At 42.7% G+C, this 235,072-nt stretch overlaps 1 protein-coding gene across 4 annotated transcripts; it reads left to right on the plus strand.

The window, feature by feature from the left end:
• The first annotated feature begins 100,088 nt into the window (after positions 1 to 100,088).
• On the plus strand, positions 100,089 to 233,010 carry LOC110488308 (semaphorin-6D). Of its 4 annotated transcripts, none has more exons than XM_036971698.1 (21): positions 100,089 to 100,287; positions 106,747 to 106,810; positions 127,141 to 127,303; positions 180,578 to 180,704; positions 199,172 to 199,392; positions 201,139 to 201,253; positions 201,467 to 201,524; positions 202,397 to 202,453; positions 202,935 to 203,036; positions 203,823 to 203,913; positions 204,259 to 204,381; positions 204,630 to 204,718; positions 205,547 to 205,764; positions 207,687 to 207,818; positions 207,997 to 208,152; positions 209,280 to 209,453; positions 209,952 to 210,092; positions 211,356 to 211,433; positions 218,093 to 218,151; positions 219,775 to 219,825; positions 228,700 to 233,010. In XM_036971698.1, the coding sequence occupies exons 5-21, from the start codon at positions 199,257 to 199,259 to the stop codon at positions 230,046 to 230,048; spliced, it is 3,129 nt and encodes a 1,042-aa protein (XP_036827593.1). In that variant the 5' UTR covers positions 100,089 to 100,287; positions 106,747 to 106,810; positions 127,141 to 127,303; positions 180,578 to 180,704; positions 199,172 to 199,256; the 3' UTR covers positions 230,049 to 233,010. The 4 variants fall into 4 exon arrangements, with proteins under 4 accessions (XP_036827593.1, XP_036827590.1, XP_036827591.1 ...); XM_036971695.1 differs by having other exon boundaries at positions 100,090 to 100,287; positions 219,772 to 219,825; XM_036971696.1 differs by lacking the exon at positions 106,747 to 106,810 and having other exon boundaries at positions 100,090 to 100,287; positions 219,772 to 219,825.
• Positions 233,011 to 235,072: the final 2,062 nt, after the last annotated feature.

Raw genomic sequence — 235,072 nt, forward strand, 5'->3', positions numbered from 1 at the left:
CTCAATATATTTAGTGTGTAGATAGGAAATGATCAGCGGTCCAGGTCAACTAGACACTAAACTGCATTACTGCTACGTGATATTTATATTCTCTATCCATGTGATTTCCCTGAATATGCCAAAGCTCTTACTCTAATAATCAGAATTCTACAATACTTCATGTGAAAAACAGCCATTACAGATCATAATTTTACAGTTTCTGAGCAAAGTGAGCCATGAAAGACTACGTCAAATGCCCCCATTCAATCTAATGCTGCCAATGAGAAAATTCAAAACTAACGTGGGTGGCGTATCAAGCCTTTGGTAATCAATGAGCCCAAATTCACAAGAACGGTCAATGTTGTCCTGCTCTCTCCTGTGTTCTCACGCCTCTGCAAAACCCTTCTCCTTGAACTTCTCAATACCGGCATCTGAGATCTTAGTCTGGTCTCCATATCATCCACAGTATTCACGTTTCAGCCAGTAAAAGCTATTTTTTTTTTGTTGTTGTTGTATCTTGTCTCATCGCTGCAACTCCCCGAGGCGAAGGTCGAGGCGAAACTCCCCGAGGCGAAGGTCGAGTCATATGTCCTCCAAAACATGACCTACCACTAACACCCACTTAACCTGGAAGCCAGGTTTGAGGAAAAACAGTTTAACCAGAGTCAGCCTTCAGGCACCCAGACCGCCACAAGGAGTCATTAGAGCGTGATAAGCCAAGTAAAGCCCGCCCTAACCCGGACAACACTGGGCCAATTGTGCACTGCCCTATGGGACCCACTGGTCACGGCCAGTAATGACACAGCCTGGGAGTGAACCTGGGTCTGTAGTGATGCCTCAAGCACTGCGATGCATTGCCTTAGACCACTGCTCCACTCAGGAGGCCTGCTCTTTTTGTTTTCTATGCCTCGTCATGTACAACAATAGCAGACAGTGGACAACTGTGGACTCAAAAGGTCAGTGATGTTTACCATGTGAACATGGACTGATCTGAAGGTTAACGTGGGGCCTCATGAATGAACCTCTATGGTGGCATCTCAGCATTTACTCTACATCCTACAACATTCCGCTCATAGACTGACCCCCACGCCCTCCCAAGCTCCTCCCAGCTTCACGCCAGGGAGGGAATTCCTCAAGGGAGCATTAGATAAAGTTAATGGAGAAGCTGTGGATGGAATAATGCATGGGGAGATACAGTATGCAATATGCCTCTGCTGGAATGCCTTTCAGAGATTGAGATGTTCCCACTCACGCCATTCTCCACGTTCCCTCATCAACATTTCTAATGAGAATGAGCTCTGATGGAATCTGCTGATAAAGTACTTAACTATTGTTCTCAACTGGCATTCAGCATTCTTCAGAAATGTTATCTCATGGGGTATTGTCTTTCTAATGTAGTGTGGCTGACTGAAAGAGACCCTGTAATTCGCAGGAAGTCTTATCAGCCACTGTCAATGGATTGTGTTATCCAAGTACTGAAATGGGTCTTATCATCAACTTTTGAAATCTTTATTCATATTTTGAGAAACTGATGTAGCCAAATGTTACTTACATTTATTCTAGTATATTATTGACTATGGTTCATTTTAATTAAAGGTGCAATATGCAGAAATAACTCTGCCATTTCCTGGATGCAAAAATTCTAATAGTTCGCCTAGTTTCAGTTTGTGACAAACCATCAAGTATAGTGTAGGAAATCATTGTATCATCTAAACCGCTGTAAAATATATTTTCAATAACCCAAAATATTGTATTTTCAGCTGTTTAAAGCAAAACCTTCAGAACGGGAAGCATAGAAATAGCTCACATAGAACATATCCAGCGCTTCTTAGACTTGCTTTCAATGAGAATACAAATGTATAACTCACAGTTCTATGTGAATATTTCATCCAAATGTTATAACTTTACACTGTGAACATTTGTGTCTGACCATTGAATAAGCTTGAATACGTTTTTAAATTCAAATGCATTTAGCATGCACAGCATACATAGCGATCCGTTAGAATCTCAGTATCAGTACCTGATAAAATGTGATTGACTGACTGGCTAAGCGTGTGGTGTGAATTCCTTATGCAGTTGCTGACTGCGACACTGTAAACTTTGTAAGTGGTTCATAAGTAGTACAGGGAACTTTAAATTGGAAGTTGTTCTGTGTCTGTGTCAAAGGGATCATTGATGTGTCCTGAAGTCTAAGAGCGTGAGTTTTTTGTTTGTTTGTTTTGACTCTCACTTTTGTACCATCCAGTAAATGTATTTTTGCATTCATGAACAGTAGAAAACAGCTTAGAGGCTTTCACATCTACGCCTCACCAAAACACAGACCGCTATTAAGCCATAATAACTTCCTTTGGCCGTTACTCACTCCTTGTTTTGGATCGTTCCACTTGATACCAAACTAAAGTTGTTTTACAGCTCCATCTGTCGTCAGCAGTTGTAAGCGGGGGTATTTTCTCCCAAAACACCAGGTAGCTGAGTCGGATAGAGAACGCAGGCATGCAAACAAAGTGAGGTCCAGAGAGGTGACTGTACACCTGTGCATTATACAGGAATGAAAGTAATGAAATCTCTGCCTGAGAAAACGGACCACAGCGAAGTGAGATCCAGGTGCTTTATTTGGTATTTATTTTCAACTAAAAAATATAATTACTCGCTGGCGGTGACTCACCATTTGCCAGGATCTGCACTCAATAAGCAGAATTTGTGAGACCTTTTTTTATCCACTCTGTGCAAGCTAAGGGCACAGCAGGTAGTGTTGCTATGCAGGAGACTTGCCTGTGGTCACTGTAGATCCCTGGGTTTCTGGTAAAGTTTTTCAATTCATGTGTGTGGCTGCTGAGTGAGAGGTAAGCTAAACACTATCTACCTGAACACGGAATGTTCAAGTGTTCAGAAGTATTCATATAAGCAAGCTCTGATCATTTGCATCTCCTTCAGTGTTTACATTTAAAGGGTCATTTCTCTCCAAAAACATTATTTGTCAGGAGTAATTGGCAAAGATGAGCACCATTTTATTCATCATATTCTGTGTTGATCTTTTCTATTCATTTGTGGTTGAAGCATAGAGCTGGATCTAGCCACAACCAATGGCGTGGGACTTGGATTCTTCTTGACATTAAACTACTTTCGAGGTCTAAAAGCATGTGACCATATTTGATTTTTGAGTAAAATGTCCCTTTAAATCTGGTAAGCAATAAAGAACATGTCCATAAAGAGCACAAAAACCCTTTGAGCAATGTATCAACATGTTTAAAGGCAAATAATTAAAGGAGACATCTTGGCCTGTCCAAACATGGTATAATTCAAAACCACCTAAATGTGATGGACATCTGACTTCATCTAATTCTTACCTGAAAACACAGAGAGCAGACCTTGCATGCACCCCTCTGTGGTAGAGAGGTATAAAAGACAGCGTGACAACATCTGGCTGTGGGCTAATGTCGAGAAGAAAAACCTAGCTACTGTATAAAGAAGGAATCCATTAGACAAGGGTGTTCAAACCCCAGGCTAAGCCACCTTGCCAATGTTCAGGCACCCAGGGAGGCCAAGCAGCACTTCATACACTGGCTTTGGGAGTTCATCAAAAATTCTCTTGGCAGCAGCCCCAGCCTCCTTAAGCCATTATTTACTCAGTGAGCCCCCACTTCCTGGAGATCTCCTTGGGCTGGAGTTGGGCCCAGAAAGTCCTCCCTCTTCTCCCCTTTGAACAGTGAGCTCAGCAGGGAAGCAACCCTTCAAGATGTCCACCTCCTGCCCAACACTGGCAGCCATGAAGATGGCTGACCTTGAGGTTGACGGACTTCCTGGTCGTCATAGTGAATAGTGATGGTCCCCAGCATTTTTCCTTGGAGAACTCCTGTAATTGAAGCCAACAGGCCGGCACTTTCCACCTGAGACTACTTTCTCAAACCCAATTACTTTCTACCTATTGGTACAATTTTAGGATCTTAAGTGATTGCTCTTTTTAAGGGGTGGTTGGTAATCATTTAAATGTCAGTGCTGTCAACAGTGATTTAAGAAACAGTTTTAAAAGATTGAAGAAAGGTAGGTGGGTAGAATAGAGGAAAGTAGTTTGACCACAGGGTTTATGGTTGAAGTAGGTACGAATTAATTCACAAAAATATACTGACAATGGTATGGGCTCAAATTAGTTGACATTTGCTGTGTGAACTGCCATTGTCATATTGGTTTGACATTCTAGTGTCCCACAAGCTGCTTATCAAAATGTGGATGAAGTCCATCTTAGCTAGAGTTTGAGTTGATGATGAATCACAGGTGGCCAGTGGCACCTTAATTAGGGATGATGGGCTCGTTGTAATGACTGGAACGGAGTGAGTGGAATGGTATCAAGTACATCAAACACGTTTTCCATGTGTCTGATGTCATTCCATTAGCGCCGTTCCAGCCATTATTATGAGCCATCCTCCTCTCAGCAGCCTCCTGTGATGATGATGCACCGCCCGATCTACTGCTGTTTGAGGGAAATCAAGCAGCTATTTTACAGACCATCGGTTCTTCTAATTTCCGCTGATTGCAGCCTAATTACAGCCGTCCAATTAGACGTTCATGGCTAATTATGTCCCTTGTTTGACTACCCTCTTCACTTGGCGTCTACAGTTGCGCTCCGCCTTGAAGTGTCAGCGCCAGAGTAACATTTGTTTGCAGAGTTCAGTGACTATCGTCTGTGATTTCGTCGCTTGTTTGCTGTCACCTCAACAGCGGATGCTAAAAAACAAACGCTGCCTCCATTAGAGGTGTTCTCTGGAAGCGCACTGTCAGATGCTTCCATAGTCCACCTTCTCCCTCTTTGTGCCCTTCAGATGAAGGCTTCGATCAGTGAGACCAGAGCTCCCTTTTAACTCTTGGTCGCTTTTGATTCTTTTCACTGTTTGTTTTCGCAGCACACCTTGATTTCAAGGTACGGATAAGATAAACAATGGCAGTGTTTGCTTTTGGTTTGACTTATTTTTTTATTTACTCAGCTGGTCCATTGAGATATGCAGACTGAATCGGTGGATCAAGAAGTGATTCCTTTAGACAAATCTATCTAATACGTTATGTTCATGTCTGGTACTCTGTATTTGATATTTTATTAGGATCCCTATTAGCTGTTGCGAAAGCAGCAGCTACTCTTCCTGGGGTCCACACAAAACATAAAACATGACATAATACAGAACATCAAGACAAGAACAGCTCAAGGACAGAACTACTTCAACTTAATGTTTTACATATACTTAATGAACTACAAATATGTAGTGTTCGTAGTAATGACAGACATTATTTTTGACCACATCAAGCAGGCATATTTGTAAATATACCCCCTCCGATGAAAAAATACGCTAATACAACTCCATCAGCATTACATATAATCTCACATGAGGTGTAAAATCTAAACCACTTTCTTCATGCATATCTGGGTGTTAGCACCCCTTCAGTCTACATCATGCCTGTCACCAGTCCCAGTTTCCCTAAAGAATTTGTAAATCAATCGTTCCTACACATTGTGCTCTTCGTCAAGGAGAACAGTACTGGCAGCTATCATTGTGCACTATCAATGTTGCCATCCGCCACCATTTCCACAGCTGTCAGTCACGGGTGTGTGGTAATCTGGCTTCATCCTCCATCTGTCTCTCCCTTTCTCTTTTGCTCATTTTCCTGTACTCTGACAGGGTGCACAGAGGGAGGAATTCTCAGTGACATGGTGTACTCAGAATATGCACACAAAGCCAAACACAGCACAACATCGCGCTGACATCTGTTTCTGTCGGACTCTTCTCAGGGGGGCCAGTCCCGTGGGGTCCTTTGAATGGCGTTCTTACAGAGTTCGCCTAGGTGAATGTAATCCAGTGTTGTTTTTTCATTGCCTGGGCCTATGAGGTGGTGACAGTGTTATGACCTTTCATCTTAAACGTCAACAGCAGGTAGGGTCGTCCCGAGAGTTTTAACAAACAAAACAACTACGTACGTCAATGAAAATTCAGTGTAGACTGAGAATTCAGTGTAATCTGAGAACTCCTCAGTACCAAACTCAGCTGTGGTTTGTGGAGATGTGAACCCTGGGAGGTGATAGAGAGCGAAAACATTTTTTAAACCTGCTGTGGCATATTTTAAGTACATCCTAACTGTATTTACTGTATACACCTTGCATCTTGTAAAGGTGGTTTCCTGTTTAACCTGTTATTTCCACATGTGGTAACTATGGCAACGGTGGATGGAGTACAGACCCCCGGAACGAAGTCAAGCGACAGAATGCCTCTGAGGACCATGGGAACCGGACAGAATTAATTAACAAATAAAGAGCTGCTATGATTAGCCTGGGTGGCTTTTCACAGTAAAACCCGGTGAGGGAACCTTTTGTTTTAGCAGTCAAAGCTAGCTACTATGACTGTCACTCTTACTATGGAGTGTACAGTAAATGCTATGTATTCCTCTAACACCTTGTTTGGTCATAAATCAGCTGTCAGTTTAGCTCTCAAATCTTTCACTGTTTGACTATTAACACATATTGCATTAGCTTGAATAATAACTTTGCACCATTTCTGTCCGTCTCAAAGTGAAGATATTTGGGTTCACTTCAACCTTAAACACTGTGCGTAACCAGTTCCCTCCAAAATGTTCTTGCTACAAATTAACAATGGTAAGCTGTGTTCTCTGTAAGGGAAGAATAAAACTGGGATGTGAATGAAGTTAGCAATAATACCTGTAGCTTTAGCCAACTGTCCCACAATGCATCACTTCAGAGTAGAGAATAGTTGATGATGTATTGGACAGTGGGACAGAGAACCATTCAAAGGAGGAGAAATGGTTTTTGTTAAAAGGTTTTACTGTTTGAAATACCCCTCTGAGACCTGCTTCCTGGAATTATTGAGAAAGCATTCAACTTTAAACACGACAAGACATTTATCCATCCCGGACATATTAATTAAAGGAGTGCATAACTCATTAAGATGTAGAAATATGCACACAATTATTAAACGTAAACCGTTGGTAAGCTGACTGCAGTATATACATCTGTAGGTTTGCGTGTATGTCCGTTAAAGTGTGTGTGTTTTCATATCCTCTACTACATGGATGGGCAACTTGATGAGGGTGGAGGCCACAACAAAAGGAACTAATCAACCCTTGTGACAGCGAAGAGAAAATATTTCTGTTTCAGTTTTAAAGTTAATTTCCTGCAATTCTAAACATTGTGAAAAGAGGCGGAGAGAAAAATGAGCAGTTCTACAGCTAATTTCAGTAACAGTAAGTTGAGACCCAGACTGACCCAAAAAATATATATACTGTATATCTAGATATATACATCAGCATTTGTGGGTTTGATTTGTGGCTTCTGAAACTCGTCAGTCCTTTCTTGTTCTGAGAAATTAAGGCTGTTCCATGTAAGAAATTGCCTAGAAACTGAAGATCTCTTACAACGCTGTGTACCTTCACAGAACAGCACAAACTGGACAAGTACATTAGAGTGTCTAGTTTGAGAAACAGACGCCTCACAAGTCCTCAACTGGCAGCTTGATTAATTAGTACCCGCAAAACACCAGTCTCAACTTCAACAGTGAAGAGGCGACTCCGGGATGTTGGAGTTGCCTCGCACAACAATTTTCAGCTGTGCTAACATAATTGATAAAGGTTTTTCTAATGGTCAATTAGCCTTTTAAAATGTTTAACTTGGATTAGCTAACATAACGTGCCATTGGAACACAGGAACAGTGGTTGCTAATAATGGGCCTCTGTACGCCTATGTAGATATTCCATTAAAAATCAGCTGTTTCCAGCTAGAATAGTCATTTACAACATTAACAATGTCTACACTGTTGTCGTGTCTTTGGCTATGCCGGATAAAGTGATATGACATGCTATTCTATAAAATAATTTATCCGTAATTAATATTGCCTGATTGAGCTAATCATGTAAATGTAATTAACTAGAGAGTCAGGCACCACAAAATAATATTTATAGAGCTGTATCTTCTGAATAAACTCTTAAAGACCTAGTAATATTTTACATCAATAGCAATCAATATTAATCGTCATCTTAATTCAGTCTCATCTGAAAGTTGTAAATTCTTGGTTATCTGCACGAACACTGGCTAACAAGTTGAATCAGCAATACAAAATCAGGTTTACTTATTTATTTACTAAATGCCTAACTAATCACACAGAATTACACATACACATAATTAAATCATAGCTTGATTACAAATTACGTCATAAAGGAAAACGTCCCTAGCGGGCGGAACAGATATGACAGCTGGTTACACAAAAGAAAAGGGGCTGGGTTTGAGTGAAAGAGCAGGAAGACTGAGGGACACAGGGAGAAGCTGTGCTATCGTAAATACAATATCTTATGCATTCTAAATTACCGCCCATTTGGAAAAGGAATATGCAATAAATATTCACTCTGAGCTGCGCTTCAGTAGGTTGGTAGTAGATGGAAGGAATGTTGCCCAACCGAGTCCTTTGTCCTTTGAAGAATGTCTCTGCTGGTAAATTGTTGTAGTAATGTCGTTGTGTGGTAGACGGGATACTCTGTCTGTTCCTTTCTAACCTGCGTTTGCAGCTGCTGTTGCTAACTCAACGGCTAGGAGGTATCTCTTCTGTAGTGAATAAGAGTTCAAAGTTCATACCATTCGCAACCAAAGCTCAGGCTGATGTTGGCTTCGTTCTGTAGTTATTACCTGAACCATTCTGACATCGGACCGTCGTCCTCACATCCTCGGAACAGGAGGTTATATTGTCGTCAAGGCTTTATATAGGAAGGGAGAGGAGGGCGTGTTTGAAAAGTTTTATAGCCCATCTCCCTTCACAGGGGCGGGCCACTGATTGAGCAGAGCCCTACTTTATGAAAACCCAAATCTCAAATTTTAGAAGCTAAAATCACATTTCATCCCATCACGAATAATTTCATATTCAAACATTTCAATTGAACAACAATTCCATGTGAATCCGATAACTCTGATGTGTAGACTTTCCACTGTAGAGTTTATGTCATCTTATCATTGATGAGAATGTCTCAGATGACAACCGAACTGACATCATATTCATTAAGTACCACTGCATATGTTCAATTGGTCGAATTACCAGAATATAGTTAATTTCCCCCCACCTTCTGATGTTCCCAGAATCTCTATGTTAACCAAGGGTTTTGCAAATGTAACATCAGTAGAGTAGAGAGAGGAAAAAGGGGGGAATCGGTATTTATGACTGTCATATTCCTATCCCCAAGCCAACGTCATGACACTGTATTTCTGATCAATTTGATGTTATTTTAATGAACAAAAAAAATTGCTTTTCATTCAAAAACAAGGACATTTCAAAGTGACCCCAAACGTTTGAACAGGAGTGTAGATATATATATATGTGTGTTTTTTAAATTTGTCCAAGGGCCTACAAAAGGGGAGCTGCCAGTTGCCCATCCCTGCTCTACTACAACTCAGTTTCACTAATAGATAAATACCATCCAGATGTTTAAATCTCTCAAAATCTTTGCCCAAAATATCTCTTGGAATTTGACAAAAGAGCTTCACGGAAGTGTAAGCACTCAGAGACAAGACGCTTAGTACCTCTCTATTTATCCCAATGAAGTTGCTCATGTTTTTTTAATGACCGCTACAGACGTGTCGTAAAGGTAATCAATGCTCTGTGTTGGAGGTCACTGGAAATCTGTCTGGAGTCAAAATATGTGGTGAGATTTCCAATGTGAAGCTGGTCTATTTGTGCAGTGGAGTTGGTTTGTGAACTACCCTCATGTGATGAGTGACCTTGAATGAGACCTGAATACGGTTAGCTAACTCCCCAAGCTGATGTCTAGGTGGCCAATAAAGCTAAGTCTAGTGGCGTGCAGACACCTCCAGATTCAAACCCAGCTGGGCATAGCTACACTCAACCCCACACTTGGTATATTGATAGTCCTGTCTGATATGGATTAGGTCAATTGCTGGCTTAGTGTATTGGCTGCCGCAGTGACCACCTACTTGTCTGAGACTGGAAAACAGGGAGCGAGACGACTAGCCATTTAACCAAGTGGGAAGCATTGCCGCCTGAGCACATATCAATATTGTTCATGCATTCAAATCCCAGAGATAAGTATCTCCCAAGTGTATGGCATCAAAGTGCCTTCGACATCATGGTCATAAAATGGTATCTGCACTGTGGATGTGCTGTGGGAATTACGGTGCAATGACAGGGCTCCATGATGTGATCACCGCTGTGTGATAACACTGACTACAGTGGTGTGGTGGGGGAATAATGTCGCTGTGAACCAATGACCAGTCCTTCTGATGTTCAATGCCTCGGGACAGAGGGTAATTTAGCCCTTTCACACTGGCCATAGTTATGGTGATGAGATTTGTATTAATTTATGGGAGTGCCATTGTCCTGCCGTGTGTGGACTGAAACACGTCGCTTTTTCTATTCCATGGTGGAAATAGTGAGTAAATCAGGGTGTATTTCCAGTTTATGATGCATCTTGCTAGAGGATGTTATCCAGTAATAAGGAACCAATATGTCTTCAATCATATATACAGTGCCTTGCGAAAGTATTCGGCCCCCTTGAACTTTGCGACCTTTTGCCACATTTCAGGCTTCAAACATAAAGATATAAAACTGTATTTTTTTGTGAAGAATCAACAACAAGTGGGACACAATCATGAAGTGGAATGACATTTATTGGATATTTCAAACTTTTTTAACAAATCAAAAACTGAAAAATTGGGCGTGCAAAATTATTCAGCCCCTTTACTTTCAGTGCAGCAAACTCTCTCCAGAAGTTCAGTGAGGATCTCTGAATGATCCAATGTTGACCTAAATGACTAATGATGATAAATACAATCACCTGTGTGTAATCAAGTCTCCGTATAAATGCACCTGCACTGTGATAGTCTCAGAGGTCCGTTAAAAGCGCAGAGAGCATCATGAAGTACAAGGAACACACCAGGCAGGTCCGAGATACTGTTGTGAAGAAGTTTAAAGCTGGATTTGGATACAAAAAGATTTCCCAAGCTTTAAACATCCCAAGGAGCACTGTGCAAGCGATAATATTGAAATGGAAGGAGTATCAGACCACTGCAAATCTACCAAGACCTGGCCGTCCCTCTAAACTTTCAGCTCATACAAGGAGAAGACTGATCAGAGATGCAGCCAAGAGGCCCATGATCACTCTGGATGAACTGCAGAGATCTACAGCTGAGGTGGGAGACTCTGTCCATAGGACAACAATCAGTCGTATATTGCACAAATCTGGCCTTTATGGAAGAGTGGCAAGAAGAAAGCCATTTCTTAAAGATATCCATAAAAAGTGTCGTTTAAAGTTTGCCACAAGCCACCTGGGGGACACACCAAACATGTGGAAGAAGGTGCTCTGGTCAGATGAAACCAAAATTGAACTTTTTGGCAGCAATGCAAAACGTTATATTTGGCGTGAAAGCAACACAGCTCATCCCTCTGAACACACCATCCCCACTGTTAAACATGGTGGTGGCAGCATCATGGTTTGGGCCTGCTTTTCTTCAGCAGGGACAGGGAAGATGGATGGAGCAAAATACAGGACCATTCTGGAAGAATACCTGATGGAGTCTGCAAAAGACCTGAGACTGGGACGGAGATTTGTCTTCCAACAAGACAATGATCCAAAACATAAAGCAAAATCTACAATGGAATGGTTCAAAAATAAACATATCCAGGTGTTAGAATGGCCAAGTCAAAGTCCAGACCTGAATCCAATCGAGAATCTGTGGAAAGAACTGAAAACTGCTGTTCACAAATGCTCTCCATCCAACCTCACTGAGCTCGAGCTGTTTTGCAAGGAGGAATGGGAAAAAATGTCAGTCTCTCGATGTGAAAAACTGATAGAGACATACCCCAAGCGACTTACAGCTGTAATCGCAGCAAAAGGTGGCGCTACAAAGTATTAACTTAAGGGGGCTGAATAATTTTGCACGCCCAATTTTTCAGTTTTTGATTTGTTAAAAAAGTTTTAAATATCCAATAAATGTCGTTCCACTTCATGATTGTGTCCCACTTGTTGTTGATTCTTCACAAAAAAATACAGTTTTATATCTTTATGTTTGAAGCCTGAAATGTGGCAAAAGGTCGTAAAGTTCAAGGGGGCCGAATACTTTCGCAAGGCACTGTACGTCCTTGCTGTTTTAATGTAAAAAGAGGGAAAGCCATCGCTATTTTGTGGCGTTGTTCAATGTTCACTTCACTAATGTCCTGATCTACCTGTTTGAGTAAAGTTGGACTTAAATTCATTCCATCCAACCCGACTTTGTGAAACCTTAGTAAAAAGGCAAAACATCAAGGTACGCTATTACAGTGCATCAATCCCATCAGTGTTGTTGTGGGGTGTTTCGTAACATGACTTTGGATGTAAAACGACAAAAAAGTAAGCATGAAGTATGGCAAAGTGTACAAAACACATGAGCTGTTTAAGCATTAAGAAGATGGTCCATGTTTTAGATGTCTTGTTTTCTATCTTAATAATTCATGCAGTTAAAGTCCTAAAAATAGTCCAACAACTGTCATATCAGCAATATTCAGTTTCAGAGCGCTAAATATGTTTGTACAGTATGTCTTGTGTCATTAACCATTGTCAGGCGTTTTCTGTACAGAAATAGACTGCATAGGCCTAATGGACTCTCACTCACTCTGCATTTACCCTGAAGGAGGGGAGAAGACCTCTTCTCGAAGTGGACCAACTGTCTTTAATATCAACAAATAATACCGCTCTGGGACGATATCGTTTGCACGAACTGTCGCTAGGGCTAGGGAGGCAATATTGAAATATCACCAGGGTCAAATGTCAAGATAAGAGAGGCTGGGGGACGTGGGAATTGGATTAGCAGGAAGAAGGACTGGAACATTTTTTAAAAAGGAAGAGGAGTCATCTTCTGACATTTGGAGTAGTGGACGTATAGTCCCTGCCAAGATAAACAAAGAAAAGAAAAAAGGGGATAAAATATAAATGCTGGTTTTAAATACAAATAATAATAATACATTTTATTTTAAGCGCTTTTCAAGACAGTCAAGACACTTTACATACAAGATAATAAGTATGTTTCAAAAGCAATAAAATCATATTATTAAAATAAGCAAGTAAATGCAGAAAAATCGAAATACATAAATTCACAGTAAATATATACGAAATATATAGAAAGATCTAGAAAGACTTATCTACATTTAAATGCATTGCACCTTGTGAAAACAGTAGAGGCCACGTACTGTTTCCAATAGAGGATTAGAATTATGCACGAGTGTACCCAGTGTAGTCAATTGCCTGTGGCCTGAGGGTTTGTCCTTTCTAATAAATATATTTCTATGATTTTCACAAGGTAGAGACTATGTTTCTTGGGGTCTCACTTTAATTACACAAGTCCAATATTGTCAAAGTGTGCCCCCAAAGCGTTGTTATGCCATGCGTTTTGTAATATTGCTCTCATAGTGTTTTTAATTTCAAACGTGCAGAAGCTACTGCAGATTGTTGCTGCAAGCAATCAGCAGACATAGTGTGTATCAGGCATATATGTGAAATCTGTAGAAATGACTGTAGATGTTCAAGACAAACGTTTACATGTATTGGAAAATCCATTATAATCAGACCTACTGGACTTTTGAATAAACCACTAACATCAAGTTCGCCTTGTTGTTTTGTCTGTTTTTTTTCTGTCTGCTATCACCATGCAAAGTTGTGAAGAGACCAATGGACGACTGGAAATGAAACTGCTCTCACTCCTGTGTCAAAAAACTAGATTCCTCGTCTCTCACAGCCAACATATTGCCATTACTCTTCTTCGTATCAATATCCCCACCTCCACAGGTTACAAATGGGTGCTGTTTAAAAGCCTTTCGAGTTTATCCTGGTCATATCCGCATTTATTTGGTTTCCAAGGCGACACGGAGGAGCCTTTGGCTTTCATTTATCGTCAGATATTAAGTTGTGGACATGATAGAATCATAAATAACATCACAGTGAGAACAGTGGCACACTTATTGCTCTTAAAGGGATGGGGGACAGACAGTCTATGGATTTGTTCCCAGAAGTATACAGTACACTATGTTAAATACAGTAGAGCAAGGAATTTGTGTGCCACATACTTTTCTTGTGTTTCAGCTTTCCTGAGCAGGTGGTTTAGATTATCAGCATAAATGTGATAAGACACGGACGCCTTATATTCTATAATTGGATAATGATTACATGGATTTCAACCATTTCAAAAAATGAAATTTTGGTCCCTATTACCCATTATCCAGTTAATTTCTCAGTCCTCTACACTCTGCATCCATTGTAATACTTCTCCAACACTTCATCAATAGACAGACATTCTGCATTGGATGATACTAATAAGAGTGAAAAATATGTTGGTCATTTAGTTACACTGATTAAGCTAGGCTTTAATTCTTCCATCAAGAAGACAGCCTGCACATAGACCAAGAGTGGCGGCCACCCTGCACACCCTGTCAGATGGCAGGCCAAAGAGACCAGGCCAGCACTGCTGCTTCCTGAGCGAGTGAGACAGACATTTCCCTGTTCTCACATCGCTGACACATTGGCATATTGACAGCGGGCATTGGAAGGCTTTGGGCCGGGCGCCAGAGCTCAGCAGGGCTAAACCCCAGGCCCTGGCTGCTTTGGCCTGGCATGCAACGCCGCTTTGAGCCAGCTTCCTCTCTGCTCTTCCTCTTGCTGTTCCAAGCCTGGGTTACCTAGCGTCAGCTACCACAGAGCTCTTGGGTGTACTGTAGGGGAGAGTGGGCCCGCTGTCCCAGCATGGCTAGCATGGCGGTGGCTTCCAGGATTAATTGCAGGTCCATCTGCACAAGCTAGATACGTGCAGGGTCAAGATCCCCCACGAGTGTCTGTGTGTGTGTGTGTGTGTGTGTGTGTGTTTGTATGCGGGTCTATTTGTTTGTTTGTAGGGGTATAAAAAGGATTGGTATCCGTTTTTTGTGTCATTTTGTGCCACTGTGTGTATTCACAATGTGTAAGTGTTTAAATTCTCAAGTGTGGATTTGTGTATTCTTGTCAGCCACCGTATTTACCACCAAGAAGTCACAGTAGTTGTAAGGGCAGCATGTCCTAATTTCTCAGTGGGTTAAAAAGACAACAATCTTACAAACTTTCCAGCAACTTTTTCTTCCCCAGTTTCTCGTTCACTCTCTTCTCACGATCTCACTGTCCCTGTGTGCACTACGTGAGTCACCTGGCATGCTCTTTCTGCTGTTTAAAAGGCCACTTGACATTCTGAGGAGGAACTCCATGAAAGATGCGTGGCTGAAACGTGGGTAGGAGAAAAGACAACTGTGTGTGTGTGTGTGTCTCTCTCTTTCTTTCTCTCGCTCTCTCACTCACACTTCCAGACGCTGCCAGGTCATGGAGTGTGAACAGGCAGATTCTCTGCCCTCCCTCCCTTTGCTCGCTGTTAGTGTGATAATTGTAGTTCATCTGTTGGTGTCTCTATGGAGAGTGTGAGACAGATTTTACCCTGTGGCATCTGACAGAAGGGGGGGGGGGGGGGGGGGGGGGGGCAGGTTGGTATTTTGGAAGTTTAGTAGGTGGATGTAGGACAGTCTAGCAACATTTTCTTGAAAAGCAATTGTCTCAGTTCTCCCCTGCTGAGGGTACAGCTGATAATTGAGCTGATATCTTCAGGTCCACTGAAGGTAGTGAGTGTCACCTGTACCCTCGTAAGTAATTTGTCATTTTTTTAAAGTGGATTAACTGAGCATGTCAATCAAATAATACATTTGTATAAGTAAGAAAAAATGCCTGAGGGGGTGTGGTATATGTGTGGTTCGAGCCCTGAATGCTGATTGGCTGAAAGCTGTGTTATATCAGACCATATACCATGGGTATGACAAAACATTTATTTTTATGTTACTAACCAGTTTATAATAGCAATAAGGCACCTCTGGGGTTTGTTATATATGGTCAACAAACCACGGCTAAGGGCTGAGTCCTAACACTCCGCGTTGCGTCGTGCATAAGAACATACCACACCCCCTCTGCCTTTATTGCTTAGTAATAAGACTTTTCCTGGGCTCACGATGCTTCAGTATATTGGCATTGATGGATCTTAGTAATGTCCGGATTTACTGAAACCGAATGTACCTACAGACTATAGTAACCTCAACTGTCTAATGTGTTTGATTCTGACACCCTTTTAACATCTGCACACGTTTGTCAGGGCTTCTCAATTCCAATTCAGTTGAAGAGTACTCTAATGGCATCCTATCCAAACATACTGTTCCTTGGAATGTCTTGATATCATCTCTACCCTGGCAAAAGTACCCTCTCGGGACTAAGAGGGTGAGATAGAGTGAGCTTTATCAAAAGATTGTGTGGATCCTGCCAGCCAGGAAAAATGACCCCAACCTTCTATAGATAGGAGTATTGATTGTACACATTACAACGTGGACTGGCCACAAACAATCCGATTTCTGGTCCACCTCTAACAACCATTTTATCCTTATGCGTGTCTCATATGGACTGTCCCTCTTTACAATTACAGAACACATTTGTCCCCCACAGTACAGAAGGGACAGAGTTCTTTAATAGAAAGTCCATTGCTATGGCCATTATGTTATGAGATTATGAGATATAGCAGTGTTTGTGTGTGGGGTGGCAGGTAGCCTAGTGGTTAACAGCGTTGGGCCACGAACTGAAAAGTCATGGGTTCGCATCCCTAATGTGAAAAATCTACCGATGTTCTCTTGAGCAATGCAGTTAACCCTAATTGCTCCTGCAAGTCGCTCTGGATAAGAGCGTTTCCTAAATTACTTAAATGTAAACACACACTTACCATCCAGATACACTGAAGTAACACTGTTCAGTGCTATGACAGAATGTTTGAGATAAAGAGTCTGACACAATTTCTCTACATGCAGACATTTGAATTGCTTACATCTATCCAGTATGACCTTCACAACTTGCATGGGGTGCTTTTTAAAACCTCTTAAATGTAATTGAAAATGTAATCTACGTAATCCCCAAAAGTAATTATTTATCACGAGAGGGCCATAAACTATAACTACTTATGCTGCATACTCCAAGTAAGGTTAAAATTTTACCTTTCTGGTAAAAATAATTATAAATTGCTGAGGTGTAGTCACTTTCGAGGACACAAACTCAAGTGCACAGTACAAATATGAAGATATGAAATATTTTATATGATGTATTTCCTACACAACAAAACTGTTTGAATAAGGCTTGAAATGACTTATACGCTTTCTAAATAGAGTATAATCAACTTACAAAATGACTAACTATAAGACCTTCTGTCACGTTCTGACCTTAGTTCTTTTATTTAGGTCTTTGTTTTAGTATGGTCAGGGCGTGAGTTGGGTGGGTTGTCTATGTTCGTTTTTCTATGTTGGTTTTTGAGTTTGGCCTGGTATGGTTCTCAGAGGCAGGTGTTGTTAGTTGTCTCTGATTGAGAATCATACTTAGGTAGCCTTTTTCCACCTGTGTTATGCGGTGGGTGTTTATTTTCCGTGTTAGTGCCACACGGGACTGTTTTGGTTTGATTACTTCACAGTTATTGGTTTTTGTTCGGTGTTCATTACTTGATTAAAAAACATGAACACATACCACGCTGCGCTTTGGTCCTCACCTCATTCCAACGACGATCGTTACACCTTTGTAAGTGTAAAATACGTATTTGTATATTTAGAGTTAGAAAAAATGTGCATCTTTTCTAAAGGTCTCGCTTGATCATAACGTTTACTCCCATCGCTGTGAACATCTCACAGAGCTTTAGCTTGGCTTACTGGATTCGTTAGGAACTTGCCTTTCTCATGTTAATCTTGTCCGTCTATGGCAAACAGAAAGTGTTTTTTGTTTAAAATCTATGAATTATTTGAGATGACTGGCTTTAAATTGATCCCTGAATGTGCAACAGTGACGAAGCCACTCGCTCCTGCTGTATTACGATGTAACGATTGCTGGCATATGCATTGTGACATAGGGTTCAGCCAGGAGTTGATGAACAGTTGAAATGGTATGAGGGACATCCCAATATCAAGTGGTGTCACATTTCACATCCTGCTTCACACAGGCAGAAGAGAAACGGCTATCGCTTAATTCAAGACAATCTACGTTGTCCACTGATCGATTTATGAGCAAAAATGTCGGTCAGAACCAAGCAGGTCCCCTAAAAAGGGGACTTTACATCGAAGGGATTTTAATCAAGAACACTCAATACAACATGACTATATGTAAGCAGAGTTACTGCATTCATGCATGATACCCTATAGTGTAGTGATGTCATTGGGTCTGGGGATGTACCTGTCTCAGGCTGCCATGATGGATAACACCTGTCAATCAGCCCACAGACACATCTCCACCCACAGCACCTCTGGCAAGGCTCTTAAAGTCATGGAATGTATCTGTAGGGGCATGTTCAGATCATTAATCAAACTCACCTCATCCAGGGGAAGGACTTGGTATGCGCACGGTGTCACCAAGAGATATACAAGCCCAGGTTTCAGAGCCATACAATACATCTAACTCTAGCTCTGCATGGCTGTGAATCCATTTAGTGAACAAAAGAAGATAAATGATAGATAGGAGCCTAATTTTACCAGGGTGGGTATGTTTTTCTGTAAGTCCCAAAAGGTGCCTGAGTATTTATCTAGCATTCACGTTTTTTTATATTCAAAAAATACATACAGTGCTTTCGGAAAGTATTCAGACCCCTTGACTTTTTTCAACATTTTGTTAAATTACAGCCTTATTCTAAAATTGATTTAAAATATGTTTTCCCATCAGCAATCCACACCACACAATACCCCATAATGACAAAGCAAAAACAGGTTTTAAGAAATGTATATAAAAAAAATAAAAAATAATAATAATTGACACAAGTATTCAGATTCTTTGCGATGAGACTGTAAATTGAGCTCGGGTGCATCCTGTTTCCAATGATCATCATTGAGATGTTTCTACAACTTGATTGGAGTCCACCTGTGGTAAACTAATTTGATTGGCCAAACTGCTCTAGAGTTCCTCTGTGGAGATGGGACAACCTTCCAGAGGACAACTATCTCTGCAGTACTCCTCAATCAGGCCTTTATGGTAGTGTCCAGACGGAAGGGAGTGGCCAGACAGAATTTTTTTGGTACCCTTACCCAGATCTGTGCTTCAACACAATCCTGTCTCGGAGCTCCTAAGTAACAGGCACATGACAGCCCACTTGGAGTTTGCCAAAAGTCACCCAAAGAGTCTCAGACCATGAGAAACAATTCTCTGGTCTGATGAAACCAAGATTGAACGCTTTGGCCTGAATGCCAAGCGACACGTCTGGAGGAAACCTGGCACCATCCCTACGGTGAAGTGTGGTGGTGGCAGCATCATGCTGTGGGGTTGTTTTCTCAGTGGCAGGGTCGGGATCGAGGCAAGTCAGGATCGAGGCAAAGATGAACGGAGCAAAGTACAGAGATCCATGATGAAAACCTGCTCCAGAGCGCTCAGGACCTCAGACTGGGACGAAGGTTCACCTTCCAACAGGACAACAATCCTAAGCACACAGTTAAGACAATGCTGGAGTGGCTTCAGGACAAGTCTCTGAATGTTGTTGAGTGGCCCAAACAGAGCCCGGACTTGAACCTGATCGATCATCTCTTGAGAGACCGTAAAATACAGTGCCTTGCGAAAGTATTCGGCCCCCTTGAACTTTGCGACCTTTTGCCACATTTCAGGCTTCAAACATAAAGATATAAAACTGTATTTTTTTGTGAAGAATCAACAACAAGTGGGACACAATCATGAAGTGGAACGACATTTATTGGATATTTCAAACTTTTTTAACAAATCAAAAACTGAAAAATTGGGCGTGCAAAATTATTCAGCCCCCTTAAGTTAATGCTTTGTAGCGCCACCTTTTGCTGCGATTACAGCTGTAAGTCGCTTGGGGTATGTCTCTATCAGTTTTGCACATCGAGAGACTGAAATGTTTTCCCATTCCTCCTTGCAAAACAGCTCGAGCTCAGTGAGGTTGGATGGAGAGCATTTGTGAACAGCAGTTTTCAGTTCTTTCCACAGATTCTCGATTGGATTCAGGTCTGGACTTTGACTTGGCCATTCTAACACCTGGATATGTTTATTTTTGAACCATTCCATTGTAGATTTTGCTTTATGTTTTGGATCATTGTCTTGTTGGAAGACAAATCTCCCTCCCAGTCTCAGGTCTTTTGCAGACTCCATCAGGTTTTCTTCCAGAATGGTCCTGTATTTGGCTCCATCCATCTTCCCTTCAATTTTAACCATCTTCCCTGTCCCTGCTGAAGAAAAGCAGGCCCAAACCATGATGCTGCCACCACCATGTTTGACAGTGGGTATGGTGTGTTCAGGGTGATGAGCTGTGTTGCTTTTACGCCAAACATAACGTTTTGCATTGTTGCCAAAAAGTTCAATTTTGGTTTCATCTGACCAGAGCACCTTCTTCCACATGTTTTGTGTGTCTCCCAGGTGGCTTGTGGCAAACTTTAAACAACACTTTTTATGGATATCTTTAAGAAATGGCTTTCTTCTTGCCACTCTTCCATAAAGGCCAGATTTGTGCAATATACGACTGATTGTTGTCCTATGGACAGAGTCTCCCACCTCAGCTGTAGATCTCTGCAGTTCATCCAGAGTGATCATGGGCCTCTTGGCTGCATCTTTGATCAGTCTTCTCCTTGTATGAGCTGAAAGTTTAGAGGGACGGCCAGGTCTTGGTAGATTTGCAGTGGTCTGATACTCCTTCCATTTCAATATTATCGCTTGCACAGTGCTCCTTGGGATGTTTAAAGCTTGGGAAATCTTTTTGTATCCAAATCCGGCTTTAAACTTCTTCACAACAGTATCTCGGACCTGCCTGGTGTGTTCCTTGTTCTTCATGATGCTCTCTGCGCTTTTAACGGACCTCTGAGACTATCACAGTGCAGGTGCATTTATACGGAGACTTGATTACACACAGGTGGATTGTATTTATCATCATTAGTCATTTAGGTCAACATTGGATCATTCAGAGATCCTCACTGAACTTCTGGAGAGAGTTTGCTGCACTGAAAGTAAAAGGGGCTGAATAATTTTGCACACCCAATTTTTCAGTTTTTGATTTGTTAAAAAAGTTTGAAATATCCAATAAATGTCGTTCCACTTCATGATTGTGTCCCACTTGTTGTTGATTCTTCACAAAAAAATACAGTTTTATATCTTTATGTTTGAAGCCTGAAATGTGGCAAAAGGTCGCAAAGTTCAAGGGGTCCGAATACTTTCGCAAGGCACTGTAGCTGTGCAGCAACGCACCCCATCCAACCTGACAGAGATTGAGAGGATCTGCAGAGAAGAATGGTAAGAACTCCCCAAATACGGGTGTGCCAAGCTTGTAGCGTCATACTCAGGAAGATTTGAGAATGTAATCGCTGCCAAAGGTGCTTCAACAAAGTATTGAGTCTGAATACTTATGTAAATGTAATATTTAAGTGTTTTAAATCAAATCAAATTATATTTGTCACATGTGCCGAATACAACAGGTGACCTTAGAGTGAAATTCCTACTTAAAAGCCCTAACCCAACAATGCAGTTTTAAGAAAATACCTAAAAGTCTGGGTAGCCATTTGATCAGCTGTTCAGGAGTCTTGGGGGTAGAAGCTGTTTAGAATCCTCTTGGACCTAAACTTGGCGCTCCGATATCACTTGCCGTGCGGTAGCCGAGAGAACAGTCTATGACTAGGGTGGTTGAAGTTTTGTCCATTTTTAGGGCCTTCCTCTGACACCGCCTGGTATAGAGGTCCTGGATGGCAGGAAGCTTGTCCCTGGTGATGTACTGGGCCGTACGCACTACCCTCTGTAGTTCCTTGTGGTTGGAGGCCGAGCAGTTGCCATTCCAGGCAGTATGCAACGCGTCAGGATGCTCTCGACATTGCAGCTGTAAAACCTCTTGAGAATCTGAGGACCCATGACAAATAATGTTATTCTCCTAAGGGGGAATAGGATTTGTCGTGCCCTCTTCATGACTGTCCTGGTGTACTTGGACCATTTTAGTTTGTTAGTAATGTGGACGCCAAGGAACTTGAAGCTCTCAATTTGCTCCAATACAGCCCCATCGATGAGAATGGGGGCGTGCTCGGTCCTCATTTTCCTGTAGTCCACAATCAACTCTCTTGTCTTGGTCACATTGAGGGAGAGGATGTTGTCCTTGCACCACACGGTCAGGTCTCTGACCTCCTTCCTATAGGCTGTCTCATCGTTGTCGTGATCAGGCCTACCACTGTTGTGTCATCAGCAAACTTAATAATGGTGTTGGAGTCATGCCTGGCCGTGCAGTCATGAGTGAACAGGGAGAACAGGAGGGGACTGCGCACGTACCCCTCAAGGGCCCACGTGTTGAGGATCAGTGTGGCAGATGTGTTGTTGCCTACCCTTATCACCTGGGGGCAGCCCGTCAGGAAGTCCAGGATCCAGTTGCAGAGGGAGGTGTTCAGTCCCAGGGTCCTTAGCTTGGTGATGAGCTTTGAGGGCACTATGGTGTTGAACGCTGAGCTGTAGTCAAAGAATAGCATTCCCACAAGTGTTCCTTTTGTCCAGGTGTGAAAGGGCAGTGTGGAGTGCAATAGAGATTGCATCATTTGTGGATCTGTTGGTGAGGTATGTCAATTGGAGTGGGTCTAGGGTTTCTGGGATAATGGTGTTGATGTGAGCCATGACCAGCCTTTCAACACATTTCATGGCTACAGACATGAGTGAAACGGGTGTTCTTGGGCACGGGGACTTCTTAGTTCTTCTTAGTGTTCTTGGGCACGGGGACTATGGTGGTCTGCTTGAAACATGTTGGTATTACAGACTCAGACAGGGAGAGGTTGAAAATGTCAGTGAAGACACTTGCCCGTTGGTCAGCGCATGCTTGGAGTACATGTCCTGGTAATCCCTCTGGCCCTGCGGCATTATGAATGTTGAGCGTGATCACACAGTCGTCCGGTACAGCTGATGCTCTTATACATGTTTTAGTGTACTTGTCTCGAAGCAGTCATAGAAGTTATTGAGCTCGTCTGGTTGGCTCGTGACACTGGGCAGCATTCGGCTGTGCTTCCCTTTGTAGTCTGTAATAGTTTGCAAGCCCTGCTACACCGACGAGTGTCGGAGCTGGTGTAATACGATTCGATCTTAGTCATGTATTGACGCTTTGCCTGTTTGATGGTTCGTCTGAGGGCATAGCAGGATTTCTTGTAAGCTTCCGGGTTAGAGTCCCACTCCTTGGAAGTGGCATCTCTACCGTTTAGCTCAGTGCAAATGTTGCCTGTAATCCATGGCTTCTGGTTGGGGTATGTACATACAGTCACTGTGGGGACGACGTCCTTGATGCACTTATTGATAAAGCCAGTGACTGATGTAATGTACTCCTCAATGCCATCGGAACATGTTCCAGTCTGTGATAGTAAAACAGTCCTGTAGTTTAGCATCTGCTTCATCTGACCACTTTTTTATAGACAGAGTCACTGGTGCTTCCTGCTTTAATTTTTGCTTGTAAGCAGGAATCAGGAGGATAGAATTTGTCAGATTTGGCAAATGGAGGGCGAGGGAGAGTTTTGTACGCGTCTCTGTGTGTGGACTACAATTGAGATACTCTATCTCAGGCGAGCAAAACCTTGAGACTTCCTTAGATATCATGCACCAGCTGTTGTTTACATATATGCATTGGCCCCCGTCCCGTGTCTTACCAGAGGCTGCTGTTCTATCCTGCCGATAGAGTGTATAACCCGCCAGCTGTATGTTCTTAATGTCGTGGTCGGGTGTCTGTAGTATCTCCCTCCCGTCCGACTCATTGAAGAACAACTCTTAGTCTAATCTGAGGTGAGTAATCGCAGTTCTGATGTCCAGAAGCTATTTTCGGTCATAATAGACAGTAGCAGCAACATTATGTACAAAACATGAACGACATGAAAAAACAAACAAAATAGCATGGTTGGTTTTAAGAGCTAATATTTTTGTTACATTTGCAACATTTTCTAAAAACCTGTTTTTGCTTTGCCATCATGGGGTATTGTGTGTAGATTGATGAGGAAAAAAACAATTAATCAATTTTAGAAGAAGGCTGTAACGTAACAAAAGTCAAGGGGTTTGAACACTTTCCAAATGCATTGAATCTATTCTTTTTTGTGTGTGATCAAATGTATTTATTGTTTTTGCTTGGGCTGTATTCTTCGAGCAGTTGGTCTGTCTTTGAGATGCATGGTTGGGAATAATATGTGCAGTGTTGTCTTTTTGTCCGGCAGCCCAGTCTGTGGTTTCATCTTTAATGCCCTTGTCAGCTCTGCCACAACTCCCTTGCTGGAGGCTCGCCAGCGCTCTGCTGCCTGCCACACAAACTCCCCTCCACCAACACCAATATCGTGCCTGAGTTCTCTACCACCCGTGTCCAACCATGAGTGCTGAATACATTCCCTAGTGGGCTTTAGCTGGACTGCAGCAGCCTAAACCCAAGCGTCCCTGTATCCTGTCTGTTCTCCTTCAAACTCCCCCTTTATCCCCCTGTTACACCACGGGATTGTGCCTGGGACATCTAGGGTTGGAGGGATCCTGGGAAACAACAGTATGGGTTGTTTATCTGATGCTGGCTCCAGGAAGGCAGCTGGCCCAGGGTCGAGCCCCAGTGGACTGTTAGAGGATCAGGCTTAGCTAGCTAGGGTTGGGTGGGTGGGTGGGTGGGGGGGGGGGGGGGGGGGGGGGATTACTGCCTCATCTGTATCTCTGGATACTAATGTTGATGTGCTGTGGGCCTCCTTCCTCACGACTGACCGACTACCTGGAGAGAGAAACTGCTGACACGCAGCAGAGAGGGTGAGATAGAGGTCACCTGACCTTATGGGTAGAGGAAAAACATGATGGAACCAATTACCGGTTATTTGTTTTTCATTGCTCTGTTCTTCTTTTATGTTACCTACCAACATGGACTCATTGGAATATGTCAAGATAAAATTGTGACATTTAACCATTGTAGTTATCTCACCCCAAGCTGACATATGTTTGCATTGTGTGCCCCCCCAAACCCCTGTATTACGCTGCTGCTACTCTCTGTTTATCTTATATGCATAGTGACTTTAAATATACATTCATGTGCATACTACCTAAATTGGCCCGACCAACCAGTGCTCCCGCACATTGGCTAACCGGGCTATCTGCATTGTGTCCCACCCACCACCTGCCAACCCCTCTTTTACGCTACCGTTACTCTCTGTTCATCATATATGCATAGTCACTAACGATACCTACATGTACATACTACCTCAATAAGCCTGACTAACCGGTGTCTGTTTATAGCCTTGCTACTCTTTTTTTCAAATGCCTTTTTACTGTTTTATTTCTTTACTTACACCCCCCCCCCCCCCCCCCCCCCCACACACACACACACACCTTTTTTCCCCACACCATTGGTTAAAGCCTGTAAGTAAGCATTTCACTGAAACGTCTACACCTGTTGTAATCGGCGCACGTGACAAATAAACTTGGATTTATGTCACTTACAGTATGGTTAGAGTTAGGGACACTGCAACCTCCACCTAGAACCACATTTCTCCTGTGTCATTGTTACACCCATTATAGTGGCACATAACTTGAGGTGAGATATGACTTGTCAAATATCAACATTCAGACGTATTTTCAATGAGATACAGATAATTGACGAAATAAAGGAAACCCCAACATTCAGTGGCTTAATAGGATGTTGGGCCACCGCGAGGCACCAAAACAGCTTCAATGCACCTTGGCATAGATTCTACAAGTGCCTGGAAGTCTATTGGAGGGATGTGACACCATTCTTCCACAGCAAAATTCCATCATTTGGTGTTTTGTTGATGGTGATGGAAACACTGTCTCAGGCACCGCTCCAGAATCTTCCATAAGTGTTCAATCAGGTTGAGATCTGATGACTGAGACGGCCATGGCATATGGTTTACATCATTTTCATTCTCATCAAACCATTCAGTTACCACTCAGGCCCTGTGGATCTTATGGGGGCATAGCCATGGTAGCCAAAATAATGGTCTGCCCAGCATTTTAATATATGACCCTAAGCATGATGGGATGTTAATTGCTTAATTAACTGAGGAACCACAGGTGTGGAAGCACCTGCTTTCAATATACGTTGTATCCCTTATTTACTCAAGTGTTTCTGTTTGGCAGTTACCTGTATCTACAGTACGTTCAGTATAAGTTATAAGTTATATATAAGTTATATGTTGAGGAATGTGAGACATATCGTCAGTGGTCAAAACATACTGTACATCTGTTATTCTGTAACTAGAATTCTAAGAAGGAAAAACACAATTGTTCTCTGCATTTAAAAGCAGAATAGCAGGCTGTGCTGTGCTAGCCTCTAAGTCCCTGCCACCCAGCAATGGCCTTTTACAAATGACTTTTTACTGAATACTGTAAATATCCCTAGGGGCTGCAACTTAACACAGCAGCCCCCATACATTCCAGAGAGAAAAAGATGAAAGAACTTCTGTATTCCTCAGTAAATGTGACATTTTACTTCAATGTCCAGAACTAATCGCCCGTAACACAATGAAGTGGACAAACCCCATTGGCTATTACAATTGCCATGGCAATGAAATAAATAGCTAGTAGAGATAGTGTTTCTCTAAAGAGGTTATGTGAAAAATGACAGCTTTTATGTTTGTTGAGTGCAGGGAACTGTACATGTAATTGCTCACACAATCTTGGTTTGTGTGTTTCAACAAAATCAAATGATATTGCATGTTGTTGGACGAATTAAGTGTAGTAAGTCAGCCTTTAGGGAATGAATGAAGACCTAAGAATGTTGCAGATTTCCATGGTGACAAATAGAGAGAGGCTCAAAAAAAGGCCTAACCAGACAAACCGTGGTAGTGTTTACATGTACAGACACTGCAACATGACCGTATAATAGCTGACATGTTGTGGAAAAGATGAGGCCTGGTTAGAGTGAAAGGGGACCTATAAACTGAAGAAGCCCACTAAGCTGTTCTCAGCTCTGGGGAGGAGGTAGTGCACAACATGGGTGTCTTGACCCATTTGGACCCCCCCCCCCCATCTCTGGTTCCCATGCTCTTCATCTCACAATAAAGAGACCCAGCGGTCGGGTCAAGTCTGCACAGAGCCTGCTGTTGGAATGGTTTGGACCGCTGCCCGACCACAGCTGCCGCAGGACCGTTCGGGAACACACGTTTTGGGAGTTGAAAACACTCACACGGTACATACATGAAAGTCAATGGTGTGGCGTGGCAGGTGACCAAGTTCTCTACATAGCAGTGGGCTAATGAACAAGACACTACTGTATCACACCACTCTGTATGCTATTATACATAATTATGGATGTTATAGACTCTACTGACCTTTGAAACATGTGCCAATGGTTCATACATTCAACATGGACTGAATAAACATGTTAGGGGCACTAATGTTGAGACCTAAGTCAGTTGAGGTGATACAACATTTTGATTGGGTGCTTAGATTAGGAATTCGGTGGTCGCGGGATTCCTAAACAGGCATCAGGTCAGTGGAGTATGATCTGACGATGATTGATGATATACGTTGCCGTCATGCTAATATTTCATGTGTTGTGTAAGTGGCTGAAAAACAAGTTATAAGTCTTGTTGATTGGAGAAATAAACTCCAACAGATTACCTAGTGGGCACAAACTAGTTAATAGATTCATTCCAAAGGATAGGTTCAACAGAGCAAATTAAATGTAACCATACTTTATCAATCATATTGTATGTCATAAATGATGTTATTTAAGCCTATACAGCATCTGGAAAGTCCTCAACAGCTATAGCTTAAATTCAGCTCATGATTCAACACAAATTTGGGAATTCAACAAACCTTTGTGTCTTTTTGAGTGGGTGAACATAGGTTGTAATCTCTTTGATCAAAGTATCTACCAAATATTTCCCAATTCTCCATCTACCGAATATTACCAAATGCTCCATGTTGAAATGACGACGGGGGTGGAATGTGGTGGCCATGTTATTTTGTGACAGGATGAAAATAGTTGGTCTGTGTACAGGGTTTAGTGCCTTGCCAAGACCAACATCCATTTCTTTGAGAAACAGAGATGTAAACATGTGCAGGAATCTCCTCTGTCCATCACAATCACCCTAAAGGTCAGTAAGACAGTTTGTCACAGAGCACTGCTAAAGACCAGGCTCCCAACAAACAGTTGTGATAAACATTGTCTGCAAAAGTAGTGTCTGGGTGGTCAAGGGCACTTTGCCCATATTTATTTTATTTTTATTAAGCGGAATTTGCATTGCCAGCATAGTCTACTAATGAATCCTCAGTAAAGAGCACACTTAATCTGAATCTTGACAGACAGTTCCCGGCAATGTAAACTAAATGTAGATTGATTTTACCAACCATGAATAATCTAGATAAGTGGGGCTGTGTCCATTAAAAACATATTAGGTGCTACATACTATAGTGGCCCTAAGCGGCAAAGTAATATACGCTACCAGCTACTTACCATTCAGGAAATTAAAGGTTGGCATGTTCTACACTAAACTTGTAAAGCTAGTGACGTCTGACTCACTAAGGACATGAATTTTACTACATTTTTCATGCCGATGACAAATTGCAAACTGAAACATTCATTACACATTTGTTGCAGGTCATTACTAACCCGCAAGTCATTGATTATCAGTGTCCATTTTGAAGCATACTTAGTGATCAATGGAAGAGTTTACTATGCGTGTTGTATTGCTTATTTTGTTACTAGAACTCCATTTGTTATTCGATCTCACTTTCCCAGGGATCCGGTAGTATTTCCTTATTTTTCTTTAGTTGTTTGGTCTCTCCCTCTCTGTCTCTGAGACAGAGACTGTCTCTCTGTCTCTCTCGATGATGCATTGAGATGCAGGCTGACATCTATAAGCTCAGACAGAGCCATCCATCCGACGCTGGGAGATAATAACATCACCTGACATATGAAGAGTGGGTTCCTTATTTATTTTTTGCTTCTTTCCTCTCGCCCACCTTTTTATCAAATCAAAAAAGAGCTGGAGATAAGAAACCTAGGCATATTCTCTCTGTTATGCTAAACCTACTGTTTCTGCTTCACAACTGACTGCCCTAAATGATTCCCCCCCCCCCCCCCTCCACCGACACCTCTCCTCCAAAACGATGAACAAGCAAGACTGACAACTTTGAGAGAGGCAGCAACCTCATTTGAATATGACAGATTGTGCCGAAGCAAGCAATCTATAGGTTCCTTTTTTTCCCCCATTCTCATCCACATTATTTCACTTCAAAGGAAAGCAAACAAACATCACCAGATCAAAGCGATAATTACTTTGTGGCATCCTGATTCCTAAAATGGAAATCATCTCATTCAATGTACTTTTGAAAACTTGGGATGGTGAAATAAGGCCTTGCCATGAGTTGCATGGAATCTGTTACATACAAATTAGTTGAAGGGGGGGGTAAAAACATTTATGAGCTACTGAAGACAGGTTTGGAAAGACAGAATTCTGCTCCTTTGAAATTCTAATCAGTTTACTGGAACTAAACCAGGGCAAGCCACGAGAGCATTGATCCCAAACAAGCTTTAAAAAATGTTTTGGTTAAAAAAATAACATACAGTATGCAACATGCAAATGACCCATTTAGCTTAGTGTCTGAAATGTACAGTATTCTGTACCTGTGCATAGCCCATCTGTAAGTACCACATCTAACTACCTCATCCCCATACTGTTATTTCTTTGATTTATTTTGCTCCTTTGCACCCCAGTATCTCTACTTGCACACTCATCTTCTGCACATCTATCACTCCAGTGTTTATTGCTATATTGTAATTATTTCGCCACTATGGCCTATTTATTGCCTTACCTCCCTTACCCTACCTCATTTGCACACACTGTATATATACTTTTCTATTGTATTATTGACAGTATGTTTGTTTATTCTAATGTGTAACTGTGTTTGTTGCACTGCTTTGCTTTGTCTTGGCCAGGTCGCAGTTGTAAATGAGAACTTGTTCTCAACTAGCCTACCTTGTTAAATAAAAGTGAAATTTAAAAATGTAAAAAATCTAATTTTAGGCAGATTCTAAGATTGTTTGAGAAATATGATTGTGCTGAATAAGAAATGTATTATCTAAATGTTGTTCAACGTATAGCTCCAGGAGCAGAAGCCTGAAGACATACACTACATAACCAAAAGTATGTGGACAACTACTTGTCGAACATCTCATTCCAAAATCTTAGGCATTAATATGGAGTTAGTCCCCCCTTTGCTGCTAAAACAGCCTCTACTCTTCTGGGAAGGCTTTCCACTAGATGTTGGGACATTGCCTCAGGGATTTGCTTCCATTCAGCCACAGGAGCATTAGTGAGTTCGGCACTGATGTTGGGCGATCAGGACTGGCTTGCAATCCGCGTTCCAATTCATCCCAAAGGTGTTTGATGGGGTTGAGGTCAGGACTCTGAGCAGGCTAGTCAAGTTCTTCCACACCAATCCCGACAACCCATTTTCATATGGACCTTGCGTTGTGCACGGGGGCATTGTCATGATGAAACAGGAAAGGGCCTTCCCCAAACTGTTGCCACAAAGTTGGAAGCACAGAATCGTCTGGAATGTCATTTTATGTTGTAGCGTTAAGATTTCCCTTCCCTGGAACTAAGGAGCCTGAACCATGAAAACCCTCATACTATTATTCCTTCTCCACCAAATGTTACAGTTTGCACTATGCGTTGGGGCAGGCAGCGTTCTCCTGGCATTCGCTAAACCCAGATTCATCCGTGGGACTGCCAGATGGTGAAGCGTGATTCATCACTCCAGAGAACCTGTCTCCACTCTCCCTCTACGCCCTCAGACGAACCATCAAAGAGGCAAAGCGTCAATACAGGATTAAGATTGAATCCCACTACACCGGCTCTGACACTGCAGATGGGGCAGGGCTTGAAAACTATTACGGACTATAATGAGCCTAACCTGCATAAATGATAACCGCCCCGTAGCACTTAGGTCGGTAGCCATGAAGTGCTTTGAAAGGCTGGTCATGGCTCACATCGTTAGCATCATCCCGGATACCCTAGACCCACTCCAATTTGCATACCGCCCCAACAGATCCACAGATGACGCAATCTCAACCGGACTCCACACTGCCCTTTCCCACCTGGACAAAACTAACACTTATGTGAGCATGCTGTTTATTGACTACAGCTCAGCATTCACCACCATCGTGCCCTCATCACTAAGCTAAGGACCCTGGGACTAAACACCTCCCTCTGCAACTGTGTTGTTGCCTACCCTTATCAGGTGGTAAGGGTAGGCAACAACACGTCTGCCACACTGATCCTCAACACTGAGGCCCCTGAGGGGTGCGTGCTAAGTTAGTCCCCTCCTGTACTCCCTGTTCACCTACGACTGCATGGCCAAACACTACTCCAACACCATCAAGTTTGCTGACGACACAACAGTGGTAGGCCTGATTACCGACAACGATGAGACAGCCTATAGGAAGGAGGTCAGAGAACTGGCAGTGTGGTGCCAGGACAACAACCTCTCCCTCAATTTGAACAAGACAAAGGAGATGATCGTGGACTACAGGAAAAGGCTGAACAGGCCCCCATTAACATCGCAGGGCTGTAGTGGAGCAGGTTGAGAGTTTCATGTTCCTTGGTGTCCACATTACCAACAATCTATCATGGTCCAAACACACCAAGACAGTCGTGAAGAGGGCCCGACAACCTCTTTTCCCCCTTAGGAGACTGAAAAGATTTGGCATGGGTCGCCAGATCCTCAAAGTTCTACACTTGCACTATCGAGAGCATCCTGACCGGTTGCATCACCGCCTGGTATGGCAACTGCTCAGCACCTGACCATAAGGCACTACAGAGGGTAGTGCGTACAGCCCAGTACATCACTGGGGCCAAGCTTCCTGACATACAGGATCTATATAGTAGGTGGTCAGAGGAAATCTTCACAAATTGTTAAAGACTCCAGCCACCCAAGTCATAGACTCTTCTCTCTCGCACGGCAAGCAGTACTAGGACCAAAAGGCTCCTTAACAGCTTCTACCCACAAGCCATAAGAGTGCTGAACAATTAATCAAATGGCCACCGGACTATTACATTGACCCCCCCTCCATTTGTTTTGTACACTGCTGCTACTCGCTGTTTATTATCTATGCATAGTCACTTCACCCCTACCTACATGTACAAATGACCTCGACTAACCTGTACCCCCGAACATTGACTCGGTACCGGTACTGTCATGTACTGTCATGTTGTGTCTTGTCTCTGTCCTTTCCCTTCACCCTGTCTCCCTCTGCTGGTCGTTGTTAGGTTACCTTTTCTCCCCCTCTTTCCCCCAGCTGTGCCTTGTCTCCTCCTAACCACCTCGTCACCCCTTTTCCCACCTGTTCCCTTTTTCCCTCTGATTAGGTCCCTATATCTCTCTCTGTTTCTGCTCCTGTCCTTGTCGGATTCTTGTTTGTTGTGTTTCATGCCTGAACCAGACTGTCGTCATGTTTGCTGTAACCTTGTCTTGTCCTGTCGGAATCTGCCGGTCCGTCTGAGCCTACCTATGTTTGGTAATTAAAGAAGCTCTGTTTAAGTTAATTCGCTTTTGGGTCCTCATTCACGCACCGTAACAGAAGAATCCGACCAAGAATGGACCCAGCGACTTCGGATCCTCTCCACTCAGCCGTCGGGATCCAGGGAGCGATGCTAGGCAGACACGAGCAGGAATTGTCTGCTGCTCGACATGCCGTTGAGACCCTGGCCACCCAAGTCTCCAACCTCACAGAACAGGTTCACCATCTCCGCCTCGATCCACCGGCCACTTCCAGGGCTTTCGAATCTCCGGAGCCCAGAATCAATAACCCGCCGTGTTACTCTGGGGAGCCCACTGAATGCCGCTCGTTCCTCACCCAGTGTGATATTGTGTTTTCTCTCCAGCCCTACACTTTCTCCAGGAGCACTGCTCGTGTCGCCTACGTCATATCTCTCCTTATTGGACGGGCTCGTGAGTGGGGCACGGCAATCTGGGAGGCAAGGGCTGAGTGTACTAACCAGTATCAGGACTTTAAGGAGGAGATGATACGGGTTTTTGATCGATCTGTTTTTGGGGAGGAGGCTTCCAGGGCCCTGTCTTCCCTATGTCAAGGTAATCGATCCATAACAGACTACTCTATTGAGTTTCGCACTCTTGCTGCCTCCAGTGGCTGGAACGAGCCGGCTTTGCTCGCTCGTTTTCTGGAGGGTCTCCGCGCAGAGGTAAAGGATGAGATTCTCTCCCGGGAGGTTCCTTCCAGCGTGGATTCCTTGATTGAACTCGCTATTCGCATTGAGCGACGGGTTGATCTTCGTCACCGAGCTCGTGGAAAGGAGCTCGCGTTCTCTGTTGCCCCCCTCTCCGCATCACTACCATCTTCCTCTGCCGGCTCGGGTGCTGAGCCCATGCAGCTGGGAGGTATCCGCATCTCGACTAAGGAGAGGGAACGGAGAATCACCAACCGCCTCTGTCTCTATTGCGGTTCCGCTGGTCATTTTGTCACTTCATGTCCAGTAAAAGGCCAGAGCTCATCAGTAAGCGGAGGGCTACTGGTGAGCGCTACTACTCCTGTCTCTCCTTCAAGATCCTGCACTACCTTGTCGGTCCATCTACGCTGGACCGGTTCGTCAGCTTCCTGCAGTGCCTTAATAGACTCTGGGGCGGAGGGCTGTTTTATGGACGAGACCTGGGCTCGGGAACATGACATTCCTCTCAGACAGTTAAAGGAGCCCACGGCCTTGTTCGCCCTGGATGGTAGTCCTCTCCCCAGGATTCAGCGTGAGACGCTACCTTTAACCCTCACTGTTTCTGGTAATCATAGTGAAACCATTTCTTTTTTAATTTTTCGTTCACCTTTTACACCTGTTGTTTTGGGCCATCCCTGGCTAGTTTGTCATAATCCTTCCATTAATTGGTCTAGTAATTCTATCCTCTCCTGGAACGTCTCTTGTCATGTGAAATGTTTAATGTCTGCTATCCCTCCTGTTTCCTCTGTCTCTTCTTCACAGGAGGAGCCTGGTGATTTGACAGGGGTGCCGGAGGAATATCACGATCTGCGCACGGTGTTCAGTCGGTCCAGGGCCACCTCTCTTCCTCCACACCGGTCATATGATTGTAGTATTGATCTCCTTCCGGGAACCACCCCCCCCCGGGGTAGACTATACTCTCTGTCGGCTCCCGAACGTAAGGCTCTCGAAGATTATTTGTCTGTAGCTCTTGACGCCGGTACCATAGTCCCCTCCTCCTCTCCCGCCGGAGCGGGGTTTTTTTTTGTCAAGAAGAAGGACGGGTCTCTGCGCCCCTGCATAGATTATCGAGGGCTGAATGACATAACAGTGAAGAATCGTTATCCGCTTCCTCTTATGTCTTCAGCCTTCGAGATCCTGCAGGGAGCCAGGTTTTTCACTAAGTTGGACCTTCGTAACGCTTACCATCTCGTGCGCATCAGGGAGGGGGACGAGTGGAAGACGGCGTTTAACACTCCGTTAGGGCACTTTGAATACCGGGTTCTTCCTTTCGGCCTCGCTAACGCTCCAGCTGTCTTTCAGGCATTAGTCAATGATGTCCTGAGAGACATGCTGAACATCTTTGTTTTCGTTTACCTTGACGATATCCTGATTTTTTCACCGTCACTCCAGATTCATGTTCAGCACGTTCGACGTGTCCTCCAGCGCCTTTTAGAGAATTGTCTTTTTGTGAAGGCTGAGAAGTGCACTTTTCATGCCTCCTCCGTCACATTTCTCGGTTCTGTTATTTCCGCTGAAGGCATTAAGATGGATCCCGCTAAGGTCCAAGCTGTCATTGATTGGCCCGTCCCTAAGTCACGCGTCGAGCTGCAGCGCTTTCTCGGCTTCGCGAACTTCTATCGTCGTTTCATCCGTAATTTCGGTCAGGTGGCAGCTCCTCTCACAGCCCTTACTTCTGTCAAGACGTGCTTTAAGTGGTCCGTTTCCGCCCAGGGAGCTTTTGATCTCCTCAAGAATCGTTTTACATCCGCTCCTATCCTTGTTACACCTGACGTCTCTAGACAGTTCGTTGTCGAGGTTGACGCGTCAGAGGTGGGCGTGGGAGCCATTCTTTCTCAGCGCTCCCTCTCTGACGACAAGGTCCACCCATGCGCGTATTTTTCTCATCGCCTGTCGCCGTCGGAATGTAACTATGATGTGGGTAACCGCGAGCTGCTCGCCATCCGGTTAGCCCTAGGCGAATGGCGACAGTGGTTGGAGGGGGCGACCGTTCCTTTTGTCGTTTGGACTGACCATAGGAACCTTGAGTACATCCGTTCTGCCAAACGACTTAATGCGCGTCAGGCGCGTTGGGCGCTGTTTTTCGCTCGTTTCGAGTTCGTGATTTCTTATCGTCCGGGCTCTAAGAACACCAAGCCTGATGCTTTGTCTCGTCTCTTCAGTTCTTCAGTAGCCTCCACTGACCCCGAGGGGATTCTCCCTGAGGGGCGTGTTGTCGGGTTGACTGTCTGGGGAATTGAGAGGCAGGTAAAGCAAGCGCTCACTCACACTCCGTCGCCGCGCGCTTGTCCTAGGAACCTTCTTTTCGTTCCCGTTCCTACTCGTCTGGCCGTTCTTCAGTGGGCTCACTCTGCCAAGTTAGCCGGCCACCCTGGCGTTCGGGGTACGCTTGCTTCCATTCGCCAGCGTTTTTGGTGGCCCACCCGGGAGCATGACACGCGTCGTTTCGTGGCTGCTTGTTCGGTCTGCGCGCAGACTAAGTCCGGTAACTCTCCTCCTGCCGGCCGTCTCAGGCCGCTTCCTATTCCCTCTCGACCGTGGTCTCACATCGCCTTAGATTTTGTCACCGGACTGCCTTCGTCAGCGGGGAAGACTGTTATTCTTACGGTTGTCGATAGGTTCTCTAAGGCGGCTCATTTCATTCCCCTTGCTAAGCTTCCTTCTGCTAAAGAGACGGCACAAATCATCATCGAGAATGTTTTCAGAATTCATGGCCTTCCGTCAGACGTCGTTTCGGACAGAGGTCCGCAATTCACGTCTCAATTTTGGAGGGAGTTTTGCCGTTTGATTGGGGCTTCCGTCAGTCTCTCTTCCGGCTTTCACCCCCAGTCTAACGGTCAAGCAGAACGGGCCAATCAGACTATTGGTCGCATCTTACGCAGTCTTTCTTTTCGCAACCCTGCGTCTTGGTCAGAACAGCTCCCCTGGGCAGAATACGCCCACAACTCGCTTCCTTCGTCTGCGACCGGGCTATCTCCTTTTCAGAGTAGCCTCGGGTACCAGCCTCCGCTGTTCTCATCTCAGTTCGCCGAGTCCAGCGTCCCCTCCGCTCAGGCTTTTGTCCAACGTTGCGAGCGCACCTGGAAGAGGGTCAGGTCTGCACTTTGCCGTTATAGGACGCAGACTGTGAGGGCTGCTAATAAGCGTAGAACTAAGAGTCCTAGATATTGTCGCGGTCAGAGAGTTTGGCTCTCCACTCAGAACCTTCCCCTTAAGACGGCTTCTCGCAAGTTGACCCCGCGGTTCATTGGTCCGTTCCGTATTTCTCGGGTCATTAATCCTGTCGCAGTTCGACTTCTTCTTCCGCGATACCTTCGTCGCGTCCACCCGGTCTTCCATGTCTCCTGCATCAAGCCCGTCCTTCGCGCCCCCGCTCGTCTTCCCCCCCCCCCCCCCCCATCCTTGTCGAGGGCGCACCCATCTACAGGGTCCGTAGAATTTTGGACATGCGTCCTCGGGGCCGTGGTCACCAGTACCTCGTAGATTGGGAGGGGTACGGTCCTGAGGAGAGGAGTTGGGTTCCCTCTCGGGACGTGCTGGACCGTGCGCTGATCGAGGATTTCCTCCGTTGCCGCCAGGTTTCCTCCTCGAGTGCGCCAGGAGGCGCTCGGTGAGTGGGGGGGTACTGTCATGTACTGTCATGTTGTGTCTTGTCTCTGTCCTTTCCCTTCACCCTGTCTCCCTCTGCTGGTCGTTGTTAGGTTACCTTTTCTCCCCCTCTTTCCCCCAGCTGTGCCTTGTCTCCTCCTAACCACCTCGTCACCCCTTTTCCCACCTGTTCCCTTTTTCCCTCTGATTAGGTCCCTATATCTCTCTCTGTTTCTGCTCCTGTCCTTGTCGGATTCTTGTTTGTTGTGTTTCATGCCTGAACCAGACTGTCGTCATGTTTGCTGTAACCTTGTCTTGTCCTGTCGGAATCTGCCGGTCCGTCTGAGCCTACCTATGTTTGGTAATTAAAGAAGCTCTGTTTAAGTTAATTCGCTTTTGGGTCCTCATTCACGCACCGTAACAGGTACCCCCAGTATAAACAGTAGCCACGTTATTGTTATTTTATTGTGTTACTTTTTATTATTTTTGACTTTAGTCTATTTGGTAAATATTTCCTTAACTATTTATTGAACTGCATTGTTATGGGCTTGTAAGTAAGTATTTCACGGTAAGGTCTACTACACCTATTGTATTCGTCGCATGTGACAAATAAAGTTTGATTTGACAGTTCAATTGCGGCAAGCTTTACAGCACTCCAGCAGACGCGTGGCATTGTGCATAGTGATCTTAGGCTTGTGTACGGCTGCTCGGTCATGGAAATCCATTACAGGAAGCTCTTGATGAACAGTTATTGTGCTGACGTTGCTTCCAGAGGCAGTTTGGAACTCGGTAGTGAGTGTTCCAACCAAGGACAGATTTTTACGCACTACAGTACTCTGTGGTCCCATTCTGTGAGCTTGTGTGGCCTACCACTTCTTTTCTGAGTCGTTGTTGGTCCTAGACATTTCCACTTCACAATAACAGCAGTTGATCGGTTCAGATCTAGCAGGGCAGAAGTTTGACGAACTGACTTGTTGGAAAGGTGGCATCCTATGATGGTGCTACATTGAAAGTTACAGCTCTTCAGTAAGGCCAATCTAGTGCCAATGTTTGTTTATGGAGATTGCACGGCTGTGTGCTCGATTTTATACACCTGTCAGCAACAGGTGTGGCTGAAATCGCCAAATCTACTCATTTGTAAGGGTCTCCACATACTTTTGTATATAGAGTTTATAACAGAGGGCAAACCTGTTTTTGTGTCCTCAAAACATAACCATACAGATGGAGAAAATAAATCTTCCCATCATCAATGTTTCTTTAAGAAAAAAACCTGCACTAAATACTGTACATCCCTGTACAGGAAACGTACAATTTGTAAGCAATTTGAAACAATTTGAAATGGCACAAAAGTCTGGCACAGACTCCATGGAAACCCAATTGGATGAATTACCTTTCACTTTCATGGAAGAGGGAGCGACAGTCAGTCGCGCACCAACCCGTTTGTAGTGTGAAAGTCTTTTTGAGCTTGAAGTAATTCAGCTGTCTGGCGCCTGACGTTATAGGAGTGTTTAGTCATGGTTCATTTCGACTGTCTTTTGTAGAGCACTATCCCCGGGGATGAGCTAGTGAGAAAGTGAATGACCAAATGGAGAAGCAAAGAGAAACGGAGAGATGGAAATTGTCATTATTTTAATCCCAAAACAGAGCTCATCAACCTAGGGGCCAGGCTCAATCAGACATTCACCATTTGCCGTCCTCCTGTGATCTTGACACGCCAACAATACCTAATTATGTACGGCCCCGCAATCACCAGGCTAATCTAATCTAGCCGCCTGCTCGCATCAATAGGGGAAACGTCCCGGAGGAGGATGATTGACGGTCAAATGTCCAGCTGACGGCTACATGTGGATTCAGTTACTCAGGTAACTATGGTGCCTTCTCTCCGCTGTCGTTGGAAGGATATAACTGAAGCCTCTGAGGCGGAGGAAAAAGAAAGTTGTTTGATTTAAGTGAGAAATGAATTGCTCCGAGCACACTGAAGCAACACAAAATCTGATTTGATTTTCAGAATGATAGATCCTATAATATACCCAGGAGGATCTATGATGAGCAGATCCTGAGTAAGTCCACTCGATCCTAATACCTGGTGGTCTTATTGTATCACATAGCACACATACAGTAACTCGACCTATGTTACCATGTAAACACCAATGGATTGTGGTAAGTGTTATTTTTTTTCTTTGAGTCTGTCATTTCAACCCATCTGACTATGCCTCTTTTCACACATGTTGGCTGTCTATCACCTTTCCAGCTCATTGGGTCTCAGATCGTACCACAACAGAGCAAGGGTGGTTGGTCATGCCCCATCAATCACAGTTTGTCATGTGTCTTCGTTCCCTCGGAAGAGTGTGACAGTACTCCCTTGGCTGTCAAAGTGGAGGGGTGGATGGGGTTTTATCATTTGGAACAGAGCATGACGCGTTCACTGAGACGTTCAACTTTATTCAATCAAAATGGATATCCGGGTTTCCTGAAAAGTTCAAATTCTTCCTGCATAGTGACAACGTGTCTGTTGTGTTTTGTTTTTGTTCCACACTACATTTTTTTTGTTGAGTCGAGTACATGAAACCAAATGTGCGCGCTTGCAACATATTAAAAATGTTGTTTTGGACTTATCCTGGGATGCCAGTTAATCGCTTTTTTTTGAATGGGGCCCTTAGTTGAGCGTCATTAATCTATATTGTACACCTGGATGGACGATACATATACTATGTCATTTGAAATGACGCAATTAGATTTAGTAGCAATGATATTCTTTACAGCAATATACTGGATATTGCTCATTATGTTTCCCTGCACCCTCTTTTAGCATTTGTTAATATTTCTACTTTCCACAGTGTGCTCATCTATGATGGATCCTTATTGTATGTTATGCATGTGCTATATCACGCGCAAATGTGTACTCATGTATGAATCGATTTGATGATATTATTACCCAAACTAGACCTCCCTACCCACCAAGACCATCCTCAGAGATTTGAAACGGCACGTCGAAATGCAGCACGCTCTCTAACTTTCCAAGCCAAACCCTGCTTATGTTGTAGACACTGTTGGAGGTTTATTAACGGAAGTCTCTCAGCTGCCACACTAGTGATTACCAATTACCTTCTCTGCCAGTGTAGTGTAAGGCTGCAGCTCTATTGGTTATGTCTATTATCTCAGTAATAAAATGTAATGAGGATTTGTTTGAATATTACTGTGAGACATTTGTAATCCTCTGGGTTCATGCTGCTGCCATCTCGCATACTAAGACGGAAGAGCAATTTCAATTCCGCCCGCTATTCGATTAAAAGAGCACATCACTGGAGATTTGTCTCCCAACTTCACCTTGGATACACGCTTGTTGTTATGTTTTCGTTTCGCATTCTCATGAGAGAATTAAATTAGAAATGTACTCAGCGTTCATAAATTTGTTATACTGTGATGAAGATTTATAGTTTCACTCAAACTGTCTTTTAGTTGGCATAATGGGACCTATGTCATCGACAAAGGTTATACTTTTGACTCATCTGTCCTTAGAACATTCTTCCAAGAGTCTTGATTATCATCCAGGTGCTTCCAGGTGCTTTTTAGCAAACTTGAGTCAACTTTTGGATGAGATGGGTCCCATTATGTATGGCGAAAGCAAACACTGCATTCAACAGTAAGAACCTCATACCAACAGTCAAGCACGGTGGTGGTAGTGTGATGGTTTGAGGATGCTTTGCTGCCTCAGGACCTGGGTGACTTGCCTTAATAGAAGGAACCATGAATTCTGCTCTGTATCAGAGAATTCTACAGGAGAATGTTAAGCCAGCCGTCTGTGAGCTGAAGCTAAAGCGCAGCTGGGTCATGCAGCAAGACAATGATCCAAAACACACAATCAAGTCTACATGAAAAGGGTTAAAAAGCAACACATTTGAAGTTTTGGAATGGCCTAGTCAAGACCTAATCCCAATTGAGATGTTGTGGCAGAACATGAAACGAGCAGTTCATGATTGATACCCCACAAATGTTGCTGAGTTAAAGCAGGTCTGCAAGAGTGGAACAAAATTCCTCCACAGTGATGTGAGAGACTGATCAACAACCACAGGAAGCATTTGGTTGCAGTCATTGCAGCTAAAGGTGGCACAACCAGTTATTGGGTGTAAGGAGGCAATCAGGTTCCCTTTATCGAATATTAGGTTTTGTTTGAAGATTTGAACATTCAGTATCAAAAATAGACAATCTGAAAGGCAAATACTTTTTTACGGCACTGTAAGTGGTTTGCCCAGTTGGAGCTAATGAACCTCCTGATGTTCTTCTCAGCACTATGAGAAGTTTCGAGCACTGGCTTAATTCCCACCCAAGTCAATGTTACATCTCAGTCCAGTTAGGGAGTCATTAAATAGACGTAATGTAGCTAGGAATATAATTCTAAAAATATCTGAAAAATCCCCATGCTACAACTTGTTTACTGTATGTGTAGGCCAGAACCATAGTCTATGTAATTAAAGATGGATGAACAGGTGACTTACTAACATAAAGTGTCTTAATAGTGCTTTGGGCCACCACAAGCCGCCAGAACAGCTTCAGCTGACCTTGGCATAGATTCTACAAGTGTCTAGAACTCTATTGGTGGGATGAGACCGCAATCTTCCACGAGAAATTTTATAATTTGGTGGTGGTGGAAAACACTGTCTCAGGCGCTGCTCCAGAATCTCCCATAAGTGTTCAATTATGTTGAAATCTGGTGACTGAGACACACACACACACACACACACACACACACACGCACACACACACACACACACACACACACACACACTTTAATCCCCCTATGCTCCTTTGTGACCCCTCTTTCAAAGGCACCGATGTCTTCTTCTAGCCATGATAACCAAAATAATGGGCAACTGAGCATTTTCATACATGACCCTAAGCATGATGGGATGTTATTTGCTTAATTACCTCAGGAAACACACCTGTGCGGAAGCACCTGTTTTAATGAGCTGAAATGTAAGTGTAATGAGTCAATTTCATAACAACTTTCAGTTATGGCAATTCGATATTGAATATTGTTTTTCGACCCTTTAATCCAGCTCCTGAATCTATGCAAACCCCACATAATGGGAGGTTGTATGTAGACACTGGTCCAGGATCAGTTCTTTGGGGATAATATTTCTGCCAGGCAGACAATAAAGCAGCCAAGGCAGGCTCTAGTTGAGTGTGCACCCCATTTATATGGGGAGCTTACGACTTTGTCTGCCTCCCTTTCTGAAGAGGTAACGCTCCAATAATTCTCATGCTGCCTCTAATTGAATACTACCCGCTTCACTACTTCAGACTTATTGGACACTTTAAAAAAAAAATCTTTCCCTCCTAAAAATGCTGTTCTCCTGAGTAACTCTGGAGCTGCTGCCAAGGAATACTTATATCTGTGGCCCAAGGATTCACTGTAGTCACGTATTCAATAGCATAATGGATTTGGGGCTTCACTGATGCATAGCTAGAAATGCTTTCGGGACAATTTGTCAACTAGCCGTAAAGATGTGAGGACGTCTCACAAATATGACAATTATGTCAAGGGAGTAAAAGTAAAGTGTCTACCAAATGCGTATATGTAAATTCAATTAAGGTGTGCTTATAATATTAAAGGGCATGTTACTCAATAATATTATTTCATATATTCTTCATTAGTCCACATTTTGATACAATCCCACAAAATGTCACAATGCTAGATTTCATGACACATTGCTTTTGGTAACCTAATGCCCAAAGTATCATGATGATCTTTTAAACACATCTCTCTGATTTATTTGAAAATAGATAGACAAAATGGCAGACTATCAGTTTTTAATACATCATATTTATAGCACAGTACACACAGCGAGGAACAAAGCACTATTAATCATGACTCATGTTGAATCCTTTAGGATTTTCATTTCTTACTCCCTCTGGTTGTCTATATATAGAAGCCACTTGTCTGGGTCAAGGCTTTCTTGATTGCTTATTGCCTCTTGCTTAAATGTCACCTCATTCAAGTGTCACACTCAGCACAGGTCAACGTGACTAAGTCGCCCTGTTTTTGTTACAATGTCATGATGGGCGCTGCACCACGACAGCCCTTAGGTGGAAGCTACATGTATATTACTAGATACTTGCTATTGGGTTTGAAACATTATCTTAAATGACATCTTTAATGCCTCTATTTTGTTGACTTGGTCATAAAATGTTGAACAGTGAACTTGCCCCTGTGATACCCGTTAAGTTTTTGATTAGCACAAGCTATTCTAACAATTCCAAAGACAGACTCATAATCTACTCAAATCAAAGTTGAATTGTCACGTGTGACGAACACAACCTTATAGTGAAATGCTTATGGGGGGGGGGGGGGGGGGGGGGTGTTCAGGAGTCTTATGGCTTCTGGATAAAAGCTGTTGAGAAGCCTATTGGTCCTAGACTTGGCGCTCCGTTACAGCTTGCCACGGTCTATGACTGGGGTGGCTGGGGTCTTTGACCATTTTTAGGGCCTTCCTCTGACACCGCCTGGTATAGAGGTCCTGGATGGCAGGCAGCTTAGGGCCCAGTGATGGGCCCTACACACTACCCTCTGTAGTGCATTGCGGTCGGAGGCTGAGCAGTTGCCGTACCAGGCAGTGATGCAACCAGTCCGGATGCTCTCGATGTTGCAGTTGTAGAACCTGTTGAGGATCTGAGGACCCATGCCAAATCTTTTAAGTTTCCTGAGAGAGAATAGGCTTTGTCGTGCCCTCTTCACTTGGTATGAGTGTGTTTGGACCGTTCTTGTTGGTGATGTGGACACCAAGGAAATTGACGCTCTCAACCTGCTCCACTACAGCCCTGTCGATGAGAATGGGGGCATGCTCGGTCCTCCATTTCCTGTAGTCCACAATCATCTCTTTTGTCTTGATTACGTTGAGGGACAGATTATTATTTTGGCACCACCCGGACAGGTCTCTGACCTCCTCCCTATAGGCTGTCTCGTCATTGTCAGTGATCAGGCCTACCACTGTGTCGTCAGCAAAATGAATGATGGTGTTGGAGTCGTGCCTGGCCATGCAGTCGTGGGTGAACAGGGATTACAGGAGGGGACTGAGCATGCACCCCTGAGGTGCTCCAGTATTGAGGATCAGCGTGGCAGATGTGTTGTTACCTACCCTTACCACCTGGGGGCGGCCCATCAGGAAGTCCAGGACCCAGTTGCAGAGGGAGGTGTTTTGTCCCAGGATCGTTAGCTTAGTGATGAGCTTTGAGGGCGCTATGGTGTTGAACGCTGAGCTGTAGTCAAAGAATAGCATTCTCACATAGGTGTTCCTTTTGTCCAGGTGGGAAAGGGCAGTGTGGAGTGGAATAGAGATTGCATCATCTGTGGATCTGTTTGAGCGGTATGCAAATTGGCGTGGGTCTTGGGTTTAATAGACTACTTTCAGGGCAAGTGGACCAATACAGGGATGTTTTAAAATAGTGATGGTATCCACAGCTGTGAGTTCAGTCTCTATACTATCAACCAAAAACCTTTGATCATGTCTCTTTGCTGTAGACTACTGCAGAAATACAGTGAGTGTGGAATACATGAGGTTTGAGGAATAGTCTGAAAAAAATACTAATAGAGCACAAGATTTGAGAAGATTGGCCTTGAGGGTTGATCGAAGCAAACCTCTTGCCTGTGAATATTTTGTTTCTTTGTTTAGCCTGTACCTGTGTTCATGTGCTCAGCTGCGTCGTGTGTTCATGTTTAACGCATCTCATCGAACCGATCACTCTCTGTTGTATGGTTGCTTGTAGTACCTGCTATCTATTGCTTTGTCCCTTTTGAGAAAATTTCATTAGGACCATCTTGTGTTGTAAACCCAAGGGCTCTCTGAAAATATTCAATTTGGTGTTTTTTGTTTGTTGGGCTGTTGCACATTTTTCCATTAAGTTTAACTGGTGTATTGTTCATTCAGCCCCAATGCGTGATCCATTCCCACTGCATTATCCATTTCCAGTACACTTTACATGATGTGAATGGCTTATAAGACATTTACTTCAAGTGCCATGTTTACTTATCATTTGCTATAAACTGCAGTCTTTTACTCCAATGACTCAAGTCATTAACACAAATATAGGGATAAACAGTGACTTAATAGCCGAGAAATGAACCCCTTTGTCTAAGGCAGGTACCCCCAGGGGTGAGCGCAATGCCGTCGGGGGTACACATTTTCAAACATTCCATTTATATTTTCCAACGGGGCTATACATTTGGGTGAGTTTTTTTTCCTCGCCTGAGTAGCCTCGTTTCACTGCCAAAAATAAAATTAAACCATCTAGTTTTCAGCGAAATAACACAATGTCAAATACAGGTAGCCTAATCAAATAATTAACATCCAATCACATTAACTCTTACTCTCTCACAGGAATTCCACTAATAGTCCATATGTAGCCAAACGTAGCTGCTGCTCATGTTGGTATCTGACTGATGACGCAAAAGCCAAGCAGTTGCCACTTGGGGACACTGCAGCATCCACCGAGAGGCTCTTGCTGCCATGGGAATGCCTGACAGCTTGAAAGACGTTTTAGACACAACAGTGAAAATGGTTAACTTTGTTAAATCAAGACCCCTATTTTCTGCTCTATGCAATGATATGGGCAGCGACCATGTAATGGTTTTACAGCATACAGAAGTGCGCTGGTTATCAAGGGGCAAAGTATTGACATGTTTTTTTAAAAATTGAGAGACAAGCTTAAAGTTTTCTTTACTGACCATCATTTTCACTTGTCTGACTGGCCTATCCGGGTGATGTTTTTTCTCTCCTGAATGATCTGAATCTAGAATTACAGGGACTCTCCGCCACTACTGCATATACAATGTGCGTGACAAAATTGATTAAGAAGTTGGAGCTTTTCTCTGTCTGCGTTAACAAGGACAACATACAGGTCTTCCCATCATTGTATGATTTTTTTGTGTGCAAATGTACTCAAGCTTGCGGATAGTGTCAAATGTGATATAGTGAAGCACCTGGTTGAGTTGGGTGCGCAATTACGCAGGTACTTTCCCGAAACAGATGACACAAACAACTGGATTCATAATCCCTTTTATGCCCTGCCTCCAGTCCACTTACCAATATCTGAACAAGAGAGCATCATCGATATTGCAACAATCGGTTCTATGAAAATTGAATTTAAATGAGAAGCCACTGCCAGATTTCTGTATTGGGCTGCGCTCAGAGTATCCTGCCTTGGCAAATCGCTCTGTTTCGACACTGATGCCCTTTGCAACCATGTACCTAAGTAAGAGTGGATTGTCAGGCAGTAACATTGCCCCAAGAGGCAAAAAGTGCTTAGTATGTTATTATGATTGTCTAGACAATGCACTATAATCACCAGTTCAAATCCCAGAGAGTCACTGGAATGTGAAGATCATAGTTAGCATCAGAACGCTCTTCTGTGGCTCATTGTCATAGCATTGCTATGATTCAACAAAGGACAATGGCTGATATGGTCCAGCAAGTGCTTAGCCTCAGAAGCTCTTGAATTCCACCAGATTTAACACTTAAATGTGGAGATTTTTGATAAAGAATAATATATTACCACTCAGTTGTGTGTGCTCATCAAACTGCCCCAGAAATGTCAAACTAGTGAAAACGGCCCAAAACATTTCTGAAGTGTTATCTTGGCCTAAACTAGCATATGTTGTGAGGGAAAGGCTGTCTTTGTGCCTACGTTTGCCCATTGAAATTCCTGGGAAATTGTAACTGGTGGGATTACCTTTTGTACAACCGAAAAGCCCTTGAACCCCGCACAGCCCACCTTTGAGTCTGCACAGCTATGTACTGTATGAGGTTACCATTGACAATGAGAGCAGTTCTCTTATCAAGACTTTGACTTTCCACACAGCCATGTACTTTCAGAGGCTGGCTTAGTCAAGTTCAGCTCAGTAAAGTTCAGAGGGTTGCATCTCAGACAATAAGTAATTGTCTTGTTCAATCTGGGATTATCTCAGCTACAAATGATCCTTATTAATTAAATGCTAACCGGATAACATACAGAGCGGGAAATGACTCCACCATAGATTATAGAAAAGGTTGCACAGATCGGTGAAACCGATTCTGTGAGAGAAGCATCAGAAATTTAGGGTCAGGGTAAATAGGGGGCAGAGGCCCTCAAAAGACAACAGGAAGGGAAGTAATTAAATTGCTTTCCGTTGTGTGTTGTATCTCATCAAGATTTGAAGGAAGCGTTTGTTGCAATTGGTATCTCTCCCTCGCCGAAATCGTCAAGCTCCCACAACAAATGGCGCCTGGCATGTATATTTCATTAAAATCCCTGGCTTTCTTATTCACTCTGAACATTTGCTTTGCTCCCCTTTTCCAGGGCCCTGGGAACGACGGGAAGATGTGAAATCACACACAGAAGAAAAAAACAAGCCAACTCCACTGTGGAGAAATGGGACATCAAACAAAATGCTATTATGTTCAAATGACAGTGCACACATTCCCCATGTGCTGTGGATGCCGTGTCTTAGCCTATTGGATGATAGGCTTGTGAATGAATTCCTCACAGACAAACATCAAACCCGCGCATGACATAATATAGTATTTTGTCGATGTTAGTACAGTTTTTTTTCTATGTCTCTTTTTTTCGGCACTTCAGCCACTCAACATGTTCCAGATTCTGATTAAAATATATAGATAAGAGTGTATGATACCAGGAAATACTAAATGAATAGACTGAAGTATAATAGTGCCAATGTGAAAAGATTATCTCTAGATAGCAAAGTTGGCTCTTGTTTGGTAAATTGGAGAACAATTTGCGCTATTAAGTCTCTGGTTAATTATCTAGAAAAAACACACTTCCCATGCCATTCCCCCTAAAATCATTTTGGAGACTATAAACCGTATAGAACACGTATCATACACTTTGCATTTGTGCTCTTACAGTACAATATTCTTCAACCAATACCTAAAAAACTTGAGTGGAGTATACCCTCTATACAACTGTCTGTGGGCATGAAGTCGTACTCTTCCAGCAGAACTCATGATACAGCGGTAGATGTGTGTGTTTGCTTTGTACGTGTGTACGTGTCTCCAGCCGGGCTCTGAGACATATGGCTGGGCAGATGGTATTGCACGGTGGGAAGAGTGTGTCTCTGGTCGGCTGGCACAGCTGGCAGAGCTTTGGGCTCCTCTCAATGCCAGCTAGCCAGGTGTCTGCGTGTGGGAGGGTGGGCACACCACCACAGAGATACAGGAAAGGGTGGACTTTGTAACATAACATTTCCCATTTGAGTCAAGGAATGGAGGCAGCAAAGGATCCGTAGGGCTGTGGACGGATGCATATAAACTAGAAGAGATGTGCCAATTTTGCTTCAACGGCGTAGTCGTCCACTAAGCTTGTGAATGAGTGTCAGTGTCGGAAAACAGTTAAAAGTAGTTGCTCGCCACTAACCTTGCAATCCATGTATCGTAAATATCAACATTTGGATTGTTTCTTGAGCAGTCTTCTCCATGATGGATTCCAGAGAGAAATATCAACCTTGAACTTAACTGTAGGATATTGTGACAGATATTTTAATATCTATGTTGTGATGATTATCCCCTTGTCAGACCTTGTCATGATATACTGTATCTCTACTCTATGAAAGTCATATGAATTGTGATATATCTCTGGCAGATGTGAATGATGTATATCGTAAAAGACATAATTAGAATGGCAAATGAACTTGAACAGTTTGGAAGCTGTTTTATCAGGACAGAAGGTTCCTCTGTGATGATTTAATTAATATTAATATGCAAATCAAAAGGTGGTTTGTTTTACTGGCAAATATACAATAATTGCTTGGCAGATATCCTAGGAAAGGAAATAAACCACACAAATGTGTCAGAATTAGAATATTAGATGTGAATGTTGATGAGCAGTTTACCATCGATTCTGACAACTTATCTTAGCAAAATATTAACCTCTCTAGGGTATGTGGGACGGTAGCATCCCACCTTGTCAACAGCCAGTGAAACTGCAGGGAGCCAAATTCAAAACAACAGAAATTCCATAATTAAAAATCCTCAAACATACATGTATTTTACACCATTTTAAAGATACACTTGTTGTAAACACAGCGACAGCGTCCGATTTTTAAAAGGCTTTACGACGAAAGCAAACCAAACGATTATGTTAGGTCAGAGCCAAGTCACAGAAAAACACAGCCATTTTTCCAGCCAAAGAGAGGAGTAACAAAAAGCAGAAATATAGATAAAATGAATCACTAACCTTTGATGATCTTCATCAGATGACACTCGTAGGACTTCATGTTACACAATACATGTATGTTTGGTAAAGTTCATATTTATATCCAAAAATCTGAGTTTACATTGGCGCGTGTTCAGTAGTTCCAAAACATCCAGTGATTTTGCAGAGAGCCACATCAATTTACAGAAATACTCATAAACATTGTTAAAAGATACAACTGTTATGCATGGAATTTTAGACACACTTCTCCTTAATGCAACCACTGTGTCATATTTAAAAAAAACGTCACGGAAAAAGCACACCATGCAATAATCTGAGTACGGCTCTCAGAGACCAAAACAACCCAAACAGATATCCGTCATGTTGTGGAGTCAGAAGTTAGCATTATAAATATTCACTTACCTTTGATCTACATCAGAATGCACTCCCAGGAATCCCAGTCCCACAATAAATGTTTGTTTTGTTCGATAATGTCCATCATCATTTATGTTCAAATACCTCCTTTTTGTTAGCGCGTTCAGTACACAATCCAAACTTCCATTACAGTCCGTAGAAACATGTCAAACGATGTATAGAATCAATCTTTAGGAAGTTAACATAAATCTTCAATAATTTTCCAACCGGAGAATTCCTTTGTCTGCAGAAATGCAATGGAACAGAGCTAACTAACGTGAACGCGTGATAGTTAGCAGACCTCTGACTCAGCATCAAACAAGGTTCTAAAGACTGACATCTAGTGGAAGCCGTAGGAAGTGCAATATGACCCCATAGACACTGTGTATTCAATAGGCCAAGAGTTGAAAAACTACAAACCTCAGATTTCCCACTTCCTGGTTGGATTTTTTTCTCAGGTTTTTGCCTGCCATGTGAGTTCTGTTATACTCAGACATCATTTAAACAGTTTTAGAAACTTCAGAGTGTTTTCTATCAAAATCTACTAATTATATGCATATTCTAGCTTTTACGGCTGAGTAGCAGGCAGTTTAATTTGGGCATGCTTTTCATCCAAAATTCCCAATGCTGCTCCCTACCCTAGAGAAGTTTAACTTACCTCAGGGGTCTCCAACCTTTTCAAACATGAGAGCTACTTAAAAAAAATGAAACATGTTGTGAGTTACATTTATTTTTTTATAGCATTCAAATAGGCACATTCTTCTCTGCTGTGCCCCGGAACTCTTCTCTGGGTCGTTGGTGTACGAGCTGTGTTTTTTGTCAATATACCTGGTAAAATAATGGTTAATAAACATCTCCATGGAGCACCATAAAATGTGCTTTTGTATTTTACAGAATTCTGTTCTCAGTTAAGCAAGAGAGGAATGTTGGCCTAGTGATGTTTCAGCTGTTAGGCCTACTGCTGTAGCACATCATGGCAGAGTTGGCAACAACAAAAATGTCCCACCAACTGATACAAATAATCGTTATTTTTCTGTCAGGTAAGCCTACCTTGTTGTTAACTTTTAATTGAAAAGAGTTTTGAGAAGACGGTTATTATTAGCATCGCTAACTGGCTACATACGGAGTGCTAGAAAGATCAGCACACCAAACAGACTGGGGCAAAATTGCTGGAAATGAATTGGGACGTTTGTTTTTTTAAGCCAATTTTTAAGTCAGTTTCTTAAGCCAATAATGGCGAACCAGGAGTGGGATAATGTCGATGTGGCTTTGATTGGATAGTAGCCGGGAACTTTATATTCATGACAGTTGCGATGGAACACATTAAAAAAATGCATGTACTTTCAGAATTGGTGGGCAGCGAACTACTGGTAGCTCGCGATCTACCTGTTGGAGATCCATGTGTCACGATCGTCGTATGGAGTAGACCAAAGCGCAGTGTGGTGTGAATCCATTCTTTTATTGAATGACGAAAAAACACAAACACTTCAACAAAACAAACGTGACGCTATGACAATGAGTGCAGACACAGGCAACTACACATAGACAATAACCCACGAACTACAATACAACACAGGCCACCTAAATATGGTTCCCAATCAGAGACCACGACAAACACCTGCCACTGATTGAGAACCATATCAGGCCAAAACACATAGAAATAGACAAACTAGACATACAACAGAATGCCCACTCCTATCACACCCTGACCAAACAAAACATAGAAACAAACAACGCAAATCATGGTCAGTGTGACACCGTGACTTATCTCACATTAGCACATGAGCTAGTTAATAAATGTTTACATACACAGTCACCTGATAGCATTATTATAAATTATTTTTACCCTCTTTTGAAAATGTAAACTACAAGTTAACGTAACATACACAATATCAGGTCTCTGTAGTGTTGCTCAATATCAGCCGAGGAAGTCACCATCGCAACCTCATGCTGGGCTTGTGTCAGATGCACACGCCTGTTTGTTACTATCAGTGTGGGAAACTCTTTCCCGTTCTCAGGACGCCTCTGGAGCTCCCGCCACAGACCTCATCCTCCTCTCCACGCACCCTGACTCAGCCGGGTGGCCGATCAAGGGGAACAGGGAAACCAGTGAAACCTCTCTTTCTCCCCTACTGTTGGGAAACCTCAAGCTAGGTGGATGCTTTATTTCCTGTCCCATGTGTATGTACCATCAACCACAAGGGGAGAAACAGTGGCCCATTTCAAAGTGGGTGTGACTGTATGGACCTTTTTGAGGGGCAGAAGCGGATGACAAGAGGATGACACAGAGCAGATGATCACCCCATGTAACGTGATTGGAGACTTGGGCCAGACGTCCTCTGAACTGCCATTTTGTTGGCTCACATTTTTAAACCGTTGTTTCTTTAAACCTTGCTTTTGAGCTTTGGTCCCCCAGAAGCCACCACTGCCTAAGATACAGAGCTCTAGCTCCCAAGTTCTAAGATCTTACTAAGGCTGTGTATAGGCATTTCGAAATGTTATGTTATGGAGAAGTGTTCTGTTATGCCACACACAACCTCTATATAACTAGAAGGGAGAAATACAGAAAGAGAAATGTACTGGAGGAGGAAAACGCCCCTGGTGGAATACACAGTCCTCCTTTGTGTTTCATTTATTAGGTTCAAATGTCCTTATCTGGAGCGGCCCCAGTAAAAATCCCCTCTAGTTTAATGATCTGTCAGCCCACTGGTTTTATAGGAGGGATGCAGCGACCAGGCACCTCACCAATGGTGCCTGAAATAAGCACAATGGTCTTGCGAATGGTTTGTTTTCTCGCCCCCGTTCCCCTTCTCTTTGCTCCCTTGTATTCTCCTCGTCGACCCACCTCTCTTCTGCAATTTAATCTGTTTCCAAATCTTTTCACTCTTTTAATCACTCGTTCTTTACCACCTGCTGCCAAAATCGCTCTTTTGCTTCATTCAACTGTACACGTTTCTTATCATAAGGATATGCCATAGACGTCATCGCAATATGAACCCAAAAGATGAAAATACATTTCTCCCTGGAGAATATGACAAAAGTTAGATAGAAGTTAGAGCTTTTCCTAATTAGCCGCGTTGTAGGTCATGTTATGCTAACTTGGTAATTTTATATTTTTTCCAATTAGCAAGTGATTACAGTTTGCTGACAGTGTTAGTCAATATGAGCTGAGTGCAACCGCTCATTTAATTCTCATACCAGTCACCCAAGAAAACAACTCCAAGTGATTCTAACATTCGTGGATCGGATGTGTGAGTCTGTGGACACTGTAAACGTGAATGGTAGGTTTTAGTAGATGTGTCGTTTAGAGAGATATCTCTTTTTCTATCCCTTTTAGAGAGATATCAATCATTCATAGAGCCAGACTGACAGGACCACATTGTAATACAAAATCCACATTTCTGTCCAACATCAAATGTAGCAATTCGCATTTCAAGATCTGTTTAGCATCATCTCCAGGCTTGTTTATTATAAACAATACTGTATATTAACCACAACCATAATGGACATCTAGTTAGACATTAGTCTAACTATTTACCGTTAGGATAGTTTCAGTATAAAATGTTTTTGGAGACATTTCACATAAAAATACCACGGAAAAAAACAAAAAAAAAATATATATAATTGAAATGTATTTTTCAGTAGGCGACATGTCGTTGATTGCACGCGTTGACTGTCTCTTCAATATGCGCATAATGGGAGCTTAGCTGTCATTTTCATTTGTAGTCGGCCAAAATGTTCCGATGTCATCTGCCTCAGTGGCAGGAGGTTGACTGCGAGAGAGCAGACAAATAAGTCAATTAGCATACTCGGATAGGAGTGTGGTTGTGATACTGTAATACAGCACTCCAAATGCCAAGGGTTGTAGGTGGCATTGTGCCTCATGCTCGATGCCATCAATGCGGTAATGGTATGTGTATGTATGGCTTCATACATGCTTTATGACTCCCATTAGTGGAGAAACAATAATTGAACAGTCCGTGTCATATGTACAGGAGAAGTATCTGTTATTATGTTGAAGAGCAGTCATTATAGCATGAATACCGTGTAGGATCATGATACACTTGAGTTATTGCAACGGCAGGGGGTCATGGTACGTTAATTGTGAGAAGAGGCTGACGATCGATACGATCACCATCATGCCTATGGATTGTGTTCATTCAGTTTCATTTTCTCATAAAATAGAAGGGAAAGAAACACATCTTTAGGTAAATGATGGCGTGAAAGAATTGCCAACCACCATGGAACCACATATTTGAGCAAGTCTCTCTTGCTAAATAGATTTTTATCTTAATGAGAATAACCTGTGGAAATAAAGGTTAGTGAACGGTGACTTCAGAAGTTATTCACACCCCTTCACTTTTTACACATTTTGTTGTGTTACAACCTGAATTTTTAAATGTAGATTTTATGTCACTGGCCTACATAATGTCAAAGTGGAATTAGGTTTGTTTTTCAACATTTTTATTTTACAAATTAATAAAAAAATGAAGAGATTAAATGTCTTGAGTCAATAAGTATTCAACCCCTTTGTTATTGCAAGCCTAAATCAGTTCAGGAGTAAAACATTGCTTAAGTCACAAAATCAGTGTTTAACATACATTTTTTTAATGACCACATCATCTCATACCCCACATGCTAAATGATCTCTAAATTCCCTCAGTTGAGCAGTGAATTTCAAACACAGATTCAATCACAAAGACTAGGGAGGTTTTCCAATGCCTCGGAAAGAAGGGCACCTATTGGCCAATGGGTAAATAAAACATCCCTTTGAATATCCCTTTGAGCATGGTGAAGTTATTAATTACACTTTGGATGGTGTATCAATACACCCAGTCACTACAAAAATACAAGCCTCCTTCCTAACTAATTTGCTGGAGAGGAAGGAAACGGCTCAGGGATTTCACCATGAGGCCAATGGTGACTTTAAAGTTGCACTGTGCAGAAATCTCTCTGCCATTTCCTGGTTGAAAAAAACTTTTATAGCTTGCCTAATTTCAGTTTATGTGACAAAATAACTAACAGTGTAGAGAATCATTATACCTTAAACTGCTGTGAAATATATTTTAATTAACCAGGAATATTGTTGTTTGAAGCTGGTTTACAAAACCGAAAGTAAAAGACGCAAAAACAAAACTTAAAAACCAGAAGCATAGAAATAGTGCACATAGAACAGATCTAACGCTTCTTGGACTTGCTTTCAAATTGAATGATAGAAATGTGAATTACAGATCTATGTGAATTTGTCTGGGTCTCCCAAAAAGTTACATATTCTCACTTTAAAACAGTTTAATAGCTGTGATGGATCAACAACATTGTATTTACTCCACAATACTAACCTAAATGACAGAGTGAAAATAAGAAACGCCTATACAGAATACATGTATCCGGTTTTCAACAAGGCACTAAAGTAATACTGTAAGAAATGCGGCAAAGCAATTACTTTTTGTCCTGAAAACATAGTGTTCTCAAATCAAATGTATTTATATAGCCCTTCTTACATCAGCTGACATATCAAAGTGCTGTATAGAAATGCAGCCTAAAACTCCAAACAGCAAGCAATGCAGGTGTAGAAGCACGGTGGATAGGAAAAACTCCCTAGAAAGGCCAAAACCTAGGAAGAAACCTAGAGAGGAACCAGGCTGAGGGGTGGTCAGTCCTCTTCTGGCTGTGCCGGGTGGAGATTATAACAGAACATGGCCAAGATGTTCAAATGTTCATAAATAACCAGCATGGTCAAATAATAATAATAATAATAATAATCACAGTAGTTGTCGAGGGAGCAACAAGTCAGCACCTCAGGAGTAAATGTCAGTTGGCTTTTCATAGCCGATCATTGAGAGTATCTCTACCGCTCCTGCTGTCTCTAGAGAGTTGAAAACAGCAGGTCTGGGACAGGTAGCACATCCGGTGAACAGGTCAGGGTTCCATAGCCGCAGGCAGAACAGTTGAAACTGGAGCAGCAGCACGGCCAGGTGGACTGGGGACAGCAAGGAGTCATCATACCAGGGGGTCAGGGGAAACTGTGGCCCCATCCGATGATACCCCCGGACAGGGCCAAACAGGCAGGATATAACCGCACCCACTTTGCCAAAGCACAGGCCCCACACCACTATGTATGGGGAAAATCCAATACAACACATTATTGTGTACCACTCTTCATATTTTGGTTTCCTACATAATGTTATGGGTATGCTTGTAATCGCTAAGGACTGGGGCGTTTTTCAGGATAAAAATAAATGGAATGGAGCTAAGCAGCGGCAAAATCATAAAGGAAAACCTGATTCAGTCTGCTTTCCACCAGCCACTGGGAGATTAATTCACCTTTCAGCAGGACAATAAGATAAAACATGAGGCCAAATCTACGCTGGAGTTGCTTACCAAGAAGACAGTGAAAGTTCCTGAGTGACCAAGTTAGAGTTTTGACTTAAATCTACTTGAAAATCTAAAAATATAAATGGGCAAATGTTGCACAATCCAGGGGTGGGAAGCTCTTAGTGACTTACCCAGAAAGACTCACAGCTGTAATCACTGTCAAAGGCGCTTCTACAAAGTATTGAATAGTATTGTGAATACTTATGGAAATGACATATTTAATTATTTAGTATTCAATACATTTGCAAAAATGTCCCACTTTTTAAAAACTTTGTCATTATGGGATATTTTGTGTAGATGGGTGAGAACATGTTTAATTCAGGCTGTAACACATCTGGAATAAGTCAAGGGGTATGAATACTTTCTGAAGGCACTGTAACCTTTGGTCATATCTACTACAGTTACGGGTCTACTACAATACATGTGAAAAATGATATCTTTCCCTCGCCCAGTGATTTAGTTTAAAATCCATCCGTCTCTGGTGCAGTATGCTCACAGCACCTACCTGCAGCACAGATGGTAGGCCGCCTCCCCCTCATTATCGCTCCCTGGGAGATGAAAAAGAATGGAAATTGCCTTCCAATTACAGAGTGAGCAATTTGCGGCCTGCTGTCAGCATTACTGAAAAGAGAGCGATCATTACAGGGGTGGGATTAGTGCTGATTTACATGGCATGTAGATAGGGGATGGGAGCATCCCACCAACTTCCTGCCTTGAATAGGAGGATTTTGCTCAGTGAAGTCAGTGTCAAGGTCAGCCATGTTTAAATGGAATGGGTATGGGAAAAGATAGTGGTATTAAAAAAACTTGACTTTGTAGAGTAGAGATTCCATTGATGTATCTTTGTGTTACTGTTTTGATGTGTACTGAACAAAAATATAAACATACCATGTAAAGTGTTTATCCCATGTTAAGAACAAATCCTTATTTACAATGACGGCCTACCGGGGAACAATGGGTTAACTGCCGTGTTCAGGAGCAGAATGACAGATTTTTACCTTGGGGATTTGATCCTGCAACCTTTCGATTACTGGCCCAAAGCTCTAACTACCTGCCGCCCAATCCCTGTTAATGAGCATTTCTCCTTTGCCAAGATAATCCATCCACCTGACAGATGTGGCATATCAAGAAGCTGATTAAACAGCATAATCATTACACATGTGTACCTTGTGCTGGGGACAAGAAAAGGCCACTCTAAAATGTGCAGTTTTGTCACACAACACAATGCCACAGCGCTCAAGTTTTGAGGGAGCGTACAATTGGCATGCTGACTACAGGAATGTCCACCAGAGCTGTTGATAGAGAATTGAATGTTAATTTATGTACCATAAGCCGCATCCAACATCATTTTAGAGAATTTGGCAGTACATCCAACCGGCCTCACAACCACAGACCACATTACCACGCCAGCCCAGGACCTCCACATCCAGTTTCCTCACCTGCGGGATCGTATGAGACCAGCCACCCAGACAGCTTATGAAATTGAGGAGTATTTCTGTCTGTAATAAAGCCATTTTGTGGGGAAAATTTTATTGTGGGGAAAATTTTATTCAGATTGGCTGGTGCCCTGCCCCTGCACAGTCATGTGAAATCCATAGATTAGGGCCTAATGAATTCATTACAATTGACTGGTTTCCTTATATGAACTGTAACTCAGTAAAATTGTTGAATGTTGCATGTTGAGTTTATATTGTTGCTCAGTATGGTAATTAAGGTTTCCATTAGTCCAAAAGTCTGAGAAGCACATTGACTACAACATTTACTTAAAGCTTACAGTGACATTAAGTTCAAAGTTAGGCAGCAAGTACAGTAAAGACAAAGGACTAATTATTTTGTATCTTTGAGTGGCCTTGTTGAATAATTCATCCACTGATGTCAAGAATAATAATAGACAGTCAGGGAAGCCATCGCTGTTCTGTATTCACTCCCTCCAAGCGGCCATATGGCTAGCACCATGGCTCATGAAATTATAAAAAGAAATGTACAGTAGGGTGCTAAGAACTGCCAGCTAGCATCGCTCATAAATGCATATTGAGCCTCTCCATCAAAGCAATATTAGTCAGTGTTTGTGTGTGTGTGCGCACGGGGCTTTTGACATATAAATTCACACAAATGCAATTTCAGATCAGACTTGTGATTCGGGCCAAGTTGAGACAACACAATGGAGATGACATTCACTGGCGTCTTTAAAAAGACATGCGGCGCATGGTGAGTGATGGCCAATGTCCTGTCGTTAAAATTCATTGGCAGCATATGATCCGTCCATATGGGCCATTAGCAGTTCCAAAAACTGAGGCTCCATCCATTGCTTCTGTCGCAGAGAAAGAGGGAGATGGACAGATTCACTCCATATGGTCCACAAACATGGCGGGGACAGCAGTCAACTGTTGGTGGTCCACAAAGCCACATCATTACCCAAACCATGATTACATTTTAGTCCGTTTTTTTAACACAGGCAGTGGTCAACATAAGTTGCCCCAGAGTGGAATTTATACAGGGATCCTTCTAACAGCATAAGTTTATAGGGCCTGTAATACTGTACCTGATCATGAGAAAGGTGCAGTTTTATATGAGAGCTTGCGTTAATAGGGCTACCAGATTGACTTGGAAGCCTGAGCTGTAGGTGTGGATGGCTTTCACATGAATTCTCACATTAATGTGTTTCCACTTAGAAATGATAATTCGCTTGAAATGACTTAGGGCTTAATAGGCATGCCATAACATGCCATAACATGCCATTACATGCCATTACATGCAGAGCTACACTAAACCCCCCACAACAAAGTTTATGACAAAGTACTAACACTATTGTCATGCTTGCAATTGCTTTAACGTGACAGATATCCATACATGTGCCTCCAGAGCAGCATACTTTACAGTTAAATCCAATAAATTAATATTATGCGCATATTTATGTAACCCCATAGAAGAGCCAAAGCAAAGCGAAGCATTGTCAAATAACTAATGCCCTCCCTGTGTTTACTTCTGAGATATAGCCTTGATTGTGTGTGTGTGTGCACACCTCTCTGTGTGTGCACGTACATGCACATCATTGTGCTTACAGTACGTGTGTGTGTGTGTGTGTGTGTCTCTGAGGGTCTGGGTTTAGCTGGTCTCAGGGTGTGTAGGCGGTAATACACAAATAGAATACAAAAAGCAGTCTGCTGTGAGAGCAGACAGCTTTTTCAGCCACAGGCTTAACAATCACAGATAGACACCTTTCCCGTGACCTCACACTAAACTTTATCTATCTAACCACCCCCTGTGCTACAACGCACACCCTCAAGCATAATCAAACACACACAAAAAACGCTGCCCACATGCTTTCATACCCACAAACATAACCATAACACATTTACTTGTAATTTATGTGGTTCTGTTCTTGTCTATTAATGTTCTAAATGATAGCTGCCGGTTCTCTCTCTCTCTCTTCAGAGTTGTCTATAGGAGATACTCAACGTTGAACTTGAATGAAATTTTGTCCACTTGTAGCTCTAGAGAGCCTGGAGGAACTGAAATGAGAACAGCAGTCTGGGCCGTGTCCGCAGAGATAAACGGAGAGAATACTTGGAAAAGTCAGCGGATCACCTCCAGATGGCTGCCATGGTAGTTTTGTCTGCCTGAGGTTAGGAGGGAAGAGAGCCTCCCTGCTCCTTCTCCATGTGTTATTGGTGTGTGTGTCTGGGTTTGGACCTACCAAACATACACGCACTCACACACACAAGCTTACCATAGTCCCAGACTGTATTAGATAGAACTTCACAGCCCGGCCTGCTTGTGGGAAAAACAACCTGTGGTTACCTAGGTTACCCCATTGGCTCACAGCAAAAACTTGACCTTTTTCAAACTCAATTTTCTTATTGTCTGCTTGTTTTAGTCAATTATAAAACTGCATTTAAGAAAAGTACATGTCTAAAGATGACTTTTTAACATTGCTTAACGCTGGGCGTTCTCGCTAGTAAAAATGAAATATTGTAGGGCTTCCCTCGTGCCCCTTTTCATGACGGTGCTAGCAGGCGAGGAGGAGTGAATGACTGAGTGAGTGCTAGCTAGCTACCGACCGGAACATTAAGCTAGCCGAGATCAACAACACAAACCAAAAGAATGTACAGCTAGCTACAAGTAGTGAGTTGAGTTACAAACAAACTATCCTAAACAAGTTAAATGTCTTACCTGTGATTAAATGTTTTCCACTCACAGCCACGTGTAGCCTACTTGGACACCGAGAGCCCCACATTTCCTACTCTTCCACGTGGGAGCATTGTGAACCGTAGGTCGGGATTTTTGACCTGGTTACATGTACATTGAACAACACAGCAGCTTTTCTGCATGTTTTTTAAAAATTCTGTCTAACAAAAAATGGAAAACGGTGTTGGCTCTTTTACACTGGGGGTCAATGAGAAAGAATGTGGCCATGGTCGAGGGGAATTCCTTATTATTACGTGACTATCAACTAGGCCCATATGATTAAACATACAACGTGATGCTTCTGCTGGCAACGATACGTCCATGTTTGCAGACATAGTCGGGGAATACAGTGTATGCTCTATGATGGAAGCCACTGAGTTTGTTCTGCTAGCCAAGTCCATGATTAGGTCTGTTGATTCGCTTTCCCACTGGCATATTCCTCACACATGATTGGTTGATCAAAACAGAAAGGAAGTGGGTCGTGTTCAGTTGACAGGAAAGGCTGAACTTAAAGGTTCAATGTATCCATTTTTTTAGCTCAATATCAAATCATTTTTGGGTAACAATTAAGTACATTATTATATTTGCTTTCAATTAAAAAGAAAAATAGCTTTTCACCTAACAGCAATTTTCAGGTAAGACTTTTACCAGGACTATCTGGGAGTGGTCTGAGTGGGGAGGGGAAAACGACCTGTTATTGGCAGAAAGGTTGGGAACTCTCTTTATCCTATTAACTAATTTACCGCCTGGTGATGTCATCAGGCAGGCCAAAGCTTCATCCCACCACAACAGGCTGACATTTCAGGCAGTCTTTTCAAACAGCTCTTACACTAAAAGGGCATTATCATAATTTTCACAATTTTATAGCATCATTCCAACCTCATAGTGTGGAAATATATAGAAACTCGATTTTCCTGTGTTTTAAGTCAAATCAGCAGATGTCACAAAGTGCTTCTACAGAAACCCAGGTTAAACCCCCAAACAGCAAGCGATGCAGATGTAGAAGCAATAAGGAATGCTCGTTTTTTTTTTTCTTTTGAATTTTTTTTGCTTTAGTGTGCCTTTATGGACATAACCCTGATGGACTATTGATCCAGGCCATAACACTTCAGTAAGCAAGCCAATGGCCTTTGTGTTTTTATTGACTCAGACATTAATTTGAATGATGTTCTGAATAAGTTTGTGTATGACTGATACATTACCCGACCACAGGACAGGACCCAACGGGTGCCTTTATCATGGTAGGAAATGTCTTCAGGGAATATTTACAAGAACGGAAAGCAGGTCAAACCCAGATTGAAATGTAAAAACACTATTGAACAAAATTGTATTCATAAGTATTGAGCTTCCCCATTCAACAATTCAACTGAAAATGCTCTACTCTACGTATAGTGCAAAGATGAAAAAGCACAGGAAGATGTTTTAATGCTGAATGTATCTTTATTACACCAGGCAGGCCAAAACATCCCACCAAAAGGGACTGACATTTCAGCCAGTCTTTTCAAGCAGCTCTTACACTAAAAGTGCATTATCATAACTTTCACACTTAGTCCAACCTCATAGTGTGGAAATATACACTGGGTGTACAAACCATTAATTAAGCACACCTGCTGACCAGGTGAATCCAGGTGATAGCTATGGTCCACTTGTTCAATCCACTTCAATCAAGATGTTTAAGCCTGGAGTCAATTGACACGTGAATTGTGTATGGATTTTGTATGTTTGCCATTCAGAGAGTGAATGGGCAAGAGAAAAGATTTGTGCCTTTGAACAGGGTATGGCAGTAGGTGCCAGGCACACCGGTTTGAGTGTGTCAAGAACAACACTGTATCGAGAATGGTCCACCTCAAAAAGGACAACTAGCCAACTTCACACACATGTGGTATGCTTTGGAGTCAACATGAGCCAGCATCCCTGTGGAAAGCTTTCGGCACCTTTTGGTCCATGCCGACGAATTTAGGCTGTATTGAGGGCACAAGGGTGTGAAACTCAATATTAGGAAGGTGTTCCTAATGCTTTGTACACTCAGTGTATACACAACACAGGAAAATCACATTTTGGACTGCACCAGGCCTTTAAATTCAACTAAATTCAATGAAACAATCTATTATCTGAAAAAGCCATCACTCTTATTCCCATCTTTTCTCAATTATTTTTGGCAAACCACTTGAAGAACAGATTCCGTTTCATGTCCTTACCTTTGCTTTACTTGCTTTCCATCTCAGTGCTGCTAGACAGCTTGGTACTTCCAGAACTTTCCAAGGCAGTTTTCAAGTCACTGTCCTTCCTCCTCTCAAACTGTTGCCTTGCCTCACCGCTCTCACTTTTTCTGCTGCCCTTTCCTCTTCTCAGCCTCTCTTCCTCCATTTCTCTACTCTTCGTTTTTGCCTCTCTTGCTTTCCTTAGACTTCCTCCTCTCCCTCATCCTCTCACTTGTCTCTTTCTTCACCCATTTTGCTCTGTTCCTACACACGAGGTCTGGGTAACCCAGGTCAGTCTCATTGGTATCAAGGTTCTGCACTCTCCACCTTGTTGTTCTTTCTCGGATGCTCCTGTCTTTCACCTTCCTCACACCCCTCTCTCGTTTCAGTGCCTCAACCAGTCTTACCTCCATGTCCAGCCTGAGCCTCTCTCCCTCTTTCACCATTACCTCTTTCATCTTTCTCATCTCCTGCTCCATCTCGGTAATTTCTACCTCAAGCTTCTCGGACATGGAAATCCTCACCTGCTTTCTGAACTTCTCCACCTGTCTCTTTATCTCGCGCCACATCTCTGCCTCCCTTTCTGTTTTCTCTCTCTCTCCATCTCGGTGCATTCGGTCTCCCTGATCTTCTCAATGGCCTCCATCTCCTTCATTCCTTCCCTCTCTGCCATTCTTTCTCTTCCAGACACATCCTCTGTTTCTCGTCCTTTCCTCTGCATCTCCACTTCCACCTTTTCAGCGTCCAGTTCTCTCTTTCTCCCTAAGCATGCTCCTTTCTTCCTCAATCTCCTCATGATCTTTCTTCCTCAAATTCCTCAATCTCTCCCTCTCTCTTTCCTCCAACGTCCTCTGCTCTTCAACCAACTCCATCCCCAACTCCTCTCTTTTTTGTCTCTGCCATTCCATCTGTTCCCTCCATCATCCCCCTCCTCCCCTCCACTCTCCTCACCTCAGTCGCCCATGACCTCTCCTCTCCCCTTCCTTCCCTCTCTTGCTCTCTCCTTTGTCCAATTCTCCCCATCTCCTTTCTCCTCTCCTCTTTAAGGTCATTCATCCTGAGCTCTATCTCTCTCTTGTTGTAGCCGTGCATTCTGTCCAGCTTCTCATTCAGCCACTTTCTCTCCTTAATCTGCTGCGTCTCATCCTCTCACCCATGTACAACCTCGACTCCTCCGCCTTCCTACCCATCTCCCACATCTTAACTCTCCAACTGAGGGAGTATTCAATGTATGTTTAAGGTCTTTAGGCCCGTACATATCTCTCTCTCTCTCTTTCTCTCTCATTAATTCTGTTTCTGTTTTAGAACTCCCTTCGGGTGTCCATTATTGTGACATCCCTTGTTGCTATCGCCAATATTCTTCGCTGGAACTCTACACAAACTTTGAAATGAGAATACTTATTCTACCAAAGCAATGGGAATGCCATGGAAACGCGTGGGGGAAAGATGCTATGACAGAAAGATCCCAAATCTCCTCATTGCCCCCCAGCAACATTAGCCTAAATGTAGGATATTGTTTATTTGTGTATAATAATCTGTGTATAATGCTTGTATGGATGTCTTCCATGTTCTATTCCCCACGGTCTGCGTTCCATTGACCTCTTTACCGCATCTATGAAGTAACACCATTGTGACATCATAAATGATAACAATCATAACTATCTAGTTTGCCCTGCAATATAGGATGGTTAATTTATCTGTCCGTTGATGAAATAATGACAACATTAACTCTCTCTCAAACACGCATACACACACACACACACACACACACACACACACACACACACACACACACACACACACACACACACACACACACACACACACAAATAAAACAATTCAGGAAACTGCTCTCTGTAGAGACTGATTGAATTGGCACCCATCAACAGCCTTTTTCCTCTCTTTTCTGTCTGTGATTTCCTCTTGTACGAACACAATGACCCAAAGTATGGGATCAGAGGAACATCCCTTTTATCAGTCAGTGTAAGCCTTAGATAGGTTTAAACCCTGAAGGAATCCTTTCCTAACTCGCGTTCATTATTATCTACACCACTGCACTGTTTCTACAGTTACTATCCAAATGAAAACAAAGGGCCATATTGGAATGGGGAATTGGGAATACACAGCCATCTTTAGGGACTTTAGATGATGCTGCTGCCAAAATAGCTGGCTTGTCACGTTTGACCTTATCTGACCTTCCCTCTAAATTAGGTTGTAACCTTTTCACACTTGTGTGAAGACCTGAACCGTGCCAGATTTCCCCTTTACCTGATTCTGTCTTGCAGCCGTTAACCCACCCCAACCATCCCTGAACACCACAATTAGTTAATTATGCCTTAATTACCAAATAATGAACTCTGCATTTTTCCAGGAGGTTCTATTTTCTGCTTACCAGAGGGGAAGCTATTTTCAGGCTCTTTGTTGCCAATTTGTCATATTTCACCTCTCATCTCTCATTCAGGAGAGATGTATTGCTGATGGAGTGAGGAGATGTTGTGTGTGCACATATGGCTGTGTTTTCAGGAATGTTCCCTCTGAGGCGGTTCGCCGTGGGATCCTAATGGCGTAAAATTGTCTTGTTCTTGTTTCGCTGTACAGAAACATGAAATGTTATCATTTACTTTGAAACATGCTAAGTATTATTTTTTATGGCATGACATGACAGCATAACAAGTCTAGCTGCAGAATCAGATGGAAAGCTGGGGGAAAAAACTGAAAATATATTTTTTTAAAGATACAAAATGCCAGATGTGACTAACCTTTAGCTGTGAGGGTTTTGATCTTACAGTAGCAAGATGTCGCCGACAGATAGGGCCGCTCTGCTTCTAGCTCTTAAACAACTTTGCAGTATTTAAAAAAATGTTGTGTTATTTCTTACATTATTAGCCCAGGAAATGTTTTGTGTCATTACATACAGCTGGAAAGAACTTTTGGATATCAGAGCGGCGGTAACTCACCAGCATTACGACCGGGAATATGACTTTCCCGAATTGGATCCTTTGTTCGTACCCCCCAGGGCAATATAACTGATTCCAGAGGTTGCTCCAAAACACCGCCGGCGGAGAAGAGGTATTCGGAGTGGACCTCTAGTCTGACTCAGGAGGCGCGCACACCATTCACTGCTTCAGAGTATATTACTCGCTAATGTTCAGTCTCTGGATAATAAAGTAGACGAGCTCAGGGCAAGAATCTCCTTCCAGGGAGACATCGGGGATTATAACATACTCTATTTCACGGAAACATGGCACTATCGGGATATACTGTCTTTGTCCATACAGCCATCTGGGTTCTCAGTATATCGTGCAGACAGGAATAAAGAACTCTCCGGGAAGAAGAAAGGCGGGGGTGTATGTTTCATGATGAACCACTCATGGTGTGATTGTAATAACATACAGAAACTCAAGTCCTTCTATTCACCCGATCTAGAATACCTCAAAATCAAATGCCGACCGATTTACCTCCCAAGAGAATTCTCTTCGGTTATAATCACAGCGGTGTATATTCCCCCTCAAGCCGATACCACGACGGCCCTCAAATAACTTCCCTGGACTTTATGCAAACTGGAAACCATATATCCTAAGGCCGCATTTATTAGAGCTGGAATTTTAACAAAGCAAATATGAGGCAAACGCTATCGAAGTTCTATCAACACATTGACTGTAGTACTCGCGCTGCTAAAACACTCGACCACTGCTACTCCAACTTCCGGGATGGCCACAAGACCCTCCCTCACCCTCAATTCGGCAAATCTGATCACGACTCCATTTTGGAATCCATGCTTCAAGATTGTTTTGATCACTCGGACTGGGATATGTTGCGAGTAGCCTCAGAGAACAACATTGACAAATACACCGATACAGTCACTGAGTTTATCAGGAAGTGTATAGGACTAGTAGTGTGTACCCACTGTGACTATTAAAACCTACCCTAACCAGAAACTGTGGATAGATGGCAGTATTCGCGCAAAACTGAAAGCGCGAATCACCACATTTAACCATGACAAGGTGACTGGGAAAATAGCCGAATACAAACAGTGCAGTTATTCCCTCCATAAGGCAATCAAACAGGTAAAACGTCAGTATAAAGACAAAGTGGAGTCCAAATTCAACTAGACGTATGTGGCAAGGTCTACAGACAATCACGGACTACAAAGGGAAAACCAGCCAAGTCGCGGACAGCGACATCTAGCTACCAGCTAAACACCTTCGCCAGCTTTGAGGATAACACAGTGCCACCGACTCAGACCACTACGGAGACTGTGGGCTCTCCTTCTCTGTGGCCGACGTGAGTAAGACATTTAAGCTTGTTAACCCTCGCAAGGTTAACATCCCTAGCCGCATCCTCAGAGCATGCGCAGACCAGCTGGATGGAGTGTTGACGGACATATTCAATCTATCCCTATCCCAGTCTGCTATTCCCACTTGCTTGATGATGTCCACCAATGTTCCTGAACCCAAGAAAGCAAAGGTAAATTTACTAAATGTCACTCCCTGACCGTATATTGCTTTGTATGTTTCTATTTTTGTTTGGTCAGGGTGTGATTTGGGTGGGCATTCTATGTTTGTATGTCTAGGTTTTTGTATTTCTATATTTCGGCCGGGTATGGTTCTCAATCAGGGACAGCTGTCTATCGTTGTCTCTGATTGGGAATTATACTTAGGTAGCCTGTTTTTCCACTTTTAGTTGTGGGTAGTTGTATTTCTGTTTAGTGTTTGTTTCACCTTGCAGGACTGTTTCGGGTTTTCCTTTTGTTATTTTTGTATTCGGTGTTCTGTTCCTTGAAATAAAGATGAACACGTATCCCGCTGCATTTTGGTCTGACGATTCCTCTTCTTCCGATGAAAGCCGTTATACTAAATTACTATCGCCCCATTGCCCTCACTTCTGTCATCATGAAGTGGTTTGAGAGGCTAGTTAAGGATCATATCACCTCTACCTTACCTGACACCCTAGACCCACTTAAATTTGCTTACCGCCCCAATAGACCCACAGACGACGCAATCACACTGCACACTGCCGTATCTTATTTGGACAAGAGGAATATCTATGTAAGAATGCTGTTCATTGACAATAGCTCAGCCTTCAACACCATAGTACCCTCCAAGCTCATCAGTAAGCTCGCGGCCCAGGGTCTGAACCCCGCCCTGTGCAACAGGGTCCTGGACTTCCTAACGGGCCACCCCCAGGTGGTGAAGTGGTGAAGGTAGGAAGCTGATCCTCAACACAGGGGCCCCACTGGGGTGCATGCTAAGCCCCTTCCTGTACGCCCTGTTCACCCATGACTGCGTGGCCACGCACACCTCTAACTCAATCATCAAGTAAAATAACCTCTCACTCAATGTCAAGTGAGAGGTTATCTGGTTAGGGGCCCCCAAGATCAGGTTATCACCGGGGGCAAACTACCTGCCCTCCAGGACAACAACCACCCAAGCCACTGCCTGTTCACCCAGCTATCATCCAGAAGGTGAGGTCAATACAGGTGCATCAAAGCTCGGACAGAGAGACTGAAAAACAGCTTCTATCTCAAGGCCATCAGACAGTTAAATAGCCACCACTAGGCGGCTTCCACCCGGTTACGTAACCCTGCACCTTAGAGGCTGCTGTCCTATATACATAGACTTGAAATCACTGGTCACTTTAATAATGGAACACTAGTCACTTTAATAATGTTTACGTATTTTTGCTTTACTCATGTCATATGTATATACTGTATTCTATTCTACTGTATTTTAGTCTATGCCACTCCGACTTTGCTCATCCTAATATTTATATATTCCTTAATTCCCTTTTTTTACTTTTAGGTTGTGGGTATTGTGTGTATTGTTGTGAATTGTTAGATATTACTGCACTGTTAGAGCTAGAAACACAAACATTTCACTATACCCGCAATAACATCTGCTAAACATGTGTATGTGACAAATACAATTTGATTTGATGTCGTATCAATCTACACTATATCACCCATGGTGGGTTTGTTGAAGAATTTGTGTCAAAAAGGGAAGAAAAAAACAACTAGTTGCTATGCGGAAAAACTTGAGCCTGACCTTTGATCTCTAATCTCACTGGCTGAAATTGGGTCAGTGCTAAAACAACAACAGGTCGCCTTCAATATCCGCAGCATAATATATATTATTCAGAAGCTGGTTCTGCTGTACAAAGAACAAGCTGCTATAAATTCCTTCTAGGACAGAATGATGTCAACTTGACAGAGGAGCCTGTCTATCCTATCTTTGTGTTGCCAGTAATGTCAACCGCACAGGCAAACAGGCAGGAGATGTCTATTATTACACTGTGGCATGGCAACAGCTGGCACGCATAGTGGAAGGGTTCACAATAGCCACTTCATGGGTGGAAAGAGGGTAACAGTCCTTGAAAAAACGGGTGGCATAATAGCTTGGCGTCTCAGGTTTTAGGCTTTTCTTCCGCCATTGAGAATCATTCACGCACCCCTGGATAGGCATGTACAGCTAGCTTAGCTGGCGCTAATTGACTCTAATAACTGTGGTGTCTGGTTCACTGATCCTAACCCAGTCAGTATAGCATAGTTTTTTTTGTTTCGTTAGCGTAGCCGATCACGCTAGCTTAGGTGCCACCACTCTGGTAGGACAAACGTGGCTTCTTCTCTGAGCCAGGGCCAGGGTTGGATTACCCACTAGGCCAACTGGTCCAGCTCATGTCAAGGCATGCTCTCCTCCAGGTGAGCAGAACAATGGTCACTGAATAATTGAACATGTAAAAGGTAGAAAACATTAGGCCAAGCCAGCGCCTCTCTCAAAAGCTTTCAATCTGTCATAAAAGCCACCGTATAGGGGAAGCTATTTCGGTTTGCGTTTTTGTCGGCCCCGCAGCTCTATAAAGCAAACATTTCAATCATTGATGCCATAAAATAATTATGAGTCATATTTTTGGTTCAAATGGAAACTTTAGAACTCTGCAATGTATTCGTATGTCAGACATTGCTGGAGATCATGTGATGTTTTGTGTAATCTTGAGAGAATTGTCAAGCCATTGGTGTCCGCGAAGGAAAGGGTAGTGGAGAGACTGTCCAAACAAATGAATAATTAAATTGCAACCAAACTACTTAATGACGGGATTTTGTCACATCATTTCTCATGAGCTGATCCATGCCATGATAAATGAGGTGTTTTATGACACATCTGAAGTGAAAATGTCGTCACACACAGTCAATCAAACCCTGAGACAAATAACATGGAGGTGGTCCAAAACAACTAACCCTCTCTGTCTGGGGGAATCTTCTAAGTCAGTGATTTCTATTCCGATCACACTCTTTCATCATCTGTAAAAGAAACACCCAAATGGATACAAGCTCCAAGATACAAAATGTCATGATTATGAACATGTTTTGTCATCAGTTTATTTTCTTTCTTCAGGGTCGCAAACAACTTTTTGTTCCATGCCATTTGTGGGTTCTTCCTGGTGGTAGAACGAAAAAGGGAAATAATGGGTTATATTAAGTATGTTGCTCTCCGTGACACTAATGAGTAATCTGTCTAATGAGTCTATTAGAGAGGTCTATTTTCTGTTAATGTTGCCGTGGCGTCATGCGCACCCATTAACATTAGTGCCGTTCACACAGCTTTAGGTAGCCATTTCACGGTTTAACTTTCTAGCTACATAAACTACACATTCTCTACTTAGTATCATGTGGTGTCCTGGCTCATGACAATGTAACTGCACAAATTCCTGTCAAAGACTTGGGCATAGCATTTAAAGCATCGTATGATGGGCCACATTGCCTTGAACCGGTTTCTGGATAGAAAATGCTACATAAACAAAAAGTGTGGAATACAGTCTCTCCTTGTGCCTAGACTGTTTTGAAGATAAGGAAGCAAACATTTTGTTTGTAATTTGGGTAAACTACATCCCTTTAAGGCAACAGGGTCATGTACAGTAGGGTCCAAACAGGTGGAAACGTCCATACTGCCTATAGCCCCTATATATATTGTTAAAGCCCAGACAAGCAATGAAGGGCGAATTCTCGTGGGAAAAAAAGTGTTTACTGATGTGGTCCAACACAAGAGCAGCTAATTTTCTATTTTTAAGTGTAGATAATGTGAATAATTATCTTTTGTCAGACAAGCATGATTGACAAGTGATGCAATTAGTTTGTGTATACTGCATGCTGTTTGACACCCTATTAAAAATGATGTTGTTTTCACACTCTCCATACATGATGATGACGATGACAAATAAGATGCTGATCTTTTGAGGCTATCCCAATGTTTTCCATTTTGCCAGGCAAGCTCAATCAAGTGCAGCTAAAGTATTTGAAAGAAAGCAAGCACCATTTGAACCTACCTCTGCATGAACTGATTGATCTATTGATTGATTTTATTTGCCAGTTTAAAAAAAAAATGACATGCATACATAGTCCAAACATTAGGAAAACGTTACTAGGATAGCACAATAAAGTCAGTGACTTATTTCCATTGGGGTCCTATGAACCCCTATGACACAGAGGTGGGGGTGTTCATTTCATTTGGAATAAGCTTGTATTTTAATATTTATCCCTGTAGCATTTTAAACAAATAGGAGAAGGGTTTAATTAGCATGATTTAGAGACACCCTGAAAGAAACATGAGTCCCCCTAGATGCAACAAAGTCAAAGTTTGGAGGAGGGGGCTCTAAATAATGCTAATTGAGAGGGAATATAAACAATATATATTCCACAAATATAATAATATAGATTATTATTCCATGACCATGAATACCTTATTTACATAATTATTCAAACTCTTTGCTAAGAGACTCAAAATTGAGCTCAGGTGCATCCTGCTTCCATTAATCATCCTTGAGATGTTTCTACAACTTGATTGGAGTCCACCTATGGTAATTTCAATTGATTGGACATGATTTGGAAAGACACACACCTGTCTATTCAAGGTCCCACAGTTGACAGTGCATGTCAGAGCAAACACCAAGCCATGAGGTTGAAGGAATTGTCTGTAGAGCTCCGAGACAGGATTGTGTCGAGGCACAGATCTGGGGAAGGATACCAAAAAATATCTGCAGCATTGAAGGTCCCCAAGAACACAGTGGCCTCCATCATTTTTAAATGGAAGAAGTTTGGAACCACAAAGGCTCTTCTTAGAGCTGGCCGCCCGGCCAAACTGAGCAATCGGGAGAGAAGGGCCTTGGTCAGGGAGGGGACCAAGAACCCAATGGTCACTCTGATAGTTCTCCAGACTTCCTCTGTGGAGATGAGAGAACCTTCCAAAAGGACAACCATCTCTGCAGCATTCCACCAATCAGACCTTTATGATAGAGTGGCCAGACGGAAGCCAGTAAAAGGCACATGTAAAAGGCACATGACACCCCGCTTGGAGTTTGCCAAAAGGCACCCTAAGGAATCAGACCATGAGAAACAAGATTCTCTGGTCTGAGGAAACCAAGATTGAACTCTTTGGCATGAATGCCATGTGTCACGTCTGGAGGAAAACAAAAGGGGAATAATGAAGTGACATACGGGACTTTAATGAGGACCAGCCAATGTTTTGATACAGGATGCAGTGGTGAGTATTAAAGCTGTCACCTGTGATTAAGCAAATGGACGCGATGGAAGACGGCAACCAAGAATGTCATTACACTTTTTGGTGTTTTTGCAAGTGCACAGTCCACTTAGATGTTGGAGTTATTTTGGAGTGGACGGACATGCGCAGGCAACCTACTTTTCTTTTCTTTTTTTTGTTGAATTTTACCCCCTTTTCTCCCCAATTTCGTGGTATCCAATTGTTAGTAGTTACTATGTTCACTCGTAGTTACTATGTTCACTAGTACTCCCTGTTCACTCGTGACTGCACGGCCAAGCACGACTCCAACACTATCATTAAGTTTGCTGATGACACAACAGTAGTAGGCCTGATCACGACAATGACGAGACAGCCTATAGAGAGGAGGTCAGAGACCCTGCTGTGTGGTGACAGGACAACAACCTCTCCCTCAATGTGATCAAGTCAAAGGAGATGATTGTGGACTACAGGAAAAGCACGCCCTCATTCTCATCGACTGGGCTGTATTGGAGCAGGTTGAGAGCTTCAAGTTCCTTGGTGTCCAAATCACCAACAAACTAACATGGTCCAAGCACACCAAGACAGTCGTGAGTGAAGAGGGCACGACAAAACCTATTCCCCCTCAGGAGACTGAAAAGACTTGGCATGGGTCCTCAGATCCTAAAAAAGGTTCTACAGCTCTACCATCGAGAGCATACTGACTGGTTGCATCACTGCCTGGTATGGCAACTGCTCGGCCTCCGACCACAAGACACTACAGAGGGTAATGCGTACGGCCCAGTACATCACTGGGGCAAAGCTTCTTGCCATCCAGGACCTCTATACCAGGCGGTGTCAGAGGAAGGCCCTAAAAATTGTCAAATACTCCAGCTACCCTAGTCATAGACTGTTCTCTCTGCTACCACACGGCAAGTGGTACCGGAGTGCCAAGTCTAGGCCCAAGAGGCTTCTAAACAGCTTCTACCCCCAAGCCATAAGACTACTGAACATCTGATCAAATGGCTACCCAGACTATTTGCATTGACCCCCCCCCCCTCTACGCTGCTGCTACTCTCTGTTATTATCTATGAATATGTATAGTCACTTTAATAACTCTATCTACATGTACATATTACCTCAATTACCTCGACTAACTGGTGCCGACTAATCGACTAACCACATTAACTCTGTACCGGTACCCCCTGTATATAGTCTCACTATTGTTATTTTACTGCTGCTCTTTAATTACTTGTTACTTTTATTTCTTATTCTTATTCATATTCACATACCTGTTGCGCATGTGACAAATAAAATTTGATTTGATTTGATACCACCCATGTAGCTATAACTCAAACACAGACCAAATGGCAGCTTACCTTGTAAGATGTTTGCTGTTTGGTGAAAACATTGTATAAAATAAACATTTTGACTCTCGGGGCTGGTGATCAATAACGGTTGGTCACAGACAGACAAATAAGACATCCTCATAATCTGTGGAGTCTCGGCTTTAGGTATGTATCAACGCATTCTGTGTTTAATTCCATTATGCTTGACAACGCTAACCGGAATGTAGGTATCAGCCATCTTGAAATTAGGTCATCGGCTCAGCCTGCCCTTATAAATGTGTATGCCCATATTTGGTAGTAGGTCATACCAAAACTATGAAGGCACCGATCAATTGCCAAGACACTCAGCTTTCCGCAGACACCCTGCTTTTGCAGATAAGGGCTACCGTTCTCAAACCAAGCTGAATTGAATAAAGAAAATCAAATACCCTCCCCAAATACGGGGAGTTTACATTTAAGAGGTTTTAAGACATACTGAATGATTCTTTCTGTTTTTACAGGACCTTGTAGCCATCAATTCACCATAGGTTAGAGCCTTTCTTCTATGGCTGTACAAATCAGTCAACATTTAATACTGGTGCCTGAAAGGCACTCCCCGATAAGGTGGGAGGTACACCCTGATAAGGTGGGAGGTACACCCTGATAAGGTAAGACTACGCTGTCCCCTCCAGACATCCAATCAATAGTCCAACAACAACATCCATGTCCATGTGGATAGACATAAAGCGAAAGGAAATGTTAATATCTGATACACTTGTTTAAAAAACTCACAGTTATTTTACCAAGAGAAGAGGAGATCCAGAAGGTCCCTTCCTTGTCCCTTGGCGTCATGGAAGTTTCACACCTCTCTGCGTCTTCCATCGGTTTTAATTAACCTTCAAGGCTAGCTATCTTTTAGAGAAGGAGAGACAGAAAGAGAGAAGGGAACGAGACAGAAAAAGAGACGACCAGGCTCTCTTTGGGGCTGTCATCTGATGCAGGGTTTTAATTTTCCTGCTCATCTGATGTCGAGGCAGGAACATCCTGGGAAAAGGGACGGAGCGCTGCACTTAATTACAGGAGAAGCGGCGGTCCGATCTGCAGTGTTGTCAGAGACCACGAGCCTCACGCTGTTCAACTTCAATGATCCATAGAGAATGGGAAAAGTCGCCTTTGATGAGTAGCTGGACGTGTTCCCACTTCACAAAATTGGGAAAGGGTGTGATAGAATTTTATTTTGTAGACTAAGTATTTAGGAAATGGGAGAATAGGAAAGTGGCCCTCGTGAGTTATGAATACGCTAGGAAAGAGGATTCGTCACCAATGTAATAATGTCATTAGTGGAGCCACTTTCAGCTTTGGAGGCATAGTTACGTTTACTAGCAATCAGTTTTGTGGTTGTAAAGTAACTGTAAATAACTGAAATGTTTTGCCCGATAGGTAACCAAGATGGTTAGATAGCTAGCTAAAGTTCTTTACATCTAGTTAGTTTTTTTAGGGGGTAGATCAGCTTTAATATTGAATAGAGATTGTAGCTTCAATCAATGTAATTGTCTGCATCAATTGGAATTGAATCAATTGGAATTGAATATTCCAATCCCCCATATATTTTTGGGAAAAAAAAAAGAAAAAAAAAATATATATATATATATATATATATATATATATTTATATATATATATATATATATATATATATATATATATATATAAACATATACATACATACATACATACATATACACATATATATATATATGTATCTTTTTTTTAAATCCTTTATTACCCTCCAACCCTTAAAAAAAGGATATATGACGAAAGGGAAGTGATGCCTACCTGACAATTATGTTTCACTTACCAGGTTCATTTTCAAATGTTTTCATTCCGTATTGTACAGGTTTCATAAGGGACACTGGATACATAAAACAACTGACTGGCTTATTATATTGCACTCCTACTAACTTTGTGTTACGCTAAATACAACCTTAGGGACTATGGTGCACATAATCAACCGTAAAAGCAAACAAGATCAGTACAAGAAATCAGAAAAATACATAAAAGTAGATAATACTTTATTTCCATTACCTAGTAAATGAATCCGTAATTAAAAAGTAAACAAGATGAGAGACAAAATGGTGCTCTCTGTTTGTATTTTTTTTAATGAGGACAAGTAATATATGCTTTTATGTTGGTAACTTTTCAAAGCCTCTGAGCTTCAAACAAATTGCAGAAGTTTATTGTTGTAATTAGATTTCTTGCGTTTTGGATGAGAGTGAGACCCACCAAGGTGCTTGAGCTCCCCAGTAAATTCCCATTTCTGGAGCTCTTGCTCTTGCTGTGAGAGGTCTCCCTCGGTGGGGGCAATGAAGCACAACCAGAGAAGGCTCAGGGGAAACAGTGTGTCTCTTTTTGACTAGAAGTCAGTAAGCATTAGATACTGTATATCAGGTATAAATGTAGCCAAGCTTCTTACAACTACCCCATGCTGAGTTCTAAAGAAGTAAGATAGGCTTTTGGTTATTTTTGTTGATGGACGGTGATGTATCGACATAGGGCTTACAATGTTTTGAAATATGTACATCTCTGTTTGATTAATGTATTATGTTAGGCCTACTGCTATTTTAGTGTCATAGAATCCAAATTATTTCAGATATTGCTGTCTCCCCGCTTTGGGTTGTAAATACAGTGGGGCAAAAAAGTATTTAGTCAGCCACCATTGTGCAAGTTCTCCCACTTAAAAAGATGAGAGAGGCCTGTAATTTTCATCATAGGTACACTTCAACTATGAAAGACAAAATGAGAAAAATATATCCAGAAAATCACATTGAAGGATTTTTTATTTATTTATTTGCAAATTATGGTGGAAAATAAGTATTTGGTCAATAACAAAGGTTTATCTCAATACTTTGTTATCTACCCTTTGTTGGCAATGACAGAGGTCAAACGTTTTCTGTAAGTCTTCACAAGGTTTTCACACACTGTTGCTGGTATTTTGGCCCATTCCTCCATGCAGATCTCCTCTAGAGCAGTGATGTTTTGGGGCTGTTGCTGGGCAACACAGACTTTCAACTCCCTCCAAAGATTTTCTATGGGGTTGAGATCTGGAGACTGGCTAGGCCACTCCAGGACCTTGAAATGCTTCTTACGAAGGCACTCCTTCGTTGCCCAGGCGGTGTGTTTGGGATCATTGTCATGCTGAAAGACCCAGCCACGTTTCATCTTCAATGCCCTTGCTGATGGAAGGAGGTTTTCACTCAAAATCTCACGATACATGGCCCCATTCATTCTTTCCTTTACACGGATCAGTCGTCCTGGTCCCTTTTTGCTCACCGTTCTTGTGATCATTTTGACCCCACGGTGTGAGATCTTGCGTGGAGCCCCAGATCGAGGGAGATTATCAGTGGTCTTGTATGTCTTCCATTTCCTAATAATTGCTCCCACAGTTGATTTCTTCAAACCAAGCTGCTTACCTATTGCAGATTCAGTCTTCCCAGCCTGGTGCAGGTCTACAATTTTGTTTCTGGTGTCCTTTGACAGCTCTTTGGTCTTGGCCATAGTGGAGTTTGGAGTGTGACTGTTTGAGGTTGTGGACAAGTGTCTTTTATACTGATAACAAGTCAAACAGGTGCCATTAATACAGGTAACGAGTGGACAGAGGAGCCTCTTAAAGAAGAAGTTACAGGTCTGTGAGAGCCAGAAATATTGCTTGTTTGTAGGTGACCAAATACTTATTGTCCACCATAATTTGCAAATAAATTCATAAAAAATCCCACAATGTGATTGTAACGGCAAATGAGTGAATAAGTGTGGAGTCAGGCGCAGAGAGCAAAGGATACGGGAAAAACACGCTTTAATGTCTAGAAAATCACACGAACAAAAATCAGGCGAACAACACATGTGAAGAAAATAAAGGACAGCGAAAAAAACAGAAAATGCAAAACACAAACCACTCTAACAAATACAGATGAACAAGCCCGCACAAACAGAAGCGGGCTGAACGAACTTATATAACCCCACCCTAATAACCAAACAAGAAACAGGTGAAACCAATTAGACAAAAACAAACGAACACAGAACAAAGGATCGGTGGCAGCTAGTAGACCGGCGACGACGACCGCCGAGCGCCACCCGAACAAGGGGAGTCACCTTCGGTAATATTCGTGACAGTGATTTTCTGGATTTTTTTTCCTAATTTTGTCTGTCATAGTTGAAGTGTACCTATGATGCAAATTACAGGCCTCTCTCATCTTTTTAAGTGGGAGAACTTGCACAATTGGTGGCTGACTAAATACTTTTTTGCTCCACTGTATATCACAGGCTGGGTGTTTGAACCAGGGTCTCCTAAATGCTGTGTTGGCCCACAGGGCTAAAGTCCAAGTAGGCATTAGGTCTGGGAGCTTAGGCAAGTCTTTAGGTATCAGGCAAGTTTATTCATCCCACCGTTGTATGTCACTGGACCTTTGTGAGAGCCGTTGGGTTTGTCTACATCCAAAATGGCCGCCTTTCTTTACAACCCTTTGAGGAGCTCTCCCTCCATTGCGCCCTGTCATATTGTACAAGGGAGTCGATACAATCAATGCTAGTTTAAACATCCATAATGACCAGACACAGTGCCCTCGTGCAGACGATCAACACCATTCATATTAATAGCCTCTCACCATCTCTTAAACTCCCATTAAATTTAAGAGGCAGAAAATGGACTGTTTATAGATTATTTATGGCACCTTGTAAAGAACATTTCCAGCTGGTGTTAGATGGTGTTTAGTGTTTACAGGGGGCAATACAGGGCAACCCTGGTGAAATCCACAGTCTACTACAGGGGGGAACCCAGTCGGGGTCTCAACTTACTGTAATTTTGAAAATTGGTTGTACATCAGCAGTTTTTCTCTTGTTATTTCAGTCACTGACATTCACTCAATTAGCCCATGTCAGCAAAACTTTTTTTGATTGGTAAATTAGTCTAACCAGTTATCTAAACTTGTACTTATCATGGTCGAATTACCGACTAGGGGGCCACCATTGATTTTGTTATTCACTCTCACTCAGATATCTTATTAAAAACTGCAAACATGTATCTCCAACATATGGACAAAATGAGTAGAATTGCTTGAAATGAGTTATAGAATTGCTAAAATCTTCTCTCCGTCCATATTAAAATGTGTAGAATGTCAAAAACTTGCTTTAAAACAGTAACATTTTCTCTACGCCCCGTGGCAAAATGTGTAGAATTAACTCTCTCTGCTGTCAAGAGCAGGGCTGCTAAAATGTTTTGCTGGCAAGGTGGGTGTCACGACTTCCTCCGAAGTTGGTTCCTCTCCTTGTTCGGGTGGCGCTCGGCAGTCGGCGTCGCTGATTCACTTTTCATTTTCCATTTGTTTTGTCTTGTCTTCCCACACACCTGGTTACAATTTCATCATTACATGTTGTGTATTTAACCCTCTGTTCCCCCCATGTCTTTGTCCGGAATTGTTTATTGTAAGTGCTTGTGCGCATTATGCTAGTGTGCGACGGGTTTTGTACCTATTGTATTGATTGTTCTGTTTACGGTGATTTTTATTATTAAACTGCGCCATTGTAACACAGTTTTTGCTCTCCTGCGTCTGACTTCTCTACCGCCAGTACGCGCCCCTTACAGTGGGTGGGTGCATATGCAGACCCGTGATCTACCGCGGCCCATTATTTATTTTATTTTCATTTCACCTTTATTTGATCTGGGAGTCATACTGAGACCAAGGTCTCTTTTACAGATGAGCCCTGAATTTCAGAAATCACAGAAAATATATACAGTGCCTTGCGAAAGTATTCGGCCCCCTTGAACTTTGCGACCTTTTGCCACATTTAAGGCTTCAAACATAAAGATATAAAACTGTATTTTTTGGTGAATAATCAACAACAAGTGGGACACAATCATGAAGTGGAACGACATTTATTGGATATTTCAAACTTTTTTAACAAATCAAAAACTGAAAAATTGGGCGTGCAAAATTATTCAGCCCCTTTACTTTCAGTGCAGCAAACTCTCTCCAGAAGTTCAGTGAGGATCTCTGAATGATCCAATGTTGACCTAAATGACTAATGATGATAAATACAATCCACCTGTGTGTAATCAAGTCTCCGTATAAATGCACCTGCACTGTGATAGTCTCAGAGGTCCGTTAAAAGCGCAGAGAGCATCAGGAAGAACAAGGAACACACCAGGCAGGTCCGAGATACTGTTGTGAAGAAGTTTACAGCCGGATTTGGATACAAAAAGATTTCCCAAGCTTTAAACATCCCAAGGAGCACTGTGCAAGCGATAATATTGAAATGGAAGGAGTATCAGACCACTGCAAATCTACCAAGACCTGGCCGTCCCTCTAAACTTTCAGCTCATACAAGGAGAAGACTGATCAGAGATGCAGCCAAGAGGCCCATGATCACTGTGGATGAACTGCAGAGATCTACAGCTGAGGTGGGAGACTCTGTCCATAGGACAACAATCAGTCGTATATTGTACAAATCTGGCCTTTATGGAAGAGTGGCAAGAAGAAAGCCATTTCTTAATTATGGAGGTGGTCCCTGTACAGGGACCGCTCAGCGGAAATTTCAGAGCGCCACCTATAGTACTTTACTTAGTACTCGATAAATCTCAAACTTTCATAAAAATACACATGCAAGGTACTGAATTAAAGCTACACTCGTTGTGAATCTAGCCACCAAGTCAGATTTGTAAAATGCTTTTCGGCGAAAGCATGAGAAGCTATTATCTGATAGCATGCACCCCCCAAAATACCAGCACGACACGTAAACAACAGATTTTGCGGTAGCCGGCGCTACCCAAAACGCATAAATAAAATATAAAACATTCATTACCTTGGACGAGCTTCTTTGTTGGCACTCCTATATGTCCCATAAACATCACATTTGGGTCTTTTTCCCGATTAAATCCGTCATTGTATACCCAAAATGTCATTTGTTGAAGGCCAGTCTGATGCTGCAAAAAGGCCATTTACAAGACGCAACGTCACTTTTTAAAATTACAAAAGTCGCCTATAAACTTTTACAAATCACTTCAAACGACGTTTCTAAACCAACTTTAGGTATTAATAAACGTTAATGATGTATCAAATTGATCACGGGGCGATCTGTATTTGATAGCAGCAAGTCTGGAAAACATCGTCCATTTTTTCAGTTTCACAACATACTGTGGTGCGCCTCAAGAAGGGAGGGGTCTATTCGTGTTGTAACCAAGGATAAATGATTCTGATATTGATAGCAATGGTGACATGGTGTGGAAGCTGTAGGCGTTTACAGCGGGTTCGCATATATTTTCTCTCGTCTTAAACAATTAATTGAATGGCGGACGAATATTTTTGTTTTGTTTTTGGTAAACAGTTTTACCAGGGATTTTTACTCCTAAACACGTTCTGTTATAGCCACAGACCCGATTTAACCAGTTTTAGAAACTTCAGAGTGTTTTCTATCCACACATACTTATCATATGCATATACTATATTCCTGGCATGAGTAGCAGGACTTTGAAATGTTGCGCGATTTTTAACAAAAAGCTGCGAAAATTTGCATCATCCATAACAGATTATTAAAGATATCCATAAAAAGTGTTGTTTAAAGTTTGCCACAAGCCACCTGGGAGACACACCAAACATGTGGAAGAAGGTGCTCTGGTCAGATGAAACCAAAATTGAACTTTTTGGCAACAATGCAAAACGTTATGTTTGGCGTAAAAGCAACACAGCTGAACACACCATCCCCACTGTCAAACATGGTGGTGGCAGCATCATGGTTTGGGCCTGCTTTTCTTCAGCAGGGACAGGGAAGATGGTTAAAATTGATGGGAAGATGGATGGAGCCAAATACAGGACCATTCTGGAAGAAAACCTGATGTAGTCTGCAAAAGACCTGAGACTGGGATGGAGATTTGTCTTCCAACAAGACAATGATCCAAAACATAAAGCAAAATCTACAATGGAATGGTTCAAAAATAAACATATCCAGGTGTTAGAATGGCCAAGTCAAAGTCCAGACCTGAATCCAATCGAGAATCTGTGGAAAGAACTGAAAACTGCTGTTCACAAATGCTCTCCATCCAACCTCACTGAGCTCGAGCTGTTTTGCAAGGAGGAATGGGAAAAAAATTCAGTCTCTCGATGTACAAAACTGATAGAGACATACCCCAAGCGACTTACAGCTGTAATCGCAGCAAAAGGTGGCGCTACAAAGTATTAACTTAAGGGGGCTGAATAATTTTGCACACCCAATTTTTCAGTTTTTGATTTGTTAAAAAAGTTTGAAATATCCAATAAATGTCGTTCCACTTCATGATTGTGTCCCACTTGTTGTTGATTCTTCACAAAAAAATACAGTTTTATATCTTTATGTTTGAAGCCTGAAAAGTGGCAAAAGGTCGCAAAGTTCAAGGGGGCCGAATACTTTCGCACGGCACTGTACATCAATATAAATACAAAATGCAAGCCGATAGAAAGAAAAACATTCATCAGTAATAAGATCCTCAATTAGCTTTCTGAATTTCCCTACAGCCACCAAAACATAAACTTTAAGAACATTTTGAAGATTTTTCCACAATAGTGATGAGTATTAAAACTGTCGCTCGTAATAAAGCACAGTGAGATATGACAAACTGCATCTAATGCGGCTGGCTTCCGGGTTGGATGCGCGCTGTGTTAAGAAGCAGTACGGCTGGTTGGGTTGTGTATCGGAGGACGCATGACATTCAGCCTTCGTCTCTCCTGAGCCCGTACGGGAGTTGTAGCAATGAGACAAGATAGTAGCTACTACAACAATTGGATACCACGAAATTGGGGAGAAAAAGGGGTAAAATAAAAAATAAAATAAAAATATATATATATAATAATATTCAGTTAATGGTTCAGCATTTAGGGGGGCATCAATCTTAAGCAAGGGATCTAGCACATCACAGGTAGTAAATTGTTGAAATGAAAACAAAGATTGACTAGAAGTTGACAGGTTAAGTGTCGCATCAGCCAGAGGCTGGCAGAGGAAAGAGCTGTCGATTGACTGACCAGGGTCAATTAAACCACCGTTTTGCTCAAATAAAAAGCCTGCCGAGATAAAATGATGATTAAAAGCATCACTCTTCTCAGTTATGATGCCAGAGTCAGACATAACTTGCTTAGGCAGGGAAGGAGAGGAATTTGTATTCTTGGATTTCTGAACATGATGAGTTCAGATTTTTTGTGCCCATCCTATTATCTATTATCTAGTGCAGTGGTATTCAACATTTTTCAGCAGGGACCCAATTTTTGGGGGGCCAGAAATTCTGGCGACACCTACTCTACCTTAAATCGAATGACACAACTAAAATCTGTCAATTTAGATTTTCACATGAACAAATAACCTTCAAGTCATTCCATTTTCATCTCACTAATCAAAATTAAGAGAACCAATTAATACATTTACTCAATGAAATTGCATTTCTCAAATGATCTTTCTCAAAAAAGTTTTTTCAAATTAGTCCCATACAATAATCTGTACTCACGACCCTGGTTTTGAATACCTCTGATCTAGCGTATAATCTCCCTTAAGAGACAATGTAATGGGAATTCCCTTTTGTGTCTTTCTCTGTTCCCAGTTCATACCAAACCTCACCATCCCCTTGCCTAATGGTGATGGGAGGCTAGATCACATTACAATCCCCCTCCTCCTCCCTTCTCTCTCCATCCCTTCTCCCTCTCCCTTCATCTCTCGCTCCATGAACACAGTTTTGTACCCTCCAGATCCCTCTGAATTTCATAATTCATGATCATTTACCAGACTGCCTGGGGCAGTAGCTAATAGGGTGATACTGCAGGGGACAGGGTGAGGGGTAAGTAGGGGGTAGGGGAAAGAGGGAAAGGGAGGGAATATTGCTATTGCCCTTATTACCTGTCGCTGTCTCATTTTGTTGTTCTTCGGCTAGATTATGCTTGACATGTCCTATAATTGCAAATGCCATTCAATTAGCAAAGTGAATTTGAACGAGCTTTTGAGGGAGAGCGAGAAAACGAGAGAGAGAATGAAAAACATATAGTTGCACTTTATGAATAGAGATAGATTAACAACAAATCTAGTCTTTTGAATACACAACATGGGACACACCGACACCAAAGGAGAAGACATACTCTCTGTCTGCTCAAAGTGTGGTTTTCACATTGTACACTATCATTCAAAAGTTTGGGGTCAAACTGATCAGAAATACAGTGTAGACATTGGTCATGTTGTAAATGACACATGTTTTCATGTGATCACGTGATCTTATGTGAAGTTAATGTGATAACATGTGGCAACATGTAATGCTACACGTGATAGCATGAAACTACTAAGTATTCCAAAAACATGATTTCATATGAAATTTCACATCTGAAATATGTGATTTTCCACATGTGAAATCATGTGGATTTTCTGTAAGGGTTGAGGCAAAAAAAAACATTTTGGGACTATGTCAACAATGGACTAATGAAACAAATATCAAAATATCGTTTTTGGGTGGAATTGTCCTTTAAGATCTTTCCTGACCTTGTGGACATTATCTTACAGTTATATTTAATGACATCGACATTTCTCTGACTTTCTCTCCGTCATACCCACCCTTTTTAATCATTTACGTTATGAATACTTTTATAACTGTTTCATTTTTGATGAGGGAGAATACTGGCAATAAATATGAATCTCCATTTGAGTATTGTGTCCCCTAGTTTCAGTGAATGTAGCTCAAGATCAGATCCTCAGACACCCCTCTAAAGGCGGATGTATACTCCACGGAGACGGAAGGTTCGGAGCGTAAGGAAGTGTCGCAATGTTGTTTTTCACCACAAAAGGGAAGGCTGCTTTTAATATGCTCTGGCATTTCGACTTACTTTTGAACTACCTGAAAATGTTGATGTGCCATATCATTCCTTGGGAAGACTTGGGGTGCATTATTGAGTGAGTTTTGCAACGGAAGTCCCGCCCTGTGTCTACATCACATCCCTTCTGGTACCCCTTCTGCCATAAACACGGAAGCAATACATTTGAATGTGAATTTCCATTTGAGTTTTTTTCTCCTCTAGTTTCAGTGAATGTAGCAGAAGATCAGACACCCCTCCAACAATGTGGCTCTGAGCACAGCTACAGAGACCAACAATTTGATGTGAAGAAAAGAGGAGGTTGGAAGGTCACGAACAAACTGCAGAGTGGAGCACAAAAAGCTGTTGTTTGAGAAAATGTCTAAATTAGGAGGAGAGAGAGATGAAACAGTATGTTGTTTCTGTGTGTGTGTGTGTGTGTGTTTGTGCGTGCGTGTCAGAAATCTCTGACAAATACAATTGTCTGGAAAGACACAATTGAAAACCACTGCCAGAGAGAGAGGCTTCAGAATGTAAAAGTGCAAACTCTGTGAATGAAAAAGATGCCTGAACAGTTTGAGAGGAGACATTTGCATATGGTTGAGAGGCCCTGAGACAAGTGACACATCTCAAGAGAGAGAAAAGGGAGATAGAAAAAAAACACATCTTATAATGTGTATAAACGAATGTCTCATGCCATTATTATTAGATGAATATGATGGTGTATTTCCCCTCAAGGGTATTGCTTGGGCACTGAACCCCTCCCCCACTCTTCGCTTGTCATTGTCAACTTCCCTAGTGACATGTTGTTCGGTTACTGAATATGGCTGATCACCAGCCTCTGTCCTTCTGCATTAATGCACATGTACTGTAACCCAATTGCGGATCCCACATTGCATACATAAAACATACTTTACATCAGCTCTCCATGTGTGAGGCGCATCATGCCAGTGTTTGTTGCGTATAAATGATCCACGCTATGTGAATTCAGTGGCCTGTTTGGTTAGCGTGGTCCCACAGCTTTTTATTTAATGAGACCCTGCCCCAAGGCAGTGGGAGGGAGGGAACCGCCAAAAACCATCCACCGTTTTATAGAGTATATGGTTAATAGCCCACCGCTAACCATCTGTGGAGTTATATTAGCGCACAGAGTGGTTTGTCATTGAGCGTTCCCGTAAACCAAAGAGGCCATTACCATAACTAAAAACAACCCTGAGTGCCTACTAATGAATAATGAAATGTCATTAAGAATTTCCAACCTAATTCAAAGACCAAAACATGCGGAAGTAGAACAGAGGTTCTGATGAGCGTTGTGTATGTTAACACTAATTGCTAACGCTAATCCAATGAATAATAGCGTGTTTGTGAGCAGTAAGTATGTTCCGTAATATTGACGTTCATTGAGAAATCCAGTTTGGTTAAGAACTTTTAACCATTTGAGCTACTATAGGCTACAAGAACAATTTGTGTATTTCCTCTAAACCCCTATAGTCTGTGATTAGTGGTCGTGAGAAGAACAGCACACACAGCTATACTGAATTATAGACTGAATTCCACGAGAATTGTAAACTCCTACCCCTGAAGCGTTGCTGAGATGATGACGAATGTTAAGCCAGGTTGTTAACCCTTAGTGCCTCCCGTTCTGTGCACCACTGAGTGCCCTGCATGGTGGCTGTGTCAAGTTGAATGGGCTTGTGCGAAGATGCAGTAATGGTGGGGTAATCAATGGTTACAAAAGGAGTCGGTTGCCCCCTGCTTTCTCTCACCCTGAGACCTTACTAAATGTACCTACATTAACGTAATGGTCAGTGGTAGAGCTACTCACTTATCTCATCATGGGTTAGTTATATGTTTAAGGCTTAAAATGAGCCGTTAGTCTGCTAGCCGGTATGCTACTGCCCCATGTAAGACTGAAAATAAATCATTTGGTAACTCTTCGCTTAGAGGCCTCAAACATAAAGACTATCTAACACGGGTGTCACCACAATCACTTTGTGCTTTAGTACTGGGGGGTGTTTGATGTCGTAAAATGACAAGATGGCTGCCATGACTCATTATGGCACTTTTTGTGTCATTTTCATGATATATTCACATTAGAAAGGCTTCACGCAGAGTATAATCAATCACCCGTAGGCTTTTTGGACATTTGCAGCGACGCTATGAATTGTTGTTGGAGTCATTCAATGTCAGAAGATGCACAGTAGTAGATTATATAGGCAGCATTTTGTTTACCAATCCCTAAAGTGATGCTATCAATTTGTTTAACAAACTGAGCATTTTTACTAGCCTACCGCTTGAGCAAGATGGCGGTTGACTCAAGACATAGGCTGAGTTCCAATTTCCATAATAGCACACCAGTTATAAAGCATGCCCAATACATTGCATCAAGTGGCATGTGTGGATACTGTAACGTAGCCCTGGTTCAGCTATTTTCTACAGTGACCCGTGCAACTTACCCAAATGTGGGAAGAATCTTGAAGGGGTTTGAATTTGCAATATCCCCTGTACAAAAGAAAGAAAAGAAAGTAAAAAATGGAGGAGGAAATGAAAGGAAGAAAGCCAGATTCCCTTCAGTGATCCCCCCTCCACCCAACTGTTCCTGCCCCCGCATCACACCTTATGGATAACTGTTGGGAGAGGGCCTGTGCCTTCCATTCTGCCTCACCTTGAAAAGTTTATCTGTTTTGAAGTTCACCCGCCCTCTGTCTGGTTACCATAGAAGCTAGCCATGTGGGTCCTCATTACTCTGAGACCAGAAATGCAAAATAGGACTAATTATCATTCTTCTTACTGCTGAAAGAACGATTCTCCTTATTACGTCGTCCTTAATTAGGATAGAGTGAGTTCACTGGCCTCTCAGTCTTGGGTTATGGTATTGTTATGGCAGCATCACAGTGTTTCGAAATGATTTTCCACTAGTGATATTCCCCGAACTGTCCTCTTGAGAGAGAGAGAGAGAGAGAGAGTGTGTGTGTGTGTGTGTGTGTGTGTGTGTGTGTGCTCATGCGACTGTAGCTGACATGGCAACACACCGGGAAGTCCTTATAATTAGGGTTATACCTCATGTGAAGTTTGTAATCTCATGTAAGCCTGAATGGATCATTTATGCTGATGTTACCACACCTAATTTCTCCCTTTGTGTTCTGTGCCCAACCGCCTCCCCCAAACACTTTCTATCTGATATCTGCTATATGCTTCTCTCATCACCTTCCCACTTCCCCTCTGTTCAGTCATCATTAACTCCAATTCCATTTCTGTTACCTTGTTTTCCTTAATAACCAATTCTTCCAATCTCTCTGTCCCTGTCTGTCTCTGTCTCTGTCTCTCCCTCTCTCTCTCTCACTCGCTCTCTCTCTCTCTCTTCTCCCTACAGTGGCTCCCGTAAATTACGCATGTCCTTCTGTGTCATTGTGGAGTAGTCACATCCACTTTCAGCCACTGGACTTTAGGTAAGGTTAACCTATAAATCCCACTAAATTGCTACTCTCCCCCTCTTTAAAAAAAACAAAAAGGAATGAGTGATGAAAATGAAATGAAAATTGGACGAGGAGGATGATGGACAGGCAGCCCATGAGAGGAGGTGAATGGTATACCCTGTTGAAGGGTTCAGTGTTTCTTTTGTTTTTTATACCCTCTGGTTGAATCTACCGTTCAGCTATCACTCTAATCCTAACCGCTGTGCTCATTTTGGAGTTGGACACATTAGCAAAGTCCAGCTAAGCCGTTAAAAACTGGGCACTTCAGAGATGTGCAGGGTGTTTAGCTCAAATGATCAGGTCCCTTATCAATACTCCAATCCTCCCAGCTTTAGGGTAATTAGAGAGAGAATAGTGGTTTTGTTAGTTGAAAAGTTTGTAAATGTTTTGAAATGATTACTTCCTAATACTGGAGACTTGTCAGTTTAAGGTGTTATTTTAACCTTCGATCATTAGTCCCCCGACCCATTTGTAACCTCTGACCCTTTAGCATAAACTTCGCCAAGCCCATATACTTTAACCAGGGTCTGGTCTGCACAACTCTGCCAGGACCTAGGATCAAGAGAGACACTCAAGTGTTTTAGTACTATATCTCTTGACACAATGATAAAAATAAATAAACCTTCAAGCTGCATACTGGACCCTATTCCAACTAAACTACTGAAAGAGCTGCTTCCTGTGCTTGGCCCTCCTATGTTGAACATAATAAACCGCTCTCTATCCACCGGATGTGTACCAAACTCACTAAAAGTGGCAGTAATAAAGCCTCTCTTGAAAAAGCCAAACCTTGACCCAGAAAATACAAAAAACTATCTGCCTATATTGAATCTTCCAGTCCTCTCAACGTTTTTAGAAAAGGCTGTTCCGCAGCAACTCACTGCCTTCCTGAAGACAAACAATGTATACGAAATGCTTCAGTCTGGTTTTAGACCCCATCATAGCACTGAGACTGCACTAGTGAAGGTGGTAAATGACCTTTTAATGGCATCAGACCGAGGCTCTGCATCTGTCCTCGTGCTCCTAGACCTTAGTGCTACTTTTGATACCATTGATCACCACATTCTTTTGGAAAGATTGGAAACCCAAATAGGTCTACACGGACAAGTTCTGGCCTGGTTTAGATCTTATCTGTCGGAAAGATATCAGTTTGTCTCTGTGAATGGTTTGTCCTCTGACAAATCAACTGTAAATTTCGGTGTTCCTCAAGGTTCCATTTTAGGACCACTATTGATTTCACTATATATTTTACCTCTTGGGGATGTCATTCGAAAACATAATGTTAACTTTCACTGCTATGCGGATGACACACAGCTGTACATTTCAATGAAACATGGTGAAGCCCCAACATTGCCCTCGCTAGAAGTCTGTGTTTCAGACATAAGGAAGTGGATGGCTGCAAACTTTCTACTTTTAAACTCGGAGAAAACAGAGATGCTTGTTCTAGGTCCCAAGAAACAAAGAGATCTTCTGTTGAATCTGACAATTACTCTTAATGGTTGTACAGTCGTCTCAAATAAAACTGTGAAGCACCTCTGCGTTACTCTGGACCCTGATCTCTCTTTTGACGAACATATCAAGACTGTTTCAAGGACCGCTTTTTTCCATCTACGTAACATTGCAAAAATCAGAAACTTTCTATCCAAAAATGATGCAGAAAAATTAATCCATGCTTTTGTTACTTCTAGGTTAGACTACTGCAATGCTCTACTTTCCGGCTACCCGGATAAAGCACTAAATAAACTTCAGTTAGTGCTAAATACGGCTGCTAGAATCCGGACTAGAACCAAAAAATGTGATCATATTACTCCAGTGCTAGCCTCCCTACACTGGCTTCCTGTCAAGGCAAGGGCTGATTTCAAGGTTTTACTGCTAACCTACAAAGCATTACATGGGATTGCTCCTACCTATCTCTCTGATTTGGTCCTGCCATACATACCTACACGTACGCTATGGTCACAAGACGCAGGCCTCCTAATTGTCCCTATAATTTCTAAGCAAACAGCTGGAGGCAGGGCTTTCTCCTATGGAGCTCCATTTTTATGGAATGGTCTACCTACCCATGTGAGAGACGCAAACTCGGTCTCAACCTTTAAGTCTTTACTGAAGACTCATCTCTTCAGTGGGTCATATGATTGAGTGTAGTCTGGCCCAGGAGTGTGAAGGTGAAGGGAAAGGCTCTGGAGCAACGAACCGCCCTTGCTGTCTCTGCCTGGCCGGTTCCCCTCTTTCCACTGGGATTCTCTGCCTCTAACCCTATTACAAGGGCTGAGTCACTGGCTTACTGGTGCTCTTTTATGCCGTCCCTAGGAGGGGTGCGTCACTTGAGTGGGTTGAGTCACTGATGTGATCTTCCTGTCTGGGTTGGCGCCCCCCTTTGGGTTGTGCCGTGGCGGAGATCTTTGTGGGCTATACTCGGCCTTGTCTCAGGATGGTAAGTTGGTGGTTGAAGATATCCCTCTAGTAGTGTGGGGGCTGAGCTTTGGCAAAGTGGGTGGGGTTATATCCTTCCTGCTTGGCCTTGTCCGGGGGTATCATCGGATGGACTTCTCCTGTCTTATCCGGTGTCCTGTGTGAATTTAAGTATGCTCTCTCTAATTCTCTCTTTCTCTCTCTCGGAGGACCTGAGCTGTAGGACCATGCTTCAGGACTACCTGGCATGATGACTCCTTGCTGTCCCCAGTCCACCTGGCCGTGCTGCTGCTCCAGTTTCAACTGTTCTGCCTGTGGCTATGGAATCCTGACCTGTTCACCGGACGTGCTACCTGTCCCAGACCTATTATTTGACCATGCTGGTCATTTATGAACATTTGAACATCTTGGCCATGTTCTGTTACAATCTCCACCCGGCACAGCCAGAAGAGGACTGGCCACCCCTCATAGCCTGGTTCCTCTCTAGGTTTCTTCCTAGGTTTTGGCCTTTCTAGGGAGTTTTTCCTAGCCAACGTGCTTCAACACCTGCATTGCTTGCTGTTTGGGGTTTTAGGCTGGGTTTCTGTACAGCACTTTGAGATATCAGCTGATGTACAAAGGGCTATATAAATACATTTGATTTTGATTTGATTTGATTTGGTTCTGTGTAAGATGTTGGAGATATTTGTAATGTTCTGGAAAAGTCTAATAAGATTTGGCCAGTTAAGCCTCAAAAGGTATTGGGTGGTCACTGGTCAAGCGGTTGGCTGTGGTCTGGTCAGATGTGGTAGATTACTGTGACATAATTATTTTGCCTGGTGTGCTGGCAAGAATCCCTAGCCTTCAGGGAAGGGTGGTGGAGTGTCATCCCACCTATCACAATCTGACAATAATGTTGTCAAGGTCATCTTTGATGAACACGTATTTTTTGTTGCTGTTTTCTGATATTTTCCATATCATACATAATGTTGAAAGTGTGACCAAAAGGAAGACAGTTGAATAGTGGGAGATAACAAGTACTACTGCACAATATGCTGCTGATTCAGGTAAAAATGGCTCTGACTTTTGACCCTTGAGATGGAAATATGCTAAGGCAGCTCCATCGCATGTCTTCTTGAAGTTAAATAAGGTGCACTGAAATAGTGAATCCCTTGAGCGATGCATCTCTGTGTGAATACCAAGGGGACTACTTTGGTTAGAGGAGTCCACTTCTCTCCCTCCCTCTCTCACATATACACACATGTCACACATGAGTGTGTTTGCGTTCATTGGGGTACCGCATGTCTCTCCATTCTTAACAGTCATAGATCTTGCATGCCTTCAAATCCCCTCCTTCACGCTCGGTCGAGGTTTGTAGGGCGGAAAAACAGACCATTTCACATAGCCATACAAACACACGCACACACAGATTCAGCGTACAAATCTCCCCTAATTATTTTAGACATGTCCAGGAGTTGGTTATGTTTTGCTTCCCCTCCTGTCCTGTCAGGGGCAGCAGTGGATCAAAGGGTTAGGTCAACACTGAGGGTCGTAACAACAACCCTAACCCCATTCCTGACAACCCTCCATTCTGTTGCCACCCCTCCCTTAGCTAATCACATAGGCCCCAATCCTAACTGGAGATCTGTTTGCGTAACTTGAGTTTTCGCACAGGTCTTCCATTGAAAGTCAATGCATGATTTATGCTCAAATCTGAGTTAAGCGCATGCATCTCAAGTTGGGATTCAGCCTTTAGCCCATATCATGTTGGCAGAGGGAGCGACATTCTCTCTTAGGAGAACTACTGAGAGCCAGCTAGGGATCGTACGAAATCGTATTACTGCAAGTCATTCTAACCTATTTCAGAATGCTTTGAGCTGTGCTGTATTTCATAATATTGGGTCTGACACAACCCCCATGCAGCCACCCACCTCCACCCCCATACCAAATACAAACCCCAATCATCGTCACCTTAAATGCCATCTGAAAACCTTTCCTTTTTGTCAAGTTTGTTCCATTTGAGGCCCGCTTTCGGTTCATGGTGCAGTGATTATGAGAACGTCAGCAAGACCAACTGATCTGGAATCTGATTAGAATTACAATAAAGAACCAATAAATGGCCTTATTCGCAAATGAACAGGGAGATCCCGAGGGAAACTAAGGGGGGGTGTTGGTTATTGCATATGAGCATCTGTGAGATATTAAAACAAAATTGGATTTGGCGTGTGTGTGAGAGAGAGGGAGAGGTAGAGAGGTAGAGAGAGAGAGAGAGAGAGAGAGAGGTAGAGGTAGTGGTAGAGAGAGAGTTTGTGTCTTTCCTAAGACAGTGCATCCAGAACAAGCTCTCACCTTTTACTAAACCAGGAAGTTGGTTCACATTCAGTCTACCTAGCTTCAGCAAACAATAGCATCACCAGTAGGAGAATGAACGGCAGTTGACAGCGTGGCGACTGGAAGGAGGACAGGAAGCAGGTGACAAAGATGGAGTGTTCCATGTCCTCTTCTCTCTCTCTCCTCTCTCTCCCCCACCCCCTGTTCCCTTTCTCTGTCTAACTCATGCTGGACCAGAACCAAACATCTGGTTTGTGTCTTAGGACTTGGTGGCGGGGACTTAGAGAGGGGTTTGACTGGTGTTCGGGCTTCGGTTTGGAAAAGGGGTTATGTTTAAACCTGGAAGTGTGTGAAAGGGACAGAGGGTCAAGGGGTGCAGAGGTTGCAATGAGGTTGAAGCACTGCATGTACCCAAACCTCGCCTCCTAATGAGGAGAGCGCTGATGGAGGAAGATAACTGGCGGTGTTGCTAATGCTGAATTTCAAGGATTGTAAACATCATTGCCACTCTTTCACCTGAAGCAGCTTGTAGGTCTCAAAGACCAATAGTGCATTTTATCTGGCTGGAGCCCCAATGAGCAGTTTTAAGTCATAAGTGTTAATGAGTGTACTAACAGCATGCATTGTATTTCTATGCTGCAGACAGACAACATGTTTGTTCATGGTTTTTGTCTGCATGCTCAAATTGACGGTAATATGGTGATTGACCTAATGTTTTTAACTTCACAGTATTCCCTAAATATCTATCTTTGTGATGTCACCACTCTGGGCCTGACTGGAGAGAGAGAGAGAGAGAGAGAGAGAGAGAGAGAAAATTAATTCACTTTGTTTTTGTCCTACCTAGGACAGTGCATCCAGAATAAGCTCTCACCTTTTACTAAACCAGGAAGTTGGCAGATTAATAAGAGGTGTCTCATTTTTAAAATTGTACTTAGGGTGCATCCAGGAAATCATTTGAGCAAGGAGATATACCTCACACCCACATCACAAGGGGCAGTAAAAGGCCATAAAAACAAACTACACTTGGGAATAGGGAAATGCAACAGGCAATCAAACATTACGACTTTACTCGTTAGGTGACTGCCCTTTGAAGTGTCAAGGTAGGTATGGGAGTTACAGCGTGGGGTTTAGCCCCATCGACCATTGTCACGTTTCATTTGTTTACGTCAAAATGTAAAACTTGACAAGTCAAAAAGTCTTGTTGGAAAATAATTAGCCTATTGAACTGCAACAGAATCCACTTAGAAAAATAATTTGTGGTAGAAGTAGGCCTAAGTTCACTTCAGTCAGAAAGTGGTTCCAGACACGCAACCTATAATTCTGTAATGAAAACGGTGGTCCAAATCATGGCTGGACATGTCTAAGAGAGAATGAGAGTGCAGGTGCGCATGCGCGAGAAGCTCGGCACATGAAAGCAGGAGAGTATATCGCTGTGCATATGCAAGAAGATGGACAGTTTGTGTCATTGTAGGTGTGAGCGATGGCATTCTATTTCTGTGAGGAAGTAGTGGTGTGCATGTGAGCCAGTGAGTTCTTAAGTATCTTTTTGGTCAGATACAGGGACCCATGAATGATGCTTGTAATTGCGTAGAGCTCTCAAAGGATTCTATGGACAGTGATCCACATACAAGGGTACTCACGCACTGTGAATGTTGAAAAGGGAATCTGGATCAAGGGAGCAACTATACCATAGAGATCCACCAACCTACTTTTGGTGTAACAGTACATTTTGAAATTATACTCATGTTTTTCACAGTATAATTTCACTATCAATGGATGTCGAACAACACATGGGGAATATAATGACATTGCGAGAAAGACCAATGGAGTCAAATGTGAGTGTTTGCACTTCTCCAATGTACACTTTATCAATCCAATATATTTGTTTTGAAGAACTGTAAAACATAAAGGAATGCAGACACCATGCCAAATGTAACATATACAGTGCCTGCAGAAAGTATTGACTTATTCCACATTTTGTTGTGTTATAGTCTGAATTCAAAATGGATTTAAGATGCACTATGCAGAAATCGCTCTGCCATTTCCTGGTTGCTAAATTTCTAATAGTTTGCCTAATGACAAGACAAATAAGTATAGTCTAGAGAATCATTGTACCATCTAAACCGCTGTGAAATATATTGTCCATAACCAAAAATATTGTATTTTCAGCGGTTTGAAACTGGTTTGCAAAACTGGAAGTCAAAGAAGAAAGGACTTTGTTTCTGGCCATTTTGAGCCTGTAATCAAACCCACAAATGCTGATGCTCCAGATACTCAATTAGTCTAAAGAAGGCCAGTTTTATTACTTCTTTAATCAGTACAACTGATGAGCTAACACAACGTGCCATTGAAACACAGGAGTGATCGTTTCTGATAATGGGCCTCTGTACGCCTATGTAGATATTCCATTAAAAATCAGCTGTTTCCAGCTACAATAGTCAATTACAACATTACCAATGTCTACACTGTATTTCTGATCAATTTGATGTTATTTTAATGGACAATTTTTTTTATTTTCTTTCAAAAACAAGGACATTTCTAAGTGACCCCAAACTTTTGAACAGTAGTGTAAGTATTCACCCCACCCCATCCCATAATGACAAAGTAAAAAGAAGTCGGACATTTTTGCAAATGTATTGAATATTAAATAATTAAATATGTACTTTACATAAGTATTCACAATCTTGAGTGAATACTTTATAGAAGCATCTTTGGCAATGATGATACAGCTGTGAGTCTTTCTGGGTAAGTCTCTAAGAGCTTCCCACCCCTGGATTGTGCAACATATGCCCATTATTCTTTTCAAAATTCTTCAAGCTCTGTCAAATTTGTTCTTGATCATTGCTAGACAACCATTTTACAATCTTGCCATTGATTTTCAAGTAGATTTAAGTCCAAACTAACTCAGCCACACAGAAACATTCACTCTCTTCTTGGTAAGCAACTCTACTGTATATTTAGCCTTGTGTTTTAGGTTATTGTTCTGCTGAAAGGTGAATTAATTTCCCTGTGTCTGGTGATAAGCATACTGAACAAGGTTTTTGCCTGTGCTTAGCTCCATTCCATTTATATTTATCCTGAAAAATGTCCATGTCCTTAATGATTACAAGCATGCCCATAAAATGATGCAGCCACCACTATGCTTGAAAATATGGAGAGTGGTACTCAGTAATGTATTGTATTGGATTCCCCCCAAATATAACATTTTGTATTCAGGGCAAAAAGTTAATTGCTTTGCCACATTTTTTTGCAGTATTACTTTAGCGCCTTGTACCAATGAGGATGCATTAAAAAAAATGTTTTATTATGTACAGGCATCCTTCTTCTCACTCTGTCCATTAGATTAGTATTGTCGAGTAACTACAATGTTGTTGATCCATCCTCAGTTTTCTCCTATCACAGCCATTATACCCTGTCATGGTGAAATCCCTGAGCGGTTTCCTTCCGCTCTGGACGCCTGTGCCTTTGTAGTGACTGGGTGTATTGATACACCATCCAAAGTGAAATGAGTAACTTCACCATGCTCAAAGGGATATATTCAATGTCTGCTTTTGTATTTTTTTTTTACCCATCTACCAGTAGGTGCACTTCTTTATGAGGCATCGGAAAACCTCCCTGGTATTTGTGGTTGAATATGTGTTTGAAATTCACTGCTCGACTGAGGGACCTTACAGATTATTGTATGTGTGGGGTGCAGAGATGAGGAAGTCATTATAAAATCATTTTAAACACTATCATTGCACACAGAGTAAGTCCATGCAACTTACTATGTGACATGCCAAGCAAATTATTACTCCTGAACATATTTAGGTTTGCCATAACAAAGGGGTTGAAGACGTATTGACTCGAGATATTTTAACTTTTCATTTTTTAAATGAATTTGTAAACATAATTCCACTTGTACATTATGGGTTATTGTGTGTAGGCCAGTGACTAAAAAAAATCTAAATTTCATCAATTTTAAATTCAGGCTGTAACACAGCATGTGGAAATAGTTAAGGGGTGCGAAAACTTTCTGAAGGCCCTGTAAGAGTGAAGCTAAAATACAGTACATAGGAAAAAGCAGTGACAGCTTCTTTAGCCTTATTTAGCTCAGAACGGCTAACAACACCCAAGCACACTGTGACATCTCTGCTAGGGTGAAGGGGTGGGACCCCGGGGGTGGGGGGCGAGACAGCGGTCCTGCCCCTCTGATTTGTGGATTAGGGACACGGGGGGGGGGGTCATTGGCCGGCGTGTTTTAATTAACACGGTGTCACCCTCTGTCTGCAGCCTGTCTGATGATGTTATTCTGGGGGCGCCCAGTTCCCTTCCTCGCTCTAGTGTCTGACTGTGTGTCTTATTTATCTATAAGCCTACGCGTGAGAAAACATACAGACTTCATTGGGTTAAAGTGGTTCTAAAAAGATTTGAGGTTGGTTATTGAACAAAGTGATGTCCAGAGTCAGTCATGCACGGAAGTCTAAAGGCTACAGGTAACATGTGTGTGTTTCTGTCTGTCTACTCTGCACGTAGAAATGTTGTTGTGTCTTCTCTAAAACAGTTATGTTTATGCCCTTGACTCCTCTCCACTACCTTTTTGGTTGGGACATGAGGCCAATCAATTTGGATTTCATTGTAATCCATCTGGGAGTTGGGTGTCAACTTGTCTTATTTGGATTGGGTGACCTTCGCGAAAATGAATTTGTAACTGGCCTCCTCCCGCCTCCCACAGAACAAACGAAGGCACCCATTAAATATTTAGTGATTGCTTTCTTAAAAACATAGGGAGTAATTTGCAGCCCATCTAGGGTCTCGTACGGGGGGGGGGGCTGATATTGGGCACCCGAGTGGCACAGCGGTCTAAGGCACTGCATCTCAGTGCTAGAGGCATCACTACAGACCCTGGTTCAATTCCAGGCTGTATCACAACCGGCCGTGATTGGGAGTCCCATAGGGCGGCGCACAATTGGCCCCACGTTGTCCAGGTTAGGGTTTGGCCGGGGTAGGCCGTCATTGTAAATAATAATTTGTTCTTAACCGACATGACTAGTTAAATAAAGGTTAAATTAAAATAAAAAATATAACTGAGAACATTCATCTCCATGTAGCAGGACCTTGGAGAAAAGTTGATGGAAATTCAAGTTCATGTAGGGTCATAGAGTTTGCTGACTTGTGTTGGTCAACACTTGCTAAAGTGTAAACCATTGATTTGTTCCAAATCATGTTGATCACATAGTCTATTAATGTTTCACTGCACTTATGTGGTGTTTGTGATGAAACATCTTATTTTATTTGATCAATAAACGAGTGACCCACTGGTCAGGGAGAGATATAATGATCACCATCAAATAATCACCATCTCTATCGCTTTAGCAATCCCAGAAACTAGAGACAGTGAAGTTAGCAAGTTTTTTGGCTCATAATGATCAAGTCCCTCTACCTGTTTGCCTTGGCAAAATGCAATGGGATGTTATTTGTGCTGCCAGATTTTGGTGCCCAGTGAGCATGTGTGATGGATATGAAACTTGTCTGTAGCATGTTGGCTGATGTCACCTTCCCTGAGACCTAAAGCCAACTGTCATTCATGGAGTGACAGAATAGTCTCTTACACTGTTGACTCAGACAGTTGGCTTTGAGTAGTGTGAATTGTTGTGCAGCTGGTTGAGCCCCACTTGGAGCAGAACAGAATGCACTCAATGAATGTTGAGCATTTAATTTACTTACTGAATCAACATTCATGATATAATGTGGGCTAATGTGGCCAATGCACCACAAGACTGTGTTAGCATGCTGAACTTAAGCAAAGGCATTAGCTCATGGAGCTAACACACGTCTTCTCATCAAGCAAGGTTACTCATCATCACATGAGCATAGTTCACCGAACCACCTCTGTGACACTAACCAGTAACCAATGTGTTGATGTATCATTGACTCTTGGGGTGCTCTAATTAAGCAATACGGCACGAGGGGGTGTGGTATATGGCCAATGTACCACGGCTGCGGGATGTTCTTATGCACAACGCAATGCAGTGTGCTTCGATACAGCCCTTAGCCGTGGTATATTGGCCATATACCACAAACCCCCGAGGTGCCTTATTGCTATTATAAACTGGTTAGCAACGTAATTAGAACAGTAAAAATAAATGTTTTGTCATACCCATGGTATACGGTCTGATATACCACGGCTGTCATTCAATCAGCATTCAGGGCCCGAACCACCCAGTTTATAATGCTTATTAGAATATGAGGATGTATTTAATATTCTTTTGCTTATTAGAATGTCCTGATTTGTTGTAGGAGTGTCCATCGGCTCCCCCAGGCAAGTCTGCAATTCTAACTCTGGTAATAGCTTCACTCATATGACAAAGTTTTTGTATAAATAGGCTATCCAATTATCTCACTTTCATTGTTAAAATACAGGCAATTTGTAAATACCAATGGACACTACAAGGTTTCAGTTTGTCATTTTCAGAGTGCATTCAGATCATCAGATAGATATTTACTCTTTCTCTCTCTCTCCCCCTCTCTTTCTCTCTCTCTCTCTCTCTCTCTCCCCCTCTCTCTCTCTCTCTCTCCCTCTCCCTCTCTTTCTCTCTCTCTCTCTCTCTCTCTCTCTCTCCCCCTCTCTTTCTCTCTCTCACTTTCTCTCTCTCTCTCTCTCTCTTTCACTCCCCCCCCCTCTCCGGCTGCTGCTGATAGTTTATGGTCTGGTGGCTTTGACAAAACACAGTCATCTCTCTCCTGTCACTGATACCATTAGCGGCGCCGGCAAATGGCTCTCCTACCTTATTGGCACTTGTGTTAAATTTACATTCACAAACATGTCCATCAGTCTGGATAACTCAATTATGAAATGGACGCTGATCCTACATGCTTGGGTTAACAATGCAATACAAACACTGCATCGGGGTCCACATAACAACATTCCCTTTTTTATGAATAGACAGCACCATGGAGAGAGGAAGGGGAAATCAACATCATAAGACTACGGTATAATCATTTAACAGTAGCTTTGACTTCGACAAATAAACCAATATTTCCCAGGATACAACATTTCTCATAATAAATAGGCCTATCTTTTTTTTTCTTTTTTCTACATTGTGTGGCTCTGGTAAAAACAAAACAAAAAAACAGAGGTATTTGTTTCACTCTGGATAAACCGCGTCTTTACATGTAATTACTCTGGAGAAAAGACAATGACATTTGAATGATTCACTTTTGTTGAAATTATCGGCTGACTTTGACATAAAGTGACACAAAGTGGGTTCAGCATGGGGCTAAAGGGCACGTCATTTCTTGCTGTTTCACCAGAGGTTGTTGGGAAATGGAAAATGGAGGTGGCAGGAAAATCAGCTGGGGACATTGGGACATTGATCCCTGGGATTGAATTGGGAGTTGAGCGGTGGGCTCTAAATGCTTTGATTGCTGGAAAAACAAGGTTTGGGACTATAGTTTAAAATGTAGAATAATACCACTTAATGACTCAGTTCTCAAGGTGTGTGCCCAAGTGTTCGATAAAAACCCTCCAAGTGAGACTGTGCAAGGCCTCACATATGTTCATGGGATAGGGAGAGAATGCGTTATGGTCGAAGTAGATTGGATTTGCATTTGATCAAAAGAGAAGCGAGAAAGCCATGTCAAACACTATGCAATGCACAATTAGGCATTTTTCTTCTGTCTAATATTGTTGCTGGTTATTCCTACTTACTTGCAACTATCCTTATTCTTATAATATCATAATAAGATGACATGGTATATCATAGTTCATGCTTATCATAATAAGATGCTTCATGTTTGAGTTCATGATTTACCCTATTGTTGATTTCACACACACACACTCACGCGGAGAGAGAGAGATAATTCGAAACAGTGTTAAAAAGAAAGGGGAAAACCATTCTGAGAACCATTTTATGTTTACAGTCTGGACTGGGGTCTGAAGTCTGGACCGTGGTTTGAACGGTGTGGGAGGTGCCAGCTGCGTAGTCTATCGTGCTGCGACCCTTAATTGGCCGTAAGGGTCTTTCATGCAAACGAGGAGGGTGTGTCCTGGACGAGACGACAGTCGCGCGCCTGGGTAGATCTCCGCCTGTTTCAGTGTATAGTCAATGCAAACTCAACAGCGTGCGTCTTGGGAATTACGACGTTCTAGGAGTGAAATAGTGATTATTTTCAGACTGTTACCTTTTCGTCAATACACTTGCTGAATTTTGGACTATTTCCCTCGGAAATATCTCGCGGAATTTATTTTGGAGATAAGGTAAATTCCTTGTTGTCGCCCCTGTGCGGTATATGTTGCTGACAATCTGCATCTGCTCCCTCTGTACATTTGGTTTGGTTCAAATGTTTGAAAAGTCAGTCCTCATGCGGACCATTATGTTGTATGTTCTGGGTTGTCGATCTTTGCAAACCCACTGAACTGAATTTGCGAAGTAAATGTCGACAACCTTCATCCCACGACTTGGCGACATGACTGCGACTTTCTGGTTTGACAGGTCTGAGATCTCAATTAAAGAGCTGTCACACAAGGTGTCAAATTAAACATTTGAATGAGAAAAACATTGCATTTATTCTAGTGACCGATTTGTAGCATGCATCCTTTATTGTTATGCTACATGGTAGCCTATTTTATTAGGTTAGTATTTTCCAGGTTGTATATATATTTTTCTAGGGCACTTGATAACTTGCCAGATTGATTGTCACTATTGTAGTTTGTGATTATAATTTATGTCAAATTATTTCTCCAGCTAGTTTAAAGGGTGCGGGGTCATAGTCATAGTTGCCCATAAAGGTCCGTCGCATCATTCTACCCCAAATCATCAATGAATATCGATGGGGGCAACTTCACAGGGTTGTCAGTGCACGATAAATAGAATTGACACAATATCGAAAGCATCAACTGTGTAATGTTGCTTTAGCCTATAAAGTCGTCAACTTGAAGTGACGTATAGGCCTATCTATCATTTTAGTGAATTGTAGACAATAATAATTCCTTATATTGAGGCTTTCAAAGCCTACCTCTCGTTTTAGTGAATTGTAGTCAATAGCCATTCCTTATTTTAAGGCTTTCAAAGTTTATCATATTAGTTATGAAATGCTTTGTGCAGGTTATGTAAATTATGTTGTAGTTGCATCTTTAAAAAAAACGATAGTGTATATATATATATATCTAGTCATACGCCTACCATTTAAAAAAAACCTAACATGATATTTTTTAAATAAAAATCCTGTTTAAACACACAGACGGGTGGTAACAATAATGTTATTACACAAGACAACCATAGGAAAGATTTTCTACTGAACCCCCGGTTGCCATGCGCCTATTATTTCCCCTGAAATCTCTGCCGCGGGACTCGCCTTTTGTCCTAATCCGTTTCCCTCACCGTACTGGTTCACAATCAAAATACCGGATTTAGCGATTTAGTACTCCGTGACGTCTGGCCATCTGCAATTGCCTGCGAAAACACAGTCCAAATTAGCACATTTTTATGCATGTATTCAAACAATGCCTTCACGAGGTAACAGATTGTATGACAATTGTTTTGGCAGATAAGGGGCAATATAATCGAATTTGCTTGCTCTCTTCAGGTGGTTAATTGACTTGCGCATTGTCTTTCCCGCAAATATTTTTAGAATATTTTGTCTTCACGCTATTATGCCTATGCTTCAAATCATCTGTCTTTTGCATTTGGGAATAGGCCTACATAAATATATTATGCAATTGTAACATGGAAATACTTATTTCAAGCTCAATAAAGTTCAGTGTAAATGAAGTAGACAGCAGGCTACAAAATGAATGCTCACTTACACATAATTCTGCAGTTGGCAACCTGAAGTAGAAGAGAAATGTTATCTTTGGACAGAGCTATCTGAAACATTTATGCACTGTTAAAATTGTATAAGATCTTCTAGGCTTCAATGCACTCGGGCTACTGTAATGGACCACACTGCCCATTCTCTGGAGGAGAGAGCCATCATGTGTCAACCCCATGCTTAGCCATCATATCTCACCTAAATTTAGCCATCATATCTCACCTCAGTATAGCCATCATATCTCACCTCAGCAGGATGCTGTGTTGGAGCCAGCAGCTGTGTGTTTCATGGGACCATCCTATTTGGGCCTAATAGGAAAGGCATGTCATTAAATGGTAAACATGTGGCATGAACACAACCAGTCATGATGTTTTCATCTGATTGTCAAACAAACCACTACCTGCACAAGTTCATCCACTCCAAAATACTTCCAGCATCTGAACAGTGTACTGGGCACACGCCCATTTGATGACTAGAAAGAGACATTGGGTACAAAACAACAAGTCAAGTGACATTCTGCGATTTTCATTAGACCTACACTCATGTAGCCCGAATTAGTTGATATGTTTTTGTAAAAAGTCAAGTTGAGAAACCTGAAAAGGGGCTGAAATACGGGACTGTCCCAGGATGACCAGTGCAGCCACATGGGAAATGTATTTTTTAAAACCATGTCAGAGATGTGGGGGTGTTTGTTAATTTAGAATAAACTTTTATTTTAATATTTATCACTGTAGCAGTAAATTGCATTATTTGGAGACCCCTCCCCAAAGATGGACTTTGCATTTAGATTCCTCTTTCATTCAGGGGGGTTTAGGCCCCCTGTAATTCGTTGTGTGTGTGTGTGTGTGTGTATGTGTGTGTGCGTGCGTGCGTGCGTGTAAATGAAAGCACAGTTTCATTTTTGGCTTGCATGTGTGTGCATATGTATTCGCTGTGTGCGTGTCACCTGGTGCATGACTGATGAAGTTACTGATGCTGTGAATCGGTGGCCTTGCTCTACTAAGATCTCTCCATCACTGCCACAGCATGTCGGTGGGCCTACCACAAATCTCTCCCTTACCAGGTCTCTACCCTACAGCTCAGCACCATCACGGTAGACCTCAGGTGCTCAGGCAGTTGATTTGTAGATCAGTGAATCAGTGTTGTGAACAGCTGATCTAACTGAACTGAAGCCAATTTTCTGGCACGCGCTCTAGGTTTTGGCGACAGCCTTAATTGGCTAACTGGTAATTAGGAGTTTGGGTTCACAACCTCAAGGGTGTCGTTAACTGGCGCCACAACAAAACCCTCGGTGTCGTTGCATCATCAAACCACATCTCTTCTTTTTTTTGTTCTAAAGGAAAATGGGCCTTAAAGATTTTACCTCACTTAAAAGAGAATTCAAGGCCTCTCTTGTGGCGCAATGGTCTAAGGCCGTTACCGGTAGACCCATGAGGCGGCGCACAATTTGGCCCAGCGTCGCACGGGTTAGGGGAGTGTTTGGCCTGCTTTGATTTCCTTGTCCCATCGCGCTCTAGAGACTCCTTGTGGCGGGCCGGGCACCTGCTACTGTATCTGACTTTGGTTGACAGTTGTACAGTGTTTCCTCAGACACATTGTTGTGGCTGGCTTCCGGGTTAAGTGAGCAGTGTGTCAAGAAGCAGTGCGCCTTGGCAAGGCCGTGTTTCGGAGGACGCATGGCTCTCGACCTTCACTTCTCCCAAGTCCGTACAGGAGTTGCAGCGACGGGACAAGACTGTAACTACAAATTGGATACCACAAAAAAATAAAAACAAAAAGAGAAAGAGTACGTGACAGTTGTCTGTAGTTAGTGTTACGTCGATCCCGTTCCCCCTTAGTGAGAGTTGTCTCTTTAGCGTATATGGCTTCATTAATTTCAACATCTCTATCTCGCTGGCAATTAATAGGTTTCCAGATGGCTCGAGCTATTATACCTCTGCTTGTGTGTAATGTTTGCATCTATTTAGTGGGCTTTTGTTGACAGATAACTTCATGTAGCTGGAAATGAGTGTTATGTATGTAGCTGTATTTGAGCACACGGATCATGCCATATTCTGTCTTCGCTAATGTTTAAACATGGCTCCGACAAAGGTTGAAAAACATCAGTACTTCGTTGAATGTGTTTGCACGTACACAAAGTCTAGGCCTAATCAGCATGGAACCTCTACAGTGTTTTGTCTGCGTGGTGATAAAAGCATTAACATGCACAGTTGTATCTGCCTGCCTGAATATCCAGCACACAACCTAAACAGGCTTATCTCAGCTTGGATGTGAAACCACCCCTCTGAGTGCAGTGCCGTCTCCCCGTCCCTCTGCTGTGACTGAGGGTGACACAGTGGGAGTGGTGAGGTTACGGCTGGAGAGCCGTAGCACCATGACAGGGGAACTGGATCTAGCCAGTTGCGTTGTTGACATGGCGCTTGTTGATTTGAGATGAGTGAATTAGAAGAGCAGGATGTGGGATGTTCTCAGAGTGGGAAGCTTCTGGTGAGATTGTGTGTATATGTTCTGTGAGTCTATGTATTTGTGTGTGAGGGTGAAAGATATAACAATGCTTGTGTTGTATTAGATTTATGGCGTGTGTAGCTTGGATGAGTAGCTAGTGTGTGTGTGTGTGTGTGTGTGTGTGTGTGTGTGTGTGTATATACACCGCTCAAAAAAATAAAGGGAACACTAAAATAACACATCCTAGATCTGAATGAATGAAATATTCTTATTAAATATTTTTTCTTTACATAGTTGAAAAAAAAAATGAAAATTATCAATGGAAATCCAATTTATCAACCCATGGAGGTCTGGATTTGGAGTCACACTCAAAATTAAAGTGGAAAACCACACTACAGGCTGATCCAACTTTGATGTAATGTCCTTAAAACAAGTCAAAATGAGGCCCAGTAGTGTGTGTGTCCTCCACATGCCTGTATGGCCGCCCTACAACGCCTGGGTATGCTCTTGATGAGGTGGCGGATGGTCTCCTGAGGGATCTCCTCCCAGACCTGGACGAAAGCATCCGCCAACTCCTGGACAGTCTGTGGTGCAACGTGGCGTTGGTGGATGGAGCGAGACATGATGTCCCAGATGTGCTCAATTGGATTCAGGTCTGGGGAACGGGCGTGCCAGTCCATAGCACCAATGCCTTTCTCTTGCAGGAACTGCTGACACACTCCAGCCACATGAGGTCTAGCATTGTCTTGCATTAGGAGGAACCCAGGGCCAACCGCACCAGCATATGGTCTCACAAGGGGTCTGAGGATCTCATCTCGGTACCTAATGGCAGTCAGGCTACCTCTGGCGAGCACATGGACGGCTGTGCGGCCCCCCAAAGAAATGCCACCCCACACCATGACTGACCCACCGCCAAACCGGTCATGCTGGAGGATGTTGCAGAAAGCAGAACGTTCTCCACGGCATCTCCAGACTCTGTCAGTGTGAACCTGCTTTCATCTGTGAAGAGCACAGGGCGCCAGTGGCGAATTTGCCAATCTGGGTGTTCTCTGGCAAATGCCAAACGTCCTGCACGGTGTTGGGCTGTAAGCACAACCCCCACCTGTGGACGTCGGGCCTTCATACCACCCTCATGGAGTCTGTTTCTGACCGTTTGAGCAGACGCATGCACATTTGTGGCCTGCTGGAGGTAATTTTGCAGGGCTCTGGCAGTGCTCCTCCTGCTCCTCCTTGCACAAAGGCGGAGGTAGCGGTCCTGCTGCTGGGTTGTTGCTCTCCTACGGCCTCCTTCACGTCTCCTGATGTACTGGCCTGTCTCCTGGAAGCGCCTCCATGCTCTGGACACTACGCTGACAGACACTGCAAACCTACTTGCCACTGCTCGCATTGATGTGCCATCCTGGATGAGCTGCACTACCTGAGCCACTTGTGTGGGTTGTAGACTCCGTCTCATGCTACCACTAGAGTGAAAGCACCGCCAGCATTCAAAAGTGACCAAAACATCAGCCAGGAAGCATAGGAACTGAGAAGTGGTCTGTGGTCACCACCTGCAGAACCACTCCTTTATTGGGGGTGTCTTGCTAATTGCCTATAATTTCCACCTGTTGTCTCTTCCATTTGCACAACAGCATGTGAAATTTATTGTCAATCAATGTTGCTTCCTAAGTGGACAGTTTGATTTCACAGAAGTGTGATGACTTGGAGTTACATTGTGTTGTTTAAGTGTTCCCTTTATTTTTTTTGAGCAGTGTATGTAATACATATATATTTTTTATGATATTTAACTAGGCAAGTCAGTTAAGAACAAATTCTTATTTACAATGACGACCTACCAGAAGGCAAATGGCCTCCTGCTGGGATGGGGGTTGGGATTAAAAATATAGGACTAAACACACATCATGACAAGAGAGACAACACAACACTACATAGAGAGACCGAAGACGACAACATAGCATGGCAGCAACACAACATGACAACAACTTGGTAGCAGCACAACATGGTAGCAGCACAGACAACTGCACAAAGGGCAAGAAGGTAGAGACAACAATGCATCACACGAAGCAGCCACAACTATTATAGTGTGGTCACTAAGAAGTGAGCACAGGCCTGTGTGATTGTCATTCCGCCTGATGTACAGTTGCTTTGTGCGCATGGGTCTTTTTGGCCTAGTATCTGTATCAATCTGTTACCTCTAGTATGTTGCTCCACTCTGTAACTCCAGAGGATCTGTAAAAGTCTCACTTCCTCTGTTTGTCATTAGTAGCCTCTCCATTCACCAGCCGAGTTGGGTTCTGCTCACCAGCCCATGATGGCTAAAAATGACCCCGCCATCGTAGCTTTTTTCCATTTCATTCAAAGATTGTGTCCCCCTCACTGATGGTCTGCAGACGCAGAAACACCCTGAGAAATGGGCTGTTTTGTCGAGGGTGTGATTTTTATTTCCTGGCTGTCTCTTTTCCAGACTCCTGAATTGTGTCGCCGGTGGAGAGGTCCTCAAAGGCCCATCGCTCCTAATGCCCCCAGAGGTAATGAGTGCTGAAATAGCCTTCCCCTTCAAGTGCCTCTAGTATCTGCTCCTCGTTCTTATCTTACTTCATGTTTTCTCCTCTCTTTGTCTCCTTTCCCTCTCTCCTCTAAAGATGGGGGTAAATCGATACAGTAACAGTGCCTTCAGAAAGTATTCATACGCCTTGACTTATTCCACATTTTGTTGTGTTACAGCCTGAATTCAAAATTGATTACATATATTTTTTCTTCCCCATCTACACACAATACCCCATAATGACAAAGTGAAAACATGTTTTTAGTCAATTTTATTTTAGAAGAATTACAGATCTAATTTACATAAGTATTCACACCTGAGTCAATACTTTGTAGAAGCACCTTTGGTGGTGATTGCAGCTTTGAGTTGTCTTTGGTATGCTTTGCACATCTGGATTTGGGGATTTTCTCCCATTCTTCCTTGCAGATTTTCTCAAGCTCTTCTTACATTTGATGGGAAGCGGCGGTGAACAGCAATCTTCAAGTCTTTCCACAGATTTGAAATGAGATTCAAGTATGGGCTTTGGCTGGGCCACTCAAGAGATTTCACATTCTTGTTCTAAAGCCATTCCAGCATTGCTTTGGCTGTATGCTTGGGGTCATTGTCCTGTTGGAACATACAGTTGAAGTCGGAAGTTTACATACACCTTAGCCAAATACATTTAAACTCAGTTTTTCACAATTCCTGACATTTAATCCTAGTAAAAATTCCCTGTCTTACGTCAGTTAGGATCACCACTTTATTTTAAGAATGTGAAATTTCAGAATAATAGTAGAGAATGATTTATTTCAGCTTTGGTTTCTTTCATCACATTCACCTTGGGTCAGAAGTTTACAAACACTCAATTAGTATTTGGTAGCAATGCCTGACTCGGATCAAACATTTCGGGTAGCCTTCCACAAGCTTTCCACAATAAGTTGGGTGAATTCTGTCCCATTCCTCCTGACAGAGCAGGTGTAACTGAGTCAGGTTTGTAGGCATCCTTGCTCGCACACACTTTTTCAGTTCTGCACACATTTTCTATAGAATTGAGGTCTTTGTGATGGCCACTCCAATACCTGAACTTTGTTGTCCTTAAGCCATTGTGCCACAACTTTGAAAGTATACTTGGGGTCATTGTCCATTTGGAAGACCCATTTGCGACAAAGCTTTAACTGACGTCTTGAGATGTTGCTTCACTATATCCACATAATTTTCCTACCCCATGATGCCATCTATTTTGTGAAGTGCACCAGTCCCTCCTGCAGCAAAGCACCCCCACAACATGATGCTGCCACCCCCATGCTTCACGGTTGGGATGGTGTTCTTCGGCCTGCAAGCATCCCCCTTTTTCCTCCAAACGTAACGATGGTCATTATGGCCAAACAGTTCTATTTTTGTTTCATCAGACCAGAGGACATTTCTCCAAAAAGTACGATCTTTGTCCCCATGTGCAGTTGCAAACTGTATTCTGGCTTTTTTTATGGTGGTTTTGGAGCAGTGGCTTCTTCCTTGCTGAGCGGCCTTTCAGGTTATGTCGATACAGGACTTGTTTTACTGTGGATATAGATACTTTTGTACCGGTTTACTCCAGCATCTCCACAAGGTCCTTTGCTGTTGTTCTGGGATTGACTTGCACTTTTCGCACCAAAGTACGTTCATCTCTAGGAGACAGAACGCCCTTCCTTCCTGAGCAGTATGACGGTTGTGTGGTCCCATGGTGTTTATACTTGCGTACTATTGTTTGTACAGATTAACGTGGTACCTTCAGGTGTTGTGCAGGTCTACAATTATTTTTCTGAGGTCTTGGCTGATATCTTTTGATTTTCCCATGATGTCAAGCAAAGAGGCACTGAGTTTGAAGGTAGGCCTTGAAATGGATCCACAGGTACACCTCCAATTGACTCAAATGATGTCAATTAGCCTATCAGAAGCTTCTAAAGCTATGACATTTTCTGGAATTTTCCAAGCTGTCAACTTAGTGTATGTAAACTTCTGACCAACTGGAATTGTGATACAGTGAATTATAAGTGAAATAATTTGTCTGTAAACAATTGTTGGAAAGATTGCATGAGTTTTAATGACTCCAACCTAAGTGTATGTAAATTTCCAACTTCAACTGTATATTTGGGGAAGGGTATAAAACGTTGTCTTCTTTTTAAATAGTGAGCCGACATGTTTTCAGCACTTTTTTATTTCCATGACTGATCAAAACAAATGTTATTATGCTCTTTCTTGTCTCTCTGCAGCAGACATATACATCAAATTGCAATAAAATCTCAGTTTTGAATCGCAATACATTTAGAACCGTGAGAATCACAATACATATAGACTATCGTGTTATTATTGTATCACGAGTTCTCTGGAATTTAACCAGCCCTACTCTTTAGTTTTTATTAAACCCTCCACCACCCCCCCCTCTTCGGAGGACAAATATCATCGTTTTTTTACACCTTCATTTGCTACATATACATATATTTTTACATTTGACATACTTTTAAATAAAGCAGTCACATAACAATAATACATTACCAAACATCAGCTCTTTAATCCCACCCCCTCAGCCACTCTCAGCCCATCCCACCTATCACCATAGACCACCCTTGTTTGGTTTCTATGTGCCATAAATCGTTCAATTGTGCTGTGATGTTTGACAAAAAGTTTGAACCTTTCTAATCGTGTATTATCCACAGATTGTGAGCTGAAGATGAAAATCTTTCCTATGAGTATTATTATATTATTTATTGACTGACAGCCCTACCTCTTCTCACATCATAAACTTTTATCTCTTCTCTTCTTCTCTTGTCCCACCAGCTTTTCAATCTATCTCCAAATTTCTCCCACAATTTCCTAATCTCTTCCACTCTATTCTATTGCCCTATTATTGGTTCTGTCCACACAGATCCATAACACTATTTTTATTGCATTACGTGGGAGGAACAGAAAGCCAGATCTTTATAGTGTTTTGCTTTTAGCATTGCTATAGGCATGTATTTGGTAAGAGATGATAGTTTGTCCAATTCGGCAGCAACGGGTCTCTGCCCAGTGTAAAGTCATGTCAGAGTATGTAAATACCATGATGCAATTGCCTCCTGTAGAAATTAAGGATCTGTGAAATGCTGCTCCGTCGTCATGGTCGGGGGATTTCGGTTGACGCCTAGTGTTGTAGCTCAGCGGTAATCTCCGCATGCCTGTGTAGACTCCCCATGATCCTCCCTGCTGCATGCGATGAAAACATTTCTGCAAATCTATCGGAAGACTTCTTTCACAGTTTGCCACTCACTAGCTAGCTTTGACCTAATGTCGCGATCCACGAACCCAGCACACTCTCCCCGAATGACTTAATGACCTTTTCACGTGTGAGTTTCAAACATCTCTAACGGTCGCCCCTGTGTGAGTTTTTTTTTATGTGCTTAATGTCAGAATGCACTCACTGTTCCAAAACCAAGGCACGCTGCCTGCAAAAGGATCTATAGGCTATGATACAACTTGTCAGTTTCAAATGATTTTCTAACAAGTTTTATTTTCCAACAACAGTTTTAGGTGTGTTCCGCCTCCTCGTTAATTCACACAGAAATAGCCTATTTAACTATTGCGGACAATTTATGTTTGAGGATTTACTGAGCTGTCTTTGACGAGAGCCCAAGCACTTCCCCAGTGTTTCCCGAGAACAAGTACACAGGCATTTGCGCATCTCCAGTCAGAACATAACTTGCACAAACTTTTTCCCCCTGGCACATTTTCCGGCTGGTGTCCAGCATTGCCTTCTTGTTGTTTTCCTTGCTAATAATAACTTTGGACATGTGTGTGTTCCTATCAAAGTAAGTACCTTATTATGTTATCATTATAGTTTCTGTATATCGTGTTGTTTCTACTGTAGCACACCGTAAGTATGTATGGAGCATCATGTATTTACTGTTTCATTCACATGTTTTCAAGTACTGGTGACAAATCATGCATTCTGATTCTTGCATAGATTGTAATGGACACATATGATGTGTATAAAATACTTTTTGGAAGGTTGTACTGATTTATGATGAGCCAATGCTAAGCAAAATGCCAGCTATTCGTGGCACCATGTTTGTTGACGTCATACAATGCACTCTGGTTGTCGTCTGTCAGACCAAAGATATAACAAAATGAGGTATATAACAAAATGAGGTAAAGGGGATGGTTCACCCGACTGACTTAGTTACAATCTATCATTACTGAGGGTTTCCAGTTTAGACACCCCTTTGCAGGTGTTTTATTTTTATTTACCTTATAAACTTTCCTGTGTTTGCCACCCATTTATGGATAAATCCCCCGTCATATTAATATTTACTGCGTCATATACCCCCACGATAACTTCCCCCATTTCTATCCCCTATGGACTTGAAATCCTCAACAAACCCCCTTAACCTCTCTGAACCACCCATCCCGGTTCCGCTATAATTGTCATCAGCAATGCTGAATAGCATAGCGCCACAGTCAAATAATATTACTAGAAAATATTCATATTCATGAAATCACAAGTGCAATATTGCAAAACACAGCTTAACCTTTTGTTAATCCACCTGTCGTCTCAGCGAATGCAATACAAGCGTTTGTGTAAGTTTATCGATCGCTCGACAAAACAATAAGTACACTTAGGTTCAGGTAACTTGGTCACGAAAATCAGAAAAGCAATCAAATTAATAGTTTACCTTTGATGATCTTCAGATGTTTTCACTCACGAGACTCCCAGTTAGACAACAAATGTTCCTTTTGTTCCATAAAGATATTTTTTATATCCAAATACCGTTAGTTTGGTGCGTTATGCCCAGGAATCCACCGGAAAAAGCGGTCACAACAACGCAGAAAAAAATTCAAAATTATATCCATAATGTCCACAGAAAAATGTCAAACGTTTTTTATAATCAATCCTCAGGGTGTTTTTCAAATATCTATTCGATAATATATCAACCGGGACAGTTGGCTTTTCACTAGGACCGGGAGTAACAATGGCCGCCTTTCTCTTTTGCGCACAACTCACTCTGAGAGCCCTCACCTCTACACTTACCCAATGGGGTCGTTCACGCTCATTCTTCAAAATAAAAGCCTGAAACTATGTCTAAAGGCTGTTGACACATTAGGGAAGCCATAGAAAAAGGAATCTGGTTGATATCCCTTTAAATGGGCAATAGGGATGCATAAAAACAGAGGGGTTTCAAAAACAGGGGACTTCCTGATTGGATTTTCATCAGGTTTTAGCCAGCAATATCAGTTCTGTTTAACTCACAGACAAAATTTTGACCGTTTTGGAAACTTTAGAGTGTTTTCTATCCTAATCTGTCAATTACATGCATATTCTAGTATCTGGTCCTGAGAAATAGGCGGTTTACTTTGGGAACGTTATTTTTCCCAACATAAAAATAGTGCCCCCTAGCTTAAAGAGGTTAAAATGGTTTCACCCAAATCTGGCAACGCTGTTTAGCTTTCTCTCTACGGTTAGTCTAGGCAATAGGCTTGTATTTGGGGTGATGATCTGTGAGGTGATAACATTTTATTTGCTTTGTGATTTGTCAAACTGTAAATGACTTGTCAAGTCATGTGCTCTGGTTCTGGTATACACTGTAACAAGTACATTGAAGATTTGTAATATGCTGAAAAATGGCCAAACAAACAATTTTCTGGGCAATAGGCGCAACCAACTTTGACTTTGTTTACTTGCATCTTATAGTGAATGGCATTCTGGGATTAGGGAGTTTTTGCTTGTCAAACAACTCTCCTTCCGTGGCCTCCAACTGCTCTTAAACGCAAGTAAAACTAAATGCATGCTATTCAATCGATCACTGCCCGCACCTGCTTGCCCGTCCAGCATCACCACTCTGGACGGCGCTGACTTCGAATATGTGGACAACTACAAATACCTAGGTGTCTGGTTAGACTGTAAACTCTCCTTCCAGACTCACATGAAGCATCTCCAATCCAAAATTAAATCTAGATTCGGCTTCCTATATCGCAACAAAGCATCCTTCACTCATGTTGCCAAACACCCTCGTAAAACTGACCATCCTACCGATCCTCAACTTCAGTGATGTCATCTATAAAATAGACTCAAACACTCTACTCAACAAACTGGATGCAGTCTATCACAGTGTCATCCGTTTTTTCACCAAAGCCCCATACACTATCCACCATTGCGACCTGTACGCTCTCGTTGGCTGGCCCTCGCTTCATACTTGTCGACAAACCCACTGGCTACAGGTTATCTACAAGTCTCTGCTAGGTAAAGCCCCACCTTATCTCAGCTCACTGGTCACCATAGCAGCACCCACCCGTAGCACGCGCTCCAGCAGGTATATCTCACGGGTCACCCCCAAAGCCAATTCTTCCTTTGGTCGTCTTTCCTTCCAGTTCTCTGCTGCCCATGACTGGAACGAATTGCAAAAATCTCTGAAGCTGGAGACTCACATCTCCCTCACTAGCTTTAAGCACCAGCTGTCAGAGCAGCTTACAGATCACTGCACCTGTACATAGCCCATCTGTAAACAGCCCATCTATCTACCTACCTCAGCCCCATACTGGTATTTATTTATTTATTTTTGCTCCTTTGCACCCCAGTATCTCTAACTGCACATTCATCTTCTGCCGATCTACCATTCCAGTGTTTAATTGCTATATTGTAATTACTTCGCCACCATGGCCTATTTATTTCCTTAACTTACCTCATTTGCACTCACTGTATATAGACTTTTTGTTTTCTTTTGTTCTACTGTATTGACTGTATATTTTGTTTATTCCATGTGTAACACTGTGTTGTTGTATGTGTCGAATTGCTACGCTTTATCTTGGCCAGGTCGCAGTTGCAAATGAGAACTTGTTCTCAACTAGCCTACCTGGTTAAATAAAGGTGAAATAAAAATAAAAAACATAAACAAACATGGCTGCCATCATAAAGCATTTAGCTGCTGTTAGCTTAGCTGACACACACTTATTTTCTAAACAATATTACATTTCTCCCTTGGGCTCATAAGAGCCGTTGTACATTGTAAACAAGTCTAGCTGTTAGGTCGCCAATGTTTTTATTTTTTTCCCCCCTCTCTCGGCGCAGCCTGTTATTTAGACTGGTTTATGAAATGAGTTTGGTTGTGGAAGTTCCGTGTGATGCTTAGATGATGACGTTCACATTTATCTTTTACAATAAAAGGTGAGATTGTGGAATAAAGTTGTGAAGACATTTATTTCCCATCAGAACAAAACATTGTTTAGATGCTTTTCAGACAACAATGCTGTTTGTTGCATCATACAGTGCATCCGGGAAGTATTCAGAACCCTTGACTTTTTCCACATTTTGTTATGTTCCAGCCTTATTGTAAAATGGATTAAATAGTTTTCCGCCCTCATCAATCTACACAAAATACCCCATAATGACAAAGCAAAAACAGGTTTTTAGAAATATCACATTTACATAAGTATTCGGACCCTTTACTCAGTACTTTGTTGAAGCACCTTTGGCAGCATTTACAGCCTCAAGTCTTCTTGGGTATGACGTTGCAAGTTTGGCACATCTGTATTTGAGTTTCTCCCATTCTTCTCTGCAGATCCCCTCAAGCTCTATCAGGTTGGATGGGGAGCGTCACTGCCCATCAAGTCCGGGCCCTGGCTGGGCATTCAGAGACTACTCCCAATGTCACTCCTGTGTTGTCTTTGTTGTGTGCTAATTGTCGTTGTCCTGTTGGAAGGTGAACCTTCCCCCAGTCTGAGGTCCTGTGCGCTCTGGAGCAAGTTTTCATCAAGGATCTGTCTGTACTTTGCTCCGTTCATCTTTGGCTCAATCCTAACTAGTCTCTCAGTCTGCCACCACCATGCTTCACCATAGGGATGGTGCCAGGTTTCCTCCAGATGTGATGCTTGGCATTCAGGCCAAAGAGTTCAGTCTTGGTTTCATCAGACCAAGAATCTTGTTTCTCCTGGTCTGAGAGTCCTTTAGGTGCCTTTTGGCAAACTCCAAGCGGGCTGTTATGTGCCTTTTTACAGAGGAGTGGCTTCCGCCTGGCCACTCTACCATAAAGGCCTGATTGGCGAAGTGCTGCAGAGATGGTTGTCCTTCTGGAAGGTTCTCCCATCTCCACAGAGGATGTCTTTCAGAGCTCCGATCAGGTCCTTGGTCACTTCCCTGACCGAGCCCTTCTCCCCCGATTGCTCAGTTTGGCCGGGCGGATAGTTCTAGGAAGAATCTTGGTGCTTCCAAACTTCTTCCATTTAAGAATGATGGAGGCCACTGTGTTCTTGGGGACCTTCAATGCTGCAGACATTTTTTGGTACCCTTCCCCAGATCTGTGCCTGGACACAATCCTGTCTCAGAGTTCTACAGACAATTCCTTCAACCTCATGGCTTGGTTTTTGCTCTGACATGCACTGTCAACTGTGGGCCCTTATATAGACATGCATGTGCCTTTCCAAATCATGTCCAATCAATTTACTCCAATCAAGTTGTAGAAACATCTCAAGGATGATCAATGGAAACAGGATTCACCCAAGCTCAATTTCGAGTCTCATAGCAAAGGGTCTGAATACATATGTAAATAAGGTATTTCTATAAACCTGTTTTCGCATTGTCATTATGGGGTATTGTGTGTAGATTGATTGATATTTAATCCATTTTAGAAGAAGGATGTAACATAACAAAATGTGGAAAAGGTCAAAGGGTCTGAATACTTTCTGAATGCACTGCACGTTCTGTTTCTACTGTTCGAATCACCTATTTGCGATGGTACGCTGCAGGGACTACTCAACAATGACCACAAATATGTGATCGTATGTGTCAAAGGGTTAGTTGTCAACACATGCCCTCCATACAAGGTAGGCCATCATTGTAAAAAATAATTTGTTCATTAACTGACTTGCCTGACTTGCCAGCTTATTTGCTTTGCTCCTTTTAAAAACCGGCTGACTTTTAAAGCCAGGGACAGGTTTAAATTATAAATAAGGTTCAAAGGGGCTTCGGGGTGCTTGTGCCAAATGATCTCTACTTTTATTCACTTAATGATAGTGTATCTCTTTCCTGCTTCATTGATTAGCTGTTGGCAAATAAAATGGCTGAAGAGTCATTTCTGCGACTGGCCTGCTTCAAAGGGAGATCGGGGGTAGCTAAATCAGTTTTACGGTTGATGGTGTCTGCTGATATGCAGCACAGAGACTGTTTTATGAGTTTTATTGGTGAGGCGCGGAGATAACACAAGTCATTGCGTGGAGGAAGGCCTATTCTGTAGGGGGGGTTTTGCGGATGCAGGCTTGCCAGTTTTTATCAACTTCTTGCTTCTTTCGTGCCCTCTTTTTTCCTCTGTCTTGCTCCTACTGTTTTTGTTGTTGCCTCATTGCTTGTTTGCTCACTTGCTTGCTTGAAGTTGAAGTGCAGGTGCTGACAAACACAACATTCAAACTCCTTAGCACAAGCGTTCCAAGAATGTGAAAGTAGAAGCAAGCAAAGTGGGGTGAAGGGAGGGGGGATTTTTATTTTAAGAAAGATCCCGCGGAATTCCTTAGTGTTCCGAAAGAGGGGGGGAGGAGGAGGAGGGGGGAGAGAGAGAGAGAAAAGCCGTGCTGAGGAAAGATTGAGAGGCCACGGACGCTCAAGATCTTTAACTTTGTCCCAGTCTGATGAGGATTGAGAAAAGTCCAAAAAAGGAGAAGAAAGAGCTCTCCAAAATGTACAGCTGGAAGCTGTCTCTTCCAAGCACTTAAAACGTTGCAGAAACAACGCCTTTTTGCAACACATGGAGCTTAGTGGAAAAGATGGTCTCTGTAAGTGTTCCAAGGCCTCTCTATGGCAATTAATGGAACAATAATTACAGTAGCGCGGTTAGACAACAGAGAAATTTGACTTTGTCAGAATACACACAACAGATGATTTGGTGTGGTTAAATTGCCAGCTGATGCCATTAAAAAAAAAAATCTGTAATCAGGTTGAGAGATGAAATGAGGCATAAAATGGAAGGAGCCAGAGATTGGATTTCTGCACTTCAGAGCTGTTCAATGGGTTTCATATTCATTTATTGCTCCCCTATCTCCTCAATCCCTACCAGCATGTGTTGCACATGACTCCCATTATTCTTAAAGGTCCTCAATTACCTCTTGTGTACAAATAGTTTACACCAGGACCTAGCCTAGATGTTTAATTCACTGATCCACATTCAGTCTATCTGGCTTTGGCAAACAATGGCGTCACCAGTAAGAGATGGAACGGCAGTTGACAGCCTGGCGACTGGAAGGAGGACAGGAAGCAGGTGACAAAGATGGAGTGTTCCATGTCCTCTTCTCACTCTCTCTCTTCGCTCTCTCTCTTCCTCCACCCTTTCTGTCTAACTCATGCTGGACCAGAACCAAACATCTGGTTTGTGTCTTAGGACTTGGTGGCGGGGACTTAGTATATGAGGAGAGAGGGGTTTGACTGGTGTTCGGGCTTCGGTTTGGAAAAGGGGTTATGTTTAAACCTGGGAGTGCGTGAAGGGGACAGAGGGTCAAGGGGTGCAGAGGTTGCAATGAGGTTGAAGCACTGCCTGTACCCAAACCTCGCCTCCTAATGAGGGGAGCGCTGATGGAGGAAGATAACTGGCTATGTTGCTAACTCTGGATTATAAGGATTGTAAACATCATTGCCACTCTTTCACCTGAAGCAGCTTGTAGGTCTCAAAGACCAATACTGTATTTGATCTGGCTGGAGCTATATTGAGCAGTTTTAAGTGTGTGTGTGACTGATTCACTTTGTTTTTGTTTTTCCTAAAACAGTGCATCCAGAATAAACTCTCACCTTTTGCTAAAATGTTGCCCTCTGGCCTTTAATGTGGCACCTTTAATAAAATGGCTTGTCTTTAAAATTGTATTTAGGTGCATCCAGGAAATCATTTGAGCAATGAGATATACCTCACACCCACATCACAAGGGGCAGTAAAAGGCCATAAAAACAAACTACCCTTGGGAATAGGGAAATGCAAGAGGCAATCAAACTTTAAATCAAATCTAATTTTATTAGTCACATGCGCCGACTACAACAGGTGTAGTAGACCTTACAGTGAAATGTTTACTTACGAGCCCCTAATCAACAATGCAGTTTTAAAAAATACAGATAATAATAAGAGATAAAAGTAACGACTTTACTCGTAAGGTGACTGCCCTTTGAAGTGTCAAGGTAGGTATGGGAGTTACAGCGTGGGGTTTAGCCCCATCGACCATTGTCACGTTTCATTTGTTTACGTCAAAACGTTAAAAATGAAGTAAAAAGGTCTTGACGGAAAATATACAAATATAAACGCAACATGTAAAGTGTTGATCCCATCTTTTATTTGAGATCATGAAACATCACAGAAATGTTCCATACGCACAAAAAGCTTATTTCTCTCAAAATGTGTGTACAAATTTGTTTACATCCCTGTTAGTGATAATTTATCCTTTACCAAGATAATCCATCCACCTGACTGGTGTGGTATATCAAGAAGATGATTAAACAGCATGATCGTTGCAGAGGTGCACCTTGTGCTGGGGACAATAAAATGGCCACTCTAAAATGTGCAGTTTTGTCACACAACACAATGCCACAGATGTCTCAAGTTTTGAGGGCGTGTGCAATTGACATGCTGACTGTAGGTATGTCCACCAGAGCTGTTGCCAGATAATTTAATGTTAATTTCTCTACCATAAGCTGCCTCCAATGTCATTTTAGAGAATTTGGCAGTACGTTCAACCGGCCTCACAACCGCAGATCTCGTGTAACCACGCCAGCCCACATCCGGCTTCTTCACCTGCAGGATCGTCTGAGACCAGCCACCAGCCACGGAGAGCTGATGAAACTGTGGGTTTGCACAACTGACGAATTTCTGCACAAACTGTCAGAAACCGTCTCAGGGAAGCTCATCTGCGTGCTCGTCGTCTTCAACGGGGTCTTGACCTGACTGCAATTCAGCATTGTAACCGACTTCAGTATGCAAATAGTCAGCTTTGATGGCCACTGGCACGCTGGAGAAGTGTGCTCTTAACGGATGAATCCGGGTTTCAACTGTACCAGGCAGATGGCTCCCAAGTGGCGCATCGGTCTAAGGCATTGCATCTCACTGTGCAATAGGCATCACTACAGTCCCTGGTTCGATTCCAGACTGTATCACATCCGGCTGTAATTGGGCGTCGCACAATTGGCCCAGCGTCATCCGGGTTTGGCCAGGGTAGGCCGTCATTGTAAATAAGAATTTGTTCTCAACTGACTTTCCTAGTTAAATAAATAAAAAATTATGGCAGACAGCGTGGGCGTTGTGTGGGTGAGCGGTTAGCTGATGTCAATGATGTGAACAGAGTGCCCCATGGTGGGATTATGGTATGGGCAGGCATAAACTACGGACAACAAACACATTTTATTGATGGCAATTTTAATGCACAGAGATACAGTGATGAAATCCTAAGGCCCAGTGTCGTGCCATTCATCCGCCACCACCACCTCATGTTTCAGTATGATAATGACGGTCCCATGTTGCAAGGATCAGTACACAATTCCTGGAAGCTGAAAATGTCCCAGTTCTTCTATGGCCTGCATTCTCACCAGACATGCCACCCATCGAGCATGTTTAGGATACGCTGAATTGACGTGTACTGTACGACAGACAGTATGTTCCAGTTCCTGCCAATATCCAGCTACTTCGCACAGCCATTAAAGAGTGGGATAACATTCCACAGGCCACGGTCAACAGCTTGTTTAACTCTATGCGAAGGAGATGTCACTCACTGCATGAGGCAAATGGTGGTCACACCAGATGCTGACTGGTTTTCTGATCCACACCCCTACGTTTTTTAAGGTAGCTGTGACCAACAGATGCATATCTGTATTCCCATTTTGTGAAATCCATAGATTAGGGCCTAATAAATGTATTTCAATTGACTGATTTTCTTATATGAACTGTAAACTTAGTAAAATCTTTGAAATTGTTGTATGTTGCATTTATATTTTTGTTCAGTGTAATTAGCCTATTGAATTGCAACAGAATACACTTCGAAAAAGAAATTGTTGTCGAAGTAGGCCTAAATCCACTCCACTAAGAAAGAGGTTGTGTCACTGGAACCAATCATTTTGCCTGGCTGTAGTGAAAACGGTGGTCCAAATCAGGTCTCCATCCTTCCATTCACAGAGAGTAATGTTCTTAATTAACAGTTAGCACTAATGTCTTCCTCTTTCCATATACTCGGCTGTTTCGAGTCACTGGGATAGATATTGGGTTAGCAGAGCTTTCATTTCCCTGCCAGTATGTATGGAAATCAATGTTCAGCAGGCCCAGTTTCTTTAAGGCCTAGATTAGCATGATCATGTCAGAGTAGTGGGAGTAACTAATCAGATTCTCGTAGTGCTCGTGCAGCTATTATCATACGAAACACACCATTAGTGGGAATGGTATTCTGCCAATCCCTCACCATTCAATTATTTTAACTAGTTTCTTGGAAAGACGTATCAGAAATGGAACAGTGCGTGGTAAGCAGAGATGGACTGCCTTAAACCGCTATATGATGTTACCCGCTGTGTTTTTCTATTACTCTGAACATCTATTGAGGCTGATCGCTCATGTTTGTCTGACTCTGAAGTAGACTGAAATTAGTCTGTTTTGGCCTTATATGAACCAGAATGGACAATACTCTAAAGTGCATTGCAAACATTTTGGTACAGTTTCTGACCTAAACTATACAAGTAGCTCAACAATGCTATTCCCAGTTTGCTGCATGTCAAAACAATTATTAGCTAGCCAGGCTCTTGATCCTGGAGGGGATTCCCTTCTGTTACCAAGTGAATGCATGATTTTTGAAGAAGCTAGCCACTTAGCTACTAAATTAGGAAACCAAACCAAATGTTTACATTTATATTTTAGAAGATTCTCCTAACCATGATTGCTCTTGTAAGTCGCTCTGGATATAAGTGCCTTGCTCAAGGGCACATCGTTCGATTTTTCACCTGGTCGGCTCTGGGATTCGTTCCAGCAACCTTTCAGTAACTGGCTTGCTAGGCTACCTGCCCGCCATGCACAGCATTTAACACATCTTAAACAGTTAGTTTAATAGTTATAAATATCTAGCTGTGAATTCCATACTTTAATTCGATCGCCTAGCACATGCTGCACAACAGTGAGTGACTCACAAGGCTCCCTTCTCTCATAGTTGTGTGCATGTAAACAAACACCATGTGACGCGTGACTGGGGACTACGGTAAGATTCCTAATAATGTGACAGCTGAAATGTGGAACGCAATGTTCTTTATCTCCTAAGATATTACAAAGTTGACAGCAGGTATTTACTTAAAGTACTTACATGTATTGTAATTTCTTTTTTTTTTAAACTTCAAATATTATTGGCGGTTTTGAAAAACCATCTCGTGGCTTTTTCCAAATACCCCGGTATACGGTATATACAATATACCGCCCAAGCCTAGTTAACAATAAAATACATCTTAAATGGAAGGGATTGTTTGTCTTCTGCTTCTTAGCTTAAACAAACTCAAGACAATGCATGCACACACTCCTGTTGAAATAATATGCATTCACCTGGATTGTGAATAGACCTAGACTACATCTTTATTTACCCAGTTTATCAATAGAGATGTACCATACAAAATCAGTTATTACCATTGTAGTTTTGAAATTGGATTTGTAAAAAGTCATTTTTATTGAATGATTGTATAATTGATTCATTAATGCATAGCTGTCAAAAATAATGTGGCATAGAAATGTTCAAATCGAATGATATTGAACTTAAAAGATGCCCAACGATTGAACAGAGCAGTAGCTGTGTTTATCTGTCTGGATCAAATGCCATTCTGTGATTTTGGCTAATATGCCTCATTTTTTTCACTGTTGTATCGTGATGGTATAAAGCATTGTGATACTAAACCTGGTATCGGTGTTAGTCAAAATTCTGCTATCGTGACAACGCTAGTTCCTATGGGTCCCATTTCTGTCTGGAGGCTCTGTCAGGCCATAAGTCAACTGTGTAGGTGTATCGTTGGACCAGCTACTGATTTGCCCTGACTTCTCTCTCGCTCGCTCCTTTTCTACCGCTCTCTTTCTGCTTCTTGCTTCCTCTCTCTCGCACACACTATCTTAGGGCATACCTAGGTCAACTCTTGTCTAGGCCAGGGGGGTTGGCATGTTGAAAATCTGAAGAGCCTCTCGATATCTCTAGTCAGGTAGTAGATTGGACTGGTGGTGAGAGAGGTGGATTGTTCACATGAAGCAGGGCTATGCTGTTCATTATCTCACAATTCTTTGGGATGGGGTAAGAAGTGTCTGTCGAAAACAAGCTGCTTTGCCCTGAAGCACTCGAGTCCTTCGGTCAAGTATGGTCAAAGCAATGCATCTCTCTCTCTTTTCTCTCTCGCTCTCGCTTAAATTCTAATTCAATATGCTTTATATATGACTGACAAGGTCAATGTTGCCAAAGCGAAGTGATATACATAACAATTTGATGAATAGAAGCTATAATAATACATAAATAAATATACACAGTACCAGTCAAAAGTTTGGACACACCTACTCATTCCAGAGTTTCTCATTATTTGTACTATTATTCTACATTGTAGAATAATAGTGAAGACATCAAAACTATGAAATAACATATGTGGAATCATGTGGTAACCAAACAAGTGTTAAACATATCAATATATTTTATATTTGAGATTCTTTAAAGTAGGCACCCTTTGCCTTGATGATGGCTTTGCACACTCTTGGCATTCTCTCTATTTTAATGTTCATGAAATAATTTGCCATTTTATATTTGGCTTTGTAATCAGAATCTTCAAGTATTTAATTAAAAAGGTTTGTCAAAGACTTTCAAACCTGGTCCACAGAAATCTTGAAATTATTCTTCACTGTTCTGTTATTTTAGACCGTAATCCCACCCATTGTTGAACATGCTTTTTTGGCAAACATCTAACTAGTCCTAGAGTGTTATGAGTAGGCAATTCGGTCACAACACAGATCTGAAATGTTCTTCAACCCTCGACCTGCTTGGCTGACCTCCTGCCCAGTCTGCCCACAGCAAAACATGCTTTGGTCTTATAGCGAGGGAGGAGTGATTGGGTTTTGAGATTTAATCACATTTCTGGTTTTCTGTGGTGATCTGAACCACAATGGGCACACTTAGGACCCAGAACAAGGGCCGGATTCAGTTAAACTAGAAACGTCCTGCCCCAGGCTAATTCCCAATGACAGATCCTTTGTTGATGGGCTAGCTACTTTAGGAGGGAAACAAGAAACCCCCTATTGACAAGGTAACAAGCCATGACAGGAGAAATGGTTTCTTTGGAAAAGGGCTTAAATTGACCCAGGAACAGATTTAAGGGGAAAAACAAGGATTTTGGGGTAGTGGAAGTAGGTTTCCTAAAGTCATGACAATAGCTCATTTCTCCTGCTAAAGGTTTGCTGTGTCTCCCCTTAACCTCTAAAACTGGGGGAGAGTTGAGTTTGAGGTTAGTTCAACTGTTAGCACAGAACACACGGGCATGGTTTTGATAAATCTCAGCTGAGCTCAAAGGCTCTGGTTTGTGTCTTGGGGCACAGGTTGCCAAGCTCTACTGTTCAGGGAGAACACGCTCAGCTGCCCGCACCCTTCTCAGTACCATTTTTTTTAAATCATCTCTCTCTGTACTCTACCACTTTGGTTATTCCGGCTGTGGTGTTTTCTGATTGCAGAGGATGTATTTTGGCCTCCACAACTTCCCAGCAGCTTTCCATTTTAGATCGCATACCAACCAATGGGCTCATTTTCAAAGGCCTGACGTATAGACCCCCTACTAGTGGCACTTATCTGAAGCATGGCACCACCCTGAACAATGATGACACTATCAGTGTTCAGAATGCCCTTTTCCAACATTTCCTCTATGTAGGAAGAGACCATGACATTTTGGCTGGCTTCAACGCTTAACCACCGTGAGTTGGGGCCAACCGCCTGATATCCGAGTCTGGCTGGGGTGCCCTGCTCAGAGAATGATTTCCCCTTGCGCTCAGTAAGCGAGTTGTGTTGAGCTGCGTTTGAGGGAGAGGAAAAAAAACTCCCCAAGCAGCTGTGCTGAGAGCCTGTGCTAAACACAATCAGGAAGTCGACGGGGGAGGCAGCGTGTTTTTGGCAGGGCGAAGGCAAGCGCCACGGCACATTTGATAGACCCTCTGGAAACGTCAAACGTGGGCGGCCCTGCCCCCCTGACACCAGATGGCAGTCAGTTGCATTCCACTTGGCCCGGGCTGCGCATGGAATAGGCCTCTGTCTTTCTGTGTATTGTTAACTAGCGACGGTTTAGCCAGGAAAAGCGGCCCATGCTGTATAAAACAGATCTGGTTCACTTTGGAAAGACATAGTCGGTTGGATTCCAGCACAAACTTATCTGATCCAAAAGACACACTGACCTGCCGATTGCCCCAATTCCCCCTCATTCTCTTCAGAACATGAAGACGTTCTGCCTTTTTGGCTGATATGTAGCTGTGCTCCTGGGGGGGCTACTCTCAATATAGGAACTAGTGGTCTGTGGGTCAGCTGTTTGTGCATCCACACCCGCCCGCAATTGCTAATAACCCATCCGCAACCTCCTGACTGTATGTGATAAAGTGGAAATCTGAGGCCCGTACCCAACCTACAAATATAGAAAATGCGCTATAGGCTATAGTCAAAGACTGCCGAATTTTTTGGACGGTGTGCATTTTTTGTTGTTGCCGGATTTAGATCTGTTTCTGCTCATAATTTCTGAAGTTTTGGTAAGGATATTTGTTAGTCAACCTGTTGATAATTAAATGCATGTAGCTTCTCTTTTATCATTATATGTTTCCCTAAAGGACTTTTTTTTAACAGAATAATGTAATAGATCGATTGAATGCTTCCATCTATAGTAGTTGACATCGGTAAAGTTTTCTATGTCATCTTTCACGGAGCAAATACGTTTAGGGACTGGGGAGAAAATACAATAAAAAAAAACAGGAAAGATTTGCTGTGCAAATTGTCAAAATGACATCAGGTTGACCGGTTGTAAAGAAAAAGAAAGCTGCGAAAACAACCCAAGGCGTTTCTGATAAGATTTCAGTTCGGCTTCGATGCATATTTTATGTGGTTGAAATACTGTCAGCTTTTATGATAAAGACAGCACCTTTGAGCATTGTATTCTCTCAAGATGCAGAAAAAAAGAAATCATATTTCTCCAGTCCTGTTCTTTTCCAGGTTTTACCCACATTTGGTGTATAATTTGACTACAAGAAATGCTTAATTCTGTAGGAATTAATATTAAAGCTATGTGAGAGGTTATAAACCTACAGTCAGTGCCCAGAATTCAGTTTCCATTCAACCCATCTAAATAGTAGGCTACAGTTCCCATGACGTGTCATAGGCCTATTGTATTTGAAGTCTCCTCTTGTGACTGTCAAATTTGGATAGCGCCTCACAGTCATCACACATCACACACGATTCGCTGTGTAGGCTATTTGGTGCACGTAGAGTTAAGCCCTACATTTTTAGGTTTATGTACTAATACCAGATCGCCTAAAATAATGGAAGAAAAATCTTAATGTAGCCTATATAAATTACACAAGAATTATACATTGATGTATTTTTTTAAGGTATTGTTTCTCTTTCTTCAACCCGCCCGCCAGCCACCCTTTCCGCCATTCAGCAACACAATATTTAATGACTCTAAACCCGTCCGCCACACAGATACGTCCGCCCCAGGGATTATGGGTTATGAGTCAACCCGCACATCACTAATAGGAACTCATTCACCTACATCTTTGCAACTGACCTAATGCAATCCATGAAGGGCCGAACTGACAGAAAAAAACAAGACAGGGAGTCCATTCAGGGGCAGAATTTCCCACTTCTGAGCTCAGTGTTTACCTGGACTATGGTTCCTAAAGGCGTCTGGCTTTTTAGTAGGACGATGGTAAAAGTGACCGCTGCTGGGCTGGTATATAAACAACCTTGGAGGAATCTGACTCCGCTACAGGGCTACTGAAAACCTCTCAACTACTTATCTGATAGAGTTCAGTGTGTCAAATCGGAGGGCCTGTTCTCCGGACCTCTGGCAGTCTCTATGGGGGTGCCTCAGGGTTCAATTCTCGGGCCGACTCTCTTCTTTGTATACATCAATGATATTGCTCTTGCTGCTGGTGATTCTCTGGTACACCTCTATGCAGACGACACCATTCTGTATACTTTTGGTCCTTCTTTGGACACTGTGTTAACTAACATTCAGACGAGCTTCAAAAGTAAAACTAAATGCATGCTTTTCAACCAATCACTGCCCGCACCTGCTCGCCCGTCCACATCACTACTCTGGACAGTTCTGACTTAGAATACGTGGACAACTACAAATACCTAGGTGTCCGGTTAGACTGTAAACTCTCCTTCCAGACTCACATTAAGCATCTCCAATCCAAAATTAAATCTAGAATCGGCTTCCTATATCGCAACAAAGCATCCTTCACTCATGCTGCCAAACATACCCTCGTAAAACTGACCATTCTATCGATCCTCGACTTCAGTGATGTCATCTATGAAATAGCCTCCAACACGCTACTCAAAAAACTGTATGCAGTCTATCACAGTGCCATCCGTAAAGCCCCGCATTATCTCAGCTCACTGATCACCATAGCAGCACCCACTTGTAGCACGCACTCCAGCAGTTATAACTCACCGGTCACCCCCAAAACCAATTCCTCCTTTGGTCGTCTTTCCTTCCAGTTCTCTGCTGCCAATGACTGGAACGAACTGCAAAAATCTCTGAAGCTAGAGACTCACATCTCCCTCACTAGTTTTAAGCACCAGCTGTCAGAGCAGCTCACAGATCACTGCACCTGTACATAGATGGGCGGTTTACAGATGGGCGATCTACCTACCTCATCCCCATACAGTATTTATTTATCTTGCTCCTTTGCACCCCAGTATCTCTACTTGCACATTCATCTTCTGCACATCTACCATTCCAGTGTTTAATTGCTATATTGTAATTACTTCGCCACCATGGCCTATTTATTGCCTTAACTCCCCCCCCCCCTTTTTTTTACCTCATTTGCACTCACTGTATATAGACTTTTTGTTTTCTTTTGTCCTACTGTATTATTGACTATGTTTTGTTTATTCCATGTGTAACTCTGTTGTTGTATGTGTCGAATTGCTATGCTTTATCTTGGTCAGGTCGCAGTTGCAAATGAGAACTTGTTCTCAACCAGCCTACCTGGTTAAATAAAGGTGAAATAAAAAAAATTAAAAATTAATGAGTTAGAATAAGGATAAATGTGGAGGTGCCGCCTCTTGGCATGCTCAAGCACTCTCTAATGCTCGCTCTGTTTTCTTTACTTTTGTTCCTCACAGGTAATCAGTCAGTTGGAAGGAAGAATTCAGCCCATACCTCTTAAATTCAGAACCCTTCAGAATCCTGTTCTGTCCTCTGATTTGGGATTCCTACTGGATGTTCACTCTGTACCGAGTGGCTCATCGAATCCCACTGCCGTTGTTGGACGATTCAGAAGCTGAGGTAAGTCATTCTTTGTCCTTGAAGGAATAGAGAATGACAGCGAGAATGCTAATGTGACATAGTGAAGTAAATCCGAGGAGACACTGAAAAAATAGACCTACTAGTGGAGACTTGAGGCTTACTGTACTTTTAGAGTCCTCTGTGGGGTTTCTTTGTACAAATGTGCCCTGTGGCAGCCAGATTAATCGGTCCAAGTACGAAGCTGGCCTATTTGTTTGATGCGGCCACCCAATAACTTGTGTTTTGAGAAAAATGCTTGTCTCAACAAGCCTCTTTTCTCCTGTAATTGGGTTGAACTTGTGCTGCATCTCTGAGGTTGCCTCAGGGCGCAACGAGGATCCCATGGGAAAGGCTCTGACCTGTTTTGAGTAAGAGCATTGGAACACATCCAGCAACATTTGTTGTTTAAGCAAGGGACCCTTATCTAGGGCATCGGATTACGAATCAAATTTTTTTGCACATTTTTGTTTTTCTGCTGTCGGGCCATTTTCCTGATGTGAACCGTGTTAGCCATGTGAAGTGCCTCTCAGGTGCAGAGTGTGGTCGCATCAAGTCAAGCAGCAATTCCCATTTTGCAACCATAAACTGTCGTTCATTTTCAATAACTTTGACCGCACCCCTTTAGATGTGGACCTTCCATACATTTGCCCATAATGGAAGTGGTCAGACAGTTACTTTTTGGACCTGAATGCCAAAACATTTCGGAGATAGAGGTACTCAAAGTTGAGCCATTTAGCATACCCTACCCTACCATGAGACATCCATGTCTTCGTCACTGGAAAATATAAACGGTTGAGTAGGGCTGGTATTGGTATTGATGCACGGATCGGTTTGCGTTTTTACTTTACCTTCTATAACGGTATTTGAGTGTTTGGTTTGTTAAACGTGATAGGCTGTGTTTAACGTCCATTTTTATAGTTTACTTCGCTTCTTGAGTCACCTCAAGAAGCTTTCTCTCCATGCCACTTTCAACAGACCTAGCCCTGCCCCCTGTCACTCAAGGATCGCATTTGTTGTTCCTCCTCCACGAGACACTTGCGTTCAGTCTGCATGGTCAGTGCAGCACATGCAACAATGTTGATGACAACGATGCTGTTTTCTCTTTGCTTCTTATTATAAATCCACTTGTGTTCTATAATTGCACTATTAGTTTGTTTCTAACATCTGCAAACAGCTGGTTTTTATTTTCTTACCAAGTTGGGCCTAAATCGTGTTAGTAATACTAATCACTAGTTAATTGGCTAGCTAATAAATGTACTAAATCAGAGCAAACATAATTAGCTATACAGCTTCATAACACCAGTGATGGTGTAGACCTAAATCAACATGTTGTTTGTGCAACAGTATCTTCAGAATCAAAGAGGAATACATGAAGCATGAATATGAAAGCTACATGAAGTAGCTAAGAGGGTCCCCTATGAAACACTTATCAACACTTTGGTTCCTACGCTGTCACAACTCTTCCCTGGCATTTTAATTCCTTATCATGTCAAACAGCTGTATAGCTAATTAGGTTTGCTCTGATTCAGTACATTTATTAGCTAACGATTTAGGCCCAACTTGATAAGAAAATAAAACCTAGCTGTGCCCGCTATTCAATTCTAAATATAGAATTAGAATAATCATTCTATATGACTCCAACAGTTCACCCAATTGTTTTGCTGTAAATCGCAAGTCAAATTGCAATTACAATATTTGGTTAAAAATATGGCCTAGATTGTTTGCCAATACCTCGTGCAGACCTATGTGGCAGTGTGGAAATGCTTTTAAATGAGTGCAGAAATGGATGAAAATGCTGAAAAATGACTTTTGGTTGAAGTTGAACATCTAGAATGAAGGAAGACCCATTGAAATCACTGAGAATGTATTTATCACCCTCGGGTCACACACTACTCATTAAGAACATTTTTTATTTGTTTTATTAAAAAATGTCAAATACCGTCCATTTTTGTTTGAATAATGTGATATATCGGAGTTTACGCGCATTTAGAAAGGAATTATTATTATTTTTCTCACTTTTTATTTAAAAAAGTATTTGCAAGGCATTATTAAATAGTTTGACAACCCTGTTAAATGATATCACCCAACCCTACGGTTAAGTTTTATATAATTTAACAGGGTTGTCAAACTATTTAATAATGTCTTGCAAATACTTTTTTTTAAATAAAAAGTGAGTGAAAAAATGATCCTTTCCAAATACGCGGATTCTCCAATGTATCAGCCAAAACATGACACCCACCCTACCCTGTTTTCAATAGCATGCTCTCTCTTAACCAGGCTGTATCACATCGGGCCGTGATTGGAAGTTCCATAGGGCGGTGCAGGTTTGTCCGGGATAGACCATCATTGTAAATAAGAATTTGTTCTTAACTGACTTGCCTAGTTAAATAAAAATACAATTAACTGATGGTGGGCACAACATAAAAACCTCAGAAGATGTAAAATCGGGTCTAAACTACAACATTTGCAAAAATGCTGAATAGTTTACGAGTTAAGAAAATGTACATTGAAGGTAAAAAAAAATTTTTTTTTATTAAAACACATTTTTTAAAAGAAATTCTAAAAAGTTTTACAACCCTGTTTGTGTCACGTTCGTCATAGTGAGGAGACCAAGGCGCAGCGTGATTTGAATACATTCCTCTTTAATGAAAGAAAGAACACTTAAACAAACTATACAAAACAACAAACCGAACGTGACGCTATATAACAACAGTGCTGAAACAGGCAAGTACGCATAGACAATAACCCACAAAATACCCAAGGAATATGGCTACCTAAATATGGTCCCCAATCAGAGACAACGATAAACAGCTGCCTCTGATTGAGAACCAATCTAGGCAACCATAGACATAAAAACACCTAGACTGGAAAACCCCATAAACATACAAAAACCCTAGACAGGAGAAAAACACATATAGCACCCTCGTCACAACCTGACCTAACCAAAATAATAAAGAAAACAAAGATAACTAAGGTCAGGGAGTGACAGTTTGTAAGCTTTTAAATTACATCAATCTCAACTGTTTATATTTTCCAATGATGAAGACATGGATGTCTCATGGTAGGATAGGGTGTGCGAAATGGCTCAACTTTGAGCACCTCTATCTCCTAAATGTTTTGGCATTCAGGTATTTTCAAATATTCAAATATTTATAGAAGCTTTCATTGAAATCAAAAGGGGTGCGGTTAAAAAGTGATTGAAATCAAAAGGGGTGCGGTTAAAAAGTGATTGAAATCAAAAGGGGTGCGGTTAAAAAGTGATTGAAATCAAAAGGGGTGCGGTTAAAAAGTGATTGAAATCAAATGGAACGTCCCTTACTGCAAACCTTTTAGGTTGAATTCAGATTATTCCGAATGTATGAAATGTAGAATGTAGGCCTAATTGCTGTACAATTTATGATAATGGTTAAATGACATAGGAACCAAAGTGTCAGGGATCCTTTTTAACGGATTCCTGTGAATCTAACTTGCCTAACTAGATGTCTTTTAGACCCATTATTTGTGCCGTTTTGTAGATGTTCTCTTTTCTAGCAGCTCCACAGGTAATGCTCCATTTCCTAATTTCCTCTCACAGATGAAAGGGCTGAAGCATTGTGGCTTTATGCTGTGGAGCCATTACCGTCTGGAACCATTACTGTCAATCGCTGCTGCCTATTTTACAGTTATTAGCACAAAATGTTCCTTTCTCCATGTGCATTACTTTCCTAGTGGGATTTGGATGACTGCACACTTCAGTGAATTTCAGGTTTACCTCAGATACTCTACATCATTTTAGCGACAACTCAGGACAAAACATATATTTTACATTTCAGGTAAAAGTATTCATAAAATTGAATACATGAAATTGAATAGATTGCAGGCATTAAGTGCCATATCTATTGGCCTGTAGGTCAATATAGTGCTAGCTTTTGTGCTTCAGATGCATTTTTATAGGGGAAGGCATACCTAAGAACATGCTGCTGATATCACAGCTTAGAGACTGACAGAGGAAGGTGGTGATTGGGGGACCAATGACTGTCTCTATAGACAAATGGATGGACAAAGCCATCGATCACGTGACACCATTCATTCCTGCGTGACGACTCAACGGCGCATTGCAGCCAAATGAAGTCGAGTTTGTGGTACCATGATTGTCTTCAGATTTTTTTTTTTTTACACGAAGATTGACCACAAAGATCGCAATTTTTCCATTCACTATAATGGGGATCCTGTTATCTGCTAATAATGCCTGCGGTACCGTGGTCGGTCTTGAACTGCCGTTGCTTCAATGAGAGGGGAAGTCATCCTCCCCTGGGGGGGGGGGGGGGGGGGGGGACAGTTCAAATCCATTGACCTTTGACCTCCTGTCGCTAATTTCATCTCCCCTTCTGCTCAGCTCCTAGCTCTCGTAACGGACAAACAGGGAGTGGTGGGTTAAGGGGGGTACGCTTTGTTGATATTTTCAGACTAGTCATATCCATCAAAAATGTGGGGGTGAAAAGCTAGCCCTGCCCGCTGTGAGCTAATCTGATTTAGCGGGGTCGAGGGAAGAAGGGGAGACGTGGGAGAGGGGAGGCGTCAGCTGCATAATTGGGGTGAGTTGATGCACACAGGGAAACGGAGACGAATGCTGCTAAGCCTTTTGAACTCCAGTCAGGGGTAGATAGGCCTAATACGCCTCGGTTAGACGGCCATTTTGACCATTACTGAGTGGAGATAGAAGAAACCATTAACCTCACTACAGAACTGAGATGTGTTGTTGCTTGTGATTCTTCAAATGTCAGTCAACTTATGTCACTCCACAAATCTTTCATTTGGCTTTTTGCGCATGAAGTGCATCCTTGTTATTTATTTTCCAAGACTTTTGAAGGGTGTCCATTAAGTGACTAGTTGATAAGATATAGCTCACTCACAAATTTGTATTTGTGGTGGAAATGCAACACAGAATCCTTCTGTTGTTTCTCTCAGAAATGACTGTTGTGTTTAGATGGGTTGGAAGTATAATTGAGGTAATGTCGGGGAGAGCATGGGGTCCATGGCAACAAGCCTCCTACCATGTCATGTGACCTCTCACCTGTGTGAGAAGGGGCTTTGGGGAATTGTGAACCACAGGGTGGGGAGTCAGAGAGGACATTACACTTATTATAATGTTGCATGGGTTTAACCGCAAGTAGTCAAGTTGTTTCCGGTGTGCCTTCTCATACTTCCATATCAATCTACCATTCCTATTTGGTAAAAGTATATGTATTATCAGGGGAAGCCATCAACCGCCCATTGTCTCCATGTTTTCTCCAAACCTTTTGAAAGCACATGGTGGGTAAAGGCCTGATCTAAAAGTCTTTAATGGTGGAAGTCAGGTAGAGGAGGGGGTTAAGCTGACAGGTCTGGCTCCCTGGGCAGGGCTTGACTTGAGGAAGGGGGAGATAGAAGCTTGAGCTGCTCAGTCCAGTTGTCAGGGTGGGTCTACTTCTGTCTGTGGATTAAACCGGATCAGATCAGTGCCCCCCTGTAAAGTGCTCTAAGCCCCACCTCCTTGAGCCCAGAACGGCAGATGGACTGTTGCCATGTGAAGGTATTTCCCCTAATTTAAACAGGCACTGTCAAGTTGTGGTGGCATAGACAATGGGGTGATGGTGTACTTGTCCTGGGTTGGCTTGATTTTAGCCTCACTTGGAGACTGCCCTGTTTGGTGGCATTAAGAGAGTGGGCTAGGGAGGGATACACATGTTCTGAGGTATAGATGAAGGTCAAAGGTACAGTGCCTTGCGAAAGTATTCGGCCCCCTTGAACTTTGCGACCTTTTGCCACATTTCAGGCTTCAAACATAAAGATATAAAACTGTATTATTTTGTGAAGAATCAACAATAAGTGGGACACAATCATGAAGTGGAACGACATTTATTGGATATTTCAAACTTTTTTAACAAATCAAAAACTGATAAATTGGGCGTGCAAAATTATTCAGCCCCTTTACTTTCAGTGCAGCAAACTCTCTCCAGAAGTTCAGTGAGGATCTCTGAATGATCCAATGTTGACCTAAATGACTAATGATGATAAATACAATCCACCTGTGTGTAATCAAGTCTCCGTATAAATGCACCTGCACTGTGATAGATAGTCTCAGAGGTCCGTTAAAAGCGCAGAGAGAATCATGAAGAACAAGGAACACACCAGGCAGGTCCGAGATACTGTTGTGAAGAAGTTTAAAGCCGGATTTGGATACAAAAAGATTTCCCAAGCTTTAAACATCCCAAGGAGCACTGTGCAAGCGATAATATTGAAATGGAAGGAGTATCAGACCACTGCAAATCTACCAAGACCTGGCCGTCCCTCTAAACTTTCATCTCATACAAGGAGAAGACTGATCAGAGATGCAGCCAAGAGGCCCATGATCACTCTGGATGAAGTGCAGAGATCTACAGCTGAGGTGGGAGACTCTGTCCATAGGACAACAATCAGTCGTATATATCACAAATCTGGCCTTTATGGAAGAGTGGCAAGAAGAAAGCCATTTCTTAAAGATATCCATAAAAAGTGTTGTTTAAAGTTTGCCACAAGCCACCTGGGAGACACACCAAACATGTGGAAGAAGGTGCTCTGGTCAGATGAAACCAAAATTGAACTTTTTGGCAACAATGCAAAACGTTATGTATGGCGTAAAAGCAACACAGCTCATCACCCTGAACACACCATGCCCACTGTCAAACATGGTGGTGGCAGCATCATGGTTTGGGCCTGCTTTTCTTCAGCAGGGACAGGGAAGATGGTTAAAATTGATGGGAAGATGGATGGAGCCAAATACAGGACCATTCTGGAAGAAAACCTGATGGAGTCTGCAAAAGACCTGAGACTGGGACGGAGATTTGTCTTCCAACAAGACAATGATCCAAAACATAAAGCAAAATCTACAATGGAATGGTTCAAAAATAAACATATCCAGGTGTTAGAATGGCCAAGTCAGTCCAACCTCACTGAGCTTGAGCTGTTTTGCAAGGAGGAATGGGAAAAAATTTCAGTCTCTCGATGTGCAAAACTGATAGAGACATACCCCAAGCGACTTACAGCTGTAATCGCAGCAAAAGGTGGCGCTACAAAGTATTAACTTAAGGGGGCTGAATAATTTTGCACGCCCAATTTTTCAGTTTTTGATTTGTTAAAAAAGTTTGAAATATCCAATAAATGTCGTTCCACTTCATGATTGTGTCCCACTTGTTGTTGATTCTTCACAAAAAAATACAGTTTTATATCTTTATGTTTGAAGCCTGAAATGTGGCAAAAGGTTGCAAAGTTCAAGGGGGGCGAATACTTTCGCAAGGCACTGTATGTGACCAGATCATTGACCAGTTTGAGGGTGTTCCAGAAAGGTGGGTTCGGGTAAACCTTACACTTTTGAACACCTTTTTTTGGGGGGGGGGCAAGTGAAAGAAGGCAAACAAGTCTTTGATCCCCCTATAAACCATTTTTAGGAAGCGTTCTCTATTCCTTAAAGCTAGAGCCCTTATTAAACGTCAAGGGATTTTTAAATGTATTGGGGGGGGGGGGGATAGACAAACATTGGCAGTAGAATGGCCTTACTGAAAAGCTCAGTGACTTTCAATGTGGCACTGTCATAGAATGTTCATCAAGTTTCTGCCCTGCTAGAGCTGCTTCAGTCAACTGTAAGTGCTGTTATTGTGAAATGGAAACGTCTAGGAGCTGCAATGGCTCAGCCACGGAGTCGTAGGCCACACAAGCTTACAGAACGAAACCGCCGAGTGCTGAAGCACGTAGCGTGTAAAAAACGTCAGCACGAGAACTGTTCGCCGGGAGTGTCATGAAATGGGTTTCCATGGTCGGGCAGCCGCACACAAGCCTAAGATCACCATGCGGAATGCCAAGCGTCGGCTGGAGTGTTGTAAAGCTCGCCGCCATTGGACTCCGGCGCACTGAAAACACGTTTGGGGAAGGCCCTTTCCTGTTTCAGTATGAAAATGCTCCCGTGCACAAAGCGAGTTCAATTAAGAAATGGTTTGTCGAGATCGGTGTGCAGGAACTTGACTGGGCTGCACAGAGCCCTGACCTAAACCCCATCAAACCCCTTTAGGATGAATTGGAATGCCGACAGCGAGCCAGGCCTCATCAACCAACATCAGTGCCCGACCTCACTAATTATTTTGTGGCTGAATGGAAGCAAGTCACCGCAGTAATGTTCCAACATCTAGTGGAAGCCTTCCCAGAAGAGTGGAGGCTGTTATCGCAGCAAACGCGGACCAACTCCATATTAATGTCCATGTTTTTTTAATGAGATGTTCAACGAGCAGGTGTCCACATACTTTTGGTTATGTAGTGTATTTCTAAAAGACTCCAAAAATACCACAGTCTTTTCTGGCTTTTACGCCCTCAAGTACGCTTCCCATTTAATCCTGTGTCACGTACCTGTGCGTCCTTTAGCGATTCAGTAGCTTATAGTTGGTAGTTCTTAATGTGCCATGGCATAGTATAGTCTATGGCTCTTAGCTTCGTACAGTACACATCACCGTTTTATGCCAGATACTGTATCAAGCACCAGATAGTGCCAGCCTGAACTTTTCCCTCTCCAAACGTAGCCTAGCCCTTCTTGATCCTGTGAACCTTAGAGGATATGTTTTTTTTTTACTTTGGAGTTTTGAGATGACATTTTGACAGTGCAGAAAAGCAGCGCAGATATGAAACTGCACATGTTGCATTCATTTAAAGAAAACTCAACAAAAAAAACTCAGTTGTTCAACCTGTAAGCTTTTACCCAATTCTTTTGGATTGTGCTATGAGCTTGAACCAATATCCATCTCATCAGACTCCTCAGGCATCTCAAGTTTCCCTGGTTTGCCAAGGCAATGCACCATGACCTCTAACCTATAGTCCTTGCAGCCTCACCATCCTTATTCTCCCTGCAGGGGTTTTCCCAGACATTTGACATTAGTTCTGGTAGTGTTCTCCTCCAATCAAGTAGAGCATGACTGATACAAGATGATGCGCTGATTGACGTCACCAGCGTAACTTATTGTGCAACCCTTTTTTTTATGTATCCCTTTTTGAGCTACAATATCCTCCGGGAATCTCTGCACTGACACCTGATACAGTGCCATCTCTGCCAAGAGTCACTCTCATGGTTAAAACGTACCAGCAGTGCACTGGCTAAGGCAACGCCTATCCAATATTTACACTCTGCAATTAACATGATTGGATAAGCATGTTTGGATCATGGCACAAAATGGCTGACCTCCGAACCTTGACTCGTGAATATACATTTTTCGCTCTTGAACATTGCCCAATGCCCACACAAGAAATATCATGGGTCTGCCGAGTGGCTGAATTTGATAAAGCTTTTCAATTTAGCATATGCAAATTACACAACATTAAGCAGTTGACAAAGACACATTTTGACTTCCAAGATTTCCAAGAAAAGCGGGTTCAAGGACAGCCCTACTCTATTACCTGATCTCAGACCTATTGTCCATCTTCCCTAGCTATTCATTTAAGTTATTTTAATGAAATACAGCTATTCTGTTTCCTGAGCACAAGAGATTGCGTGTTCATTAAAGAAAACCCTGATTAGAATGAAAGAGTGATTACGGTGTGGCAGCCATTACTCCCCACGTGAAGGCTACCGCCTGCTCATTTGTCTAATGGAAGACGACTTAGAGCTCCCTCAAAAGCCATTCATTAGCTTAAGTGGACCCTCAGGGTTCCGGACTCTTTTCCTCTCCACCCCTTCCTCCAGGAACGTAAGTGACCACATTGCTCGTTGTCTGGTTGTGCTCCTTTGGCTATAATGTTGTCAATGACAGGACTAGTTAGGAAGGTGTAGATTGGAGTTGTGTTTTGGCTCCTTAGACTGTAGGTGCACACAGGCGTGTATAGAGAGACACACTTATAAGGGATTTGACTTATTGTGTTGTCCTTAACACAAGACCATTTACATTTACATTGACTGAGCTTATTAAAAGGAGTTTCAAAGGACTTTCTCTCAGTACGTCCCATGTGATGATAGCAGCAAGCAAATGTGAGATACTGTGCCATATCTTTTGGGTTAATTCATAACTAAACATCCCTTATCTGTCTGTGTCCTAAGGGCCAACACTTTATGGGGTTCATTCCTCAAAGTGTCTCCATGAACAAAGCTTCAACAGATGAGGGTTGGAATGCAATTAGCGAAATAATGACCTTACAAATAGAGATGGCAAGCTTTCCTGGGATATTCCTCAAGCTAATTGACATTCAAGGCAGAAATGAGGGTCTCCTTACTTTCCCTTTCTTTCTGCATGCACACACAATCCCATTGGCTACCATTTTTTTGCTGTCACATATAATATTCCCATGTCTCAAGGACATAATGCCCCTCAAAAGAAGTGTATTGCCTGTGTGTATCTTTCATTTACAATCCACTCATGTACGCACAGGTCGGACGTACACACACACACACACACACACACACACACACACAGAGAGAGCCAATTGCTTTGCAACAAGGACCTGTTGGTTCTGCTGCAGTCCTGGTCTGACTGTACAGTTTTAGCCATCCTGTTTGCAGTGTTAAACTGTGGAGCATCGTTTGTAAACACACACAGTCACCTATTCTACAACATTGGGGAACCTGTGCTGTTCACTCGCTATGCATGTGACTGGGACACATACATCTTCCCTTACAGTGGGGCCAGCTCCCCTTCCTCTGTGCCTGTCTGTGTGTTTCTCTATGTGTGTGTCTCTGTGCGTGTGAGTGTGCCTCTGTGCGTGTGAGTGTGTCTCTGTGCGTGTGAGTGTGTCTCTGTGCGTGTGAGTGTGTCTCTGTGAGTGTGTCTCTGTGAGTGTGTCTCTGTGCGTGTGTGTCTCTGTGCGTGTGTGTCTCTGTGCGTGTGCGTGTGCGTGTGTGTGTGCGTGTGTGTGTGTGTGTCACTATATGTCTGTATGATTCTGCTTTGGAGTGAATGTCTGCACCTTTGCGAGTGGAGCTGAAAGGACAGACCGGCGGCAAAGCCAGGGAGGAGGGGCAGGTAGAGAGGAAGGGGGTGGTGTGGTGTTTTACTGGGTTGAGCAGAACTCAGCAAGAACCCGTTTGTCCTCGTCAACTCCAAAGATTGTCCCTGTACCCCCACTCTCCCCCACCTCCCATTTTCACCTGTTCACTGCCTCTTTTCAGAGAGTACCTCTTCCCTGCTCCTTCTCCTGCTCCCCCGTCTCATTCTTCTCCATTTCTTCATCCCCCTGTCTCACCGGAGGGGCCTCTTTAGCTCTCCTTTCTTCCCTCCTTTCGCACGTGATGTCTGTTCTCCTAAAAAGAATGCCTCTTCCTTGGCTTCTCTTCAGCTTTGGGTGCATTCTTGATATTTGCTCTCTCTCTCACTTGCTCTCACTCCCTCGCTCTTTCCGTCCTTAATGGTCTTTCTCTTCTCTTTTTGCTTATCTCCTCTTTCTGCTCACCCTTTCTTCTTGTCCTACCTCTTCATTCTCTCCCTCTCTCTTCTCCTCTTTCCCCGCACTACATGTGGCCCGACCTGTCTGACAGCCCCTCCCATGATGACTGGTGTGACAGTAGATGACAGGTGCGATAGTGACGGTCTTGTTGTTACGACTTCTTATCTTGTTATTACGGCCACACCTGTCAATGTTTTTTTTTAGGTTATGTTAATTCTGTCTTATCGTCTACAGGTAGGACGACATCTCGTCTTACCCCCGAACCAAGTCCTCACAAAAACTCACATGTGAATGCACACATTTACTGTACTGTACATACTTGGAGTGGATATTAGCTTCACGTAACACATGAGCCCTACACAACCATCACAGGCATCACATCAGACATCTCAACAAGGATGTGCACAGGGATGTCAGAGTGAACCAGCGCGGTACACTGTCTGTAATACGATCTTGATAAGTCGATACAACCCAGGAATCCTGAGGCAGGCGTCACACTGGGGTTGCGTAGCTGGATTCCGGACACTGTGTGCTGGTCTGCGCTATTGTAGAGATTAAAGAATGAGAGAAGAAGAGAAAAACTAGCATACCTCTTCAAAAAGCCTCTCTGAGCAAGTGTGTTGATCTAGGACCAGCTCCCTCCTGTCAAAAAGATCTTATTCATCATTCGGATCTGAAAGGTATAACTGATCCCTCCTACTCCGAGAATCTTTGTCAGGCTGACTGATATTGACATATCAATACTTTTAAAGAAAAGTTTGTTTTTTTTAAACGTTTTAAATGCTCTTTCCAATTGGACAACATCCATGTTCCACACCTTCTAATTTGGAAGCTATTGAAGTTGTGGCTTTGGCTGCAGTGTGTGAGAACAGCGTTTAGTTCACATGTCACCCCTGCAACAGTGTGCCAACTGGTGACATGCCATATTGCTTCATCCGTGATGCAAAGTCAATGGCCTTTATATCACCCAGCCATAGAAGGTACTGTATGTAGTCTTTGGCAATCAAAGTAAGAACTGTCTGTCACACTGATGATATCACCATCTATGTTTCTGTTTTCTGTTGTTGAAAGTCTACCGACTGTTCTCTGACAGATGTCTATGTGGTGAACTGCTGGGGGGGGGTGTTTGGTGATTGGTGGCGGGAGGAGGGTCCGGGTGTATGAAAGCATTACACACGTGACCGCTAAGAAAACAGGTGCAGCACAGATGCATCGTTGTTGTTGCTCACATTTTTGGTTTGTTCTGTGGTTGGAGGGTAGGGGAGGCGACGACGTAGAGCAAAATTACATATCATGAGAAATGGACTGAATTATAACGATACAGTTAACATTTTTAATATGAATGTGCACCATTGTTATTTTTTGATTTTACACTTAAAACTACTACTACTACTTTGAATGTTGCAGCTATCCATTGTCCCATTAACAATCACCCATATTTGCCAACCTATTTCATTTCAAACTTCAGATTTCTCTAGTAAGACCCTAAAGGTTATTTATCATAATGAACGATATCAGTAAAAGGTCCACGATAAGTGGTTGGTTTGATCGATGTCGATCATTTCCGGTTTATCAGCTCATCTCTACGAGGAAGTGCAGTTGTTTGAGGGATGACTGAGCAGTGAGGACCGGTGAAAGTGTGTGGTCTGTGTGTGCATGGGAAGGATATGAGTGTGTGTGGTGTGGTTACGGTAGTTTGTTCGGCCACGAGCACACGCTCGCACGAATGCACACATGCGCGCACATACACAGTGCCCAACAAAAAACTAGGCTATAGCCCAATCACCTCCAGGGGAATAAATAAATAATCAAATGTTAATTACTGGAATGAGTCTGAGAACCAATCATAACGACCCCTTGCTGTTGGGTCAGCTACCTCCTCCCACCCACATCCCTCCTCCAACGGTCTCTCCGTGTGAAACCGGCACAAACGCTAACCAAATATGGCCGTCCATCCTAGCCTGCCTCTGCAGCTGTGTCCCTGAGCTGTGACTAAAATCTTCCGAAGTCTCTATGCTACGATGAGACTGCGAAGAGGCACCTTTAGCCTTCCCTCACAGGGGCTGCTTCATGAACACTTAAAAAGCAACTTAAGAACCTAAGCTTCAAAATAAAAACTCCCAACAGAGATAGCTAAGCTGGCAAAAGTTGCTGTGCTTTGAACACAACAGAGATAGCTAAGCTGGCAAAAGTTGCTGTGCTTTGAACACAACAGAGATAGCTAAGCTGGCAAAAGTTGCTGAGCTTTGAACACAACAGAGATAGCTAAGCTGGCAAAAGTTGCTGTGCTTTGAACACAACAGAGATAGCTAAGCTGGCAAAAGTTGCTGTGCTTTGAACACAACAGAGATAGCTAAGCTGGCAAAAGTTGCTGTGCTTTGAACACAACAGAGATAGCTAAGCTGGCAAAAGTTGCTGTGCTTTGAACACAACAGAGATAGCTAAGCTGGCAAAAGTTGCTGTGCTTTGAACACAACAGAGATAGCAAGCTGGCAAAAGTTGCTGTGCTTTGAACACAACAGAGATAGCTAAGCTGGCAAAAGTTGCTGTGCTTTGAACACAACAGAGATAGCTAAGCTGGCAAAAGTTGCTGTGCTTTGAACACAACAGAGATAGCTAAGCTGGCAAAAGTTGCTGTGCTTTGAACACAACAGAGATAGCTAAGATGGCAAAAGTTGCTGTGCTTTGAACACAACAGAGATAGCTAAGCTGGCAAAAGTTGCTGTGCTTTGAACACAACTGAGAGCCATCAAAAGCTTTCTGCTGAGGCTCCCTACCAAGCACCCTAAATGTATTCTTCAGCAGAATCAGTACCTTCTCTTCTTCCTTATATAGGGGATCATTGCGAAAACTGTTGATTTGCTGCAGGCTTCCAGGGACGGCTTTTCAAACCGATAAGGGCCGTCCAGATACCCAGCAACCCCCTCTCTTGTGTTCCCGAGGACCAGGGTAAAGAACAAACAAAACGCAGATGGTAAACAACAAACATACAGCTCTATTGTTTGTTTGTGGAGTTCTCTCCAGTTTCGGTCGACCAGCCCTTCCTCAGCATTCACAGTGGGTTTTAGCTACACATTCCTCAGTAAGAACATTAAAAATGACAATTTCTGGAGCCACTATAGTCCTTCCTCTTCGCAGAAAATGTTGGTTATTTCTGGATATATTTACCCACTGAGGTTTAAATTTTTTACATGTTCTCCACCCTCATCTATTGCCAACCGACTTGACTCAAGTCAAGTTAAAGCCTGCATCCTTATGTCTCCGAGTTCTAAGCGGAGCCACTGTTGTGGGACAGGGGCTTCAAATAGACTCTGGGTAAAATGCTAGTTTAGCGCAGTGCGCTTTCCTTTCATGTGGCCTGGGGGCTGCCAGGCACTGTGACGTTTTTGTATTATTCATATGTGTCCCTTCAGGATGACTGTCAATAATTAATGCAAGGGGGGTTAACAGCATTTTTGGGTGTCCTTGGTGGCAGGCAGCTTAGGAGACAGGTGTGTGTGTGTGTGTGTGTTCATGTGACTGGGTGTGTGCATGTATGTGCTAGTGAGCCTGTGCATGTTTGGCTGATCGCTGCCAGCCTGTCAGGAAAAGCTTCTCTCTGGCGTTTTAAAATCCACATTTCAGTCTCCCGCGGTGCCCGACGCTGTCGTGATGTGCGTTTCGGAGCTTTTCTCCCCAGTGGCTTCCATAATAAAGCTTCTGTATTCAGACCCACAGTTGCTTGTGTAGACAGACACACACACACACACACACACAGGTTTTATCACATACACACACACCTGCGTTCTCTCTCTTTCTCTCTCACTCACTCACTGTCACACACACCCACTCGAATTCTCTCGCTTCCTCTCTGTCTCACACAGACCTACACACACACACTGTGAGAATTGATATTCAGCCCTCATTATGCCTGCAGAAATAAGTAAAACTGGATCAATGGGCGTCGGACGACTGGCTTTGGATCACGGCGGGGCCAACCGCATTATGGAACTATTTGAATATGGTGTTCAGGGACTACTTAGAGGACCCACACACACCTCCACACACCATCCTATGAAGGTCCTGTGACAGTCTGAGCTGAGCTTCTGAAGAATGCCCCATGGCTGTGTATCGGTTAGGGTTGATTTGATGATAAAGGTTTTTGCCATTTGGACTCGTGATTGTATTGATTTGAGTCCATGGCCTGTGCAATATGAGTCTCAATTTTGATTGCAGTCGCCGCCCTGTCCATCAATCTCTCCCCCCTCTCTTCCTCACTGGTCTTCCCCACTCTCTTTCACTTCTTCTCTCACTCTTTCTTTTTCTTTCTACATTCCTCTATCTTCTCTCGCCTTTCTGTCATCATATCATATGATCATCCTTCGCTTCTCTGCCTCCCTCTGTGCCCCCCTGTCTATGTCTTTCCCCCCACCCTGTCCCCCTCCCTAATTTACTTTTATTCACCGTTTTACATCATGATTTGATATTCAAATTAGCCCCGTCAGCACAGGTCTTTTATTCCAACCCTCAGCCCTCCATCTCTTCCCCCTTCCCCTCTCTCTCCCTCCTTTTAAGAGGGGTCGTTACATGAGCACGTCCCTATTAATTGCATGTTTAATGTGTCTGTTTATCTTCAGAGGGGCTGGAATGCAGAAACGGTCTCATTGAAACAGGCACGCACATGCAAGCGAGTCGATGTTTATCTCGAAAAATTGCTTTTGGGGGTTTGCTGCAGCGTGTACATTACACAGGCTCTTGATGGATTTGTGGGACATCTGTTTCTATAGAAAGCCTGTCGCCTGCTTCCCAGTCAAAACAATTTGTGAAAATGTTATGACGTTTTTTTTGTTTGTTTTGTTGTTCAGCAGGTTTTTATTGTACGTTTGTACGTAGTCAAAGTCTACGCCCCTTCTGTGATTGGTCAACAGTACTACTCTTAGTAGGAGAGGGAACTATGGACGGGATTCTTTAATTACGTGTTTGTTGTCATTCAGTGAGAGACGACTAGCTTTCGTGTACATTTTTTTCACTGAAATACTCCAGCAAATATCGCAATTCTACATCTAAGACTTCCTCTGGAAAAATTTCAAATATGAATTAGCGATTTCTTTATTAATTCTGACTATTTTGAGGAGGTGTTATGACTATGTTGTTGCTACGGTGGCTCAAGAGGAACAAACCGTAATATTGCTGCTATTTTCCTCCTTTCTCAAGTGAAGGTCTTTAGGGAGTATGCAAGCACAGACGTTCACGTCGCCTAGCCGAGTTCTGATAGGAGTAAACTGAACCTATGTATGCGGATGCCTTTACAGGTTCTGTTTTTGCTCCAAGCTCTGCTGCGAGACAGTTTTATTTACAAAGTTTTTAATATTTTGGTCATCTTGTCCTTGTTGGGTGGACAGCCTTGCCAGCGAAATGTTCCTCTGGAGATTGTACTCCTCCTCTATTGCTGGGAGCAGGTAGCCATCTTCACTGTCAGTCTGAAGACGAGCTTGAACTTGTTCCAGACCTATAGCTTGTATCGCGGGGGTCTGGAGCCTCTTCCTCACTGCAATATCTGAAGTCCACTTCTTTTGGAGGGTGTTGACGTCATTGGCTGGGCTGTACTGGGTTCATGTTGGTCCCGTGTGATACAGTGCATAAGACAACTCAATAATAGAAATGGAGACTAGCTTGATTATTCCACTATCAAACATTCTAAGAGCTAAATGGCAACTTACGATAATATTATGACTCAAGTGGCAAATGCATGTGGTAAAGCTGTGTATTCTTGTGGAGATAAGTGGTACAAATTGTAGCAAGAGAAATCAAAGGTAACTGTGGTGACGAATTGCATAACATTATTTACCCTCAGTTGTAGTGGTGATTTTGTTGGCGATAATGTAGAGGTGGTGGTCACACTTTGCAAATACTAAAGGTGAAAACAGAGCGAGACATTTATCTAGCTAGTTAGCTACATCCTTCTCAATAATCTCCATCCATGATGACCAAAGGAAAATGGAGGGTTTTATGAGCATTTTGACTAGTTTAGGTAACAGCTTGGATAACTTGCACACGACATATGCCTTTTTGTAGCCTGAAGACATGCTAGATTTTTTTTGATATATGGCTAGGTGGTATTAGTAGGGTAGATAAATAGTATGTAACGAAACATCTTCATTTACTTTGTGATGAATTCTCTTCTTTTGTGTTGTTTGGTTGTCCCATTCCGGGCATTTCAGGGAAAAGGGAAATATGGATGAAACCGCATTGTCAGTGTTTTTTTGGTGTCCCTCCCACAAGTTCAGCTTGCATATCGGTTTTGTAGTTTTCTGGTCGAAAATGCTGGCTACATACGCAAATGTTGATGTACAGTGAGTGATACAGGCGTATTCATGTCGTATTGTAACTAATTATTGCATGCATCTTGGAATGTCCGATTCCGTCAAACTATGAAATATCACTCCTTTCGACTTTGCTTTGGCTGCTTTGAGTGATGTATTGTTGTCTCTGCCTTCTTGCCCTTTGTACTGTTGTCTGTGCCTATTAATGTTTGGACCATGTTTTGTGCTGCTACCATGTTGTGTTACTATTATGTTGTTGTTATGTTGTGTTGCCACCATGCTGTGTTGTCATGTGTTGCTGCCTTGCATGTGTTGCTGTCTTAGGTCTCTCTTTATGTAGTGTAGTGTTGTCTCTCTTGTTGTGATGTGTGTTTTGTCCTATATTTATATTGTGTTTATTTTGATTTTTAATCCCAGGCCCCAGTCCCCGCATGAGGCCTTTTGCCTTTTGGTAGGCCGTCATTGTAAATAAGAATTTGTTCTTAACTGACTTACCTAGTTAAATAATGGTTAAATTAAATAAATAAATAACTTCTCACCCCCGGGAACTGCACACCACGGCAGTGCAAACAACTTTGCATCTTCACTCAGCAAGCAGAAGGATGACAAACTTTGCATGCGACTTCACAACCCACCTCCAAATATACATGCCCCATATTCAGAAAGGAGAGGAGGGGTGAGAGAACGGAATGTTGAGGCTTTGTGGGAAATGTAGGAAACTGAAAATTCAGAGGAAGCTAGGAAAACGATTGCAAAAATCTTGAAGGGTAAGGGAAAATACTGTTTTATGAAAAAACGTAACAGAGGAAGTGATTTAGCAGTTTTTTTTCCCCACTACAGTACATGTAAGGATGCTCTTAAGATATTAACTGAAAACCGTCAAATTTTTCCTTTGACGTCCTCAAGGGAGAGCAACAGCAAGCGGCAACTCGAGTTCAAAGCGGAAATCTCCTAAATTAGCTAATTTATTATATTTCAAACGCAAACTTTTGCTGTGAAAGTTTTGTCAGATCAGAAACCAGAGAGCAAATGCATGTTAGGTCTAAATATTTATATTTAGGTCTAAATATTTATATATGACAAGTTGGGGTTTCGGTTGAGAAAACGGAGTAACATACAGTCACAGTATATCAACATACAGGACTGTAGCTCTAGGAAAAATATAGCCTATGATACAGAACAAGAAAGCAAATGCTTGCTTCAAAGCTTAATTTCCCAATGAAAGTTGCATAAAGGCTGTATTGTTGGACCACTGCTAGCATACTGGCTTTGATATCTAAACTGGGTACTAAGAAACATACTCACCAGTCAGATCCTATTCTCAAAACTTTTGGAGTTTGGCTTGACTGAAAGACGAGCCTCCGCTGAGAGGAGCTCTTTGATGGCCTGAATAGAGAAGATGTCACCTTATTTGACAGTTAACTTAGCTAGTTGACATAGCATTACATCGTGTTACACTATATTGCAGTCATTTAGGCAATCTATATCCAGAATGAAACATATCCGACCGTTGAAAGTGACTTGAGAAAGAGCTGTGCAAAATAGATGTAGTCCTGAGGGTTTGTCGTGCTTGATCGTTGAAAGAAGCTGAATGGAGTGAGTGGTCTGAGAGAGATACTGTACAGTAGTTTGGAATGACCAGAGGGTACAGTTAGATGAAGCTTGTTGTGGCTGGGTACAGCGTGGGAGTGATGATCAGTCGTTGAAAGAGACCAAAGATGAAAAGAGGGAGGAAGGGAGGTAGGGGGGAAAAAGCTAAAAGTAGCAATAGGAGTGCAAAATAAGATGGTTGAAAGAAACTTGAGGGAGAGAATATACTGGAAGATATATAGTTTAGAAGCTTCTGGATTGGAGGAGATATGGGTGGGAGATTGTTTAGAGGCCAGTGGGAGCGAGTGATGTTAGACTGTGGCTGGAAGGAGGGATGGTAGATGCTAGAAATTGCTTACGGAACGTTTCTCCCTATTTAACATGCAGCTTCTGAAGATTTCTCTTATCCCTTGACTTTGTTTGGTGTAGCCATGTCACATGACGGGATGGGAGTGATGTTACCCAGTTAACAGGAGCAACCCTGTAGTGTTCTGTGAGGCAGTGCCCTCGGGCTCATCTCAGGGAATAGGAGTGTATGTGGGGTGAACTAGGGTGAATAAGGGTAATTCAGGTAGCCCCCATAGAGAGATCTTTTATTTAATTCTGGACACCCACTCTCACACCGACACTGTTTGCAAAACAATAAATTTAACAGCGATGAATGTATAAAGACTACATCTGAGCCAATTTAGTTTTACCCAGTTAGCTAAATGGTTAGATTGGGACCTAGAGGTAAAGATACATCTTTAGGTCTCAGACAAAGTGACTCATTTGCGGAAAGTTTCAACAAAAGCTTAAACTTGAAAGACCTTCCTTTCTCCCTGCACCTCTTCATTTTCCGTCTCTGGTTTTACTCTCGCTTGCGTGGCTAGGTCCGTTCATTGTGGGAACTGCCATGTTTGCCCCGAGGCTGTTCTCATTCCCTACGGGCATGAGTGTGTACGTGTATATACATGTGAATGTGCATGTGTGCGCGCACACCCTTGTGTATGTGTGTCTCTTTTGTCACTCTTCTGACACTTCAAGTGTTAGGGCTGGGGCTGCCATTAGGGTTATGCATGGCTCATTAGCATAATTACTTTTCTGTTGGAGGGTCATTATCGCTGGCACGGCGCATTGGCACTCTGTAATGGGAGACATTTGATTGGCATTTTCATTCATTTGCCGTTATTTAAAGGGACATGGTGCGAAAATGGCTTGACTTTGTAGATGTTGCCCATAACCACAGATCTAGGATCAGACATTCCTACCCAAAATTTTAACTTAAACCATTAGGACACGACAAAATATCTTACCCTGCATCAGTAATTCGGAGCAACTTTCTTCTAGCGCTTTAGAAATGGGAAGGCGTCAAGGCTGTCTTCTATCTCTAACACAAGGCCTATTTGCTGATCAAACTCGAAGGGGTTGCTTTGTGTATCTGTAATAGGTGTCAGTTCGGTGTGCACAGCACATACCAAACCTTACACTGTTTTGCACCATGTATTTCCACTAAACACAGTCACTGAAAAGCAGCCTAGCCAGTTGCACCAGCCGCAGCAATGTGGTTTACCCCCTGATCAGTGTTGGTGTGTTTTTCAACCAGCAATGTGACTAGGGTTGAATATTCTTTGCAAATATTTCTTCAGGAAAGTAAATCACTTTTCTCCCGGGTAACCAGTATGTCCCACCAAAACCGCAAGTGCCATTCTAAAGCATTATAAAGCATATGAATATGTCTGGATTTGATTAGAGCGTTGATCAGCATAAAAATTCAAGCCTGATGCTACCTGAGCCTGATGAGTCATATATTAAATACATGCTATGAACCCAAGCCCCAAAAAAAGCCCAAATCATAGTGCCGTTATCCAATACAGCATATATAATATACTGTATAAGCAACCACAAATTACGCATGAAAGAAAAACATAAAAGTCCATAGATGTAGCTTTCCTCTTTTAGGAAATAAATTAAACAAGCTCCAATAGGCTAATCTTTTTGAATGGGGAGTGTATTACTGTATTGTATTATATGACATGAATTACGCACCTCGTTCAAACCATGAAGCTGGGAGAGAACATGGGACGCTGGTGCAGGACTTGTGTCCTACAAAGTTACAATGATAGGCGAGCAAATCTGACTTTCATTTTGAAAGATAATAGGAGTATAATTAGTCTGAAGCATATATCTTTCACAATATTTCCCCTAAAGTTGTGAAACGTGCATATTAGCCTCCTGTTACATTTCTTCCTTGCTTTCAACATTAGGACTAGAATATAGGATTAGAATAATGTAGACAGCTTTCACTTTTCTTCACGAAGATTGAATGGTTATGGGTGACTGGTCTGAATAAATAACTGCTAGTCTACTGCCATCGCGTGTTCTTTCCTAATTCAAACGTCCCGTGAGTTGAATTGGCTGCTGTATTTTAACATCAGCAAACGAGCTGGCATCCCTCTTCATCATTGTAATGACATGCTTGAGTAATATGGGACTAGAATAAGATGTAGATGATATTCACTTCTCTCCATGAAGATTGAATGGTTATGGGTGACTGGTCTGAATAAATAACTGCTATAGCCTACCGCCATCACACGTTCTCACTTCTTTCAAACTCGCATCCCTCTTTGAAAAGTCTTTGCCTTCAATTAGTCGGGGCATGGACCCTTCTTGAAACAAACCGGTACCCCTGGCACCTACTACCATACCCTGTTCAAAGGCACTTACATATTTTATCTCGGCCATTCACCCTATGAATGGCACACATACACAATCAATGTCTCAATTGTCTCTAAGCTTAAAAATCCTTATTTAACCTGTCTCCTCCCCTTCATATACACTGATTTGAAGTGGATTTAACATAGGAAATCAATAAGGGATCATAGCTTTCACCTGGATTCACCTGGTCAGTCTGTCATGAAAAAAGAAAGTGTTTTTAATTTTGTATACTCTGTGTGTGTGTCTGTGTGTGTGTGTGTGTGTGTGTGTGTGTGTGTGTGTGTGTGTGTGTGTGTGTGTGTGTGTGTTTATATATACAGTTGAAGTCGGAAGTTTACATACACTTAGGTTGTGAATACAGGATTATTGTGAATCATCCTAAATTGTCCCTAACATATTTTACTCCCTCGCAACAGTTGTGGGATTCACACACTCATACACACTCAACCCCTTTCCTCCACAACAACCATAGACTAAGATTCTCAACAGTTGCAACATCCCAGAGCCCAACTCAAGAAAGGTCTTGATTTATGAATGCATATACAGTTGAAGTCGGAAGTTTACATACACTTTGTCATGACGTTGGCCTGGGGATAGGTTTATAACAGTCATAAATACCTCTTCCCCCCTTTTTCCTCTCTCTACCCTACTGATGTGACATTTGCAAACCCCTTGGTTAACATAGAGATTCTGGGAACATCAGAAGGTGGGGGGAAATTTACTATATTCTGGTAATCTGACCAATTGAACATATGCGGTGGTACTTAATGAATATGATGTCAGTTTGGTTGTCATCTGAGACATTATCATCAATGATAAGATGACATAAACTCTACAGTGGAAAGTCTACACATCAGAGTTATCGGATTCACATGGAATTGTTGTTCAATTGAAATGTTTGAATATGAAATTATTCGTGATGGGATGAAATGTGATTTTAGCTTCTAAAATGTGAGATTTGGGTTTTCATAAGGTTAGGGCTCTGCTCAATCAGTGGCCCGCCCCTGTGAAGGGAAAGGCCCTCCTCTCCCTTCCTATATAAAGCCTTGATGACATTATAACCTCCTGTTCCGAGGATGTGAGGACGACGGTCCGATGTCAGAATGGTTCAGATAATAACTACAGAACAAAGCCAACATCAGCGTGAGCTTTGGTTGCGAATGGTATGAACTTTGAACTCTTATTTACTACAGAAATGATACCTCCTAGCCGTTGAGTTAGCAACAGCAGCTGCAAATGAGGGTTAGGAAGGAACAGACAGAGTATCCCGTCTATCACACAATGATGTTACTACAACGTATCCAATTGACCACCAGAGACATTATTCAAAGGACTCGGTTTGGCAACACGGCCTTCCATCTACCACCAACCTACTGAAGCGCAGCTCAGAGTAAATATTTATTGCATTTTCCTTTTCCAAATGGCCGGTAATTTAGAATGCATAATATACTGTATTTACGATAGCACAGCTTCGCCCTTTGTTCCTCCGTCTTCCTGTTCTTTCACTCAAACCCAGCCCCTTTTCTTTTGTGTAACAAGCTGTCATATCTGTTCCGCCCGCTAGGGACGTTTTCCTTTATGACGTAATTTGTAATCAAGTTATGATTAATTATGTGTATGTAATTCTGTGTGATTAGTTAGGTATTTAGTAAATAAATAATTAAACCCAATTTTGTATTGCTGATTCAACTTGTTAGCCAGGGTTCGTGAAGATAACCAAAAATGTACAACTTTCAGATGAGACTGAATTAAGGTGACAATTAATATTGACTGCTATTGATGTAAAATATTACTAGGTCTTTAAGAGTTTATTCGGAAGATAACAGCTCTATAAATATTATTTTGTGGTGCCCCGACTCTCTAGTTAATTACATTTACATGATTAGCTCAATCAGGTAATATTAATTACGGAGAAATTATTTTATAGACTAGCATGTCATATCACTTTATCCGGCATAGCCAAAGACACAACAACTTAGCTTGGAGTCATTAAAACTCATTTTTCAACCACTCCACAAATTTCTTGTTAACCAACTATACTTTTGGCAAGTCGGTTAGGACATCTACTTTGTGCATGACACACGTATATTTTTCCAACAATTATTTACAGACAGATTATTTAATTTATAATTCACTGTATCACAATTCCAGTGGGTCAGAAGTTTACATACGCTAAGTTGACTGTGCCTTTAAACAGCTTGGAAAATTCCAGAAAATTATGTTATGGCTTTAGAAGCTTCTGATTTGGAAGTGTACCTGTGTATGTATTTCAAGGCATACCTTCAAACTCAGTGTCTCTTTGCTTGACATCATGGGAAAATCAAAAGAAATCAGCCAAGACCTCAGCAAAAAATGGTAAACCCCCACAAGTCTGGTTCATCCTTGGGAGCAATTTCCAAACGCCTGAAGGTACCACGTTCATCTGTACAAACAATAGTACACAAGTATAAACACCATTGGACTAGGCAGCTGTCATAGCACTCATGAAGGAGATGCGTTCTGTCTCCTAGAGATGAACGTACTTTGGTGCAAAATGTGCAAATCAATCCCATAACAACACCAAAGGACCTTGTGAAGATGTTGGAGGAAACGGGTACAAAAGTATCTATTTCCACAGGTAAAAGAGTCCTAAATCGACATAACTTGAAAGTCCGCTCAGCAAGGAAGAAGCCACTGCTCCAAAACCGCCATAAAAAAGCCAGAATCAAAAGCCAGAATACGGTTTGCCACCAGACACTGGGAGATTAATTCACATTTCAGCTGGAGAATAACCTAAAACATACGGCCAAATCTACACTGGATGTACTTACCAAGAAGACAGTGAATGTTGGCCGAGTTTCAGTTTTGACTTATATCTACTTGTAAATCTATGGCAAGACCTGAAAAATGGTTGTCTAGCAATGATCAACAACCAATTTTGAAAATAATAATGGGCAAATGTTGCACAATCCAGGTGTGGAAAGCTCTTAGAGACTTACCCAGAAAGACACAACTGCCAAAGGTGCTTCTACAAAGTATTGACTCAGGGGTGTGAATACTTATGTAACACAACAACATGTGGAAAATGTTAAGGGGTATGAATACTTTCTGAAGTGTGTGTGTGTCTCAATCTTGAGCAGAATTATCTATTTTGGATGCAATTGGATTGATGGAGCGAGAGAAAGATGGCGAGAGAGGGCTTGCTTATGCACTGATTTTAAAGCAACGATATTCGAGTGATGGGCTGTTTTTAAATCTCTGCAGCTGCAATAAAAAAAAAAACATCTTTATAATAACATTATAAAGTGAAACCTGAAAGGCAGATGGAGATGTGTAAATTAGACTCGCATTCAGTCATTTATATTACAGTAACATAGGCTATGCTGCAGCAAATGTAGGCCTACCTGTCTGTCTCAGGAGAAAAAGTTACCATGATGAGATGCATGCATTGTAAACTGCGCTTCTACTGTGATGCGCTGTCTGTCCCCACCCTGAGCGTTGATAATTAATCATGCAGAGAGGTGGCCATAGAGAATCCAGATTTAGACATCACGTATAATTTAACAGTTCCATTTCGCATTGATTAGAAATCATTTATAATAATTTGCCGGATTCTCGCAGTTATTTATCCCGGAAAAAGGGAGTGGGTTTGTTTTCATGTGAATATCTGTACAGTATCATGGAATTCTTTCTCTTGACTAATTTAGACTTTTCTCTTTCTTTCTGATGAATCACCTGTGGCCCTGGTCTCACCTCTCACAGGTTGCAATCCTTTCTACTTCACTTTCTGCACTATTAGTTCCTGAATGTGTGTGTTATCATTGTGTGTCTGTAAGGATACCGTGCGCTCTAGCCACACCGGCACGCTCTCGCCAGGGGGCCGCGCTCATATGGTCCCCACGAGGGGAGTCTTGTGGAGAAGGAGTGCAGAGTGCACATGGGATCAGGTTCTCAATGGGGGGCTGTGGCTCAGCAGCTTTTGCGGTAGCAGCTACCCACAAACCCCTTCAGCCATTAAGGAAGCAAGGATAAGTGCATTCACCCATTATCACTGACATCAGCGATAATATAGGAGGTTTTTACTTGGTTATATTTAGAGGGTACTTTTTGATGGCAGTCAAGGACCAGCTAACTAAGATAGCCTTATACTGAGTATTTAGAAAGAAAGGGGCCTATTTATTTGGTGGAGGTATGCCTGCTAGCCTGCTGGCTATGGCTAATCTGACAGATGGTGCATCAATCATGGTGGAATACTGCAATGATGTCATGACTCACAAGTTATCTTTGCCCTTTTCACTTATTCACTAGATAACAAAGGACCTTTAATTTATAAACTCTCTTTTGCAAGAGAGTTGGAAAGCTGCAGGGTCAACTACATATGAATGTTCCGTAATGTTGTGCCCTACTGACCGAGCCCAGATAACACGTAATAGGTCTATTGCCTGTAACTTTATTGCCCCACTTGATAACTGAAGTACAGTATTACGAAACCCCAAGCACTAATGTAAATTGGCATACTTTAATTTTTTTTTTTGTAATTTAAATGTTTTTTTTATTGAATATCCGAAACATACAATATACTTGCAGTGAAGCCGCTCAACAACTACATCATACCAGTCATCCAACAAACTCGCATTCAGAGCGACACACAGAAGCATCCAGAGTCAATGCCCTGCTCAAGGGCACGTTGACAGACCTCCCACCAGGCCAAAAAACATGAACCCGAACCCTCCAAGATCCCCCCCACAGTTCCACAATAGCTGTCCCTCAACCATTTGAGCCCCCCCCCCCCCCCCAAGAAGAAAAATAAAAAATACAATTAAGTCCATTCTCCACCCCCAAGAACACCCCAATGCACCAACAACCAAGATAATGAACTAAAGAGAAAAAATAAATACAGAAGAAAACAGCAAACAAGAACGCAAAAAAATAATACTAATACATAATACTAATGTCTCAACTGGCCAATTGCCAGGGAAAATGCAGAGCGCCAGATTTAAATAAAATACTATAAAATTCAAACTTTCATTAAATCACACGTGAGATACTCAATTAAAGCTACACTCGTTGTGAATCCAGCCAACATTTCAGATTTTAAAAATGCTTTTTGGCGAAAGCATAAGAAGCTATTATCTGATAGCCAGCACCATCTGCACCAGTAGTAAACAAAGGAGGTAGCATATTTCAACCCTGCAGGCGCTACACAAATAAAATATAAAACATGCATTACCTTTGACAAACTTCTTTTGTTGGCACTCCAATATGTCCCATAAACATCACAATTGGTCCGTTTGTTCGATTAATTCCGTCCATATATATCGAAAATGTCCATTTATAAAGCGTGTTTGATCCAGAAAAAAACGCAACGTCACTACAAAATATTTCAAAAGTTGCCTATAAACTTTGCCAAAATATTTCAAACTACTTTTGTAATACAACTTTAGGTATTTTTAAACGTTAATAATCGATCAAATTGTAGACGGGGCAATCTGTATTCAATACAGGAAAGAAAACAAACCAGTGCTGCTTTTCACGTCTTGCGCAACTCACAAAAGTGTCCCCAGTTCCTAGTTGGCCTGCTTCTTCATTGCACAAAGGAATAACCTCAACCAAATTCCAAACACTGGTCACTTCCAGTGGAAGCGGTAGGAACTGAAAACAGGTTCCTATGAAATATCCCTTAGCAAAGACATTTCAGGTAACAGAGAGGAGAAAAAAACAAAACAAATTCTGAACAGTTAGTCCTCAGGGTTTTGCCTGCTACATAAGTTCTGTTATACTCACAGACATGATTCAAACAGTTTTAGAAACTTCAGAGTGTTTTCTATCCAAATCTATGAATAATATATCTTATATTCTTGGCATGAGTAGCAGGAAGTTGAAATTGGGCATGCTATTTATCCAAAAGTGAAAATTCTGCTCCCTAGCCCCAAGAGGTTAAAACAAAGCACATCAATGACAACTAAAATCATGACAGCAATGCCAATTGTATATGTTTGTGTGCATGTCTGGCACTATTACATGTACGTGTGTGTTCTTGTTTATGTTGATTTGAATGAGAGTGTGTGTATATGCATGTGTACAAACACCTGCACGGCATCAGCCTCAGGCAAACCAGCATTAGTTGTACAAACACTGCCCCTCAGTGTCCTTCAAACATACTTTTTATTATGTTTTATTTTTATTTTTTGTTGACTTTAATCTTTGACCATAATTCTATCTCCTGCACAGCAACTCCACTCCCACTTGTCTCCAATTCCACATCCCAACCCTCAGCTTCCCTCAGCCCATCCCATCTATCTCTGCTGGCCACCCACTTCGGGTTTCTACGCAACACATATCTTTCAACTATGCTGTGATGTTTAATGTACAATTTCAATCTATCTAATCGAATATAATCCACAGATTGCGAGTTGAAGATAAATACTTTTACAAAGAGTATTAGTGTATTACTAAATGCTATGCATTTTCAGCTATTCCTGAACCTGAGACCGAAACAGGCTACTTGAGGGCAATACCAAAATAAATGGTCTATTGATTCTGTATCCTCACATCAAAATCTGCAGAACTTCGATGATTTTATGCCCCAAATATTCAACATTTTGTTGGTGGCATGAATTCTATATAATAATTTTAGCTGAAAAGCACAAAGTCTTGAATCTTGCGTTGTTTTATACTGTATATCAACTCATACACCCTGTACCATAAAAATCTCTTCCCAACTATTTTGCAATCTGTATGGCACAGTTGTCAACATCCTGGTCCTCAAATGAAACTGGTATGCTTTCCTATTTATGCTATTTTTATTCCTCCACCAGTTTTGATACTTTATATTGGGCGAGCAGACAGACCAGTTCCCTACCTCCTCCCGCTGCCACCCGCCTCCTCCATTTTTGGGGTAATGCTGTAATCAATTGGTTGTACTCTTCTTTAGCAGACCTTCCCATACAATTATGAAGGACAAAACTCTACCATTCCAATTTACAATATAATTTAAGAACAAAATACTATTTTAATTGGCATACTAGTTTCCTGATGCTTCTCTGTAGATAAAGTCTGTTCAATCCAAATTCGCTGACTGTAGTTCATATTGAAGAAGTGTCATAAACTGTGTATGTAGTCGTCAAATATGATGTCTGTGTATCTAGACCCCTGATCCTTTTGTCTAAGGCAATTAGAAAATGTAATTGAGCAATTACCAGCACAAGGGATTAACATAACTATTGTACAACGAAGCTCATTGCTTGGAATTGTTTTAGCACTCTGTGTGTGTGTCTGTGTTTGAGTGTGTGTGGTCAATTTGGATCAGAAACATGGCGACAGGTTGGGTAAACTGCGTTCATGTGAGCCCGGAGAGTTTGGCTACTTATTCCTATCGGATCTCAGAATTCCTGCCTAATCCCACATTGGGGAGGTGAAGAGCGGATTAGGCAACAGGAAATATCCTTCAAAAGGCCTATTCCCGCTGCTTTTCCGAGCCCTCGCAATCAGATTCCCGGGGTGTGTCTCTCCATCCTCTTGGCTCGTTGTTTTTAGGTAGAAACGGGAGGGATGCCCCACGCGAAGGCACACCCGCAAACATACACATTTAAATGCACGCGCACACACACTTTTTTGCGTACACAAATTCACATGCATACTCACTTGCATGCACCCACACATCCTTGCACACAAACTTACCCATGCACGCACATACAAGCATAGGCACAGACAGATGCATACACACCCATGATCACATACGCACTATACACACAAACACATGGATTTTGTGTTGTAGATATAGTGGGGCAAAAAAGTATTTAGTCTGCCACCAATTGTGCAAGTTCTCCCACTTAAAAAGATGAGAGAGGCCTGTAATTCTCATCATAGGTACACTTCAACTATGACAGACAAAATGAGAAAATAAAATCCAGAAAATCACATTGTAGGATTTTTAATGAATTTATTTGCAAATTATGGTGGAAAATAAGTATTGCACAATTGATGGCTGACTAAATACTTTTTTGCCCCACTCTATGTGGTAGTGGAGTTGGGGCCCGAGGGCACACACTTAGTGTGTTGTGAAATCTGTTATGAATGTATTGTTGCTGGACCTGCCTTGGCAGCAGCTAATGGGGATCCTTAATAAATACAAATACAAACACAAGTGAATTGTGTTGAGGCCCTGTGATTCCTTGAGTTCAGAGAATGCAAAAGCTTCATTAGTAGATCATTTGGTGATCAATGACACTGTAAACTACTTCGTATGTGCAAACTGTACATACTTAGTTGGGCTTATCCAACTAAACAAGATCTCAGTTTAAACTTAACTTTATTGTACAGGGAGTGGTGTCTCTAGGAATCATTTGAAGCTTCAGTCTTTGAGATAAGGTGGCTGGGTGAGGTTCTGAGGACTTTTCTACAGTACCCAAGCCAAGGTAGAGGACATTGATCCTCTGACGAGAACACAATGAGAAAGTCGATAAATATCGGGCTGGGTTATCCAGTGGCTATGCAGGGAGGAAATCACTTCACATGGGACACAGCTATATTTCCCTGCTAGAGGTTTCCCCACCGAAGGAGGTTGTGTGTGTCTTCATAGGTGAGTGTCCGTTCATGAGTGTACTTGTGCACATGCCCATACATATCCTCCTCATTTCTCACACCTCCAAAAGCCCAGTCTCCGTCCGATTAATCTTGAGCCGCTCGACAAGCCCTATCAAGCTATCTCAATAAGAGATTTACTCCTATCTAGGTGATACTATTCTAGTGCTGAGGGTATTATTTTAAAATTATTTTACTTTGACCCTTTTCTCCCCCAATTTTGTGGTATCCAATTGGTAGTTACAGTATTGTCTCATTGCTGCAACTTCCGTACGGACTTGGGAGAGGCGAAGGTCGAGAGCCGTGCGTCCTCTGAAACACGACCCTGCCAAGCCGCACTGCTTCTTGACACAGCGCCCGCTTAACCCGTAAGCCAGCCGCACCAATGTGTTGGAGGCACAGCTAGCACTGCGATGCAGTTCCTTAGACCACTGTGCCACTCGGCAGGTCCCTGATTAGTGCTTTTTGAGATCAGTTTCAGTTCGATTATCAATTTTAGGTTTCGATTATTATTATTTTTTACATTAAATGCATCATTAGATAATGACAACATAATTTTTGAGCTTTTTAATGGAAATTCCAAAGTCACAAATAGTAAACATTCAATTCCATTGTCTCGTCCACATTGGGTAGACATCAATATAAAAATAGGAAATTACTATGAAATTATAAAATATTTCAGATGTGTGTGTATATCATTTTTTAAAACATTTTTATTTGATAACTTTATTATTTTTCATTACTTAAAGCCTCATCTCATCTCTGACCAAGCAGTGGCAGCCAGCCAGCCAGGCCTTCTGTTATCTCTGTCACTGCTCCCCATACTATACTGTCTTTAGCCATCCAATTTAGCTAGGCTAGCCTTCCTAAGTATGCTACAGAGCTGTCTGACAAAATCATCTTACTAGTTCTTCAAAGTAGATAAGACATACTTTTACAAAAAAAAATTATATCATCCTTGTCGTTGTGTACATTCCTCTCTTATGCGGTCTTTGTGTATCTAACCTAACATAGCAGGCATAAAAGTGTATCCATCTCTATCCGAGCCGGAAAGAACAGACTTATGGTCATTGTAGTTCATTACCACGTTTCTGCGCAGAACTAGGTTGAACATTTGCTTCATGAAAACTGCAACTCCCTTCACAAAAAAAACAAACGGAAAGGGAATTCAAGTAAATAAACCGATGTAGGTCAATTAGTTGTTTAATAACCCCAGAAATGTTGTTGAATCAGTCAGCACTAGACTATTCTAACACTGTCTCTCGCCTGTGTCTATTCCTGGACTATACGGAGAGCCAAGTCATAACCTAGTGAGAAGCCCTTATCAGATCCATCCCATAGAGGCGTTCTCTCAGTCTCACCCCCATTCACCCTTATGGGGCTCAGCCTTATCTTTAGGACAGAGGTGCCAACCATACAGACTACTGGCCGGCTCTTTTTATGTGCCACGGGCAGATGGCAGATCGCATGGCAGTCGTTCCAGGTGGGTGAATGAATTTTCTATTATTTTTCTATTAAAAATATATTTTGTATGAAGTCTCCCCATGTGTTCCTCACGAGTTTGCTCAAATGTACCCAAGGGGCTGAATTGGTCAATTGATACATTTCCAAGTACATAACTATAGAGAACATACAAAAATGCTATGGCAATAAAAAATGTACCTTTACACACTCCCAGGAATGTCATACATGATGGAGCATTAGCTTCCCAACATAAAAATGTACTAACCTTGGAGATACCAATTCCTACATTTGAATGAGTGGGGGGTGGAGGGCTTGACTGTGGTATCTTTGAAGTTGGCTCCCACAGGTCATCTGACTCTCTACCGCTATTGAGGATTTAAAAATCAGTTAGAACTCAAGTTTACTATTACGTATTTTATTTCACCTTTATTTTGGCTGGGGGTGAGCACTGCTTCAATACATTAAATACACAAACCTTATCTATAAATGTATGCATGTATGTGTGCGTGTGTGTGAGTGAGTATAGGGAACACAATCACTATAACAAAATGTGGATAAATAGGCAATAAGACACAGACTATACTGATATATTGTATGCCTCATATTATATATATATAAACAACATATAAACAACTGGATTAGCATGAGAAGCAAAAATCGTATTTTACTTACTGATCTAAAAGTAACATTACCTTCTCCTTACAAACGTTCTTGCGTGCAGGACTCCTCATGCCCTCTCCTGTTAAATTTCTGCAATAATCTCATCCAAATGTGTATACTTGAAGTTCGATTTAGTGTTTATACTCTTAGTAGCCATGTCGTACTTTTTACGTTTTGAGAAAACTTTGTAGAAGAAAGGGAGCGCTGCGTAACGTAAGCTCCCCTGCGTCCTTTGGATTTTCAATGGAGAATTAATCGCATTGCGCGCAGCCATAGGACAATGGGCCCTAGTCCTACAAAGGACCATCACATACGCATGTAAAGCCCAGCTCATTGGCTATCTAGCCAGCTATGTTTCAAAACGATAGGTGGTCCTTGGACCAAGAGACTGTCAATCAAGTGAACACTGCCCGACATAATGATGGCTGTCCTTTGTGGGCTAATTGACATGTTGTGTAGCCAATACGTAATGTAAAATTATGAAACAAAGTTTGGTTGCCTTCTAGAGTGTCTGATTGCACCGAACTTGGCCGGATGAAACAATGTTTAGCCGGTTAGATTTCATTGATTGTTTTGTTGAAATAATCGGAAGTCATGCGAAACGCTGTGTACAACATGGATTGTGAGGGGTTATAAAAATAGATTTTATCAAACAAAACTACCCCCCAAAAAATTCTCTGGGACCCTCATGATGACAAATTAGATCAAGGTTACTGAATGTAAGTACATTATTTGCTGTCAGAGGTGAATGTATCAAACCAGCTGCCTTAAGTGTTTTGTTGTGCACTACCCTCAAACAATAGCATGGTATTCTTTCGCTGTAATAGCTACTGTAAATTGGACACTGCACTTAGATTAACAATCATTTAAGCTTTCTGACCATATAAGACATGTCTATGTCCCAGAAATGTGGCTTTTGTTTACAACGCCATTCTAGTCAAATATCGCATATTGAGCAGCAACTGTCCCTATTTCGGGACACTGATCCAGTAGTTAAGAGGCTCTAAAGCTGACATTTATAGGAAGCCCAAAGTAATGGAGCTTTCCAAATGTGGCATCTGCTCTATGGTCGGCTGCTCAGGGCTTATTCAATTTAAAACATGACTGGGAGCTCTGTTAAAGGCAGATATGGACATTTTTTAAAACAAAATATCTCGGATCAGCTGTTCAAGTTGAACACGAGGGTGACCTTTGACGACATTTTCAAAGGGATTTAAAGAGTTCTGGTGGCTATCCTAGTCGTACAATGAAAATGGGGAATTTGACACCTGTTTATTTCCATGTTATGATAAACTACTTAATGGATGACACACTGAGTTCGGAATACGAGGTTGTGATTTTATCACATGTGCATTCATTGTTTATGTACTGTTCACTTTGAATCAGCCCCTCATGGACAGCGTAAAAAGATTGATTGACATGTTCAGTGCTGTGAGTAGTAGAGGTTTCTGCACATCTCAGAGCATTTTATCAATGTCAAAAAGTCGACAGAATAGTTGATCCTCGGTCCAAGATGACCAGCAGATAACATTTTCAATTAAAACGCATCCAAGTCTCTCACAAACCCTATCAGAAACCGCACAGGTCTCCTCACGTCACCACAACTTTTGCGGTGTTATGAACCTTGTTCCACCTTACATTCGTTGTTGTATTGGATTTTGTGGAGGTGGCACATCTTGTTGACAGGAAGACAAAGAATGCCGCAACGCAGGAAATGTCACGGTGTCCATGTGATGTGTGTTAGGGTGGAACGAGGGCCCCATTTGCTTTCGGTTCCTCCTGGAACCTGGCTAAATGCTACACATGCCAAGGCTGCCTTTTAACATTACATTCCCCACCTCTGAGAAAGCATTGTGTGTGTTAGAAGGTTTCTATTTGTGTTTCTCTTCACGCCTACAGACAGATGTGGCCTGTCACACACACAGAGAGAAATAGGCAGACATACAGTGCATTTCGTAAGTATCCAGACCCCTTGACTTTTTCCACATTTTATTAATTTATAGCCTTTATTCTAAAATGTATTCAATTGTTGTTTGTTTTTCATCAATCTACACACAATACCCCATAATGACGAGGCAAAATCAGGTTATATATTTTTGCAAATGTATAAAAAAAAAAAATGCAAATATCACATTTACATAAGTATTCAGACCTTTTACTCATTACTTTGTTGCCACACCTTTGGCAGCGATTACAGCCTTGGGTATGATGCTAAAAGCTTGGCGGACCTGTATTTGAGGAGTGTCTCCCATTATTCTCTGCAGATCCTCAAGATCTGTCAAGTTGGATGGGGAGCGTCGCTGAACAGCTATTTTCAAGTCTATCCAGAGATGTTCGATCAGGTTCAAATCCGGACTCTGGCTGGGCCACTCAAGGACATTCAGAGTCTTGTCCCAAAGGCACTCCTGCGTTGTCTTGGCTGTGTGCTTAGGGTCATTGTCCTGTTGGAAGGTGAACCTTCGCCCGCAGTCTGGGGTCCTGAACACCCTGGAGCAGGTTTTCATCAAGGATCTCTCTTCACTTTGCTCCGTTCATCTTTCCCTTGATCGTGACTAGTCTCCCAGTCCCTGCCGCTAAAAAATACCCCCGTAACATGATGCTGCCACCACCATGCTTCACCATAGGGATGGTGCCAAGTTTCGTTCAGACATGATGCTTGGAATTCAGGCCAAAGAGTTTAATCTTGGTTTCATCAGACCAGAGAATCTTGTTTCTGAGAGTCCTTTAGGTGCCTTTTGGCGAACTCCAAGTGGGCTGTCATGTGCCTTTTTACTAAGAAGTGGCATTCGTCTGGCCACTCTACTATAAAGGCCTGATTGGTGGAGTGCTGCAGAGATGGTTGTCCTTCTGGAACTCTGTCAGAGTGACCGCTGCGTTCTTGGTCAGAGAACGCTTAGTTTTTGCTTAGTTTTTGCTCTGACATGCACTATCAACTGTGGGACCTTATATAGACAGGTGTGTGCCTTTCCAAATCATGTCCAGTCAATTGAATTTACCACAGGTGGACTCCAATCACGTTGTAGAAACATCTGAAGGATGATCAATGGAAACAGGATGCACCTGAGCTCAATTTCGATTCTCATAGCAAAGGGTCTGAATGCTTATGTAAATAAGGTATTTCTCTTTTTATATTTAAAACATTTCTAAATATCTGTTTTTCAAACTTGTCATTATGGGGTATTGTGTGTAGATTGATGAGAATTTAAAAAATATTGAATCCCTTTTAAAAATAAGGCTGTAATGTTAAGTTTTTATTTTTCCATGGTACATAATCAGACATATTTCAATATCTCACGTTGTCAATAGATATGGCTTTCCTACCCACTCCAGGTTTGGTGAATGGATCAACCAGACCCACCTTCAGGCACGGACTGAGAAGAATGACACTTACGTTCATGGTGTCTCACACACACCGACACATAAACAGGCTTTCAGTATCAGTACTGGGAGGTTTCTGATTGCCTCACTTCAACCATAAATTAGTCAGTTCCAGGAAACAGAGGAGCAATTAGGTCCACTCTACACGCTGTCCTAGGTCATCCTGTTACCTTTGAACCTCTGGGCCTTGCTTATAGAGATTTGTCAAGCTTGTTGGCATTCATGTCTCAGCTTAGGTACTGTAAGCCATCAGTGATTGCGAAAGTGAAGATCTCCATCTCAAATGCCAAAACAAGACAGACCATATCTATCTCATGCAGCCAGTGTAGATGGAGGGAGGATTATAGGGAGCTTTGTCTCTGGCTCAGCCATGTTTACAGGGAGATTGGAGTGTGTCTATGGGAAAGATGGGGGAAGGGATAGGGAGGGAACAGGAGGAAGGTAAGGGAGAGATGGATAGAGAGATGTCAAGGTGAGTGGGAGGGCAGAGACGGACAGAGAGGGAGGAGGAAAAGAAGCAGAGACCGGTAGGAGTCTCTGCGAGGAGGAAGAGAGAGAGTGTTGCATGTTTATGAAGTTTGCAGAGATAGAAGACACAACGTGGAGATTAACTGTCTCAAGCCGAAGGACGTTGACTGCAGGAGCATATTGCCACATATCTACCTATCTGTTTATATACACACACACACACACCGCCTACACAAACACACGCACTGCCTGAGATTGTTTTGGCCAACAATCTTATCTTAGCTTTGTCTGGAGTCTGGACAGAGAGCAAGTGCAGTGGCGATTGCAGGGTTGTTTTAGGGAGGAAGGTATGGGGTAACGTGTCCTGAATGGGAACGTATACTTTACTCGTCTTTTTACTTCCATGTGGACTTTTTGCTCAAATTGGCCCCCAAACCCACATCGAGAAAACGTGTTCAGTTGAAACCAGAAGAAAGCGGTTGTTACTGTGTGTTCTACACCCTGTTGGAGGGTGGGGATAAATGTTCAACTGAAACCAATTGGGCACTTCAAGTGGTCACAACAGTGCGTTTTGTCTTGGCGGAATCCACTACACCTCCTAAGTAATGAGTTTGGGAAACAATATAACCGCTCTCCTCAGACCATTATAACTGAGATCTATTGTGAGTCTTTTGTGGAACTATTATGGATCATATGGCTCAGTAGGTTAGGTGCTAGCAGGGAGGGCAGTGAGTTAAAGATTCCACACTATTCCACAAGAATAGTTCTGAATATATGTTACCATCATTTAGCAGGCACTTTTAAATGACCTATCGTGATGATTGTATTCCAGTGAGCATCAGTTCGTCTCTGTAATGTAGCCCAGAGCCCTATGTGTAGTCAGTGGTACAGATAGGTGGGGGTGTTTTTGTTGCGTGTGTGTGTGACTTTTTGTGCATCTGTGTGTGTGACTTTTTGTGCATCTGTGTGTGTGTTTGCATTGGCACCTGCACTGTCTGTTTATACAGGTGACTGCCGGGTGACAGTGAGGGGCTTTTTAGAAGGGTAATGGGATGCATCGGCAGGAGTTTGAGTAAATATCAACGCGTGGGTGTGAATATTCACTGAGGGCATACAGTTAACAGAAACACACACACACAGGGGGCTCTGGTTTCAATCTCGCATCTGCCACCATACTGTATCAGTACGGAGAGGGCCTGTCATGCCAAATAATGTTCCCCGGCCAAATAGTGTCCCCCTCTATGTCACAATGGGATTCAATAAACTATTAGGGTCCGTTGCTATATCGAACGGCGTGATAACCTAATGATTAGAATTTTGGAGATCATTACAGCCTAAATGATGTTATTTTCATCATCGCTATGCAAACAAGGCTGATTTCCGTGACAATTTCGCTTTAAAAAATATATATTTTGCTTAGCTCATTAGCACAACCTTATGGTTGAATATGTGTGTGTGTGTGTGTCTATGGGAAAGATGTGTATATATATTGTAGGTCCTTGGATACAACAATTAATAATGTGGAACAAATAAATACCAGCAAAGGATACCTTACAACTTACAATAATGAACACCTTGTGAAACAGCTGTGAAAACCAACCCGGCAATATTTAAGATTTTTAATACATAAACGTTGATATTTTTTGGTGCAGTCATTTAATATATTTTCTGGGGGGGTTTGTACACTCGCATGGCAATCAGACTACAATACTGAGTTCTGGTGTGTGGAATATTGAGGAGGTGGTTGCTGTGTGGATAGGAGGTTGTTCTCAACAGACAGCCAGTTGGGAAGGGGGACTTGAAGAGGGTGACTTCAAAATCCAGGCACTGCTGTTCTCTTTGTTCTGAGTGTTTTGCAGTGCTAGTGTTTTTAGTTCATCTGTGTATCTCACACATTATGTGCCCAGTATGAGCAAGAACATTGCTTAGCAGATAACTTCAACATGACAATAACAGTAGCCGATGCAATGAAAAGGATGGTTGGTAATGGAGGACATCAGGTGGATCCACGTCTGGGTGTTGGACAGAACCCATAGGTCCTGGAGAACAGGAGCAGAGTTAAAGGGAACAGGGTAGGAGACAGACGTAAACAAGCAAACACACAGGTTACACTTTTCTGTGAGAATTTGATGGATTAGTGCAGTGTTATAAATGGGAGACATGTACTTTTCAACACTTTTGGAAGGCATAGCCTTCCTCAAGCTGGTCCCCTTCCGACTCAGAGCACAGAGAATTAGACTGATCTGAACTCACTGGTTCTGGTGGATGGGATACCTCCTGGGGACCATCGACTGTTGACAGTGGAACACTTCGGCGCTTCAAAATGGAACACTTACACAGAGAGAGGTGCAGGCCAATGCCAAATGTAGCTGGATTTATTTAGTCTTGATCTGGGAAATTGTGCTGCTGATAACGCAATGGGTATTGCTCATTCAAATCACAGGAGAGGTAAATTCATTTGAAGAGGTACATTTTTATAAGCTCAGCATTTTAGGCCTCCAGAGTGGTGTGTTGGTCAATTTCTTCAACAGATGATCAGGTCTATATAATTATTAAACGTGTGTGTGTGTGTGTGTATATATATATATATATATATTAGTAGTAGAAAGGAAACACAGACTCTTTGTTTAAGTATTACAATTCTCCTTTAGTAAATAAATTGTAGGCAGAAGTTGGTACAGAGTACAGTATATGATAGGTCTCCCCAGCTTCTGCATGGTGTCTAAGACATCTGGCCACTTATATAGCTCAAAAGCATGCTCGACCGAAATCCGACACTTCACCACAGACACAGGGTCACAACAAGGTGACAATCACAACAGGCGAGTCTTTAAGCATCTTCTGACAGGTGTGAATTCCATAAGGCCTGCGGTGGCTTTGCATTCTCAGAAAACCAGTCGTCTTCTCAGCCAGCCACGGTGGGACCCAGACAGGAAGAGTATGAGCGTAGGCGGTTTCCGCCTTCTGACAGTGTCTGCAGGGCACATCACTCAAAACAGGTTAACACACACGTCTCATAAGGATACTTCACAGTTTGTTAATAAGTTATTAACCCATTAGAAGGTATGGGGTCTACACCTAACACCTTCATGTGCAGCAGTCTACGGCACTGCAGCTCAGTGCTTGAGGCGTCACTACAGACCCTGGTTTGATCCCGGGCTGTATCACAACCGGCCGTGATCGAGAGTCCCAGAGGGCGGCGCACAATTGGCCCAGCGTCATCCGGGTTAGGTTAGGGTAGGGTTTGGCCGGGTAGGCCTTCATTCTAAATAAGAATTTGTTCTTGTCTGACTTGCCTAGTTAAAATAACTACAATTTCTTGCTTTCTCGAATGTCAACCAAAGCCTAACATACTTTGTCTATTGGGCTTCACCGAAGTGTAGGGCGTCAGTGGTTGACCGTGCAGCTGCTCCAACTGGAGAAGATTGTTGGCTTCCACCAAGGTAACCCTAGTGTTAGGGAAACTAAAACTAGCTTCAATTTAAACTAACTAAAACTAGCTTCAATAGTTATTATCTGAGATTTTTATATTCACCTTAAGGGATGGTGACCACAACTAGAAGTGAAAGAGCAGCAAGGTTTTCCAGGTCTCAACTTGCTTTCGTCCTTCTTCCAAACCCAAGTCATTCGCCCGGTCTTAGCACTTGGTCCCCTTCTTGATTCTGCTCCGGTAGATCTCCTTCTGTTTATCCTGCGCCTTGTCCATGTTCAGTCTCACCTTGATTGATAACAGGAAGAAATGCAATTATATTTCATATTACAAATACATTTCTTACATATCTCTTGGAGGGCCAGAAAATAAATTAACAGCGGACAATAATTTTTACCTGGTCAAAAACCTCCCCATCCTTCTCACTCCGTGTCTGAAGGTGGGTCTGGTTGGTCCATTCACCAAACCTGGAGGGGGTAGGAAAGTCATATTTATTGACAATGTAAGATATTGAAATCTGTCTGATTGTGTGCCATGGAAAAACAAAAACAAATTGTAAAAAATAAATAAAACAAACCATTGGTGACACAATATAACCTATAACATCCGTATCTTGTTCCAGCGTTCATGACCTCAGTCACTCAAGATGACCTCAGGAGAACAGTGGGTGGCCTCGCCAGTCTCGTCCTTGATGGGTATCATACAAAACGAAAATCTATCTTTGGTTCCAAGCACCCTTTTTAATGGATTACAGAATGGAATTTAGGGTTAACCACATACTCTTCATTTACTGACCTTAATGGCTATTTCCTCCACCCACTCGGTAAAGTGATCGGTCACCGTCAGACACCAGCTGTTGCCATTGCTGGATTTCGTGGAGAGTCTGAGGTCCACCCCTGACATTTAAAGTGTTAGAGAGAAGATCATTGTATTCTTACCCGTATCTGTGCCATACAGTATGCAAACTGTCATATTTGTAAGGATACTGACACACACACATTCTGTAATATTAAACTCTGCTGTGGTCAAATAAAGCAACCATTAAAAAACAACTTATTAGGGCAAGATTTGAATTGGGACACTTACCGATCATGTGCCACAGTGAAACAACTTTGATGGTGTCACATGTGCTCCCTCTCCGGCCTCGAGGTCACCAGGCTGCTCATTATGGCGCACACCTGTCACCATCGTTGTGCGCACCTGCGCATCATCAGACTCACCTCCCTGATTACCTTCCCTATATATGTCACTCTCTTTGATTCCCTGCCCCAGGCGTTTTTTGTTTCTGTTTCATGTCTGTGTGCTGTTAGCGTTTCTTGTTTTGTATTATGTTTATTTCATTGAAACACTCAATCCCATGAACTTGCTTCCCGACTCTCAGTGCACGTCGTTACAGATAGGCTTCACCTCCGGCGCTACAGTCTTGCCCTCTCACGTTTCTGGCAGGCTAGACAGGTTACTGACCTTTAAGCAGAAAGTAACCCATGTAAACATTGTGTGCTCTCTGATATGACATTCATTGAAATCATAATCATTTCTGATGTAATAGAATGTGATTGATAAACAAAAAGTGATTTCAATTGCCCAGCTGTCCACCTCCTTGACAATTCCCAGTCAGAAGAAGCATAAGGTTGATTTTGGTAGTCATGCGCTTTTACTCCGAAATGACCAGCATGCATCTCAGTCAGCACAGCCTCTTTCTCATCCTTAGTAAAAATCACCCTCCTGTGTAGCTGGCCATCTATCCCCGGAGGTACATATGATTGCCTAACAAGTTGGGAAGAGTTGTTGAAATACTCAAGTCTAAGTACATTTCCACTGCTGTCTTTCTCTCTCACTTTCATCTTTTCTTTCTAACCCCCCCCCCCCCTACCCCCACCCCGTCTCTGTGTCAGTCTAGCGAAGAAACCTAGTTAATGGGAATTTGGAATTACCATAATTGCTTACACCTATCCATTTGATCGATCAGGTTTAACTTATAGCTAGAAACCTCAATATGACAGACATATAACTATATCAGTGGAGGCTGCTGAGAGGAGGATAGCTCATAATAATGGCTGGAATGGAGCGAATGGAATGATATCAACCACATACCATGTGTTTGATACCATTCCATTTACTCCATTCCAAGCATTATTATGAGCCATCCTCCCCTCAGCAGCCTCCACTGAACTATGTATAGCTAGCATCATGTAGATGACTAACTAGCTAGATGGAAAATTGTTGTTGAAAATGGTTGTGCATAGCTAAATCCGTCCAGTTATCTTATAGAACTGAACTGTTACCCTGAATTGTGAATTTCTCTGAATGTTGCGCCTCTTGTCGAGATCAGTGGTGCCTTCATAGTACTTCACCTGGTTGGAAACGTTAAAGCTATAAGTACAGAAGCTAGAAACGTCAATCTAAAAACAGCTTAAATTATTTATTCATATTTAACAATAGTTTCTCATATAAAGACACATATACGGTTAAGAACGAGTGTTCTCTTTCCAGTCTTTTCGGTCCTCTGAAGCAGCAGGTAGTCAGCAGGTTGTCACCGTCAAAAACACCATCCTTGGAGAGCAATTCTGAGGTAATAATTTTGCGAGGTGAAATAGAACTAGAACTGCCCGCGTCCTCCTGGCTTCCTTCGCGACCGCTACGAGTAAAATAGAGCCAAGCAACCAGCATAGCAACGGACGCTTTGGTTCATTACGAAATCCGGTCAGAATGTTTCAAGTTCTAGCAACAGCCCTAGCAACAGATGCTAGAACTCACCGAAACTATTTGGCATGACAGGGCCCCTTGACAAAGCAGCCATATAGTGGACCCTGTCAAAACATGGCATTGTGTCTGAAAAGTTTCTTTGACACACGCTGCTTGTGACATCAAGCAAAGCAGATGTTATTGTTGTTTTCATTTTCTTCGTCCAATAAACTCCAGACACCGACAAACAAGCCTTGTCACCAGCAGTGGCAAGTCTTCTTGTCAGTCGGCAGCATTTATTTAATGGGGTTGCTAGGGGGGCCTTTTCTTCAAGACAGTTCACACCTACTCTCTCAGCCAATTTAGAAAATGCCTCAAACTCCTGAGGAGCCAATTAAAAGAGGGCGCTTATTATTATGGGTTGTGTTGGTTGGTGACAATTGTTTTGGGATGTTTTGGAAGCAGTGAGGCTTGAGGCTGTGGTGTGTGTGTGTGTGTGTGTGTGTGTGTGTGTGTGTGTGTGTGTCAAGAGAGGACATGACGATTTAGAACTCCAGGCTCACTTCGTTCTGGTTCTCTGACATCTTGGATTCACCTGTGGAAGATGCATCATGGTTTGTGGCAGGTTAATTTAAAGGTGCACGACCAGTTGTCTTCTTCATGGTTGTGAGTGCACATATGGACATTGTAAATGATGTATTTACAATGTAGACCGGGAACTTGACGTGCATGTCTGCCTGTAAATGTGCATTCGTTCAGTATGTCTTTAATGTACTGTAGAACATGAATGTCCTTTAAGTAACAACACATACACAGATTAAGTATCATGAGTAACTGTCATTCATTCACTAAATGCATGCATAAACATCTCCATATCCCTTTAAGAAACATCACAACGGCATTAAATATAGGCTTTCTGAGACAGACTCAAATCTCAGTGATAGTTTCCCCTCATCCCCTTTAATTCACTACAGGCCATAATCTCTGCTATAGTCTTGTATAGAGATTTACTAAAGCCTGATATATCCTCAGTCGTTTACCAGGAAGTAGACCTAAATCTTTCACAACATCATAATAGCCATAGGCAGTTGGAGTTAGTTATCGATAGGCTGATCTCAGGTCAGTTGTGCATTTGATCACTAATTTGTTAAGATTAGGATGTGGAAAGGGTGATCTTAGATCTGTGCATAAGGGCCAATTATACACGGAGATGATAATAGCAATGTAGTTGTGTATTTGTTAATGGGAGGGCTTAGAGGGTTGAGTTGCTAAGATGACACAATGTGGGAACTGGATTAGGGATTCACATTAGGTATCTCACGTTATGTCTTTTTGGGATTTCTATACCCATGATTTTCTATGTTATTCAGCTATTTTAACGACGAGGATCTTATGCGTACAGCCATTAGCCTATAACTCAACTGAAAATGGTAAAGACAAAGATCCTGTGGAAGTGAGTGTTAGGGTTGGCCGGACCAAGCACTTGCACAAAGAGCTCACAGAGCAGGTCACAGCTGATGTTTAGAGTGGCCAACTGAGCAGAGCTTTGTTTATTCATATCAGCTGAGTGCTAACTGTTATTCAAATACTCGTTGCTGAAATGTTAAATATGGCAGCGAGTTGGAGTGATGAAAGCTAATGGGATAGAGTTCTTTCTGTAGTATTACTGTCATCTGGCCAACAGATGTGGAACTACTGTAAGGGAAGTGTCCTTTTTCCTGTGGGTTTGCTGCCCATGCACATAGTTGCAGAGGTGAGAGGCTTTGGCTAGCCCACATAGTGTGCAGGAGCATTGGTTTAATGAGCTATGGATTTTAAATGTGGCTTATGGTAGCATTCAATGAACTATACGGTGAAACACTGAGGATAATTTGTTTTTTCATAGGATATAAATTGTTATGGACTATGAGTGTGTGTGTGCGTGTGTGCGTGTGTGTGAGCTGTAATATTATACTTGTATACACATTTGGTACACTGGCACGCACCAACTCTTTTAATACAATACTTTATTATGAGACTTGCTCCAATGTTCAGACATGGTATGCATGCCTACCCACACACAAATATTCACAATATCGCATGATACACAATGTCCCTCTTGTGAGTAGTGGTTACATCTGAAACCGTTCTCTGAGAATTAGACACACAATTTTCCAAAAGTCACAAAACCACCCATAGGGACACAATAATGTGCACACACACACACACACACACACACACACAAACACTTAGCCAGCGCCCGTAGACATCTGTAATCCGTTTGATCCAATTAGCACATTCCATCAACAGCCATAGAGGGGAGGAGGGGGAGGGAGGGGGGTGGGGTGTTGTAGGGGCAACAACCACCTTGAGCAGTCGCTCCCGGCAACACAGAGGCACCCACGCCCACTCTGCCTCAGCGGTAGGTCTTCAATTAGTTCTGGCTGGCTGCTCTCTTGCTCTGTTTCTCTCACTCTCTCTGCCTCTCTCCCTCTCCCTCTTTCCTTCTATCCCTTCTTCTCTATCACTCTTCTTCCTCTTCATCTCCATTTCTCTGCACTCTTCCACCCCTCTCAATATTCTCTCCTTTCCTTACACTCGCTCTTATCTTTATCTTCCCTCTTTCTTCTCATGACATCTTTGTTCATCCTCTCTTCGCATCTTTTCAAATCCGTGTTTTTTCTTCTTCTCTCCTCTATTGGACTGCGGTGTATGAGAGTTATGGAGAGACAGGTGGCAACAAAAGAGCTATGAGACCTTGCTTTGTTCATCCCCTTATCACAATTTGTCCCGCAAATGGGGTTAATTGCTCAATCCTGATTGACATCTTGTTCAAGCCCTTACTGTTGGAATGCATCCACCTTTAAGTCTGCTCCAATGGAAGAAAAACAGGTATGCTTATAGGAGAAATGGATGGGCTGTGAGTGCCTGCCTGTCTGTCTGTCTCTGTGTCTATGTCAATGTCTGTGTGGTATTGACATAAAATATTTGCAGGTGACTATGGGGTGTGTGAACCACGGGGGGCACCTGAAATGGACGCTCTTTACACGGCTTTAACATACCTTTTAAAATTCCCCCTTTGCGCGCCTCAGAAGAAAAAAACATCCCTTTCCCTCCTTTTGAACACAACACTTCAAAGGCTGATAAAAGAAATCCTTCCAAAGTGTATCCACAATCTATGTTGAGCTAAATGTAAACGTTTGATTCTAAACGTGTCAGACTCAGTCGTGTCTGGCTTTTACATCACTTTGATCACAGTCTCGTTTCCCAGTAAGACACCATGGCATTGCTCTGTACTTAGATGGGAACACACACACACATAAAAAAAAAAATCACCCTTGTAGCGTACAACCCATGATGTTGTTTTCTTCCTATCAGATACTGTGCCGTTTCTTAGAAAAGGGTTGCAAATTCAGGAATAGGAGGCCCAAGGTGTACACTCAAACACTTTACAGCCACAAATTGTTGTTTATTTTCAATCCCTCTGCCACATACACTCCCGGAATCTGCCTCACAAAAAAATCAAGAGTAACCTCTCAATTCCATTGTGTCTCTGTTCTCCCGGCCATTGTTTGTTATCAGGCAATAAGCCATTCTGATTACCCAGCTGACGATTAAAAAAAAATCACAGTGAAAGCGCATCTCATCATCTTTGTCTCATCGCTACAGTATCTCCTGCGACGTCCCAAAATGGTAACACACAAACAAACAAGCCCGTGGTAAACAGAGGGGTCCATAGATGAACCCCTGTGGCATATCTTTGCTACATTGTGTATGAAAACAGGCTTTATTGATGTTGGTATATATAGGCATGTATTTTTAGTCTTCGACCCTTTAGAACTGGGGCAGAGAATATGAGGACTGACTCGTCATGAAGCCTGTATATTTTTTAAACAGAACAACAGCCTATGTGTGACATGCTGACCACACCGCTCGCGTCACATCTGCGTCTGTGTGGCCAGGCGCTGAAATAGAAATAGATTCTATTTGTGACGCTCAATGCGCTGCAAGTCCATCCTCTCCCATCTCCTTATTGGTTTTTAAGAGCATGTGCCATCCCCTCATTGGTGTTTAGGAGCATATACCCACGTGGGTGATTGAAAGTTGAACTGACGTCTACACGCCAGTCGGATGTCGTAATGCATCATAAAGTTGGTTGCCAACCGCCATATAAAGTCCAAAGAAGTAAAAAAGAAGCCTGAGGAAGGAGGAGAGATGTCGAGAAAGGAATTTGGTTTACCGTTTTATCTGTGGATTCATTGTTGGAGTAGAGGACCTTGTGCATTTCAGGTAAAATAACAACCCAATGTATATATCCCAGGACAAATTAGCTAGCAACAGCAAGCTAGCTAGCTAAATTACCATAAATGTTCAATGCTTTTTGACCTGCCCCCAAATGTAATATAATTGGTTCAGAGTTTGTTTTGATATTTCAACCTGCGTGTCCTGATCGTGTCCGGTGTGGGGGTACAGAATCAACATGTGCGTGAAGGCGCACGCAGGCGCTTGTCCGGTTTGGTCAGCATGTGAGTTGAAAAGTAGAAAAGCAAAACATTTATGTCGACAACATTTTTGCTCAAGCCCAACCCCTTGAATAACCCACCCACCATCGTTTCAACCACAAGACGACGCCTAAAAGCTCTGTAGGTTCATGGGAGGGTAAACCGTGCCCTTTCTGCTCTCCGCCTTTACTATGATTGTAATCCCCTCATTGACCCTAGCTGAGCACGACATCTGTTAAGATGAGGTTATAGTAGAAGTGCTCTGTGCAACGGGGGGGGGGGCTCTGACATGTGTGTGTGTGTGTGTCTGTGTGTGTGTCCGTGTCCTTCCAGTATGGCTGGTGGAGGGCGTATCGATCATTCCACCCGGTGTGCAGTGATGACTTTGATTTCTTATTACACCCTGTTAAGCAGAGGTCCCTCACCACCTGTTACCAAGGGCAACAAGCAAATGGCTTCAAGAGGGACTGAGATGCATCATCTCCATTGGACACACACACACACACACACGGACACACACACACACACATTCTCTCCCCTTTGAGTCCCATCCACAAAATATCAGCGGTATTGTATCATTAGAACTGTCTAGTGTAAAGTTGTAACATTCCTCCCATGATAAAATGCTCTCTGCCATGGTTTTGTGAGTCATTGGGATTGTTTATGGTTATTCCGCGAGGATGTTCAGCACTCTTCAGTCGGAACTAATGTCTTCTGTGACAGACTGGAAATGGCCTGATTGGTTGGGCGACAGGAAGAAGTGAATAATTGAATTTCTTAACAGGAAGTGAGGTCACACCCATTGATCACAAGTGACGGTTCCGACCTAACTGTCAGGCTGATGGATGAGAAATTACAGAAAAGATGACAAGAGACCAAACAGGCAGAGAGAGGAAAAAAGAGGGGAATAAAGTAGTGAAAGAATGAAAGAATAGACAGAACACTGGTGAGAAAGTGAGACGGGGAGAAAGTCAGGAGGCCTAATACAAACAGAAGGATTGGCGAGGAGGGCGTGCTTGAGAAAAAGGGATGGACATTTAGAGGGGAGTTGAGTGGAAAGGAAAAGAGAGGAGGAAGGAAGTGGAGGTTCATTAAGTCGGAGAAGGAGTGGAGTCAATGAATCATGGCCTAACGAGGATGAGCCTCATTACGACCCAGTGTTGCTACGGGGACGGATTGAGAAAAGGGAATCTGTTAAGGCAGGCTGGGATACTCGTTAGAACTCATTTATCATTGGTCACGTAATCATGTCTGCTAGCGTTCAGGCCCAATCTTCTTGAGGAGACATTTTTGTTCTTGAGGGACACATTGAGAGAAGTGTACCTGTGGTTTAAGTCCGATTGAAGAGAAGATGGGCTCGAAGATTAATGAGAAAATGGGCACCTCGGAACTAGGAACTCAAACTAGCGGGAAAGATAGGTGCTCATACACCCAGACAGGTCACTTCTGAACATTGGACTAATCCAGAGTACATTTTCTGGAGCACCCATTCGTCTTTGCACTCACTTTAGTGGAAGTCTGACAGACGCCATTTAAAATTTCTCTAAGGGCTCACTTGACGAAAACTTCTCCATCTTGTAGCCTTTTTAAAAATTATTATTCTGATGGTATACACAGCATCGAGCCCTATCATATCAAACTTGAAATGCGTTAATTAAATGGAGATGAACAAAACAGTTGAACAAAGACACTGTCATTACACACATTGCTATTGTATTTTGTACTGATAGCTGATGAAAAATCTTGTATGGCTCAGTTTAGTCAGCTGGAGTGTGTCCAGAATCTACGCAAAGAGATGCTGTCTGTGTTGGGCTACGCCATCTCTTTGTGCTGATATGATTTGGCTTAAAAACCCAAGATCAGATGAACCCTCTCTGAACTCTCTGTAGTGACTTTGCAGCAAAGTATTAAACACGCACACACCTACACACACCTGTCACTGCATCAGCCAATTGTAAACCCATTCTAGGATTGCAGCCTCCTCAGAACTTTATTGTATGTAGATTGTCTTTGTCTTTCTATTTGCCCTCTTTCAGTTGAACTTTTCTTCAACTTCTCTGTCTCGTCTTATTTGTTCCAGTCTTTCTTGCAACCCAGGACTGTGTGAGTGTGTTTGCCTCAAAAAGCATCTTGCTTCAATCAGTTGAATCCAGTTCAGAATACAAATTAGTACTTGTATTTTAACAGCAACAGTTCCCACCTAGACTAGTTTTCAACAATAATTTTTTACAGTGAGATGTACAATAGGCTTGATCATTTTTCATCTTCATCTATACTGTTAATAAGGGTTGCACATCAGTAACTAGCTAGCTTGCTTTGGTGAATGTTAGCTATTAGCTGTGTACAAGACAAGGGGATTGTTTGAAAGAGAAACTCACATCTACTACTATGAGAGTTAGTTAGTACTCCCTTATTTATGCTTATCATCACCTGTTATAAAATGACAACAATGCCTTGCTAGCTGACTTACTTTTCCACTGTGGAAGCACTGTTTCCTGAAGCACTGTTTCCCGAAGCATTCTGCCCTTTTCTGAAAGAACTCCCTGGGTTTACCATCGTGCTGTGGATGTTCGGTCAGGACGTGTCATTTTATTAATTTGTTTGCTTTGAGAGAATCATTACTAACATTCACCACTTCCCCACACAAAACACTTTGTGGGTGCTCCTCGTTAATTCTCAAAGTTTGTATGAAAGAGAGAGAAACTCATCCCCGTGTTTGTGTTTCATGACAATTGAACATGTGGCTAGCATGAGTCCATTTGATGACAGCGGTGAGTGATGGCGAGTGGGAAGGACAAGTCAGTGGCTGACAGCGCATCATCTGCTGCTGAACGACAGCGCTGCATCGTGTGTCGCGGAGTGATCTTCAAGAACACTGCAGAAAAAAAGATCCGGTGAATTGCAAAGTACACGGGCATTTCCCTCTCGCGCAGCTGCCAAACTGAGCAGAGACCGCTGCGAAACAGAGAGTGCAGATGCCCTTAGCCAAATCAATTCCAGTAATTCATGAAATATTATACATTTACTCTGACACGTCGCAACCCACCATTAACAGGTCCAAGTGGTTCGTGACCCATACTTTAAGAAAGGCTGCTTTAAGTCCATTGCGTAATTTTTTTTTATTTCCATTTTCTTTACCTCTGCATCAACTCATTGCTGCCTGCTCTTATTCTCTGCCTCTCTCCCGCTCTTCCTTTATTTATTGGTCTTTGTCTCAGCTCATGGAACAATCCAGATAGATTCACTCTAGGTGTGTTGTCCATGAGAGGTGGATGTCACAGGCACACCCTTTTACACAATCCCGCTCTCAGATTGGTGACCTATTGTAGAGGATTTTCTACTGCCTTGCCTAGAGTGAAACTGGGAATCAACAGGAAAAATTTCTCCATGACCCAAACGTTCCGTCTATGAGTACAGGCAGAATGCCTTTGGAATGGCTGGAGATATGACCAAGCAAGCTGCATTGATCTCTGTCTTAGCATGCCATTATTTCCTCCCAAAGTCAAACCACTCTCAATAAATCTCCAAAATACATCAGTGGAGTAATTCATTGGCCAAACACATTAAGCCATTGAAAGCACAGCTCTGGACAACTGCCCCGGGATAGCCAAACAACCAATTAATCCAGTAATCAAACAACAAGACAGATACTGTAGACAACTTGTTTAAGCATGCATCCAACACTCAATTAAGTTTTGACATGCTGTACTAAAAACCCATTGGCAGTGTAAAAAGGTCATAAAGAGAACGCCATTATCGTTGGACAAGCGATATAAACAAAGGCATTTCTGAAATGAAAGGGCACCGGAACGAAGAAAGAGTGTGTACTTTGGGTGAAAGACTGATTGATAAATAAATGGTAGATCAACAGAAAGGCAACAACTAGGCTCGGTGTGAAATAATAAAAAATAAAAAAAATGGTATTACAAATCCTGACTCAGAGGAAGTCGAGCTGACGGACCGATTTGAGAATGGGAAAGGCAGCAAAGGGTGACATGGGCAAAACGCCCAAACAATGGCAGGTCATATCAGGATAAAACCTTCCAAAACATTGTTTTGTTGGAGAAAGCACAAGATAAAAAGCCAGTGACAGGATAATACAGCTGGATGCCGGATCATAACAATGGGGCCATTACAGGCCTGAGGGCTTAGAGCCTTTGGATTCGTCTCTTATTCGGCTTCCTATTGGCCAGGTGGTCTCTCTGGGTTGCCGTTGCTAGCAGGTTGCTACGGTAGCAGGTTTTCTCTGGACTCACCTCAGTGGTCATGTTTCCCTCTGGTAAAATTAGATTAGAGAGCCTCAGCCAGTCTCCTGTGGGTCTTCGTTGTGTGTTTAACTCTTGAGCTCACGCTCGTTAGTCAAGTTCAATTATAATTGGACCAAGACTTCCTTTAAAAAATCTGATTAGTAAAGGTTATTCAACAAAAAAGTTCCCTCCAGTAAAAAGTTAGTATGTCAAATCCAGGAAATAGGCTACTTTTAACATGGATTGTTTTTGTTTAATAGGGTCATCTAATAGCTCAGTAAGCAATTATGTTATTCTAATGATAGTTCTTTATCTTTTTTGGAATTAAAATAGCTAAATTTGCCGACAACCAGATTGTGGCATCATTTTATGATACAGATCTATTTACTTGGATGTCATCAGTCAAACCTAATGCCACTGACCGCCATTCCCTACTAATAGTGGACCATGTTGAGGTCACCATTGAGGTTTTGACTGTCATCCACTCTTGGCTAGGGCTGTGCGATATGGCTAAAATATCATGTCACGGTATTTACCCCAAAAAATGACTGTATTTTATGTTTTTAAAAGTACAAATTCTAGTGTGTGACCATACAGTGACAACACATAAATTCTAAGTGATTTCAATGGGTCTTTGTCCATTCTGATTATTTTATACTGTTCAATTCATCTTCAACCAAAAGTAATTTTTAGCCTTTTCTGCACTCACTTGAGATCATTTCCACACTGCCACGTAGGGCTGCACAGTATTGGCAAACAATCTAGGCCTTATTCTTAATCGAATGGTGCAATTTCAATTTGACTTGCGATTTAGAGAAAAACACTTGGGTGAACCATGGAATCATGGAAATATAACTATTATTTTAATAATAATAATTAATAATAGTGGGCACTTGAATACGGTGTTTGACATGACAACGAAGGAAAATGCCAGGGAGGAGTTATTGTGTCAGGGTAGGAACCAAAGTGTTGTCTGTCCTAGAGGACCTTAGAATCTTTGACTACATTGAATGTTTTCTCTTAGCTACTTAATGTAGCTTACATATTCATGCTTCATGTACAGTATTCCTCTTTTTGATTTTGAAAATGCTGTTGCACAAACAACATGCTGATTTATGTCTACACCATCACTGGTATTATGAGTCTGTATAGCAAATTACGTTTGCTCTGACATTTATTAGCTAGTTAGCCAGTAGACTAGCGATTAGCATTAGTGGCTAACAAGATTTAGGCCCAACTTGCTAAGAAAAGACAAACCAGCTGTTTTCAGATGTAAGAAACACAAACTAACAGTGTAATTATAGAACGCTAGTGAATTTATATTAAGAAGCAAAGTGAAAACAGCATCGCTGTCATCAACATTGTTGCATGTCCTGCACTGACCATGCAGACTGAACGCAAGTGTCTCGTGGTAGAGGAACAACGAATGCGCTCCTTGAGTGACAGGGGGCGGGGCTAGGTCTGTTGAAAGCGGCATGGCGATAGCGAGAGCGGAGGGAGATGACTCAAGTAGCGAAGTAAAGTATAAAAATTTACATTAAACATGGTGCATCACATTTAATAAACCAAACATTCAAATACCGTTATTGAAGGTAAAAACCCAAACCAATCCGTGCATCAATACTGGTATATCGTAAAATACAGTATACCGCCCAGCCCTACTCTTGGCCTCCATTGCACCTCAAACAGATGGATTTGTTAATGTCTCCTGGTTATCTGTTTATCAAGATGTTTATATACTACATTAGCAGGCCCTCTCACTCCCACTCTGTCTCCTTAACCACAATCGCAAACCCTGGATTGGACAGTCAGAGGGGTGAAGCGAAAACAAGATGGGTCCGTTTTGTTGTGTGTTTATAAAAGTCAACGTTTCTGATTAAATGTTGTTCTTGTTATCACAGGACCTTGCTGAGGACCACTCTGCGGGGGTCCACCCCCACCTCCCTCTCTTCTTCCTGAACCATTGTGAACTTCAACGATAGTGACTGATTGGACACTGCATCTGCCAGTCTCAGCTGATTCTAGACTGTGAGTATCAACTAGTTTCTCTCCTATTGCAGGACATGGTTAGATTTCACTTTGAGCACTTCTGTTCTCAGCCTAGCCATTTTGATTTCATAATGCACTTTATTCGATCAGCAAAGTCCCAAAGCCAAAGTATTGTAATCACTCTATAGCAATGTCGATCACAACCGTGATGTAGTTACTGGCACAATATCTAAAGTGATAGTACTTGTATAAACTCTGGAGACATGGTTAGCTAAGTCCATTGTGTGTGGCCCTAACGATATTACTCGGATCTCTCTCAAAGTTGGCACTAGGGCTGGGAATTGCCTAGGGACCTCGCGATACGATATTACCACAATACTTAGGGGCCAATACGATATGTATTGCGATTCTCATGATTCTATATGTATTGCGATTTGATACTGTGATTTTATTGCGATTCGATGTTCCAAACATGTTGCTCACCATGTGTCTGCTGTGGAGGGAAAAGAGAGAGCCATGAGAAAATGAGTTTTTATCCGCCATGGGAAAAAAAGTGCTTAAAACAAATTGCCGCCCTTTTTAAAAAGAAGATGGAGAACAAGCTATGAAAGAAAAATATTGGGAGCTTTGGTGCAACCAACTAGCGCACAAATAATATTGAGATTATTGTCAAAATGATACGATATATTGTAAAAAAAAAATAATCCTGACATGTACCTATAGATTTTTTGCCCCACCATCACTAGTTTGCACACGCAAAGACGTGGCTGCCCAATGACACAGGCACACAAAGCAGCACACTTCAATGTCAGCTCTACTACTCCATTGCTCTCAACCTTCGTTAAGTCCGTTTGAGTGACTAGACGGCCTTGGTTAGCTAACGGGCTGTGGAGAGGTTATTTTTGCGGACAGATGGGTCTCTTCGCGGCTCTTGTCCTCCTATCAACCATGTTGGCAGAACCCTTTGTGTGGGTTTGAATGAGACTGCTGCACTTATAGGTGTGCCGTGGTCAGCTTTGTACAGGGAAAGTCGCCGAGAGTAAAGGTGAAAATAGACACGGTAACACTCAACAGAGTCATGGTAGACCATTCAGCGCCGGTGTGGGGAAACCTTGTTCGTTTTGGGCCAGAGTGTTGACGAGTTGTCAGCCATTGTGCCACAGCAATTAATTTTAGTCAGTATTTGGATAGAATGTTGGCTCACCTGAATTTTCAGCTGTGCTGACGCTAAATCAGGCCACTGGAAAAGCACGTGAGATTATTCTCAAATGTAATTGCAGGGCTAGCCTTTCCTCACTAACAACCAGTTGAGTGGTTAACATAGGGTCAGTTTTAAATAATGATGCACCGATATGGCATTTTTGGCCGATGCCGATATCCGATATTTTCCTTGCCAAAAAACCTGATACCGATAACTGATATTTAACATTTTAGCGGCTTCTTAAGCATTCTAGTACAGTTAAATAGTTAACACACACACACAGACGCAGCTGTCTAAGGCACTGCATCTCAGTGCAAGAGGCGACACTACAGTCCCTGGTTCAAATCCAGGCTGTACCACAACCGGCCGTGATTGGGAGTCCCATAGGACGGCGCGCAATTGGCCCAGCGTCGTCCGGGTTGTAAATAAGAATTTGTTCTTAACTGACTTGCCAAGTTAAATAAAGGTTACACACACACACACACACACACACACACACACACACACACACACACACACACACACACACACACACACACACACACACACACACACCACTGACCAAAAAGTTATTTTGTTGGCATTTACGTTTGTCCCCATTACCAGTAAAACATAATTCAAACCTATTTCTTTCACTTACTTGCTGTGCTGTTGCGTTGTTCATTTGTTCAGTCGTTTCATTCTCAACCAGGATTTCTATGGAACACCGTTTGGGTCTTTGCATGTCAAAAAAGATACACGTCAAATAACACTATTTGTCATGTCAAATAAGCTTGTTGACCAATCAGGACCTGAATATGACTGCACGTCACATAATAATTTAACGTTAAACTAGACATCGGGCCGATACCGATGTTGGCATTTTCTATCTAATATCAGCCAATTCCGATATGTTCACCGATTATATCGTGCATCCCTAGTTTTAAATCATTTGATAAATGGGGCATACCTTAAGCCAAAAGGGAGGACATTGGAATTATACTGACCCTGTGTAGAATGTCCACTTTGTACGTTCTGAATATTGTATTTGTTTGATTATGGGGTTTACACCTGTCCTCTACAAGGTTTTCAATCAGCTAAACCCTTGTCTTGTGACGAATGGATACTTTTGTAACTATGAATGTTTTCTTGCACCACTGCCACAGACACAGTTGGCTACCGGACATTTTAAAAGCAGCAAGAAAACAAATTAAACGTGCATTATCTAGCTAGCTCGTAATTAACAATATATTACAATATTGTAGAAGTGTTAAATAGCTAGCGTTAGCTCGTTAATTTGTAAAGAAGAACATGGCTAACTTAGCTAACGTTAACGTTGTTAGTTATGTTGGCTATAATGTCGTTACACGTTAGCTAGCTAATGTAGCTACTGTACGTAACTTACCAGTCGTATAGTCCCTCTACCACCTTCTCTACTATCATGGACAACACCTTCTACTCCAGCTGGTTCACATGAATGGTTTCTCAGCTCCCTTCTTAGCTGCCGACTTAATGTCGGACCACTATTTTTTACGGCGGAGTCACTGTCCCTTTCCATACCCCCGACGTCAAATACAGATTCTCCCATCCTCTCTTCTTGGTCACTGCAGTGACCCAGCAGTTTTCGAGTGTCCCCAACAGCAATATTTTTCCTGGCTGCTATTTCCTCCACCATCTCTTCAAGCTCTTGTTTGCTGAAGTTTTTATTGCGCTTTCCTTGGTAATCCATTTTTGTTTTTGATATAGCTAGTCTGATGGCAAAAAAAATAAATCTTGAGACATAAAGCAGATAAATAAATGTAATAAAATGTAAATATCAACACTTTATTATAGTGGGCCAAATCCTATCATCTCTGTCAAAAATACTTATTTATTGGTTTCAAGCTTGTCATTAATGTCAATGCCACATAAGAAGATATTTCCAAAGTTCTTAGGAAAGATATTTATGAAGTTCCTAAGAAAACAATGAATTCCTAAGAACATTTTGAGGAATTGCACTTACTATCTTATGAACTTCTTATTTTTTTCCTTAATAATGTTTTGTGAATCCAGCCCATGGTAAGCAGAGCTAACGCAAAATAGCAATGAGAAAAAGAGGAGGATGACTTAGTAGAAAAGGCTGAAGGAGAAGAAGAACGAGACTAGCGATAAAGGAGAAGAGAGCAGTCACGTTTTGGCTTCCGATGCAGGTGGCAAGATGACATCTCTGGTGATAACAGGCACTTAGCTCTCACACTCTAGCACCTGGAGCACTCCCATTATGCACTTCTACGTTGGCACAGAACAGCACTGGAGGTCAAAGTATTGATTCCCCAACAACCGGCTGTCCAGGGAGAGAGTAACCACAGAAACCCAGTTCTGGGATGTCCTCATCATGGGGCATGACACAACCTTTTTCTCAAAGTGACGCAGAAGGGGGACTGAGGCTCTCAACCACACTAACACACACCATGCATACATACATACACACAGAAATGCATACATCCACTTGCTCTGACACAAACACACACTGACACACACCAATCACTTGAAATCTTGCGAAAGTCTGACAGGGCTAGTTGTTAGGTGGCATCTCCACCAGGGAGCAGAGCCCAGAAAGAAAAGCACTTCTGTGATTCAAAGCCCTCTTGCTCGGTAATCACTCCCATGTCTCACTGTTGCCTTCAGCTCCCAGCAATTATCGCTGCGTCAGCCGGTCCAGCCGAGTGTTAGGGACACTAAAGACTGGTCTATTTTTAGAACAAATGAGGCCACAGCTTCTGTCCCTATCTGCTCACAGACACACGCTGACAAACTGTGAAAGGAGACTGATGAATGCGGAAAGTTATCGGAAAATGGACCAATCTATGGGCTCACACAAACACACACTTGCTGTACACAAAGAGATACACACACACTTTCTCACAAACGGTAAGGCTCAGAGACGTGCACTTTCAGGAAGGTTGCAGAATCAGTTGGGTGTCGGTCGTTTCAAGAGAATGAGGACGGTCAATCCTTTCTACCTATCTATGATAGCTCTACTATCACAGACAGTGTTTTATGGACTCGTGGTTAGAGGCTTGGCTGAGTACAGAAAGACAATGTCATCCTTTGTTGACAGAATTAATATGCCATAGATGAGACTGGTACAGTAGCTGGCTGCTCTGAGGAGGATCAATGTGTTTGGAACTGTCCTGGGATCAGAAGCCAGGGTTGTATAACATAACATTGCATGACATGCGTGGTGTTATAGGCTGTTCTGAGTACAAAGGCATCAAACGAAGTGGACCAAAGCAGCAGGCTCTAGGTCAAAATGAGAGGGGAGAAAGCAAAGTGACATGGGGAGAAGAGAGAAAAACAACAGAAGTACAGCCAAAAAGACTGGCGATTTGAGTTCAAGAGACATTGAGGAATGATCCGAATTTGAAAGATGGATGATTGAAGAGAGAGAAGCAGAAGAAATAGCATTGAGAGAGAGAGAGAGGGGGAGGTAGAAAAATGTCAGAGAATCCAAAAGTGGAAAAAAAGGGGATGGGGGGACCTGCTTTTCATCTCTCCCTGATGAGTGAGGGGCTATTTTTAAAACCCTTCATCTGTCTAATCATTCCTCGGAGTTCTGGCGTTCATCTTTCGCCTCTTGTCTTTAGCGACCGTCACTCGTTGTTCGGCATCCTCGTTTCCATTGAGTTTCTCTCTTTCAAACAGTTTACTGACAGTCTCTTGCCCTCCCCTTTTTTATGTTTTCTCTCTGACAAGCGAAGAGGGGAACGACTGATGCGATGCAAAACGAGGTCCCCCGTTTATTTCCAAAATGGAATTATTTCTCTCTTCCCCAAACAAAGTTCATAAAATAGTCATGAAATGATATCTGAATCATAGTGACTTGGTCGTTTCTTGGGCCCTGCTCTCGCACTCTGTTCTTACATTTGCATGAAAGACACTTTAGAGTGTCTTTAGTGCGCCAAGGACATGGACGTTGATTAAGGAAGCTCCCCGCATCTCTCTGATTCAGAGGGGTTGGGTTAAATGCAGAAGACACATTTCGGTTGAATGCATTCCGTTGTGTAACTGACTAGGTATCCACATTTCCCTTCTAACTTGGCCCTCTTGAGGGCAACTGGCTTCAAATATTTAATTAATATAATGTCAAAACCCCCCTCGCCTCCTTCCTCCAGGCAACGTTGGCTCTTTCTTTCTTTCTTTCCGCTAGCTATTTGTCTGATGCAGCCCTCCCTGGTCCCCAAAGTGGTTCTGCTTGGCGACTTTGGAGTCGCCTGTGGAAATTCCACAGATGTCAGCCAAGAGAGAAGAGAAGGGCAGAAATAGAGTTTAGGAGGGGCAACGGAATGAGACGCTAAGACCATAAATTGTGTTTCCAAGAGAGGCCCGATAACAGAGGGCTAATGTTACCACGCCACCTCCCTTCTCACTGTACCCTATTGCCCAAAAGGCTACACCCTCCGGTGCCGAAGAAATATGAATGGGAGTCAATGACTGATATGAATGGCATTGTGTTGGACACAGGTGGACATGCGCGCGCACACACAAACACATACGCTTGCACACAGACACACATACGCATGCACTCAGAAACACACACACAGCCAATGGATCCCCCACCCTTCATGAGCGATGCCTCTGCAGCTCTCTACTGCACACAGAGTAATGAGATCTTCGGGCCTGTGGAGCCCAGTGCATTTATCACATGCTCACACTTAATGGTCCCTCTGCCACGGCTTTAACGCCACGCCTGCTACAAACAGGACTGTTTATCTCCACCGTCTCTCTGCAGCTGTGTGTATGTGTGTGGTTGGGAGTGTACTGTCTTCATTGTTGATGATCACTCTCTCTCTTTCTCATGTGGTCTCTCTCCAATGCACTCCTCTTTCTTTCTATCCTGATGTCATCCATCTCTATCTCTCCATCCCTCCTTTCTCTCCCATTTTCTCTTTTCTACGAGAGAAGGTTCTTTTGGTGTTTGTCCTTCAGCGTGACACCAAGCACACGCAGTGAAAGATGGCTGCTGGATTAGCTGTCATGATGAAAGCTTATCCCAGTTTTTCTCTCACGGTCCAGTGCCGTGTTTCAAGGCACTCTCTATTTTAGAGTGAACACATTATTTCCCTCTCTCTTTCTCTCTTTTTCCTTCTCACACACACACTTTCTTTCAAATTCAAATAATTTTATTTGCATGAGAAACATTGCATAAATATTGCCAAAGCTTCAATGTATACAATATTTTAAAAAAAGAAAGTAAACACTTTCTCTCTCTGTGAAGGACTTTTAAGAGCAAGCATTCACAAAAAAAGTGCATTGCTTTGTTGTATATCAAGACAACTGAACTGATATGATTTGTGTTGTCTGTAGTCTCTACCAAATTCAAATCCATTTTAGGCCTATTGAGCCAGAGGAATGATCTTGCATTTTTTAATCAGGTTTAACTCTGATCAGCCCTTTTTACCTGGTTTTCCTCTCACCTAGAGACCATTCGTGATAAACAGTCTTATGCGTTTCGGGTTAACAACACGCCTTGCCAGTTGGTACCCTGTAAAGTCTGTAAGATGCCACAACAATGTAAGAGCAGACACAATGATGAAGTATTTCATCACAGCGGAGAGCGCTAGGAAGCGAGCAGGCGAGGCCGTTGCATTTTACGCTGCCTAGCGCCGTATTCAAAATGGAGGGCTTAAGAAGTGCACAGATAAATCCCATTGATTCATAGCGTGAATTTGCATAGACTGCGGTAAAATGGAAAAGCACTCGTACAAAGCGATCATTCTATTGTGTCATGAGGATATCGGGAAGCGGGGAGCTCTGCTTTGTACCTAACCCTCTCCTTTCTGCTTTACCTCTTTATCCTGGAGGGAAGGTAGTGCAGTCTGTACAGATGTTTAATGGCGCCTTTGAGATTCTCCAAAGCCTCTTTGTGAAAGTACATTACTACAGACTCAGCCATGGCTGGTCATTGATTCCTCCACCCCCCCTCCCTCCCCACACCATTCTGTTAGATCAGTGGTCAGGCCATTTCTCTATTTTAATGTGAGGCAAAAAGTGATTATCCATCTTTTGAAACAAAACGTGTTTTATGGGTTTCCCTGTTTCATCTCATGTTTTACTAGATTTGGTTTCAAGGCTATTTATTTCTACTTCTATGACATAACAGGCAAATGCCTCTGTTGCTGAGCACAAAAGCCTTGCGTTGTTAAGTGTGAAACACCAAACAAGCATGGCTGAGAAAGAGAAACTGAGAAAATATGCATTTATAATCGCTCCGTGTTTGTTCGAGCTTTAAGTGTTTATGGAAAAACAAGGATAACACAAGAGAGCGACAGAATGAGAGAAACAGACCCGTTGAGAAAGAGAAAGCGAGACCCGGGGAGAAAAACAAAACACACGCACAAGACAAAACACAGACATCACATTATCCTAAAATGATCCTGTGTGGACCTGGCGGTTTCAGGTGTGCGTGGTGGAGCTGACGCTGTGATGCTCAGAGGAAAACGCTAGCGCTCATCTTTTTAAAGGGCCTCCTAATGATCCCTGAAGGCTGCCTGGCTGGGTACTGGCCCTCTGTGGGGAGGAAATGGAGGAATTAGCACAAAAGGAGACGCCGCCCACCAAAGCCGCTGACCACTGGGATATTCCCAGGTCGTGCCAGGGTTCCGTGACAGATCTCGTTTCTGCCGCCAAAGCAGATACTTGGATTTTGGCAGGTGGGTGGCGACTGGCTAGGAGTAGATTGGCAGCTGACTTGCTTAGCGAAGGGGATAGCCATGTCCTACGGATCATCAGAGAACGGGAAAGAGCAGTGCAAGGCACACACACAGATGGAAATTACACACACATGGAGCTGAACACTGACATGTAACACACACACACAGATAGCGGCACCTTGCATCAATTCACACACAAAAACTGACCTATAGCAGTAGATAGGTACTTCAAGCTTCATTCATGAAGGTTACTCAAGTTCAACACAAGCAATGGTCAATACCATCTAATCAGTATTCCTGTCGAAAAAATTACTTTTTGTTTTGCATAGAACATGCAGCAATTGATTTGTGCTACGGACAACATTGATGTCTCCAAGCACAAACAACTTTCTCGGAAGCAGAAGCGTATGTTATACCATCAGTTATTTTAATGACCACTCATAATGCAACTGTGTGCATTTAGATGACATCACAGGGCACGTGTACTGCATTTGTTTAATTTTCAGGCTCAGGTTCATTAAACCCATCTTTAAATGTACCCATGCAGTTTAGAAATGTTAAACATGATGTTTAGAGGCCTGGATCTTGGATATTTCAGTCAATATATCAATGGCACACTTTATTTTGGTGCACTTAAGGGTTTGGTTTACAGGTCCCAGTACAGTTGCAAAAGTGTATTTGAATGATTGCCAAGCTTCTCACACACTTGCTGCTTTGCTGTGTGCGTGTTTGATAAGCCCTGAGTGTAATATGTTAATGCTCGCTGAAGATTTTCCACTGATATTCTCAACCTTTTACAGGACATTACGTTAATTTAGCGAAATGCTTTCACACGTCCGCACACACAGCTAATTAGATATCTTTGGGAACAGACTAAAACTCCTCTTCATACTTCGTAAGAGGCTGTTGCTATCAGCACCATTCCAATGCTATCCTTCCTATCCCTTCATTTATGTCTCTGCCAGTTGAGATCTGACCGTTCCAAGGCTAATTTGCGTTTTGCTCGGGTAGAGTCTTGTCAACACACCCCCGTCTCTGCTAATCTGTGAGCCACGGTGTCTGCCAGGGTCCCGTAAAGTTCACTCATGTTAGCAGCCACCAGACCATTAGGGGCCCACCACAGCTTTTCACAGAACCTTTAGGCTGTTGAAAGATTTCCTTGGACTTTCTGCCACGGGTAACTAAGGGCAAGAGAAATACACCAGACGGTATTAGAAGATTACGGTGTTTTGTCACATGACACTGAGATTCTGTCTTTCTGCTGGAACCGTTTCAGGGAACAGAACAGAAAACCGTAAAAGAACGAAATTGTTTGATGAACAGAATCAGAACTGAGAGTGATCTGTACTGTTACGGAACAGAACCGTTATTTTAAAATCAGTTGAACCTGTTAATAATATTCCGGGCATTTTTTTTTCAGTCACACAAAATACGCAACAAAGTGCCTATGCAAAGCCCTCCCTCTCACTCAGAAATCTATTCCAGTGTAGGGAGAGATTTTTAATTGGAGAAGAATGGATTCACTTTTTCAATGCTAGTTAAAGGATACTATAGTTATCACGCTTGACATTGGATTTGTTAACTACAAAAAGGTAAGATATATTTTTAATTCCGGTGCCGCTCTGCACACACAAGCTTGTTATCGTTAGCTCTGGTTAAGCCAACTTTCGGAAATACAAAGACATTCAAAGCTTGTCCATAGAAGCCGCTCCTCCGTAGGTATAATATTGTTGGCCTAATTTAGGTCATGCATGTCATAACAAGATGCCCAACGCTTCAAGCCAAGCCTCCTCATTCACCCTCTCTTGCTCTCTCCCCACCCGCAAAACTTCAGTCACATCTCGCGCCGTACACTTATCTGTCCATCACGCATATAAACAACTAGGCAATAGCTTGTGTCTATCCACACTGATTCGTGAGTAAATGTAATGTCAAGCTTAATGTAAAAAGAAAGATTTGAGGTTTAAAAAACAGAAAGGAACTATATAAATAAAATGTTCATTTTTTGGAGTTTGGGCCTGTTCAGAACTTTATTTTGTGGGTCGGAACTGTGGAACTAAAAATAATTAAGCTTCTGTTCAGAACAAAGCTATTTGGAAAATAATTTTGCTTCCAACCCCTGCTCTCGATTGACCGTACGTACGTACAGTTGAAGTCAGAAGTTTAACATACACTTCGCTTGGAGTCATTAAAACTCGTTTTTCAACCACTCCACAAATGTCTTGTTAACAAACTATAGTTTTGGCAAGTCAGTTAGGACATCTACTTTGTGCATGACACAAGTTATTTTTTCAACAGTTTACAGACAGATTATTTCACTGTATCACAATTCCAGTAGGTCAGAAGTTTACTTACACTAAGTTGACTGTGCCTTTAAACAGCTTGGAAAATTCCAGAAAATTATGTCATGGCTTTAGAAGCTTCTGATAGGCTAATTGACATCATTTGAGTCAATTGGAGGTATACCTGTGGATGTATTTCAAGGCCTACCTTCAAACTCAGTGCCCCTTTGCTTGACATCATGGGAAAATCGAAAGAAATCCGCCAAGACCTCAGAAAAAAATTGTAGACCTCCACAAGTCTGGTTCATCCTTGGGAGCAATTTCCAAACGCCTGTAGGTACCACGCTCATCTGTACAAACAATAATACGCAAGTATAAACACCATGGGACCACGCAGCTGTCATACCGCTCAGGAAGGAGACGCGTTCTGTCTCCTAGAGATGAGCGTACTTTGGTGCGAAAAGTGCAAATCAATCCCAGAACAACAGCAAAGGACCTTGTGGAGATGCTGGAGGAAACAGGTACAAAAGCATCTATATCCACAGTAAAACAAATCCTATATCGACATAACCTGAAAGGCCGCTCAGCAAAGAAGAAGTCACTGCTCCAAAACCACTATAAAAAAGCCAAAAAACTGACTACGGTTTGCAACTGCACATGGGGACAAAGATCGTACTTTTTGGAGAAATGTCCTCTGGTCTGATGAAACAAAAAATAGAACTGTTTGGCCATAATGACCATCGTTATGTTTGGAGAAGGGAAAGCTTGCAATCCGAAGAACACTATCCCAACCGTGAAGCACGGGGGTGGCAGCATCATGTTGTGGGGGTGCACTTCACAAAATAGATGGCATCATGAGGCAGGAAAATGATGTGGATATATTGACGCAACATCTCAAGACATCAGTCAGGAAGTTAAAGCTTGGTCACAAATGGGTCTTCCAAATGGACAATGACCCCAAGCATACTTCCTTTACAAGTTGTGGCAAAATGGCTTAAGGACAACAATGTCAAGGTATTGGAGGCCATCCAAAGCCCTGACCTCAATCCTATAGAAAATCTGTGGGCAGAACTGAAAAAACGTGTGCGAGCAAGGAGGCTTACAAACCTGACTCAGTTACACCAGCTCTGTCAGGAGGAATGGGACAAAATTCACCCAACTTATTGTGGGAGGCTTGTGGAAGGCTACCCAAAACGTTTGACCCGAGTTAAACAATTTAAAGGCAATGCTACCAAATACTAATTGAGTGTATGTAAACTTCTAACCCACTGGGAATGTGATGAAATAAAGAAAAGCTGAAATAAATAATTCTCTCTACTATTATTCTGACGTTTCACATTCTTAAAATAAAGTGTGGATCCTAACTGATCTAAGACAGGGAATTTTTACTAGGATTAAATGTCAGGAATTGTGAAAAACTGAGTTTAAATGTATTTGGCTAAAGGTGTATGTAAACTTCCAACTTCAACTGTATAAGCTAGGCTTGGGCGACATGTTTTGTGACTGGAAGATAAGGAGCATTTAGGCCTCGGTAGCATTAAAATAAGTCACGACATTAGGTGCCAATTGGCCAATTGAAGGTCAATGATTACGTTAAGCCTCAAGGTGGTCTTTCCAACCAGTGATAGTTACACTTTACAGTACCCTCAAGCTGTCCCTCTCCCATTTAAGATTATATTCTTAAGCCCTGATCACCACAAATCAGATTTAAGAGCATGTAGCTTTTCCCCAAGGTATTTAAGCTAATAGAGTGGCAAAGCCCCCAATTCTCCTTCCTTTGCTCCTGCATTGTAAAAACCTTTCACCCCCTCAATTCACTACAACCCAGAGGTCCCAGAAATTGAATTACAAATGTTTTTTCAAGCCCGTCTGAATCTATTCAAGCAGTGAAGAGTTAGTCTTGGTGTTGTGCTTACAGAACTTCTTTGTGGACCCTCTAGGTATACAGTGGGGCAAAAAAAGTATTTAGTCAGCCACCAATTGTGCAAGTTCTCCCACTTAAAAAGATGAGAGAGGCCTGTAATTTTCATCATAGGTACACTTCAGCTATGACAGACAAAATGAGTTAAAAAATCCAGAAAATCACATTGTAGGATTTTGAATGAATTTATTTGCAAATTATGGTGGAAAATAAGTATTTGGTCAATAACAAAAGTTTATCTCAATACTTTGTTATATACCCTTTGTTGGCAATGACAGAGGCCAAACGTTTTCTGTAAGTCTTCACAAGGTTTTCACACACTGTTGCTGGTATTTTGGCCCATTCCTCCATGCAGATCTCCTCTAGAGCAGTGATGTTTTGGGGCTGTTGCTGGGCAACACGGACTTTCAACTCCCTCCAAAGATTTTCTATGGGGTTGAGATCTGGAGACTGGCTAGGCCACTCCAGGACCTTGAAATGCTTCTTACGAAGCCACTCCTTTGTTGCCCGGGTGGTGTGTTTGGGATCATTGTCATGCTGAAAGACCCAGCCACTTTTCATCTTCAATGCCCTTGCTGATGGAAGGAGGTTTTCACTCAAAATCTCACGATACATGGCCCCATTCATTCTTTCTTTTACACGGATCAGTCGTCCTGGTCCCTTTGCAGAAAAACAGCATGATGTTTCCACCCCCATGCTTCACAGTAGGTATGGTGTTCTTTGGATGCAACTCAGCATTCTTTGTCCACCATGGCGAGTTGAGTTATTACCAAGAAGTTATATTTTGGTTTCATCTGACCATATGACATTCTTCCAATCTTCTTCTGGATCATCCAAATGCTCTCTAGCAAACTTCAGATGGGCCTGGACTTGTACTGGCTTAAGCAGGGGGACACGTCTGGCACTACAGGATTTGAGTCACTGGCGGCGTAGTGTGTTACTGATGGTATGCTTTTTTACTTTGGTCCCAGCTCTCTGCAGGTCATTCACTAGGTCCCCCCGTGTGGTTCTGGGGTTTTTGCTCACCGTTCTTGTGATAATTTTGACCCCACGAGGTGAGATCTTGCGTGGAGCCCCAGATCGAGGGAGATTATCAGTGGTCTTGTATGTCTTCCATTTTCTAATAATTGCTCCCACAGTTGATTTCTTCAAACCAAGCTGCTTACCTATTGCAGATTCAGTCTTCCCAGCCTGGTGCAGGTCTACAATTTTGTTTCTGGTGTCCTTTGACAGCTCTTTGGTCTTGGCCATAGTGGAGTTTGGAGTGTGACTGTTTGAGGTTGTGGACAGGTGTCTTTTATAAGTTCAAACAGGTGCCATTAATACAGGTAACGAGTGGAGGACAGAGGAGCCTTTTAAAGAAGAAGTTACAGGTCTGTGAGAGCCAGAAATCTTGCTTGTTTGTAGGTGACCAAATACTTATTTTCCACCATAATTTGCAAATAAATTCATAAAAAATCCTACAATGTGATTTTCTGGATTCTTTTTTCTCATTTTGTCTGTCATAGTTGAAGTGTACCTATTACAGGCCTCTCTCATCTTTTTAAGTGGGAGAACTTGCACAATTGGTGGCTGACTAAATACTTTTTTGCCCCACTGTAGATAACATTGCATGTCCTGAGGTGCTGTGTTTACGCTAGCTTAGATATGTGGGGTGTTCGAGAGTTTTGTAGAGTTTGCATAGAAAAACTGCAAATGACGAGTGAATAACAGTGACGTAAGTACATGTGAATGAACATTTGCTGTCAAAGCAGGGAGTAATCTAATGCTATGGAATGACACACACCCACCGTAGGCAAGCTCGTCAAATAGGAAGACAGCCTGAACCGAACCAAGTTTGTCTTTGTTTTTGCCGGATGCGGATCTCAAATTTGTCTCTTCCCCTCTCTAACTAACTAACAAACTCACAAATGCCGTGACTCCTTGATGTAGCATGATGCCCTCCCCTACTATAATTTTTGCCTTTGACTTCAAACCAGGTGTTACCCTCAGCCTTTGTAGTAATATGGGTTGCAAATGAGAGGAAATGAAGCAATTCCCTAAACTCTAAAGTCTCTAGATCTAATAACAAACATGAGTGCATCGACCCGTGTTGTGGTCTGTATATTGGAGACTATTTGTCTGTGTGTCATTGTAACCCCTTTTAACCAAGGCACCGTTTTAGTCTGCGGGAAACGATCCCCGATTCCATAGTTTTTTTTCACAAAGCAGAGAGTACAGTAAAAAAAAAAAGACTGAAAACAAGTTGGACTGGTCCCTCAAAATAAATTACACACTGTTTGAGGAGCCACATTCCCATGCATTGACAAACCAAAAGTGCAGGGGAGGTTTTGGGACTATGATGTACATAACAGAGATGTGTTTAGGTAATTGTGAAGCTGGTGGATGCGTGCGGAGTGATTTTCATGGACCATAATCAGTCTCAGCTTAAGTGGGGTTTTCCAATTGCTCCAAAACCCCTGGTGTGCGCCAGTGACCGCAGTGAGAGGGTTGAGAAGTTGAGCGGTAGGGTGACTGACACCCATGCCTCTTGTGGAATGTCAGGGGGAGAGCCATATCTCCTCTTCCTTTTTAAAGCCTGCACATCCTTCCAGGATTTTGCTTCATAGTTCATTCCTGCAGTTGGTCCCCTTTCCACATAGGGAAGCTAACTTTTTGCTTGAACAGAAGAACCTCTAGTTACACTCTCCTCCATATGCATTTGGACAGTGAAGCAAAACATTTAACTTTATACTCCAGCATTTTGGATTTGAGATCAAACGTTTCGGGCCTCCCAAATGGCGCAGTGGTCTAAGGCACTGCATCTCAGTGCTAGCTGTGCTACTACAGATTCTGGGTTTGAGTCCAGGCTCTGTCGTAGCCGGTCGCGACCGGTAGACCCATGGGACGGCGCACAATTGGCCCGGCGTCATCCTGGTTAGGGGAGGGTTTGTCCGGCAGGGATGTCGTTGTCCCATCACGGACTACCGACTCCTGTGGCAGGCCAGGCGCAGTGCATGCTGACATGGGCACCAGGTGCACATGGTGCGTCTGGCTTCAGGGTTAAGTGGGCATTGTGTCAAGAAGCAGTGCGGCTTGGTTGATTTGTCGATCAGAGGATGCACGGCTCTTGACCTTCGCCTCTCCCGAGTCCGTAGGGGAGTTGCAGCGATGAGACAAGACTGTAACTACCAATTGGATACCACAACATTGGGGAGAAAAAGGGTAAAAGTACCAAAAAAACGAAATCTATAAAAAAAAATTCATGTGAGGCAACGGTACAGAATGTCACCTTTTATTTGAGGGTATTTTCATACATATCTGTTTCACTGTTTAGGAATGAAAGCACTTTATCTTCGCTACATGGCCAAAAGTATGTGGACACCACATCTCATTCCTAAATCATGGTATTAATATGGAGTTGGTCCCCCTTTGCTGCTATAACAGCCTCCACTCTTTTGGGAAGGCTTTCCACTAGATGTTGGAACATTGCTACGGAGACTTGCTTCCATTCAGCCACGAGCATTTGTGAGGTCGGGCACTGAGTTTGGGCGATTAAGCATGGCTCGCAGTTGGCATTCCAATTCATCCAAAAGGTGTTCGATGGGGTTGAGGTCAGGTCTCTGTGCAGGCCAAGTTCTTCCATACCGATCTCAACAAACCATTTCTGTATGGACCTCGCTTTGTCCACGGGGGCATTGTCATGCTGAAACAGGAAAGGGCCTTCACCAAACTGTTGCCACAAAGTTGGAAGCACAGAATCGTTTAGAATGTCATTTTATGCTGTAGGGTTAAGATTCCCCTTCACTGGAACTAAGGGGCCTAGCCTGAACCATGAAAAACAGCCCCAGACCATTATTCCTTCTCCACCAAATTCTACAGTTGACACTATGCATTGGGTCAGATAGTGTTCTCCTGTCATCCACCAAAGCCAGATTCGTCTGTCGGACTTCCAGATGGTGAAGCGTGATTCATTACTCCAGAGAATGCGTTTCCACAGCTCCAGAGCCAAATGTCGGCAAGCTTTACACTTGGCATTGCGCATGGTGATTTTAGGCTTGTATGCGGCTGCTCGGACATGCGGCTGAAATAGCCAAATCCACAATTTGAAGGTGTCCACATACTTTTGTATATATGGTGTATCTCGTATTTAAACAAATTCACTTAGTGTATTAAAGTAGTCAATACTGTAGTATTTGTTCCCATATTTGTAGAGTTTGTAGAGTCACAAAGTTTATTTAGTCAGGAATATGGACCAAATACTAAACTTTTGATTGTTAATCTCTGGTGACAGGTCTTTATACATTTAGAACACTTAGCATAGCAAACAGAAGCAAACCGCTTAAATCAATCCAAGATGGCTTCAGCCGTCTCCTGTTGCGGCTTCATACAATACTTCTGATCTCTTGCAATATCTCCCCACAGTTGTGACTGCCACAACCCAGGCAGGCGCCACCACAATAGAGAACCAGTTGAAGAGCTAGAGTGAGTTTTTGTCTCAGGGGTCTATGTCTCCCAGCTGGGAGCTCTTAGCAGTGCTGTAGCAACCACTCTATTGGAGAAAATGGGAATGCATGTTCTCACTTTTAGCTCCTTAAGTCACTTGCGAGGTCAGCTGAAGGTGGACTGAAATCAGTTGGGCCTTAGCTCACACAGTCATACTATATTTTTTTTATTTCACCTTTATTTAACTAGGCAAGTCAGTTAAGAACAAATTCTTGTTTACAATGACGGCCTAACCCGGCCAAACACTCTCCTAACCCGGACTACGCTGAGCCAGTTGTGCGCCGCACAATGGGACTCCCTATCACGGCCGGTTGTGATATAGCCCAGGATCGAACCAGGGTCTGTAGTGACGCCTCTAGCACTGAGATGCAGAGCCTTAGACTGCTGCACCACTCAGGAGCCCTATATGACCTTGGCTTACCCAGAAAAAATATACAACATTGTTTATTTTTGTTTTATGATATTGGCCTGGAAAACAACATTGCAGTTACTACAGTACCTGTGATGGATCGTACTGATTATGCTAGTCAGGGGGGGGGGGGGAGTTTTGAACACTTCCCCTCTTTGTGTAATGTGATCACAAAAATTACCTCAGACTTACTTTCCCAAACATCGATTGAATGACAACTCAGGTTGCCTCATCATCCATTACTTTCTCTACAGTCTGACAGTAGTGAAGCAGTAGGTATTTAGTGTCTGAGTGGGTGTAATCCTTTAGAGTAGAGAGGCTACTGCGAGCCACGCTGTAAACACGACTAGACGCTAATCGTTATAATTTATAGCGGGGGGCCATGACTGGCTGACCTCGCGGCTAAGCACAACACCTGCTCGGAATCTAAACGAGAATGGCGTAGGCTAATTGATATTGATGGCGAGTGCTCCTGTTGTTTGTTGACTTTGGGTGGGTATGTAGTTAGCGCGGCATGCTAACGTCCTGTCTCTAGTGTGTGTAGAGTCAGGCCTAACTTAAGGATTCATTTCCTCTTGCTAGCAGCATTCCTCCCAGTATTCCTCATGAAAGAGTCAGAGAATCAGAATGATACCCAAGTATGTTACCCTAGTAATTGTAAAACATGTATATCTTGCTCTGTGCAATCTACTTGGTTTTTAATGTGGGACTGACTCATTAAAAATGTAGATGAATGCATCTCTATGGTCCATTGGACTGATGTGTACTGTATCTCTGACAGAATGACCTTTCCCACAATCACTCTGGTTGTGTGTCTTAGTATGTTAGCACTCTAAGAGGCAGATGTTGACATTAGCAGCCGTTAAGACCATCTGGGTTCCAGCCTGAACTGTTCGTTCCTCATTGATATTGTTTTGACGAAAGCAGACAGCCTGAAGTTGATCGTTAATATTTCTGACTAAACAGCCTGGTGTCAGTCTGACCTTGGATATTTATTTATTTTACTTATTAGTGTTAACATTTTGATTAGTTTGACGAGTTCTGGACTGCTGCCGGTGTCATGAGTTGATAGACCAGAACATATACACAATCACATAAATCAATTGTCCTGTGAGATTTATTTTTGTGCATTACTTTCCAAATTGTAATGATGAATCCATTTTGTTTTGCTCCCAGATCTGAGCTCCTGTGTTACCTTTAAATGCTATTACGCTATGATGAATCATAATGGTAGCTTTTTGCTTAGATAATGCATGCTAAAAATGCATCTTTTGTCCTGAAATTGTATCATTCAAATAATAGACTTCGATTCCTCAATGTGTTCATTATAGTCGATGAATATGTGAAAACCACTAGCCAATTGAGAAAATGTCCTAAGTTGAGCAATTACATATTTGACAGAACATTTACATATCTGCAGTATGAGATATGAAATGGGTTTTCATCATGTAGAGTCAAACAACATGTGTTTGTATTCTGACCCCTTTTCATTTGACTGAACTGAATTCCTCTTCTCCTTCAATCTTACCTTCCACAGACAGGGCCCCCGTGGATCTGAGCCACACACCATGACTTGCTAAAGCCCCACTTGCTGCTACCCACCCCCCTTCTCCTCATTGAAGATGGTCCCTCTGGAACGGACGAGGTGGCGCCTCCTGCTGGCAGCCCTCACACTCACTTCCTGTCTACTGTCCACCTCAGCCACAGCCCCGCCCTTCCCAAAAGACCTGGAGCCAATCAACGTTGTCCGATGGGAGCGTGAGTAGTCCCACCAGCCCCCTGATTGGCTTAAAATTATTTTAAAGGCCAAGTGGTGCCATGTTACATATTTTTCCTCAGTGATATAAGGGGATTCATTTAGTAGCACGAGACTGGTAGTTAGAGTGCACTAATATGATGTGACATATAGATCTACCACTGAGTTAGGGGAGGAAGACTGCTGTGGTATTTGTCTCCAGCAGCACGCAAGGAGACAGATTCCCTATTTGCGTTGCCTAAGGCTGGCTCAGAGCCCTAATGCTACCTTGTTAAAACATTGATGGACCAAAGTCAGGAATTCAGTCTGTATATTTGGCCTGCACAGGAGATGAGTGTGGATGAATGGTCTTGTGCAAATTAAACCCCAAATAAGATTATGAACAGAGATGTACACTCAAAATGGCCATCATTGATTTTTGAGTGGGTGTTGGGCATTGTTTTCCTAAAGTACTCCACTATATGCGGGTCTATCGGCTACAGGAGGTATGGTTTACATGATAGTTAATGAGCCGGGCAGGTCTAATACATTATTGGTGTGAGAAAGGAGGATAAAGAGCGGCAAAGGAAAGAGTCGCTGAGGCATTGGCATCATGGCATTAAATGGGTGTTGGTTTGCTAGGTCAACAGCTTGGAATCTCGGAAAGAGAGGGGGACAAAGAACGAAAGGGAGTTTACAGTGTGTTATCGGTATGCACAAATCAAAGTCGAGGTAAAATGCTGAACATTTCAGACTGATATCATCGCATCTCTGTTGAATGTAGTAGGTAACACCTTGAAGCAGATCCATTGCGGATATATCTCCTGACTTATCGAACAGTGGAAACGACACCATCAGACCTACCTAGACTAACTGTGAGAGTGGACTTCTCAAGGGCATTTTGTTTAGGGTTAGAGCGTATTCGGCTCCTCACTCTGCAGGTTGCGAGCTGACGCCGTCTTTGCCATCGACGAAATGCCAACAGTCTTATCATTTAATGAACACTTTTGCCTAGTCATCAGATTTCCTGTTGTATTGTCCAAACAAAGCCTTTCGGGCAGATGAATTGAGTTTAATCGTACAGCTACAGTATATGCTTTAATAATTGCCATTATGCAAATTGCTTACGACAGAAATACAATAGCAGACGCTTTTAAAAAATCTTAGCTCACTCATCCCAAGCCAAATAAACTATGCCTCTATCAAACCTCTATTTACCCTTCAGCAGGGTTGTGTTCATTGGGCACCAAACGGAAGAAAACAGACAATATAAGAAACCCTCACGTTTTCTCTTGCGTGCCTTAATGAACAAGACCCAGGACTGGACACAGACGGCTAGAGCAGGAGAGCAGGGACTAGCAGAGGTTTCTGTTCATTAACTTTCCCCTAGTCTGACCTTTTAGAAACAAGCCAGGCCTCCCGAACCTGGATACCATTCACAGGAAGAACAGGACATGACTAGAATGGGAGCGTGCCTGACCAGAGAGTGACTGGTTTAGTTTAGCGACTGCAAACCTACACTGTATCCATTTATTGCCACAAGCAACAGAAAATACAACAAATACTACGTAATTAAAGATTTAAACACCAGAATGAGGCCTGTCAGGACCAAGCAGGATTACCAATTATAAATGACAACTTGAGATAGTAGTCATTCCCGTAAAGCTGTGAGCTGTCCAGGAGTTGGGGTCACGAATTGGAAAAATCTTGAAATATATGTGATAATTCAGCTACTCTTATCTTCAACGTCTCTCTCTCTCTTTTTGTAGACTCCTACCTGTACCCAGGGTTCCAGGGGCTGGTGTCGGACAACGACACAATCAGACTAGGCCTGGACTTCCAGAGGATGCTGAGGATCAACCACATGCTCTACATCGCTGCCAGGTCAGTCAGCCAATTCACTGCCTCCGTTCTGGTCCACATGTTAATAATCACAACCAATAAAACATCACTACCAGACTGACCAAACTAGAGTCTGTTTCCCAGACACTGAAGGTTTTTCAATGCAGAATCCGGGAAACCAACCCTTAGTTTGTTTTTATTTATGAGACTGTGCACAGAACACCATGACACTAAATCTTAATCTTTACCCCACAGGGATCATGTTTTTGCAGTAAACCTGACCACAGCTGGTGACGACTTCGTCCCCCAGCTGGTAAGTTACATAATCAAACATTCGATCAAACCTCACATGGCTATGCAAGATGGAATACAACATAATACAAGCAGGAACTAACATGACCATGTGGTTTATTACTGCATACTTTTGATTTTAAAAAAAATATCTTCTAAACACCAAAGTACCCATCATTTATTTGCAATGTCAATTATATTTGTTTTTAGAAGTACCGTAGCCTGGCCTCTTCTGAGTTTTCCTCACTAATGGACTAGCCTGCAAACAATGGCCCTTAGCTTGGCTGCTCCCCACCCGGAGGACCCTCGAGGGTAACCCCAATATGGCAGTAGTTCTACATGGAAGCCCCTTTTCATATCAGCTTCCCAGAAACAACTCTGGATGGGGTTGCGAAGTCGAGCGAGGCTCTCAGCAGGTAGATCCAAAGATTGCCCAAAGGTCACAGAGAGGCCTCTGACCGGTTATTGCCACATGAACGCACCCTGTGATTGCATCAGGCTCTTTCATGTAACCCTATGTGTGGTGGGGTGGCGCTTTCTCTAGAGCAGGGGTGTCAAACATACGGCCTGCGGGCCAAACCCGGCATTTGGGGTTCCAATCCGGTGATTTTTCATAATACTTTAAAATGACTAAAACCAAATGGAAACTGTGTATAAATGATAATGGACCTACATTCATACCGTTTCTTGACTGTGTCCAGCTCGCTACTAATCACCAAAATGAAAGCTATGGGAAAAAGGAACATTTTTAGCAAATTGAAGGCGAGGAAGTACAACCAATTTTCAATGCGGCCCTCCGGACCTTATTGAAGACCGAATGCCTGACCGAATGCCCCTGGTCTAGAGCATGGTGTGGTGTCATATTTTGTTTCCCCCCCTTTTCATGTATTGCAGAAGCTGACATGGAGGTCCAAGGATGTGGCCAAGTGTACCGTGAGAGGTAGAAACAGCGTGAGTATCTTTCTCCACCATGTTCTATGTGTGTCTACGTTAAGGTCAGGAGAGAACACACTAGCTACCGCTTGGTATTCTTCAGTGGTAGAGTCGACTCTCCCTAGCAGCATAAGTGGGAGGCTCCCGATTGGCGCAGCGGTCTAAGGCACTGCATCTCAGCGTTAGAGGCGTCACTACAGACCCTGGTTTGATTCCAGGCTGTATCACAACCGGCCTCAATTGAGAGTCCCATAGGGTAGGCTGTCATTGTAGATACTCATTTGTTCTTAACTGACTTGCCTAGATAAATAAAGGTTAAATTAAAAAAAATTAAGTGCACCCTATAACATAATTAGATGGTTTCAAAGGCACCATAATTCTCTTGTGAGGACGAGTAATGCATCAGCGCTATTTTATTATGGCAGCCTGTTCTTGTTCCAAATGTATTTATAGTACATGAGTTCCCAGTGATACTGAATGAGCCTATGTGGTTTTCCAGGATGAATGCTACAACTATGTCAAAGTGCTGGTACCGCGGAACGACGAGACCCTATTTGCTTGCGGCACTAATGCCTTCAACCCCACCTGCCGTAACTACAAGGTACGTGTGTGTGAGTTTAGGTGTTGATGTGTGCTGTTAACTTCTTTCATCAAACCTTTAGATTCGACAGAGCCATGATTGACGTTTGTTAATGTCACTCCAATTATAAAGCTGTGATTGCTGATTGGCGGGCATGCAGAGACAACGAGCTAGTCATTATCACAATGCCACAGTTTGGCTCTTCATTCACCCCCTCTTGAGTGCTAAGCCTTTGTGTGTTCAATCCTCTTGCATTGAGAAGGTATAATTGCTTCCCGAGCAGTCGGTTTGTTCACTCATGACTCACAATTGAATAAAAGTCAAGATGACATTACACATTTGTCTGTTTTTCGCATTCAATACAATTACCAATTCAATTTGCATACATGCAATAGTGTGAAGTTATGTTGAAAAGGCAAGAAAGAGGACTTGTCATTTAATATTAGAAACTACTTAATTGGAGCTCATTGAAGGCAGAGTCAGGTGAAGCCAACCAGACAGATGTTGTTTTGTTTTTCCTAGCGTGTGTGTGTGGGGGGAGGGGGGGGGCAGGGAGTCCAACTCCTGCTTAGCCACAACTAGGAGACCGTCCCATGAGGGACTGGAGAGGCAGCCAGGTAATTTATGAGCGCCAGCGAGGGGCTAAACGTCCACAGCCGTGCTAGCAATAGCAATGGCTGTGTTAGCAATTCAGCTAATGTTGCAGCGGAGGTAAAGGAGTTAAGGGGTTTGTGCAGTGCAGGTTTCAGTCCATGCCCAGAGCCACCATGGCAACAGAGAACTAACAGTCTCCTCTCATTCCCACAGATGACCACCCTGGAGCAGGTTGGCGAAGAGGTGGTGGGTCAGGCGCGCTGTCCCTTCGAGTCGGGTCAATCCAACCTCGGCCTCTTTGCTGGTGAGTGGCTCAATTTGTAAATGTAGAATTTGAAATGAAATTTTGTCCGTAGTCCATTAGCAAATAATATGTTGTCCAAAGACTGAATGTAAGGCCTTTTAGGCAGGTCGAGACGGAAGCCTAGTCTTATGGTTAAATCGATGAGTCATAAAAGTCTGTACCTAGCTTATAGTAAATATTAGCTTAATCAGTTGAGCAGTTATAGCATTATTTATGAAAATGTGTTTTTTTTATATATAAAGCGTATCCATATGAATTCTGGTATTTTACTATGACTTTATGTATTACTACTATACTATTGTACTTATTAATTACTATATTCTCTCTACTTACTTTATTTTTCAGGCGGTGATTTCTACTCTGCCACCATGACCGACTTCCTGGCCAGCGACGCTGTCATCTATCGTAGTCTTGGCGACGACAGCCCCGTCCTGCGAACCGTCAAGTACGACTCCAAGTGGCTCCGAGGTTGGTCACATTACTTTTGTGTCGACCAGTGTCCTGGTTGGGGATGTGTAGCTCTTACACCACCAATCACCGTGTCATCAAGTCCTTAATTAGTTGGATCAGGTGGTAGTACTGGGTTGGAACAAATGCCTGAACAGCAGTGACTCCATCTCTGATACACCCCAGAAAAGTATGACTCACCATAATGACTTTAATTCAATCTCAACTCTCACTTTTCCCCTCTTGTGTGTGTCTCCTTGTCTCCCCAGAGCCCCATTTCCACCATGCGATCGAGTATGGAAATTATGTCTACTTTTTCCTCAGTGAGATTGCAGTGGAGTACACCACACTGGGCAAGGTAAGAGGGTGTCACTTATATAAGATTGATGTATGACAGGGGTAGCCAACTAGATTCAGCCGGGGGCCGATTTTTGTCGGAGCGGATGGTCGAGGCCCGGAACATAATTTGAATAATTTTTACACTGCAAATTGACTACAACTAAGCCCAAAAAGAGATTATATTGAAAAATAAGTCATTTCATACCTTGATTACATTGAGACACAGTCACGTGTCACTTTTTTATTTGTGAGAATAGTTGGGAACAAATTTCCTAAATTAATCAAAGTTTTAGCTGAATTCCTGGTGGTCATTTTGTTCTGTTCAAAACTGAAAAAAATCATGAAGAAAAAAAGAAAGATTAAACAACAGATGTTCTATGTACTCTTATCAGATGTATCATGACTAGTTGAGATGAGTGATTCTGAAAAGATGAAGGCACCATTATGGTTGGACATAGGATATGAGCTATAATGACAGGTCTGCAGCCTTATGTCCCGGAACCACTGAGCTATTACGAATGGGAAATAACGTCCATTTGTGGGGGTTAGTCTGGAGGTTAGATAGGCGTAAGTGCATCCAGAGGGTTGCGGATTGAAATCTTATGGTGAAGAATCGAGAAGTTGAAAATGAGATGACAGCTGGTGACAGAATCTCCAGTACACATTATTACTGTTGTGTCCTTGAGCAAGGCACTTATTAACCCCAGACAGCCAGCACTGTGGCTGATCCTGTGCTGCTTCAAGCCTATTAAGTCATGTTTGTTGTCTCAAGGGGTCGGGAGAAGAGCGCCTAGGATAATAAAGCACTATTCTATTATATTGTATAATTTTCTGGTTCTGCTCCAAGGTGGTGTTCTCTCGTGTGGCGCGGGTGTGTAAGAACGACAATGGCGGCTCTCCTCGGGTGCTAGAGCGCTACTGGACCTCCTTCCTGAAGGCGCGGCTCAACTGCTCGGTGCCCGGCGACTCGTTCTTTTACTTCGACGTGCTGCAGTCGCTCACCAACGTGCTACAGATCAACCAGCGCCCCGCGGTGGTGGGAGTGTTTACTACGCAAGCTAACAGGTTAGCCTAGTGGCCAAGAAAGTAGTGGTGGGCACTCTTCCATCAACGCCAATATCCATACATTTCTTATACCCCTTTCATACACAGACAACATTCCTACGATTTTACCGTGCCTGCTTTATTTAACCTGTTTTTTTTGTACATCTGAAAGGGGTAGGGGGTTAAAAAACATGGACAATTTAAACCCACCTAAAGACCTAGTTATGATTCCTGCATTTTCACAGACCCTGTAACCAAAATACACCTATTAGGTCTGTGTGAATAGTTCTCTGCTTTTTTGCAGGTAAATTCATTAACACTTCCATTGTTCAACACCTCCCTATTTTGAAATTCAGGGCTGGGCGATATGGCCTAAAAACCATATATCGATTTATTTCAAATTTACGGGCAACTCATGCATGATATACATCTCGATTTTCTCTAAGTAAGCTTTTTTTTCACAATTTAAGGTAAATACACCGCATTTCAAACAGTCAGGAATAATCTAATGAATTCAGGGCTCGTAAAATTATACCTAGGCTAAATATAAGCCTTCCACAACCATATGACCCACTAATATATTACATTATTTTATCAAAATAGTTGAACCTGCTTTTTTGTTGTTGCAATAATCACTGATCTGACTTTCAAGTCTGTCTATGAAAATGCCCTTTTTGTTAAAAAATTGACTAGAACCATGCACACCCACAGATAATGACCCACTTCTTGTAACAGGCATTATAGGAAAATTAACACAGGTCTCATGAACAATCTCTCAAGCACAAGCCCACGTGCTAGTGAGTAGCCAGTTCATCTTTATATTTGAAGTCTAGCCAACTTGCATTTGCTTGCTAATGCGATAGAACAGTTAAACTGTTATGAATGCAACTGTTTACTTTGTTTAGATATTGAAATCAAGTGGCCGACCTGGATAAGGTGCTTATTTCTCAGAATGAGAGGTTCCAATTCCTTATATAAATGTGTATTTTTAGGCACATTGCACATTTATAAAACACAAACTAGAAAGTTAGCGCATGACATTCTGTCTCTAAAATGCTGCTACCTGTGCGTGGTACCGCAATGCAGCGCACGATAGAAACTGAGCATACATGTTCCCCAATCAAGTTAATTGATACTCTCGTTTTAGTAGGGTCTTATCTGTTTTACATTTTGGGAGTAAAAAAAAGGGTATAGTAAGAAAGTTTAAGTTCTTTTCTATTACAGCAAAATAATGTTTGTAACCGTTTCGGTGTCCATATGACCGATTCTGTTGGACCAAACCTCAAATGGAAATAGCGAGTTTTTAACTTCTTCCTCCCTGACAACAAGCAGTTTATCTTTCGTCTTTTGTTGTTGTGAGCGGCAGAGGGGAGGGGCTTGGCGTCTATGTGCGAGTGGGAAGTTGCACTGTGCGCACAGCGCGTAAGGAGCGAAGGAGGCGAGACCAAAGACAGAACGCTAGTAAAAAATAAACTAACAACCTAGAGGCATTTGGAACGTCGCGCTAAAACATAAATTTAAATGAATTCAATATACAGTATAACCCATCCCTACCCCAATGTTTTAACTACATCCCCCACCTCTCCTAATTTGCCAATTACCCACTGATATGTATGAAAGGGGGTGTATAAACATTGCCTTATAAGGTTTTATTGGTAATATACCACATCTTCTGTCTGAAATGGGTGTTACACTGCAAGAATATGCAACATCACTCAAACACTGGACGGCCTTACTGCACAGGAACATTTTAGTTTTACCTCAAACTTCTTGATATTGATTTGGAATTATACACAGAGCTCTACACTCACCAGATAAACATTGGATTAAAAAAATGTTTGCCTTGTTTGACTAGCCAACCATGTTTCAACAAACCTTTTCAATAACTCAATCCCACAAGGCTCTTTTTTGAACACGCTCTTTGCGTCTGTCTCCCTCGTCAGTATCCCTGGCTCAGCAGTGTGTGCCTTCTACATGGATGACATAGAGAAGGCCTTTAATGGGAAGTTTAAGGAGCAGAAAACCAGTGACTCAGCCTGGACCCCAGTACCAGAGGAACAGGTGCCCAAGCCTAGGTATGAGACTGCCTTATAAAGGGGGGAAACACTAGCCTACATATGACAACGACCATATGAGTTGGCCATACAGCACCAACAGATCTGGGACTAGCTAGACTAGCACAGTACATACCCATGTTTTGTTTGAATAAGAGTTGCCAAATGTAATTTCTCAAATCTCTATTTTCTACTTCAGACCTGGTTCCTGTGCCGGTGACGGCCTGGCCTCTGCCTACAAGTCGTCCACCACCTTCCCCGACGACACGTTGACCTTCATCAAGTCTTACCCTCTGATGGACGAGGCGGTGCCCTCCGTCAACGACCGGCCCTGCTTCACCCGCACCACCAGCAGGTACTGTAGGGCAGTACCATGCAATAGAATATAACTATTTATCTTTGTGTCGACAAACGGCACAAACATGCAATAATGCATTATAATATACAATGTTATACAAATCTGACATATGAGCAGTATGACAGCAAAGTTTTTGTGCAACCATGTACAGTAAGTCAAATGACTCAGTGAATGACACTTTACTCAAACCAGGCGACTGGAGTCCTCGCTCAGAAACTAAACCCAGAAATTGCCTCAGCCTAGCTACTGCTTCTCTTTTTGACCGGAGACTGTGGCTTCATCCACAAAGCTTGACATTTACTGGCGGTGCAGAGGTGATATGAGGTGTTTGAGTCTGCCTGCCGTACCCCCTGGGTGCCCGGCCTGCTGCTTCTCACCACAGGAAGCTGATGTGATACTCTGGTAAATGACAACAGAAGCCAGGGGGGCACAGGGAACATGTTATTTCACACTGCTCCAAACATCCTGAGACGAAACCTCCTAGTGAAATATCTCGAAGTCCTAGTGAAGTCATGGAAATATTGGCGATAAAATGGGGCTTAAATCATAGGATGTTCTCATGCGAGTGTGTTGCATTCATGAACCCGAGGAAATAATATTTTATAGCATAGTGGTTATTATAAAACTGAAAATGACATGCAGGGGTTATGCTTCAGTCTTCAGCAGCCAGTAGAGATGACTGGCGTTAGATATGCATGTGTAAACACACAAAGATAAGAACATGTACATTTTGGAGACAATCATGGTTCATTTACAAAACCTTCCTTGACAGCTGCTATGCTGCTAGGGAACCAACACAAGCCATTCGGGAAAGTGCCAAATCTCACCCAGAAAGTAGCCTAAAGCAAAAGGGAATTTTCAGAGCAGCTGCACTCTAGCTATTCTGTTTTCCCCATTTGAGTGTACTATCCACTCCATATTTTGGTGCACAGAAAACCATACGAGTTCAAATCAGGAAAAGCACAAAAAGGGATGAAAAATTCTTCATTTATAACCCTATGTTGACCTGTGTCTCAATGCCAGTCACGGCGGTTCACTTGTTCTGAATGACTGACCCATTATGGCTGACGAGTTACCAGTTCCGGAAGTACAATCAGCGCTAACTGTGTTTTTCACTTCTCCAGGTACAAGCTGACTCAGATTGCGGTGGACACCTCTGCCGGGCCGTCTAAAGACCGCACTGTGGTCTTCCTGGGCTCGGAGGATGGCAGGGTCCTGAAGGTGTTGTCCAGCACTCATCCTAACGCCTCCTTTGGCTCCCAGCTCCTGGAGGACATAGATGTGTATAACCCCTCAATGTGAGCACAAAACCTCTATAAGTCAGTCTATAACCCCACTTAAGTTAGTGTGTAACCACTTTTGAATAGGTCATAACTACGCAGGCGTAGTAATAGCGAAAGTTGGTTATGGCATGAAAACCTGACTGCTGTATAAGCATCCCATTGTGACAGTACTGTAATATCAGTCTGTAAAATCTCCAAAATTAATGTCTATACCCTCTTTAAAGCTGTAACCTACATTATAATGCTATTACTTCCACCAAATGGTCCAAATCTTTACTATGGTAGTTCACAAGCAGAGTAATTTTATTCTCCACACTATATTAGGGGTTCAAATGGTATATCAACTTCCTAAATGCACATTTCTTACAGAGATAGGCTTTAAATGGGGCTCCCATTTCTATCTGCGACTGAGTCATTGTACTGTGTTTCACATGTCTATGGTCTAACTCTAATCTGTTAGTATGGTTGTGCTTTAAGTGTTCTCACGTGTCATGTGACCATGGTTTCCCACAGGTGTAACATTCAGGGGCAGGAGGACCGGAGGATTCTGGGAATGGAGCTGGATAAGGACCATCATGCCTTGTTCGTGGCCTTCACCAGCTGTGTCATCAGAGTACCACTCAGCCGCTGCACTGAGCACGGCGCCTGTAAAAAGTGAGTTACAACAAGGTCGGAAACGATTGTGTGAAAATACACATGGGTAGGATATACAGTATTGTTAGGGCCGAGTTTTCCCTGACTACGTGACCTAGAAAAAACGGGGCCTGGCATTTTTTTGTGCTTTTGCACTGCTCAAAATGGTTTACTCTAATGTGTTATAACAAATACTTAGTCTCTGTATACCAAGCTCTTTAAATGTCAAATTGTGGTCAAGTGATTTCAGTATCAACAAATATTTATATTTCTTCTAGTCATTTGTCAGATAATTGAGCTAGAGAGAACAGGGAAGCCATGAGGAAATTACCAAATTGTCCAAATGTATTTGGCACAGCTTCTAAAAAAGCCTGTTTGTATATTTTGGCAAACAACCAAAACATTAGAAATGGGCGCTTAATTGCCCCTGGAATCAATATTTTAACAGCCCGTAAATGTTGGAAATGTTTCAGGATATCATTAGCACAGAATACCACATCAAGAATATCATTATAGTTGACTGATCCTGCCATTGGAATTTATCAACATTCAAACAGCAACAAAAAAAATTCACTGCCTCCTTCATAGTCGGACACACACTCGCATGTGCATGCATACAAACGCAGTCTGGGTCAGCCCACAATACCTTTTGAGAGGCCGTGTGCATAAACCCCTACTAGTGGGACGTGAGGGAGGCAGGGTTTCATGAAAACATAGAGCACTGATTGACAAGTGAGAAATCCAAAGGAGACAACCCCCTCTCTTCCTCCTTCCCTAGGCAAGTGTATGACAGCCCCCCCCCCCCCCCCCTCTCCCATATTCTCCCCTCGGAGCACCCCCTCATTCCCTGTGGTCCTGGCTGTCAGCATGTCTCCACAGCTGGAGGAGAGAGACTGAGGGGCACCTGTCACTAAGATAACTGGCTTCACTCCTCCAGGCTGCCCGTCATGACACACACAGAAATATTTAGAAACAGATGAACACACCTGTCCTTTATGAGGTCTTTCACAGGCATACTTGTCATCTTGGAGAATGAGCTAAAACACACTGTCAGACACATTCACCTCTCTGTGTTCACACGCAGGCCAGTCTCGCTCTGCAGACACCAGATGGGGAATAGCCCTAACAGACCGCGCTCCACTAGACCGCAGCAGTGTCCTTGCCTCAAGTGTGTGTGTGGCGTGTCACTTTGTCAACGTAGACACAGTCGGGCGCCCATTGCCTCCACGCCAAGGAGCAATATCATACAGGGATTTAACCGTCTCTTGCCTCGTCATTTTCTAGGAGTTGTCTGTCATCCCGCGACCCGTACTGCATCTGGCTCCGGACCGGGAGCTGTGCCAACATGGCGCCAGGGTTCAAGTAAGTGTCACTTTCCTTCCTGTCGCGCTGAAAGGCATCAATCTGAAAGGTAATAAAGGTTTGAGAGCGTGATCGTATATCTGCCATCAGTATTGGCCCCCATAAAAGGAGAGGAGAGTAGAGAGTGGAAGATATAAGGGAAATAAATCTCAAAACCTTTTGAAAGTCATATTAAGGAAGAATGTAGAGTAAGTGACATCATTGTACTGCAGATGAGGACCGCTCTTCAAAGATGAGTTTTCCCGATAGTCAGTTTCTTTACACCAGCAAATTATACACTTTGGAACTCTGTTTGTGCAGTTAATGCTAATATGCATCCATTTGTTTCTTTATATCTGCTGGCTTTGGGCCAGTTTCCACTTTTGCAATGCACTTTAAGTGAAAGGAACAATCAACCACTTGAGCCACAATGGCTTGAGTCCATTGATTTATTTATGAGCTGACAGATACTGCAATCTCTCAGGAATAAAAAATGTCACCCCAGACCTCCTGAAAATGAAAATAGTCTCTTCAATTCTCTGAAACAAAGGAAATGACTGAACAACTGATTGGTTGCCATCGATCAGTTCTCATGAACTGAAGAGGGGTCATTTGACACTAACTCATGATCATTGCTCTCCAGTGCTATGGAAAAGGTTGCTGTGTAAGAGCTTACTGGGATTCACTTGGCCATGCCACCAGTTCACTTTGTTCCACAACCCCACCCATTCCCTAGCAGTGATTATTTATCCTGCTCGCGGTTTCTGTCCCGGCCTAGTGCCATCACACCCGATTCAACTAATCAAACTAATTGTCAACACCTTGATTAGCTGAATCCGGTGTTTCACTGCAGAGTCGCGGACAAAAACCAGCAGTACTGTGGCTCTGCATGTGTAGGGCTAGCACCCCCCCCCCCCCCCCCCCCCCCCCCCTTTGGTGAAGTGGTGCTAAAGAACAAGGTTGTGGCTAACACCTACTCTCACACCTCTCTTTTGGCAAGCTGCCAAAGTGGGTCCCCATCTCTCCTCCCTCTCCTGTCTCCTCTCCTACTCATTTGCCCGTTGTTCTTTCGCTGATATGTGACATCTCCCTCAATCTCCTAGATTGTCGAGGGGAAAAAAGCGAAGGTCTTTGATTTGTGGAACCAAGGAGAATAGCGGAAAGCATTGTCTGTTTTAACTGCTGCAGAATTGAGTTTCCATCCTGTGACTTTCGACATGGCGCTTCCAGGGTTGGCGGTTTAGCGCGATTTGTCATGCTGTGTCCGCAGAAGAAGGCCTTGATTAAATCTTTTAGATGCTGAAAAAAGTCATTTTGCAGTTTAAATGTCAGTCATCGACATGGATCTAATGGCACTCACTGTAATCTATATAGTTATGGGATTTTGGGGGACATTCCTAATCCCAGCAGCACAGGAATTGGTGGTTTAAGACGGGGATTCATGAACTTTGAGAGACTATTGCAAGTTCCATGAAGTTTCACCTCCAAAGTATAAATCTCAGTGAAATATCTCTGTTTTTGTTAGAGAGTTAGAGTTCAGTGGACGAGGAAGAATGTTCTGGAAACACCTTATCCAGGACACTGTGGTTCAGCCACTTCCCTAAGATGAGCAGCAGATGGGCCTTGTTGTTGTGGCAGCGAGTTAGTGGTTTCCCTGGAGACGAACGGGTTGATCCAGACCAGAGGTGAATGCGACAGACGTTTTGGCAGACCGGGCCATCTTGGCAAAATGCTCTAAAGAGCTCCCAAGTGAGGCGATCAGCGAAAAACAAAATGGAGCTGAAGTGCTTTGCCAGTCCCGAAGCAACTCTGCAGCCTGGCCCACCACTGTTTAAAATATGATGTTTGTCTTCTTAAACTCAAACCTCTAATTAGGCCTTCTCCTAAACTGAATCCTCCTTATTTGGATGTGAGTGGGTGACTATTTTCTTATATGACTTTTAATTAGCAAGCATTTGTATAAACTTATATCAGTCTCACTGCCTGTATGCATCTCTGGTAGGTCCTTTTTTACAAGTATGTGTTGTCAGTGAGACTATTTCTGAGAATTTTCATATTTTCATATGTATGTCTCCTAGTCCTTTCCCCTTGTTCATTGCTAGTAAATAGAAGAGCGTTACAGTTTCTGAGTGAGGGAAATGAATAGCACTCACGCATCCCACACTTTTGAAAATGGATACACGGAGAGCGAGTGAACGAGAAGCGGAGAGAGGAGAGAAAAAGAAAAAATAAACAAATGTACACAAAGCAAGGACTCCGCATCACAGAGACGGAAAGGGCTGAAGGGTGAATGAGAATGAGCTCCCGTTGGTGTCAGAAGTGGGATCCAATTTAATCATATTCATTCCCCTTCCCTTAATGGACCCTTGTGTGCCGCCTTCAAACCCCACATTCCATTAGCCTCTAGCCACTCTAAATGTATCTGGTTGTGTATGGACCTTTCTCTCATTCACAGGCATGCTGAATCTAAATCTATAGATGGCTGTCTGTGCAAGTGGCAGGCACTGATTGAAAAGTCCTAATGAGAATGAATACTGAAACCCCCTCTTCTCCGTGGGTAGGAGGGGAGAGTGGCCCAAAATACAGCCCCCAATAGTTAAACCTGCACTCGTGTGTTTCACTTCCCTTTAAAGTGTTCTGGAATATAGTAGTCCCTTGCAAAGCCAGGGTTGTGGGTTTGATTCCCACGGGGGACTAGTATGAAAATGTATGCTCTTACTACTGTAAGTCGCTCTGGATAAGAGTGTCTGCTAAATAGTGTAAATGTAAAATGAATATGCACAAGCAAAACACTGGGTCTGGCTCCTTATTTTGTTTGAATAGGGTCTGGATAATGACCTTGGCTTTAGTCCTTGCTATCTTTTTCTACTAACTGATGCAGGCTATCCTGGCCACTTCTGCTCCCCCTGTCACCTGATAGGAAGATTATCATCTGACCTTTATCAGTCGTGACGCTGGTTTCTAATTGGACAGCGCACAAGGGGAGAACAGACCAACTTTGTTAGGGTGCCAGCAAAATGGATGTTCTCTTTCCTGATTCGACGACCTTGTCTGTGGATGGTGACGTCATATGCATGTGCAGGATGTGTCTCTCAGGTTGTGAATGTACTGGCTAAGAAAAATCTTCTCTCACTGACAACTGGCAGGTTGGGCAAGTTCTGTATTAGGATGGCGGTAAATGGGATTGAGCTGTAGGTGATTGAGGCAAGCTTCAAACAGAAATTTGCATCCTGTAGCACAAACTCCAGAAAGTTCTGGGACACTGTAAAGTCCATGGAGAATAAGAGCACCTACTCCCAGCTGCCCACTGCACTGAGGCTACAAAACACTGTCACCACCGATAAATCTACAATAATCAAGAATTTCAATAAGCATTTTTCTACAGCTGGCCATGCTTCTCACCTGGCTGCCCCTACCCCAGTTAACAGCTCTGCACCCCCCACAGCAACTTGCCCAAACCTCCCCCATTTCTCCTTCACCCAAATGCAGATAGCTGATGTTCTGAAAGAGCTGCAAAATCTGGATCCCTACAAATCAGCCGGGCTAGTCAATCTGGACCCTCTCTTGCTAAAATTATCCTCTATTACTAGCCTGTTCAACCTCTCTTTCAAATCGTCTGAGATCCCTAAAGATTGGAAAGCTGCCGCGGTCATCCCCCTCTTCAAACGGGGTGACACACTCTGACACTTTCTAAAGTCTTCGAAAGCCAAGTTAACAAACAGATGACCAACCATTTCGAATCCCAATGTACCTTCTTCCGCTATGCAATCTGGTTTCCGAGCTGTTCATGGGTGCACCTCAGCCACGCTCAAGGTCCTAAATGATATCATAACCGCCATCAATAAAAGACAATACTGTGCAGTCGTATTCATCGACTTGGCCAAGACTTTCGACTCTGTCAATCACCGCATTCTTATCTGCAGACTCAACAGCCATGGTTTCTCAAATGACTGCTTCGCCTGGTTCACCAACTACACTTCAGACAGAGTTCAGTGTATCAAGTCAGAGGGCCTGTTGTCCGGACCTCTGGTAGTCTCTATGGGGGTGCCACAGGGTTCAATCATTCCCTGATCCACCTTTACGCAGACGACACCATTCTGTATACTTCTGGCCCTTCCTTGGACACTGTGCTGTCTAACCTCCAAACGAGCTTCAATGCCATACAACACTCCTTCCGTGGCCTCCAACTGCTCTTAAACACTAGTAAAACCAAATGCATGCTTTTCAACCGTTCGCTGCCTGCACCCGCACGCCCGACTAGCATCACCACCCTGGATGGTTCCGACCTAGAATATGTGGACATCTATAAGTACCTAGGTGTCTGGCTAGACTGCAAACTCTCCTTCCAGACTCATATCAAACATCTCCAATCCAAAATCAAATCTGAGTCAGCTTTCTATTTCGCAACAAAGCCTCCTTCACTCACGCAGCAAAACTTACCCTAGTAAAACTGACTATCCCACTGATCTTCGACTTCGGCGATGTCATCTACAAAATAGCTTCCAACACTCTACTCAGCAAACTGGATGCAGTTTATCACAGTGCCATCCGTTTTGTTACTAAAGCACCTTATACCACCCACCACTGCGACCTGTATGCTCTAGTCGGCTGGCCCTCGCTACATGTTCGTCGCCAGACCCACTGGCTCCAGGTCATCTACAAGTCTATGCTAGGTAAAGCTCCGCCTTATCTCAGTTCACTGGTCACGATATCAACACCCGTAGCACACGCTCCAGCAGGTGTATCTCACTGATCATCCCTAAAGCCAAAACCTCATTTGGCCGCCTTTCCTTACAGTTCTCTGCTACCTGCGACTGAAACGAATTGCAAAAATCTCTGAAGTTGGAGACTTATCTCCCTCACCAACTTTAAACATCTGCTATCTGAGCAGCTAACCGATCGCTGCAGCTGTACATAGTCCATCGGTATATAGCCCACCCAATTTACCTACCTCATCCCCATACTGTTTTTATTTTATTTACTTTTCTGCTCTTTTGCACACCAGTATCTCTACCTGCACATGTTCATCTGATCATTTATCACTCCAGTGTTAATCTGCAAAATTGTAATTATTAATTCCTATGGCCTATTTATTGCCTACCTCCTCATGCCTTTTGCACACAATGTATATAGATTCTTTTTTTCTACTATGTTATTGACTTGTTTGTTTATTGTTTACTCCATGTGTAACTCTGTGTTGTTGTCTGTTCACACTGCTATGCTTTATCTTGGCCAGGTCGCAGTTGCAAATGAGAACTTGTTCTCAACTAGCCTACCTGGTTAAATAAAGGTGAAATAAAAAATTTAATTAAAATAACCTGAAAGGCCGCTCAGCAAGGAAGAAGCCACTGCTCCACCACCACCATAAAAAAAGCCAGACTACGGTTTGCAACTGCACATGGGGACAAAGATCATACTTTTTGGAGAAATGTCCTCTGGTCTGATGAAACAAAAATAGAACTGTTTGGCCATAATGACCATCGTTATGTTTGGGGAAAAAAGGGGGAGGCTTGCAAACCAAAGAACACCATCCTAACCGTGAAGCATGGGGGTGGCAGCATCATGTTGTGGGGGTGCTTTGCTGCAAGAGGGACTGGTGCACTTCACAAAATAGATGGCATCATGAGACAGGAAAATTATGTGGATATATTGAAGCAACATCTCAAGACATCCGTCAGGAAGTTAAAGCTTTGTCGCAAATGGGTCTTCCAAATGGAAAATGACCCCAAGCATACTTCCAAAGTTGTGGCAAAATGGCTTAAAGACAACAAAGTCAAGGTATTGGAGTCGCCATCACAAAGCCCTAATCTCAATGGGCCAAAATTCACCCAACTTATTGTGGGAAGCTTGTGGAAGGCTCCCCGAAACATTTGACCCAAGTTAAACAATTTAAAGGCAATGCTACCAAATACTAATTGAGTGTATGTAAACTTCTGACCCACTGTGAATGTGATGAAAGAAATAAAAGCAGAAATAAATCATTCTCTCTGCTATTATTCTGACATTTCACATTCTTAAAATAAAGTATTGATCCTAACTGACCTAAGACAGGGAATTTTTACTAGGATTAATTGTCAGGAATTGCATAAATGTATTTGGCTTAGGTGTATGTAAACTTCCGTCCGACTTCAACTGTATATCTCCCTCACTAACTTTAAGCATCAGCTGTCATAGCAGCTTACCGATCATTGCAGCTGTACATAGCCCATCTGTAAATAGCCCACCCAACTACCTCATCCCCATGTTATTTTGTTTTCGCTCCTTTGCACCCCAGCATCTCTACTTGCACATTCATCTTCTGCACATCCATCACTCCAGTGTTTAATTGCTGAATTGTAATTATTAAGTCACTATGGCCTGTTTATTGCCTTACCTCCCAAATCTCACTACATTTGCACACTCTGTATATAGACTTTTCTATTGAGTTATTGACTGTACTTTTGTTTATCCCATGTGTAACTCTGTGTTTGTGTCGCACTGTTTTTCTCAATCTTGGCCACGTCGCAGTTGTAAATGAGAACTTGTTGTCAACTGGCCTACCTGGTTAAATAAAGGTGAAATATATATTTTTTTAAATGACAAGTCCCAATTACAGTTGGGTAGGTGGTTGCTTGTGGCAGCAAAGAGGAAAACGGGTGATGAGCCTTTCTTTTTTACTCTTTCTCTTTTGCTCTCTCCAGGGCTGGCTTTGAGCAGGATATCGAGGGAGACCACTCGCTGTACCCTGAGAACTGCCTTGGTGAGCGATCATCAACTTCCCCATACAGTAGCAACAGGCCAATCATCTAAATATAAGCCCTGTAAAAAAAAGGGTATATTCCTTCATGGAAGTACAAATCATTCAGAAAGAATTCAGACCCCTTCCCTTTTTCCACATTTTGTTTTACGTTACAGCCTTATTCTAAAAGGGATTTTTTTTAAGTCCTCATCAATCTACACATAATACCCCATAATGAAAAGGGGGTTTTAGAAAGTTCAGCAAATTTATTAAAAATAAAAAACATATGATTGATTTGGAAAGGCACACACCTGTCTATATAAGGTCCACAGTGCATGTCAGAGCAAAAACCAAGCCATGAGGTTGAAGGATTTGTCCGTAGAGCTCAGAGACGGGATTGTGTTGGCACAGATCTGGGAAGAAAAATGTATGCAGCATTGAAGGTCCCCAAGCACACAGTGGTCTTTGGAACCACCAAGACTCTTCCTAGAGCTGGCCTCCCGGCCAAACTGAGTAATCGGGGGAGAAGGGCCATGGTCAGTTAAGTGATCAAGAACCCGATGGTCACTCTGACAGAGCTCCGTAGTTCCTCTGTGGAGAACCTTCCAGAAGGACAAACATCTATCTAGTACTCCCAATCAGGCCTTTATGGTAAAGTTGCCAGACAGAAGCCACTCCTCAGTAAAAGGCACATGACAGTCCACTTGGAGTTTGCCAAAAGGACTATCAGTCCATGAGAAACAAGATTCTCTGGTCTGGTGAAACCAAGATTGAACTCTTTGGCCTGAATGCCAAGCGTTACATCTGGAGGAAACCTGGCACCATCCCTACGGTGAAGCATGGTGGTGGCAGCATCATGCTGTGGGGATGTTTTTCAGCTGCAGCGGCTGGGAGATTAGTCAGAATCGAGGGAGAGATGAGCAGACCAAAGTACCGAGAGATCCTCGATGAAAACACAGACAAGACAACGCAGGAGTGGCTTCGGGACGAGTCTCTGAATGTTCATGAGTGGCCCAACCAGAGCCTGGACTTGAACCCGGTCGGAAATCTTTGGGGAGAATTGCAAAAATGTCTAAAAAACTGTTTTTGCTTTGTCATTATGGGGTATTGTGTAGGGATTGAGTGGGATTTAAAAAAAAAATCCATTTAAGAATAAGGCTGTAACATAACAAAATGAGGAAAAAGTCAAGGGCTCTAAATACTTTCCGAAGGCACTGTACATGGAAGAGTGGATGTCACAGGCTTCCATGGTGTAATATCAAATACCTTCTCCCCTTTTGTTTGCTCTGTTATGGATTTAATTGATGTAACAATGTTTCATTTGCTCCCTGTCAATCTGCCAGCTAACATTGAAGTAGTATGTTCTTAAGGTACACACGAAAGTTATATCAACAATTTTACTTGACTACAAGAATATGAGGAGAAAAGTATTGTTGGGGAGAAAACAGCACATCTAAAAAGTATTTTATGACACTTGAATCCACAACTGGGTCACAGTTTGGAAATATCCAGAGCAGTCCAACCTACTTGCATGTCACGCCACCATAAAAAAACATTTGTTTTCTTATGTCTTTGTGAGTGGTATTGTAATTCACTCCGTCTTTTGTTTTCGGTAGTAATGCTGTGTTTTGCTCCCATCAGCAGATGTTCTGGCGACCAAGCGAAACCAGAACCCCGCGGCAGACTCAGCCTACGGTCAGTTTCCATTTTTCCCCCAGTCTCTTTCTCCCTCCTTTCTCCCTGTGTTGGGTTCCACATTATTTTATTGCAGTATGACTGAGCATAAACACTTTTAAGTTGCATGCAATGAATTTGCATTATCTATTGGCAATTTGTAGTTTCACTTAAGGTTTCACACTAGACAACTTGAAAATGAAAGAATAGACAAATCTTTTCGGTGTCTGTTAAACCTTTTGACTTGGAGACCATACCATTATAGGTTTTGGGTTACTTGTAATTCAAAGTATTGTTTGTTTTGAACAGGTTCAGTTCGCTCATTAAGAGCTACAAACATTCCTCTAGTTCCACATGTTGTAGAGAAGATTAAACATAAGTTGCTGCTTTTGGAAATGGAGGCTCATGAGTAAGTGTCACGTTCTGACCATAGTTCTGTTATTTTATTCTTTGTTTTAGTATGGTCAGGGCGTGAGTTGGGGTGGGCAGTCTATGTTTGTTTTTCTATGTTGGTTTTTGTGTTCGGCCTAGTATGGTTCTCAATCAGAGGCAGGTGTCATTAGTTGTCTCTGATTGAGAATCATACTTAGGTAGCCTGGGTTTCACTTTTGGTTTGTGGGTGTTTGTTTCCGTGTGAGTGTTTGGGCCACACGGTACTGTTTTGGGTTTTGGAAATTCACGTCATTCGTTTATTGTTTTGATTCAGTGTTCAGTGCTTTCTTTAATTAAAATCATCATGAACACTTACCACGCTGTGCTTTCGTCCGATCCTTACTCCTCCTCAGACGGAGAGGAGGAAATCCGTTACAGAAACACCCACCACAAGAGGACCAAGCAGCGTGGTAACGGGCAGCAGCAGCAGCGGCCGAAAACACAAGACTCCTGGACTTGGGAGGAGATGTTGGACAGCAAGGGACCCTGGGCACAAGCAGGGGAATATCGCCACCCTAATGCAGAGCTGGAGGCAGCGAAGGCAGAGAGGCGCTGGTATGAGGAGGTAGCCCGGCAGTGCGGCTGGAAGCTCTAGAGGCAGCCCCAAAAATGTATTGGGGGGGTGGCACACGGGGAGTGTGGCTAAGTCAGGTAGGAGACCTGAGCCAACTCCCTGTGCTTACCGGAGAGCGAGAGGGACCGGGCAGGCACCGTGTTATGCGGTGGAGCGCACAGTGTCCCCGGTGCATGTGCATAGCCCGGTGCAGTACATTCTAGCTCCTCGTATCGACCGGGCTAGAGTGGGCATCGAGCCAGGTGCCATGAAGCCGGCTCTACGCATCTGGTCTCCAGTGCGTCTCCTCGGGCCGGCGTACATGGCACCAGCCTTACGCATGGTGTCCCCGGTTCGCCAGCACAGCCCTGTGGCCTGCTACGGGGAGCATTCAACCAGGTAAGGTTGGGCAGGCTCGGTGCTCAAGAGCTCCAGTGCGCCTGCAAGGTCCGGTCTATCCGGTGCCACCTCCACGCACCAGCCCTCCGGTGGCAGCCCCCCGCACCAGGCTGTCTCTCCGTCTTCTCCCTACAGGAGTCTCCCGTCTGTCCTGAGCCTCCAGAGTCTCCCGTCCCTCCTGAGCCTCCAGAGTCTCCCGTCCCTCCTGAGCCTCCAGAGTCTCCCGTCTGTCCTGAGCCTCCAGAGTCTCCCGTCTGTCCTGAGCCGCCAGAGTCTCCCGTCTGTCCTGAGCCGCCAGAGTCTCCCGTCTGTCCTGAGCCGCCAGAGTCTCCCGTCTGTCCTGAGCCGCCAGAGTCTCCCGTCTGTCCTGAGCCGCCAGAGTCTCCCGTCTGTCCTGAGCCGCCAGAGTCTCCCGTCTGTCCTGAGCCGCCAGAGTCTCCCGTCTGTCCTGAGCCGCCAGCCAGCCAGGAGCTGCCAGCCAGCCAGGAGCTGCCAGCCAGCCAGGAGTCGCCAGCCAGCCAGGACCTTCCAGAACCGTCAGCCAGCCAGGAGCTGCCAGAGCCGTCCTTCACTCCGGAGCTGCCGGAGTCTCCCGCCTCTCCGGCGCTGCCGGAGTCTCCCGCCTGTCCGGCGCCGCCGGAATCTCCCGTCCATTCGGGACCCATGGCTAAGGTCCCCAGTCGGAGGTCGGAGGCGAGGGTCGCTGCTCGTAAGAGACCACAGGGGCGGTTGAGGAGGCGGACAAAAACTGTGGTGAAGTGGGGTACACGTCACGTTCTGACCATAGTTCTGTTGTTTTATTTTTGTTTTAGTATGGTCAGGGCGTGAGTTGGGGTGGGCAGTCTATGTTTGTTTTTCTATGTTGGTTTTTGTGTTCGGCCTAGTATGGTTCTCAATCAGAGGCAGGTGTCATTAGTTGTCTCTGATTGAGAATCATACTTAGGTAGCCTGGGTTTCACTTTTGGTTTGTGGGTGTTTGTTTCCGTGTGAGTGTTTGGGCCACACGGTACTGTTTTGGGTTTTGGAAATTCACATCATTCGTTTATTGTTTTGATTCAGTGTTCAGTGCTTTCTTTAATTAAAATCATCATGAACACTTACCACGCTGTGCTTTCGTCCGATCCTTACTCCTCCTCCGATGAAGAGGAGGAAATCCGTTACAGTAAGATCAGTTACATTTCCTAAACCAAGAGATCAAGATTAAATGGATCTCCTTGGGTAACCGATATGTGATGTTCTTTTAATCTCACAATTCATGAATGGGCATGCCCAAGTCAATAAACCCCTCAGGTAGGCCTAATAATACTTGAGCGTCGTAATTGTTAATTACAGAGCGAGCCTCACACCAGGGAAGACCCTCATTATGTAATATAAGCCCAGCCTTAGCCGTTCACTGTGATGAACCCATGGAGTAAATGACACTATTAGAGGCTAATGGAGACTCTACCCTCAGCTGCCAACAGGCACGTTGGGCATTAACCTCCTGGCGCAGGCCAGCCAAGCGTGAAGGTCCATGTCAGGGGAGTGATTTCTCAATTGGTGGAAGAGCCCAATTCCTACTGGATACTGCCATTTTGGTAATGCCAATTTAGTTTCAAATTGGGAATAGTGGCTTAGTTAAAAAGTAACATTTAAAACACATTTATATTAGGGCACATTTCCCCCTTGGATCTTGTGGCTGCAATGAACTGTACAATCAAGTCAACACAGATGGCTTGTTGACGGAACAACATATTCCAGTGAGTGAACTTTTCAACTAGCCCCCAGGTGCAATCTGTGTGGGGAAAAAAATATGGCAGTATCGCCTCCGCAGCCTCATTAGCAATCAATCCCATCATGCAGCAGCACACAGGGTTCAAGGTGGCCCTCCACGAGCACAGGGAACATAGCGGAGGTCACTGAAACCCCTTAGAAACACTGGCAATGCCAAAGACCTTGAAACGGTCTTGATGAATACGCAGAAACGTCGGGACTCCAGTCACTGAACAGGCGTAGGGAGCATGCCAAAATTTTGCCAGGTAATGGACATAGTGACTGTCATTTCCGAATGCCTTTTGAAACAAACATTGGAACAAATCCATTTAATGAAGGCAATGCTTTACAGATCCTAGTTAAAGCCGGGAGATGGAAATATCATATGACAACTTTCCATGACATTAGTATTTAATAGATTATGACTTTGATTCTTATGTAGATTTATCCTACATAAGTTATAAGGATGAATCCTGCCCAGATATTTGACTTGTTGTTTCATATTAGCTTTATTTCTTTATATATTACTTTATTTATATTACTTTATATATCATGTAGAGACATACAGTGCATCAATAGGACATAGTGAATGCAGAGTTAGTTATCGAACTGCAGCTCATATAATAAATGACAGTGGCCTTGTGCCCATCTATGATTACTCAACAAAGTGGACCGCAGTGTTCTAAGAGATTGGTCCTGCGGCTGTAGAACATTGGACAAATCTCTGTTGGCTTTGCCAGCTGGCTCGAACAGTCCGGTCCATAAATTGGCTTTGGTTTGTCCCGAAAGCTCGACAAGGTCTTTAAAAGGAACAAGAGCCCCGTATAAGGCCTTCGAAAAGGTCTTGCAGTCGAACGCTGTGAAAAGGAACAGAATTACCTGCAATTTGACTTATTTGGCAGTAACCGATGCCATAGACCTTCCCTTTTTAATGCTTGGAAGATAACACAGAGACACTCAATTTGTAAGTGCTTCAACTCGTTAAAAACACTTTAGGAACTCGGCGGTGGATCGTCCGCTCGGGTGGTGGTATGCAATTATGGGGCCGAGGTGTAGCAGAAATCACAACAGATTGTCTCATGTGCATGCGTTATGTGGACGTCCACGTATCCTAATTACTTTTACAACAGCTTAACGTGTATTTCCTATGGCTTATTATCACCTTGTAACAGTATACACCACGCGGGGCCGGGGCCCTATCAATAACACTCGCACACGACACACACGTCTTCACCTAGTGGAAATCCACGGCAGAGAGAATCATACTGCAGAAGGTGTTACGCCGTATTGAAAAGGCTGGGGAAATGATTGAATCGCCGGTTGGTGTTGACGTTCAGATTGAGTCAGCCAAAGAGAAGATTGGTCTTTTGAGACCAGACTGACTATACTTTTTCTCACCACTAAGAACAACACAGACCTCCATTAACCCCTGAGAGTGAGTGAGTCATTATAGCTGCTTATCATGCTCAGATGTTCATGTATTCAGCTTCTCTTGGGGGTGCCTAGTGGCTTTACTTGTTGACGCAGTGATTTCCCGGGCACATTCATGAAGGTAACATCAATCCTGAAGGGAAGCGCTGTCGTGTTAGGCTTGGCAGCCCCCATTACAGCCATGAGGGTGCTCCGCATGAAACGGGCAAAACAAGATAATGAATTTCCTGCCCGTCAAGCAAAGTGTGCATATGGGAAAGTCAATGATTCCAGTGGCATCTATCCTAGAGATAGGCGAGGCGTTGTACAGAACCAACAGCAATGTGTCATGGTCGGAAGCAGAGATTTGCCGGACTGGGGGTGAATTCACTTTAATGATGGGATGGTGGAGATTTTACCTGAAAATATTTTCCTTTTCAGGAATATATATATATATATTGTACAAACAAGAATGGCAAAGAATGACCTTTCACTAAAGCTTTAGTTATTGCATTGTCTATTTTCCGCATTCTCACTAAAAAGCTTTACAGATCTGTCTTCATAGAAGATTTATTAAAGAGGGTTCCCCGATACTCTTATTAAAATGTGGATTATTTGAACAAATCACAAGCTTCTCCAGCATACAGCATTTTTCTGTATTACTTAAACCTAATGTTCCAATTGTCCTGGCTCAAGGGTGCTCATAAAACCAAGTTCAGAAGATAAATGTGTGACTATAAACCCAGGCAGAAATACATTACTGGCAACCTGAAGTAGAGCTCTGTTGAACCTAAAGACCTGCTGAAAATACCAGATGCTCCCCATTTGAATTGGATACGTGAAAATGCACTATTTTCTAGTTGTATAACTAGGAAACGTATTGTACTATGCAAACTGTTTGACTGTTCCGATTATGTTTCCTGGCGGGCTCTAGTGATCATGCCTTTCCCCTCAACCACTAATGACAAAATGCCTTAAATATGTTAAGGCAACGTGCATATACACCGTTTTAATAACACTCGAAACAATACTATCTGGAGTTCAGTTAAGAGAGCATTCACTGTGCACTCCACTTCTACCGAGTGCTAAATGTTTATTCCTCTGCCTGAATCATCTCTATCTGTGCTACTGTTAAAATACCTTTTATGAACCTTTTGACTGGGATGTATACAACAATGTATGCAATATAGGCTACAACAATATGGATATACAGATAACTGCCAAAATAAAGGAAACACCAACCAAGTGTCTTAATAGGATGTTGAGTCACCACGAGCCAGAGCAGCTTCAATGCACCTTGGCATAGATTCTACAAGTGTCGTTCTTCCATGCCAAATTCCATCATTTGGTGTTTTGTTGATGCTGGTGGAAAACGCGGTCTCAGGCGCCGCTCCAGAATCTCCCTTAAGTGTTCGGTTGGATTGAGATCTGGTGACTGAGACGGCCATGGCATATGGTTTACATCGTTCTCATGCTCATCAAACCATTCAGTGACTACTCGTGCCCTGTGGATGGGGAAATTGTCATCCTATGGGGGCATAGCCATGGTAGCCAAAATAATGGCCTGCCTAGTATTTTTATACATGACCCTAAGCCTGATGGGATGTTAATTGCTTAATTAACTCAGGAACCACAACTGTGTAGAAGCACCTGCTTTCAATATACTGTGCTTTGTATCCCTCGTTTACTCACGTGTTTCCATTATTTTGGCTGTTACCTGTATCTGCCAGAGGGTGTTTGTTCACAAAAACACATCAAGGCAGGGTAGACATTCTGATGCATGTTTTGCTCACTGGTAGTTCCATAATCCTTCAAAAGGCACATGCTGCCATGTCCTGAGGCCTGGTCTAGCATCCATTGGCACTAAGCAGAGAAATCTGGACACCTCACACTCCCTGCAGATATGCATATGTCCTGTTCATTCAAGCCAAATACAGTGGGATGATCACACCCTTTATTAGCACTAGCCATAATACTTACACTTTGTGCCATATCGTGTCAAAATCCCGCCAAGATGAATGCTTCATAAACGTGTAATTATCTGTCTTCACATACAGTAACATTGCTGTCCTGCCAACACAAGTAGCACTGCAGTGAAGCATCAAACAGTCCATTGTGATTGGTTGAAATATTAACCAGTCTATGCTTTACATAACTGTTATGGTCAGTGATAAAAGGCTGAATAAAGTGCAGGTTACTTGGGACTGTGTATCTATCAAACTTGGCTAATGGCCAAGACATTTGGTTGCTGAATGGAATTTAAGGAGTATGCACGGATTATTATTCTGTAGAGTGTCTCAGATCAATTCAAAACACAAGTCTGTGTGTGTGTGTGTGTGTGTGTGTGTGTGTGCTTCACACTCCTAACCCATCACCCACCACTACCACACTCTCTAAGGTAACAGAGTTTCTCATTTCTGTCAGCTGCTCGTGACCTTTAAGGTAGACTATCAACGGACAGTGGGAGCCGCAACATAGGCAATGTCAACATCCCTTGTCTCGCAGTGCGTGAATGCCAATGCATCGGCCTATGAGTGGAATCTAATGCCAGTGCTGGAGTCCCTGTGCCTGCTTACATATTCAGTCCCTGAATATTCCTTCCTCTGTTCTTTCCCCTGAATCATTGTCATAAAATGGCATCATGTCTTTGATTTTGTGATAGCTTGGTTTCTAATAGAAGTCATTTGTACTCTGAGTTAGTGACAAGCAGAAGACATATTGTACAGTATATTGACTTATCTTTGTTGTCAAATGGTATCTGGAGCATATCCAAGCCAATCATTTCCCTTGTAATATCTGTTTACTGGAGTTGGTAGGTACCGCACACATACAGCACTGTTTTGACAACAACAAAAGTCATAACTCACTTCACAGATCCCTACGTTTTAACCCTTGATTGCTACTCTAAAGTTAGTTGGCAGGCAGTGCCATCATAATTGCTCGGAGCACAGGATCTCAAACCGGTGCTGAAATCCGCGGCTTACCATGCATTTGGTTCCCATTAGAGGCAAGGAATCCTCTGGGAACATCACTCTTTCTGCAACTCTGTGACCTACTTCTGCGTCTATATGAGAACCACATGGGAGGGCCTTTACTCGACAGGGCTTTCGAGAGAAAGACATTCGCTTTGTTTGAGTCAAATTACCATATCTGTGTCTCTCGCCCCATCCTATTTTTAACTAATGTTGGAGAAAAAAAGAGAATGATGAGGTGAAAACAAGCGGAACATGTTGCTGCTCACCGGGGGCAGATGATATTAGTGGTGGGTGGATGTGTGTGTTCTATTTCGGTATAATTTTGCATAAAGTACATCATTATTATGTATGGTTCTGCCTCGAACTTTCAGTTATAGAAATCTGTTGATATGTTGCAAGGACACGGGCCAAGTACTATTTCATACTTCACACTTTAACATTGTCCAATTACTCAAAGGAATCAAAATTCCATGAACCTACATGGTACCTTTTTAATGAATGAAAAGTGACTGACCAGAACCTTTCTCAGGAAGCAGCAAGCTACGCTTCCTTTAGTTACCTCAGTCCAGCACGTTCATCCACTCCTCCTAATCCCTCTGATGACATTTTAATGGAGCTCCCCAGAGTACACAGACACCATTACCTCTGTTGGGCTAAACCCAACTCCAGCTGCTGCTCTGCTGGATATGCCAGGGCACTGTTCTCATTTAGCCTCCCCATAACCGAGTCTCGATACTTGGCTGCAGTGTGCCAGTTTGAGCCCTGATAAGCTTCTGGATATCTAAGTGTTGATCTTGGCCAGTGCGAGAAGCCAGGTGCACCTGCAGTGAAGTATGAACTCAAATAAACTCTTTCTTTCCCAGGGTCTTCTAAGCTGTTTGTGCTCTGTGTTTAGAGTCTGGGCTGATTTGGGTGTTTGCTATGATGAACGAGTAGACTGTCTGGAGGCTTGTCTGTCACGGCCTCCTGAGACGGTGGCAGCAGAGTACTTGGCAGGATAGTGCTCCGTGTTTGACGGAGGGAAGAAGGACTGACTTGAGGCTGGATTCAATCCGTATCGCGGGACGTTCCGCGTTATAGCTCGATTTAAATTTAAAGGCAATCTTCCCGCGTTCGCAGAGACTGCATTCGCGGTAACGCTGCTTACGTCATCTCAATCGGAAATGACCTTTACGTTTCAATGCGGATCTTCCGCGATACTTCTGCAATACGGATGGAACCTGATTTAGCGTGAGTCAAGGCTGTTACAGTCACAACAGGGGGGACGGTTGAATGTGAAATCCTTTTTATGTCATGACAGGATCTGACAAGGTAATGCTTTTATTTTCGTATGGGCTAAGTCATGACCTCACTATCTTTCTTTTTCTCTTTTAGGTGTCCGAAGGCTCCCTGACATGGAGAAGTCCAGCCCCAGCGTCCACTACACCCTCCTGATCGCCTGCGTCCTGGTTGCCTTTTTCCTCGGTGCCATCCTCTCCGGCTTCCTGGTGTCATGCTACTGCAGTCACAATGCCCGCCGTGCCCACCGGCTTGGCAAGGACCCTGAGGCATCCCTCCACCCCGCCCTCTCGCTGCGCAGCCTGGCCAAGCTAAATGGCCTGCTGGACGGCCAGCCGAAAGAGGAGAAGCTGGATGTGTCTACGCCCAAGATGTACAGCTCCTTCGTTCCCAACGGAAAGGAGCACACTCCGGGCAGGCACGGGATGTCCCTGGGAGACCCTGACCTTAACCTCTCCCAGGGGGAGAACCTCTCGGGCCTACCCACCCCTGACTCCACCCCGGAGCTGCCGATCAAGAACATGAAGGCCTTCCGGAACCAGTGGGAGAGGAACCAGAACTGCAACAACGCAAAGGAGTCTAAGGCACCGCCTGGCACCGGTTTCGGCCTGGGTTCGTCGAGATCCAGCTCGGGGGTCACCCAGCAGGTGTTCCCCTTCTCCCACAGCCTGACCAATGGCCAAGCCCTCGGGCACCTGCCCGAGGAGAGGAAGATCCCCAACGACGAGCGTGCAAAGGGGGCTTCGGCCTCCCAGTCCTCCTCCTGCTACCCGCAGACGGTTGTGGATGTGGCGGCCCTGGACGAGCTCCTCAAGCACATCCACGAGGTCAGCGCCTCAGGCAGCCACAGCATCACTGTGCTGACCTCACCGTGTGCTCCCCTGCCGGGTAGCTCCAGCTCCAGCCATAACCACAGTCACAGCCAGAGCAGCTTCAGATCCCAGCCCCAGATCCCCGAGACTGAGTCGGCCCAGTACTACAGCTCCTCCACCCTGCCCAGGGACAGTCTGACCCGCCGCCTGGACGTGCCCCCAGACGCTGCTGCCGCCTCCCCGCTGCAGCAGCAGTCCATCCCCGAGCGGAGCTCAGTGACTCGCCACCACTCCCAGAGGCATTTAATGATCAAGATGGGCAACGGAGGGGCCGTCCCGCGCCAGCACAGCTTCAGACAGGGCGGGGTTGGGCCACCACCCCACCAGCTGCTCACCCGGATCAACTCTGGAGGTGGTGGTGGTAGCGGCGGGGGAGGGGTTGGCTTTGAAGCCCACCGGCCACTCATCCCCAGTGCCTGCCTGACACGGCAGCACAGCTACAGCGAACCGCCCCACCTCCACCGCGCCGCCATTGTACGCCGCACTGCCTCCCTCAAGCCCCAGGTACCCCCCAAGCCCCTCTTCCTGCCCGCCACTTCGCCCGTAAACGAGCAAGGCAATTACAACTACTGAGAGCTTGGAGTCGGACTGAGAGGCCCCAAAACGACAGACAATGTAACCTCGCTCCTCTCAGAGTTAGGGCAACTCCCATGTGACGGGGGGGGGGGGGTTAAGTGGGGTTCGAGAGGGCAACAACCGGGACTGGCATATCTTTTGACGAGACGGCCGACAATAGCCTCCACACCTGATGAATGTCCTTATACCATATTGGTATTATTGCAATGCTACTTGATCACAGGACAGTGATGGATTAACAGCATATAGAACATGTGGTAGTATTGAATTGACTTGGAGGATCTGTACCCTCGTTTGAGGCCAAAGAATAGAGTAACAGGGGCCCAAAACTCAATGTAAAGGACAGATCGCCAGTCGGCCACCAAAGCTGTGAACAATGCCTGCTTTAGCTTGGACCCAAGGCCACAACTTAAGAGAGCACCTCACAACACAAACAGTGCTCATCCTGCCTGTAATGTATGTATACTGTATGCGTGTGTGTATACATGTATATGCACTTCATGTTAAGATACCAGAGGGCAGAACCATGAAGCAGCTACATTAACTGTGGTGAGATGGTCAACTCCTAGCCATTTCTTAACCCTCTTATGACAGAGATACCATGGAGGCGCCACTCAGTACACACATTCGGTATATACATCCCTCGACGAGGGATTTAGCAATAACTTACCGTTGTGCAGTTAAGTATCAACTGTACCCCTTGATATAAGGGTAAGTATTATACCTCTTGCAGCATACCATAAGAAATGACCACTTTGATAATGCTTGGAAAATTATTAATTCTGTATTAGTGGAATGATGCTGAGGAACGAGACACATGGCGTCAGTATAGACCCATCATGCATCATAGCGTTACTATTATGTTTGTCCCTGGTGGATGGGGGCTCCGCTAGCCTGTGACAGAAGGCCGCCTCGGGGCCTGATGAGTTAGGAGAATCCTTGCCCTGCATTTGGAATTCTTACTTTTTGGACATAAATGCTACGATAACTCCAGAGGAATTTAACAAGCCCCCAATATGACTGTCATTGTCATTCAAGAAGAGGATGCAGTACACTGCAACCCCAAAAACAATTTGTTTCATCCTTAACACTTAGTGAGAATTGGTTCCACATTGAGGTGCAATCATTCAGGCTATGTATTATATTAGCATTATAAAATTATATTTAAAAAGTCAAGTCTTAAAGCGGAGCCCCAAGAAATCACTCATGGGCACATAGCGCCCTCTTATGGACAAGCCCTTAATAACTGTGTAATAAAGTCAGTAATTATGTTTACCATATTGCTATTAACATTGTGGATGTTGTTGTAAATAAAGGCATCTGTGGAATAATACTAGCCAAACTTTGATTTGTATGTGTTAATGTGTGCCTTATTTAATAATGTGGTGTGGAAAAGGGAAAAAAGTATTGTTTTTGTCTCCATCGTTCTGTTGTCATTACAAATTCATTTCAAATCTGTCCTCCTGCACGGACTCCATTATCAGAGGTTCTATTTCTACTGACAGCTGTTTTAAAAAATTGCATTCGTCTTTTTTTTTTTTTTCATGAATTTTAAGCTTCTTTATATACTGTATATTTAATGACAAAGGAGCTAGGTTGGAAAAGATGAGTAGATCTGAAAGTATATCAGCAATGTTAGGTCTGTGTCATGTTTTTTGAAAGAGCTCTCAAATATGTTTGAAATGGTATGGACATAGGCTGAGGCATTAACTCTGCTTTACAAAGAAATTGTATTTAATAAGGGCTCTATTCAGTCTAAAGCTGAAGCATTACAGATTCCGATAGAATTGTTAAGGTCATTTCCCATTGAGCCGACATACGCAGCGCGAATGCAGTGTCTGCTAAAGCGGGAATATTGCATTTAAATTTCAATCACGCTGTAAAGCAGGATTTTCGCACTGCGGATTAAATATAGCCCCAAGTGTGGGGCGAAAGAGGCTAGCTGAGGGACTTGCAAATGAAAATGCTGCAAGAAGGGCTGGATGGTTGATGATTGCCTGGTCCAACAAGTATGCTATTCAAATGAAGCTCAGGATTGTAGGACATAAAGTAGGTGTCTGAAGATGCCTGAAGTGATGCCTACAGTGAGCTAACAGTGCCCATAGGTTTAGTTATTTCTTTGCTATTACTGTAAAGGGAAAATTCCAACCAAAAACTATCTTTTGGTATTTGTTTCATTAGTCTATTGTCGATCTAGTCCCCAAAATGTTTTGCATGTCAGCAATCAAGTTCATACGGCTGTATTTCTGTGTTTTTAAAGTTATAGATTAACTTGATTGCTGACAGTCCCAAAATGTTTGCATATGTCAACAATGGACAAATGAAACGAATACCAAAAGCTAGTTTTGGGGTAGAATTTTCCTTTAAATAGAGAAATAGCACCTGCAGCGTGTGTGTGTGCAAGGAACCAAGACTTTGTTTTACGTTGAGGTTAACAAGTGAGTTGATTGAGTGTGTGAACTGGCACCTTCTCTGCCTCAAGTTGAACAGAAATATCAAATAATTCAATGCTAATGTCAATTGCAAGACACGTCATGAAATGCCTACAACACTAAAACCACGTTATCTATATCCCCTCATCTGGCCACTTTGACAGAAAAAAAGTTGAGTTGGGTGCTAGAATAGATTCATGTAAACTGGTTACGTTTGAGTACTGTATGCCAATATTGAGTTTATATGCAATGTTTGCGTTTTCAATTGCTATAAAAATCCCTTCAGAAGAATGCTCTCTGACATACATCTAAAATGTATTTCATTTGACATCTTATTAATGTATCATACCCCTCACTCACTTGACCAATGAGGTTTACTCTTTTTGTAAATATAGCAAACCAGCAGTCACTTGCATCTCCATGGTGATTTCATTTATTTTTACAAGTGGACTTCGCCCCAGATGCTCCTAAATTCTATTAAACAGAGCTGTATGTCCGCTACAATTAAAGATATCTAATAAAAGGATCTTCAAATGCATGTTGTATGTGTGTCAAATACGTCATACAACTGTGTGGCACCTGTCGTACGTAAACCAAGTCAATAGGGGCCCAATTACGACCTGAGTTGGAACGTAATTCCTTTTTATGCCCTTTTCTCTCTGTGTATTCTGACCTTGTATCAGGTATCAAGGTAAGACCCAGATGCAGAAAGTGTCGAAGTAGCAATGTTTATTACAGCAACAGGGGCAAAGGTACAGGACGGCAGGCAGGCAGGCTCAGGGTCAAAAACCAGGAGGACGAGAAAAGAGAGACTGAGGAAACGCAAAAACGCTGGTTGACTTGACAAACAAGACGAACTGGCAACAAACAGAGAACACAGGTATAAATACACAGGGGATAATGGGGGAGATGGGCGACACCTGGAGGGTGGTGGAGACCATCACAAAGACAGGTGAAACAGATCAGGGTGTGACACCTTGAATTTAAGCATGACAATCGCGTGCCCTTATCCCGCTATTTGTTCAGGTGGCGATCGTATGACGTATTCTGACCTTGACTTAATTCCCTAATTATTCCACTACCTTTCGCACAAGGAAACCATGAATATGGTCTAGTGAACCTATCGATTCCAAGTGCAAAAATCATATTTCTTTTTTTCCGATAGAAATAACACCGTTCTCCATGCGCTGTAATTTACAACATGATAAAAGCTAGGTGCATTAGTAATCCATTTGGATAAGGGAATTGTAAATGCATTGTTTTGGATATATTTCACCCTATCATTTTTGGAGACAAATGTGAAACCAGTCATATGGCTGCAAACGCAAACATATCAACATATCACCTTTCCCACAGTAAAGTTTATAAAATGCTGTGCCGCTATGCAGAATTTCAACTGTATGGCCTTTGAAGTTGCACGGATGGGCACTCTCGAATTTCTTAATTATAGGCTACCCCGACTTTCTCTGTTTCCTATTTCTGTCAGTAGGCCTAATAATACATATTAAACTGCCAATTCACTGTTAGTTCCCTTCAGTTGGTATAGGCTACAACAGGCATCATCAACTAGATTCAGCCAGGGGCCGATTTCTTCTTGAGCGGTTGGTTGGGGGCCGGAACATAATTACAAATCATTTGTAGACTGGAAATTGACTGCAAGAAGCCCAAACAGATACAGTACCAGTCAAAGGTTCGGGGACACCTACTCATTCCAGGGTTTTTTCTTTATTTTTACTGTAGAATAATAGGCAAGACAAACTATGAAATAACACATATGGAATCATGTAGTAAGCAAAAAGTGTTAAGTAAATAAAACAAATATTTTATCTTTGAGATTCTTCAAAGTAGCCACCCTTTGCCTTGATGACAGCTTTGCACACTTTTGGCGTTCTCTGAACCAGTTTCATGAGGTAGTCACCTAGAATGCATTTCAATTAACAGTAAAAGAGAATTTGTGGAATTTCTTTCCTTTTTAATGCGTTTGAGCCATTCAGTTGTGTTGTGACAAGGTATGGATGGTATACAGAAGATAACCCTATTTGGTAAAATACCAAGTCCATATTATGGCAAGAACAGCTCAAATATGCAAAGAAAAACAACAGTCCATCATTACTTAAAAAATGTCAACAACTTTTTTCAAGTGCAGTTGCGAAAACCATCAAGCACTATGATGAAATTTAACTAGGCAAGTCAGTTAAGAACAAATTCTTATTTACAATGACGGCCTACTGAGGAACAGTGGAACTGACTTGTTCAGGGGCAGAATGACAGATTTTTACCTTGTCAGCTCAGGGATTCAATCCAGCAACCTTTTGGTTACTGGCCTAACGCTTTAACCACTAGGCTACCTGACTCTAATGAGGACCGCCACAGGAAAGGAAGACACAGAGTTACCAATGCTGCAGAGGATAAGTTCACTAGAGTTAACTGCACCTCAGATTGCAGCCCAAATAAATGCTTCACAGAGTTCAAGTAACAGACGCATCTCAACATCAACTGTTCAGAGGAGACTGCGTGAATCAGGCCTTCATGGTCAAATTTTTGAAAAGAAACCACTGCTAATGGACACCAATAAGAAGAGACTTGCTT

This window comes from Oncorhynchus mykiss, chromosome 32 (assembly GCF_013265735.2).
Source record: "Oncorhynchus mykiss isolate Arlee chromosome 32, USDA_OmykA_1.1, whole genome shotgun sequence".
Classification (NCBI taxonomy): Eukaryota; Metazoa; Chordata; class Actinopteri; order Salmoniformes; family Salmonidae; genus Oncorhynchus; species Oncorhynchus mykiss.

What these genes read in the sequence shown, in the direction of transcription:
- LOC110488308 (XM_036971695.1), top strand. Translation starts at nt 199,257, where the DNA reads ATGGTCCCTCTGGAACGGACGAGGTGGCGCCTCCTGCTGGCAGCCCTC. An exon ending in AGTACACCACACTGGGCAAG is followed by an intron (nt 204,719 to 205,546) that starts GTAAGAGGGTGT and finishes TTCTGCTCCAAG; the next exon opens with GTGGTGTTCTCTCGTGTGGC. An exon ending in CGCGGCAGACTCAGCCTACG is followed by an intron (nt 219,826 to 228,699) that starts GTCAGTTTCCAT and finishes TTTCTCTTTTAG; the next exon opens with GTGTCCGAAGGCTCCCTGAC.